The 288358-nt window shown below is 42.1% G+C and overlaps 2 protein-coding genes and 1 pseudogene across 2 annotated transcripts; 1 reads left to right on the plus strand and 2 right to left on the minus strand.

Moving 5' to 3' along the window:
• Positions 1-16528: 16528 nt before the first annotated feature.
• On the plus strand, positions 16529-119094 carry Cerkl (ceramide kinase like). The gene is given in 14 exon segments (XM_021643317.2): positions 16529-16598; positions 16601-16667; positions 16669-16706; positions 57254-57328; positions 57331-57495; positions 108722-108796; positions 109519-109693; positions 109787-109847; positions 110576-110598; positions 110674-110784; positions 113537-113629; positions 118092-118161; positions 118163-118248; positions 119004-119094. Coding segments are annotated over 14 exon segments (1200 nt in total).
• Positions 28140-29099, minus strand: LOC110552203 (small ribosomal subunit protein uS5-like; annotated as a pseudogene).
• A 1892-nt stretch (positions 119095-120986) lies between the features above and the next one.
• Itga4 (integrin subunit alpha 4) lies at positions 120987-195965 on the minus strand. Its single transcript, XM_021643315.2, has 28 exons — positions 195165-195965; positions 194716-194837; positions 178376-178482; positions 178149-178278; positions 174584-174651; positions 173263-173392; positions 171842-171927; positions 171207-171269; positions 170980-171117; positions 167211-167322; positions 165376-165470; positions 163966-164056; positions 162606-162651; positions 162113-162267; positions 159398-159552; positions 150542-150691; positions 147212-147288; positions 135822-135972; positions 134709-134804; positions 134030-134109; positions 133658-133747; positions 131531-131621; positions 128843-128950; positions 127874-127999; positions 126668-126787; positions 124270-124368; positions 123769-123888; positions 120987-123364 (listed from the first exon to the last, which is right to left on the minus strand). Exons 1-28 carry the CDS (start codon positions 195359-195361, stop codon positions 123248-123250), a joined length of 3120 nt encoding a protein of 1039 aa, XP_021498990.1. The 5' UTR covers positions 195362-195965; the 3' UTR covers positions 120987-123247.
• Positions 195966-288358: the final 92393 nt, after the last annotated feature.

Here is a 288358-nt window from a genome sequence, read left to right on the forward strand (position 1 = left end):
CAGACTATGGGCTTCTCCAGAAGAGGGACCTTGTATTTTTCACTTGCTGCTGTTATCCTAGTGCATAGAGACCTAGGAGAGCTTTAGTGAATATTAATTGTCCAAGAAACCAAACTATAGCTCTGATGCTGAAGCCTGTTGTCTGGATCACAGTGCTATAAATCACTCTGTTGAGAATGGCCTGTACCACAAATGAGTCTCGTCCTAATGATTGTTAGTTTTATAAAAGAGAACAAGTGTAACCAATCTCTCATGATACTGCATGGTGCCAAATTTCCTCTCCCTGTTGAGAATCAGAAATCCTGAGTTAACAGTCTTCTGTCTCTTCTTTCTTATTTACTGTTTGATTCATCCATCTATTTTTACACTATTTGGTACAGTATAATTTGGGCTTGGATAAAAGAAAGGTTAAAGTACTATAGGCTGTCTTCAGACCAGGCTTTTTCTCTCACATATTAGGATTTCTCTTAATTTCATGCTAACTTTTTCTCTTTTTTATTTTTTTTCTCTTTTTATCTTCCAGCCATTCCTCATTCTATATTTAGGGCTGTGTAAAATTATATTAACCCATAATTTCTCCTTTAAAATGCTCAATTCATAAACTTATCACCACTGTTTCTGTAGTGTTCTCTCTCAGTGATGTCAGTTAAGGCTGCAGTGACGTCAATGGACAAAATTCATAGTGTTTAAGGGAACTGTTAATTCCTTTCCACTGGTGTTTGTAATGATTGAGGTTTGTCTGCTCATCATAGGGAATTATGGAGCTATAATCTGCTGTAGGCTTTCAACACATGACTAAGAATATTCACACCCAACAACTGAGAAGAGAGAGGTAGAAACAGAGTGGGGAAACATCACTGGTTGACGATAACAAAGTCCATTTCCTGTGTCATTTAATAGATGACAATAAATAACAATAATATCAAATACATATAATATATAATAAATTCTTAATAGTGACATTTACATTTCTTTACTAAAGAAGTCAAGGTTGCTTCTATGCATATTTTTAATGATAACGAGAAATTTTGGTTAAAGGACATCCATTTCAATGTACTTTGACTTGTACAATGTACTTTTGTACTTTGAGTGTATTTGTATTAAACACATAGATCTTTACTCTCTGATCAGTTGACAGTACATTTATCTTTATATTTTATCTGTCTGTCTACCTATATCTGTCTATCTGTCTATAGATCCATCTATCTATTTACCTATCTATATTAGTACGAGGAAATACCATCTCTCCACAGATAATTAAGCTGTAAGATGAAACTTGAGATGATGTCATTTGGATCGGGGTGAGCCCCAGATGCAATCACTAATGTCCTTGTAAAAGGACAGGATATACAAAAACACAGCACATAGAGATAACAGCAGGTGACGATAAAGATTTGAGCAATGCATTTATGACCTAGGGGACTGTGGGGACCTTGGACCACAGCTAGCGGCTAGAAGGCATTATTTCAGAATCTCTAGGAAGGAAACAATCCTACCAGCATCTCATTTCAGACTTTGGCCATCAGAGCAGTAATACATTGCAGTTGTTTAAGACGCTTGGTTTGTGGTGCTTCATTGTAGTATCCCCGTGAAGCTAAACTATATGGTAAAGCCTGCTCCAAACTGGTGTTAAATATATCTAAGTATAGGAACGTTAATTCAAATTATCCTCAAAATGTCACAAGTGCATCACACACGTGTTGCTACACACGCTACACACACATGTGTTACAAACACAAGTTAGTAAGCTGCTGCTAAAGTCTGATTCAAATTGGTCGCAAGTACACGGAAGTACAGAAAAGTTCATCCAAGTTATTTTGAAAATGTTACAGTAGTCACATGTGTGTCACCGCCAGAATATGTTAGTTGATTCTTGACTAGACTGGCAAATAGTAGCTATTTAGTAACTACCTGGATTACAAAAAAGTTGCAGGGCATTTTATTCACATGAGTGAAACTGAACGGATTTTTATATTTAATGGAGGGTGATTTAAAAATCCCTTTGTCATATTTTATATCAGCTATTATCTAATCTTCATAGGAAATTTATATTTGTGGGACAGCATGGATTCTACTACATAAAGCCTCTGTGGAAAGGTCACATTTACATAGTTTCACAAACATCTAACACACAATTTTGTGCCTTTTTTTTTTTTAATGCTTGTAGTCCTAATGAATTTAAATGCCACAACTTTTCAAAGTTCTGTCTCTGTTTCTGGGTTATTTGGGGTCTTCAGTCCATTATTATCTTTCAAGCTTGAAATTGGGGTGCTAAACATCTACTCTGTTATGGAGGGCTCTGCATCGGTTTATGTGGCTGCTCTGATTGCTCTGAACACAAGTTGGTAAGCTGTTGACACCATCTCTACAGCTGCCTCCTCTTCCTCCTCTTCTTCCTCTTTCCCCTTCTCCTTCCTCTTTCCTCCTCCTCTTCTTTTCTCCCTCCTCTGCCTCTTCTTGAAATTCACTCAGAAGTTTGGCTGCTCTATCCTTCTGAAACTCATGTTTTATTTTTTGTTTGTTTGTTTTGATTTGCTTTTAGAGACAGGGTCTCACTCTGTGTTACTGGCTGTTCTAGAATTTGCTTTTGTGTAGGAGGCATGGAAATTTTTGTAATCTCAGATAGACACTAGGGAAACCAGAAATTTAAACTCAGAGGCTTGTCTCCTCAAATGGAGACAATGTATTGTCTCTTTTTTTTTCCAGAAGGATCGAGTGGAGGTAGTTAATAGCCTTGTGTAAGCTATCTGCATGCGAAAGCCTTCACAAGACCCTTCCTAAGACCCTTAAGATGTCTCCTGTAGTCAACCGATAGAACCCATGTTTATGGAAGATAACACATGTACTTAACAAAGAATTTCGATGTGCGCCCAAGATTGAGTTAATATCACCAGGAAACTTTCCAAAACTGTTCTGTGCTTAAATATGCCTAAAATAAATGCCTAGTGTCAGACTCTTGAAGTTTGAACCAATACTGGGTAGTGAGTCATGATGAACTGGACATCCTTTTTTTTCCTCACACAGATTGTTGCTCTGCTGGCCACTGTGTTTGGAGAGACCCCCACAGTTTTGCAGGTGAGGCTGGCCTTGGACTCATAGATATCTACCTGCGTCTGCCTACCAAGTACTAGGATTAAGGATCTGTGGTACATTGTAATACTTCTTTAAATCTTTGTTTTAAGAGAGTTCACAGTTCTTTCTAGTTTCCTGCTCACATACACTATTGAGGAGGTGAATATTGTTTTAAGCCAGTGGAGAATTTGAAAATAAAACCACATCTTAACTGCCCCCTTCCCCCTATTGGTGGCTAAAGTTGTTTGATTTGGGGGGATGAAATGTGGTGCAAGAAGACTTCCCTGGGACTTCCAGCAAAGAAATAGACAAATGCCAACAGTTGAGCCAGGGCTTCAGGCATGGCAGACACGTACTCCTTCAATGAACTGTAGCTCCGTTCCTTTTTTATTCTATTTTGAAACAAGCTTTTACTAAGTTGACCTAGCTGGCTTTGGTTTTTTCTGTAGCCTCTGCAGGCCCTGGCCACGACCGTCATACTGTCTGGAGGGTTGTAAGGCCTCTGCCACCATGCCTGGCTGAAACTCACTCTTTAAATGATTATTGTCCCTACATACCTATACACATGTATGCACAATATATAAAGACAATTAGCTGAGCCCGTGTTATTGTTTGTGTGTATCTGATTCAGTGCTGATCATTTTGTGTTGGATGATGGCCAATCAGGAGAGGCTAATTCCCCCTGTCTTATCCGTTGCCTATAGTTCTTTGTCTAATGATAGGACGGTGACATTTCTCACCATTTTTACCTACTTATCTGCCACTAAAGAATAAACAGTCTGCAATAGACATAGAATTAGAAAAACAATTAGCTTTACATCCCACTTCATGACTCATTTTTTTCCAAATTTTTATTTTTTATATTAATTACAGTTTATTAACTTTGTATCCCAGCTGTAACCCCCTCCTTTATTCCCTCCCAATCCCACTCTTCCTCATCTCCTTCCTGCCCCTCTCTAAGTCCACTGATAGAGGAGGTCCTCCTCCCCTTCCATCTGACTCTAATTTATCAGGTCTCATCAGGGCTGGTTGCATTGTCTTCTTCCTTCTGTGGCCTAGCAAGGCTACTCCTCCCTCGTGTGGGAGGGAGATCAAAGAGCCAGCCACTGAGTTCATGTCATAGACAGTCCCTGTTTCCCTTACTAGGGTAACCCCCTTGGATACCGAACTGCCATGGGCTACTTCTGAGCAGGGGTTCTAGGTTGGTCCTTGGTTGGAGAATCACTCTCAGAAAAGACCCCTGTGCCCAGATATATTGGTCCTTGTAGAGCTCCTGTCCTCTCCAGATTTTACTAAATCCCCATTCTTTCATATGATTCCCTGTACTCTGCCCAGGGTTTGATTATGAGTCTCAGCATCTGCTTTGATACATTGCTAGGTAGAGTCTTTCAGAGGCCATCTGTGGTAGGCTTCTGACCTGTTTCTTCTTTTCTCCTACTTCCAATGTCCATCCCAGTTGACTTTCTAAGTGGGGATTGATCATCTTACCCATGGTCCTCCTTCTTGTTTAGCTTCTTTAGGTGTACAGATTTTAGTATATTTATTCTGTCTTATAGGTCTAGTACCCACTTATATGTGAGTATATACTGTGTGTGTCTTTCTGCTTCTGGGATACTTCACTCAGGATGGTCTTTTCTAGATCCCACCATTTGCCTGCAAATTTCATTATTTCCTTGTTTTTAATTGCTGAGTAGTATTCCATTGTGTAAATGTACCACAACTTCTGTATCCATTCTTCCGTTGAGGGAATTCTGGGTTGTTTCCAGGTTCTGGCTATTAGGAATAAAGTTGCTACAAACATGGTTTGATCTGTCCTGCAGGTCTGTCACCAGAGATTGTGAATGGCAGAGTGGGAATGAAAAAGGGGACAAGGGCGAGAGAAATGAAGACCAAGGCAGTATCTCTGATCAAAGTCTCCGTTTATTAATTTTAGTATATCTTTTATATGAGCATGGCGAAAGAAATGTAATTGCCTTTGGCAGGGTTACTAAGTGACTAGAAATCACAGGATGGCCCACCAAGATGTGCTAATAATGGTTGTTTGGAAAGTTCCTCAGAAGAGTTACCTAGGAAGCCCTGAGGGAGAGGAGGATTTAAGGTATTTCAGGAAGATGATCTTATAAAAAGCTCCAGGTCAGCCAGGAATGCACTATCATATCCGGGTAGTAGGCTGGTCAAGCCAGATGCCAAAATTCAGGGGGCAGCAAGGTGCCAGAAGATCCACGACAATGGTTGAGCAAATGTCCTTGTTGTGTACTTGAGCAACTTTTGGATATATGCCTAGGAGTGGTATAGCTGGATCTTGAGGAAACACTATTCCTAATTGTATGAGAAAGTGCCAGATTGATTTCCAAAGTGGTTGTACAAGTTTACATTCCCACCAGCAATGGAGGAGGGTTCCCCTTTCTCCACAACCTCTCCAGCATGTGTTGTCACTTGAGTTTTTGATCTTAGCCATTCTGATGGGTATAAGGTGAAATCTCAGGGTTGTTTTGATTTGTATCTCCCTGATGGCTAAAGACGTTGAGAATTTCTTTAAGTGTTTCTCTGCTATTCTATATTTCTCTACAGAGAATTCTCTGTTTAGCTCTGTACCACATTTTTTAATTGGATTGCTTGATTTGTTGCTTTTTATCTTTAGTTCTTTATATATTCTGGATGTTAGCCCTCTGTCAGATAAAGGGTTGGTGAAGATCCTTTCCCAGTCTATAGGTTGTGGTTTTGTTCTCATGACAGTGTCATGACTCATTTTTAAAAGCTCTGGATAAACTATGGAATGATGTAAAGCTACACACACACACACACACACACACACACACACACACACACACAGAGAGAGAGAGAGAGAGAGAGAGAGAGAGAGAGAGAGAGAGAGAGAGAGGCCTATCTGCACAAAATCCAGCAACCCCACTGGAAATACAAGGCAGGCGTGGGAGTCCATCGTGGATGTTTTGCAGGCAGCCAAATACCAGTGTATTCAATTAACAATCCATGGAGCAGAGCCACACAGCTGGGTCCAGCCAACTCACAGAATCATGAGAGATAAAAATTGTCATTGTTTCAAGTCAAAATACTTGAAGGTGATTATGCAGTGGTAGAAAAATCTAGACAACCTGGAAGAAAGAGACCACCTGGAACTGTTGGTTACCTTCCTAGTTATTATCTTTCTCTGTGCTGTTGTTTTTTGTCAACCTGACAGACCTGGACATATCTAGAAAGATGGAATCTCTACTGAGCAATGACCTCTGTTGGCCTCCCTGTGGCATGACTGGGTGGCATTTTCCTGACTGTGGACTGCTGTAGGTCATCCCGCCTGTGGCAACGGTCCTGCGAGGTGTTGGAAAGCAAGCTGATGCAGCTGCTAAGGGTCCCTTTCCATGTCCTCTGCTTTGGTTCCTGCCTTGGCTTTTTACAATGAGGATCTGTGATCAGCAAATACAAGACAAACATAATCTTTCCTCCTCAAGCTGCTCTTGGCCATGGTCTTTACCTCAGGACTAGACAACCTCCAACTTCTTTCTGGATATCAGCTGTTCTCATTTTCTCCCTGAAACCTGAAGACATGTTTCCTAGGCTCCCAGAGCACAGCTTTACTACCTGATGCTAATTTGAAGTACTTGAGAGGAAATGTGATAGGTGGGATTTTGAAAAGTACTTTCTTCTCAGAAAGAATGGTGTGTGTGTGAGGAGCTGGCTCAAGGAAGAGCTGCCTTTCTCCTCCTCTTCACTCCTCTTCTTGGACACTTTTGTGAAGAATGTTTGACAGCAGCATCCCAGGAAGTATCGTGGAGCTGCCAGTGGAGACCTGGCTGCCTTGTAGAAACAGCAAGGTGGAGCACTGCAAAGCCCTTTCTTTCTAGGCGACATCACGTAGGGTGAGGCAATGCGGCAACACTCAGACTGGGACCACTTGAGAAATATTATCTTCTCTGCGAGAAATGCAATCTCAGCTGCATGAGTCGTCGACAGAGATTCAGAATGGTGAGACACAATGGAGCGATCCGAAAGCCACCTAGTTCCGTACAAACTGCTGCCTGTGTGCCAGCAGGAGCAAGTAGCTGATTCCAACAGTGAGGAGAGAAACTTATTTTTTTTTCTTGATTTCATTTAGTGTAGCAAATGAGGAGAGGTTTGTGACTTTAACTGCCTGCTTACACCAGTGTGCCTGGTTACACCTAATTTAAGATCCTGCAGTGAGGCATTGCTGACAGTTGCTGTGAGATGCTTCAAACTCTTTCCTCTCAGAGGAAATAAATGTGTTTGGAGATTTTACTTGTAGTTTATAAGTTTCAGGACCAACTGCAGAGGGATTTTGAGAGAAGGGAAAAGGGACCCACCCTTCCTCCCTTTGCTGCTTTGGGTCACTGCCCACTGAGAAGCCGGAAATCACATGGTGTGAGATGTGTCCTAGAAGGTAGCTGAGCGATCCGTCTTCAAGAGCTACAAGATGAGGGGGAGTGGGAACCTGGCACGTGTAGAAAATGTGATATTCTGACATGATGGGATTCTAGGATCTGTTCTATTTTTTCTCTGAAATTGTTGTAGGGACATATGGCCCTCTACCTTGTAGGCAGCAGGAGCCACAGTGGCAGGAACATTCTGACAAAATCTCCACTCAGCAGGAGAAGGAAGTGCTCCCTGAGACACCTTGACAATGGGCCCATAGAGCATCAGGGATAACTGAGAGGTGGACATGACCCAAAGTGACCTCACTCCAAATGCATGTTGATGTGCAGAAATAAATACCGACCTCTGCCATGAATCTTTCTATTATTCCTATCCACGAGGCATAATATGTTTAGTGAGGTCAGAACTGCAATTTTAAAATTCGTTTATTCATCAGCACAGTCAGCCTCATTATTGAACATCTGTTATATTTAAAGGCAAGGAGACTAAAAGAGCCAACAGGGCCCTTGCAGACAGGCTTGCAAAGACTGATGCACCAACCAAGGACCATGCATGGTGAGGACCTAGAACTGTTGCTCAGATGTAGCCTATAGTCAGCTTAGTCTCCATGGGGGTTTCCTAGTAAGGGGAGCAGGGACTGTCTCTGACATGGCCTCTGTTACCCAGTCTTTTATCATTCCTCCTGGCAGGGTGACCTTGTCAGGCCACAGAGGAAGAAGATGCAGGCAGTCCTGATGAGACTTGATAGGCTGGGGTCAGATGGTAGGTAAGGAGGGCTCCCCTTTCTGTGAACAAGAGGAGGGAGATGGGGGAAATGAAGGAGGAGGATGAGTGGCATCAGGAGGAGACAAAGGAGGGAGCTACAATCCTGATAGAAAGAGAATAAATTATAAAGTATGATAATGTATTAAAATTATTATTATTACATGCATGCGTGTGTGTGTGTGTGTGTGTGTGTGTGTGTGTGTGTATAGGACACAGGACAATATTGGGGGTCAGTTCACAGCTTCCCTCCTGTTGAGGCTCTCCACCTTCATCCTGCTGCCACACTGCATACCCAAGCCTCCCTGGCTCACACGCTTCTGCGCAATCCTTACTTTTCAGCCTCATGACTCACCACACGAGTGCTAGGAGGACAGAGGTGTGTTAGTGCACCTGACCTCACATTTGTTTTGAGGATCTGAACTGAGGTCATCAGGGTTTCACAGGCAGCAAATGGTTTTGCCCACTAAGCCATTTCCTTCATCCCAAAAGCATTATTTTGAGCACAAGAGATAGATTTATAAGTAGGGGAAACTAGGTCACTGAGAGCTAAGGTAGGAAGCTGATAGAAGAATGAGTAGAAAGTAAAATTAAAACCTTAAAATCGGGGCTATGGCCAGTGCCCTGGGCTGCCTGATAGAACTTGAAGGTAAGTCTGATTGCTGAAGACACTGCACACTTCAGACTCAAGATTTCAAGAAATTGAGCTGAAATTGACCTGGAAGCCTCTTACCTGAGTGTTAGCTCTAAGAGGTCAGAAGGGCAATGCGGCTTGCCAGGAGAGAAGCAATTGGTAGTCTTGCCTGGCTGTAAAGCCCAAGGGCCCCAGCAATGACTGGGCTACTGAGATATCTCTAATGGTGCAATAATGGCAATTTTATCTTCGGGATTAACCAACAGATGGCTAATTGTACTTTAGCCTGCTCAGTAGGAGGAAACTCGTGCCTGTTGCTGTAAACTCAGCTAACTACCTGTGTCTAGAGAGGCCATAGACTCCAGAAGGGAACCCACTACAGCCCCAAACAGTATAGTGTCTGTTTTCTAAATGCTTGTCTTTATACTCACAGATACATATAGCTCTCACTCCCCATCAAAGAAGCTTGTTTTCACAACAGACAGAAACTATTACCAGATACACAACTGGTCAAAGTGCACAGGCAGCTGGGGGTCGGTGTCCAACTGCTATGTTTGTAATTCACCCCCTACAACTAATGCTCAGGGAAAATCTCAGAGAGGAGGGTGGAAAGATTGTAAGATCCAGAGGCGCAGTACACCTGCTGCTAGGTAGTGTCTCCCGCATCCTGGGAAGCTACCCTTCTGAAAGCTCAACAATATGATCATCTAAACACCAACAAAATGACAACACCACTTGAAATGCCAACGTAGCCAGGGGAAATCACATTGTCCCATTCTCTAATATAGTTTTGCAGGTAGTCCAGGCAACTAAGTTTCCTCCAGGGACGAACTCATGTAGAGGTTGTTCAATCCCAAGTGATATGCATGTGCACATGATTAAAGTACACATGTAACAGTAATAGTTACAGAAGAGCTCAGAATCTGGGAGGGATAGGGAGACACAGAAGGAGCTATAAGGAAGAAGGAAACAAGAGCAGTCTAGATATCCTGCTCACATATGACGTCCTCAAGAAACTTATTTTCAAAAAATCAATTCGGAGGGAGGGAGGGTGGGACTGGGGGAGTTGAGGAAGGGTGCTTCAATTGGGATATCTAATGAATAAGCTGTGAAGAAAACAATTTTTAAAAAGTCAATTCCAGCGGTGCACAGTAGAAAGCAAGAGTGAAGATGTTGCTATGGAGTAGGGCGTCAACATTTACTCAGCCAGAAAATCTGTCCTTTTGAAAAGATGTCATGAAGTGAACTGACGGCCCAGGCAGGGCTGTGATGAGCCAGAGTACATCACACATATTTTTGGTGCACGTCTTGTTTGGTGCGTAGGCTCATGCTGGTGTCTACTGAACCGCAGATGAATTTAAGAAACAAGCATTGTCACACTGAAGACAAAGGTGAGTGAGTTTACTAAGGCTGTCTATGCCTCTAGAAGAAGAAGAAAAAAAGGCAGCTGTCCATTCAGATGTGTGATTTCAACATCTGCTGAGTCAACAGTGAGTGCCAAGTGCCAGCCAACTCTGCAAGAGTACCTGTGCCGATGTCGGTGTCTGTCATTGCAATGCACTCTTTTAGATGCTGAATTCCCATCTTAGGGTTTTCTCCCTTTAAAAAGCTTATTTTTTTCCCTTCACACTATTTTAAGCTGTCAGCATTGTTTGCACAATTTTCTATGCTCTACGTTCATTCTTTGCATCATTTCCAAAGCCAAAGGTGTGCATCCTTAGAGGTTCTTCAAGTGCACCAGTCCTTGTTACACAAATGTCACCGTTTTGCAAACATCACTGTACAAAAATGTGTTATCGTAACATCCAGTTGGTGTGTAATTTCTTTGTATCTACCTACAGACATCATGACCTTGTTAATAAAGTCAGAGTTCTTTGCTTTGCAATCTGCACTTGTGAAAGACTTCTTTTGATTTCTGTCTTTGGGGTGCATGTGGTAATGCTTACAGTGTATTATTATTGCTGTTATCGTTATTATGATTATGATTATATTGAAGAGGAAGGGACCAAGGGCCGGTGCCCATCATCACTGACCTGCTCGCTTAAACAGTCTCCACTCGCTGAAGTCCCCTCCCCCACCCAGTAATACCCTTAGTTCAGCAACCACTTTGGAATGAATCTATGACACCAACCACAATGACACACATTTGTACATTTTAATGTTTGACCTTTCCTCCATAAATATGGTTTGCCAGTTAGACCCATGCAACTGTGTTTATTATAACAGAGTACTTATGTGTGCAGTATACATGTGTCATTATTATTTGTTTTGATGTCAGTAGCCTATGAAATTCTGTCACATTTTGTTCCTAAAATCATACTCCTTTATATACACAAATTTTTATATGTTGTGTTTAACATAACAAACACTTAAATTAAAAAAATATTTAAGATTTTGCTTTTTTGTGATTTTAGACTTCAGGAATTTTGTTCACCGGATGCTAACATTTGTTGTTTTCTTTTCTTGGGATTACTACCCAAGCTGGACTCAGATATGTGATATACTGATGCATTAAAACTCCCACTTCAAAAGCCTTGAAACGTGCTGACTATGGCTTTCTTTGCTGTGCTTATGCACTGGGTCTTCGTTTCCAGAGCGTTGGAGAGAAAGAGCATGAAGCCAACAGTGACAGGGCTGTTTATAATTAGAAGGATGTGGATATAGAAATCTTAGAAGTCTGACTAGAGGACCATGCAGATCTCTCTAATGTTAAGAAAAGGTTTTCTAATATAACGAAAGGTCAATGGCTCACGGTTAAGACATGTGCTGCTCTCACTGAGGATCTGGGTTTGGTTCCCAGCAGCCATGTCCAGTGGCCACAGTCAGCTCTAGTTCCTGCTCCCAAGGACCTAACACCCTCTCTGGATTCCAATTGCATTCACACATTCATATACACAAAAAATAATGAAAAATAAGCCTTAAGGATAGGGTTTTCAGGAGGCTCCTGAATATGTACTGAAAATGAACCACCCTAGCGTAGAGGAAAGGTGAGGCAGTCGCAGGGCCACGGCCCAGGAGCAGCGGGCACAAGTCTGGACCACTTCCCAAAGTGTCAGATGGAGACAGATGACTCTGTTGCCAGCAGAGACACCACACTGGGGCAGGGGACACAGAGCTCTTCTGGTGGGGACCAACTACAATGGCTTTAAACTCCAGCCAGTAAACATTCAAGTCTATGCCTTTCCCTCGATCTCCCCAAGTCTGTTTCTGAGTTGGAAATTTTGCTAACAAAGGATTGAGTACTTTTTCCATAAAATTGACCTCAACAGAATCCATTGGATAATAACTTTTAAAGGGTGGTCCTCGGAAGCAGGACCTGTGTCATTCCGTGTGATCTCATTCTTGCCCACCTCCTCAGGCTTCACCATCTGTGGTGATGTGTGTTTGTGTGTGTGTCCGTGTGTGTCCATGCATGTGGGTATGTGTCTGTGCATGTGTGTGTCTATCTGGCTCTCTCTATATGTGTGTACATGCAAGTGTATATACGGATGTATGTGCAAGTGTATGTTTGTATGTATGTGTTTCAACTTGACACAAGTTGGAATCATCTGAGAACTGGGAACCTCGGTTGAAGAATGGCTTCCATCAGACTGGCCTTTGGACAATTCTGTCTGGGCATTTTCTTGATTGATGTGAAAAGCTGCAGCCCAGTGTGGGCAGTGCCCTCCCTGGGCAGGAGATCCTGCGGTGTATAAGAAGGGAGCTGGACGTGAGCCCGGAGAGCAAGCCAGGAAGCAGCACTCCTCCTTGACTCGGTTCTTGCCTCCATGTTCCTGCCGAGAGTTTCCAGCCTGACTTCCCTTCACAATGGATTCTAAAGTGTGAGTGGAAATAAACCCTTTTCTCCCACGTTGCTTTGGTCATTGTAGTGGTTTGAATGAGATGACCCTGGTAAATCTTGGCCCCTTGAATGTGCTGTTCATGGTCAGTGGCTTTTTGAGGAAGATTGTGAGGTTTGGCTTTGCAGGATGGAGCATGTCACTGGGGCCAGGCTTTGAGATTTCAAAGGACTCTCTCATTTCAAGTGTGGTGTTTCAGATGTGAGCTCTTAGCTGCTGGTCCAGGTGTTCACAGCCTTCTAACTCTGACTCTTTGGAACTGTAAGCCCCAAGGAAACCCTCTATAAGCTGCTCTGGCTCCAGTGATCTATCACAGCAATAGAAAAGAAACAGACGCAGCCCCAGGCTTTATCACAGCAGTAAGAAGCAAGCTGGGGCATCACTTATTCATTTTCCTGCTTCTGTCCTTCATGGCCCTCAGACAAGCCCAGTGCCTTGTCTTCCAGGGGACTCTTCTGTGCTGTGTATCTACATGGAGCACTTTTTACGTGGGTTGTTACATAATTCTACTGTGCACCTTGTGGAGCCAGTTGATGACATTGCTGGCGTCTTCAGGGACGCAAGTGGAGACCACTAATATATTTAAAAACTGAAGTTTTTGTCTTTGTTATACTTCGTGGCCAAGCTCTCTAAAGTCAGCCTTCTATCCATTTTAAGTACCACTAACCACTACCCCCCACTCTGGGACATCATGGGTTTTAAGAATTAGACTTTTAGGATTTTATCGTCTGGTATTCTAATCTTTCAGAATCACGATTTAAGGATTATAGATATTTATCATTTTACTTTTTTTATCTTTGGGGCTTTCAACATTTAGAATTATGGCATTCAGAAGTATGCCTTTGGGGATTATGACTGGTGCTTATATAGATCTCTCATGATGACACAATTGACCTTGTGGACTAAGAGAACAAATGTGTGATACTTTCAACTCGTTGCTACAAATGTTGAAGGAGTTCATTAGCAATTTCAGATATTTATTGAGCATTTGCTATGTACTAGGAGCTAGGCTAAATGTTGGAGTCTCAACGGTGACCAAGTTAACTGCTCTGCCATCAAGGAGTATCTCCTGTTCTGTACTCCTGATACTAAGTATACCCTCATTTAGCGAGGAAGCAAGACAACGCATACAGAGGTAAATAGTATATAACAGGCAACAATAACCTCTTTAAAGAAAAATGAAGACAAGTGTGGTAACTAGCAGCAGCCTACAGCTACTGTATCTCAAACCCCAGGGCCTGTGACTAGATTATTTTGTACAACAAAAGTGACTTTGTGAGTGCAGCTGAGCTAAGGGTTATTGAGGCAATGAAATCAAACATTTCCTTGTAAGAGAAGGAGAGAAATGTCAAAAGCAGACAAAGAAAGGAGCTCCATGAATGGAAGCAGAAATACTGTGAAACCACTGGCTTGGAAGATAGAAGAAAGGGCAGAGCCCAGAAACACAGACCAGCTGCAAAGCTCAAGGATGTGTTCTCCCCAGGAAAAATGGAAAGTTTACTGACACCTTCATTTTCATTTTCATGACAGTCTCATGGAGCTCAAGCTGATCTTGAACTCATTATGTGGCCAAGGAAAACCCTTGACCTCTGACCCTCCACCCTTCACTCCTCTGCCTCAGTGCTGGGATTACAAATGTGTCCTGTCACACCCAATTTATGTGCTTGTCTTTGTGGGTGTTAGTGTGCGGGTGAGGGCAGCCTGACAGGGGTGAGTCGTGAGGGTGGAATGCACAGGGTTTGTAGTGAGGTGAGCAGGACGCAGGAGACCAGGGGGAAAAAAGCCAGTGTGTGAGGTTCTGGTGATACCGAACACCTACCAGGAAGAATGTATTTGTGGTGGAAAACTGTGAGTTAGATATGTTTCTGAGGCTTGCTGGTCATGTAAGTGGAGGTGAGATGTAGCCAATTGGAACATAATATCTGAAGTTCAGGACAGCTCTGGAGTTGATGACATCACCTCTGAAAGCCCAGCCACTAAAGATGTGTGTGAGAGAAGAGAGAGAGAGACAGAGACAGAGAGACAGAGATACTAGGACCTGGGTCTTGGAACACAGTAATCTTTAAAGCCCTTGAGGAAGACAGCTCATCAGAGAGAAGGAGTAAGACCGTGGACCTTGTTATTTCCATCTTCAAGGCAAGTCAAAGCCAGTGTTTGCAACTCCTGGCCTGACTGAAGCTTGACAAATGGCAGCCTGCCCCTTTGTAAAGGTCCTAAGAAGTAGCCATTGCCTTGGCCTGTTTGCCTTGGCTCTCACGGAGCTTTTAAAATGCTAAGAAGCTCGATTTTGTCAGACAGCTGTGAATACAAGACTCAGCTCTAGAACTGAGCTCTTCCTGGGGCTGGCACAGCCCTTACTCACCAGTGACTGCCTGCAAGAGGCTTAGCAGCACCTAGGCTTCTGCTCCAAGAAACAGCTCCCTGGCTGCAACCAGATCGTACTAAGGCTCTTCTTGATTGCTGGGGAAGGCTGAGTATTTGCTTTCAGCGCCTTGGCTAGGACAAGTCCCCGCTTACCTGGCACACTGGAGATTTGCGTTTGGAAATGATTTGTCTACGACAAACAGTGTGAGTGCTGAGCCCAGAGAAACCCTCCTGCAGCTAGCCCTCCTGACGTATTGTGACCAGGACCCAGTGTGAACTGGCTGCCAATGGGATGGATGGAACCCTTGGGCAATAGTTCAGAAGACCCCGGATGTAAATCCCCCTTCACCACCTGACTCCCTCTACCCCATAGAATGATAAGGACTTCATAAAGCCGCTTTACATGACTGCTTCAGCACCAGGCTCTTGTTTCTGGTTGTGGTTCTCAGCCTTAATACCGGACTTACAGAGGGAATGGTGTCTGAAATCTGGAACCCATCCCTGGAGCTTAGGATTTAATTGTCAACAGATGTGGTCAGGACAACTGGGTTAAACAGCAACAACACCGCCAGGTGACTCTAATGTACAATCACAGTGGAGAAGCGCCCATATCACCAGGAGGAGCTTGTCTTTGGAGGCCTTGCCGCCGCTGAACTGACAGCTGTGCTTTGGGGGACAAGCCCAGCTCTCTGAAGTGTCTTTGCAAGCAGCAGCAGCAGCAGATTCCAGCAGAGCTGAAGGGGCGCTATTTAGGAAAAGGTAGGACTCTAAATAGATGCACTACACGAAGGATGTGCTCGCTGATCAGATCCTCTCGGTACACTTTTGTCTATGCAAATCGGGTTTTTACAGATTCTCCTGGGCAGGCATCCAGATGTAGTCATAGAGGTACCAGGTACCGAGTCTCCTTGAGGAATCTGGGGAGAGACCCCTGAGAAAGTGGACAGAGCCGTCCGTACTAAAACACTCGTGTCTCTGAGCCAGCAACTTCTGCAGTCATGCAGTAAGTAGGTTCTCAGAGATGCGAGGTGTCTCCTTTGGACAGTGTCTTACTATGTAGTGCTCGCTGGCCTGGAACTCACCAGGTACCTCTGCTTGGTATTGAACTCAAAGTTGCTGGGACTAAAGGCTAGTACCACCACTCGGTATACTGAGGACCCTTCAGACTTATCTGATAAGCAGCTGAGCTATATTTAACGGGGGACCAGGTGATGCCTACCCAAGCCAATTTGGGGAATGCGTGGCCAACTCAGAGAGCAGCCCACCAACTTCTACAGAACACAGGCCCTCGGGAAAAGAGAAGCTTCAGCGGCCCCGCCCTCCCGCCCCGCCTCCCTTCATGATCGTTGCCTTGGCAGCGCGGGACGAGGCCCAAGCGGTGGCTGTACCCACTCTTCCTCCCCAAAGGCCCTGGGTGGGTCCCCGGTTCGGCCCAGCGCTCCGCCCCACCATGCTCCGGGGCAGACTCGGGAGCCTGGTGGGAGCCCTAGAGGAGGGGCGTCCTTCGGGGTCCCGGAGCTGCCGAGCGAGCGGGTTAGGCTTCAGGGCAACTTCGAGATAGGGAGGGAAAGCTGCGGTGTGGCGCTGGGCCCTGCGGTGGCGACGCATCCAGCCCGAGTTCCCGGCCGGTGAGTGGCGGCCCCCCACCTTCCCATCCTCCCACCCCCACCCCGCAGCCGCCGCGTCCTCCTGTCACCCCTCTGCCCCTCCCCCCCAGCCTCCTGGAGGGGTTGTGATGGCCAACCAAGAAGTTGCATTTCATCTTCCACCTGGAACAAGTTTTGAAACGCGATTTTTAATGAATTTCTATTCATTATCGCACCACGGATTTGTGCTTTACTTACACTTACCATCTATTATAGTTTTTTATTAGAAAGTGCGATGCTGCAATTTGCAGTAGAAATATTTTGAGTCATCTTCGATGAGAGGAGGCTTTTTACAGGAGAGTGGAATGTGGTTCACAGCCTGGTTTAACTAGCTAAGAGTTTGTAAGATTAAAAACAGCTGATTCCTCCCACCTCCGGAGTGGGGGAAAAATCCTTGTGCCGCGGTTTGTCATAGAATGGAAAAGTGACTGTTTAAAAGTTTCTTGTTCAAACGTCTAACAAAATGAAGACATCCAGTCAGGGACCAGCATCATGGAGGAGTGTGAATTCCTCCTGAGCGACTGTGCAGCGAACACTGCTTTGGGCTTTAAGTAAAATGTTTTCACTCTTAGTGAAATAGTTTCCTGAACCTTTGAAACTACAAGCTAGGCGCCAGGGTGCGGAATCTCTTTGTTAGGCTGTAAATCAGCCCGAGTTGAGGAATAAAAATGCTGGTAACTAGAATTCGGATGAGCCCAAGGAACCAGTTTAAGCCACAAGCGGACACATTCCAGAGACTGCAGTGAGAACCCACCTAACCCACCTCGGCAGGAATGTGACATTTGGACAGAAATGCTGTTTTACAGTGAATGGTGGTTGAGGAAAAATAGGTTTAATGAGCACTCCTGGTAATAGAACTGGAAAAGCTCTCTTGACAGTTTGTTCCTCCGAAGTTTGCAAATGCTTATTCTGTTTAATTTTGCCCTAAGACCCTTTGGTTTCCTTTCCCTTCATGTGAACACTCTAGCTTTCTTTGCAATTAACACCTGGTATTTAAACCACCTTGAGCTTCTAATATTGAAGCCTCAGAAACCTGGCACTTTCTTTTTTTCTTAAATCTGTGGAACAGCCCAAGAGACAGTTGACCAAATGCAGTGGGGGTGACGGTATTAGGTGACAGCATGAATGAAGCACTCTGTTGCCTTAGAGAGAAATGAGTGAAGGGAGCTTCAGAGCAGGGGAGAGATGTACCGGAACCATCACACTCAGGAGGCCATGGTGTTGGGATGAGTGGTAGAGGAGGCCATGGCTTGGCAGGCACTTGATGACCCAGAGTGGGGCTGGGTCATGAGGTCTAGAGACATTATTGTATGGTGTCTATGAGCTGTTACCAGAGCATTCCATCTGTTGGTTGGTTGGTTTTCCAAGATTGGGTTTCTCTTCGCTGTTCTGGACTGGCTTTGTAGACCAGGCTTGCCTCAAACTCAGAGATTGCCTGCCTCTGCTTCCCCAAGTGCTGGGATTAAAGGCATGAAGCACCGTGCCCAGCCCAGATCATTCAGTTTTTAAACTCATAGAATCTTAGAGGTTTCACTGATGAAACAAAATACGATGTGATCTTTCCTAAATTGTGCATCCATCTAGACCATGGTGAAGGAAGACACCATGTATTTTTTGAAGGCCATCGCTTGCTTCCAGGATCATGGCTAACTGATGGTCTTGTTGGCAGCTTAAGCCAGTATGACCCTAGTGACTGCAGTTTCCTTATTGGATTCAAGGCTGACTTAGAGCAACAGTTGTGTTATCATTCTCTGCAGAGATGAGGCGTATGAGGGGCCACAGGTGGAGGTGAGAGGCTTGAGTACACCAGTACTTAGATTTGGCCATTTTTCTTTAAGTTTTCAGTTTAGTATGTCAGGCCTTATTAAGGGAGCTGGCGGTGCTGCGAGCACTCATTGCCTGTCAGCTGAGCGCCGGAACTTAGTGCTCCCACATGCTGTTGAAAGCGTTGAAGACGCAGCACCAGGACTAGCAGCCTCAAGTAACACCTGCACACTTGACTCCAGGGGTTGAGACGGGCCCCAGCCATTCAGCCATCAAAAATGAAATGACCAGTTCTTTGTGAGGCCATCTAAAGATGCGATGGATGTGAGCCCCATCTTGAAGAGCTTCAGTGTGCTTAAAGGGAAGTGATCTGTTCATGATAGGGGAATTGTCCTGAAGGGCTAATTAGTTGTTTAAGTCCCTACTTCTTAAAAATTTAGAGGGACAGAATTAAAATTTTTTTAAAAAAAAGAAAAGAAAGACAAAAAATTTAAGGGGGGGAAAAAAGGAAAAATTGAGCTTCATGGTATTTTATGAGGGTTTGTTAGAAACCAAAATGTTCGGTGAGGGCCTGGGGTGCAGCTCAGGGGTAGAGTTTATGGCTGATGGCCTGGAATGTATGAGGTCCCACATTCAGTTTCCACACTCCTCTGAAGGCCCACAGAGGGAATCCTTCCTTGTGGTTTTAGCCTCAGTGTCTTCTGGTATTCCTCGGCTTGTGGTTTGGTAACTACGTGTCTTCAGATGGTCTTACATTATCTCCCTTTGTTCCCCGACCCTCCTATAAGGTCAGCTGCCACTGGAGTTAAGAGTCACCTTAATTCTAGGCTACTCTCCTAGCTGAATTACAACGGCAGACTGTTCCCCTGTCTGGCTCTTTCCAAGGTACCAACAGGTAATAGATTTGGGGGGTGACAGTTTATCTCACTGAATTTATGATGGGAGTTGGAGAGATAGTCTCGGTTGAAGGGATAAATCAAGAGCAGAAAATGAAAGGCTGTTGCCTGGGGATAGTAACTGATGAACATCAGTTAGGATAGTAATAGAATCTTCAAAAGTAAACAGGCCTGATGACAAGAACTTCAGGTTTAAGTTAGTACCAAGATAAAGTTCTCCCATGTCTCTTTTCTTTAATTTTAAATTGCTCCACAGCATCTATTCCAAGTCTGTTACTACTGATGGTCGGTCATGTCCTTATTGAAACTGCCCACCTTCTGAAACTCCTCGGTGGGAATGTCTGCCTTGCATTCCACTTCGCTGGTGCCCACCTTCTGAAACTCCTCAGTGAAAATGGCTGCCTTGCATTCCACTTCACTGGTGCCCACCTACAGCTATGGCAGGGATGTTCGTCATCTCTCAAGTCTTCCTGGGCTCAGAAAGGAAGGACACAGTCTCCTCCTTCACAGACATTAACTTCTTCCTCTCAGCTCTTTTCCTTAAGCATGTTTAAGTGCTCAGGCCTTTCCCTTTCTAACAGCACATGTTCTTTCTCTTCAAAGGTTCCTTCCCATTTCCCTGCCTCCCTCTCACTTTGTCTAGTGGGTTTTTAGATAACTAGTGTCTCACACTTCTTCCCTTGAGTCACTGCTGTGTCATCCCTCAATTCTAGATGTACTCTCTTCCCCTCTGCTAAAACTGTCCAGGAAAAGGTTATAAGCATTTTTTTTTTCCGACTGTTCAAACAAATGGGAAATTCCACTCATTTCCTTTATGTATTTCTCCGTCCTGTGACTCAAGTCCATTGACTTGATGCCAACAGCACCCAGCTTTTCCAGCCCCCCACTGGACTTCATTCTCCATGCTTGTAATGGAGTTCTGGTCTGTTACGACTCTACGTATGCTTTCCAGACAGTGTAACCAGCTGTCCAGCAGACCCAAACTGCTCCAAAGTCACTTTGTAGCCATCACTGATATTTGATCAACTGCTGTTGTTTTGCAGTGCTCCTATCTTGGGGTCAGGGCCATGCATAGTTTCAGACACCCACTGGAACATAACCCTGACAGATAAGAGGAATTACTGCATTTCTGAAGATCAGATCAGCTGTGACCCCACAAAGAATGGTTGGTTTTAGAAATGAGTCAGCAGGTGCTACTATGCTGAGGCCCCAAGGGGTGTACTGCTGGAGAAGCCCAAGTTTAGAGATGACACCATTAGACAGGATCTACGTTTGCCTTAGCTTGACCCATTTCATCCACCAACCCTATACGGAAAGAGATTAGGATTTACTTCCCTCAGTCCTTTCTCTGTGTTCGGGGCCAACAGTCCTTGGGCAGAGGTAAGGAAAGCCTGGCTGTCAGGCACCTGCTGTGGTTTCAGTGTGCTGTGCAAGTGGAGAGTCATGGGGCTCAGATCTGGATGGAGGAGGGAAGGCTGTCCCTGAGGCTTACTCTCAGCATCCTGGTAAGTCCCAGACACTGTGGACAACACCCACTGAAGGAATATGTTTATGACGGTTTGCTGGCCTCATGAGTAAGTATCAACTCCTTACCTATGGGAGGATTATCACCTCCCATCTCAACGTTAAGAACTAGAACTCTGTGTAAATATTCGTAAGGGGATCTCCAATATAACACACATCAAAGTGAAAGCTGCTTCATCAGAGTGGTGAGCTTGTCTCCCTGGTTCCCACCTTACCTAGTGGGACTACATTTGTTTTCACCCAAAGAGCTGAGAGGAAGAAGTTAATGTCTGTGAAGGAGGAGACTGCGTCCTTCCTTCCTGGAGTAGCAGAGAATGGGCTGAGAGGCACCCCAGCTAAGGGAGCACGAGGTCTCCAGCATCTACCCCTGCCTGACTCTGCACCTTTATCTCCCAGTGCACTCCTCAAGTGTCAACATCTTGTGAGAGACATGATGACAGAAACAGAGCTCCATAGGCTGTGTTTTCCACGTGACTCCTGCTACCTAGAACTGGCATCCTCTTCTTTCAATGTTTCAATGTTCACACTCATGAAAACTAATGAAGATGCATTTTAGATTCCCCCCCCCCATTGTCTTCAGGCAGTTGGGGCTCATCTACTGAGACACAAATAAGCTTTCCATTGTCATTAGAGAACAAGCTCCTGGCATGTCTTTAAACTTTGTATTGGTCCTAGATTGCTAATATAAGCATTAGTGTCACCCCATTTCTTTCAAGGTTAGAGGGACCAGGAGTCTAGCTCTGTCGTATGAACTATCTGGGGCATGAGGCATCATCCAGCTCAGAAAATGGCTTTTTATTATTGCTGCAACAGTCCTTGATCCCTCTGGTTAGGGCTGCACACTGGGGCCGCCTCACTTGTGGCTCCCCATGAATTCGTTCATGATAATGTAAGGCAGTTGTCAAGGTAGCTGTCTGTGACCTAGAAGGGAGCACTATCCCAAAGAGATGAGGGTGGACTCATGCGAGATTCCTAAGTCCAAATGGACTGGGTATAAGGTGCCATGATTCATGGAAGCTCAGAAAGACTTGGGTAGATACAACTGACATTTGCCTGCTTGTTTCTTTTAACTTTTCTTTGAATTTGCTATTTGGCAATTTCATAACTATGTAAGGTACGTTCTGATTATTGTAATCTCTTACCCACTATAGTCTCTCATCCTTATCAACATCTGCTCCTCTCTATGATTCAGTCATGAAAGTTTGAGGCCTGTGAGTTTTGCCAGGATTATTTGTGTGATTATGGATTTAGATCTAGCCACTGAAGCCAGTGGACTCCTCAGTGGGTACACAATTGAAGACTATGACATCTCCCTCCCTCAGAACCCCTCAGTAGCCATGGCTCATGGGGAAGGGTAGAGCCCTATGGGCCTCTCTGTGATCCGTTATGAACTGTTAGAGGCCCGGTCTTGTGTATCTTTGGTCTGTAGCCACAACCGTTGAAATTCACCAGTTTGTAACTCTGTCAGCCTTTGCTGTTACCAGCTCACAGGTCTCCAGAGTTCAGTATCTTCAACAGCTGCATTTGCCTATGGCATTGTTCTCTGCCTCAGCTGAGGCTGCGCTTCCAGGAGCACATGGTCGTCAAGCGGTGATCTTTAATTAGGATGTTAGAGCGAGGGAGAAGATGCAAGACCTGTGCATCCCAAGCACAAAGCGTCTTGCGGTCTTGTGTGATCAGGCGTTCTCTCTTTCCTCTAGCACAAAAGCAGCTGATAGAGAAAGCAAGGGCTGGAGGTGCTGGGCTAGGTGAAGCGCCATTGTCTTTCATTTGCAGATGACACATTTAGGGATCTCTGTGGCTGTCTAGTAAGAGCCCCCAGAGCTCATGTGGGGAACATGTCTCACCTCTTCTCCTCATTGCTCTGAAGGGCTCTGGAAAAACAGAAAAGCATGCCACATACCTGTGAAAATATACGATCTTCTAAAATGAAAATTTCAGAGAGCAAATTCTGCCATTGGTCTGTGAGGGTCACTCTGGTTTTCGTTACAAATGGTGAAAATGGCTCAGCAAATTAACTGCATATTTTAATTTTAATAAACTCAACACCTTGGAGTGTGAGAATATGTTAGTGAAGCCCCCACATTTCTGGCACCTGTTTGCATGTGTGGTATGGAACATATTTCAGGCATGGAGACAGAGGCTCTCAGGTCTTAACTCTGGGACCTGCAAGTAACTTAGACAAGTCAGTGGATTTGGATGAGTGACAATTTATTCACCTGTAAAATGAAGGATTTGCATTATACCAAAGTCTCTAAAACAAACAAACAAACAACTATAAAGAGTACAAACCAGGGCTTTTTTTTTTTTTTTTCCCAACAAATAAGTTTGAGTAAGCTTTGAATGTTCATTGTGTTCAGCCTTTTGGTGAATGTGGAGAAGCATTTTTGCTTATGGCAGGAGCTTTGCAACCTGAGTGAATTTCTCAGAGGGACAGTGCGGAAAATGGGGTATGTATGTGTTATTTCCCCAGCACCAGGGCATGATGGGAAATGGATGGGTACTCCTTCACAGGCCTTGTCTATATGTTAGCAGATTTTTCATGATGGACAGAAGTAATTTCTCATCTCATCTTAATTTTGTTTTATGTTTATGTGATCTTTTCCAAATTTCTGAGAAGACTATAATATTATTAAAATATTATGTTTCAAACACTTTTATATAAAGTGAAGGTTTCCATTTTTAATTATGATTTCCAAGTCTATTTTCACATATTTACTACCTTTTACACAATTTAAAGTTGTTTTCTTTAAAAAAAAAAAAATTCCCACTACAGCTTTGATGAGCTCAGCTGAATTAGATCAGTGACCAGAAAAATCTAAAAAAGCCCAGCTTCGGGACAGCCTTGAAAGCATCTCTTGTTAAGAGGCAAAATGATTTTCTCCATCTTTAAGTTGATACAAACACATTTACTTCCTGGAAGTTTAGCAACAAGAAAGGTAATGCAGAAACATGTGAAAAGGAGGGAAAGAAATGATCCCTTTTAATGGGAGTTGGTGGTTACTTGAGATTTAGCCGAGCAGGGCTCATTCTGAGTATTAATCTGCCTAAGCTGTTTGGGAACAGATGTAAGCGAAACAGATACCCAGAGTTCTGCTGCTTACATTCAGACTGAGACATCTGTCAGAGGCCCGTGTGGTCACAGATAATGGAAGCCAGGGCTAACCCCCGAAATGACCTGTTCCTCATGGGAGCCAGGGACGCAGTAATTAGTAAGACATGACGCTTTGAGTCGTCACTCTGCACAATAATAAGAAAATGTCTCAGTGTGGGATGTTCCAAAGCTACCAGACTTGAAGAAATTCCTAAGAGATGGATATCAAGATTCAACTTTACATAGTAACTGTATTCTACCTGGTAATGTAGGAATTGCCCAAGATTTTTTTTTTCTATTAAGATAAATTGGTCTTCACTGTAACAAAGCCAAGAATAACAACAACATTAACCGAACACAGAGTGGCTCCCCTCAAGCAGGACTGCCAGCTGGACATTTTAGGATGCTGTGTGCTGACCTCATCAACAGAAGTCTCGTGCCCTCCCTGCACCATCGAGCAACATGGGCATGGCTAGTGTGACTGAAGAACAACATCTGAAATAAGATTGAATTTTAACTTATTTAAATTAATATATACAGAAGTCTGATGGCAACATCATTAGTAACACAGAGAGTGGGGGCATTCACTTGTGACCTAGGGATGTGACTCAGGGCGACAATGCTTATGAGTCCCTAGGTTCAACCCCCAGCCCAGCACTTCCAAGAACAAAGCCTCAGCATTTATTTTTAATGTATTTTTCCACTCAGGAAAGTATAATTTTCAAAATGTTCATCCCAGCATAGAATGGAGAGAGTCACACAATTTGAGAGGCCTGCTCACAAGCGGACCGGCTGTGTCCTAGGCCGGGTATGTGGCACGCCGGGAGCCAAGGCAGGGCATCTCAAGTCCCAGACTCAAATCAGAAGCAAAAACAAAGAAAAAGTAATGAACCGTTCTGAATCTGGAAATGCCCAAGGGGCAGTAACTCTGAAATGTTTTGCGTATACAAGACAGCTTTGGTTATTTGTGGGTTAACCGGCTGATGACAGAGAAGTGGGTAAAAACCATGTGGTGTTCACCACAGCCCTCGTGTTGACTGTTTTTGACAGCTGTGATTTGTGACTGGTTGGAAACGGTCGTTATCCTATCTGGTCCCTCCTACCTGGAGAAATTCTGTAGATTAGTGTTTGTTCTAAAAGGTGAAGAAATTCTGTAGATTAGTGTTTGTTCTAAAAGGTGAAGAGCCCATCATAAGACAAACACTTTCAAATATAACCTGTTTTGTTGTCCTTTTCTCTCCTCTCTCCACTCCTGTCAGCTCTTTGGGAATGGAATTGGTGCCCGCATGCCCTCCCTCTCCCCGGGAGAGGGGACAAATCTTTCACTGGCCCCTCAGGGGCACACAGCGAGAGCCACCTGGGGGATGGGGGTGGTGAAGGTCAGTAGATTAGTGATGTGAACCAGACGGCACTGTCCAGAGCTTGGGCTCCTCTGGAGGACTACAGAAGTATACACACGTCAAAGATGAAGAACTGAGGCAATGGGGAAGACAGCAGACCACTGTTGGATGCGAGAGGATACGGGGGCCTGCCCTGCAGTATGTTCGGATCCACTGCAGTTTGACAGGATGGCTTTAGAGGACTGAGAAGGCCTTGCAGTCACGAGGCATTTACCACCCGCCTGTCCATCCCAGCCCTTTGCCTGTCACCAGATCTAGCGTGTGTTGTGACTAGAGAATGTGTGAGGTCACAGTGATAATCGCCAGAACATTGCCCAGCTATAAGCACAGCTCCCTCAGAAGCCTCTGTGTGTGTGAACCCTGGGCGCAGCTTTAGAAGCATCCCATGCTGAGGGCGTGAGTTGTGCCTCTGCATGCACACATGCATACGTGTGGTACCAAAGAAAAGGGACTCTTAGTAGCTGTGATTCTTCCTATGATCTTGGGATTCCCAAAGGCAGGGTGTGCTAGCAGAAGTTAGGGGGAGAAAGCAAGAACAGGGCATTGCTGGAAATTAAACCTCATGCTGAAGTTTGACACAAAAACAAGACTTTAGGAGTTCTCAGTATAAGAAATGACTAGAACTAGAGCGGGCAAATAGACACACACACACAGTAAATATTTTTGCACTTTTTTATGTCATTGGTATAATGCAGTTACAGTAAGCATAAGGATAAGTCTAAACTAACATACCAGCTGGCATGGGGGATTCCTGTGAAAGCTCCAAGACTTTGCATCAGAAGCAGCATTGTGCAAACGTCTGTGGCTGCTGAGCAACAGGGCCTCGCGCTTGGCTGCAAATAGTGAGCACATGTCAACTGGCGTTTGTACCGCCAGGCTCTGCGTTAAGGGTCCTATACTGCCTAACCTTTGCAATGAGAATTTGTAGTCTAAATGAGAATTTTATACCTAGTCCTCCTGGCATTTAAATAAACTTGCTCTACGCCATACCAGTAAGTGGAGTTGGCCGGTCTGACCTAGCTGTCTGCAGTTCTTCTTAGGCTGCCCCTGCAGGGAATCTAGAATTCTCTTGTCCCTCAGGAATTGTTGGTCCCACATCCTACATAGTGATAGTGAAGACGCAGGGGCCCGACTTTACCCCTAAAACTTTTCAGACAAAATCTGATGTTTCTTTTGTCATTTAAGACAATAAGAGAGTTTGTTTCATTTTTCTATCCATTTGTAATTTCTGAGTAATTGAAGGGAATAGGGATTTTACAAGTTATTGAGTTTTTAGTTATTTTAATTATGTGTGCACATGCATGTCTGAATGTCTGTCTGTGCATGTGAGTGAAGGGGTCTCTGAAGGCAAAAGGTGGGGGATCTTCTCAAAGCTGGAGATACAAGCAGGTGTGAACCACCCAAGGTGGGTGCTGGAAATGCTCTTCAGAGGAGTCGTCCTCTGAATACCGAATACTGAGGAGATGAGAAGTGATATTTTGCATACTTTTAATTAGTTCTTCTCTCAAATAATTTGTGTTTTAGTTTATTTAGGAAGCCCTCACAATGTGCTGGGGTTCCTGAAACTAAAATCAGTTTGACAGCTTCTACGTCAACGCCTCTTAGAAAACACAGCGGCAGGGTAATGACTTGGTGATTTATGTTTTGTGCGAGTGAGGTATTACGGGGCACTGAGAACAGTCATGGACGAAGAGCTCTAGAAGAAAACTGTCTTGTTCCATGGGGAGAAGGAGGACTGGGGAGACACTGGGGAGAGAGGGCTTTGAGGGTGAGCTCTGAGTCTCACTGGGAGCTAGCAACACAGACAAAGGAAAATGATCCTGAGCATTTTTTGAGAATGTGCAGGAATGATTTAGGCTTATTTGGAGAATAAGCACATGATTGTATCAGTCTTCATACACATACCCTGATGAAGATAGAGAGGTGATTATGTTAGGAATGACACAGGGCTTGAACCCGGGCTAGCATGTTCTCTCAACCTGAGTGTTAAACAGGAGCGGTGCAGGTTGGGTGTTAGTGGGAACCAAGGTTTTCTTTTCTTTTCTTTTCTTTTTCTTTTCTTTTCTTTTCTTTTCTTTTCTTTTCTTTTCGAAATCAAGTTTGAGTTCAGAAAGACAATCAAGGTGGCAGGCAGGATGGATCATTGAGTTGCAGGAGGAGGATAGTAACCAACCTACCAGGAGACCAGGAGGCGGCGTGTGGAGACAGGGACAATGGAAAATTCTCACAGACAGAACTTAGAGAATGTGGAGGCCAAGGAAAAAATGCTGCAACGGTGATACCATTTTTTCAGTGTAGGTAACTGATGGATTATGGATATTGCTGAAATCCATTCTGAACGAGGAGAGTGCAAAGCATTGTATCTGCTACAGGTCCTCCCAAAGACTCTGCGTCAAGTGTGTCCGGGATTAATAAATGCCCAGCAGAAGGGAGATTGCTTGAACAAAGCATAAGCAGGGGAAATCACTCCTGAAAGACTGCAAGTCAAATGTCATCAAGAAAAGGTCTGTGTCCCGAGAAGCCTGGGGGTCTCTCCTGCCTGTCTTGTTTCTTATTGGAACGGAGGCTGCTGCTTAGGAGTAATGACAGCTCAGATCTTTTTACAGCCAGAAAATATTGTTATATGGTGATGAGGTTATGATCTCTGCACATGCTAAGCAGTGTTAGGAAAATAAAAAGCATAAAATAGTAGTTTGCAAATATATCATTTTTAAACACAGAAATTAACTTCATAGCATTTCTTTTTTTTTTTAACAGATTTAATTCACTTTATTTTTCTTGTATAAAAACCCTTATGTGGTAGCCACAGCTGGAGCCTGGGTCCTCTGAACAGAGACTCTGGTGTGGGTTTTCACAAGATGATCAGTGAATTCCTGATAAGGGGACTTGGTGAACACAGTCTCTTTCCAGAGGTCAGGGGTCAGGTAGCTATAAGTATTGGAGATGGCATCAAAGGTGGCCTTGGCAAAGTTGCCCAGGGTGGCAGTGCAGCCCCTGGCTGATGTGTAGCAGTCATCAATACCGGCCATTATCAGTAGCTTCTTGGGCACAGGAGCAGAGACGATGCCAGTGCCTCTGGGGGCAGGGATAAGACGCACCAAAACAGAGCCACAGCGGCCTGTCACCTTGCACGGAACAGTGTGGGGTTTGCCAATCTTGTTGCCCCAATAGCCTCTTCGCACAGGGACGATGGAAAGCTTGGCCAAGATGATGGCTCCTCGGATGGCAGTGGCTACCTCCTTGGAACACTTAACACCAAGACCAACGTGACCATTGTAGTCTCCAATAGCGACAAAAGCCTTGAACCTGGTCCGCTGGCCAGCCCGTGTCTGCTTCTGCACTGGCATGATTTTTAGTACCTCATCCTTTAGGGAGGCACCCAGGAAAAAGTCGATAATCTCAGATTCCTTAATGGGCAGGGAGAACAGGTAGATCTCCTCCAAGGACTTTATCTTCATGTCCTTAACCAGGCGCCCAGCTTGGTGACAGGGATCCACTCCTTGTCTTCGGCTTTACCTCCACGAGCCCCGCGGCCTCAGCCACGCCCACGGCCCCAGCCACGACCGCGGCCCCTAAGACCGCTGCCGAACCCTCCCCGGAAGCCGCCACGGCCTCCTAGTCCTGGGCCGCCGGGCCCTCCCGGCCCTCCGGCTGCACCAGCGTCATCCGCCATTTGGTGTTTTCCCGAAGAAGAAGAAGCTCATAGCATTTCTAAGATTAGAAAAATTTCATTTGCTTCTTCAAGTCCCCATACTGTTTTGGTTTAATGTAAATATTAATGTTTATCCCTCTTGTATGTTTATGGATGTTACAAACCTATTACTCAAACTACCGTGTCCATATGCGCAGGAAGAGCAACGTCAAGAGGAGTAGCAGCTGTTGGTGTGTGTTGGGGTCCCTTCTAGTTTATGTATGTTTCTGTGCTCTGAAAATATAAAGGGGTGACAGTATGTTCTTGTGATGTTCCCTTAGGAGGGATAAAATGTTAATACTGTTGAAAATCTTGTTGGGTCTGATACATTTTAATAGCCCCACTAATATCCCACATATATTTAAATATTTCATTTAGATACTTATTTTATGAGAGTAGTAAGCTCTCATAAAACTGTAGAGATTAAAATTTCCATTAAAGTTGTTTACTTTTATTAAGTTTAACATTTGTCATATTCTGGGGAAAAATGTCTCCAGCATCTAAACTGCAGGGAGCTATCATTTCTCAGATTGTTTGAATCTTCTACATTTGGACCAAATGTGGTCCAGTACTGGACACATCTTGGAACACCATTGTCTGATGGGTCAACGTTTGTTTTCCTGGAGTCATCTTGGTGCATGAGAATCTTAGGTGCTCAAGGGATTTCTGTGTCCTGTCATCGCTGGGGAATGATGTGCTCTGATACCCAGAGGGTACACTACAACTCCCAACAAGAAAAGCTACGGGATCCTTTTGGATTTGAGCATTTAAAGTCCTTTAGTCAATAGCATTTAAGTAGTATCCATCACGCCCATTACTCCTCATTTCTTTGGGGATGTGACTGTGCTCCAAGCGGCATCAAAGAATGCCCAGCCTTCTGGGTTGACGTAGATGCAGCACTTCCCTGGCTGTGTGGTTTCAAGACATTGAGCCACAGTTACATACCGGTTAGCCAATAGATACTGGATACCACACAAAAACCATCAAGAAAAAGGGATTCTTGTTTATATCCCAGACTTGGTATTATCATTAGCTTTAAGAATAATACCCACCCCGGCTGTAGAGATGGCTCAGAAGTAAACAGAGCATTGGCTGCTATTCCAGAGGCCCTGAGTTCAGTTCCCAGCAACCACATGGTGGCTCACAACCATCTATAGCGAGATCTGGTGCCCTCTTCTGTCAGGCAGGCATACATGTAAATAGAGCACTCATATACATAAGTATATAAATCTTAAAAAAATGACACCCCTCTTTGGCATTATTCTTGAGTAAGAAAAACATATTGGGGGTTTACTATGAAAACTGCTATGTGGTCTGTTCTGCATTTATAGAAGTCAAAGTAAGGTTGCTGAAATGACAATGCTGAAATTTCAAGCCATGCGTCGCTTTCAACTTAGCACTGGTTTCTCATCCAGGAAGTAGCCTTGTATTCCATTTCCGACTTAGCCAGCTCCCTGATCATGACTGCTGCTAGCAATGCTCTTTTGTCTGCAAACGCTGTTCCAGCATAATGTGTTGTGCATTTGATACGGATATTACCATATTGCCATAAGGAGCTGCTATTATTTTAGACACCAACTGATTCCATGATAGTGTCAGATTTCTTTAGCATATGCTTATGTTTTTGTGCAGATGACCCTAAGTAACATCTGCTAGCTTTGTGGTGGCATCTACTGTTTCCTTTTTAGGTTCTGAGTTTTTACAGCCACATTTTCAATGCGAATCTATACTGCTACACTATGGTAGGCTCCTTCTATGCTTTACATCACAGCATTAAGAACCGAGCCAGCATCGTTACTGTTTGATTAGAAGAAAAATAGGTAACACCTCTACATGGTGTTTTAAAAAGCCCCTTTTCATGACTCTGCCTTCTCACCTCTGACATTTGAAAATAAAAGCTGCCCCTTTAATGGATCCTTTGGGATTTTTAATTCCAAGCCCTCATTGCCCTCTGCTGTATCTGATGTTCTAGAAGCTTGGTGACATGTGTATAGCAGGGATGTGGCTTGGGTTAGCTCATGTCTTGTTGGATTACTAGTTTTTCTTAGTGCAAGGAAATGGAAGTGAAACATCCAGAAATCATTGAAACCTGTCTTCATGGGCACTGGGGATGATCGTAGAAGACAGAGGTCATGGACCACATGACAGCCGAGGGCCCTTCCTTTCAGTCTCTTGGTACCACCTTGATGGAGAACAGCAGAGATTAAGAACTTAAACAGACATTTCCTCTTACCTTCTGTTTTTCTCTTGTTTCTTCTACTTACAAAACATATTTACTCAAAGAAAGTGGTATGAATCATTTTTGTGGCATTTAAATGAGTCTAGAATATCAATGAAAATGAAAACCCAAACTTCTTTGGATAGTAGTGTATGCCATTGTTTCCTGCTGGAAGAACAACAGACTTTCCATTTCATTTTATCAGTTAAATGTGTCACCTACATGCTTGCCACTACAGCCGAACCTAATCAAGCAAACTTGCATAGCAGGCATGGTCCTGCTCACAAGAAGTGTCCTGTTGACATGACTGTGCTTTTCTGTCCCAGCCTTGGCCTCCTCTTCACTCAGGGTGCCGGCAGAGTCATCATGGACATCTGCATGTTCACTCTGTGTCGCTGGCTTCCTTCGGTTCCTCTCTGTCCCTTGGGTGACTTACGTCATTAGGATCACCTTCTGTTCCCTGGCTTGCCATCACTTGGCTGACATCACATTCTGTGCCTGCCTCTTGTTCCCCAGCCTTGGCTGTCACGGCATCTTTGTGGCTTCTCGTCCAAAACACAGTGCTACTGGGTAGGGCATGGTTGGACCAGGATCCCTGCAAGAGCTAGTTTTGAGGATAAGACAAAAGTGAAGCTGAGTGCTGGGGCAGCTTTTCAGCTAGGCCTGAAATAGGAGCCAGGGACTAGGGTGTCCCTTGAGAAACAGGGATCCGCTTCAGCCTTCTGTGCCCAACACTCAGCTGCTTAAGTGGGCTGGTGGGCTGAATCCAAAGGGAATATCGTTTCCCCAAACTGTGGTTTAGTTTGTCTCCATGTACAACGGAAGCAAGACTGAATATGATGCATACCTAGTGAGTCCCTGCCCCCGGGGTGGGGGGTGGAGCTTGTCATAGCCCCTCCCTCTCTCTACCATCTCCCCAACACAAGGTTTTTGAGGAGCAGAAAGACTTGGGAACACATCCTTGAAAAGGGTCTTCAGGTGTTGTGTATATCTGGAGTGGTATTTGTATACACAAGAATACTTAGCTATCTTCTGTGAATCTTTCCTAGGCCTTGGCTAACTTCTAGCTTCGTGGATTTGGTCTGTACTGTTAAGGATGGAGATAATAGAAAGAAACATATTTCTGTTATGATCGTGTCATGCCTCATAGCTACCCTGAGCATCTGGACCTGTAATTATTTATTTGATGCTCTTTTAAAAAGTCAATAATACCGAGGGAGATAGAAGAATAGCAAAATTAATTTGTTTAAACATTATTTAGGAAGTCTTGTGGGTACGTTCACCAGAGAAACATTGGGTTTCTTTCCTTAAAGGACAAGGCTTTGTTTTGTTTTTAATAAGACACACTCTTCATAATTAAAACAAAATCCTAGTGTTAAGGGATTACTGCTTTAAATAATTGGATTTTTTCCTTTTGTCTCTCTGATCCCTATATATGAGGGAAAAAAAATCTAGTTGTGCCATAGGATAATAAATATTTCCAAATGAGAGGGTCCTCGTAAGTAGTGAATTTCAATAATGCTTTCTAAAGTTTGTGGATGGTAATGTAAGAGTAAGGCAAGGTCAAGAATGATTTTAAATTTAAATTGAAAAGGCAGAGATAAGAGCAGTGGAGCTGTGGAAACGCCTCTTACGTGACAGTGAGCTTGCTTTTGTAATAAATTATCTAAGTATATAAATCTATTCACACGGTTTTATTGAGTCCTTTAACCACAACACTGTACGTGTCGCCTTGCCAGTACTCCAGTTAGTAATTCCCATTTCCTATGTCACATGTCTCACAAGAGTACTTTCTGTCTGAGGTGGTTTACACGTGAGACTGGTTAGGGTTAGAAAGCTACAGGGAAAGTATAATGTAAACATCCTGCCTATCATGCTGCTTTCAGGGAAAACTTGCAAAATCAACCCCCGTCTTCTTTCTTATCTTCCTGCACCATGGAGTCTTAGGAGATTCTAAAATCCCTCACCAGTGAGTCTCTAAGTGCGGACGCCTAAATGTGCGGGCGCACTGCATGAGGCAGAGGCACTTCAGCTGCAACCTTCCTGGCCTTCCTCGGTGCTTGCCTCAGCCCTTGAGTCAGGAAAGGAAGGCGTCATGAGCAAGGTCTGAGTTGAAGGGGCCAAGGACCCCCGGTTCTAGGGCTTCACTCTGGGCCTGGGCAGAAAGCACCTTTACAGATCCAGTTAATGAATTTCAGCTAGAAACTCCAGCCTGATAGCTCTTTGGAAGCTCAGAGAAGCACTGGCTCTTGCTCTAGAAGAAGACTTAAAACAAAACAAAACAAAAATACCACCGCAACAACAGCAACAGTGGAACTGCGGGGCCGTAATATCAGGAGATTTCAACTTGACCCATTTGGCAAGCGATGTGAGTCATATTGTAAGTGATACTTTCACTTCTTAAACAGGTTCTTAGTTACCTTAATCTGTGTCACCAGACCGTATTGCGGCCCTTGCTATCTTGATGATTGCTACCTAAAATAATTCCGTGGCCTCTCAGTATAACTCAGATGTTCAAACCAATAATAAACTAGGCATGTGTTCAAAATATTGCCTCCTTGGCATTAACTGTTCTTCAGGACTCACATTGGGAGATGTTGGGCCCTAGAGTGAAAGAGGGGATGTGACTGAGTTCTGTGGCTGCCATGTTTTCATATCATGATAGAAAACAATGATCACCTAGTGAAAACATTTTGAAAATGTTACAGAATCAGAAGTTAATGTGGCGATGAGGTAAGGAGGGAGGGGACAGTTGGCTGAAGCTTCCTGCTGTGACAGAAGAGCCCAGACAGGGTAGTGGTAAGCAACAAAAATACCTTACTTCAGGGCTCAAGCTCTAAGGTGCCACCAGCAGTGATTTCTGATGGAGTGCCCCTCTCTGGCTCCTGCTGTGTTCTCACCTGGCCTTTCCTGCACCTGCCGAAAGCAAGAAAGTGAGCAAGCAAGCAAGCTAGCGAGAGCATGAGGAAGAGCATGAGAAGACAGAACTAGAGAGAGGGAGAGAGGGAGAGGGAGAGAGAGAGAGAGAGAGAGAGAGAGAGAGAGAGAGAGAGAACGCTAATGAGAGCCAGAGATACTGTTTTCTTGCAGGGAGACCAGTTCTCTCTGGAGACATCCTTTCACATTAGCTAATGGCTTCATTGCTCCCTCTTCAAATTGCCCCACTGGGTAGGGGTTGGGCCCTGACTATGAATACTGGGCTATATAGCCCAAAATGGCTGTAATTAAATCTTTTCCAAATCCGAAAGTGGTTTTACTCTGAGCTGTGAAGTGGGACTCATTTTTAATACAATGGCTATTGTTACTGGCTTCAAAAATTCTTTTAGAAATGAGAGAGAGAGAAAGAGAGAGAGAGAGAGAGAGAGAGAGAGAGAGAGAGAGGAGGGAGGAGAGAGAGAGAGGAGGGGGGAGAGAGAACAAGAAATAAGCAATGTTAGCATATCCAAGTGAAATAAGGCATAGTGAAATAATTTAGCAAAAGAGATATATTTTTTTTTTCCATTCAAAGTAGGTTTTCTCAGCTCAGACTTTGAGAAACTTGATAATTCTGATTGGTCTCAATCCAGGCAAACATAAATTTTTTTCATTGCATAGACTAGAGAAACGGGGAAAATACCTGAGTACTGATAACAAAAGTCGTGACTTCTGTTGTGTCAAAGTTTAGCAAAGTGTGAATTTAGAACTCAGAACTGTAGTGTTTTGTCTTTGGTTACCAGTATGACTGGTCCCTTGCCATCCAGTAGCTGCTTATTTTACATTTAGTCACCAAAACTCAACATTCCCTTAACTCCAGATCTTAGATGCAAGAGTTAGCAGTAAATAATTACTCTGAATGTCGGGATCTTCATGGGGATACCAGATTCTTGCAGCTCCACAAAACCAGTGACCAGCCATGGGGAGAAGTGACCTAGGTGGACACTCTGCTTCATTCAGGTCTCGGCAAGCAACATTTGAGCTCAGTCAGAATTCTGACCTACATTTGCAAAGGCAGTGTTGTGCTGTTACCCTAATCCACTGTGTTCCTGAGGATGAAATATTAGAAAATAGGTTGCCAGTATTTTTTTCTGCTATATTTGACCAGCAGTGATTTCTTCTGTCAGGTGGCTGTCTTTGGAAGACACCCAAAGTGAAGGTTCCAATGTGAAATACGAAAGATGATTCAGAACAAGTCATGATACTGAAAAACAATAGGTTAGCCAGGTCAAAGTCATCTAAACAGAGCTTCAGATGACTTGATTGTATTAGAACAGTAGTGGAAAGCAACTGTGGCTTTTGCTCAAACCCGCTTTTAAATAACTGCTTTTAAATAACTGAGTATTAAATTGTTTATTCTTTTAGTCATCCCCCCTTTAACACAGACTTAGAACCTCATCCTTATCTTGGCTCTCTGAGGCTCTGGAAACACAAAGCAACAGATGTTATATGCAGCATAATTGTAGGTATCCTGGAAACATATCTTTATGAAGTAGGATTGGTTCTTGGGAAAACAAAAATTTGGCAAACAAAGAGCACTACCTTGCTGGTGTCAGCAGTAACTACTCGGGCTAGATTATAGTAATCCTTTGTAAGCAGTTACTGCAGGCAGCATGCTCCAGAGAAGCAGTAGAGTAGAGTTCTAAAGCACACTAACCTGAGTAAACAGCAGCTCACTCACTCCCCTCAGGGACAGAGGAGAGGTCCTCACAGGAGAAGCTTTGTGTTGGGAGAGTTCTTCGTACAGTCTTTAAAAGATGTTGCCAGGGTACCAAATCCTGGAGGTTGCTGTTGAAGTTTGGGGCACAGCTGGTGATGCTGCCTTTGTGCTGTGTTTTGTTTTAGGACGCCCACTGCAAAAGAAGCCTGTTAACCAACTGACTTGAGCTCTGATCTTCTAGTATCTCAGTAACTCTTTGAGTTGAGTTTGGCACTCAGGGTTCTGCAGTCCTTTGATGATTGCTCAGCATTGGTGTTTGTAGCATTTGATCATTTCCCTCTGATTCCAAGTCAAAGAACCCTCTTTCCCTCTGCTGTTTAATACAACACACCCACTAAGGTCAATGTCATAGAGGAACTGTCTAGACATGATTTTGAGAACTACAATGTGAACCTTTTCTAATGTGGGAAGCTGCAAAGTTGAAAAGACCTTGACCTAATCATGTGGTTTTTAGCGTCTGAGGCTTAAATAGCTGGCCTTGTCCATGGCCACGATCTACTTATCCACTTAGAATCACAAGCACCCAGATGTGGACTTGTTTGTATTTTTTTACACAAAATGATTCTGAAAAGAAATGAAGCCTCCAATACAGATATTTATACCACGAGGCTATTCTGACACAATTGTGTCACGTATCTTATTTTGTGTACTTTAGATGATCAGTCTGTATTTTGTTGTTGATAATCATCTTACAGATGGGCCATCAGCAGGTTTAAAATTCTTAGCAACCAAGCCGCCTCTGTTGCTATGGCACAGTTTTCACATCTCTAAGAAATGAAGATGATGAATAAGGAGAATGACACATTTCATGGTTGGCATGCTGCCTCCTTTAGTGTTTCGCTTTTCAGAGAAGTACCATACGCTGGGGTCTAGCCCCACAGTGTGAGGATGCCTTCCTGCTCAGCACAGTGTGTATCTCCAGAACAAAATCCAGCAGCTACAAGAAAATCTCAAGACTATGGAAGGAGAGAACTGTAAGCAAATTTCAGCTGCATCCCGTGAGCGTTTCTCCAAAATTTCGCCATTCCATCTTGGTTTGGAATAGATGTTGAACTTCCCAGGGAAGGAAAGTTATAGAAACATTTTTAAATAATCAAATTTGAATGACTATCCTGGTTGGTGTTTTTTTGTTTTTTGTTTTTGTTTTGCTTTGTTTTTGTTTTGTCAGCTTGACAACAACCTAAAGTTATTTGAGAAGAGGGAACCTCAAGAGAGAAAATGCCTCCATTGAACTGGCCTTTGGAAAAGCCAGTTGATCATTTTCTTGATTAATGTATTGATGTGGGAAGGGCCAGTCCACTGTGGGTGGTTCCATCCCTAGGAACCTGTGATCCCTAGGAACTAGTGATCCTGAGTTGCATAAGAAAGCAGGCTGAGCAAGCCCGAGGAGCAAGCCACTAAGCAGAGCTCCTTCTGCCCTTGCTTCAGTTCATGCCTCCACATTCCTGTCCTTGACTCCCTTCAGCGATGGGCTGTGATGTGGAGGTATAAGCTGAAATAAGCCCCCTCTTCTCCAGGTTGTTTTGGTCACAATATTTTACCACAGCAGTAGCAACCATAGTGAGAGCAATGGTTATAAAATGAGTATTCTCGAAATGTTTGTGGAAATGTGCCTCACCAGGGAGCTGGAGAGTAAAGGTGGCACCATGTCAGAACATGGCTCAAGAATGGAGCTCTGTGAGAGAAATTATGAGTACTTGTGAGAAAACTCCAGGGCACAAGCATGACCTGGAAGGTGAGGATTTAGAGTCTTGTGACCTCAGTTTCTTCACAAACACTGGACTGTTCTTAGTATGTGTTTTTGTGCCCCTCCCAGGTGTAGTGGCTAGGAGTGAGTTCACTTCAGCTGTTATCCATGTGTCTGTATGGAAAAACATGTTTTTGACACATGTGGCTTGTTCTTGTGATTGCTCACCTAACCCAGGTGACTCTTCTTCATCCTCAGAGAACAAATTGCCTGACGCTCTGAATAAAATTGGTGCTTGCATGAGACTTTAGTCTGCCTCAATTTTGGGCCCTATTCTTCCCAGTTCACATTGCCAGTTAGAGCGAGGGCACCACAAATGCAGGAGCTGAAGTCAGCTGTGAGATAAGAAAATGGGGATCCTCCCAGAAGGAAGTGAGTGAGCGTTGGGGGGTAGAAAGCAGGGAAGGCTTTGCCATATGCAGAGCTTGCGCATCATTTCTTACACGGGAGCACAAGTATCCAATTCACAACTATTAGACTGCCTGCGAGTTGTGTCTGCTTATAATCTCTGGCTTTCAAAAGAAGTAAGTATAGGACATACAGGGCAGAGTCTGAACGGATGCTGAAAAGGCATCTAAACCAGGGGAAGATCCCTGTTCAATTTCCGCTCATACTCGGGCATTGGTTTAAACTGTTACTAAAATACTTAAGGAAGGTAAGGATATTAATCATGATGAAGAGTTGGCTAATTCCTTGTAGGAATATAAACTGGATGACCAAAACCTACAATTGAAAAATAGGCAAAGAAAGAGGTTTTCCCTGCACGCAAAATAAAAAGTAAAAACAGCAGGGCATATGCTGGTGACAGCACCCTCAGCTCCTCTCCCATATGTGTCCTCCATTGTCTGAAAATGACCCTAAATCATGAGGTGAGGAATTTGATAATCAATCTGATTTTGAACATGCTCTACTTTTTGATGAGGAGTTAGAAAAACCTATGAAAAAAAGATAATTTTACAGCCCAGGCAAGATGGGGCACAGCAGGGAAACAGAGTTCATGTGGCAATTCCTCCCAGGCCTCACGAGGTGCCGTTGGCATTTCCAGTGCAGTTTGAACAAAATAAGCATGTTTCAATGTACTCGCCAATCTATTTAACACCAGAGGGAGAGGCGGCATTGAACAGTCCTGGCATAGTCTCTTACGAGGCACGAAGAGAAGTACAGTTATTTGAATCCAGACGAAAAGAGTCATCCGTGTATCACATAGCTCCTCAGGCCCTTTAAACACGCTTATTTTCTACACTAAAATTATCTCCTACTGGTATTATAGCTCAAGAGGCTAAACTTTTAGAATGAATTTATTTACAACATAAGGACCATAAAATAGTAACTCCTTACATAAATCATCTTGCTCAATTAGTAAATCAGGGAATGACATGCTGGCAACAATTACATGAATTTGATCCTTACTGTATTATATTAACTTTGAGTAACAATCAGTTTTAAAAAAGCATGACAGAACTCCCTGGATATTCAAATTTCACATGCAGATTACTATGGAAGGATAGGAAATCCTTATCCAGCTGGTAAACTATGAGATTTTCTCATAAGACCTTAATTTGTGATCACAAAAATGCTCCAACTTTCTCCTATTCCACAGGTAGACACTTATTTTATTGATGGCTCATGTAATGATATGGCGGGAGGGTGATTCATGATCCAGACTTCGTTAATCTAGTAATACTACTACTCCTTCAGCCCAACAGGTGAAGCTGGCTGTTATCTATTACAGTGGATTTATAAACCCTTGAATATCATCTCAGATCCTGCTTATGTTGTAGGATTATTTCCACAGTGGACTCATACTCTAACTTCCCTGGTTTTATTGCAGAAGGAAATAAGCAAGCGGATGCATTAACCTGCCCTATTTTTACTTCTTCAGAAGAAAATAGGCAAAGGTTATGCATCTGTCATTGCAGGTGAATCTACTGAAATGTTACGGATTCTTTTTTGGCTCCTGCAGCCCTGGGCCATCGAGAATGATAGTGTAAGGTGAAAAGACAGTGGAAGTCACCAGAAACAGAGCAAATCTCCAGCTAAAGGGCAAAAGGAGAGGTCGACCATATCATCAGAAGTCAAGCTGCCCACCTGGGGCCAAGAGAAGGCCCTCTGCACTGAGGGAGCCGTTACTTTCACTAACAACTCTGTGTTTATGACTGGACCTTGGGACTGCAACATCCATTCATCTGAAGAAGAGACTGGGTTTAATTTTCCATGGGATTTAACTCACTTCTTATTTACATAGGACATCATAACATTTGCATTCCTATTAAAGGCAAATATGGGCTTATATTATACAAGATACTAGAACTATCAATCTTATCGGTCTCTTTTCAAGCTGTTCTCTGGAGTTTTCTGATCAATGTAATGTCACTAATAGTACTGGTCATAGTTGGGATCTCTGGGCTTGGTGGCAGAGCATGACAGAATACTTTTAATGTTCTACTACTTACAGTTTGCTTACTGGATGCTCATGAATCAAATGACCATTGGATTTATCTATAACATTTCAAATCAAAATCACTCTGGATGTCCTGTGTTTGAAAAAGGGAGGGGGAATGTTGGAACAAAGTCCAGGAATGGAGTCCTGTGAGGGGAATTCGGAGTGCTTGTGAGAAAACAGTTTCTACAGAAATTGTTCTTGAAATGTGTTTTTGTGCCCTCCCCCCCCAGGTGTGGTGGACATGAATGAGCTTACTTGGGCTGCTGTTATTCATATGCCTCTGTGGAAAAATAGGTTCGGCCCCACGCGACATGTTCCTGTGGTCGGACACGTTACTCAGTTGACGCCACGTAACCCGAGAGTATCAATTGTCTGGTGCTCCGAATAAAGCTGCCTCTGTTGCAGGAGACTTTACTCTGCCTCGGTTGTAGGCCCCGCTCTCCTAGGTTCGTGCTGCAGCTAGAGCCGTGGATAGCGCCACAGCCAACTTCTAGAAAGTCTCATCTAGTTCATATTTTGTGTCTTCCATGTCTTTCTTTATTATTCAATTCCTACTTTTCTTCTTTGTCCATAAACTCCCTCACAGAATCTATATACTGAGAGACTTTTGAAATAAGAATCTGATGAGATGATGCTGCCCACCTCATGTGCCTCCCACTCTCTCACCCTCACAGTAATCCCCCTCCAATCCTCACCTAGCATAGAGGAGACACCAACATTTGAAGCTGGATTATTGATGGAAGAGACAAGAGACACTTCATGACTAATTTACAAGTATAAAATGTAGGCTAAGTAATCTTCAGCCTTTTAGGGAGAAGTACTATCTCAAGCATAACTCTTTAAGGCGAATAAAACCCATTTACTCTTATATCACCGTTCTCTAAGCCAAAGAAGAATAAGCTATCACCCAGCTAACCAAGGTGGTCCATCCAGCTGTGCTTCGGGCAGACAGATCCTGGATGGGATGACAAGGGAAGAAGCCATTTCCAGTGGCTGGGAGGGTGAGTTCAGTGGCAGGGAAACAAGGCAGCTAGCTCCTCCACTTTCTTCTCTGCCTCCTGCAAGGGCTTCAGCCTCCCTGAGGATTCACCTCTAGAATGCCTTTTTTTCTTATTTTTTTCTTTATTAATTACACTTTATTCACTTTGTATCCCCCCTGTGATTCCCTCCCTCCTCCCGTCTCAATCCCTCCTTTCCTCCACCCTCTGCATGCATGCCCCTCCCCAAGTCCACTGATAGGGGAGGACTTCTTTTCCTTTCTTCTGATCCTAGTCAATTAGGTCTCATTAGGAGTGGCTGCATTGTCTTCTTCTGTGGCTTGGTAAAACTGCTTCCCCCTCAGGGGGAAGCAATTAAAGAGCAGGCCAATCAGTTCATATCAGAGATAGTCCCTGTTCCTATTACAGTGGAACTTGGATACTGAACTGCCATGGGCTACATCTGTGCAGGGGTCTTAGGTTATCTGCATGCATAGTCCTTCGTTGGAGTATCAGTCTCAGGAAAGACCCCTGTGCTCAGATTTTTTGGTTTTGTTGCTCTCCTTGTGGAGTTTCTGTCCTCTCCAGACCTTACTGTTTCCCACTTCTTTCCTAAGATTCCCTGCACTCTGCCCAAAGGTTGCCCATAAGTCTCAGCATCTGCATTGATAGTCTGCAGGGCAGAGCTTTTCAGAGGTCCTCTGTGTCAGGCTCCTGACTTGTTCCCTCTTTTCTCCTTCTTCTGATGTCCAGCCTCTTTGCCCTTATGGGTAGGAATTGAGCATTTTAGCAAGAGTCCTCCCTCTTGATTAGTTTCATGTTCTATATCTTAGCCATGTTTTCTTTTAAAAATATTTTTTAAAAAGACATTCTTTCTTTAGGTGTAAAGATTTTAGTAGGTTTATCCTATATTAAAATCTGTATACCTAAAGAAAGAATGCCTTTTTAAAAATATTTTTAAAAGAAAACATGGCTAAGATATAGAACACGAGAAAAGCATCTCTGACTCCTTTCGGAAATGGTTTTGAATTGTCTTTCTTGGGGATCCCTTCTCAGTAGTATGATTCAGTAGCCGGCTCTTTGAGAGGAACAATCCGGGGACTGAGCAGGCCTGGTGGCTTTTCTGACAGGCATGTACCTGGTAGTCACCAGTCCCTGCTGACACCTCCAGAACTGCTCTCCTCATTACAGTCTGGATCCTTTTGGCTTCCTTCCCAGAACCGTATCTTCTGCTGAAGTTTCTTGGTATTTTTCTTTACAGGGCAATCCACTTCTACTTCAATTTTTCTTTCACAGTTATTCATTTTCCTCTTAATGCTTTCTCATTTCTGATTTTGAATATTCAGAGACAACAAGAATAAAGTTGAGGCTGGGGAGTTAAACACTAGTGAGATGTAGTAAGGTTCCTTGATGAGGCTGGTTTTCTTTCTTCCTCAAGGATGTCAGGCGTTTTAGTCTCCTCCCCCCCCCCCCCCGGGTGCCCCAGTCAGTCCTTTCTCTCTGCCAGCCTCCTTTACTCATGTCTATCCTTACGTTTGATGTGTTTCTACTTCCTCTCTGGCTCAATCTCTAGGTTCTAGCTTCAAATACTACCCAAATATAGATGACTTCAAGGTTTATGTGTGAAGATGTGGCCTCTTCCCAAAGCAAAAAGTAACTCTCTAACTGCTTTCTTGCCCTCCCTCTTCATCTTTTCTCCTTCCCTTCTTCTTTAGAGAAAACTTAAAACAAAAGTTTTAATTCCAAGTAGATGGCCTACTCAAGATATACATTTACTTCATCTATGAAGTCATTAATTGTAGATACATTTCTACAAAGCAGAATATTTGACTCTTCCTCCCTAGGCGATGATTCTCAGCACATGTCTGAGAAGTTGCCCTCGTAGGGATCAAAGCTCACAAGGGTTATGGCCACAGAGGAGTGAGAGTGTACTCAAGCTTTAGTAGCTATAATTTTTTTATTTTTACTATAGTTAAAATAATTATTTTATATAACATACATTTTACCACCGTTAAAGTTTTTAAAAATGATAATTTAGCCCCAAATCCTATATTCATGTGCTTAAAAAATAATTCACTTAACATTTGGCTTTTAAGCTAATGTCTCTCTTTCCTTAAGAGGTGAGGTCTCTCTTGTGGCTCTGGATGGCCTTAGCTTGTACTCTTCTGATTGGCTCTGGGAGTGTTAGAATTATAGGCATAAATCACCATGTCTGGAAGATGGTGTTAACAGAGCAAGATCTGAGTCCTTTAATCAGCATAGCCGTGTCAAAATTTTATCATTAACTATAATATGAATATAAGAAGGGGTTGAGAGTCAGGTGCGCTGGTAGACACCCCGTCAATCTCTGTGAATCTCAGGCCAGCCTGTTCTATAGAGTGAGTTCCAGGACAGCCAGAGCTAGGGAGACCCCGTGTCCAAACAAACAAAACAAACAAAAAAAAACAAAAAAAGCAGTTGTGTGTGTCTGAAAAAATAGGTAGAAGGTTTCTGTCTGTAGAAATCCCTGAAGAACACAAAAATGGAATTTACTAAACAATTTTTCATAACCTCAGAAAACCCTAGTACTCAAATACAGAGCTCTATATAAAATATATTAAAATGCTTTTATTAGTCGTATGATTTATTTAAATCTACATATATAACCCACATGTAAACTCTTTCATAATTTATATAAGCTAGTTAGGATATTAGTAATCAATTTATGTAAAATACACAAGAGTAATATGGTCTAAGTGCCTTATTAAATTCTAATAGACTTCTCAAACTTATAGTGTTCTGCATCAAAAACTCCACCTCTCAAAGACGCACTTCTGTGAATGTTGCCACCTCAGCAAATGAGGACTTCCTGTTTCCAGTCATCTAAGCTAATGTGGCTTGGAGGATGAGTAGCTTCTGCTCTTTCTCTTTCGCCCAAACGCAACTGTAGGCAGTCATGCTGCTGCTTTCTCACCCGAGACTGAGGAGCATTTCTGTCAATGCCTCAGGGTCAGGTATTGCCCATTCTCCCGTGCAGCCTTATATCATTGTCATTACTTGCCCCTCCCTAGGCGTGTTCCCATCAGGGCATTTTCTACAAAGCCAGTAGGTGTTACTTTAAAAATGTGTACCAGATTGTACAATTCCTCTGCTAGATGAGAGACTGTCTTGATGAGAGCCCTTTGCATAGCCTACATACTCATGTATCATGTCACCCACCAGCTTCTGACCTTTCAATTTGCACATCCTATCTTTTTACCCCTTTCTCACTAGGTCAGCCACATCATGACTGTTCATAAATGCTCAAAATGAGCTTTTCACACAGGGCGTTTATACCTGCTCTGTCAGAAAACCCTGGTGATATCTCTGAATTACAATGCAGATACTTGCTATTATGGTGTATATAAGGTATCTAACATAACTGAGGATGGTATCTTATCAAATATTAGTATTTCTGAATGAAACATTGACATTACCCTGTCTAGGTAGGGGAAAGACATCTCAGTCTATAAAGTGTCTACTCTGAAAACTTGAGGACCTCTCACATCCTTCTTTCAAGCATCTCTCAAATTTTGGTTCACTGTGGGTTCTTCTCCTAAACCAATAATTTTGCTTTAAAAAGAGTAGATTCTAGGCCTGGGAAGACAGCTCAGGCTGTAACTTGCACAAGCATAAGGACATGAATCTTATCTCCAGGTCTTACATAAAAATGCTAGCCATGATGGCATATGAATTCAAGCAATGGGAGAGCAGAAACAGCAGAGTCTCTGGAGCCTAATTAGCAAGCCCCAGGTTCCAGACTGTTCTACTAACAGCAAAAACAAGGTGGACAGCTCCTGAAGAATGACACCAAGGTTGTCCAGTGCCACCTCCTTCCACCAAGCATACATAAGCATACACACGCACAAGCGCACACAGAGAGGCATACACAGCCATAGGTACACACAAACATACATATTACAACCACATAAATACATACACACACGAGCATAGGTGCACATTCCTAAATTCACACGCACATATTTGCATTTCTAAGGTACAAGTGTAAACACAAAACACTTCTCTCTTGAATATGGTCTTTCACTGAAGATGGTGTGAGCAATTGCAGAATCGCTCACCATCATTGCAAACAAGTACTGTTTTGCTTGGTGGTAGTTAAGCAAGCACTTAGCAATATTAGAAATATCAGAAATACTTAATGGGCTGTATGTCGGTGAATGCTTCATGCATTATGTCTTCTAATGCCTTGCAATGTAACCAGTTAAACTCTCTTATTGATCTGTTATTGATTGACATGTGACTGTAAGTCATGTCTGCAAGTAATTTAATCCTCACTTGACATTTTAACATTTATTTGTATTCCTTACGTTGAGGAACTTATTTCTCACTAAAGAAAATGAATAAAGAAAATGTAATAAGTGATTGCAGTGGTATTTGTTCTGTTTTGGCTGGTAATTCACAGGAGACTCAGGCAACTATAATTAGACTCTTCTTTCTCCAGCCAGAAATTTTTATGCACTTCTAGAAATTATTAGTTTTTCCCTTCTTCTAGCTTCAGGACCATACTTGGATTTGAATTGCTAATATTTTAAGGATGCATAATAAATTGTCATTTATAGTCATTTGATTTTTGCTACTTGTATGGTATTTTTCAGACCACTTTAAGCGTCTTAAGAGAGAAGAGTGGAAATCCTGTTGTAGTTTTATTCCTCATCTACGGCTAAACACCCTTTGCAAACAGGATTTCTTTTTCTTTGCCTTTCTCTCAAAGACTAGTAGAACAGATGACATTTTATTTATTGATTGAATTACTTATGCAACTTTATTCTCACATTTTAAATTATGGGGGGCAGTTTATTTTGGGGAACTATAAGAAAACATCATGGAAGGAGTAGTTGCATTGCAAACAACAACAACAACAAAAAACAACAACAAAAACCACCAAAGTAACCAAATACTAAATGTACAGGGCAAGCTGACTTGCAGGCTTTAATGTGAGGTCAGTATTTTGAAGGCCTTTCTTTCTGGTTGCAGTGGCTCATGTTTAGTAGTGCTCCTGTTAGTTGGAATAAAAGCCTCTTTAGCCACACGGGCACAGGTGGGCATCTTGGTAGCAGGCCCCATGCAGTTCAACACATGGCACTGCCCCACATGGGGCAGAGAGCGTGCGGCTTGAGCTAGGAGTCATTTTATGGCCACTTTACTGCAGATTTGTGAGTTTTTCTTCTTTTTTCATAGAAAAGCCATTATCCAGGCCAGTTAAAGAAGACAGCATTTTAAAAACTTAATGTTTATTATTATTTCTTTAAAGCAGCCAAGACTCGAGTCCCAGAACCTATTTAGAAAACAGAGCTCCCCCACCCATCCCTTGCTATCTATATAAATGATATTTTTGACTCTGTCCTTTATAATGTTGGCACCCCGTGCATATTAGATGTAATCAGGGCTGAAAGGAAACTTGAATCCATCTGGAAGCAATAAACTTTTCTAAAAGACTGCACAGTGTTATTTAATCCTGTGACTTCTCACTGTGAGTGAAATTAAGGTTTGATGCAGTTGTGTCACATCGTATTGATATCAAATTTATCTTTCTAAAAAAAACCTGACAGTAGTCTTCCAGCCCAGAGGAGAGGATGGCTCTCTGAAACCCTATAAGCCATTTTATGTTCATCGTTTGCTGCATAGCCCAACTAAACATACATAATACTTGATCTAGAGTATTCACTTTCTTCAGATTTTCACATTATCAAGCAATAGTTCCTTGCCCCTACTTTTACTGCTAGCTTCTTCTCATAGTGCTTTGTGATAGAGATTATATAAAAGACTTGTAGGAAAAAAAATCTTCAAGCCATTTTTAACTGGGAACAGTGTATAAATACCAGGCATGTAGGATTAAGTTATAAACACCAAACTCATTTTAATACCAGACTCTTCGAAGTCTTTAAACATTTTTCAAAGAAAAAAAATTGACCTCTACTTGCATTACAAAATGACTTTTAAAATATGATTTTATTTTAAATATGTAGAGGTAACAGTTTATATTATACCAAATTAATAGCTGAATAACTGAAGTTTATTTTAAAGGTTTTATTGACATATAATTACTTTATTAAATCACATTTTTCTTAAAATTTCATGGGCTGAAAACAATTGTGATAAAAAATAATTTTAGAGCTGGACACTTTGACTACATTTTATAGATAATTTTTTTCTGGTGATTTTTCTTTCTTAGTGAATCATTCATATTGCATTTACTTGATGTTTTTCAGTGTCAGAAACAAATCAAAACCCAAATACATTTGTCATTGGTAAGCTTTTAATGGCAGAAATGAAGTAAAAGCTCATATCATGCAAATGCCTAGCATATTAAAAATAAACATGAACTTTGTCTTGAATATTAAGCTGGATTATAAAATAATGTGATAAGCTATATTCTAATCACTGCTTCCTTGCCTTTGTTTCCATATGTCTTAGGCTTGCAAATACTAATCAGATGGTAAATAAATATGAATATGTTTATATGATCATGGATTATGTGAACTTAGTGCTTGCTTTGGCTGTTCGGCGTATACAGGTTCTGGAAATCTCTCTTGAGCTTCTCCTCTTCCTTCCTGTCTTTCATCACCTTAGCCCCACCGTGGTCTGTTTACCCACAGTTTTGTCTCAGCCATAGGGAGGGCTCCAAGAAGCAGGCCCCAGGAGAATACTCACTCCTCTTTTCAAGCACTTAAACTTGTGGTCAGAATTTTGGCATTCTGCTCCTGCCTGTTTCGACACATAGGTAAACCCCATTCTGGTTCTAAGTCCAGTCCTCTAGGTAAAAACTGCTCCCCCTAGCTCTCTGACACTGGAGAGTATGTCTTCCAACAATGTAAATCTGCTTGGGAGGAGTCAAGTCAACCAGCCTTGAAGGGCCAGCTCTTCTAATAATTTCTTAGGCTCAAATGACAGTCTTAAGGGGGAGAAACTACACAGAAAAGGAGATAAACTGAGTCTTTCAGTGTTTTTAACTAGCAGGCCCTTTTGGGTAAAGTGAAGGGCTATATAATGTCACAGTGATTGCTGGAAGGCCAAAGGACAACTAGCCTGCATCACACGGGCTGACGCTAATGCATAGTCTAAAGCCCCAAGGTCTTCCCCAAAGAGGAAGCGTGAGATGGCTTGGGCTGTGGAGTGGAAGTGCCTGCTGGACTCCAAGCCCACATCCAGACCACCACCCTCAGAGGCCATCAGAGTGTAAACGTGAAGTGTTCCCATGGGCACATGTGTTTTGAACCCTGGTTGCCAGGTGGAGTCCCTGTTGGGGAGGTTGTGGAGCCTTTAAGTGGGGCCTAACCAGAGGAAGTGGGTCACTGGAGGGCAGTGCGGTGGCAGGCTTTATGGTATGGCTGGCTGCTGTCCAGATGATCTCCGTGCTTGCGGGCTGCAGACGTGCAGTAGCCACAGCATAGCATAAACCATGCCTTCGCTGTCACAATGGGCCATATTCTTCACACTATATGTCGAAACAAAGCTAATTGCACTGATGTGGTTCCATCATGCATCTAGTCACAGTGTTCAGAAAGTAGCCATTGCACACCCCAAGGGAAGGCAGCATGTGTTGTTGTTGTCATAGAGCTAGTCTAGCAGGTTGAAGGGCACGAACCTGAGGAACTTCCTCTATCGTCAAGACAGTTGTCCATTAGGTCCACGTGCAAAAATAATAGGCCTTTAATGTAGAAAAGAAGTGTCTGAAATATAGTAAATGTTCAAATATCTAAAACAAAAGAACAGAGCTTTCGTGCTTGCCTTAAACTACCACATTCTAGTTTGGATCCAGCTATGGCCTATGCTTTGAGTCATTTGTTTGATTACTGTGGAAGGCCAGTACAGAAAACACGTGGATGCCACCGGTAGCTTGTGACAGCGGCTGCTCAGTAGTGCTGGGCTGTAAGATTCGGAAGGACTGTGAGTTCCTTTTGTTTTGATGTTGGTTGTGGTAATGTGCTTATGTGCTTGCCTGCTTTTAGTTTTGCTGTAGTGAAGTTATTGGTTTCCTGTGTTTTCCCCTAGTTGGGGTCGGGGGGCATTGCCAGGCCACAGAGGAAGAGGATGCAAGCAGTCTCAATGAGACTTGCTTGATAGGCTGGGGTCAGTTGGTAGGAGAGGAGGGCTCCCCCTTTCTGAGAAATAGGGGAGGGGGTTATGAAGAAGGAGGGAGGTAGGGTGAGACCAAAAAGAGACGTGGGAGGGGGCCACATTCTGGATGTAATGTGAATAAATTATAAATAATAAATTTAAATTTAAAAAAAGATTTAGAAGGACTCAGCGATAAAGGCTTTTCCTGGGACTAATGGCTTAATGGGATCTGAGAGTTAATGTTTGAAGGGGCTAGAGTCAAGAAGGCCTTCCGTTTGCCAGGAAACGAAGGGGCAGAGGTTCAGAGGTAGGCACAAGCACAGTGTGGTTAAGGTTCACCTGATTACCACGGCTGCACGTATTATCAGCATTTACTGGGCGACTTCCCATTTTTGAAGCGCCAAGTGAAATGCTAGGATACGGATAGTGTAGATGGGGAGACACAGGGACACACCGCCAGGGGCTCACAGGGTCTGCATGGGGCAGTCATCTGGGGTGCTATCAGTTACCAGCATGTACAGCTCGATAAACATATACAAACTGATAAGGCCGAAGAAACGCCTCGATTATGAGATTAGAGTGAATCCATTAAGCTCCTCTCTTCTGCGAACATCCTTTGTTGAACCCTCCACCCTTGAGTTTATCAGCGTTTCTATTAAGGGATAGAGATGGGAGTAACATAGGAAAGATCACAAATAGACAAACCTGAACACAATAAAGAAAGCAATGAACGGTCCCAGCAGGCTGGGGCGCAAGACTACCCTTCCTGACGGAGTCACAAAGCCGTGGCATGTCACGTAAAGTCATCGCATAAAACCTGAAATAACTTGAAGTGTTTATAATTCATCAGGATGATTATATAAAAGGACCTTCTGCACACTCAGAAATAGTAGTCATAAAACTACTACAAAATGACGGAAGATCAAAGCATGACTTTAGGTTGTGTCATAAGGTCATTTTAAATATCAATATATATGTATATATATTAAGATTTCTCAAACTTTGATTTGGGGCAAACATAAATTATTGAAAAACCACTAGATGGTATTTATATAAGCTATATCCACTGATCTTTGTTATGTTATGAATTAAAGACTCTTTAAAATATTAATTAAAGGAGTGGGGCTATACCTCAGCAGTGGCATGTGGAGGGTCCTAGACTGGATATCCAGCACCACAGGAAAAGAAGAACAACAGTGTTTTTATAGTAGTAAGCCTGCTACATGTTAATGAGCACAACGTGCTTATCTGAGGTGCTCTGTCCAACAACACAGCACCAGTGTCGCCGTTTTCACCCTGTCATAGCTGCGGGGTCTCTTCAACGGCTGGCGGGGTAGGAAAGAGTTGGCCTCTCCCTCTCTTGCTCCAGCCTGTTGTGAGTTTCTGGTTTGGTCGATGGGTATAGAAAAACCCAGCTTCACTCACGTGTAGGAGAGGAGAATGCTTCCCAGTTGCCTGTAGCCATCACTCTGAAGCCACAGCAGAACACATCAAGTACTGGCCTCCTCCAGGTGAGTTACAACGTAGGATCTAAGTGATTTGAGTTAATTTATCTCATTCTGCTGTTTTATCAGACTGACTATTCATGCGCAATTTTTATAATGCCCTTTTGAAAACTGGGCTCCTGTGTTACAATTTTAGCACACTAATATATTTTATTGTAAAGTATTTTTTAAAGTCAAATGTGCTAATAATACTTGCCAATCTCTCCAGAAAACTCCCTTACGATGTAAGGCTGTAAAGCCCTTTGCTGAACATATATATTATCTTGTAGAAACCCCTGCTTTTCCTCAAAAGCCTGTGCTTTATGGTGGACAGCACTTTCAGTTGTTTTCTTTGGCCAGTTTTTGTCCATTTTCCAAAGAATGTTTGGCAAATAGCTATGAGCGGGTACCGTAGCCTTCCCGCCAGCAGGTCTTTTCTTCAGGGTGGCCTTGAACTCTGTGTAGCCAAGGATAACCCCTCATTTCTCATCCTCCTGCTTCCAACCCTTGGACACTGCAGTGGAAGCACCTGTTTCTGTGCTGCTGGGGCCAAACCCGGGGAGGGGATCAGGCATGCCAAGAGCGCTCTCCCCACTGAGACACATTGCCAGGCAGTTGGTCTTTCAAGTAGAGATGACGTCCCCGATATCCAAGTGACGTCAGGGCTTCTCCTGGGGAGGCCATCAGTGGCTTGTGCTTGAGGATCGGTGTCTCACATGTGCTGGGAATACAAGGTCACAGTTCAGCTTCGGCACTGAGCATGGAGCAGTACTCGAGCCACAGCCTAATTTTTGTATTTTTTTTACCAATACTGTATTTTCTAATGCCAATTTTGTGATAATTGTGATTAAATATAGACTGTGGCTTTTAATTATTTCACTCCTTACATTTTGAGTATTGTTCTGAGTAAAGATCTGGCATTTTTATCTGTGTTTTAAATCCTAAGCAACAGGAGAATATTTACATTTTCTTGATGTTTCATTAATTCATTGTGAACTCTATATCCTTTGTGCCTTTCCATCCTCCTCCGTTGCTTAAAACCTTAAGAGACATACTTGAGGTTCTTGTGCTTGACAGAACTAAATAAGTGGAGGAAACCCACAGGTAGAAAAATCATCAATATTAAATTTGATCTAGTAAAACTGTAAGACCGGTAGTAGATTGGGAGTTTGTTTTTTCTCTCAAAATAAGATGAAAGTGTCCTAATCTATTCACTAGACATGAATGCTCATTCTCTGTGTTTCCGCTTTGCTCTGCACGTGTGTTTAGGGATGTGAACACCTCTGCTAACATGCTATGCCACGTACTTCAGGAGAGCAATACATTGAAGCAGGTTTCCAGTGGACTGCGGGATCGGCCCTGTTTGTCTAAACTCTAGTTTAACCTGATTATTAACAATTACGTGTGTTTCCTACTTACAATTAGAGTGTATTCAAATTTATTGGTCCCTTGCTTCACAGATTTATCTCAGTATGTGGTGTATTCAAACAGAATTTTGTATTTTTAATTAGGGGATTAGATAAGTAATTCTGAAGAGCCAAAAAAAAAAAAAAAACAAAAAACAAAAAACCTGTTAGGCATCACATTGCCTAACCATCTAACTGTGTGTGTGTGTGTGTGTGTGTGTGTGTGTGCCCAGGGTGTTGTGTGGGAGCCATCTATCCAGCGGGCAGTTTTTCAGGCACTGTTTTCGGTGGACATGTGCAGGAACTGTGAGCACAATTAGCACCAGGCAGATAAACCCAGCTTTAATCCTGTTTACGGGCCGCATCAGGCAGATGTGCCAAGATTGAAGCAGACAAGCCCCGGGCTTACAGTAATATTTTTAAAAGTGCCACTCACCGTCGGCCTATTTCTGTTAAACCTTTGCTCAATATCCTTAAGTAAGGTTGGCTTTGCTCTCCTGTTCGCCCCTGTAACCCACTTTGAACAGGTCCTGCCTTGCTCTCATGTGACAGGGTAACCTGCCAGGAAAGGTTATCTTTATTCCCTGTAATTAAATTGGCTCTCCCTCCCCCAAGAAGATATAATAGGAAGTGGGTGCTGAATTAAATAAATAGCGCACTATCCAATAGACACATACTTAAATCCCTTGCAAGAACAGATGGTCCCAGTATCTCTGTAAGTAATGTGAGAGGACAGTGAGTGTTCTGAAGTGACTAGCAACAACCAATATGATGCTAACGAGCCAATAGATTTCAAATAATAACCCACATGCCACCAAGCACAGTTACACATGGCTTTTGAGGAGTTAATGTCGGTAGCCTGCAAAGTGGCGCCTGAAGCTCACTTCTATATTTGTATCTTCTGATGTTAAATATGAACTTATAAAGTTTTACTCCAGAGTCTTCCCCCAAAAGTGCCACTTATCCTTAAGGTGGAAGTAAAGCCATATTTTAAACGCATACCCAGAAATCGGAGAGAGTGGTGCTTCTCTTACTCTGCAGTCTGGCTATTTTAGGTTGTCCTGGAAATAGTGGCTTTCACATGTGTTTGTGAAAACATACACTTTCCTTGTGGCAGAAACTGATACTGTTCCTGGAGTGGTCAGTGTGAATCAGCCCAGCCACCCAGAAAAAGGAAATCCAAGCAGAGATTTGAGATCTAACCCTTTTGTTCAGCACTTAAAATAGATTATATATTTTCAAAAGCCTCTTTATGATTCATTTGTCAATCCAGGTCATTCTTAAAATAATCTTAGAGATAGGTACTTAGTCTTTATAGATTTAAAACCTCTTATTACAACACGATTTGTTTTCTTTTGTTCTCTTTGTTCAGGTTTGTGATAAACATTTGTGTATCCTGAGAGTGTCCAAAGGTTGTCCTGGAGTGGTGGTTGAGGAGAAATGACCTAAAATTTTCAGTTTATCCCATCAGATAATCTCCAGAAACTTTAGCCTTTCCTGAGGCTGGCCCGAGGGCTTTTCGTGGGGCACTGGGGGAGACCTTCATTAACCTCCTGTCTAGGAGGCTGGTGTGTTGTCACTCAGAGGCAGCAGATGCACTAACTATTGCTTACACACTTTAAAGACTAAAAGGTACAGCTAAGTGCAGCCCACTCTGGTGAATTAAACACTTAGGCCTTAAAGATAAAAACATTTCAAAGCCAAATGCACAAAATTTTAACATGCTTTTTTGGACCTGTTTTTACACAGGGCACTCAATTATAATGGTGTTATAGTCTTCTGCTGCATTAACATCCCTCAGTATTTCATGAAACCACGTTTTGGTATCACACACTTAAGCTGTTTCCAAGTTTAATCTAAAGGATGCTCCGGTGAGCTTTCGTTTGCCTTGGTTGTATTTATTATTTATTCTTTTGGCGTCAATTCTGAAAAGCAACTTCCTGCATCAAAATTGCACACAAAGCATTTTCTTTCCTTTCTCCCTCCCTCCATTCTCCCTTCAGGGTGCACACGCCAGGGTGTCATGTGGGGGTGAGAGGACAATTTTCAGGAGTTGCTCATAATTCCTTGTCAGCCTTGGTTTCCCCACCGAGCCATCATGCCCCCAGTTTCCCCTTTTCCATACTTATAGTTACAGGAACTGCCAATTGCTGGAAGGGAAAGCTAATGACGATTTATCAGAAACATTCAACCTCATGTTCTGTCCTCCATCTTGTCTCTCTAAAATGGCGACTGGTGTTAAGCATTTTCTGAGCTTATTTTTGGGTTTCTTTGTAAGTGTCCTATAAGTGGGCTCTGTCATCCTACCCCAAGGGCTGTGTAACATGCTTTTATTGCATGTTTTTGTTCTTGGTGTCAATGTCTTTCCGGATGGGGACACACTGTAATGCTTGTGCAATTAAGAGCTGCAGAAGGCGAGCATGACTTTGTTCTCCCATGCTTCGACTGGAGGACATGGGTGGCTTCCGATGGCTTTGCTGTTGCGTACTGCTGCAGTTAACATTTGGAAGTCTTTTGATTCACACTCCCAACATGTTCCCTAGCAGCTCCTGTTTGTGCACTCTTTGCCAGCACCAAAACTGTTCCCATCCTTATTTTTGATCCCTTGCCAATCTAAAAGGCAAAGGGTGGTGTCTTGTTGTTTGAATTTGCATTTCTTTGATTGCTAATTAGGTTGAACTTTTTCATATGTTTGTTGGTCGATTTGCATTCCTTCTTTTGTGGAATGCCTGCTTGAGTCTCTTCCATGAAAGTGTTGCAAATAACTCGGTGGCCTTTGCTCTCTTTGAGACTTTTCTTTATGAATCTTTAGGACTTTCAAAGTGGTTAAATAATTTTCAGGGCAGATAACTTGATCTCGGCATGCCCAACTGTTTTGTTTTGCTTGACACATTTCTAGCTTATGGTTATGTAAATTTTTACTCTGGAAATAGTGCTGTAAATTATGAGATTGGGTTTGATTTTTTCTCTTCCAGTGAGTAATTAGTTCTCTGCTACCTCCCGCTTGTCTCTATAGAGTTCAGATTCCACCATAGGCATGTTAGTGATTTTCAGATGCACAGACATATTCCTCTGGCCCGCTTGTTTCTGTTTCTACTTATTGAAGCCATTGCAGTTTCACAAATTACACCTGCCAGGGAAGGCAATTGTCTTTGTTGCTTTTTAGAACCTTTTCCTAGCTAATACAGCCTGAAAATCGTTTGAATAGGTTTCTTACTCATCCAAACATGAATAATTCCACTGAGATTTTGGCTGAAGTTGCATCAGAAATGTTCTTGAACAATGAGATTGTAGACCTGCAAGACATGCGGTCCTGGAATCTAGAATGTCTCCATTCACCCTCAGTAAACTCTAAACAGCTTCCCTCCCTCAGGCAGCTCCTGCATCAGTTGCTGGCAAGTTATTCAGATGCATGATACACTAATTGTTATGGGATTTCTTTTCTTCCCCTTCATGCCTTCTTAGATATAGACATTTTTCTGCATTTTTGGTTAGGTCTAATGGTGAAGTCGATTCAGATTCACTGGAATCTTATAAATACCTTATTCGATTGCCTGTAGTTGAAGTTGAGTTCACTCCCTCCCTCCGTCATCAATTATGTCTTTTACTTCCTCAGCACTTAATAAGAATGTCTAGATAGCCCATCGTGGCAAGGGTGGTGATAGGCATTCTTGCTCCTACAAAGGATTCTCTGTTTTGCATTACCAAGTGTGATACTGGCTTCTGTTTAATACCTATAAATTTGTGATTTATAAGAGATTTAAGTTAGAAGAATTCTTAAATTTCTTAGGTTAAACACACTCAAACTCTGTTATGAAATTTCAAATAAAAATTGTGGAGTTTATAATTTTTTTTTCTCAATGACTATTTCATCCCACCCCACACCCTTTTTTTAAGTTTTTTCCATTCTTTCCCCCTGGGCATATTTACTGCATATTTTACTGTACAAAACTAAATGTTTAATTGACACAGGTTGTAACCAACATGATAAGATTAGCCAAGAAGTTATTTACAACAACATATAATAAGGGTCTAGTGCCAAGATTCTTCGAAATACTCCTAAAAACGAGTGAGAGATGAGCAGCCAAGAAAAAGGAGAAAAAGAATGTGTGAGGGACCTGCCCTCTTTGTGTATTGCATGTCTGTGTGTGCTGTGTGTATGCACGGTTGTGAGTACACAGCCTGTGGGGGTCAGAGGTCAACACTGGGAATCTTCTCTGTTGAATGACTTGGGAGTAGAGTGATCCCTCTGAACCTTGCTTTGAAGCCTTGTGAGGTAGACCCACGGCACCTTTCAGTCTCTCACTGATGGGACTCTCTAAATGCTGTGGCCTGCTTCCTCCTAAACAGTTCCTCTCCATTTTCACATTGTGTGCACACCTGTGACGTTAGCAGGAATGTTTGCTTCCTTTACTTTAACAAGCCATCGTAGACTCGAGATGACTTCATCTGGAGCAAAGCCAGTGCTTTCTACTTTTCAGCATGAGTTTGCTCTATTTGTGCACTGTTTATACACTGAGGGTTCTTTTTTTTATTATTATTTTTATTTTTTTATCAGTTACATTTTATTAACTCTGTATCCCAGCCGTGTCCGATCCCTCATTCCCTCCCAGTCCCTCCCTCCCTCCCTCCCTCCCTCCCTCATCTCCACCGTGCCCCTTTCCAAGTTCACTGATAGGGGGGACCTCCTCCCCATTCATCTGATCCTGTTTTATCAGGTATCTTCAGGACTGGCTGCAAAGCCCTCCTCTGTGGCCTAACAGGACTGCTCCTCCCTTCGGGGGAGGGGAGACCAAAGAGCCAGTCATTGAGTTCCTGTTAGAAATAGTCCTTGAGGGTTCTTAAGATTCTGAAGATGATGAGTGCTGTGCAAGAGGGACTCTGTGACATGCATTTCAGTTTTTCAATATCCTTGGGAAAACTAATCTCATTTTCTTTCTCTTTCCCATTTCCAGCTTATGCAGGGATTGAGGTCAAAAAGCAAAACAAACAAACAAACAAATCCAAGTGATAAGATTGTGTGGGTTTCAGCTATTCTTCATACACTCAAAATGGAGAAGCCGAGGTTTTGACTGCAACTTTAATTTCTTTCCAGGTGGCTCCGAGTGTGATGTGCTGGGCAGAGAAGAGTCCACAGGACTTGAAGACATGCTCTCCTCGAAGCTGAAGCGGGCTGTTCTGTAAAGCAGCCTGGCAGAGCTACACCACAGGGCACCACACTTTTCATCTGCCTGAAGGAGCAATAAAACAGATTAAAGACCTCCACCCTTGACCTTATTAACCCAAGTGAATACCATGGCAGCATATGGTTCAGACAGGTCAGTAGAATTCTGGAAGGTAAGCACTCGTCACAGGAATTTTCAACAAAACTAGGCTTCCTTGATACAGGTAAGTGACATCACATGGCAGGGGCTGGAGCAGTGGTCCAGAAGTTCAGAGTGCGGCTGGTCTTGGAGGACCCAGCACCCACAAGGTGGCCCTCGACCATCTGTAACTCCAGTGCCAGGGAACCTGAGGCCCTCATCTGGCCTTCCTGGGCACCGGGACTGCACACAGTACACAGGTTTACACACAAAACAAACACCCATGCCCATAAAATAATTTTTTTTAAATCACAAGCTGTTTTGCTGGGCAATGAGTATTTGATTGTGCTGTGGGTGCCCCTCTCTGCTTCTAGTGTGTTGTTTTCATCTTGAGGGGTCTTGCATCTTGCCAGGTGCTTTTTTAGATCAGCTAAAAAAGTCATTTAATTTTTCCTTTTTTGTTGATGTGACTGACATAGCACAGTGATTGGTAATTGTGTATTTATCTGTCCTTGCATTCAGAAATATCTCTCACTTTGTCTTGGCGTATAATTCTGTTACTATGCTGTTGAATTAAATTGGCACGACTTTTCTAAGGACTTCTGCATAGGTGTCCATGAAAAGTGTTATCTTTGGGCTTTTGTTGATACCGTGGTTTGATTAAGCCGTCTGGATAATCCTGATCTTATTAAATGAACTCTAAATCAACTTTTGAATAGCCACACTTATGAAAACGTTTTGGTAGTTCTAAGTAAGACAGGTTTGATTTTTTTTTAGCTACATGTAAGGGTGCTTTACCTGCATGTATACCTGTGTACCATGTACAAGCCCAGAGAAGCCAGATAAGCGCATTAGATACCCTTATTAGAACTGGAATTACAGATAGTGGTGGGCTGCCTTATGGGTGCAGAGAACCAAACCCAGGCTGTCTTGACTATTGAGCCATCCTTCCAGGCCCTTAACAAGCTTTAAAGTAATTTCCTTGCCTTTAATTTTTAAACTTTTATTATTTCTATATGTGTGCGCATTTGCGGTGAGCGAGTGTGGATGTACATGCCATTGGGCCTCTGTGGAGGACAGAGGACACCTCTGCAGAGTTGGGTCTGTCCTTCCACCCTCTCATGGGTTCTGGGGATAGGATTCGGGTTCTCAGGTTCCCAGCGGGTGCCCATTTCTTGCTGACACCCCTTGGCAGCCCTGTGAGTTATGTTTAGAAGTGTCTTCGTTGTCCTAACTCACATTTCTCCTGGGCTTGATTTAGAACTAACTTGCTTCCTTCCACACATTGCTACCAAAGTACCTTTATGTGCTGGGCATTTGAAAATAGGAATTTTTAAAAAAGATAATCAATTATTGGCTACGCTTTTCACTAGCTGAGAGTTGTCTGTCATGGGGTAGACCTTCCTGAAGGTTAATGCCTGAGTATGCTCATGAGGGCATGCCAAGCTCAGTGTGTTTGAAATTTTAAAGTGAATTTTTGAATGCTAAAATGTTAAATATCATGCGCTTCAAATGTGTATAACTTACCGAATTAGAACATCTTCTCTGGGATTATATAGATTATTTTCCCATTGATCCATCTAAAATTTTTTTTTTTATCGGATTGAAGGGTGCAGATGTAGCTGGAGAAGTGAGGTGGTTTGGAGAGAGGTAGCAGTGTGGTGTACCTGATAGAAAGCAGGTCATGATGGCCTCAGGAGCGTCCAGCAGCACTGATCCCGAAAAGTGCATAGACACACGCTGGCTGATGGTGCATAGCTGCTAAGCCTTTGCTCGTAGCCAATGAGCTGAAGTGACCGCTTTGATCCTGGGAGGCTCTGCTTCCTCATCAGCTCCTCTGGGATGTTTAGAGGCTCTGCCCTTCTAGAGGACAGGCGCACACAGAGGTCAGAATTTGGTTCATCTCACTAGAAACAAAGAAAAATTGTGTTCATAACTAGAAAGTATTTGTTTTAATGAGTGGTTTTTTAAATGCTGTTATTTTAAATTTCTCTCAAAGGATTTCGATTTAATTTATTAACATGAGTAGGTAGATGATCAAAAACTGAGAATGTGTCATGTGCTTAGGTGCTCTTCTCTATGCGAAGGTCCGGGAACTCTCCCACAGGGCTTATGAAGAGCTGGCTGGGGTAGCCTCGGTGTATCTCACCCACGAAGTCATCAGCAAGCAAACAGAGGATGTCCAGGCAAGTCTCAATTTGGTAAAAGCAATTTTATAGGAGTAGAGAGACTCATCAAAACCCAAACAAAATACTTCTGAAAACACTGTCCAAATATTTAGCTTAATGAATGATGTTAGAGCTTGATCCAGGGCTAAAAATCTAGTCAAATTGCAGAGGTGAATAAACCACACATCTTTGTCAAACAGCCTCTGGGGAGCCCGCTCTGCAATTTTGATTTAAATAAGAGCAGGAAACAGTGAAAGTACATAAGGTCCTTTTCTCTGGTTTGCTCCTGCAGAATTATTTTGCTCATTGAGATTGTCTCTGTTGTTCTCCTTTTGGAGCTCCTGTTCCCTCCAGGTCTTTCTATCTCCCTCTTCTTTCATAAAATTCCATTTATTCTGCCCAAAGTTTGGCTATGAGACTCAGCCTCTGCTTCAATACCTTGATCAATAGAGTCTTTCAGAGCCCCTCTGTGGCAGATTCCTGTCCTGTTCCCTGTCTTCTCCTGCTTCCGATATCCACTGTATTTGCTCTTCTGAATGAGGATTGAGCATCTTCCCTTGGGTTTTCCGTGTTGTTTAGCTTCTTTGGGACTATAGAGTTTAGTATATTTATCCTGTATTATATGTCTAAATACTGAAATCCCAAACAAGGACTAGCATGGAGAAGACCTAAAACCCCTGCTCAGATGTAGCCCATAGACTCAATCTCCAAGTGGGTTTCCTAGTAAGAGAAGCAGAGGCTGTCTCTGGCATGAACTCAGTGGCAGGTTTTCTGATCACCTCCCCCTGGGGGGTGCAGCCTTGCCTGGCCACAGAGAAAGACAATGCAGCCAGGCTTATGAGACCTGACAGGCTAGGGTCAGATAGAAGGGGAGGATGTCCTTCCCTATTAGTGGACTAGGGGAGGGGCATAGAGGGAGGGAGGGTGAGACTGGGAGGAGACAGGGAGAGGGTCAAAGCCAGGATACAAATTGAATAAATTGTAATAAATAATAATAATTAATAGAAAATATTATAAACGAAAGCACATGGATTGATGTCTAAAACTAAACAGTACAGACAAAGAGGCTTTGGAAACCTCTAAGAATGAAAGATGCAAGCATCTGTTCCATTTCTGCATCCAGGACCCAGAGTGTCCTGTGAGAGTCAGGTTCTTGTCCCACTGAAGGCAGACTGGATCATCTCCAGTGTACATAAGGGCATGTCTGAGGCTGCAAAGCTCTGCCAATTATATTACATAGGCTCTCCTTTTCCAAGCTTACAATCCAGTAGTCCCCCCGACCACTTTCAGATCTATATAATCTACAAATTAATTAAAGTGCCTGTCATCTGAGACTCAAATAGAGTTGATGCCAGTCCTGCTCCACGAGCCTGCATCCTTCCCAGGGTCTATGGGCTGAGACCTGTTGCCCAGCTCTTCCTGAACTTTCCTGGTTTGCTTTCCTTGGAATTAGATCTGTGTGAGCGTCATCTTCCTGCCTCACAGTCGCCATTCCTTGCCTCTGACCCACTGCTTGGGTATTGGAAAGAGTGATTGCCCATTGGTTATGCGACTGTTCAGCATCCCCCATCTCAAGAGTTTATTGCTTGTAGAAAGTTTGAGAAATGACAGAGATATTGCATATCAAAAATGTATATAACTTCCAGTTAAATTTTAGAGAGCCATACTTCAAATTCAAACTGAAATACCTTACTTCTAACTGGGTTAAGCTGGTAAAACAAGTTGTTCTTTAAAATGGCATTCAAAATTATTTTGAATTTTTTTTCTTGATTGAACAAGCAGAACTTTTTGTTTTTCAGCACTTACACCTCCCTCCTCTCGTTCCTCTAAGGAGAAAACATGGAGGCACTCAAGCCTCAACTGGATGGTCCTTAATAATTCCAGAAATTACAGTTTTACATAGTTTTGACACTCTGTTATTTCTAAATATGAGCAATTATACTTGGAATCTGAGCAAGGAATAAAATGTGATAAATTTTAAAGGAAAAGTTGGCAGCAGTAGCTGGAGGAAGAAAGCAACATCAAATACTTGAGATTTGAAAACTAATTAACATTGACTAAATAATTACAGGTTTATAAATATAAAAGAGCATTTTTCCTTTTTATGTAAAAGCCAATTAATTTGACTCTTGACCCAATTTTTTGAGCATAGTTGAACACAGCATCTTCTAACTTTATTTTGTTTTGTGTTTTTGAGACGAGACGTGCATAGCTCAAGCTAACCTTGAACTTGAGTTCTTCACCTTGGAGCCTTCCCCTTTGCTGTGATTACAGGTGTGTGCCACCATACCCAGCTTCTTTTTCAACTTTCAGTCACAGAAGGTTTGTTAAAATTGTGTAGTATAAGCAACATAATTCATTCATGCAGCATACATTACACATCAGAATCCCTGCTGTGTGCGGGAAACAACAACAAAAGAAGACATGAGGGGCTGGAGAGATGGCTCAGTTGTTAAAAGCGTGCACTGCCTGAGTTCAGCTCCCTGCATCCATACCAGCAGGCTCACAACTCCCTAGCGCTACAGCGTCAGGCAACCTCACACATCTGGACTCCGCTGGCATCTGCGCTCACAGGTACAGATGACCTGTGCTCATCCACTCCCCCCAATACCCCAAAACTCACGTAATAAAGATAATAAAGTTTAAAATGGAGATTCCTTTGCCCCAGAGACAGACAAGACAATATGTTGTTTTAAAAATGGATCAAGTGCTTAATGAAGACACTAGCAACTTAATACAATGTTAGTCACTGACCATTGATTCTGGAATTTAAGTTTTCTTTTTTAAAGCAATTGTCATCATTATGTCAAAAACAGTCAAACACAGTGTGTTCTAACTTTCAAAAAGAACTTGTGATACAAAGACATACGACTTTAAACATAGTATATATGTTCATATATGATATATATTAGTATATGCACATATACTGTATATTAATATATACACTATATGTGTCCAGTTTTATTTCATTAGGTTGAGTTTCCTGGTAACGGTCACTTGAAAGCTCCCTTGGACCCTACACCAAGCTTTTCCCTAGAGATAATAATCTGGATCTGAATGAGTGTCCTTGAGCTTTCAAGCATACACCTTAGACAGCCTCACAGGTGACATTTGAGCTCTCAGAATTGACAGGAGCCTACAGAAACAAGAACAAGTCTTTATTAAAGTGAAGAAGCTTTAACAGTGTCTGCTAAGTGACTTGGAAAATGAATAGGCCCAGTGGAATCAGGACTCTGCCTGGCTCCAAGGGATGGTGCCCTGAGGTGGGCACTTAGGGATGGGTTACAAGATCTCCCTTCTGGACAGGATGAGGCTCCCGGCATTCTAAGAGCCCTTCTTGGAGAAGTTTTTAACATGCCATTGATGTAGGAGTAGAGACGTGCTTGAAAGCAGTCATATACAAGCTTTAAAACAAAGACTATACATAAAGTTATAGGGGATTCTCTGTAATGAAATATCAAAGAAAAACCTTAGAAGGAAAATGCAGAAGGAATGAGCAAAAAGTAGAAGAAGCCCGATAAAACATGACTATTGAATTTTGTTGATACATTTTGGGATTGGTGATCTATTCCTAATTAATACAGTCAATCAATGGTATTTTTAGCACACACTAGGGGGATTGAGTTCTGATGTATTATGTTCAGTTTTGCATCTAAACACAAATTTCACAAGGCAAGAGAATATAACGAAGCCACATTTATTTAATTCTTTTTTTTTTCTTGCAGTGTAGCTCACATTCTATTGCTATAGCTGAAATAAGCTTTCAGATATGAAGCCCAAAGAAAACAGAAATGTCATTTAAATATCTAGATTTATTCCTAAGAAGAGTAATTTCCATTAGTTTGCTATTAACTCAAATCTGTATCCATGGGGTTGATCTTCTTAGGGTAAAGGAGAAAGAAAGGAAAGGAAGGAAGGAAGAAAAGGAAGAAGGAAGGAAAATGATAGTTATTTCTTAAAAGTTTTGTTTAGTGTTTACCTTATCTTTATAAGCAACTCATAAGCCTCTCTTTTTGCCCCCCCCATCAAATTAACTAGGCAGAATAGTCTTAGCTAGAGAATAAATTACATAAAGTTTTACTGCGATATGATGAAAAATGATGTACTTTGAAACATGAGAAGTTGATATCACAAAGATTATGTGTAAGGTTTACATTTATGCGTATGCATATGTGTGTATGTATTTATGTGTGTTTGTGTCTGTGTGTGCACACGAGCACACATGCACATGTGCCATGTGGATGTGTGGAGGTCAGAAGACAACTTGTAAGACTTGGTACTTTGCTTTCATCATGAAGGATTGAACTTAGGACCCTTGCAATGATGTCTTTTACTGAGCAGTTGTTCTCCATTAAAAAAGATGCCAGTGAAAGAAAGGCAGTTGTGTATCGTATTAGTCTGCAGTACTTGATCTGTTTAGGAACAAGGATTCTGAGGTGCCAAGAAAATCAATAAGACATTAATTAATGATCAGTCAACTAGACAGTAAAAGCTCGTATGTCCCTTTTCAACGATTTTGCCATAAATGCACGTAATCAACACATGTCAAAGTTGGGTATTGTAGCTATTTTCTTATTTTTGTATTAACATCAAAGCCTAACTCCATGCGGGGTACTCTGTCCAAGAAAGATCTCATGATGCCAACCTCCTGCAGCAGTTTAAAAAGGAGGGTCTCTGGAGTGTCACTACCCTACACGTCTGTGCATTTTATATACCAATTCACTACAGACGCACTCTTCAGCTAATTGCTACGGTTTTGTTTGTTTGCTTGCTTGTTTGTTCTGAGAAAACCTTTGTGTGACCCTATCATCCAACAAAACGCTTGAAAATCTTCAGTGTGTCTTCACTAGGAATGGCAGCCATGAGCACCCAGCGTCCTCCCCTAGCATCCTGCTCAGGCACACAGGGCTTTGCAGAATCAGAGTATCTATATGGGTGGCAACCCTGAGCGCAGACACCAGAGGCTGGGAGATGTCAGGACTCTAGCGGCATCTGCAGGGTGACTGACCAAAGACGTTCACTGAAAGCATATTTAAATGTTTCCCCTGTCAGTAACTTATATAGGATAGGTTAAAGTTAATCTTATAAACCAACTTGCAAATAGAAAGGCTATATTTTATCAAGCCAAGTATTGACAATTAATTTAACAATAAATTTGCTTCAGTTATGCTTATTTCTTTTGCATTTTCTATTGCTTACTGAGCTGGGCATTGAAGAGAGAACAGTGGAATTCATCTCTATTAAATTCTGAACAACTACCAATACCACTTAACTCTTCAAAGGTTATTTACTTTGTATCTCAGCTGTAGCCCCCTCCCTCATTCCCTCCCAATCCCACCCTCCCTCCTTCAACTCCTCCCTGCCCCTTTCCAAGTCCACTGATAGGGGAGGTCCTCCTCCCCTTCCATCTGACCCTAGCTTATCAGGTATCTTTAGGACTGGCTGCAGTGTCCTCCTCTGTGGCCTAGCAAGGCTGTTCCTCCCTTGCGGGGGAGGAGGTTGTCAAAGAGCCAGCCACTGAGTTCATGTCAGAAATAGTTCCTGTTCCCCTTACTAGGGTAACCCACTTGGATACTGAGCTACCATGGGCTACATCCAAGCAGAGGTTCTAGGTTATAGCCATACATGGTCCTTGGTTGGAGAAACAGTCTCATAAAAGACCCCTGGGCCCAGATATATTTGGTCCTTGTGGAGCTCCTGTCCTCTTCAGGTCATACTAACTCCCCCTTCTTTCATATGATACATATGAGTCTCAGCATCTACTTTGATACACTGCTAGGAGTTGAGTTTATAAATGGAGAGAAAGTGCAGCAACCATGAAATTTTTGGAGAATAAGGCAACAGAAGAGTTTACAGTTTATTTTAAACCTGGAACAGGTTGGTTTCACATTTGGAATTATTTCCATTCTAGCAATTAGCAGTGTGAAAATTCACTAATGTCATCCGTCAAACATGGCAAACCACGGCATTAGACCCCCAGGAACTTCACATGCTAGTACAAGCTCAAGCTGAGAATACAGAGAAGGCACATCTAAGATGACCAAACCAAAAAAGAAACTGAAAATATCCATACATACTAACTCCCCCTTCTTTCATATGATTCCCTGCTCTCTGCCGAAGATTTGGTTATGAGTCTCAGCATCTGCTTTGATACATTGCTAGGTAGAGTCTTTCAGAGGCCCTCTGTGGTAGGCTCCTGTCCTGTTACTTGTTTTCTCCTACTTCCAATGTCCATCCCATTTGTCTTTCTAAATGAGGATTGATCATCTTACCCTGGGTCCTCTTTCTTGTTTATCTTCTTTAGGTGTACAGATTTTAGTATGTTTATCCTATCTTATAGGTCTAATACCCACTTATAAGTGAGTATATACTGTGTGTGTCTTTCTGCTTCTGGGATACCTCACTCAGGATGGTCTTTTCTAGATCCCACCATTTGCCTGCAAATTTCATGATTTCCTTGTTTTTAATTGCTGAATAGTACCAAGAACCATGTATGGATGTAACCTATAATCCCTGCTCGGATATAGCCCATGGTAGCTCAGTATCCAAGTGGGTTCTTTAGTAAGGGGAACGGGGACTATTTCTGACATGAACTCAATGGCTGGCTCTTTGACCTTCCCCTCACTTCCCACCCCCCGGAGGGAGGAGCAACCTTGCCAGGCCACAGAGGAGGACATGGCAGCCAGTCTTAAAGATACCTGATAAGCTAGGGTAAGATGGAAGGGGAGGAGGACCTCCCCTATCAGTGGACTTGGAAAGGGGCAGGGAGGAGATGAATGAGGGAGGGGAGAACTGGGAGGGAATGAGGAAGGGGGCTACAGCTGGGATACAAAGTAAATAATATGTGATTAATATAAAAATAAAAATTATATTTAAAAAAGAAACTGAAAATACCTAAGGATCAGTGACTCTTTTCAGAGCAGGTGTCTTCACTGTGACCTGCTGTTCCTAAGGCTCTGGGGGCTCTGACTAACTAGGTCTAAGTGGCCCCAGAGATGGGCCTCCTGCAGGGGACTCCTCAGTTAACCTAACGTGCTGCTGGGGCAAGAGCCATGGTATTGACAAGTTCGAACAACTTCATTCGGTTTCATTGCTGCGCTTGTGCAAGCCCCTACACACAACGCTCACAAGGATGACTTTTCAGACAGTAGACTATAGCACAGTTACACTCCCGGTTCATCCGCTCTCAGGGGTTAGCTGACACCCTCCTTAAGTTGCACTGGGTCACGCTTTGTTCCTTAAGCCTTTCCCCCTCTTCTGGTTTACTCTGATGGAGATGGGCTCCTCCTGGTCTCCTCCAGCTCCTTCTCTCGCAGCCACTGCGCCTTCAGCTGACAGGAAGTGGGAATTAGTTCTTTAGAAACAGTTGATTGTATTTATACCTGAAATGAATGATTACTGCGATCTTCCTGAGGGCTTCTCAACACCCTCAGTGCATATTCATCCTAAGGAGGGGCTATGTTTTTGTGTGTAATTGATTATAATTATATTGAAAAATTAATTGCTGTATTGTACAAGAAAATTATATCTGGCTTCACTCGTTGACAGAGTATCTTGAGAATAGAAGCTGACGAGCGTACTCATTTTCAGGAATATCAGTGTCAGATTGTTCTGCAAGGAAGACGCTCACTGACAGTGGGTTTTATATAATTCAGCTTCTTGGGGGAAACAATTTAGGTAGGCTTTGTCAGGTTTTGCTATGTGATTAGGGTCAGAGTATTGCATGAATATCCTCCAAATGTTTCCAGTAAAATGTTGAATTAAGTTTTCATGCTGCTAAATGAATTAGTTAACACCACTTCTTAACTGAATACCAAGGAGTCATTATTCTGAAACTCAGAGGCTAATGATAATGACTGACATTTATTAAGCAGTTACTACATGACACATACTTTGTAAGCAACTTTTATGAATTATCTCATTAAATCCTCATAATAACATTAAGAACTATAAATATATTCCCATAGAGATATGGGAGCAAAATTACTTATGGGTTTTGTTGTGAGGCTTGAGGAGCTGAAACAGTTCATGACGACAAATAGTGAAATTGAATAAACTATGATGGTTATCATCTTTTAGTTTATGCACAACAAAAGGGAAGTGGTTAATGGAGTTTTTAATGTGTGTGTATGTGAATATGGAGGCCAGAAGAAGACTGAAGGTATCATCGTCAGGAGCTTTGTCTACACTATTTCTTTTGAGCTAGGGTATCTCATCACCAGTTAGGCTAGACTGGCTAGCCAATGTTCCCCAGGAATCCAGCTGTTTCTGCCTGCCCAAGGCTAGGCATGTATGTCACCATACCTGACATTTTTTTGCATGGGTCCTGGGGATTGAACTCAGATCCTCACACTTGAAATACTTTATCTATTCAGCTACCTCTTCAGAGTGTTAAACTGGCTTCCCTTCAGGCAACGAGTAATTTACCTCATTTTGCTATTTAGATCAGTATCCCGTGAGGGTGGTCTTCTTGTTCCTCATGGAGAACAAAAATTGGAGCTTTCTAAAAATAAGTTTTTTCCTCTAAGTTCAGAGACCTTACTTTTAACTGGTTTTGCTAGAGAGACAGGTTTTCCTGAGAAATGACATTGGCTTGTTTAACAATATCATTTCTTGATATTGTTATAAGTATACTAAGTCATACTTGCATCTTTCCCCACTTTTCTTTCTGAGACCATATGTGGTCTTACTATGTTTGCTCTTCCTTCTGGGTATTCTACTGTGCTACTGCAGAATCTCACAGTTACTGTCTAGTTAGCACCGCTCCCCCCACACTAGGATAGCCAACATCTGTTAGAGTCATCTACATCATCTTCACTGAAGAGCTCCATCTCTCGGGTTCTCTTCCAACACTGAGGTTCAGAAAGCCGTAGCACAGGCAGCACTGGGCAGCTGTAATACGCAAACTTCCCGCCCCAACAATGAAGTAACTTTCCCATCGCAAATCGCTATTGAGAGTCCTTAGCTGTCTTAGGCTGAAATGTGCAGGCCGCATGGAGGACACGCCAGCAGTTCCTTCATGCCAACCTAGAGGAATCTGGACAGCTCACGTAGACACAATGCTCTGTAACTAATACTGAGTTACCCATCTTTAGCAGAGATTCCTAACCCCTGGGCAAACTCTGGAAGCCTGCAGGAGAGAGGCAAAGCTGAAGCAGGCCTCACAGCGAGGCTGAAATGGACAGTTGGTTTTCACCGGGAAATGAAATAGAAAGTCACAAAGTGACAATCCTACGTACAAATAAAAATATGTGAGGCAACAGGTTGATATTAGCTACCTGACATTCATAGAGTACCACTGATGCTAACATAATTGTGTGATGTTTATAAAGATACATGCACCTGCAGGAATTTCGTTACACTCTTTTGTGAATATATTTGCCGTTATTTGAGGCAGATAGTTGGAATATTTTTAATAGATAGATTGCTGCAGCACTGTGCAATTAGTTCTCAAATTAGCCAGTTATTAAGCATTAAGGAAAAAAATACCTAAAAAATTTAAAGTATCAATTTTAGTGCATTAAAAAATATATCTCTCAAGTAGAAAATTACATATCTTAAAAACATTGATTTTTTTTTTGTCTGTTTCTATTAGTTACACATACTAGTTTCTCCCCCATAAAGAGAAGACAATCAAAGCCTGTTTGTGTGGTGTCTGGGCCCCTGCAGTGCTCTCCTTCCTGCATCCCCGTCTTTCTCCTTGGAGCTATTCTCAAGGCACATTTACCCATTTCCTCAGCCCTGTGGCCGTTCTCACAGGAGCAGTGGCCTTCGGAGATAACGGCCCCATTCCAGGATGGTTCTCCTCTGGCCACTTCCATTAGAGGTGTATTTCAGAAGTAATGGCTGGGTTTTCTTCCCCGTTCTAAATGCTTGAAAGAAATGTGACTTCATTTCTATTCATGTAGTTTAATTTTTTCCTCTAACATTTGTAATAATTTTATCTTACAGTTCTAATGTCTAGGACATAAAGCATGTTTTTAAAAGAAAAACAAAACCTTTCTACATCCTTTCCACTTCCTCCCTTTAGTCCTTGTAGGCAACAGTCTGTATTTGGTTTTTGGTTTATTTTATTTTGATTTTGTTTTTACTTCAAAATTACCAGTTATGTGTATGTTTATCAGATACATATATGTTTTTTTTCTTATTTTATTACACAAAAAAGTGACACAAAGTCTAAACTCTTTATTATTTTGTTTTCACCTAAAAAGCTACATTAGCAGTCAATCCATACCATTTCATAGGAACTTCCTTGAACTTATTTTAATTGCTACAAAAGAGTATATTATGAAGTAAGTCTCTAAGTCTGGGGCCAGCCTGGTCTATATCTAGCAAGTTTCAGGCTATCCAGAACTACATAGAGAGAACTTGTCTCAAACAAGTATGTTGTGTTTTCTGCACTAGCTGTCATGAATACTGAGTGAGATGAGGTGTCTTGATATTATATCTGTGATCATAAATGGTGCAACACCAATTTCCTACCTTAACCCTCAAAGATGAATTTCTTGATGTAAATTTCTGAGTTAAAAGTTAAGAGGCCCCTTCTGTAGGGATTATACCATCTCTCAGTAAAGTCCCTTTGGAGAAAACACTTTTGGGCACAGGGACCAGGGAAGGATTAGGATCCAAACTGCAGCATGCCTCCAACTGTTGAGTTACAGCTAACCATAACTCCCCAACTCTCCGTTTCAAAGTCTCCCTGAGGATAGTAAACATCCTTGCCTTCTTCCTTGGAAGAACATGAAGGATCTTGTGTTTCTGCATTAAGACGGCATGCTGAAAAAAAAAAAAAAAGACGGCATGCTGTCTGTGATGGACTACATGAGAATATACTATGGGATAGATAGGCATGTTCTAGCTGTCTTACGGCAGAAGCCATTCCTCTCTGTTACCTTGAGCCTTTCTCCTCAAGCCCACCCTGGGAATGAATACTGGAGCCTGTTATTGCTTATACTTTATATTCTTCAGGGAGAGAGACTTATCGTAACCTTCTTCGCTAAAAGGGCTTAGGAATTGTTGCTTGCAATCCTCTGAAACACTTTACATAGCACTGTGTGGGCTGCTCTCTCCGGGGTTGACTCAGCACCTTGTAGAACCATTTCTTCCTGATGTTTTCGTGGATCGCGGACATGTCCTCTGTTTTGAATGAGTTCATCTTTAGAAACTATGCTAAGAACTTGTACAAGAAATGGTCCGTTTCTTCTTGGTTTCATATTTCACTTCGACAGAGGTTAAGGGCATCATCTGGTTTTAGAAATGTGTTTTCTTTTGGTCTGAAAATTCTCTATCAATTACAATGTATGGAGCTGGAGAGATGGCTCAGAGGTTAAGAACACTGGCTGTTCTTCCAAAGGTCCTGAGTTCAATTCCCAGCACCCACATGGTGGCTCACAACCATCTATAGTGACATCTAGTGTACAGGCACACATACAGGCAGAATGTATAAATAATAAATAAATCTTAAAAAAAGATGTCAAAAAATTACAATGTATATTATTATTTTCCATTTTCAAGGATTAAATTAGTTTATCGTTTGCTTCTTGATTCTTTTCCCTCAAGAAGTAGGAGATTTTTATATGTGACGTGGCAGTCTTGCTGGCTTCCAGGTTGCGGTCTTTCCCGAAATCTCCAGCTGTAATCCCCACGTCCTGAGGCCTGGGATTACAGGTGTCATTTTATTTATTAACTTGACCCTCTTAATTCCTTTTCTATGCCATTCATTTTTGCTTTTGTCTTTATATTCTTTGTATTGCTTTTGGCTTACTTTATTATTTGAATTCTAAATTTTGGCCTTTTGTGTCCTGCTTGTTTGAGACTACCTCACAGCAGATTCCTGGACCTCTAGTTCTTATTCCTGGGACCTCTTCCATGCTGTTTCCAGAGCCATAGCCAACAGGGTTTGTGTTGGGGATCTATTAATTGTGCACAGTCACCCCAACATCAATTTTTACATTTTACCACCATTTGTATTTGTTTTACTTTTACAACTGTCTATTCAGTTTATGTGTTCATTTATTGATTGGAATTTTTGCTTTCCTAGTGTTTGGTTTTTGGGGTTCATTCCATGGTCTGGGTACTAACCCCTTCTGATGTGTGGTTGGCAACAGTCTTCCCTGCCTGTACACTGCCTCTTCGCTCGGGTGTTTGCGCCTTTGGTGGGAGCAAAGCTCTGAGACGCTGCAGATCACCAAGAACATTTCTTCAAAGAGCACACCCGGTTACAGCACTCGCGAACGACCCAGAGAAGCTGCTTCAGCAAACCTTTCTAACTAGATCAGACATGAAATTAAAAACATTTATGGAATTATTATCTGTTATTTCATAATTTCCTACTTCGGTGGCTGATTAACTAGACAATTATGCTGTAATTAGATTCTTGAAATGTTAATTTATGTGATAATTATTTTAACATCATATGGTTGGTGAAAAGTAAGTTGGTCCATTGGGTGAGCTGCCTCTTACCTGTCCCTTCTTTCTTGCTTGTTCCCTCACAATCTAGCTGCTGTTGGCTCCGTTCTAATCTAAATACTGAAGTTCTGAGGTGATCATTCCACCAGCGAGCGATCCCTTCTGTTAATTGCTGGCCCCTTCGTGTTAGCTGGCAGGAAAAGAGATTTGTTTACACTAGCAAACTGCATGTGAATTTATTTTTAAGTTTAAGTCAAACTGTGGCGTTAGAATTACTCGTATCTCAGGAGTATAGATCAGTACACATATGCTTCTATTTGACAATAAAGGGAAATCAATGCATTTTAGTATAAGCCTACTGAGCCAGACTGCCACCACCTCAAGCCCTGTTGGGAAATAGTCAGATCTCCCGTGAGAGGCTTTTACCACCCCTGTTACTCATTAACAAGGCACAATTGACTCTTAGAAGCTCTCTAGCAGTGTGGTTAGCTGAGAAGTTTGCTTCTCCTGTTTGGGCTTTACCTTTCCAAAACTTCAGTTGCTTTCCTGCTTAAAATAGTTGTGAAAATCTACAAGACTGTGGCAGGATTCTGGGCTCCTACCCGCATTGAGAACCACACCATTTCCACGGCACTGAACTCAAAATAGCACAGATGTGAGTCTGGGGGTGACATCCCTGAAGCTCTCGGGAGCCTTTGTGTGGAGAACCCCCTGATTAACCTCACCCTTCATGGTTCATCGACTCCCTGATAGATCAAGTTTAAACTAGTACATATTAGCACATTTGTTACTAACAGCGGAGCAGTTGGCCATTCTGTTTTACACTGCTGCTTCATTGCAAACTGGCGAGCTTGAAAGGTCTCTCCCCCGCGGTCTGAACTGAGAGGTTACCAGGGGACCCAGAAGCCAGTCAGTTGCATATTAATGTTGACTCGTGCTTCTATTTAAATCCTGGATTATCTACGGGGGAGGTACCTATATTATTGTACAGTTATGAATATGTGCTCACCACCACTGTGAAATTCATTTGTTTTTTCTACGGGATGGGGATTTAAATGTCTCACTATAGTTTTATATTAATCAGTCTGTCCCTGGATGAGGTCCTGACTCTGATAGCTGGTGTTGTATCATGCTAAAATTTCGATTGCTGAGTCCTTTGTAGCTGCTAGTCTGACATACATTCTCCTAGTCTTTCTATATTTCCATGTTGTGTGAAAATGTTCTCTTCAGTCCGGAAGGCACGCTAGCCCCCTTTAAGTTACCTGCCGCAGGAGTCACTCCTTTTCTTAAGCTTAAAGGACCACACCTTCCCTGCCCCACTCAGAGGCACTCAGAGTGTCTGAGCATTTTCATATACTTGCAGTTCTTTTCATGGAAAATTGGCTTACAGAATCATCTGGCAATAGTAAGTGGTGAATTTTGCTTTGGCTTCATTGCTCATCAGTGCCATCCTCTTGGCCACCTGCTTCTCAGCATCTTCCTTTCTCTTGTGAGATGATGAAGGCTGAATGCCCAGTGGAGCTGAGGGATACCACACTGAGTCCAAGACAGGGTTGAAAAATGGAGGCCGCTTTGCAGAGCAAACAGCTCCATATACACTGAGGACAGCCAGCATCTCGCTCCAGCTGTACTGCCTGCTTTGTGTTATGGTTGATTTGTTTCCTGGAAAGTGAATGGATTTAAGTTCTGAGCAAAAGGATTGGCATTTATTTCCTATGCTGCTATTAACTTAGAAAATAATTTGATAGCTCTTAAATATTTTCTACCAACTTTAGCTGTGTAGATACAGAGGATCAGGGTGAGGTAGAGGCTGAGCCCCATCAAAGTTTGAAAAGGTTAACCTGCCAATGAAGAAGCAGTTGCCTTTTCCAAGTTTAGATATCTGTCACAAAAACCATATTTGATAAATTTCTGCTTCTCCATCAAGTATTTGTCTTAGCATTTTCATTTTACTTTAGGAATTAACATAAGTGTTTTATGCTTCTTGTCTGTTTTATCCTATAGCTTTTTGGAAATTATTTTATGTTGCAGCTTGTCAGTGATCATTTCTTGATTAGATTTTTTTAATGCAATTGAAACCTCAGTGTTATATTTTTATTTTCTGAGTATATATCAGTGTATATATGTATATATATATATATATATGTATATATATATATATGTAGATTGAGTATCTATTATGTGCCAGATACATTGTCGTCTACAGACTAACAAAGGTAGCAGAAAGCAAAGACACAAAGCTTTGACTTGAGGGAATCATGTCCTAATACAAGAGAAATGTAAAGGATCGAATAGTGTATTTCCAATTGCTCAGATGACGGTCTGTGCTATCAGGAAGTAGAAGAGAGGTATTTGTCGCTGTGGCTTTCTTGTAGTGATGGACTGTGCGGCAACTGCAGGACCCCGGTGTGGCTTTTGAGTCAGGGCGTTCTATCGCAGCAACAGAAACGCAACTAGGATGGTGCGTGTATTCCCATCACCGCGATTCACGGTTCTTCATGCTTTCCCACATGGGGTCAAACAACCGAATGGCGTATCACAAAGTAGATACGCACATTGTAACACATCCACCCGAAATCCTTTGGCATGTACCTTTGAACCAGCCATTTCACAAATACCCACATCCCATTGTCCACCAAACTCGGGTGTGGCTGGTCCACACCAAAAAGTTCCTAGATTTTTAACAATGTATTTTTGTTAATGTCTACTAAGACTCTTTCCTTTAATTAGACACATTTCAGTGATATGCCCTTTCTTTCCCCAGTTGTGTTCTCTTTGACACTGATTTTGGAAGAGCCCAGATTGATGGTCCTATGGACACATTAGTGGCTGTAAGGATTTCTGGGGCAGCTTGTCTAATCACAGTTCTGGCCTCTGGACACCCTGACACACTGTACCTAGGATGGCTCTTCCTATTGAGATGCCAGGGGATGCTTCCATACCACACGGTGGCTTCTTTATCGTGTCATTTAGCCTGTCCTTTTGGCCTCTGCATACAAAATTTAGAATATATAAAACTGAGTTTTCAATGAAAAGTGTAATCTGATTCACTGTGGACCTTTTAGATAAAACTGTAAGTGGCGTTGTGGACTTCCTATTATGAAGGTGGCATGTGATGCTGACTGTCCCACCATTAGTGAGGCAAAACTGACACCTGACTTAAAGATGTGACAGCCAGCCCCTCCTGTCGCAAGCCTTCCATTTAAAACCAGTAGATTCTGAGAGAATATAGCTCTCAATAAATACTCCTCATGATGATTTTGAGATGCGTCGGCCATCATTTTCTCATCAAGTTAGAGGGAACATAGATATTTCAGTTCAATCTTTTTTGTTTTTAAGATTTACTTATTATGAATACAGTGTTCTGCCGGCATGTATGGCTTCTGGCCAGCAGAGGGCACCAGATCTCACTATAGATGGTTGTAAGCCACCCTGTGGGTGCTGGGAATTGAACTCAGGACCTTTGGAAGAACAGCCAGTGCTCTTAACCTCTGAGACATCTCTCCAGCCCCTCAGTTTAATCTTTTAATTGGAGTTAGTGCCATCTTTCTATGAAGGGGATGTCACTTCTTCATCTTGGGGTATTCTGCTACTTAGAGACATGGGCCTACTTTATTTTTTTATTTTTATTTTTTATTAATTATAGTTAATTTGCTTTGTATCCCTACTGTAGCTCTCTCCCTCATTCTCTACCAATCCCACCCTCCGTCCCTCATCTCTCCTCATGCCCCTCCTCAAGTCCACTGATAGGGGAGGTCCTCCTCTCCTTTCATCTGACTCTAGCCTATCAAGTCTCATCAGGACTGAATTGTCTCTCTCTGTGACCTGGTAAGGCTGTTGCCCCCTGAGGGGGAGGTGATTAAAGAGCCAGCCACTGAGTTCATGTCAGAAACAGTCCCTGTTCCCATTACTAGGGTACCCACTTGGACACTGAACTGCCATGGGCTACCTCTATGCAGGGGTTCTTGGTTATTTCCATGTTTGGTCCTTGTTTGGAGTATCAGTCTCAGAAAAGACCCCTTTGCCCAGATTTTTTTGGTTCAGTTGCTCTCCTTGTGGAGCTCCTGTCCCCTCCAGGTCTTCCTATCTCTCCTTCTTTCCTAGATTCCCTGTGCTCTGCTCAGAGTTTGCTATGAAAAGGCAGGATGATGCTTCATTTAAGGAGCAGTTTTCAAAGACAGATGCAAATGCTTCTGACCTGAGCAAGGGAAAGATAAAGTTGCCCTTGATTGAGAGTAGACATTTTCTCCATTATAAAGCAAAGCAGTAAGCCGCCAGAAGATTACAACCGAAATCAGATGTTCTTAAAAGAAACCAGGGGGTTCAGAAGAAAGGTTACTGACTGGCTCAGCCTCAGACGCTTACTACTTGCTGTAAAGGAGCAATGGTGCCAGAGCTTGGTGTGTGTGGGTGTGTGGACGGCAGTGAGGGGCAGCACATGGCCAACAGTTAAGGGAATGGCCAAACAGTCAGGAGCCTGGAAAACAGACTGACGACGAGGATGAGGCAGAAAGCACACTTCCACAGCAAGGGGCAGAAGATGTCTTTTCTGTGTAACAGTCAGGAGCCTGGAAAACAGACTGACGACGAGGATGAGGCAGAAAGCACACTTCCACAGCAAGGGGCAGAAGATGTCTTTTCTGTGTAAACGTCTGGGGGAGAGAATTCGTGCTGAGGAGATAGCGTGCCACATTCCTCCGGTGCTCCTCCCCGTCACCGCAGAGGAGAGAACACGCTGCCTGTGGGAAGTTTCAGGCACGGGAGAAGCATGGACGCAACAGCCAGCACTCCTCGGCACCAAGACTGATACTGAACACCGCCGTCCTTAACTAGGGACGTACTGGCCCCGAGTCCCCACATGCGGCACGTTGTCCCAGAGGGACTGGCCAATCACTGAATGGCCAGTTGCTTCCATTGCTTGACATTGTATAAAATCAGTTTTCTATTCTTGAGGCACTTTCTAGACCTAGGTTTGCATTCCCACCTGCCTGTTTCTCATGCTGCTCCCCGTGGACCTTCCGGAGGCCCAGTTCAATACACTCGTATTCTTTCCAAGACAAGGGTCTCCTTGATATCAAAAGAAGTGACGTGATTGTCTAATGATGGGGTTCGATAGCTTTATTTTGTACCTGTTGTGTAACACAGTATTCTGGACAGAAGAACAAAACAAAACTGTCTTCTATCAGCAGAGTTCATAGTTCCACATCCAGCAGGCTGTGAGTTCTGTGGATGAAGGGGTGTTAGCCAGAGCACCCCACCCTCACATCCACACCCAGCGATAACTGCTTCCTGCCTCCGCATAACTTTCAGTCCTGCTAATGTAGAAGTTTTATCACAAGTATACTTTTCCATGGGTTCATGAGAACTATTCAATCCAGTTGGACATTTAGAGCAATTAGGCCATTTTACAGAATCAGATGTCAGTCTATGAACCAATGTGTGAGTTACAGCGTGGGTAGCTGCCCTGGGAAGGACATTGCTCATTATCAGAGGAAATAATGTTGCCTAGGAAAAGAGGAAAACTCTGCTTCTATTTATACTGCACTCATGAAGTCGACATCAGCAAGGCAACACAAGTCTGAAATGGGAAAACGGCCAGCCTCGTGTCTGAATGTTAGGGATCAGACTAGATGGAAATGTTAGCAACATGATGATATGTGTCTGACTTAAAAGCTTCTGTGGAGAACACTCAAGGTATTCCTGCCAGATTCCAGAGCTGACAGGACTGTCTTTCATCAGTACAGCTAGAAAACCACTGCAGATAGGATCTGGAGCAAGTGGATTTTTCTAACAGTTGGAAAGAGGGGTTGGAAAATAAGCATTATTGATATTAAAACTAACTGTTAACCTAGAAAATCTAAGAGGTTACAGGGAAAACCGATGATGGAAAATGGAAGGATTAAAGACAGGTTATATGCAGAAATAAGATATGTAGCCAATATAAATTTGGGGACAGATGGGAGGGAGCTGTATTGACAGCAACAGGAGGAAAGATGAAACAGTCCAACCGCTCAACATTTATCTGAAAATAGTTAACATGTGCCCGAGGGATGTAGAAGAATTAATTATGCGGAAATATGTGTTTTGTATTAAAGAAATTTAATGTCATCAAATTCTTCGAGGTAAATTTATTTTCATGTAGTCCTATAGGACAACAGCAGGATTTACGGTACCAGATAAACTGATTTTAATGGCCATGTGGGGTGCAGCTCAAGCAAGCACTTAGCATGTGCAAGGCCTGGGGTTCAGTCCCCAGCTCCCCAAACACCTCCAGCAACCACCCCACAGCAAGGTGGTACACCTGAGTGAAAAAACAGCTCTCCCAGTGCATGACAACAGGGCATACAGGGTAGGTGAGGAATTCTGCACGTCTGACAGTAGCCTTGAGCTTCCTGGGATGGGGCCAAGCTTGTGGCTCAGGGGCAAGCTTATGCTTCGTGTGCAGGAGGCCTGAGTTAAACCCTAACACAAACCAGGAAAATCCCAAGCTATTAATAACAGAACCAAACAGAATCTGTGGGGAAAAGATCGTTCAGTTAATGACTGATGTCGGGTCAGGTGGATTGCCAAGTGGAAGAAAAAAATAAAGTAAAATTTCCATTTTATTTCTTTTACAAAAATAAGCTTCAGATAAAAATTTTTTAAATATGAAATTGAGACCACAAAAGTATGAAAAGAAAGTAGAAGTTTTTAATGCCCCAAAGGACTTTTAAATATGACATAAGAGTTAGAGGCCATAGAATAAATGCTAGAGAAACTCAGTGGTAGATACGTAAAAGTGAGAAATTGCAGTGTGAAGAAAATGTCATAAATAAAAGCCCAAGGCAAAGGGCACCACAGAATATGTCTTTCTCACTTGTATGACAAGCAACAATAATTTTCCTACAGGCCAAAGCACTGTTGTAAGTAATACAAACGAGAAAACACACAGGACACACTTGGAAAACATGGCATGAAGTACCAGCTTGCCCAAAAATGGAAACAGTTCTTAAATATGTGCACTTTCCCAACCTCTCCCATAAGGAAACCCTGAATTGAAAACGGAGTGAAGTGGATGTCTTAATTACACATCCTTTGTCAAAGAGGACTCCACCCAGGTCATCAGACTTGGAGGCAGGGGCTGTAACCAGTGAGCCATCGCACCAGCCCTGAAGTAATCTTCAAACGCTAAACCAAACCCAAAGAAGACATGGAGACTTAGAGTGTACATGCAGCCAGCTTGTGCAGGTCTGTGTGCTCCTAGAGCAGTTCCTGGTCAGTGTTTGCCTCCCAGGAGGGAAGCTAGGGGTCCTGGAGCAGGCAGGAGATTTTGTCCCTCGCTTATGCTTTCACCTGTCTATAGAAGGTTCTCACATATACATTTCCCACTGAGGCCCTTTGGGGCAAAGGAGAGCACAGCCCTGAGACCTCCAAGGGTCTGGCTTCAGGCTTGGACAGAGTAGTCAGCGGAGCAGGAGTGTCTATGGAGATCTCCAGCCTTAGGCGGGGTTGCTTCTCTGCTAGGTTTGTCAGGGAGGCTCTTGGAGCTACTGCCTAGGATCAGAACCTCCAGGCCCACCCTCCTCTCCAGCCTGAACAGTAAACAGTGTGATTTCCACCACAGCACCGCAGAAGGCTCCTGAATAGTGACCCCCCGTCCTTTCGTGCTCTGTGAGACAAACCCAGCACTGTTTCTTGCTTTCTTGGACTCCCATCAGCAAAGTCTACATTTTCACCTGCTTATCACACCCCACACAGGAATATCTGGATTCAGTTCATTGCCTTAGGAGTGACCCAGCTCTCCCGAGGGCCTGCAGCGCCCCCTGCAGCCCTCTCACGGGGTGACCACCTCTGTCAATCTGAGCAGCTGTAGTCCAAGCGGCCCCTGAACTCACAGAGATCCTCTTGAGTGCTAAAATTACAGATCTGAACATCAATACCTCCTGTGTATTCAGATTCACAATTCACCACGTGCTTATTTGTGAAGATGTGCATTAGCATGTACCCAGAACCCATTAGCATCACATGGAGCTTGTTAAGTTCTCCGTTTCCCGTTCCCACCACCCAGTGTCCTTACTCAATTCCAAGCGCCCTCGCTGCAGTCTGTTCCCTTTACTCTTCTTTTTTTAATTTTATTTTTTCACATTAATTACAGTTTATTCACTTTGTATTCCAGCTGTAACCCCTTCCCAATACTGTCCTCTCTCCCTCTTCTTCTCCTATGCCCCTTCCCCAGTCCAATGATAGAGGACCTCCTCCCCTTCCATCTGACCCTAGCCTATCAGGTCTCATCAGGACTGGTTTCATTGTCTTCCTCTATGGACTGATAAGGTTACTCCCACCCTCGGGGAGGTGATCAAAGAGCCACACACTGAGGTCATGTCAGAGATGGTCCCTGTTCCCCTTACTAGGGAACCCTCTTGGACACTGAGCTACCATTGGCTACTTCTGTGCAGGGGTTCTAGGTTATCTCTATGCATGGTCCTTGTTTGTAGTATCAGTCTCAGAAATGACCCCTGTGCCCAGATTTTTTGGTTCTGTTGCTCTCCTTGTGGAGCTCTTGTTCCTTTCAAGTCTTTCTATCTCTCCCTTTAATAAGCTTCCCTGCACTCTGCCCAAAGTTTGGTTATGAGTCTCAGCATATGTTTTGATACACTGCTGGGTAGAGTCTTTCAGAGGCCCTCTATGGCAGGGTCCTGTCCTGTTCCCTGTTTTCTCCCTCTTCCAATGTCTGTCTCATTTGCCTTTCTGAATGAAGAGTGAACATGGAATCAGCAATTAAAAACAAGGAAATCATGAAATTTGCAGGCAAATGGTGGGATCTAGAAAAGATCATCCTGAGTGAGGTATCCCAGAAGCAGAAAGATACACATGGGATATACTCACTTATAAGTGGATATTAGACATATAATATAGGATAAACATGCTAACATCTGTAGACCTAAAGAAGCTAAACAACAAGCAAGAAGGAGGACCCTTTAGTCTTCTTAACCCACCTGATTGCACCCCTCCTAACATCCATCAGGCAACTGAGGTGATGGCCATAGTGCCACTAGCTCTTGTACACCCTGTCTCTCTCTCTCTCTACCCCATACTCACCTGCCTTGGACTCCTTGTGGAAAGCCTCTCCCCACTCCAGCCCTGCCCGGAGAAGCCAGGTCTAATGGGTCAGAACTTCTTGTCAGTTCCACCTTAAACATATATGCGAAATCTAATTTTAACATCTATCACACACCGCTCTAATCATACATAACAACAAAACTCCCTAGAAGCGACTATAAGGCTCTGGGGGCCTGCCTGTGTTTTCCAGGGAGGTACCTTCACCCTCGCTGCCTTCTGTGCTGCCGTTTTGTCCTTAGAACTGATACCTCGTGGCATACGCCGAATTCCATCATTATGGACAGGGGCTTCACTAACAGAGCATCAGACCCCCTGCTTCTGCTGATGCACAGCAGGCAGGGAGGGGTTGCTGAAGAGATTGGTAACATGGAGAAATTAGGGCTGGGTTTTATGACACCACCTCTATGGGGGCTGTTTACAAATAAGAAGAGGACCCATGGACTAACACCCCATGTAAAGTAGATGGGCCAGGACACCCCTCTGACTGTTGGAACCTGAAGTTTAAAGCCAGCTCCTGGCTCTGTCCTGGTTTGGTGAAAGCAAACCGGAAGTTTGCCTGGTTAGAAGACAGCAACAGTATTCTCATGGGATCCGGAGTCTTACACCAACACCACACAGCAGCTGTCCTTTCAGTGTCCTGTGAAGGGGCAGAGCTTAGGATCATGTAAATGGTCTTCCCTAATGGTCAGGAGATGATTCAGGCATACATTATTTCTTGCTCAGATCAATTTTTCTGGTGTCTGAAAGTAAGATTTGTCTGACCTTAGCATGCCTCACACATCTGTTGCTATTCTAAAAGGAAACGTCCCTTTTTGTTATTTGCTTAGTGTCCATGTAACCTGTCAAGACAGATGTTTAAAAAATCTAGGACCATTTAACATGTGACCGTGAAGCCTCCCGTTTTTAATTGCGCCAGGGCTGGTTAGCCTAACTCTCAAGCTGTTCCATCACACACTCTTGTATACATGATCCAAGCATGAGTCACCAGAGGGGCCAGGAGAGAAATGGGAGCAGTGAACAGGGTGGATTCTGGGATCACAAAGAAAGGTTCCTGGGGGGTGTGGGCTTTGGAGCCAGCCTTGAGAGAAACAGTAGAATTTTTTTTAGGCATGTCTGAAACAAGAACAGAAAGCCTCTGAAGGGAAAGGGGCCAGCGGCAGTCTTGGCTTCTGATGAGCTGCAGAGGCTAGAGCTGTCCTGAGGGAGGTGAAGCTGCCGGAAAGGCTGTGTTAGCCCAGCTCTGTGAGCTCCTGAGTCTGCAGCACCTAGAACCACCACCCCGGGTAAGGGAGGAAGGAGAAAGGCGGTCCAGGTGGGGAGCCCGCTCAGGTACTGCTTTCCTCACCAGTGCTTTTCCAGATGGCCAAGAAGCAACAGAGCCTCATATAAGCCCACCCCAAACACACCCTAACACCCCACCTCCAGATACCCCACCCCAAACACACCCTAACACCCCACCGCCAAACACCCCAACCCCAAACACACCCAAGAACCCCCACCTCCAAACACACCCAAGAACCCCCACCTCGAAACACACCCAAGACCCCCACCTCCAAACACCCCACCCCCAAACACACCCACCCCCAAACACCCCACACCCACACACCCCACCCCCAAACACACCCATCCCCATATACTCCAACCCCATGCACCCACACACACCCACACCCCATATACCCCACACACACCCCCACACCCCCACACACCCCCATATGCCCATACCCCCACACCCCCCCCACACCCCCCCACACACCCATACACCCACACCCCCATAAACTCCCACTGTGTTTCATGCCTCTGGTGAGGGTCTGGACTCTCCTGCACCTTGGACTCCTCTTTTAGAGAACCAACTGCATCTTTCCAGGATTGAAAACAAAGGTCTTTAAGTCTTGAATGTTGAATGGCAGGAAGTAGAGAACCGGGGTTGGGATGGGATTTGTGGTTTCTGAAGGGGTCTGGGAGTGTACACAGCACTGAGAGGCCAGAGCAGCTTTGAAGACAGTGCGGCCCTGACAGGCTGGGGTTTTATAGCCAGGGCGCTGGTGCCAGGGCCTCTGTGTCCCAGAGGGTGAATGGTGAGGGATGCAGATGGGCTTGAGTAAGCACCTATGCTACAGGATTCTCTGTGCTCACTCAAGTAGAACTAGAAAAAGTGAGGCAGGAGCATGGATGGGGTCTCGGCGTGTGTAATCAGGAGGCTGATGAGGTTTTTTTATTGATTTTTTTTTTTTTTTATCAAAACAGAGACCATGAAGTTTTCTTGGGAATGTCCAAAGACTTCAGCATAGAGTGGTGTAGAACACAGAGTTTGATATAAATGGACATTTTCTTCTGTTTATCTTCAGTGACGATTTTTATTAAAAGTGGATGTTAACTGCTTTTGTAACCTTAAAATGCTGTCTTGTGAGAGCAGCTTACCATAAAAGAAATGGTTGTCAGCTTTCTTTTCGCGCCTGCCCCTTCCTAACTACAGACGATTTGCTCTGCACCTGCTCCACCTGGGGTCTTGGTGGTAAGCATCTTGCGATCCCCGGAAATTGCAGTGTCAAATCTCAGCCCCAAATGGGAGGCAGCCCAGTGACCAATTGTCTCCGAGAGGGGGTGTTCTCCCGGTCCCCAGGAGAAAAAGCACTTTCTCTCCTGCCCCCTTCGGGGATTTGAACTCTGACCTAAACCCTCCTTTTAGCTCCCAGCATGCACTGCACTGGTTGATAACAATGACCCAACCCTGCTTGCTCAGTTCTGTCCCTGGAGTCATGTGGTAGGTCAGATGTCAGCAAGCCTGAGGTCATTAGTTATCCAGCTCGTGTGTGTGTGTGTGTGTGTGTGTGTGTGTGTGTGTGTGTGTGTGTATGTGTGCGTGCGTGCGTGCGTGCGTGTGTGTGTGTGCGTGTGTGTGTGTGTGTGTGTGTATGTGTCTGTGTAGAAGAAGCACACCTTTCTGTTTGTCATGGCCCACAGCCTGTCTCCACACGGAAGCACCTTATCTGTGAGCGGGTGAGCATGCGTCAGCATTGTTTCCACGTTTAGAGCGGCTGTTATTTATACTCTTCTCTCTGAATAAAACGCTTCTTATGATGTATGACTTATCTGAAGAGGGAGAGAATCACGTTTCACCTCCAAGAAAGCAGATGGTGAAAAAGAAAGCCACATCCAAGCAAGAATCGAAGATGCAAACAGGAGGTGCCGTTTAGATCAGTAAGTGCTGCACTGAGGAGCAGCCTAACCTTCCTTGTTTCATTGTAGGTTTCACAGACAGGGGAAGGATCCCAAGATCCCCCTCAACCCTCAGGGCTGCAGGAAGGAATCTGTCCAAGTCTCTTACAAGAAGGTGGAGCCTCTGCCGAAACTTGCAGGCATAAAGACTGACGTGAGGAGTGAATTACTGCCTGTATGTAATTTCACCCTCTTAAACTCCACAAGCACCTACACAGTCTTCCCAGCTAAGCGCGGGCAGCTGCTCAGAGCAGCAAAGCTTCCCTCTGTGCCCCCAACCCATGTCCGCCCCAGAGCCCCAGAGCCGTGGTTCATCACGTTTGCTTTCTTATTGTGCAGTCTTGTATTGAAATAACAAGATTTAGGCCTCTTTCAGGGCGACAGTTATGAGATATTGTTAAACTACTGTTTTTGACAATTTCAAGAACACGTTTGCTGTGTTTACATTTCTGCCGAATGTTTTCCCGAGGCTCCTCCCCTGGGTTGTTCGTGTTCTGACCCTGACCCCTGCTGGTTAGGTCAAAACTAACCAGGCTGCAACTTGTAGTTGATTTTGGAGAAAGGGAGAACTCGGACTGTGGAAAGCAAGGGTGTGCTAACCCTCTTGCTAAGGAAGATGCGAAATTGCTAATCCCAAAATTAATAGAAAGAATATCTGGAGTATCTCTTTGGACGTTTAAAATGGGGTGACCGAATTCCCTGCCTTATTAAAACTCCACTGAGGCCTGGCTACTAGGAAATGTGCACGTTGCCTAAGGCCAGAACTTTCCTGGCTTTGCTCCCAAGTACCATCACCGTAGTGGAGGGAATTTACTACACACAAGCAGTCTATGGAGTCTAAATGATCCACTCAGGAGCACATTTGGAGTCTCCCACCCATAATGGTGTCTCTCTGGAGGAAGGACATGGCTTTGCTCACCTGTGACAGACATGGGTCTTACAGTGTTAAGTGTCATGAAGGGCTCAGGTAGAAGAATGTTCCTCTCTAAAGAAGTTTTGTGGGATGTTCCCTCACCCTAATGACGTGTACCAACATGGAGGTTAAAGAAAAGCTTCTGGCACGGAGGAGGAGCCCTCTATAACCCAAGCCTGTAATCCTAGCACTTGGGAGAACGAGGAGGAAGACTGTGGGGCTAAGGAGAACCTGAGCTACAGAGCAAGACCCTGTCGTATTTAAAAGAAATGAACACCAAAATAAGAAAAAAAAAGTTACAGTAAAATAGTTTTTGTGGCCATAGCTTTTGGCTTACTTACAGGGGATTGACAAGAAAAACATATAATTCAGAGTCATCCCTATTTCTTTTGAACAGTTCCAAAGATTGGAAAGATTGGAGATCCAAAATTAAATGACTATCACGCTTATTAATAACACTTCCGTTTTCCACACGTGAACACTCCACAGCAGTTTGCACAGACATTGCTATGCATCCCCAAGTTTCCGAATCTCTTACTGAAACCTAGGCACTGTAGTACCTTGTGTTTGGGAGCCTGAAGCAACTACATAACTTGTGCCCAAGCTTTTGAGGTAAGCCTGACAAACAAGCAAATAATCTCCTACGGTATCACTGTTCTGTGCAGAAAACAAGGCTATTGATGACTCAAACAGATACTGAAACCTGAATATTGTAGTTTTGGCATATGGATAAACAATTGTTGACTGGAGGTGATACTAACTGTGATGAGAAGGCTTAAGACACCACACCAACCAGATACTTCTTAAGAGGCACAGGAGGTAGAAAGGGGAGGGGAAAGAAGAGTAGCAGGTTTACTTAAGTAAGGGGGCAGAAAGAGGAGGGGATGGCAAAGGGATCCATAATATCATGATATTTTGGGAATTTATTTTATAATTTGTCTATCCCTGCATAATTTTGAATTGGTGTTGAATCTGGTTTTTCTCATCTTCATAAAACGGTTGACCAGTAACTTGCATCCTTTCTTATTCTTACCCAGTGGGATGAAGAGAGGTGTATATGTGAGAAAGGCAGCCCCTTACATGCACTGAAACAGTTTTTGGTTTCATTATCTGTGTCCAACATAAGACAATTGTTTCCTTTCCTGGAACTGAGGGTAGATTCCCTCAGCTGAAGGCTAAAGAAAGATGCTTGAATTGAGTGTAAATTCTATTAAGGGAGAAGATCAAAGTGGCTTATGGAGGGCCCCCATCAGTGCATCCCATGCATTTCTGAGTCCAGAGATGGCTAAAGCTTATGCTACACTCAGCAATTTGCTCATCGCATCTTGATCTACAGTTGTTAGAATTTTTTTTTTAAATAATAGTGTTAAAATATGGCTTGGTAGGCAGTAGTTCATGAGCTAAATCAAGATTAGGGAAAGAAGAGGAAAATGAGGAGGAAGAAGAGGGGGAGCAGGAAGAGGAGGAAGAATAGGAGGGCACATGTCAGGTATAGTTCCTGAACTGAGGGGGAAGTATTAGGGATGTGGGATTTTCTTCTTAAAGTTGTATATGTGAAGGAAGTATGTCCTGGGGTATCTTCCAAATTCCTAAATATGATATATTATATTTCAGCATAAAATTTGCGCTTAACATCATAATTGTACCATTAAGATATCTCAGAAAGCATACTTATATTTCTATTTGTACAAAATGGCTAATTATTAGCTGCCTCCCACTCCTCCTCCAGGCAGAGCTATACAATTGCATCCTCTGCCTATGAAAGGATTTTCTTCTGTTTAACAGCACATCTTTTACATCAAAATGTTTTTGTTGTGTGTCAAAGACTTAACAAATGTATGGATGCTGGAAACTTTTCAGATTTTCTGCCTATCTTGCTTAAAGTGTCATACAAATATGGTCCTTAGGTTAGGAGTTTCCTTTTCATAGAATTATGTAACAAGATTCAATTCACCTTTAAACAGGAAGAAAATATATAAAAAATAGTGCAAAAGAACACGCACTTACTACTTGTTCATTGTTTTAACACAGCCACTTCACTTTGGTGAGTAGAAGTGGAATAGAAATTACAGAAATTCTGTGTGATGGTTGGTTTATTAGGAAGCCATGCTGTGTTAGTTTTCATCATGATTTGAATATTGTACCTACGTATAATACTTTTCCACATATTTATTTTAAACATAGATCTTACACATTTATAAATTTATAGTGGTTTGACGTCTGTTTGTATCGAAACCCTAACCTCTTCTGAATGTGAATCTGCAGGTTTTGAAATATTCAAGTTAAAACTGTAGGCCATCATGATACTGCTTCTGTCAATGTAGGATTTTACCAAGAGCATCATTAAAGCTTCTGGAAAAGCCTAGAAGGATACGTACTCATAATACATTGGCCCAGTAGTGAAAGATGAGAATAAATACCAGATTCTCTCTCTCTTGCTCTCAAAATAAAGAAGGTATTAGAGTTTGTACCATTAAAGGTGCTAGAGTTTTGAGAGGTCATTAGGTGATAGGATAATTCACAGAACAATAAAGTGTAAAGTTAGGGAAGTAGAGAAATCAGAGAAAATACTATCAAGTCATTAGATAGTTCCAGTTTTCCTGGTAGAGTAGCATGGTTCACATGGACAGGAGTTGAAGAGAGGGTAGGTAGCATGCTGCAGTCAGAGTAATGTGGGTACAACAGCCTCATTGTAGGATCTTATCCTAGAGGCAGAGTGTCACGCTACTGACCAGCTCTGACGTCCTTGAGTGCGGTCTCACTGCCTTTGTGCACATAAGAGAAGGTACTTCCTCTATCCCTGTTTGTGTATCAGCTGATCCAGGCCACATGTAGCTTGCTGCATCACAAATTCTTGTGTCTTACTGGCTGAACCGTTTTGTGCTAGTTATAAACTGCTTAGGGTGCGAGAGCTGAGAGTTACCCTCTTACACTTGTTGGTTAATGTTGTCCATTGTAATGACACAAAAGCAATGCATTCTCTCTGGCCTGTTGAGCACCGAGCTCTGTGACCTTCTGTGTATTCACAGCAGACACTTCCATCTTCAGCCGTACTTTGCATTGATGAAGGGGGTAGGCCTTCCACGGTCATTATCCTCATCACGGTTTAAAGAAGCGTCTCTGAATTTAGCCATGATCATTGTCAGCTCAGGGCTGCCTCCTGGGGCCCTGCAGCGGGGCAGATATTTGGTAGGGGTTGTTCGGAAAATGGAGCGCTTGTGGGATCATGTTGCTTCTTTTTCTGGGGTCATGCCTTTGGTTTTCGGTCCTACAGCTTTCGGCTGTTTCTCATTTGTTCTGTGGGCCCTACTTTAGTAGCTTTCTCTTTCCTTATTTTACTCAGTGGCAAACTAGGCTATCTGAAGAAAGTTAGTCACAAGGTACGTGTATGGCGTAGGGACACCAGATAAAAAATGTGTTAGCAGCTGACCATGTTGGTCTGGTTGAGCTTTCCTGGATGCTTGAAGGAAAGGAAGTAATGGTATCTCAGAATCCTGTCTCAGAGTAAAATCTGAGCACCAGGCCAAGACCTGTGCCTTTGCTAAATCAGATTGCAACTGACTTTATTTCAAACTCATTGTGGATATTTTACATTAGCCTCAAGACATTACTGCCCTAGACATAGCTCCCTGAGTAGTACCTTGCTGAAGAAGAGCAGTGCTGTGGTAGAAAACAGTCAATTATGGACTCAAACAGTAAATTACAGATTGCTATTTCTTTTGTTTGTTTGGTTGTTTTTGGTTTTTTTGTGGTTTTTTTCTTTTTTTAAATTTATTACAATTTATACACTTTGTATCCCAGCTGTAGCCTCTCTCCTCTTCTCTCCCTCCCTCTTCTCCTCTCCCTCTCTCTTCTCCTCATATATCCCTCTCCTAATCCACTGATAGTGGAGGTCCTCCTCCCCTTCCATCTGACCCTAGCCTATCAGGTCTCATCAGGACTATCTGCATTGTCTTTCTCTGTGGCCTGGTAAGGCTGAGCTCCCCCCCTCAGGGGGAGGTGATCAAAAAGCCAGCCACTGAGTTCATGTCAGAGACAGCCCCTGCTCCCCTTATTAGGGCACCTTTACTAGGGAACCCACTTGGAGACTGAGCTGCCATGGGCTACATCTGTGTAGTGGTTCTAGGTTATCTCCATGCATGGTCCTTGGTTGGAGTATCAGTCTCAGAAAAGACCCCTGTACCCAGATTTTTCAGTTCTGTTGTTCTCTTTGTGGAGCTCCTATCCCCTCCAGGTCTTTCATCTCCCCCTTCTTTCATAAGATTCCCCCCACTCTACCCGAAGTTTGGCAATGAGTCTCAGCATCTGCTTTGATTCCCTGCTGGGAAGAGTCTTTCAGAGGCCCTCTGTGGTAGGCTTCTGTCCTGTTCTCTGTTTTCTCCCTCTTCCAATGTGATGTCTGTCTCGTTTGCCTTTCTGAATGAAGATTGACCATCTTTCCCATGGTCCTCCTTTTTGCTTAGCTTCTTTAGGTGTATTTTAGTATGTTTATCCTATATTAAATATCTAATGTCCACTTATAAGTGAGTCTATACCATGTGTGTCTTTCTGCTTCTGGGATACTTCACTCAGGATGATCTTTTTTAGTTCCCACCATTTGCCTGCAAATCACATTATTTTCTTGTTTTTAATTGCTGAGTAGTATTCCATTGTGTAAATTTACCACAATTTCTGTATCCATTCCTCAATTGAGGGACATCTGGGTTGTTTCCAGATTCTGGCACATGGTTGAGCAAATGTCCTTGTTGTGTACTTGAACATATTTTGGATATATGCCTAGGAGTGGTATAGAAGAAAAAGTGGAGAAGAGCCTTAAACTCATTGGCACAGGAGACAACTTCCTGAACAGAACACCAACAGCACAGGCTCTAAGAGCAACAATCAATAAATGGGACCTCATGAAACTGAAAAGCTTCTGTAAAGCAAAGGACACTGTCGTCAGAACAAAATGACTGCCTACAGACTGGGAAAGGATCTTCACCAACTCTATATCTGACAGAGGGCTAATATCCACAATATGTAAAGAACTCATGAATTTAAACAGCAACAAATCAAATAACCCAATTAAAAATGAGATACTTATTGGCCTGCTCTTTGATCACCTCCCCCTGAGGGGGAGCAGCCTTACTAGAACACAGAGGAAGACAATACAGCCACTCCTGATGAGACCTAATAGACTAGGATCAGAAGGAAGGGGTGTCAGACCTCATCTATAGTGGACTGGGGGAGGGTCATGGGTGGGGAAGGGGAAGGGAGGGAGCTTCAGGGGGGATACAAACTGAATAAACTGTAATTAATAAAAAGAAAAAAAGAAAAAGGAAAAAATGGGGTACAGATCTAAACAGGGAATTCTCAATAAAAGAATATCAAATGGCAGAGAAACACTTAAAGAAATGGTCAATGTCTTTAGCCATCAGGGAAATGCAAATCAAAACAACTCTGGTTTTCACCTTACACCCATCAGAATGGCTAAGATCAAAAACTCAAGTGACAACACATGCTGGAGAGGATATGGAGAAAGGGGACCCTCCTCCACTGCTGTTGGGAATGTAAGTAAACTTGTACAACCACTTTGGAAATCAGTCTGGCGCTTTCTCAGACAATTAGGAATGGTGCTATCTCAGGATCCAGATTGCTATTTCTTAGGAAAAGGAAAGTAGACGAAAAGCAGCATCATAGTTACCAAAAAATAAAAATAAAGATTTGTCTAGCACCTGCTGTCCGGGAATACTTGTGATGGGATGACCGTGGCTCTGTCTACTTAGTGTCATTCTTTTTCCTTCACAGAGTTATAAAAACCACAGTTTATCCTTTCCATCTTTTTGCATTCTTTTCCTTTATAACATTTTTTACTATTTCATATCATATATTCTTTTTCACTAGAATATATTATGTATCTCCTGAGGCCATTTATTTTATCTCTTCTGTTAAAACTTGTTATACCTGTAGATAGCTTTCTTAGTCAGTTTTCTTTAATTTTTCATTTTTTTCTTTACTTTTTTTTTGGTCCATACCCCCCCCAAAAGGGAATTATTTTTTAACTTATCTAATATCCATTAAGACTGCTTAGCAGTAAAGAGCACTGGCTGCTTTCCTGAGGACCTGTGTTCACAGCACTCACATGGCCGCTCACAGCTGTCTGTAACTCCAGTTCCAGGGGGTCTGACACCCTCACACACGTGTGTAAAACACCGATGCACATAAAATAAAAAATAAAAATAAAATTAAAAAAGATTGCTGTTCTCAGACATGTTAAATTAGTGTGTAATCAAATTCCATTTGAGATGCTAAAGAAAACTAGACTATTTTTTCCTTTTTAAAAAATTTTTAATATTAGTTACATTTTATTAACTCTGTATCCCAGCTGTTTCCTGCTCCCTCCCTCCCTCCCTTCCTCCCTCCCTCATCTCCTTTCCCCTTTCCAAGTCCACTGATTGGGGAGGACCTCCTCCCCTTTCATCTGACCCTGTTTTTTATCAGGTATCTTCAGGACTGGCTGCAAAGTCCTCCTTTGTGGCCTAGCAGGGCTGCTCCTCCCTTTGTGGTATTTTTACACAATGGAATACTGCTCAGCAATCAAAAATGAGGAAATCATGAAAACTAGACTATTTTAACTCTTAAATAAAAATCATTTAGTAAAATATGACTTGAAAGTGAAATTTGTATAGTATTTATTTATTTTTTTTCAAAAGTAAGCTTTGGCATAAAACCCAGGTGTAAAATCTTCCTTCATAGCTTTCATGTTTCTTTCAAACAACCCTAATGATATTTAACGTGTGTGTACTGGTGCTTATTACTTTGCATTGAAAGTCTGTTACTATGTATATAGTCATAAATGAATTATTAGCACACTTCTTCCATGACAATGTAACCTTGCAACTTTATTCATATTGATTCTTTGAATTTTCTTATACTTTTCCTCTGTTTGGGACTTACACGTTTTGTTCTGTCTGAGTAAGCTTAAGGAAAACTACAATATAACAGTACCGGACACAGATTTATCCTCTCAGACACATAGACCAATAATTTTTAACAATACCCCAAAACATCATAGGAAAAGCGCAAGCCATGCTGGCACCGGGAACAGACAGGCATGAAAGATTAATGTAATCTTGCATATAATAATGCACATTCTTACACACAAAAAAAAAATCCATCTGCAGTGTCATGTCAGTCGGCAGAAATCTTTGATGGGTGATACAGCTGGGTTGCCTCTTCTGGCAGGGATGCCCCAGAAAATGCTAAATGCATCCGTGCTGTGTGGTGCCATCTGCAGCGTGCCCGCTCGTCCTGCCTTCCCTGGCATTTCAGTGCTGCATGTGATATTGGTGATGGTGGCAACAGAGATGTGTTATGACAGACTCATTTCCTCTGTGGACCGGGGCTCCGGTCCTGAATGCCGGCCGCCCTCTGGGTTCAAGGATTTTATCGTTGGGATGGTGTTACTTTGTATTTTCACATGTAGCTCCTCCTCTTTTATTTTATTTTATTATTATTTTTCTGTCCTGAGTCTAGCGGCTCTAGAGTCATGTTCTTCTGGTATGTAAATCTTACACTAACCTTTCAATTAATTTATTCATGTAAGGTTGCCAAAGCGATTTAACATGGACTATTCAATGCCAGCAAATAGGCTGTATTTTCAAAATACGCTGGTTCCCAAGCTTCTGACGGTCTTATTTAGGGAAAACTAAACAGACGGGCACCAAGATGCACTCCCTACCCACTGTGTGTTGGGTATCTCTGTGGCTTACACGGGCAGAGCGAGTATGTGGTCTTCTTTTACATAAAGCTCTCAAACACACCAGACCATGAACACTTAGTCCTCTTTCCTGTGGTTCAAATATTCAAGAATAAGTGCTGTTTTATGACCTGACCATAACATTTTGCCAAACCAAGCTGTTAAAATATAGTTTGTGATTTAAAGTATGCACCTTTTTTTTTTTTTTTTTTTTTTTTAACAGTAACAGAATATGCCCTGGCCCTACTTGCCGAATGTGAACTCCAGGATTGATGGGTAGGTTACAGTTATTAATCTCCATGTTTATACAAATTATACTGGTAAGAGTTTTGTTAGCTTTTAGGCACTTATTTGGGACCGACAGTTTTAAAGCATTATAATGAATTAGGCTCTGTTTGTTCATATCCATGTGCTAAAAATTAATGTTAATTTCATGGCCATCCCTCCCTCAGGTTCTGGCACAGACAATCAAAAAGAGAAACTTAATTATAAATATTGAGAAGCCTCAGAGCACTACCCTGTACTTATCATGCATGTGTTTGCACTTACAAGCCTTAGTGTTTGGCTTCTGCAATGTTAATCTCAAGAAGAACAATAATGAAAGCGATTGTATTCATCAGATGGTGGGACAATGCTGTGGTCCTCTTTTGCAAATTTGCTGACAGCGTAATAGCTGTCTAGTAGTGAATTTTGCTGTGATTGATTGTGGTAGATATTTCGTAATAACAAATCTATTTTCTAAATGAATAAAAGATGCTGGTTTTAATTCTCTCATAATTTATTGATTAAGTAGATAAGGCTTATTTTTTTACAGGTTTAGCATTTTTTTAATGAATGGAATGTCACAAAGTTCAATATTACAAATTCAATTAAGGCAACGCTATACTGCTTTAGTTTTTATCACCAAGGATGAAAAACAAACCCTTATTCTAACTGCCCTGCTCCCTCCAATGGCTGGACAGCTAACAGGAGGTGGTTGCTTTCTGCTTTCCTGAGCCCTGAACTGGCCTCTACTTTGCTTTCAAGTGTTCAGTTCAAGATCTTCCTATTCTTGAAGAACTGGCTTGCCAATTCTCTGTTCTGGGAAAGCAGTGTCCCACATAAACGGGGGAAAGGTGTGGTGTGTTTGGCTGGAGAGGGACCTGTGACAGGCTTGGACCATTAGGGCACCATTCCTGTACCATCAGGGCTAAAGGAAAGAGCGTGTGTGCAGTATAGGACGTTGGTTTGGTTTGGTTTTCTAAGACAGGGTTTCTCTGTATAGCCTTGGCTGTCCTAGACTTGCTTTTTAGACCAGGCTGGCCTCGAACTCACAGAGATCTGCCTGCCTTCACCTCCCTGAGTGCTAAGATTAAAGGCTGTGTCACCACGCCAGGCTTGCACGTGGTTCATGTCACCCTCAGCCTCGGCTAACTCCTCACTCATGCCTGCAAACTGGCACAGGAAGCCCTTGTGGTGGAACATGGCTGAGGGCTGCCCCAACATGCTCTTGAATAGCACATCTGGGAATGTGGTATTGCTGCCAAGGAAGGTGGAGGCCACCTCCAGGCCCCGTGGCAGGATGTCACCCACGGCCACCTTGATGTTGTTGCCAACCCACTCCATGAAGCAGGTGCTGTTCTTCTGGATAGCCAGCATCTGCTCGTTCACCTTCTTCCCAGACAAGTGGCCCTGGACCATGGTCCCAGTCTCATGGCCTCTGCGGCAGGGGTCACAGGTGGCCATCATGTTCCTGGCACCAAAAGTTCATTGTGTGAGCTCGGGCACTGTTAGGAGCACTGTACTGCTGAGTATCCAGGCTGTGATGGGGAAGAAAAGCAGGTGTGGGAAGGGCCCCATGCTCATGGCCAGTTGGTGTGGGTTGGCATTAAGCTGGTCAAGAAATCACAGCAATGTGGCCACACCATACAGGGTAGCAGACAGCAGGTGACTGAGGTCCCTATAGGTGGGTGTGGGCAGTGTCAGCGGGCCAAAACAGGTGCCATGGACATTCACAGTGGACACTGGAAACTGGGTTGTAATGCATCGCTGGGTGTGCTGAAATCGCTCACTGGCATGTGATCACTAGGAACAAGGCAAATGAGATACAGAATTGATTTGCATATCTAGTGGATTACCGTATAGGATGAAAACATTGCTTTGGGGAGGATGTTTGCGCAACACTTGCTATCCAGGAGCTTTAAAAGGTGGTGTGTGAAAGATGTTTTTCTGTACAGTGATAGGGAGGAGGCAAGAAAAAAGCCAGTGAACCAAAGAAATCTGTAGGCTTAGATTTCTCAAAATCCTACTCTATCTACTGCTAAGGTCAAGAAAGGCAGTTGATCTTCATTTTCCCCAAAATTAAAAAAAAAAAAAGCTTTATGCTCCTAAAGAAATGTTAGGATGCATGAAGGATGAAGGGATTATTGCCACCTAAGAAAGCATTAAATTGTAGTTACAAAAAAAAAAAAGAAAAAAAAGAAAACCCAAAAGTGCCTAGCGAGGCATAAGGTTTAGGATTAGAGGGTAAAACATTATTGAACAAAAGGGGATTTAAAAGAGAGGTAAATCTAGACGGGGGTTCTATACAAGCATTCAGGATCAAGAGGATAGGTGGGTGATTACTTCATACTTTCACGCCTAGCGGGACAGAAGGGTATCGAGGCTACATTTGAAGAAACTATCTCGGAAGGGTACATTTTAAACTATATGGCTGGGACAGTCGTGTCAAATGATAAAGAGCTTAGTGTGGCACAGTCCCAAGCCGCAGGAAGTAGATCAGGCTGTTGCCTTGAGTCGCTGCTCTGGTCCTTGCTTATATACATGATGGTGACCAATGCAGAGCTGAAACCACAGCTTACTCACTGAGTGTGCATCGGTCATATCTTCTCTTAGTCATTATAGCATCATTGAGGGTTTAGAAAGCCTTTACAGCAGGAAGAGAGATGGTTCAAATTCAGAATAAGAAGTTTTTTTCTTTACCTGAGCATATTAACTTTTAATTTATTTCCCATGTATAGTTTTTTGCACTGTGATATTAAAAGATACATAGAGCTTTTTGGTATTACACATTTTTTAAAAAACCAAATTATGCTGTTGTATGAACTAAGCAAGTTCCTCAATATATTCTAATTTTATGGAATATTGATTTACTTTGGCTATATAATAATTTTAAATTTTAAATAATTTCTAGAAATCATCTATGTTCCAAATATTTAAATAGTTCATTTATTTTGGTAGGCCCAGCTTTCCTAATAGGAGCTGGTGTGGTTGGAATAATCAGTTTAATTAAAAGGTAATTGTAATTCCCCTTACTGAGAAATATGTGGGCTCTTGTGAGAACAGTGGAAACAGACTTTCAGTAAACACTTTAAGAGACCAAGTCTCTAACAAAAATGGTTCAGATGCAAAATGTCCCGCACTGAAAATGTTCAAAGAATGGCCATAGGAGCACTTTTGAAAAAGGTTATACAAAATATTTAAAGATGGGATGTGACCCAACATAGCATTGCAGTTTGCTGAGGAGTAGGATCTCACTGCCTCAGGGGTTTGTCTGTGGGGCTGTCTGACTGTGGCGGAGCTACTGATTGGAAGGAGTTAGTAAGTTATTCATGGCTTCCAGACAGGAATCTGAGAAGCTGCAATCCAAAAAGCTTAAACGTAGCTTTAGTCAGCAAAGCAAAAACAGTTTTGTAGATGATGTTTAAGAAATAGTATTTCCTCAGATCTCAGAGTTTTTAAAAATGAGTTCCATATGCTTCTAGGAAGACACATTGTGACATATTTCGAAAGCCAAGAGAAACAGCAGATCAACACTCATGACAGCTGGTGTCCCACTCCAGTGTGTTCTAGCAAACACTGTAGCATCCGTGGCTACAGTTTGGGGCGGTTCAGGTTCCATATTACCCCTATTTGCATGGCCTGGTGAACTAGTTACTCAAGGGCAAGGAAGCGAGGAAGCCGGCTGTGCAGACTGAGCACAGTGGCAGTTGTGTAAGGTGGTCACTGTTAAACCAGCGACAACTGTTAGTGTCAGTATTGGGATACTAATCTGTGCTTTTCCTCTGCATTTTTATTTCAATTTCCTAGATTGCACAGCTTGTTTTTCTTTTGTTCATAATACTATTAGATATACAAACTATGGTGTAGATAGTACTTGGCTGATGTTGACATTTTTCTCAGATTGACCATGGTACTTTGAATAGTTAATAAGGTTTTATTTTGTTGTTGTTGTTATTGTTTTAAGTCAAAAGGCAATCTGACATCCAACATTTTAAAGATAACATTGGTTGTGATCGATGATAAGCAAACAGTCCCTTTAAAACTCTGTTATTATTCCTTTGGAAAAGGAAATATGCATATACCCTCATTCCACTTTTCTAGAAAGACTCATTCTACCAAGGCCAGTGGTGAAGTCCACTCACTCTGAGAACAGATGCAAAGGGGTCATTTGTGTGTAACTCTTTAGTATAATGTAACTTATTACAAAAGAATGGATTGTTTTATTTTCTTATAGTCTCCCATTTCATGACTTTTTTATATTAAATACATTCTTTGGGCTTATGTCACATACCAGGATGCAAACTTATCTTATATGACAAAAGTACCTTACTTTAAAAAAAAGGCATCTCAAGGAAGGAAGGGTTTGGTCTGGCGCCCAGTTTGAAGGTAGCACAGCAGCAGGGCATGAGGCTGCAGGTCACATGGTTTCTGGGACGCAGCCTGTAGGCCGGAGCTGTCCACAGTCTCCCTCCTTAGTGAAACCATTCTAGAAATAAACACACAGACTCCCCCAGCCTCGTTTCCATGGTGACCCCAAAGCCACTCAAGTTGATGAAGATTGACCGCGATCAGGCAGCTGTTGAGATGAACCAGTACGCTCCTTTCTAAGTAGTTCAATTTCATGTTGACTCTGCTGGTTCAAACCAACTTTCAACATAATAAAACCCCCTGAGGCTACAGTCTCTGGGTTTCATACGTACATCAGAGGATGCTCTACTGAATGATAGTGGAGATATTCACCAGTGGGTGACCACGGAAAGCTACTCCATCTCTCTACAGCCTTATCATCCTGACCTGCAAATTGAGGCTGTCGGTGTCTATTCTCTGCAGCGATCACTTTAATAAGCTGATACATGTATTATAACAACATTTCACAGGTTGTTCACATTACTTGTCTGGCAGAATACTCCCAGAAAGGCTATCTAACAGTGGCGATGCTGTCACTTGCTGTCACGTGTCACCATCTTATGTAAGAGTCGGGCTCTTTTCAGCTAAATTGTATTTTTTGATGGTGGTGGGAAGTTTATGTGGATCATACACAGACATTAGCATGTATATAGTCGTGGATAAAGATTTTTAACAAAGTCCATAAAACATTGGGAAAGCTCCTGGGAAACTCTGAAACCCAACAGATAATGATCAAAAACTGGGAGCGGCATGCTTTTGGAAGTTAGCAAGCAAACGCTGGTTAGCCATGAGTTAGGATGTTCACTGTTCAACACCTTGGAACTCAGTTAGACTGAGTGGTCTATGGAGAACCATGGGAGACTCTGGCTTTATGAAGTACATGGCCCTGCGTAGTCCATGTCGTTATTGCCAAGGTGTTTTGAGTGATAATAGCTACTGCATAGCCACATACACTATGTAAGTAAGGTTAGGAGAGGGTTTAGCTCCCAGGTTTCATGAGCTCTCTTCCTCTGTCTTCCTGGTCTCTAGTGTTGTCTGTGTTGGTGGAGCTGGATCTGCCAGTGAAGCCGCCCACACTTTGCTCCTTAGAGCTCAGAAGAATGCTGGGTGGAGTTGGATTGCTCCCTGACTCCCATGGGAGCAGTTTCCTCTTGGCTTACTACCAGCAGGCAAGGAGTAGCCTCACATTCATCAAACTGTTCCTTGTCCTAGTTTGCTTTCCATTGCTGTGTCAAACCACCATGACCAAAAAGAAGCTGGGGAGAAAAGGGCGTATCTCATCTTACAGCTTTCCATCACAGAGGGAAGCTGAGGCAAGAATTGAAGCAGGCCAATGGCAGAGCACTGCTCACTAGCCTGTTCTTCACGGCTTCCTCAGCTATCTGTACCCTGGGACCATCTGCCCAGGGGTACAGATCTGCACCACCCCCAGTAGGATGGACGAATGGTCATTAAGGCGACAAACACCTCATATCCCACAGACTTGCCTACAGGCCAGTGTGATGTGGAGGAATTGCCTCAGTCCAGGGTCCTTCTTCCAACACAATTCTAGTTTGAATCATGTTGACAAAAACAAGCCTGCACACAGTTTTATTTCCTGTCTCCTAAAATACACAGTACAGCCTGAAGTCAAATGCACCAACTTTGGTTCTGAAATAGCCTCACTTGCCTCCCAGCACTTCTACAAGCAAATGTGAAACGTGGGACAAGTCATTTAACCTTCTGGAGACTCAGTTTTCCTAATCTACATTAGAAGAATCATGTATAATATCCCCTAAATGACAAGGTTATTATGCTATGAAGTCTGATTTTAAAAAGGGTATATAGGCAAATAAGCAATTATCAGTAGAATTTTTATTTCACTATGAAAAATTCTGATGACTGCCTAGTACCAGAAGGGAAGTTTCAAAACAGGGCTGCTCTGAGTATGATGTTTATGATGTCCTGTGAGGTGAAATGTGGGGCTCCAGTAATTGTAACTTCAACAGATAACCTAGAGAACACTAGGTGATTCCTTCTGCCTGGAGAGAGAACCCAGGTCCTAGACGGTTCAAGCCCTTATGCTCTTTACCTCTTAGCCCAGTCGTATCCTCAAGCCCTTAGCACAGGGAGTATGCAGTACTGTTTTTTGAGTTGTGTGTGCACAGAACATATATTGAGTAACACCTGAAATGTAGACTTCACCATGGCATGGAAATGATGCTTATACCTGCGAAAATAATAAAAAGCAAAGGTATACCCTGGGAGCTGCTGAGGAATAGGAAGAGAGCCAGTGATGAGGGATGATGTGTCATAGCAGCTCAGCTGATCAACACTCAGTACATGCCACAGAAGGCAGTCTGAGTGGTATCTGAGAAACAGTAAAGAATCATGGGATGTTTCAGATTAGGGGAAGCATTTGATAGCTCCTAGTCCAGGAGAGTTCCTTTTGATGCAGGATTTACTTTCAAAAACGTTGGGAGAAAGAGGTCAGAGCCAGGAAAATGGAGCAGGACTGGTTCAGAAGAGAATCCTTGATTATGTACATAGTTCCCTCACACCACTGAGCAATGGTAGAGGAAGCTGGCTACTTTTAGTTAGAGTCTTTGTTGCTGTGATGAAACAGCATGACCAAAAGCAGCCTGAGATGGAAGGACTTTCATCTCAGAGCTTGTAGTACAGTGTGAATGGAAGTCAGGGCAGGAACTTGAGGAAGGAGCCCGGACACAAGAAACACAGCCGAGGCCACAGGAGAGTGCTAGCCATTCGCTTGCTCTCCACGGGTGGTTCAGCCTGCATCCAGGCCACCTGCCCCGTAGTGACGTCACACATGGTGAGTTTGGCTCTCACATCAATCATCAGTCAATAAAATGCCTACAAGCTAGTATGGTGGGGCCCTATTTCAAGGAGCATGCTTTCTTCCCAAATGACTCTGGCTTCTGTCAAGTTGACATAAAACTAACCAACACAAAAATATACAAAAATTGTTAAGACAGCAAAAGGAATTTTTTTTCTTATGAACAAAAAGTGTGTGGCTTAAAGAAAATCCAGTGTTCTGTTCATAACCATATCTATGCTGGAATTTTGCTATCCCAGGGACAGTTTTACTTAGGTGTTTAACATGTGAATGGATCCCTAGGAGATTAGTTTTAGGCTTTTATTATAATAAGGCATATTTGTGATTTTGCAAGTATATATGTTATTCAGTAGGTACTTGCAGAAATATTAAAAAGAAAAAAAGAAATAGATCCAAATACTTTGTAAATTATAAAGTCTTTCACAAAACCAATAATTTAAAGGGGGAAAGAGATTAGGATACATCTTGACAATTTAAGGTACTTATAAAAACCAATAATGGTCTTGAAGATGATAATAAAATAGCCTGGATAAAAAGAGCGGGGTGGGGGAGATGCAATTTGTATTATTGCTTCATGTCATTTTATTTTTTGACCCTTCCATGTCATTTTAGTAGTCCTGCCTGTGGCTAGGGGAAGCTTCCTGGCAGTGAATGTGCCCAGGCTGCTGTTTGTCTCATTAGCGCTTGGATCTCTGAGGTCATTCGCTAACCACCACAGCTCAGAGATGGAAAGGGCAGCTTCTCAGAAGTGTGCATCAGATATGGAGGGGAGCTGGTTATAAAAATTGGTCATCATGTTCATGTCTGTAATATGTGACCAATTTTCACAGAGGCATAATGTTGAGGCATTGAGTATTGCCCCTCCCCCCAATTTCAAAGCATATTTCTTATTCGAGAATATCCTGTAATTCAGTGGCTATTTCTAGGAATGGCACTGTCATCTTTTTGTTTTGAAGATGCATCAGGCTGCCAAACTCTGGCAGTTGGATAGGAGTTGCAGCTTGCTAATTCTGTCTAATTGTAAAGGACAGTCATGTGTGGGTTGTTTAATATAAGGATGCTATGCCTAGTCAGGGCTTCTGATGAAGAAGGGGAACAAGAGCTAGGCAGGAAGTTTCCAAGCTGCCCATGAGGAGACAATCTGCCTTTGAAGCCATTTGCCTCCTGGAGAGAGACACCAGAGGGACCGTGTTTAGTAAATGACTCCACTAAGCCAACAGACTAAGCCGCCGAATTATCATCAGACTCAAATGTATCAGATGTGGGAAAGCCTGTATTTGAACTGCTGGCCATTAGGAACGGTGTTTGTTGCTATGGTAACTGGTGCTAAGGAACTATACAAACAGAAGCTGATTAGAAGGAAATGGGGGGGGGGGGGCTAGCAAGAAAAGCCTGAGAGAACATAAAAATAATAAAGCAATCCAGTTGTTGTAAAACAAGACTTAATCCACACACTGATGGCTTGGAACCATATATTCCTACAGAGTTTGCATAAATAAATTTCATGCTTTCCAATTAATTTGAAGAGAATAAAATACTGCCGAGGGACTGTTAATTTCTATGATATTTAAGGCAAGGAACCGAACTGAAGGTGCTGCTTTCCTGAGAATTTTAGATATGCTTGGCTAGGAAGTCATTCCATCACATTTATCTGCCTGGATGTGGGAGACATTAACAGCCTTATGAATATTCATGAGGTCTGGTTAATTAAGTTAATTGTTCTGCAGAAGTGCTTGCACTTCCAAGGACAATTTTTTTTTCACATATCCATTCATTCATTCATTCATTCATTCATTCATTCATTGCTTCTGTTGGAGCCTGTGGATGCTGCCTACTACTGTTACTTTCTCTTTCATGAACTCACCTCTCACCCCAGCTCTTTTTTTTCAGCACATTTCAGCAGGTGTCGGGGAGGGGATGGTGGCCAAAGTTATTGGTGGTGTTAGAAGAAATAACTCTTCCTGCTAATTAAAATGTTTACCTTCTGCTATTGTCCGAAGAGCATAGTTCTTTATTGTGGACATCTTTTCAAATAGTGTGCAGTTTCCTGGAGGGGAAAAGTACTGTCTGTAATTGTATGATTTGAAATGCACTTCCTCAGGAACTTCCATGTTTATGTCAGAGTGCTAAGGAAACTCATATTCAGAGATGAAGGTATGCACTAATGAGCGGATGATGAATAATTTCTGACACCTGGTCATGCTTCCTATGATAGCTAAGTTGTGTGAAATTGGAGGACAGTTGCAGAACTTGGCAGGTCATTAAGCAAGCTGACCTCGAGCACTCACCATACTTCATGCTCCCTGAGGGCAGTCTTTACTTTCCTGGGCTGTGATGTGTGTCCTTCGCTGTTGTGCACAGCAGCGTTACGTCATTCACCTCAGCCTCTCTAGAGGAATTGTTTTAGAGTCCTCTCCTAATTAACCCCAGGCACGGAGGAAATAATGTCACAGGATTCGGTAATCAGTGATCCGAAAGGCCCCTCTCTAATTGTGTGTCCTCTCCAAAACCTTTACTGTAAATCTCAGGCAGCAAGAAACAAAAATTGATTGATTTGTCTTCCTTCTGGATAATTCTAGATGTACTATGAGCCACACGGCCAGGACACAGGCAGGAAAGCTCCAAAAGAGCACCGAGAGCTCTAGTCCAAGGTCCCCAAGAGGAACGGTCCCTGCACTACTTGTTTGCAGACCAAGACTGCCAAAAGTTGCACTAAGCATTTGTTAAAGTGTGTACCTGGGTGCAAGGTATACGGGCACACATGCACACGCACACACATGCACACCCACACACATACACGGATTCATTCTACAAGGTATATGTGCACACATGCACACGCACACACATACACAGATTCATTCTACACGGTATACGGGCACACATGCACACCCACACACATACACGGATTCATTCTACAAGTTGGAGGTGAAACCTAGGAACGAGGTGATGCTGACACTTCTTATTCGTAGACTACACCTCTGTAAAATTCACCTGGGAATCTTAAAAATCACACACTGAGTCATTATATCTAGAGTGGGACCTGAGAAATATTCTTTTAAAGTTAATTTATTTCTGTCAGTCGACTTAACTAGCTTTTCCTTACTCATTTTTAAACTGACTAAAAGCTGTTCATAGTTACACATACAACATGTTTGGAATATACAGACCTCATGGAATGGCTAAATTGGACTAATTACCATATGTGTCCCCTACCTACTTATAATTCCCCACTCTCAGTGGTTTTCAAGCATGTCACACACTAATTACTCTCCGTTGGATTTTGCCTCCACTGACCAGCACTGACCCACGCAGTGGGCTGGAGCCTCTTCTCCCTGCTCCTGTGAGGTCAGTTGTTTATTTATTTATTTTTGTTTTTCAGATTCCAGATGTAAGTGTTTCTTTCTCCATATACTTCTTACTCTATCAGACATAAGATTCTACAAAGTTGCTCACACTGCCCCCAGTCTCCAGGTTATCGTCACTTCACAGTTTGCATTCCATTGCAAATATATACCACTTCTTTCTCTATGGATTCATCTAGTGGGCATTAAGGCTGATCCTAAAACTTGGCTAGTGTGAAGAATGAGGCTTTCATTATCCTCTCATGTCTCCTCATCCTGTTAGTCACAATACTACCCTCTGCACCAGTCTACAGTCCTATCAATAGCAAACAAGGGTTCCTCTTTCTCTACATCTTACGAAGCTTTGGTTGTCATTTGGCTTTTGTTGTTGTTTTGGTTTGTTTTTGTTGGTGTTTGTTTTGATCATAGCCATGCTAAGTAGGATAAGATAGAATACAAAATGGCTCCATTTGCATTTCCCTGTTGTCTAAGGATAATAGACACCTTTCCAAGTAGCTATTGGACATCTGTATTTTTTCTTTTAAAAACCATTCATTCAGTTCATCATTTGTGAAATGATACGGGATTTGAGTTTGACTTCTGCAGTTCTTTATATATTCTTGATATTAATCCCCTTTCCGTTGTGGAGTAGCTGGAAGAATGTCTCTGATTTTAGCTATCTTCTCACGCTGATGCTCTGTCCTTGAGGCACAGAAGCTTTAAGTTCATGTGTTCCCTCTGTTAATGCTTAGGCTATTTCTTGTGCTGTTAGAATCCTTTTCAGAAAAAAAAAATCCTTGCATATGTCTACCTCTTATTATATCTGTATTCTCCTGAAGAAATTTTGAGTTTGTAGATCTTATTATCAAATGATTTCTGCCTTTGTGTCCAACTATATTGTTGATTTATATGTTGGACAATTCTTATATTTTTGGAATTAAATCAACTTGTTGGCAGTAGGTGATCCTCATAACGTGTTCATTTAATTTTGTTTGCTAGTTTCTGTGGAGAGTTTTTATCTATGTTTTCCGGGGAAATGGGTCTGTAGTTTTCTTTATTATTGTTATGTCTTTATCATGTTCTAGTGTTGGACTTTGTAGAATGGCTTTGGTAAGAACGTGAAATATAAATTTTCATGACGTCATTGTTCAAGGGTCAAGCTCTTCATCTCTGTTTCATTCCAACTTTGGTATACATGTTATAAAGGAGCAGTTATCGAGGTTTTACATTTTATTTCTATGATTAGTGAGGGCCAGCATTATTTTATGTACCCACTGGCCATTTGTATATCTTCTTCAGTGAAATTACTAGTCATAATATTTTTTTTAAATCCATTTTTCTGTCAAGAGACTTTTGAGTTCTTTGCATGTAATCATTGTTTGTTGTACTCACATTTTGATTAAAGACAGCTCATACAAAGCGATGGTTCCCTACATTCATAATGGAGCTGACATGCCCTTGTTACCTAGAAAACACACACTGAGATAAGGACACTGCAGAAGAGTCCAAAGACTTCCCAAGAAAACTCAGGGCTTCAGGGAGACTTCCAGAAACATAGAGCCTAGACACTAAATAGTTTTCACAAGAGGGAGGAATGTTTGTGGTATGTTATCTGTGCACAAGCAACTGATAATAAAATAAAACAAGCGTCCACCATGGGTTCATTTCTGAAAAGAAGCCGCTTCCCCTGCCAGGGGCCTCAACCGGGTCCTTTGAGCAGGCTCCAGAAGATGGCACTGCTGTGACAGCTCAGCCCTTCCAGCCAGCCAAGCACTGAAGGGGGCAGAGGTGCCTGCTGTCTCCACCCTGTGTAAAGGTCTCTTTTTTTTTTTATAAGTTTTTATTTTTTATATTAATTACAGGTTATTTACTTTGTATCCCAGCTGTAGCTCCCTCCCTCATTCCCTCCCAATTTCACCCACCCTCCCTCATCTCTTCCCTGCCCCTCTCTAAGTCCACTGATAGGGGAGGTCCTCCTCCCCTTCCATCTGACCCTAGTTTATCATGTCTCATCAGGACTGGCTGCAATGTCCTCCTCTGTGGCCTAGCAAGGCTGCTCCTCCCTGTGTGTGTGTGTGTGTGTGTGTGTGTGTGTGTGTGTGTGTGTGTGAAATAGCTAGCCATTGAGTTCATGTCAGACAGTCCCTATTTCCCTTACTAGGGAAACCCACTTGGATGTTGAAGTTTCAAATGTGTGCATACGTGTGTATGGCAGGGTGTGTGGGGATGTGTGGGTGGGTGGGTGTGGGGTGTCTGTGTGTCTGTGTAGGGGTATGTAAACATGAGTGCAGTGCTCTTGAAGTTTAGAAGAAGGCATGGGCACGCCTTGGGCTAGCGTTCTATGCAGTCGTGTACCGCACAATATGGGTGCTGGGAACTGGACTCTGGTCTTCTGCAAAAACAGTTTGTGTTCCTAACAGCTGACCTATGCCCCATTTCCCCTTAGTTTTTATCAAAGTGTTTAAAAAGCAAGAACATCTAAATACAGAGAAAAAGTTTGCTGAGCAAGGACATAATAAAAAATGTCCATGTCTTAAACTAATTATTATTAACTTATAGCATGAGAGAAGCTTCCTCCTGCAGCAGCTGGGAAGACACTCACAGACCCACAGCCAGACATGACACAGGGAAAAAGACCTTGGAACAAACAGCTCTGAATGAGATGTGTCCATGCAATCCCTCTCCTCAGAGCTCAGGGAACCCCTTGGAAGAGGAGGTGGAAAGCGTTTAACAGCTCAAGAGGATGGAGGACAAGGCCCTCTGAAGCAAGGTTCATATGAACCCGCAGAGACTGAGACAGCAAGCACAGCGCCTTGCCAGCTCTGCACCAGGTCCTCCGTGTATGTATTATTATAGCTGTCTGTTCAGTATTTTAGGGGATTCCTGAATGCGAACGAGTGGGTCTCTGATTATTGTGTCTGCTTTGGGGCAAACTGACAGAAGGGAATATATAGAGGTATGTTTATATACATACATACATATATAACATACATATATTCGCTTCTTTAGAGACCTTGTGAATTTTCGTAGAGGCTGCATTGAATCCTTTGATAGGAACTGCTTTAGATGGTGTGGCTATCTTAGTGTTCATTCTTCTAGTTTGTGAACACAAGATCTCAGCACATTGTTTTCTGTCATCTTAAGTCTCTTTCATCAATGTTTCCGGTTTTAAGTTTACAACTCTTTAATTTCTGTATTAAAATTTGGTCCTGAGTATTCTTGGGTGGTATTTGTAAATAAGTTGATTGTCTTGATTGATTTATAACAGGTTGCTATAAGTGAATAAAATACTATTTGCATATATTAATTTTGTATCCTGCAACTTTCCTGAGGTCTTTGGAGTTTTCTAAATGATCTCGTTATTTGTCCCTGTGACAATTTAATTCCCTTTTCCTGACTTCTTTCTCTTATTCTCTTGACTAACTACTTGGGCAGGACTGCTACGATGATTGTGACTAGGATCGCTGAGACTGGCATCTGCTGCTCCAATGAGCAGCTTTCAGGAAACACTCAAGTCGTGTTCCACCTTGACCATATTTTAAGTCATTAGAGTCAGAACACAGCTTGCTTTGGCTGAACCAGTCAGAATTACTTGAGCAGGGAGTAAGGTTGACTTTGTTGTTTGCAGTGGTATGGCTGGAGTTCTGGCTTAGTTATGCTTATTTATCATTAATAACTAAGGCTTTCTTCTTATTGCTTAATGCTTAGTTGTGTAATAATGATTTCAATGACATCTTAGTTGGCAGTAATAGTGACTGAGGTGTTTCAACTTCTACAACTGGACACTGAAGGACGCAGTTGCAAGTGACAGAAAAGAAGCACTTATTCATGGCCACAGAAATATCCTTTCCCAACCAAAGCCAGGAGACAAGACTTGGACTTGGAGACAAGTGTGCAAAACGCCCATGTTTTCACAGCTCTTGGCTAGCATTGACTTCTCCCTGTTGCACAGTTCCCCATCTTCCCGTACTTGTCAGTGCCTTCACTGTCCTGGAAAGGAGGGCTGCTTGCTTGTTACTTTCCCTTCTGGGTTATTTTGGTCACTTGTAAAACATAACAAGGCCTTCACTAGGGCCTTTTCCCTTCAGAAGCTAGATGGAGGAATCCTAGAGTATTTGGAATCATCCTAATAATTACAAAAATCAGTAACTATGTCTTGTAAACATATTTGTAGATGACAGTTATCAAGTTCAATATTTTCTTCCCATGGGGAAGTTTTTCTCTCAGCTATAGAAATGAAACCGATTTGAAGTGAGAACTTACCTTGAAGATTCACAGGATGTGTTTTTAACGTGCCTGTCAGAGCTGCAAATGACACCATATTTTTATATTCTTGATTGAATTTTCTTATTTATATATATGTGCATTTGTCTTGGCTCAATATAAACATTCTTCTGCTGTGAGTACCCATTTTTGTGGAGAAGCTAAAGGCTTATTCATTAAAGTTGAATGGAGTAGGCTTCTATATAACTGTAATTTTGAGAGACTAACAAAGATACCATGATCAAAGTAGCTGAGGCAATAAACTATTCTCTAGCTTAGGGTTCCAGAGAGAGAACAGAGAGACCTTACACATGCTCCCAAATGCTGCGCTACTGGGCTGATATACCCAGTCCAATTTTCTAACATTTTGTGGTATTTTCTAACTTTTAAATCACTCAGACGTTCAGCAGACAGTTCTGCAAACATTTGACAAGCATCTATGCTGTGAATGGAAAGCTATATTTCTAATGTTCTTATCAACTTTTCTCTCATAGACTTCTAGTAGTTTTCATCTGAACATTACATGGTGGCAGTTATGTGTAATAAGAGCACATGTGAATTTAAAACACACACCCTACTGATAAAATGTGATTTTAAATTGTGTTGGCAGGATCTACAACTGTGTTGGCACATTCTCTCTGTGGTCTTGTTAATGTAGTGACTGCAACTATGTACGTTATAGTGGGTAAGAATTTCTTTTAGGATGTCCAAGTAGAGTAAGGAAGTTTTGACTCATATAAGTAACTATTGTGTTTCTGCCTGTCTTATTGAGGAACAGTAAGTTCTTTGTCTCTGAGCATGAAAAATGTTTGACAAGCTCAAAGGCAAGGTGTCTTCTAGTTAAATTGCCTCTCAACTACTTGATTTGAAAGGAGCAATAAATAAAGTTTTACTATAATCTTGATGGAAAAATATTATAACGATCTTCAAAATCACAATTTAAAAAGAAAACGGGAGAAGTTCATACATTCTATTTGCATATGTAATATGCACTATTGTTTGATTGCACAAAGACTTCAGGCCTAAGATCATATTACCAGAGAGGAAAACTATCACAACACGCCCGCAGGCCATAAATTATCCCACAGGACAGCATTCAAGTTCAGAAAAGTGCAATGCAAAACTAACATGAGCTCTGTTTTCCTGGTACATGTACTTCGGCATTACATCCCTAATCCCATTTTTTGTGAAATAGATATAAGCTATAAGATTTACTACTTTGAATTTCTTTGCTCATCACCTGAAAAGTGGTAAGCGGCATTTATGGCTCCTATAGTAAATATAGGTGCCGAGGAAGCAAGGTCGGTAGCTCTGGTATATATCTGGCAGTATCTCTTCAGCAAAGAAACATGAGGATGATGTTTGCGGGCTCCACCACTCACTGATGCACTGGCTACCCTGTTCAAGGTCGCATGCGGTCAGCGGATGTCTGCACCCTTAGCTCTGCTGGCAAACTGCTTCTCTCTGGGTTCTTGGCCCTGTTTGGCTTTGGTGGAAGAACTGTCGCTCTGGCAGAGAAATGCAGATGGATGCCTCCCACTCAGAGAGACTTTGCTGTGACCAAAGCATTGGCCAAACTTAAGTGTTTCTCTTAAGGCAAAAATTCCATATCGCAATGCCAATGAATATTAATAGTGGATTTCATTCTTTTTTTTTTTTTTTTTTTTTTTTTTAGGCCAGAGAATTATAAAATGTCATTTTTACCAGCCGGTTGCTCTCAGGATGAAGAAGAAAAGGTAAGTAAAAGCTCTGCATATTGTTGATATTTTTAATTCTCTTTATTTTTAGTAAAATATGTACAAGTGATTTGCTTATGTACCATATGCAAGTCTGGTGCCCACAGAGACCAGAAGAGGGTGTCAGATCCCCTGGAACTGGAGTTACAGATATTGTGAGCCACCAGCACGGTGATGGAAGTGAATATGGGTTTGCTGCAAGAGCCGCCATTGTTCTTAACCACTGAGCCTCTTCATTTCTCTTTAAAGAATAAACTATGTCGACCTAAGCAGTTTATTAGACTTGTGCCTTTTGGCTATTTTCTCACATACTACTGAAGAGTGGAGAAGCATAGATTCCTACCTCTTCTCATAAACATGGAATTCACCGGTCTGTCTTCAGAAACAACCCTCCATACAGACTGACAGCCCAACAGCTGGTCCCTCACTGATGTAACCATCTAACACTTATTTGAGTGTGTGCCACGATTTAGGCTTTCCATACAACCATGATTCTCAAACCCACAGTCTTGATCCTCATGAGGATTTGGGGGGGGGGTTGGTTAGCATGGAATTTAAATATTAAAGCAGCATTAAGGAAAGGTTCCAGTTACTAAGAATCTATTCCTTATAATACATTTATAACTTAAGTGATATTCTATTAGGGAAAATTTTTTACGTACAATTAAGGGTTCTCTACTCATGTGTGACATGTTTTTGTTTGTCACTTCACTTTTGGAAAAGCACAGAGGTCTCAGGAATCTGGTGAGTCAGAAAGAATCTGCTTAAAGCCCTAAATGGTACCATGGAATGGGAGAGAAAGTAACCAGCCACTTCTGTTTTCTTTGGACTGTGGTGGTCAATGGCAAACCACACAAGGACAGTTCTTGAGCATCGGTGTCATGGCAATTCCCTGTCTGTGTTCAGTGGCACCCAGAGGCTTTGCACCTGACACCAGGCAAGTATTTTGATGACTGTTTAATGCTTGCTTTTTATAAATAATTTTCTGCTTGGTAACACTTGAACTATTAGCTAGCTAAAACATGTTAAAGATGCACTCTCTGATGAAAGAGCAGAGAATAACCGTAAGTGAACGAGTGCTCAGCTACAAATAGGACATCCATGTCATCCTCGTGACCTCCTGCCAAGAACCAGGGACCATTATGGAAGAGGGGTGGAAAGACTTTAAGAGCCAGAGCCAGAGAGGGTTCTGCAGTGGAACAGTATCTCCCCCACATGACAGTACTGTGCACTGTGGTGTAGCTGTGGTTGCCTGAACAATATCTATGTAAGATCCTGCCTGTTAACATCTGTCATAGCGTGGGAGGGGCTAATGAGCCCCGACCCCTAGCTGAAGAGCTATTAACTATTGATGGCTTCTGAGGGGAGGAGGAGTCAGTTTTCTTTAAGGATGTCACCAGCGGTAGGGCAATCATACCCCTGTGGATGACCCCACATTCATGAGCACATGAGCAGTACAAATTAGATGGGGTGGATTATTGGGAGGCAAAATATAACAGGAAGTTGGGAATGGACCTATGAATGTAGGGGGTTTATATGGGAGGAATTCAGAGAAGATGTAAATATGATCAAAATACATTATAAATGTCTCAAAGAATTAATAAAAATGTTTTTAAAGAATAAGAATTATGCATTAAAAAATAAGGTTTTTTGTAGGATATTAAATCTTCCTAAAGGATTTGTCTACACAGTACATTGTGAACAACTCTTGAACTATAAACAAACAAACAAACAAAAGAAGCTGTCCTATAATCACTGGCATTTTACTCACTCTCTGGCTAGAGTGTTCCTTTGGGTCTCACTGACATACTTTTTATTGTACCTCTTTTGTTTGCTTCCACTTCACCGCTTGTTGAGAATATTATGCTAAAGGTTGATGTTTCTTGTGAATGCCTCTGCTCTCCAAATTTTAATACAAACGTATCTTTATTATGAGGGCTGGAGAGATAGCTCAGTAGGTATGAGTGGTATTTCTCTGGCAGGGGATCTGGGCTGGGTTGATGCTTTCAGTTAGAGAGACATTTGGTTTGCTTAACATGAACAATGGTACATAGAAATCTCCTGGCTGCGTTTTACTGAGATAGCAGTAAGGCACTGTATAACTTCACAGAATTAGAGCCAGTCTGTCTTTTGCACATCCCTTTAAACAAATTCATTTCTAATCTAAAAGTAGTTCTTTTCTAAAAGCAATCATGTAGAACAAAGGAAAATGGATAATATTTATGAAATAATACAAGGAAGAAAAACGATGTTTAAAGGCAATGCCATGAACACTCTGGTGCTTTCTGATTTTAGAGGGAAGAGACAACATGCTGAGTAGGAGGAAGATTGGACCATCAACTCAGCAGTTAAGAGCTCTGCTGCTAGCAATTCTCTGATTGGCATTGAGTGCCTTCCCCTGGGAGTGGCCCATCCTTACATAGAATGACTGGACAATGGATTGACATCTAAGGTTTGTCACGGTGCTAGCCTGAGCCTCCATAGTTTTCAAGGCTGTGTTGGCTCTAAATCACACATTTGGATTTCTAGTCTCTCTTATTGGATAAAAGTTATACAGGAGTAAAATGCTCCGTTGTTTAGCCAAACATATGTGGTGATGATTGTTCGCTCTATCTTCTATTCCCAGGGCACTTTGATTCATTTTGTTTTCTATGTCACTTAGACCTTCTGCCCATAAATAAACTGTAAACTTTAGTTTACAGTTTGGATTTTAGAAAAATATCTAGCCATGGGTTATATAAGACCATTTGCAAATGTTCACTGTCACCATATACTTTTTCTTTTCTTTTTAAAATTTTTAAAATATTTTCAATTTTTATAATTCATTCACTTTATATCCTTATTTTAGCCCCTTTCCTCATCTCCTCCCAGTCCCTCCCTCCATCTTCCCCCCTCTCCCCTTCCCCTAGTCCACTGAAAAGGGGAGTTCTCCTCCCTTGCCATCTGGCCTAGTTTATTGAGTCTCATCTGGACTGCCTGGATCTTCTTCCTCTGTGGCCTTCCTGCCAGGGGGAAGTGATCAAAGAGCAAGCAACTGATTTCATGTCAGAGACAGTCCTTGTTCCCCTTGCTCTGAGGACCCACATGGAGACTGAGGCTCCACCCAACAGGGGATCAAAACAGATGCAGAGACTCAGGCAAATTCTGGGCAGAGCAGGGAGTCTCATGGAAGAAAGGGGTTGGGCTAGAAGGACCTGGAAAAGACAGGAGCTCCACAAGGAGACCAACAGAGTAAAAAAAATTTGGGCCCAGGGGGGACTACAGAGACTGACGCATCAACCAAGGACCATTCATGGAGAAGACCTAGACGCCCTGTTCAGATGTAGCCAATATACTTTTTTAAAAGGCATACATAGCTTTAAAATTCTTACATTATTAGGGTGGATTTAATATTACTTCTTGAAGTGAGTAAAGTACATAAAGGTTTGATATTTGAAGAGCTTGCAGTCAAGGTTTTGCTGAGGAAAAACCCTGAGGACTAATAAAACTAATTTAAAAGGCTCTTCCACATCAACGGGAGCATAGCGGAATATGGTGAAAATTTTAGGTCAATTCAACATGGCAATCTTTCGATATTTGTCAGTATCCTCTAATTGAGCACTATATCTGTTAGACAAAATGATGCGGGGTGTTTCAGAAATAGTCTGTTAGTGAACTCCTTGATGTCAAACACAAATGTTTAACTTCAGGTTAAATAACGGAAGCACGGCTCTAACAGCTGTACAGAACATCACTCAACCAGAATTTGTAAAGCTGAAAAGATACTCCCGAGTGGAGAATCAGGTATGCACATTTCTTTTTGTTACTTTTTTGCAAGGCTATTAATCATGGAAAGATGCTTCAGAAATTAACATCAAGTTTTGCCTCATGAGAAACCTTTAATTTTCTTCCACCTACATTAATCATCTTTTCCCCCAGAGTTACTTTCAGAATTTGAAATTTGTATGCCAGCTTTAACACACCTTTGCTTCTTTTGACATATGGGTTATCATTTTTTCCCCTTGCACAGAGAAAACTCAAAATTCTATTATTACAGTAAAACGTGAAAGAAGTTAGAGGAACAGTTACACACAAACACACACTGCACGTGAGCACGTGCGCACACACACACACACACAAGCTGAATAGAATGAAAAGCAGTGAAATCTGAGAGTTTAGCCTGCTTGGTCTTACAACAGCGGATTCTAAATGTATAATACTAAGATTTTACTGACGTTTGTTTATAACTTGCTATATCTTCATGGATTGCAATAGATTTTCAGATATGTTCTTAAAATACCCATTTTATAGATGTTATTCAAAACTTATATTTTTATTGAAGTGGTTAGACTGAAAGAGAACTAGTAACTCTGACGAGCTGGTTCCCTGGGAACGCATCATGACACAGCTGTTCCTCTGCAGTTTGACACATTTGTGGGGGTGTGAATGGTGCTTGGATGTAGTTAGGAGAGGACAAATGGGAGGAGGCGGCCAGTAAATCCAGATAACCATCAGAAGCTGTTGATCTCATTCTCTAGCCACATGTAGGAGAGATACAGACAGACAGACACACAGACAAAGACAGACTAAGTCTCTGTGTGTATCTGTGCCTGTGGGAGCCAAGCCATTAGAGTTTCTTGAGCTGGAGGCACAGGTGGTTGGAAGCTGCCTACCTTTGTACTGGGAAGGAAACTTGGGCCCCCTGGAAGGCTCTTACCAGCTGAGCCAACTCTGCGGTCCCCAGCCCCTCCCCCCACTCACCTCATAATTTCACACTACCACGAAGAACTACATTTATCTGGTATTTATAATCATATGTAATTCATGTCATCATTTCTATAAATAATAGACAAGTGTGGAAATAGGAATTGTATGTAATGCATACAACTGGAAATCATTAAGTTAAGCAAAATAAACCAGAAAGGTAAATACTGCATATTCCTCTCATGTACAAAACCTAGATTTGGAGCCAGAAAAATGGCTCAGTGGACAAAGGTGCTTGTTGCACAAGACTGGCAATCTGAGTTCAACGCCTGGAACCCACCTAAAAATGAAAGGAGCAAACTGACTCTACAAAGTTAACCTCTGACCCCCACATACACACAAACATATATGTGTCACAAATATACACACATATTAATAATAATTTTAATTTTAATTAGATGCATTTATTTGTATTTACATATGTGTTTGTGTAGGTCTAAAAAGGGAGACCATGAGAGGCAAGAAGGAAATTTTAAGGGAAGTGAGGAAAAATAAATGCCATCAAAGCTCCAGTTCTAACCGCCCTTGGAGAACATCAACATTGGCATTCCATGGATATATGTAATAGTCACATTAATACATCTCTTCTTTCTCATTAAAAAAAAACTTTATCATGTAAGAAAGACTGCATATGTGTTAGTTACGTGTGATCAAACAGCAGCAGCACTGGTATGTGGGAAGGAAACAGATTCCAAATTGTTTTAGCATTTCACTCTCCGGGGCCGAATTTTCACGGTTGGAACGCCAGCATTCGTGGACAGCTGTGGAACAGACTGACGACAACCTCACTCTTTTTGCAGTGACTCCGGACTCGGCAAGAGAGACTAAGACTACCCTCCAGGGCCCTTTCACCTGAGCCCTCTTGCTAGCTCCTCTCCCTCCCCATGTCTCTTGCTCTCCGTGGCTACCTTGGGGAAGGGACTTTAAAACTCTTAAATGAACTCTGTCCTCTGAGGGTCCTGATCTGGCTGATCTCTTTGTTCCCATTATTTCAATTGCTTGCCTTCTCAGCACACAGCCCTGCAAGGGTCTGATCACACCTTCAAGCTGCAGGACCGCTGTACCTCCCTTGTGCCATAAACCTTGTAAACCACCAGGTCTCCGGGTCCAGCAGGTCCATGGCTGACCACGACTTTTCCCCTTTCTTCAGATAACACACACCCCAACTGCAGTTTCTCTGACTTCCTCATTGCCTCACGTTACCCTAACTGCTTTTGTTGGTTCTCATTTTTATCCTCCTCCTCCTCTTCTTTCTCCTCCCCCCGTCCCACCACCACCCCAGGGTTTCTCTGTGTAGCGCTGGCTGTCCTGGACTTGCTTTGTAAGCCAGGCTGACCTGGAACTCACAGAGATCTGCCTGCCTCTCCTCCCTGAGTGCTGGGATTACAGGCACCCAGCTTGTTTTCCCTCTTCAGAATTAAAATCTTCCTCATTCTACTTATAATGGCCTCTTCTGTCTCTCCAGTTTCTCTTGACTTTTGTAATTCTTCCTTCAGGAGTTTTTCAACAGTAGCTGATTTGTTTTCTTCAGTCACTGAGGGCAGACTTCCATTTCCTGAGCATGAGCTACATGGTCCTTGATAAACCACTCCCTCCCAGTGCTACAGCTTGAGAAAGCAGGTTGACTTGAGGAAGCGGGTTGACTTGCTCATGAGGCCATTGTCCCCAGGGAACATGGTTTTCCTCTAAGCATATTTTCACGTGGCTGTCTCTTGATACATGCGAACCTCCGCTATTTTTCAATGCATGCCAATTCTCGCCACTCCCAAGGACACCCTCCTCTTGGATTAGACTCTGCCACATGGCTAGATGTTTAACATAGTCATATCTTTAGAAACCTTTATCTTCCAAAACAGTTGCGTCCTGAGGCCTTCAAGATTTAGGACTTCAACACTGGAGTTCTTGGGCAGGGCACACACCTTATGTTGAAACGCTTTGTAATTGAGTTCTTCAGAGTAATTGAGACAGCCAAATAATTTCATTGAAAATTTATTGAAAATGCAGATCATTGGTCATTGCAGGGTTTAGAACAATCGGCTTTGGAATTATCACTTGGTAAGCAGCCGTCCCTTGTCCTCCTGCATATGGACCTCAAGGAAGCACATGTTTTTAGTTGTTTAAAGCAAATTAAGGGTCAGTATTTTCCCCCAAACCCTTATTTTACACACGTAGACCAAAGGAACCGGAGCTACTACCACCTAAGCTGTACAATAAACCGAGTTACACGGTGGTCTCCACGCTCTCTTCAGTTCTAAACAACTCAGTGGCCTGTCCCCTCACCCCAATAATTCTCTTTGGAAAAGAAGAAAAAGTACATTAAAACATTCAAACATTACCTAGTGGCATTCTAGACTGGCTAATAACTCTCTTGTACCTTGTTAAAATGGCAGGTGAGCACCTGGGAAATCATATCTGGTCACCTCTTCCCTTTCTCTTATATACTTCCCACTTCATTTTTTTCTCTAAGTTTAGATTTAGGTTCTTCTGAATTAAATTCCAAGTGTGAAACTTGTGCTAGAGTATGTTTCACATCAGCTAAAGAAGGAAATAATGAAGTCACTGTGAGCAACTGAAGAGTGGCCGTAACTAGAAAGTACAGGATCATTGTTGGAAATTCTTCACAGGTCTGAACTGTCATACAGAAGAGCGGAATGAGCTGCGAAACCCCTGGAAGGAGGTTCCTTTTCTAGAAAACCTGACGGTATCTGGTCAGACTTTCAAAGCTGTAAAAATGTTAATATGATGATGAAAATTATTTGTAAAAAATAGGGGGCACCAGAAAGCATCACAATTTTTAATTTATATTAATTACAATTTATTCACTTTGTATCCAAGTGATAGCCCCCTCACCCTTGCCCTCCCACCCTCCCTCCCTCTTCTCCCCCTATGCCCTTTCCCTAGTCCACTGATAGGCTAGGATCAGATGGAAGGGGAAGAGGACCTCCCCTATCAGGTCTCATCAGGAGTGGCTGCATTGTCTTCCTCTGTGGCCTGATAAGGCTGCTTCCCCCTCAGGGGGAGGTGATCAAAGAGAAGGCCACTGAGTTTGTCAGAGACAGTTCCTGTCCCCATTACTAGAGAACCCACTTGGAGACTGAGCTGCCATGGGCTATATCTGTGCAGGGGTTCTTAGGTTATCTCTATGCATGGTCCTTGGTTGGAGTATCAGTCTCAGAAAAGACCCTTGGGCCAGATTTTTTTTCTCCTCTTGTGGAGCTTCTGTTCTCTCAAGGTCTATCTATCTCTCTCTTCTTGCATAGATTCCCTGCACTCTGCCCAAAAATAACAATGGCTCTGAGTCTCAGCATCTGTTTTAATACCCTCCTGGGTAGAGTCTTTCAGAGGCCCTCTGTGGTAGGCTCCTGCCTTGTTCCCTGTCTTCTCCCTCTTCCGGTGTACGTCCCATTTGCCTTCCTGAGTGAGGATTGAGCATCTTACCAGGGTCCTCCTTCATGATTAGCTTCTTTAGGGCATCTCGAGATTTTGCATTTGTTGTATTTTGTTCAATTTTCCCTTTGTGGAGACTTATACCATTGAAGAAGTAAAAATTTATTCAGGGAGTAATAGCAATTGGATGCAATCCACAGCAGGAACCAACTGTTTCAGAACATGGTTTTCCTTGGAATGTAGATGGTGACTTAATGGGAGCTGCATCCATGTTATGTAAGCCCAACTATTTCACGGCTCTCTGTGTAAAATAGCAGATGTAACATTAATAACATAATGTGGGGATTCTGCCTCTTCACTGCCTAAGCAGAAGGTTGAAAGCCAGTAATTTAGAAAATTGTAGAAGATATAAGCACACCTTTCAATAAATACAAATATGAGTATTTACACTGGCATTGCAAATCATTATTTGTTTTGCATAAAATATACAAATAATGTGTTTACAATTTATAATGTTGGTCTTTGAGGATATTGTTAAGCCTTTTGAGAATAATACAGTACAGCACTTTCTAGCCCTCTCCCCAAAGTTGGGCTCTAGTACCATAATACTGTGTTGAAGAGATTGCTTCTATTAAGTCCTGTTTTTATTCAAGTCAGCATGTGGGGAGGGGGCTCTTGTCAAACCTTCACAAAACGCCCAGCACACTGTAACATCCAGCTAACATGAGCCTTTAGTGCATACAAACAGTTACAGGAATCTACATGCCCCTTCTTAGAAAGCCTCAGGGCTTAGCAGGGTGTTCTCAAATGACTGTCTCTTCACAGAGGCACTAAAGGCTATCAGCCGGGCAGGAAAAGTGGTAAAGGAAGCTCTGAAACAGTCACAGATGTTGGTGTTTTGGGCCCTTCCGCTTGCTGATTGGTGGCCCTGCCGTGAATGTGTGCCGGTCTGTATGTAATTCACGTCCCACACTCATGAGGCGGCGTGTGAAAAGTAACGATGGCAGGCATTCAAGTCTGTATTAGTCTTTACAGGCTGCTCCTAAGGCTGATCAGACTTTACAGAGGAAGTCTGGAAGAAATGACCGACTACAGAGTTGCCTGTAACTGCATGTAAAAGAAATACGTAAAGTAGGAATTTATTATGAAATTATCTAGCATGCAACATATATACAAAGAAAAATGCCTTTTTGAATAAAAATATCTATATTTCAATATAATTAAAATAGTATCTAGGTATCTGAGAAGCAAGCTTAAAATGTAAAATCAATGAATAATCAATTCTGATTTTGGAAGGTGTTTCGTAGGCCTTGTTTTACACAACATTGTACTATATTATTATTGAAGACATTTTTAAGCAACATGCACTACATCAATATTGTTGAAGATAATTTAAGAACTTGCTATAGTCTGATAAACCATAGATTTTTTAAGTTTTCAAACTGCACAGTGAGCTAGGAATAAAACACAAACAAGGACTTAATTAACAAAAAAATCTTTTCTGTGTAGGAGACAATAGCCTCAACCCATAACAGCATCTTTTGAAGTAACAATATTTTTAAGCTTATTATACAGGTAAACGTCTAAGTTTTATTTAAAAATATATATATAAAATATCTAACTGGACAAAAATGTGGCCCAGGAGGTAGCTGTGTTCCTTTTTTTCTTTTTATATTAATTACAGCTGTAGCCCCCTCTGTCATTCCCTCCCATGCCCCTCTAAAGTCCACTGATAGGCTAGGGTCAGATGGAAAGGGAGGAGGGACCTCCCTTTTAGGTCTCATCAGGACTGGCTGCATTGTCTTCCTCCATCAGGCAGAGGTGATCAAAGAGCCAGCCACTGAGTTCATGTCAGAGACAGTCCCTGTTCCCATTACTAGGCAACCTACTTGAACACTGAATTGCCTTGGGCTACATCTGTGCAGGAGTTCTAGGTTATCATCATTGTCCTTGCTTGGAGTATCAGTCTCAGAAAAGAACCCTGGGCACACAAATTTCTTGTTATTGTTGCTTTCCTTGTGGAGCTCTGGTCCCTTCCAGGTCTTTCTATCTTCCCCTTCTTGCATAAGATTCCCTGTACTCTGCCCAAAGTTTGGTTATGATCCTCAGCATCTGCTTTGATACCCTGCAGGATAGAATCAGATTCTACCTGAAAGATAGGCTCCTGTCTTGTTCCCTGTTTTCTCCCTCTTCCAATGTCCATCCGATTTGCCTTTTTGAGTGAGGATTGATCATCTTACCCAGGGTCCTCCTGCTTGCTTAGCTTCTTTAGATGTACAGATTTTAGTATGTTTATCCTATAATATATGTCTAATATCTACTTATAAGTGAGTATATACCAGGTGTCTTTATGCTTCTGGGATACCTCACACAGGATGATCTTTTCTCGATCCACCATTTGCCTACAAATTTCATGATTTCCTTGTTTTTAATTGCTTAGTAGTATTCCATTGTGTAAATGTACCACAATTTCTGTATCCATTCTTCTTTTGAGGGACATCTGGCTTGTTTCCAGATTCTGGCTGAACAAATGTCCTTGTTGTGTACTTGAACATATTTTGGATATATGCCTAGGAGTGGCATAGCTGGATGTTGAGGAAGCACCAGATTGATTTCCACCAGCAGTGGAGGAGGGTTCCCTTTTCTCCACATCCTCTACAGCATATATTGCCACTTGAGTTTTTGATCTTAGCCATTCTGCTGGGTGTAAGATGAAATTGTGGGTCGTTTAGATTTGCATCTCCCTAATGACTAAGGACGTTGAGCATTTCTTTAAGTGTTTCTCTGCCATTCGATATTCCTCTATACAGAATTCTCTGTTTAGCTCTGTACCCCCTTTTTTAATTGGATTACTTGATTTGTTGCTGTTTAACTTCTTGAGTTCTTTTATATAGTCTGGATATTAGCCCTCTGTCAGATATAGGGTTGTGAAGATCCTTTCCAAGTCTGTAGGCTGTTGTTTTGTTCTGATGACAGTGTCCTTTGCTTTAAAGAAGCTTTTCAGTTACATGAGGTTCAGTTCCATTTATTGATTATTAATGGCCATCCTGCAAAAAGCAATCTATAGCTTCAATGCAATTTCCATTAAAATACCAACACAATTCTTTACAGAACTGGAAGAACAATTTTCAATTTCTTATGGAAGAACAAAAGACCCAGAATTGTGAATCCTGTACAACAGGATAGTCTCGAGGTATCTCCATCCCTGATCTCAAGCTGTACTGCAGAGCAATAGTAATAAAAACTGCATGGTACTGGCATAGAAATAGAATGGTGGATGAATGGAATTAAATAGAAGATCCAGAAATAAACCCATACACCTATGTATACTTGATTTTTGACAAAAATGCCAAAACCATACAATGGAAAACAGACAACATCTTCAACAAATGGTGCTGGTCCAACTGCATGTCTACATGTAGAAAAATGTAAATAGATCCACATTTATCGCCTGCACAAAACTAAAGTCCAAGTGGATCAAAGACCTCAACAGAAAACCAGACACACTAAACCTGTTATAAGAAAAAGTGGGGAAGAGCCTTGACCTCATTGGCACAGGAGACAACTTCCTGACCAGAACACCAACAGCACAGGCGGGGTTCCTTTTGACCTGAAAGGCAGTGCTTGGCCAATCACAGCAGTCAGTTTCCAGTGAACTGATCCAAATTTACATTTCCCCAGAGACCCTCCCTTTAAAAGGTAGATCTAAACTGAGATTGATTTTCATGTATTATTTTTGACATTTTGTGAATTAACTATTTGAATTTGATGAGAAAAACCATAAACCCATAGCTTTTACACACAAATAAGCATCCTTTAAGATACAAACATTCAATTAAACATGGTTTTTGTGCACCTGGAGTTGACGCTGTGTGCTCATTTCATCACGCAGAAGCGAGACCACAAGCCTTGGCACACACCCTGCTCTCCAGCCACAGACCAGGGGCTCGAGGATCAGGAGATCCGAGGAAGGGCCAGCAGCCACTGGAGAGTTCCTCTTCACAGCAGTGATGGCTGCCCCTTTCATCCAACACAGGTTCAAAATCAGGCCATAGCTTTCTTCCATGTAACAGATCCAGATGAATATTTACATTTATCAAGCCACATATAGGAAATAAATACTACAAAAAATGATTGTAAACACTACAAAAAGGTTGTAATTACAAACAAATTCCATAAAACCCAGGTAGAGATTATTTCATTTTAAAATAGACCCCTGTGCAACAGCATCAAACATACAAACCTTATGGGAACTTTACGCCAGCCACATTTACTTTGTCACTGCACACAAGCTGAATCAGTGACTTACAGTTCTGCCTTTAAAATGGTTTTTCCATTTCCATAACAGAATATCTTTCTTTACACTCCTGGTTAATATAGATTTAACCGGAACAAGAAAAGCAACACTGTCCTAAAGATACTCGTATCTGCTTACTTTGAAACAGGGACTGTTTTATGAACTATTGGCTCCCAAATCTCTCTCTGCACGATATTAAATCATGAGCGAGCTGCAGTTCATATTATATCAGTGTGTATCAGCTAAAGTGCAACGTTTATAATCTGCTATGAGGATTAAACTCTTAAGAATTGGTTTTACAAATGAGAATTTGAAAAAAATAAAAATATTCCTGGGTGCTCTTAATAAAGAAAAAAAAAAGCGGATTGATATTTGTATTCTTTAGAAAAGCCTATATACATACAAAGATGAGTCCACAGCTGGCCACTTCTCCAGAAGGCCAGCCTGCTCTTATGGATTTTATTCTTCAGGATTTTAAAATTAATACCTGCAGAAAAAAAGGGCAGTAGGGCCACAGGTCAGTGACATCAAGTCACCGATGGCAGTCTTCACGTCTTCCACTTCTGAATGATTTATCCATTAGAAAATCTGGACAACGCTCTCTGGAAGAGTTTATGTGGTTTCAAAAGTGTGTTGGAACCAACAAGTCGCCAATCCGTGGCATTTAGTTCACTGAGGTAAGAGCACCTAGTCAATTTTCCGCTGTTAAAGATTGCTCTGTTTAAGGTGGTCTGGCTAAACATGGAGTTGCTTTCACTTCAAGCTGGTTTTGGGTGTTCTCCTTTGTGGAGTAAATCAAGAACTTTAGTGTTTTTCTCCACTGCTGAAAGAAAGCAACCTTGTCTATTTTCTTTCTTGAAGAGTTCTCCCGCATGAAGGCAGAGTAGGTCACAAAATCGTAAGTACACAAAAAGGGAGATGTACTCCTGGGTCTTATGAACAGGATAGTTTCCCTGACCTGAGTCTTTCCTTTTCAGTTCTCTCCATTTAAAAGTTCATCATCGTTGCTTTTGCTGTTGACGTAACTCCAGCTGTCTCTCCTGTTCTCTTCTTGTAGAATAGACTTATACTGCCTTTTGAAGAACCCAGCCTGAAAACAGATTAGAGGACAAGTGCATAGTTCGGAACTCACAATAGTCACAGCAAATACCCAATCAGCCTACAGCACTTTCCCCTTTGCTCAGGTTACACTAGCTGTGAAGACAGTTGTAAACAGTGATAGTCAGCCTGGCTCATGCAGGGCTAACACGAGACTTCTCAGTGATATCCCACAAATGGTTTTTGACATATGCATTTTTCCAAATGGACTCTCGTAGTGAAGACAGAATAAATATGAGAACAGCATTAAACATCCAGGTAACATTAAAAACAAACAGGAACACTTAATACTGAACCTAATTGGCTTTGAGCCAATAAAGGCATTCTGAGCAGTTTACTTTTGGCAGCTACTGTCAATACAAAACACATGAAATTAATAATTAATTAAAGCATTACCTTCCACATGACACATGAAATTAATAAGAGCACAATAAGCCCGAGCAGCAAGCTGCTGGTAATGATCACGATGGTGAACTGCCGTTTGGGTCTTTGATGATGGAGACCTTCCAGGAAAACCTGCACAAATTTTAAGTAGAGAAAGCACAAGCTCAGAAACTCTGATGGTTCCCTTGAAAAGCCTCCCAGGCTTCTACAAGGATCTGAACTATCCACCCTGTCTTGTTCTAGTCTCAGCCCCACCAGGCCCTGGCAACTGTTCAGTGGACATGGTGAGTACAATGGTCTCTATCGCTCTCCTCCCCAGCCATTCTATTCTCACTACTACCAAATCACGGCTCTGAAGAGCGCTCTATGTACTTCCCATCGGCTGTGGAAAAAGCTTAAAAGTCCTGTATGACCTGATGGCACGCTGATTCCTGACTCAGATCCCCAACTTGTAAACACCCTCAACCTCTCCCCGTAGAGCTGTCATGCAGTACTTCAGAGGGAAGAGCTTACATAGGCAACATTCTCTTCCCTATTCAATTCAATAACTTTAGGGTGTGGCTCTGGAAACGCTGTTGCTTCTATTTCAAACTTGAGTGATGAAGTCTCATCCTGTTTTGCAAAGAAAATATCAACAGTTTGATTCATAGTTTATTTCATGAAGACATGTTAATAGAAACACACCTTTGCTGTCTAGAATTTCTATAACTTTCTGACACTATAATGGCTTCCTTTGGGCTCAAAGGCATGGTTCTCTGTATCATGGAATCCTTTTATTAAATTTTTGGCTATGTTGCAAATCACTTGATTTAAATGTTTTGCCAAGTTATAGTATGCAGTATGTTGTTAGTGACCAATATAATTTTCTCAGTACTATTACATTTTACTACACATACGACTTCTTGACCTGGTAAACATTCCCTCGGGTTCACCTTCTTGCTTGTTTCTAAATGAACCGATGCATCCTACTTAGTGTCTCAGTGATAGCATCTTGCACTAGCGATATTTAAATCCAAGTCTGAGATCATCTGTGGGTGAATTCTGAGCTTTAATGTTTCACGCAGGGAATTGGTACCAGGATCCATTTAGCCTGGGACCTGTGAGCGGGCTTTATGGATTTGATGGCTGTTTAAAGACGGTGTTCATGTGTGCATTTACGGGGGGGGGGGGGGGTTAGGTAAGAGTACAGACCGTATATTAAAATAAATACGACTGCTATTTGCTTTTAAGCACGTGTGGCTGACGACTTGTTGGAAGCGGCTTCCCTCCCACATGGCTCCTGGTCAGCATGCTTGAGGGAAGTGTTTCACCCACTGAATAATTCCCTTTCTCTTCTTTCTTTTGAAACGGGATCTCACGTACCCAGGCTGGCCAGGTTCGTTTAGAATGACCTTGCGTTTCTAATCTTACCGCTTAATTGACACTTGTGCGGCACACACGCCCAGTTCACACCAGCCCTGGGACTGAGCCCTGGGCTCTGCGCAAGGTAGGCAAGCACCGTACCAATGGAACTGGACTGCGTCCATAGACGCCACATTCTTAACGAGGTCTGTTGCCCCAACATGCTAAAATCTACTGGGTAAAGGTTACTTTTTAGAAATGAGAGACTTCATGAAACCCACAGCATTCTTCCAACAGGAGGACTTCTCCAGGGACAGTGTCTGGGGTCATGCTTGGCTGTAGGGACATGAGCAGTGGCAGGAACCGCCTGGTGCGCAGAGCAGCCTGACAGCAAAGACGTTTTTGTCCACTGTGTCAGTACCGCCTCTGTTGAGAGACTTGGGGCATATGGGAGGCAGATATCAAGGCTCAATGCCCCGCTGCTGGTCTCAGGGCTTCAAAGTGTCTCTGAGGCTACCATGAATGGCCATCTCTCCTTCCATTGTCTGATGGAAATTCCTTTGACCACTGTGTAGTAATTTAAAAAAAAATGCCACTGAACATGTAATAGCTCCATTTCTTTTGGCCATCATGGGCCAGGGACAACTAAAAAATGTGAGCAAAATTAATCGCAATGTGCAGTTCCATTTGGCTGGCCTTATCTGCCCTGGCCACTGACATTATCCATACTGGCGAGATGGGGAAACTGAAAAAACGTTTTAGGTTTTCTCCTATTCTCTGAGGGCTCTTTATAACATATCTTCTCTTAGAGAAAAAAGTCCAAAATGCATTTAATTTCTTTTTAAATTTTTAATTTGAAGCTTTAAAGTTTGTTATTTTTAAAATGTATTTTTGTTACTGAATTTTGTTATAGTCTTTTTTTTAAATAGGCTGAGCCTCATGTCGTACACGAGGGCCTTGAACTCACTATATAGTTGTGCTGATCTTAAGCTTCCAGCCCTCCTGCCTCTGCTTCTAACCTGCTGGGACTGCAGGCATGAGCCACCATACCCAGGCTTAGTTGATACTTAGTTTGATTTTCTTTGAAATCAAATTTCAATGTTACTTCCTGGTTTAAATTTTTAAACATTATATTTTAAAAGTTGATTTAAGGCAGTGGTTCCTGCATATCAAATATTTAGATCACGATGCATAACAATATCTAAGTTGCAAGTTATGAAGCAGCAATGAAATAATTTTACGGTTGGGGTCACCATAACATAAAGAACTGTATTTAAGGGTCACAGCATTAGGAAGGTTGCAAACCACAAATTTCAGGTTCTATGAACTGGTAGGATAGTCAAGCGCTGTTTAATTAAGGTTCATAGGCAGTTGCTTTCTGCACAAAACCTAATCATTCTGTAGTTCATCTCTGCTAGTTGATGTAATAAAAATGAGATTTGGGCTTTATTCCCAAATTATATTTTCATCTTTGTAATTTGTTGAATGTTTCCATACTGTTCTGTCTGTGTAAAAATGACTGAGTCTGTACGTCCACATCACAAAGTTCGCCATCTGATTTTAAACTCACCATTTCCAAGAGAGACGGCCTGCCTTCCAGCTGAATGTGAACACTGGCTTCTTTTCCGCTTTCCATTCTTCCGAAATTGCACAAGAAACCCAAACAGTGTAGATCCGCTTTCATGCAATACTTGGAAGGAATGGAAAAGCCCTGCGTTAAAACCCTCTACAGTTAGCAACTTGGCCGCTGGAGAAGGTGGCTCAGTGGGCGGAAGGCTTGCCGGGCAAGCGTGAGGACCGGAGTTTGAATCCCCCAGACCACGCAAAGTTGAGGAGATTGCGTGTGGTGGAATCCTGCTGTTTCTACCACAGGGTGGGAAGTAGAGGCAAGAGAATTTCTGACAGGCAGGCTCACAGCAAGGAGGTCCCGCCTTAAACAAAAGAGAAGGTCGGGGACCACACCTGTGGTTGCTTTCTGACCACTGCGCACACCCTGGGGCAGAGAAATTAAAGAATGTGAATTTTAAAAAATCAGAGCATATTTTACATAGATTCAAAACTGCTCAGTGTGCCAGCAAGACAGCTCAGCAGCAAGTGAAAGTACTTGCTACTAAATATGAAGACCTGAGTTCAAATCCCCGGGGACCACTGACCTCTGGCCTCTACAGGCTCACTGCGGCATGCGCTCACAGAACTGACTCTAATGAAGTATTTTTAAATGTCCTTAATGGCATTTAGAAAACTGCCTTTTTTTTTTTTCGGTAAACAACTTTCTTTCGGTAAAACATGCATTTTGCTTTATAAATTATAAAGTGTATTCAAACTGTAGCATGTGTTCCCATCATTCTTAGGAACGATCCTCCTAGGACAAGATGAACAGAATGATGCACATACTTAGGCTCCCTAAGTTACACACTCTGTTCTTCTGTTTGTTTGCTTTTGTTTTTGTTATTTTGCACAACTTCTCCAGTTTCCTGAAGTCACTAAAATGGGAAGAATGAGAATCTCATGCTATAAATATGGCTGCTTAGGTGACATGGTGTCGGGAGGGGTCTGGTATAATGTCTGGGTGGCACGTGGGGTTACTGTTAGGTAATGACACCTTAGTCACACACACTCACTCCTGGGCCCATCTCATCACTCCATCATGCTTGTATCTTCCTAGTGGGAATATCACCGAAGCTTATGTCCCTAACCACTCCCCCGCCCCACTGATTTTCACTGTTTTAGTTCTTTGCGGGAAGGCAGAAATACCCATGGGGACATGGAACCTCACCACGAGTCTCTTATCAGTCTTTGAGAGGAATTTGAGTATGTCTGTCAAGGTCTCTGCTATGCCCTTTTGCTGCTTCGATGCGCACTCACTGTCATAGCGATTGAAATGGCATTGCCCAGAAGTTGCCTAAAGACAGAAAACAAGAAGCATAACACCCCTCTTTGGAGAGAGCGGACACAACACGGTTTTAAAAGTTTCAGTTGATTGTCTTTACTAAGATACATTACGCATCTCCTAAATTCTCAAAGTATTTTTGACAGAATCATTTGGGAAATAGTAAATCTCTGATAAACCCACAAACAAAACTCCAATTAAATTAGAGCAGGTCTCAGGCCAACAAACTCTACTGACAGGGAAAAGGAAAATGGAAGGTGCGTATTAGCCCAAGTTTAAGATTTTTTTGCTTTCACAAAACAACACAAACCACAAAACAAAATATGGCACAGTTATATATCCTAGCATCTAAATCTAGAATCCAGGTAAATTTTCAAAAAACTATTCCAAAATCACTCAAGGAGGCTCTCTTTTTTGGTGACTGCTATCTCTTGATACAGAGATAAAAAGACATCTCATAGCCCTACAGGAAAAGAACTGGTCTAAGCACCGACTCATGATTCCTTAGAGCGGGTTTCCTCCTTCTTGTTGCCACAGCGGCTTCAAGCTTTAAGGAAGGTTCTTCTGACTACACTAATTCCATGGGCTCATGTCTCAAAGAAAGTGATGGAAAATAACCAAGAAGGAAGAACCAGGTTTTCAGGTTGAATTATGTCAAAGCAGGTGCCACCTCTGGCCTACAGTTCGGGGAAAACGCATTAACTTCCTGCTGCTCTCAGTTAATGCATATGGAATTCATGGCATTGAATGTGACTTGGGGGAGCAGAAATCTTCATCTTCACACAGGACTTAGGCTACAGGGTCAGCATTTAAGACACACCAAGTGCAGGTCAGACAAAGGAAACACACTTTTACCTGGACAGCTAAAACGTTGAACAACTTGTCATTTTGAGGGAGAAAAGAATTGGGTACCATGATTTTCACACTAACATTTGGAGCCATGCTAATGCCAGTGTTTATAACCTGAAAAAGAAAAGAATTTAAGAATTTGTTTATAATTATGTATACAGAAACCACTGAGCTTCAGGGCAAGTGTTCACTAGCCAAAGCGAATGTGTGTAGTTGGTAGATACAGAGCAGACAGAATAGCCGTGGTCAGAAATTTTCCAGGTTCATCAGTTCAAATTCACATTAAGGCTTTTGATTTTGTTTTAGTACTCTTGTGGCTGCATTTTGTCACAAAACTAAAGTAAGAGAGGACAAGTTTAAGGTCAGTTTGAGATACCCTGTCTCAAAATACAAAATCAAAAGAGGTTAATATTTGTTTATATACATGCACATATATATATATATATATATATATATATATATATATATATGTCTATTCTGTGAGGTGGGACTGATAGTCTATTTTTATTCAGGTTAATTATGATGCTACCACATTAAAAAATTAGGAAATGACACTTTATTTGGCTTCAAGGTCACATAACAGGCCATTAACTCTCAAAGATCATCTAAGGGGACGCTATTTCATTCCGTAAATGTGGGGATTACATATCTTCATAAACAGGAGGTTGAAGCAAATATTTTTCCTACTAAGGACCTTAATTATAAACCCAATACAAGGAACTGAGAAAAGGGTGTGCCACCTCATTGGAAAGGGGTGACTGACAGGCTGGAAGTCCTTTGAATGAACATGACATGGATGTGGCCCTGAGCGTGGGACTGGTGGTCACTGCTGGGTCACAGGGGCACGAACAGGGGGATAGAGCAGCAGGACCCAGAACTACAGGGAAGCAACACCGCATTGTCCCTCATCCCAACCCCGCTCAGCCCTCCAAGTCATCTCTGTACCAAAGCGGATTCCCCACACTTTCTTGCTTTGTTTCTTTTCTTCCTTCCTTCCTCCCTCTCTCTCCCTCTCCCTCTCTCTCCCTCTCTCCCTCTCTCCCCCTCTCTCTCTCCCCCCCCTCTCTCCCCCTCTCTCTCTCCCCCCCTCTCTCGACAGAGTTTCTCCGTGTAGTCTTGGCTGTTCTTGACTCACTCTGTAGACCAGGCTGGCCTCAAGCTCACAGAGATCCGCCTGCCTCTGCCTTCCCAAGTGCTGGGATTACAGGCATGTACAACTGTGTCCAGCTTCCCACACTTTCAAACTGCAAGTTTCTCTATTTTCCTTTGACTCTGTCATACTTTAATTACAGCACACCTATGTAGTAATTGCAAAGTCAGACTATGGCTTGGTTTCTGTTTCAGTCTAACATAGCAAACACCCACTGAGGTTTCATGAGCATTTCTTAGATTTTCAGTTAAAATACAAAGTAATCAAACAAACAAACAAACAAACTCCAAGCAACAGTAAAACACTCTGAGGTGATGTAGATATGACAGGGTTTCCTTTCAAGGCCATTATTTTCTGGGGATCTGGGACAGGCCCTGGGAACTGGCTGTTTGGGTAGGCAGCAGAAGTGACTCTAATGTCCATCCTGAAAAGCATTATTATGAAAAGTCTTATCTTGCAGGAAATAACAGAGTTGGCCTGGTCTGGCTGCCTTGAGAGACAAGGTCATAGTCTGGCCTCCTGCGGCACTGTGTGCTTTTCAGTTGCTGAGAAACCAAGGCACTCCCTCTCAGGCAGTGAAGTGGTCAGGCCACCTGTGTTTCTCTGTGCTCCTTAGAACTTGACAGGAGAATTCGTCTTAGACATTAATCTTACATACCCCATATAGCTTGCAAACATTGTATTCTGGCAACTACCACAGTACTGATCTTGGCAACCGCCATTATGTTCTGTCCCTGAGAAAGGTATAAAAGTCTGATTGCTTGCGATAAGCTTGTCCCACTCTCGGTCTTACTGTAGCTCCTCCAACCTGAGCCTGGCTTTCATCTCTCACTGGCCATGTCAGGTGACCTTGGCCTGCTAAGTGAGCACTGCTGTGGTCACTGATCCAAGCCCTGCATTCTGTACATTGCTAAACTACTCAGTGCTTGGATGGTGCTTTCGATTAAAACAAAATTTTTCTAAACATTACCTTAAACTCTGTGACACAGCCAAAATTTTGCTTAGTGGCTAAATTTTCAAAAACGAGTTTTTATATCAATATATTTGTATTTCTATATGACGATGGCATTTTTTAAACTAAAAAAGAAACGCTTATTCAATACTGAGGAAGCTTTTTCTGAGCCTGAAGGTAGGAAGGCAGACCAACCATGATCCTGGGGAAAGGGAAGGCACGTGCTTCCATTACTTGGTAACGTTGGGCCTGTTAAAAAGCCTCAACCAACAACAGATTTCCTGATTTACCCCCAAACATGTTGTGACAACCCCTTGGCTCATCTGCCTTGAATGCATCTCCAGAAAAGTAAAGAGATCCTTAAACTCTGCCTATTTCAGGCACTCACGTATGTTGCTAAGAAAATCCAGGACAAGAGATATGGGGAAAGCCCCAGTAGCTACAGAGGAAAGGGCCTGAGTCACCAGGAGCCAGCCACAGTCACTGAGGGGGTGGGGAACCACAGTCACTGGGGGACCCAGCAGAGGAGTCCCCTGGGGTTCTGCCTTCCTCCCCACCTGCCACAAACCTCAGCACAACCAGCTTTGCTTACATGGAAAGTGAGGTTCAGCTTCTCTGCCATGCACGTTTCCGGCTCGTTCTCCTCACTTGATCCATACACAAAGGAAGTGGGGTTCACAAACCTGAGGGGAACAAGGCCAACTTGAATGTCCTGTTTTTGTTTTGTTTTGTATTTTTGCTGAAGGACTGTACCGTCTGTCTTCAGAGGTGGACTATAGCACATTTGCAAGGTGACGGAGTCATTTTGGTTTCTTGGTCAGATTAAAGCTCTAACACTGATGAGACAGGAAGGCCATTGGCTCTGACCCAAGTGGCCATGCCTATCCTAACCAATATATGCACTTGCCTTCCTTCCCCACACCTGCCGGCTGATTGCCATTTGTACTTTTTCAGCCCTAAAGCGATTCATGCAAATTTGGCAAACCTGTTCATTATATGTGGATGGCTGCTGAAGCTCAAAAGTCTGCTGAACAAGCCAAACACTGACCTTCACAGGAAAAGTGTCTGGTAGGATGCAAGGTTTTTCGGCTTTTTAATCCCAGGATTAGAGAAGCGTGTGCTGTGTTTCTCAGCAAACACCGAGAAAGTGCCGTTCTGGGGAAATCCCCCCTCCACAAGTCACTCAGATTCAGCCACTAATAATAGACAGTCCCCAATTAGGGATCCCGGAGGGAGGGAAGATATTAGAAATACTCCAACAACACACGCCTGTACAGTTGAATACTTGTTATCTTTGTCCCAAATACTACTGTGTGAACAGGGGGAAACAGAGGAGGACGTGATGAGAAACGTCAAGAAGCAGGATGTGAGCTGGGAGAGGAAAGTCAGCTTTGGTTTGCTTCACCACTGACACTCGGGGCCTGCTTGTCTGAGAAGGACCACTCCCTTCAAATTGCTCCAGCCTGTCAGTTACAGACACCGACTTGTTAGTGCACTTGGATGCCCCTTCTTACACGGTAAAAATGATGGAGGGACACATTACATTTAGAGCAGTAAGTAAAATCCACCTGTCCATTTTCTTTCGTAAGTCATGTCTTCTAGTGTTTTAAAATGTTTGTGTGGAAATGAAGTAGAAAGTGGCCTGTGAGTCCCCACCCCTAACTAAAAAGCTGCAGGCAGCTAAGGTTCTCTAGGGAGGGAGAGTCAGTATTCTTTAAGGGTGTGGGTGGCTCCTGATAGGTTGAACACACTTTAGTGGGTGGACCCAGACTTAGGAGTACATTAGCATCATAAATTGGAGTTTGGGGGTTTTCTTTTAAAAATGATATCAATTTTGGGGGCATTTAGGGAAGTACACTGGATATGGGAAGAGTTAGGGGAAGGAGTTGATGGATGAATATGATTAAAACACATTGCATGAAATACTGAAAGAGTTAAAATACTTTAATGTGGTGATTACTGGGCATGTTGAAAACCCAGCCCTCATGACGCAGAGCCAGGATGGTCATCAAAATTTCCAGAACACCCCTCAGATCTACACAAGGCCAGCTCAGACCAAACAGAGAGAAACAACAGAAATGTCTGAAACACAGACTACCAGCTTGAATAATGGCCAGTGGAGTCATTAGCGGTTTTGTCATTCCCCTCTCTTATTCTGTGTCCACACATTTTAAGTCAGAGAAGGATCCACGCAGAAATGACTAAGACCACCGGAAAAAACAACCTGGCCCCAAGGTCCTGACTGCAGGGCACTCTCGGAGTTCAAGATGAGAAAGGAGATACCTTGCAGCCAGCTCCCTCACATCTCAGTCGTTAGCCACACAGTTAGGGGTGGGCTCTGGAGAGTGGCAGTTCAGCCAGAGCACGGCCCTTTCTGTCCCTCCCTACTATGGCTGCCGGGTACCGGGTACCACAAGCCGTGTACCACATGACTGTGCCCCTTGGCTGTGAGCTGAAGGATGACCGTGGCCCGCTGGAAGCTTACTGGGGTGCTTCCAGCACAAAATCTCCAGCAGCTGGCCATGAGTTTGATGTAGCATCAGAGCTGATTACAGAGTGGATTAAAAGCAATGAATCACCAATCAAGCCACTGCAGTTAGAGGTGGTTGCAGAGACACAGTATCCTATCCTTAAACATGTCCAAACACACTCCTTTCATGAACATAAGAAAAAAGGAACAGCAGAGAGAATCGTCTCTAATCCAGAGGACTCCACTCACCCATGGACAGTCAGCATGACCTCATACCGGAGGGGTATCACTAACGTCACGTTGTTGTCCTTCACTTTGTCCATTTCGCCTTCATTCTCACTGTGGAAACACAGAAAACCACGTGAGAACCCAGCCTCAGGGAGCACTTACTGCACACTGTGAGGACTCAGTAGAGGGATATTCAGCAGCACCGTGGGGAGAGAGTAGGGACAGAAAGAGAAACGGCAGCAAGACATTTGAGGGCAGAAACTGCTCTCATTGTTTGCACTGCTGTCAGTGACAGACAGTTGGTGGAAGACAGCTTCATGGCTCTTGTGAAGCCCATTTCCAGAGTGCGGCCATGTCCTTTGTGACGGTTGTCTCTTACACACTGGCCCATACCAGGAGGCGTGCACGGAGATGCTGAGGTCCTCATGTGCCCTGCTGAGGGAGCTCACATCCAGGAGAAAGCTTACATCTATCTGGAAAGCAGAGAGGAAAGACCCAGGTTTTAATCTAAAAATCATTTTTATAGATTGAATTTTAGTGCTCATTAATAGATTTTGCTATTTCTTGAGGAAAACAGTGGAATGTTCTAGACGTGGCGAAGTCCTTCCCCTCACTCAGCAGTAAGACATAGAAATGGCTGGGTTTAAGGTGCAAGCATTTCCCCCACTGCTTTCAGGGAAAAAAAAAAAGCCTTCCCTGAATGCAAAGACTGGCGGCCACCTGACACCACTCGGGAGGCTTCAACAACTTGGTTGAGGACTCTTGCCAAGAAACACCTTTTACTATGGCAGAGGTAACATGCCTGGCAGACAGGGCCACCTGGGGTGGGGGTGCTGGGAAAGAGTAAGGCGGTAAAACGAGTTCTGATTGACACATTTATTTGCCTGTCTCGACACAAACAGGTTCTCTGCTCACTACCCCGTGCCCCGAACAATGGACACTGCCAAGAATAAAAACACGAAGCTCAAAGACACCAGGACAAGTTGTTCTCTCTTAGCTAAGTTCAAAAATACATTTTTAATGCAGCATATAGGGAAGAGGAGATTAGCAAATGAAAAGGCTAACTGCTTACCCTTGACAGCCGGTCCACATATATGTAACCAAGGCTGCAGGCAAGTTTCACTATGCCTGAGCTCTCTGTCACTTCGCAGTTTATTTGTTTCTCTTCCTAAAGGAAAAACCAAAACCCAAAAACTATTAGTCTGAGGAGAAAGAGATTTAGATATATATATAACATATTTTTAGGGATTTTTTTTTAAAGAATACCAGTCTAGAAATATTTTCTTAGGAAACCATTTTCTTCTTAGCTTGGTAATAGTATGTAGAATTAAAGTAAGTGATACAAATGCATGTACTTATATCCATGCGCGTTCTCCACGAAGCTCCTGGATATGAGCTTCCATGTTTTTCACTCTAGCTAGGAGGGAATTCTTTGAAACATTGGGAGCAAGGAAGCCACAAAGTCTGTCTTTCCTTCCGTCTAACGCATCTGAACTGTGTTTAAAGTAATTAACTGCAGCAGTTACAATCGTAATAGAAATATATTCAAGTACAGGCTCTGGGTACCTGGAATTTATCCTCCTCCTTTCGAAGGAGCTTCTAGAGAAAGATGTAAGTATCTGCTCTTGAGAGGTGAAAGGTCCCTGGGGTTAACTGGCTTCAGGATGTGGAGATCTCAAGGCTAAGGTGCTGGAGGCTTTTCTCTTTGCAACTCAGCCTTGCTAAAACCTCACTAATGAAGGAGTGCCATGGACACATTCATGGAGTACACATAAATATACAGGACACTCCAGGACGTCACTTTAAAGCAGGATTTCAAGACTGAGGAAGGCTAACAGCTCAGAACTACTAGATGAGGGCTGAGGACCTGAGGACCTTGACTGAAAACACAGAGCAGGAGTTCTAAGCAGGATGCTTGGCATGAAGGAGCACGCTCGATTGCTCCAAGGTGACATTGACATCTTAAAAACACGCGGCAGGAATGAATTAGTGGTGTCCGAGGAGTCCTCTCCTAACGCTGGAAAGGAAGAGGCCGACACCTTTCTGCTTAGATCCTAAGGAACTCAAAATCTCTGCACACTGAGTGATGTCCAAACGTTACGATGCTAAATGCGTGGGGTAAACATGGCACTTACACTTGTTTTCAACCTGAGTGTACTCTACCACTGTGGTTTCTGGAACTCACCAGGTCTAAGATCTTAATGAAATAAAGGCCTGTGGGGAGCTGGATGTGCAGAGAGGTTTCGTAAGCGTCGTCCCCAGCATTGAACAAGGACACATTTAGCATTATGGTCTTCATGCTCCCAACCGCAAGGTAGGTTTTGTTTTCATACGGCCTAGAAATTGAGTAATGAAGGTGAAAGTCCACATAGAAAATATTCATGAACATAAACTATTAACTTATAAAAACAACCATGTAATGATGTCGTACAACAGCATTAAATCACTTCTCACATTTCAGACATGTTCAACCAGTTGCTCCCAAAGAAAAGTTTAATACTATTATACTTGTTTGACTTTTAATTAGTTACTACAAAATGGTCTACCTAAGCCAAAAGATTAGAAGACAGGAAACTGAGGACACAGGAAATGACAAAACAGAGGGGATTTTGGTGGATGTAAAGCACAGAACTGCTCTGACTCTCAGGTAAGTGGCACTGAGATCTGTAGACTGAGACTGAATTCCTGAGCGGATGACCAGCTGACTCTGACAAGACCTGGTTCAAATCTAAAGCTAAACTGCAGAACTGCCTCAGTGTCCCATGAACCACAAAAAAATGGTCATTGGAGAAGTGGACAGGGGAGTGCAGGCCTTTGGAGGTGGAATTTCAATTAGCTTCAGCTGGGCCCTGGCAGCCCAATCTTTAATAACAGTAAAATTACAATGCAGTGAAGACTTGGGGCAAAGGCATTCTATGAAATCCCAAGAATGTTTCAAATGTCAAGAAGTTCAAGCATAAGGAAGATGCTCAAAGCTATACAGCTAGGACATTCCAAACCCTCAGGCCAGGTGCTCCGTTTCTGCAGCACAGTGTCCATCCTTTCCAGACAGGGGTGGGGAAAAAACCCTTAACAACTTTCAGTTACAGTATGTTACGATGTTCTAAACTTTCCCCATTGCCATCCAGTAATTCCAAAATTAGAAAAAACTGCATTAATTAATCCAAACTGGCGAAGCATGTATGCCAACCAACCAGGCGGAGACGGTCTAACAGCAAGAAGTGAAAAGGATGCTGAGGAACACGTTTAAGATCTCGGATTGAATACTTGGAGATCAGTGCTTGACTCGCTGAGGAAAGCAGAAGGCCCCATGCACTATGCTTCACCAGCCACTATGCTTCTTTCTCACAGAGCACATTGTGAAGAGGCACTTCCCTGCCTCGCAGGAAAGATAAAAGTCATGTTTCCATATAACTGCAAATGACTATCAGATGCACATGGAATGGCTTTTGAGTTATGAGCTCTTGGAGGGCAGAGGAGGACCTACTTTTTGCCAGGGATAGGAAAAGCATTGCTGTGTGTAGCTTTTTCTATTCATATGATTATTCGGGTTTGTTTCAAGAAAATAAAGTCTGACCCTTTCAGAGTCCTAGATTGTATCTCTGATGTTTGCTTCACATACATCCTCGCCTTTCACACTGCCATCATGCCAACAGTGCCAGCTAGGCAATGCCTATGGCAGTGCAAGGGCTGCCAGTGAATTTGACAGAAGAGTCCCTACTTCTCAGTATGACACTGGTGCCTTAAAGGGCCCACCCTGGCCTCACTTTCCACTGCCTGAGCCTTCCTTTGTTTTAGCTGCATATACGTACAAACAGCTGCCTGAACACAAGATGCTTCTGACTTCCTTCAAGCTCCCCTCTGCCCTGAGCAGTTCCTCCTCCTTAAGTATCAGCATAACTTGTACTTTCTCTTAAGAGTCAGCTTACATAGCACCAATACCCAGGAACCACGGAGAAGCATATTTTACAATGTGAAATCTGTTTTCTCTCACCACTAGACTAAATGTTTGTAGAAACAAGAGGCTGATTCATGGTTACCAGAGTTTTCTGTGAGCCTAGAAATAATAGTTATGCTGTTTGTTTGTTTCTAAAAATGAGTATCAGGTGAAAGGGGCTGAGTTACTTTCAAGAGACAAGTAAAAAGCAAAAAAAAAAAAAAAAATACTGGATACATTATTCACTTTTAAAGGCTTATGAAATCTTCAATATATTTTCTGTAAAATTATAGCTAGAGAGCATGCTTATCTGTCCTGGAATGATAGAAACATTTCAAATGTCTTACTAAGAAACACAGTGTCCAACACTGCGTAGTCATGTGAATTCCACCCTGGTCCATATCTAAATACATTAGCTCCTGAAATGACCAGATCAACGACACCGACACCATTAACTAAGGCAAACTCAATACTGTAAAGGGAAAACTACTTTCCAAAATTACTAGTTCTCCCGAACCTCAGAGTGGATGAACAAACTTGTAGCTTAGAACCCTTTCCCTGACACTTAGAATTCTGGTAGACTACATCTAAGAACCTGGCTACAGAAAGACTCTGCCCTGTGTTCTGATCCTTTCCCATCCAGAGTCAGAACGCAGAAGGAAGCAAACATCCCAAGATGCAACTCCTTAACTGTGATAAACTGAACCTATGTAAGAAGCCAGCAAAGACAGCATACACATAGTGCTCTGAGGGCCTTTCTCCAGTCTCTGCCCAGACCACTAACTTTTAATATCTATACACTACTTCTGCCCAGTTTTATATTTCACACAAATGAGATTAGGGTGTGCCATCCTCTGTAATCATGATTCTGAATATGGATTTTTTTTTATCCAAAACTTTATGAAATTAACTTAAATCAGTGTTTGCAAATTGCTTTCACTATATGAATTATTCCCCTTACTTATCCACTCGGTGATCAGCAGGATTCCAGCGATTTCCCATGTAGAACTGATAACAGTCTCATGTCGAACACACAAGTTTTCCTGTGTTTTATCTCTTTCCATCCCCCCTACCCTTTCTACCTGTATTTATGTTTATCTGAAGACTTGTTTTGTTTTTAATACAAGATTAATTCCTTAAAAATCTCTGACTCTCAGTTTGGGGAACTGAAATAAGTTCCACAAAATAAATAACAAACTACACTATAGCAAAGTATCTTGAACCAAGAAGAAGAAAGCTATACTAAATGATTACAGTGTGAAAAACAAGCAGATCAGGAGAACAGGCACCTGGAAACTCCTGCCTAATGGTAGAAGTCATTCCTTTGTTTTTATAAATAAAGTTTTACTGCATCCAGCCATACTCTTTTGCAATACAATGGCATAGATGAGCAAATGAGACTGAGTGCTTTTCCCCCACCCTGAAATTTTAAATATTACTCTTTGTAGAAAACAGTGGGCTGCCCCTGCTATAGAGCCTGTGTGACTGACGAAACAATTTCATACCAACAAGCAATGTGAGTTTACTAGAGTTAACTCAAATTCATGATCTTCGCTGCTGCTTTTTGCATTGATAGACTAGCTTGTGTGGGGCGGAGTCAAGCTCCGTGTAGGCCAGGCTGGCCTTGACCTCATGGTCCCCACCCCATGCTCCTGAGTGCTGCGACTACAGGTGTGCATCGACGTGCCTGGATCCACTCTGAGTTCAACACAGGCCTCCTTTATCTCAGCCGGCTACAGGCCTTCCCCCGAGAATCCAGGCTGGAGGAGAGAAATGCAGCCCAAGCCTCTAACCTCCCCTGTAGCACCCTGCAGGAGAGAAGAGAAAGTGCTAGGGACACCCCACGTGAGCGAAGCCTCGTTCTGAGCCTTGAATTTGAGAAGCCGCACAAAGAGCATGTAACAAATAGCGAGGCGGCCACCCCGACCCTGGCTGCGCCTCCCCGGGAGGGGTTTGACTGGGTGGCCGTGGCTCTCCCCACACTCGGGAGCTGCTGTGGTTTGCTCGTGTTGTGAGCTCTGGGCTTAGTCAGCACGTGTCTTCTTGGCTGTGCATGTTAAGTGGTGAGAAGAGAGCCAGGGTGCCCTCTCCCTACTGTTCCATCTACCATCACGTCATGAGCAAAGGGACTTCCAAGGTTCTGTAAAAGTAAACTTCAGCTTGACATTAAAGTTTAATTAAGACTTGTACAAGAGCTGCTTAGAAATAGACGTTTATAAAATATTCTGGCTTGGAACCAAAGCATTAGTCACTGAACACCTTTGGGAGAGGAGCTGGCGCGGTGACAAGCAGCAGAAGGTGGAAGCGTGGCACACACAGCCAGCTCCTGAGATGGCAGCCGATCGGAGCAGCACCAGGCTCACGCTGTCAGCAGGACCCCTGCGTTAGTTTCCATTTTAAGCCATTTTGCACAGTCCCCACAGTCTCAAGACTTCTCTTTTTAAATGTCTACCTTACTGTAGATCTTCTTTAACTAGACGCTGTTGGAAAGACAGCGGCCTGGGTGCTCCATGACATGAAGGAGAGCCAGCCGCACATCTGGACGCGCAGCATGACTGAATCAGAGGCTTCATGGGAATCACACTTCATTCTTCATTAAAACACCATAATGCAGGCTTGAAATTTACAAAGCTGCTTAGAGTCCACATAGCTGACACAAACCCAGGTTCTGTGCACACGTGAAATCATAACTTAATAAGGGAAAAGGGAAACCAGAGAGCTGTAATGCCAGGCTCTACATCCTCTCTCAGTGATCACGACTGGATTTTACAAGATGCTGCTCACACGACCGCACTGCCATCAATATATTCTTTCCTCATATAAATCGGTTTGCTTTCTGAAGCTTACCTATTCTTGATCAGGATGGTAGAACAAAAGAAAGAAAAGGTAATGAAGGAAAAAAGAAGGAAGTGAGGGGGGAAAGGTGCCAGATCAAAATACATTGTGAATGGTTATTACAGTTTAATGTCAGAAGACACACAGATTTACCTGACGAAAGAGTACTGTCCTCCAGTCCAAAGCCAAATTACATCCTCTTTTCTTTTTCTTTACTATCATTGCAGGGGACTAAAATGCTGAGGGATTCTTGCCAGCTGAGATAGACCAATTAGCTGACTTTGTTGAATAAAAGCTCAAGGAAAGAACTGAAAAAGAGCTTGAGTTGGGAAGTTGGGCAGACAGTGAGTGGACTTTAGTGTAGAAGCATAAGGTTAGTGAGGCTTTTATTTTGAAAAGGACAATTTTATTAGATTTTCCCTTTGAGGAGTTAGACACTGTGTCAGAAGCCATCACTACTCATCAGTAAGGTCCCCATGCTAACAGAACCCCAGATTATTCAGGCAGTGGGCACCACTCCTTCGGAATTGCAAAAGATGAGCAGACTATTTCAGCTTTGGGGAACAAAGTGTGATATATAATATAAATTAGAACTCCATTCTCCCCTCACCATGACAGATTCAGGGAAACGCATGCACATCAAGTTACAGTAGGCACAAGAAGGGCTATCTCTAATGAAAAGCCTTGAAAAGGAAAAATTAAAACAACCAGCCAATTAACCAACAAACAAAGCCCACTCTTGTTCTTGCATCCTTTGCCTTGATAGGCTTGTTAGTATTAAAATTATAACCATTTAAAGAAGAAGCCAAAGGAATGTCTATGTGTATATAGGCTTCCTGGATGCATACCAGACCTGCAGCTACTGTCTCCTCTCAGACATCACACCATTTTGATTTCTGTAAGTCAGAAGTAGTCAAACGCTCTGCTACATGAAGTTAAAAGCATTCATATCTATTATGAAAACAGTTGGGGGCAATGTCTATCGTTTATTCTAGAAACATGAAGAATGGTAGAGTAAGGCCATTTACATCCCGGCCTCTATGAAAGGTCTGGCTGTGAACTCCCTCTTGATGGCTAATGCCTGTTATTCTTGGAATTGCAGCAACATGTTTTCTCACTGTTATTTCACTATGGGAATGTCTCTGGTTTACTGTCCCAGGAATTTGGACACATGGGAGGCCTCAGCCTAATAACCATGAGGGAGCATGAATCAGCACTGCTTATCAAGCCCTGAGCAGTTTATTGTTACAGGCATCAGAAATTCATGTTCTTTACTGAGTAAATGCATTTACATAAAACAGGCTTCTAGATCTGGGACACATAACAGCATTAGTGCCAGCAGAGTTACAGCCAGAAGAAGGCATACAACATATGGCCCCAATTTGCAGACTGTTACTGAGAAAGGAGAAAAGACACCTACATGCAGAGATGTTGTATTTTTGTCTGACACAGAATAACTTACTCAAAACACAGTTAGTCAAAAGCTTTCACTGTGGCTCTGGAAACTTAATTAGAGGAGTTCTCATTTGCACATCCCTTAAACGAGTTATCATTAGCCGCAGAGAAACAGTTTGTAACTTTCCAAATTGATGCAAAGGGACTGGTGCCTGGTGCTTTAAGCTGGGATTCATTGTATTTCACTGGGATAGCAGCACCTCTTGTCCAAGTCTCCAAGGCATCAGGCTTTGAGTTACTCACCTGTATTAACTGCATTTTAAGAACTAAAGCATCCCACAGAGAAGGCACAATTTCTACTATTTTATAGCAAAGAAAGAGGAGGTGAGTAGGCTTCTCTTAAGGCCACCCTGCCAGTGAACCGGGGAATGTAAATGCTGAACTTGATCAGCTTGACCTCCCACATGAAAGTCTTCACCACCACATTGTTCCTCTGGTTTCTGTGTGATAAACACTGGTGGAAAATAATGGAGCAAGAATGCGTCAGTGGGGGAGGGAAGAGAGGACGGAGCGGAGGAGGACAAGCACTAAAAAACCTCGGAAAAAGCCAAATGGAACCTACTCTTGTAGAAGTCTCCAAACTCTGTGGCGTTGTGTTGTGTGTGTACATATATGGAAGGAATGTAAACGGACTTATTCTACACAGAGGAAGCAATTCCTCTAGCAGACACATCGTAGGGTTAGGCTAGCAGATGAAGCCCAGTGCCAGAAATAGGCTACTGCTTCCGGAGTAGTTGGTCTGTGGGATCTCCCAGATCTCCCAGATCTCCTAAAACATTACAGGGTACTGCCATTCCTTTTGGCATGTAGAACGTGATGGTAAGACTCTATTGCTAATGGCCAGAGCCATAGAATGTGGAGAAATCCATTTGGATTCTGACCTAGAAGCCTTATCCTTATTGGATATAATGACACAAGGTACTATGCATTCTACTCAGGAGAAAAGTGGTCATCAGTCTTACCGATCTGTGAGCCCTGCATGGTTTAATAACAACCATCTTGGTAAGACATAACCACAGATGAAAGAGTGGCATGGGTGTTATGGGAGCAGCCAACTATCTTCTCCTTTGTTTTAAGGTCCACTTCATAATATGGAACTTAAGCCTGGCACTGGGGCCAACAACCCGACTTCCCTAGGTCATAAGACCTAGGGAAGAACCTATGCTATCATTTATTAAATGGACGTATTATTACCAAACTCCCAAAAGGCTAAGCCTTACCTTACACCCATGGATCAGGACATCATTCAACCTTCATCAAAGCAGCTTTTTTGTGGTAGGTGGTAATAAGCACAGAAACTTGCAACTGGTTAACTACAGAGAATAAATTTTGGCTCAGCCCTAAATGAGACATCTGTATCACACTCTCTTCTCCCTATACTACTCAGAGAGACCATTTCAGAAAAAGGTAACATAGAAACACTCTAAGAACCAGAGGCAGTGGAGAACCACAGTGAAAGACTGTTTTCTGGACACAACAGAGTATTGCCCATGTGAACCGATGGACACTATGACTACATGCACAAGAGAGTTAGACAAAATCCCTACAACAGTTGGGCACAAAAGTAGGCACACACTGGCTGCACAAAACTGACTACATGGGTTTAAAAAAACATGAACACATGAAATTTGAAAGGAATAGTTGTAGGGGTAAAGAAGGAGTGGAGGAAGAACAAAGGTGGACTTAACAAAACTTATTACCTCCATCTATGAATTCTCAGTTCATTTAAAATGCAAACCAATAGCTCTGTTCATAGTGTAGGTTTCTTGCTTGGGTCCTATAGATGTCAATGACAATTTTCTGGGGTCCTATGATATGCGCTGCCACTAGGCGTTGTGGGTATTGTCCAGGAAATGACTCAGAAACACCACCTTACACGTGGCCAGCTACTGTTTAAAATTCTAGGCTTGATTTTTAAGTGAAACAAACAAACAAACAAACAAAAAAACCCACTTCCAATTAAAAACACTAAGCAATTCTTTACAAGAAAATAGAAAAAAAAATGAATTAATATTTCCGTATTTTATTTTCATAAGTTGAGAACATTCTTAGTGACATTTTCACATAAGCTTTGAAACCTCATTTCTCATGAGCCAGAAGATTTGCAATGAAAGAGGAAAAGAAAGAGAGTGCCTAATGCACACAGATGGAGTCACAGCCCAGCCATGGCTTAGAAAATACTCTTCTCTACAAACACACCTGCCTAACTTTTTTCAAAATCCTCTGATGTACCTAAGACCCATCCATGTTGTAAAACAGATACACAAATGGAAAATTAAAAGTTGTTCAACTAATTGACTCTCAAAGTCACACTGTGCTCTGGTGTACAGTGCAGTTGCTAGTCACTGGTCCTCAGTGAGCTGAGCGAGCCAGCTGAATCGCTCATAAGCACAGCCAGGTAACCTCGGCTGCGGATGCTCACGGCTCGGCTGGCACTGCCTGAGAAGAAGTCGTGCTCTTGCCCAGAGAGTTATTCAACGTCGCGCCTCAAGCCCTCTCCTCTTTCCTACTCAATCCCGTGTTCCACATTCTATCGTCACATTGGATTCTGTTCTTCAACTCATCCCCCAAGTCCTCAGTTACCAGCTATGAACTTGAATTTCCATGGCAACAACCCATGACTTCTCTATACTTCCTTCCACAACTGCAAGCAAGGAATCAATCGTATTTCCCAGGTTCTTAACTTAAGCTAAGGGGAATCTGAACTCCTTTCCAAGGCTAACTCCTCTACTTGTGGGTGGAGTGTTAAGCGCTGCCTCTGTTGAACTCCTGTTCCATCCCAGCAAATCTCTCTTAGTCACCTCCTCTCCAGGCATTGGTCGGCTCTGGGAACACAGCATGAGGAGAGGACCTGCCTTCCAGCATGTTCCAGGGCAGTGTGGAGAAACAACACAGCATGCACTATGCCATAGGCCTAGGGCTAGAGAAGGGTCTAGGGGCAAGGAGCTGGTGACAGACAGCTACCTCTCAGAAATGTTGAGTTTGAAAGATAAGTGAGGATTCTTCAGGTAGGATGAGTAGGAGAAATGAGATGGTGGGAATGAGAGCTTATGTCATGGCCAGACAACTGTAAGCATTCTTCTACTGATGTACCAAAACAAAACAAAATATAAATAAAAAGAACCCCTATGGTAGAGGTGAGAAATAGGACCAAAGCATTTAAATTTTAGGCCCAAAATGAATTACTGAATCTTTGTCATTTATCAATCCATTAAGGGCTCCTTGCCCCTCCACTCTAGATGCTAGATAGGGCATACTGGGAACACAATGTTCAGAATACCAATGACAGTGCCTAGGAAGCCAGAAGACGAGGTGATCCAGGGAGGCTACATTTGGAAAGACAAGTGAAGACAGAAGAGAGAGAGAAGATAGACAAACAATACTGTTAAGTGGCAGTACCTTAAATCTTAATAATTGACAGGATCTCAAGGATAAAGTAAAATAGAAAAACGGTTGAAATCTAGGTTTCCTGCTCCATTGTTTTTAATCTCTTTAAATAAAATGCCTCCCAAAGTTTGATGTACAGCTGTTTATGCTATAAAATTCACATTTCTCCTCCCTCTGCAGCTTGTCTGTCTCTGATGTGCAGAGGATTTTAACATGTTATGTTGAGAGTGATTTCCAAGTAGGGCGCTATGCACCAAAGCCCCGCTTTCTTAGTGTTCCAGAACTGTGATAAAACACCATGAGCAAAATCACCTTGGGGAGGAAAGGATTTTATTTCCTCCTACAGCCTGCAGTCCATCATGCAAAGAACTCAGCAGGAGAACCCAGAGACAGGAGCTGAGCAGAGGCTATGGAGAAGGGGATAGGTCAGCCTGGTTTCTTAGAGTACTGTGGACCACCATCCCAGGGATGTTACTGTTCCCTCATCAATCGATCAATCAGTCAATAAAAAAATACCTCAGGCTTCTATAGGCCAGTCTGTTGTAGGTATCTTCTCTCTGAATCTTCCTTTGGTTAACTTGACATAAACTAGCTATTACACCACCAGATTCAATGTGTTCTACTCTGCACTGGTTTATTTTATGTTCTCCCTTCTAAGACAGTTTCTCTCTCATTCCCCTCCCGTGTTACAGCTGCATTCTGTTTTGTTTTGTTTTGTTTTTTTCAAGACAGGGCTTCTCTGTGTAGCCTTGGCTTCCTGAATTCACTTTGTAGACCAGGCTGGCCTAAAACTTACAGAGATTTGCCTTCCTGTGCCTCCCGAGTGCTGGGATTACAGGTGTGTGCCACAGCGCCTGGCCACTGCTGCATACTTATCCTTCTTTTACTTCCCATGCTCCAGAGATGTGCAAAGTGATCTGAATGCAGCGAATCTCTCTATGCGATGCACGATTACAATGGTTTATTTTCACCATAACGTAAGAGTACACATCCCTATTTATCCAGTTCTTGCTATGTGCCAGATGCTGTTCTAAGTGCCTTGTATTTTCTTTTTACTGTTCATCATGCTATGAATTTAGAACAAGCTAGTTTATTGTTTTTCAAATTTGTCAAAATGCTTTATTTTTTCTATCAGTTTGAATTACATAACCTATTTTCTAGCCGTAAAATATACCAACCGTTGTATGGTAAAGTTTATTATTTTCCCCAGTTAAAGTCTTATTACCAGGCACTTAACAAACGTTAAGACATAACTGTGACTATAATGATGCTCCAAGGCACATTTTAATCGTGAAATACCCTCTAAACGACAGCGAAAAGTTACATCACGCTCTACCAAACCTTACGGCTACTCACAGGCTTCAATCTCCAAAAGATGATGATGCTCAAGTACCTCTTTGTTATGAAGGCATTATTTAGTCCATCACAGTAAAACATTGTCATTTTGTGAGTTTTTTTTTTTTTTTCAGAAGGTGGGGGGGTTCAAGACAAGGTTTCTCTGTGTAGCCTTGGCTGTCTTGGGCTGACTCCCACTCTGTAGACCAGGCTGGCCTCGAACTCGCAGAGACCCGCCTCTGCCTCCCGGAGTCCTGGGATTACAGGCGTGCACTATCGTGCCCAGCTTATGTTGTGTGTTTGTTTGTTTTGTAATGATGCTGACACTCATAGGCTAGTAATAGGAACAGAGACTGCCTCTGACATGAACTGATTGGCCACAGAAGAAGACAATGTAGCCACTCCTGATGAGACCTGATAGACTAAGATGAGAAGGAAGGAGAGGAAGACCTCCCCTATCAGTGGACTTGGGGAGGGGCATGCATGCAGAGGGTGAAGGAAGGGAGGGATTGGGACTGGAGGAGGGAGGGAACCACAGGGGGGATACAAAGTGAATTTATCACCAGAACCCACATGCATTTACTCTTTATGCACTTCTGATGAAAAACCAAGTAAGCTATACTTACTTTAAAAATCCAATTTTTGCAGAAACTTGCAGATCAGCAGAACAATTTTCATTGGCACAAAACCTTGCAAAGTTTATCTAGAAATAAAACATGACATTTATTTTAATTTGTATGTATTTAAAGAATAAAGCACCTGCACTTGACAAAAATAAAAGTCACACATTAAATTATAACATGCCTCCCCAAGGCTCAGTATGAGGGCTAGTCAAGAGTTTTAAATACATAGTTTCAGGGCTAAAGAAACTAAGTCCCTCTCCCAGATTCCATGCCTTAATCTGTCAAGTCAAACAAGCTTTGAGAAATTATATTAAAGGTACTATGCAGATATTCAGAATATCAGCTGCAAAAATACTCTCAATCTGCTTTTTTCCCACTTTCTCATGCTACCATCTGATCAAATTTATTACACAGAACATTTACTACATTTATTACACAGTACAACATCTAGTTTATTTTAGCCCCGGGATAGGCAGTGACATAGCCAAGAATGCAGCTGTATCTAGAAACCAAGACACATAACTTTGTGAAGACCCTGAACAAAATTAAATGATAGCCTGTCATGAGTTTTTGGTTTACTAAGCTCTAATCATTTAAAAGGATCCATGCAAGTACAGGGTATGGATATATTACTAAGGAAGACCCAAGGGATGACTATATAAGGGCAAATGTATGAAAATATTAAAATAACTCAAGATGATAGGAGTAGACAAACAAGAGGAAAAAGGGGGTGGGCAGAACCTAGAAAAAGGGGGTGGGCTTACAAAGAGGGAAGTGGAAGTGACTATCAATGCAGATGCTGAGACTTATGGGCAACCTTTGGGCAGAGTGCAGGGAATCTTAGGAAAGAAGTGGGAAACAGTAAGATCTGGAGAGGACAGGACCTCCACAAGGAGAGCAACAGAACCAAAAAATCTGAGCACAGGGGTCTTTCCTGAGACTGATACTCCAACCAAGGACCATGCATGGAGATAACCTAAGACCACTACACAGATGTAGCCCATGGCAGTTCAGTGTCCAGGTGGGTTCCATGGTAATAGGAACAGAGACTGCCTCTGACATGAACTGATTGGCCACAGAAGAAGACAATGTAGCCACTCCTGATGAGACCTGATAGACTAAGATGAGAAGGAAGGAGAGGAAGACCTCCCCTATCAGTGGACTTGGGGAGGGGCATGCATGCAGAGGGTGGAGGAAGGGAGGGATTGGGACTGGAGGAGGGAGGGAACCACAGGGGGGATACAAAGTGAATAAAGTATAATTAATAAAGAATTAAAAAATAAAAAATAAAAGAAATAAAACAATAAAATACTATTCACTTTTGAAAAAAAAAAAGAGGGAAGTGACTCATCACATGAAGTGGTGGCATAGACTGCTCACCCTAGGAACACTGACATGTAAATTTTCCACCAAGTGATTCAGTATGACTTTCTTTCTACCATTCCTAAACTGGAAAGCACGTGGTTCTAAGAATCAAAATACAGATTACGAATTGCTAATATTTTCTCCTATGTGTGTGTGTGTTTGCAATATTGGTATTTAAATTACTGAAGACATTAGAAAGTAGTTGATGCTAAAAACTAAAGTTCAATAGAAGAGTTTTAAAAATGCCAACTGACTCCTATAACTATTTTGATGTAAGACTCTGGGAATTTGTTAAGTCATTATGTTCATTTGATCAAGTATTCTGAACTAAACAATAGTGATTCTGGGCTCAGGTCTGTAACACAGTTTAGAGCACTTTTGCTGGGACAGGGCAGGAACTGAAGGTTGGATTGTCCCATCCATGTTTTACACTGTGTCTGCCATCAGCGCTTGCTCTGATGAGTGCTCTCGACAATACCCGGTTACCTACGTGCTGGTAGGCAGTTAAGGTCTCAACACTGGGACTCATGAATGCATGTATTGTCAAGGAAGCTGAAATACCTGAGAATGATTTAGAAAAACAAAAACAAAAACAAAAAGCCAGCAGCTCACTAGCCAGATTGCAGGGTTGTCTTAAAGGCAGCTGTTATTGAGATGTGGCTAAAAACACACAATTTTTTTTTTAACAAAAGAAATTGTGTCACATAATAAACGGGTTTATAGATGAAAAAACTGAACAGTCCAGTGTGGATCCACAGCCAGGAGAGAGACACAACAAAGGAAGGGGAGACATAACGAGAAAGAGGCAGCACTGTCAGTTCTGGGAATAACTCTAAATAACTGACTCTCCGCATAACTGATGTTCTGTGGTTTCTCTTGAGAAACTCATTTCTTCAAGGAGAGAAGAACTTACATATGTTTTACATAAATATTTATACACATGAACATACAGTAGCTAAGTACAATTTAAAGATATTCAATTGAATAGCCCAAAGGAACAATTAAATATACACACAGAGTGAGAGAGACAGAGACAGAGACAGAGACAGAGGCAGAGAGACAGAGAAAGACAGAGAAATCTTAAATCTATCTTCATTAATAATCCATAAAAATCTGTATACCTAAAGAAGCTAAGTAAGAAAGAGGACCCTGGGTAAGATGCTTAGTCCTCATTCAGAAAGGCAAACAAGATGACATCAGAAGAGGGAGAAAACAGGGAACAGGTCAAGAGCCTACCACAGAGGGCCTCTGAAAGACTCTACACTTCTGGGTATCAAAACAGATGCTAAGACTCTTAGCTAAACTTTGGGCAGAGTGCACTGAATCCTACAAAAGAAGGAAGAGATAGAAAGATATGGAGGGGACAGGCACTCCACAAGGAGAGCAACAGAACCAAGAAATTTGGGCAGAGGGGTCTTGTCTGAGACTGATAATCCATCCAGGGACCATGCATGGAGATAACTTAGAACCCCTGCACAGATGTAGTCCATGGCAGCTCAGTCTCCAAGTGGGTTCCCTAGTAATGGGAACAGGGACTGTCTTTGACATCAACTCAGTGGCCTGCTCTTTGATCACCTCCCTCTGAAGGGGAGCAGCCTTAGCAGGCCACAGAGGAAGACAATGCAGCCAGTCCTGATGAGACCTGATAGACAAAGGTTAGAAGGAAGGGGAAGAGGACCTCCCCATCGCTGGGAAGAGTATAGGAGGGGCTGAGAGAAGGAATCGGGAGGGGCAATGGAGGGGACTACAGCTGACATGCAAAGTTCACAATCTGTAATTAATAAAAAGTAACTAAATACATTTAAAAATAAAAATAAAAATAAAATTTAGTTTTAGAAATTAAAAAACTCCAGTTAATCCACAATTTTTTTCTAAACCATTTAGACACAGTTCGATTAATTTTGTCATATTTTTAAAAATTCTTCAATTATGTTACATAATGTTTTAAACACAAGAAAATATTCACACCGTTTTTCTGATTTTGTCCTTCTCTTTCTTCTGCTGAAGGATTGGCTGCAGTGGTGGTAGTTCCTTCGTGTCTCGTTTGGTGATCACGTGATGCCCCAGGTGGTAAGCGGCCTCCACCTCAACAGGGCTGAGGATGTCTCGCACATCTTTCTAAGGGAGTTGAAAACCAGATGCACAAATACAATCAGCAAAAACCAGATGCACAAATAAAATCAGCAAAAACCAGATGCACAAATAAAATCAGCAAAAACCAGATGCACAAATAAAAACAGCAAAAAACCAGATGCACAAATAAAATCAGCAAGCACAAGTTGAAAAAGATACATAAAATTCTTTCCTTCCAAAGGCCAAACCGCTGGGAAGTTAGCGGTGCTCGTCTTTGATTCCAGCACTCGGGAGGCAGAGGCAGGTGAATCTCTTGTGAGTTCGAGGCCAGCCTGGTCTACAAAGAGGGTCCAGGGCAGCCAGAGAAACCTTGCAAAGAAAGAAAGAAAGAAAGGAAGAAAGGAAGGAAGGAAGGAAGGATGGAAGGAAGGAAGAACGAAAGAAAAAAAAGGCCAAAAAACCATAAGACACAAACATAAAACCTACATATTAGCAGAATTGCTTCAAAAACTTGGGGTGTGCTCTTTTTCACTACAGAAATACCCCTGTTGCTTATCATAATGCAAGGAGTATAAAACGGAAACCTGTTGCCATCTGGTAATATTTGCAAAAGTCTTCATTTCAGCTCTTTCCCTTCTATGCTATTTTCTACAATTGTTGTAGCTTGGTATTATAATATACACATTTTTATTGAGACCCTCAGTGACTAATTCCAAAGTCTCCCTCAACACTTTTATTGCATTTAATATTTCACCTCATGGTTACAGAAAAATGATGTCGTTTAATAAGGTTTCTTTAAATCTCTTAGCACACTTTGTATTCAGCTTTACTCATTTGACTTCATATATAGGGAAGGTGTTACTTGGTATTTCTAAGTTTATTGAATTCTCTTACTGTGACAGGTTTACTGTTTTCTATGCTATTATGCGTCACACAAAAAGCGTTCACAGATTTATTCATCAATCACACCTTGGTGGTAACCAGTAGGAGATCCATTCTGCCTGGAAAGGAGTCCTTTTCCATGTAGCGGCACATCTCCGCAGCCCTTCTCCTGTCTGTTCTTACTGCTGCGTGCTCAGAAGCAAACCTTTGAAGGACTAGGTTTTCACATTCATTTCACTGTGTCTCTAATGACACACCCCGTGTATTTATCCCAATACATTATCAGTTCTTATATTTTAATCTTTATTCCTACAAACATGAATTCATTTTATCTCTTTTAGGAATATTTCTCATGGGCTTATTAATGTGTTTTTTTTATTATACTTGTGTTTGATTAGTTAATAATCTCTTCATTAAAATCATGTCATTTTATTAACAAAATTATTTCCTGACACACATGCAAATTGAATTCATTTAACCAAGCTGAAGTAAGCTGAAAGCATCTCTGGAATCAATTAAACCAGCACTAAGAAGATCTGAACGTTGTTCAGGACTCGAAAACATGAGCATGGGAGTGGCAGAAGGCAAAGCACGGGGGCGCTCGCTTAAGACGCACTAGACAGAAATGAAACGTCTGAAGCACATGGGCAGACAGACTTCCTTTCTCCCTGGGGGTACTAATGTGATTTTACTGACACAGCAACACACAAGCATTTGTAACCGAGGCCAACTAAGCATTACACGAAATAATACATGTCAAAGACCAAGACATCTGAGTATGTTAAGCCCCAGAGCTAACATTAAAATGACCTCAGAATTTGGGAGGGCTGGTTATGAGAAACAAAGACAGATGACAAACCTATGTGGTCTTCATTTTTCTTGGCATTAGAGTTGTAACTATATCTAGAAGATAATTTGAAGAACTGGGCACAAACTTTCAGTACCTATCATATGAACCATTGAAATCAGATTAACTCACCCCTACTATGTTCTTCAATTTACAAGTTCCATTTTGATGAATACATTCAGTGAATTCCTTTCGGGCTATTAAAGAAACTCAATTATTTTCACCTAAAAAAGACAGATGTTTTTAACCTGCCACATCCTTTATGGCTGGCTCCAAGGATAGACATTACTGGTACAATGAAGTAATGAAGAAAAACAGCTGCACAGACACACATGAGGAAAAGCTGAGAGCCGGCAGGCTGTGCACACTCTGATGAAGTCAGTGCTGACTACACACCAGCTGGGAGCCTCCCTGCATTTGTTATGTACAGCATGGGGTTAGTTAGTCTCAGGAAGAGGTCTACATGCCAGAAATCAGTGTTGCTAGTTTTTACATACATGGCCAGTTCATAAATGTTCATGCTTGTACACACAATCAACATTTGCACTCGGACAAGAAGGTGGTTTGCCGGGTCCAAGCCTGGCCCCTATGGGGAAAGCTTTGACATTCCTGTGGCTCTGAGGCATTGGATCCTTGGAATAGCTGTGCTCATGTCAACAACACATATTCACTCAAGAGTTCACCTGACCTCTACACATTCCCTCATGGCTTCCTGTTTCCCTACACCAACCTAAACTAGAATCTTGTATCTGAGTTCCTTCGAGCAGACTCATGATTCTCCTACTGAGTAACATCAGTGGTCCAGGGTTTAATTTTCTTTGGCCATTTTACTACTGGAACATGGCTTAAAGAGCACTTCCTAAAATCAAATTAAAAGACTTGATTTTAATGAGCTTGCAATAAATAACCCTCAATGGGTAGGACAAAACAGTGTAAATTATTGCTGTGTTATTCACATGATGAAATGAATCTAATAAACATAAAACACATAAAGATTTGTGTTTGTTCAATGTCCTTTTCACAACTATAATGAATAAAACTGTTCCTTCTTTTATTCACATTATATATGTTCATATATAACATCTGGATGTCCTTAAAAACATCTGGCTAGAGGTAGAAACTTGGTATTTAAATCTTGAGTCTGTTAGGTAGCTGGAAGAAGTATGCAAACCCTGGACACAGCCTTTGTGATTAAGGCCTCAGATAAAATTTTTGAGCTGACAAGCGATCATGGGAGTTAGATGTGAGAGGTGAAGCATGGTAGCTATGTCTCCTGACCTTAAAATGTCCCTTGGTTAGACATACTTGATGATAGAGATAGCTTGTTTTTACTGAATCAGAACTAGGGTGCCAGGCTTCTTCCTACACGTGTGCAGTAATGAAGTGTCTTTGTCTTAAAAGGATGCTGGCTTCATTATAACGACATATCATGGCTTTGCTCTCAAATAGGGACTTTAAAAGGAACACGGGGAAAACACTTAAAGGGCAATCTGGCCCACCATGATTTGTGACAGGAAGAGAGTAACTTCCTTCAGTGAGCCACCCAGCTCACAAATATCCATCAAAACTTCCTGAAAATCCACAATGCAGAACTCACTGGGTTATCAATTCTCCTCTAGGGGAGCTTTCGCCGATCTCTCTTCAGAGTGAATACGTTGTTTTGCTTTGTTAAGTAAACAAAGCAAACTATCTTTGCTTAAACTATCTCTGCTCTCAACTGAATTACTTGCTTCAAGACAACAAGAATCTAGAGACCCCACACCAGGTCCATTACTATCTGTATAAGCATGGCTGGGTTATTTACTGTTTATGTTTTGTAACATTATCTGAAAATGACAAGTGGCTGTGAATGTGGTGGTTCTATACACCTATCGGGATGGTTGGACAGCATGATGTGTACAAAATATCTAGACATCATGGTATTACACATGAATTACTTCAAATGTAGCTACATGTTAGCCAATCAAACACTGAAATTTAGTTTAATAACTACTGAGAACATTTGGAGGCATAAGAATGTAGGGCTTTTGTCTCTCAAAGAACATTATACAGATTAGATTTATAGTAATAAATTAGATTTATAGTAATAAATGGCACCTGAAAGAGCTGGAGCCTGAATTACAGCATTCAAGATACCAGATTTCTTTTTTATTCTTTTATCTCCAGATGTTCTTTATTAAATTACTTGGTAAATGATTATCTCAACAGGAAACCTTGACCATATCGGAATGCTGCAAATCAAAGCCCAAATCCCAAGTTATCGACTTGCAAAAATGGAACAGCTTGAAGCCCTGAGTATTACAATAGCAAACTTGATTCAATTATTCCCTGGGCATAGGAACTAGACAGCCAGGGAATGTCCCTCCACATGTCCACTGCTTTAACTCTTCTCAACAAGCTTGCTTTGCGCAAATCACATGTTAGCGAACTCGTCCTAATCTTCCACAGGGTCTTCTCTACATCTGGCGCACATTACTCTCGTTATCCCAATTAGCTATTAATTATGCTTTTCTCACAATATATGGGCTGGACATGTGCTTTTGTAGGGAAATCACACTTGTTTAACTTCATTAGCTCTACCTAAAGAGAGAAGCTAAAACATTAAAAATGTCTTAGAGTAATAGAGTAAGTATTCAGGAGGAGAAACATAGATTTGCTTAAAATTTATATAGGAAATGGCACATGCTACTATCTTAAAAATAATGAAAACTCTATGCCATGTTTTTTATCTGAACTTTCATAAAATAGTTCCCACAAGAATACAAATTTTCTTATGCCTAAAATTAGCCAAAACTTTATTATTTCTCTTTCATAGAACCTGGTATGTCTGACCAACTTGAGAACTAAGTTGAAGGTCCACAGCCTCTTACTTCACTTAGCTACTGGAGAAATTGTTAAAATAGAGCTGATCAAAATATGAAGTTAAGGGTTTATGTCAAGGCATAAACATCTGAAGATATTTACTCATGGGTCCATTGTGCACACAGGAGTAAAAAGATACATCAAGTTAGTAATTCTACCACAGTCTGTCAAACATGAACCCACATCAGTGTGTGGGAATAATTATTCTGACACTTATACACATGTGCAGAGGAAGGATGGCCATGTCATGAGCACTGAGGTGGGCTATGAAGATGCTTTAAAAACTCCAACCAATGCATGGAGATAGCCTAGAACCCCTGCACAGATGCAGCCCACGGCAGTTCAGTATTCAAGTGGGTTCCATTGTAATAGGAACAGGGACTGCCTCTGACATGAACTGATTGGCCTGCTCTTTAATTATCTCCCCCTGAGGAGGGAAGCAGCATTACCAGGCCACAGAAGAAGACACTGCAGCCACTCCTGATGAGACCTAATTGACTAAGATCAGAAGGAAGGAAAAGAAGACCTCCCCTATCAATGGACTTGGGGAGCGGCATGCATGCAGAGGTTGGAGGAAGGGAGAGATTGGGACAGGAGGAGGGAGGGAACCACAGGGGGGATACAAAGTGAATAAAGTGTAATTAATAAAGAATAAAAAGAATAATTCCTTTGATGAGCTACAGTTCACATCATTCAAACCATCCCATTAAGGTGTAAAAGCCTTTGATTTTTAGTATAATCAGGATGATAAAACCATTGCCTCAAAAAAATAAGAATAATTAGACACTTTTTATCAGGCCCCCAAGAAGCTGCTGTCTTTCCTCAATAATTTCCCTGTGGTTTTGTTACTCTCTAGCCCCAGCTACCACACAAGTCTCCTTTAGAAAGATTCTAAATGAAGAATTTGACACTGGCGTTCTTGAAATGCTCTGTGGCACAAATGTGCGGTTTAGAAGAACAAGGCATCAACTGAACACGAACAAGTGCCAACATGGAAAATTACAGCTACTTTGTAAGTTTTTTGTACATGGTGGGAAAGTATCAGGCATCTGGCATAGGGCATTGGAGAAAAAAGACATACACGCTAAGATTCCAATTTCCCCTTACAAAATTCTTTTAAAAGCACAGTGAATACAGCACACAGAAACATGCTAAGCGTTTATTGATTTTGTGCCCTTTGTTATAATCAGACTACAAAAACAGAACTATCGGAAAGACCGTGTCCTCTTTTAACATCCCGCAATCTATTAAGGAACTAACTTGAGTTGAAGCAGTCATTCTCCAACTAGCAGACCACATACAGTTTGCTGGCACCCAGCAAACTTGGAGCAGAAAAGTGATCATATATGGACCAGCTGATGGTCTTCTGTGCTTAAAAACTAACTTCTTTGTAAATAACACTTTATTATGCTGTGTACACGGTACTCTAAAATGCAAACAATGAGGACACATAATGGTACAAACAAAACACTAATTCTTAAACAACAATGATCGTAAGAAGATGAACTTTAGAAATCATGTAAAGGTTCTTGCTTCAGCAGCACATATACTAAAGAAAAAAGACAGCATCTTCAACAAACTGGATGTCTACATGTAGAAAATGAGAATAGACCGATACTTATCACCCTGTGCAGAAGTCCCAGTGGATCAAAGACCTCAACATAAAACCAGACACACTAAACCGCTTAGAAGAAAAAGTGGGGAAGAGCCTTGAGCTCAGTGGCACAGGAGACAACTTCCTGACCAGAAAACCAATAGCACAGGCTCTAAGAGCAACAATCAATAAATGGGACCTCATGAAACTGAAAAGCTTCCGTAAAGCAAAGCACACTGTCATCAGAATAAAATGACAGTGTACAGAGAAGGGAAGGATCTTTACTAACCCCACATCTGAGAGAGAAATAATATCCAGAATGTATAAAGAACTCAAAAAATTAAACACCAACAAACCAAATAATCAAATTTAAAAATACAGTACAGAGCTAAAGAGAGAGTTCTCTATAGAGGAATATTGAATGACAGAGAAACACTTAAAAGAAATGTCCAATGTCTTTAGTCATCAGGGAAATGCAAATCAAAATGACCCTGAGATTTCACCTTACATTCATCAGGATGGCTAAGATCAAAAACTCAAGTGACAACACATGCTGGAGAGGATATGGAGAAAGGGAACCCTCTTCCACTGCTGGTGGGAATGCAAACTTTTACAACCACTTTGGAAATCAATCTGGTGCTTCTCAGAAAATTGGGAATAGCACTATCTCAAGATCCAGCTATACCACTCCTGGGCATATATCCAAAAGATGCTCAAGTACACAACAAGGACATTTGCTCAACCATGTTCACAGCAGCTTTATTCATAATAGCCAGAAGCTGGAAACAACCCAGATGGCCCTCAGCTGAGGAATGGATATAGAAATTGTGGTACATTTACACAATGGAATACTACTCAGCAATTAAAAAGAAGGAAATCACAAAATCTGTGGGCAAATGGGTGGAACTAGGAAAGATCATCCTGAGTGAGGTATCCCAGAAGCAGAAAGACATTTATGATATATACTCAGTTATAAGTGGATATTAGCCATATAATATAGGATAAGCATATTATAATCTATAGCCCTAAAGAGGCTAAACAACAAGCAAGACCCTAGGGAGGATGCTTAAATCACATTCAGAAGGGAAAAAGGACAGACATCCAAAGTAGGAGAAGACAGGGACCAGGACAGGAGCCTTCCACAGATGTCCTCTCAAAGATTCTACCCAGCAGGGTATATAAGCAGATGCTGAGACTCAAGGCAAACTTTGGCAGATTGCAGGCAATCTTATGGAAGAAAGGGGATACAAAAGGACCCGGAGGGGGACAGGAGCACCACAAGGAGAGCAACAAAGCCTTGAAATAACAACAACAACACACCAGCAACAACAATAATAATACAACATTGGTTATAAAGTCAACAGTACCCCACTACCATGCAAGCCATGACAGCTCTGTGAGGGTACATACAACAGGGCATGGAAATCTCTGCTAAACTGTAATTCCACTCCAAATGTGCTCTGAAGAAAATGTACAATTCAGACAACCCAATCCTTTATTCACAGGAACAATGCCAGAGAACAGGACAAGATAAACCAAACCCAATTTGCTATTTTTACAATTTAAACACAACCTGTTTCCTTAAGAACATCTAAGGTTGTCCCTCATGTTGCCCTGAAAACGGCCTCATCTGTTCTCTCCGGAGCTGACTAATATAAGTCAAAGCACATCTAGGAAGGAAGAAAATATAAGAACCTCTCAAATCCCTACCACGGCATGGATGGCTACATTAGTACCGTGCTGTGCGATTGGCTCTGAACCATCTGATAGCTCTATTCCGGCACAATAACCTGTGCAGAGAGATGGGAAATGGCTTGGGGATTAGTACGCAGCATTGCACCAGCCTGGATATGTGTTTACCTAAGGGAAAATTAAGTTCTAAGCTGGGACTACTATTTCAAACCCCAGAAAGGGCTCCTAGGAAGAGTTTGGCTTTCTTGTGACAATAGATTTTCTGATGAAGTTCATGGTTCACTAATGAAAAAATCCTGGCATGGCCTCATATGCTAAAATTCCACCACTGTGGGAAGCATGGTGATCTGTTTGGGAATGAGTGTTTTAATAAAAGAAACATGAAATCCACTGTGCTTTGGCAGGATATCCCCCAGATCACCAGAAGAGCTGTCACTGTGGCCCACCATGCCACAACTGCACCCGCTCCCAACAAGGCTGGAGCATGAAGGATCCACATGCACTTTTGCTGGCTTCTGCCTAGTGGGGGTCATGAAATCAAGCTGCCATCCCTACTCCCCCAACATCCCAAACACACTACACAAAATCCTTGAGGCCCAGCAGAACGATGTAGGTACATTTCCAAGCAAGTGGGTGGAGAAGCACAGGGAAACGGCAATAGGAAGGAGTTAGGCAAATCTCTGGAAGCAAGGACACAGGCAAACGTGATGAGGGGAAGATAAATGGATCCATCAGGAAGTGGGCTTTACCTTCTCCAGGTTAACATGACCTGATGTCTTAACCGGGACAGGAAGCTAACAGTCATAAGCACAGGAAGTTGCTGCTGCAGGGACAACACGGATGGCTGCATTTCATACTAAGTAGTCTCCCTTACCCGCATGAACGCCTGGTGTGTCCGACATTTCTCTGCACTGCTTGAAACCTGTATGCTTCCTGTGATCACGTCGGAAGTGCCATTGGAGGAGAAGTAAAATCTTGATGGAGACTCTGCCTTTCTGTGCACATCCAAGCTCATGTTGTAAAACAAAACTGCACAGAAACACAAGAGAACCATAGTTAGCATCTGTGCTTAAGGCACTGAGGTAGTAGCAGTGCCTTAAGCAGTGCCACTGGAAATACCTCACGTTCTTTCCGTGGATTATCTTTACACAGTTAAGCTGAAGTATGCAAAAAGGAAATAGCATATAATTTCCAAATTATTTTTAATAAAATGAAAATCTCATTAACTTCTTTCCAAGTTTTCATTATTGACATCTTTAGTTAGTTGCTTTATCCTTCCACATATAAAAATGTGAAAACCACATTATCAAAATTATTACTAACCGCACAAGTCTTTGGAGTTTCTTTTGTCTACACAGCACCTGGTGACAGAAGCATATAGACTGAGCTCTGAGCTCCAACACGGTTCAGGATAAATCTATCTCGGGTGGCTACATGACTAACTTCCACTACTGTGAAGTTCATTTATTTTTGTGTTTCTTATTTGAAGGCTTCATATTTTTTACTTAATTTTCCTATCTAAAATGAACACACAGATCATAAGCCAAACTTTTATAAAATGGTTTTACTAAAAATATACTTTCCTTTCAGTTCAGTTGCCATCCTTCTTAATTTTACTGTTCGTAGTTTGACCCTCTAGAATTAAACGGTGCAAAAAGAAAAACACGTAGGCCTTTTCTCAACTATTCTAGTGTTTTGGAGGGGTTGATTACAAGTCTGACATAGTCAATTATTTAGCTGAAAACCAAGATCCTCAGATCAGAAAACAGGAAGGGGTTGGGTTTACAAAGCCATAAAATCATCAAGGCAGATTATAGCAAGGAAGTAATCCCCAGTTCCTGAATCTAAATGGGTTTTTACAAAGTGAGTTAGGCACAGAACTCTGCTGAGTTGCCCTCACTGCACAGGAGTAATGAGGTGGGAGTGAAATAGTAAAGGATTTATATAATTCCTGTAACACTCATTTATAATTTTAAGAGAAATTTTCTCTTCTGAAAATATTTTACCTGTAACACAAGCATAACCTGTATTACTCGTACATCTTTTTTCAAATAAATCTTTCAACCATCACTTAACTTCATTTCATTTCATTTAATTCAGAAAATAAAGTCCAGATCAATTGACTTCAACATTATAATAACTATAATTTAATAAACCGGAGAGCAAGAGAGAGCTGCAATTGAGGTAGCAATCTTCAAATTCATCACCTGAGCCAAGTAAAGGAAAGGGAAAAGAAGGGACTAAAAACCCATTCCCATCAAGAGGCAGACGTATCGGCTTCAAACAAACCTACTATATGGGTTGTTTTCTCACACAAAGTCACTTGATGACAGTTTTAAAGCATGTTTTATAAGAACACTGTGATGATTTATGTTTCATCCATTCGTTCTCAGACACTAAGAGAAAACTGTCTGGTGCAATGGAGGTGGAAGGACAAGAACAGACTCATCCACTCATGTGCCTTCCAGACAGTCCATCAGCTTGTCTACTCTAATGTGTAATTCACTCTGGGGTCAAGCTCCTCGGGTGCCAATAACCAGATGAAGGCTTGCTCATCTTCTCATTACTTCAGTTCTGGCCAGGGCTTCTCAAGAGCATTGTTAAAACAAACAAACAAACAAACAAACAAACAAACAAACAAAAAAACCAAGTCTCATAGAGTACAGATGCCAGTTCATTCTGCCCATTATGTGACAAAATTGTTCAGACTGGAACCTCTATTACACAGCCAGAGTTTAGCTCAATAAATAATTAGCCGCATCTGTGATCTTCATACAACAGCAGTCTATAAGGTTGTTGCACAATCAATTTCACAAATAACTAATATCCAAATAATGATAATCCCAGGTAAATGTATGACTTACTGTGGGCCATTTTTATTAGTAGCTACTCTAATACTCTGTGTGTGTGTGTGTGTGTGTGTGTGTGTGTGTGTGTGTGTTTGAGTTTGAATTAACTAACCTCTTGGACAATCCACATCAATGCTACATTCTCTGTGGGAGACAGTTAAGACTAAATCCAGGTCTAGTCCCCAGAGAAGCGTCTTTAATTATCCACATATGACAGCCTATACTTTACTGTGCCTCTCGCTCCTTCCTGCCTACACTAGCTCCAGGTTTGAAGGGCTTGGTGGAGCCGAGGATGTAATTTAGAGGTGTAACACCTGCACAGCATCTCCGAGTCTCTAGGTACCATCTCCATTGCTGTTAAAAAGGCAGTAATCACAATAAAACATTTCAAAAGGATCCCTGTGAGGCAGAGGAGCTGTGGTGCAGCCTTTTGATTCTGAAGATCTCACAGGTTAAGCACAGAGGTACACCTCAGGCTAAGGCGGCAAGTGATGGCCCTGGCTCTGCCTGGTGACATGGGTGCTAATCTCCTTTGTGCCCCGCACACTGGTTACAACAACTTGAGAGTCAAAACAGATTATTTTGGTGTGCAAGAAGTGCACACCAAAAGATTATTCTGTTCTTCTCCAAAGAAATGTCAAATTCTCATGGCAACAAACAATGAGGGCTCACAGTTGAGTCCTGGATTAGAGAATGAGTGCACATTCAAGTGTGGCACTGGTTCTGTAGGGCGCTCTTACCAATGTAGCCTGGGACCTCTTTGCCCTTATATGAGAAGCACAGGGTTAGACTCATGCACACAGAGGGAAGTCCATTTTCAGTGCAGTCAAACTTTGTTCTATTTACTGACTCGGGATGGCTTAGAGAAGCTTCAACAATCACCACGGGCCTTGTCCTAAGAAGGCAATAAAATTATTAATATTAACTATAGAATTATTTTACCTTAAGATAAAAATTACATTTGTTCCTGACAACCAAGCAATGCCATTAAAATGCTGACACGGGAGCACATGCATATATGCTTCATTGTCTTTTATGTGCAGATCAAGAGACGTTTTCATTTAAATTTATAAAAGCTTTATCTGATAGTCTGTTTAATTATAGCCGGGCAAGGGGAGAAGCCCCGAAGTGTAGTAGTAAAACTTCAGGACACCAAAAGGAGAGTCAAAACGGCCATGGATTTAAAAGCCTCCCACTACCTACTCATTAAGCGGTGAAACACATCAACCTCACCTTAGTAACACGGCAGAATCAGACTGAAAAGCACCAACTGCTACATCTGGAGGGTGAAAAACAGTGGGGTAGAATAATGATCACTGTTAGTTAAAGGGAATTACCTTGCAGCCACAAATACTTAACTGTGTATCAATCACCTCTTGACTGTATCAAAATGGCATTTACAGAAAATTAACTGGAAAAGGCAAACTAGCCACCTTAGATCCATGTCCCCATTTCTCTGGATCTATTCACTCAGAAATACAAGTAACAGGACAGGAGCCTACCACAGAGGGCCTCTGAAAGACTCTAGCTAGCAGTGTATCAAAGCAGATGCGGAGACTCATAACCAAACCAAACCTTCGGCAGAGTGCAGGGAATCATATGATAAAAGGAGGAGTTAATATGATCGGGAGAGGACAGGAGGTCCACAAGGACAAAATATATCAGGGCACCGGGGTCCTCTATGAGACTGTTTCTCCAACCAAGGACCATGTATGGATATAACCTAGAACCCCTGCTCAGATGTAGCCCAAGGTAGCTCAGAATGCAAATGGGTACCCTAGTAAGGGGAACAGGAACTATTTCTGACATGAACTCAACAACTGCCTCCTTTACTCCCCCACCCCTGAGTGAGGAACAGTCTTGCCAGGCCACAGGGGAGGACATGGCAGCCAGTCCTGAAGAAACCTAATAAGCTAGGGTCAGATGTAAGGGGAGGAGGATCTCCCCTATCAGTAAACTTGGAAAGGGGCAGGGAGGAGTTGAGAGAAGGAGGGTGGGATTGGGAGGGAATGAAGGAGGGGGCTATGGCTTGGATACAAAGTAAATAACCTGTGATTAATATAAAAAAATAAAAATTAATAAAAAATTCTACTTAGAAATTATTTTGTTAACTTTTATACATTTATTCATTTCTAGCCTTAGTTTTTGATTATTTTATGGTTTGTGGGTATGCTATGTAAAATACATTTATTTGCTTATTTAAAAAAAGAAAGAAAGAAAGCAAAGAAATTGCATGCTGGAGACCCGTGATGGCTTCCAGACAGCACACAATGCTTTGAGTGAGAGACACTCATCCCAAAGCTCCTTTCACGTCTTCCCAGACCTCTCCCTTCTTTTCACACCTGTTAGATTGCTTTCTTAGGTTGTTTCCTTTTTCCTCAAGAATGAGGGCTCTAACATTAAGTCACTAACAGTGTAAACCTGACGACGTGCTCGATCATTTCAGGCTCCGCTTCAAACCTTCAGAATATACAGATACAGTCATGAGCAGGCTGACGTCCTCCACGTCAGTTTCATGTTCACAGCGAAGCAGGGTCCACAGAAGAGCCTCTTGTCATTGCTCTGCCTGAAACTGGGCCCAGTGTCTACTCACCAATGTAGCCATTGTTATCTGCGTCAATTTGTCCCGAGATAGACTGTCCAAACATCCGTAGCGATTTGCTGATTTGAAGTCCCTCGATTCTCTGGAGGAGGGAGAATAAGTTTTGGGCGCGTTACTGAAAATCTAATATTGCCAAGATGTTAGCTTGGGTCTTCTGAGGCTTGTACATGGACTAACAAAATGCATCATAGATACCTCAAATGCTTTAAGAAAGGCAAAATTCCCCACCTTGAAATAGACCTGAAATCTATTTTGTTACTCAAAATTTATGTTGTAAAAAGGTAATACTTTACGGTATAGTTTTGAGTTTTTCTAAAACAATTCTTATTCCGTGTCTTTGAAATGTTTTCAAGTTCTGCATTTACTTCCATAATCAACATTAATAAATAGACTTTGGAAAATACGATGTCTATTATTATTTTCCCGTTCTTCCCTTTCAGGTTTATGGTGAAAGCCTACTGGTTTAGACAAACTCCTTCTTTCTATTTAAGAACAGTCACTTCATCAGTCTGCTCCATCTATTTAATTTCATGCCCAGACACCAAATTAGAAATAAATGGATGCTATTCACAGTAAGAAAAAAAATCAGTATCTTTTGCTTGGCATATGTCTAACTTTTATATTAAATCTAGAGGGTCATTTGCCCACTGCTTGTGGCCTCATCAAAATAATGTCAGCTAATAAATTTTTGGAAAATCTTTTTTTTTCTCAGACTTCAAATGTAGGTCTTTTTTATGCACTGAAATGCCCTGAGTCTTCAAGATACAGAACTTAACTGAGAGTTCTGTCATAAAATTGTATTAAGATGCTATCAGTTTAATTACTATATACAGAAAAAAAAAAAAAAAAAAACATGGTCTCATTGAACATTTGACTCCCTGTGCCGGCTCTATAAAGCATGAAGCTTTAGCTGCCAGAAAACATACTTCATATCCACAGGGGCAGACTTAGAAAAGCATGGCCATCGCCTCAAGAACACAGATGTGACGGCACATGCAGAGACATCTGTAATGGGCTAAAATCAAGAATAGAAATGGAGTAGAACCCTCTGGAAATAAATGGTTTAAAGAAAAACTTTTGAGAGTTTATTAAGATAGGACAATTGCTGGGTGCGGTGGTGCATGCCTGGAGTCCCAGCACTTGGGGAGGCGGAGGCAGGTGGCTCTGTGATTTAAAGCCAACCTGGTCTACAGAGCAAGTCCAGGACAGCCAGGGCTACACAGAGAAACCCAGTCTTGAGAAACCAAATAAATTAATAAATAAATAGATAGGCTATTTACCAGTATTACATGGTAAAATAAAACGTTAAGTATTTGAAAGAAAAGAAGTCCATATTACAAGTCGAGTGATGAGGGGACTTTAGTCACCAATGCTCTTCGGGAAGACTGAACAGTATCTGACCTGTGAGTAGGTGGGTGAGATCCCATCTTCTCGGCCATTGTAAATGTAGATGGCTCCTCGCAGGTCATCTTCTTGTGGAGCCCCAATGGCAACATCTGTTGGATGTAAATAGTAGAAACACTAGAACTCCTGAACGCAAAGAATTAACTTGGAAACCTAGCCTTTCGTGATCCTGAATGCATGTGACATAATATGAAAACTCAACCGCTCTTCCAGAAAAAAAGAAAAATACTAACTTCCTAATGTTCAGGATTCTACGTAACAGTCTGTGCATGGCAAACGACAGAGTGGATGGCTCTTTGAAGGGCACTATCTCAGGATGGCTAAGCCTCTAGATATCCACTCAGCCTCGCTCTGTGCCCCGCTGCTGTGAACCCCATGTTTAAGTTGTGTCTTGTTCCCTCATTCATAGAATGAGAGCACAATAAGACACATACGCTCAGCATGAAAGGATACGGTACATTAACTGCACATGACAGCATCTGGCATGTTAAAATATGAGAGCGTATGACCACAAGAACCTTAGTTTTGAGCTTCTGGCCTTTTCTATTACTTAAAAACGGCTTCAGAATCAATTCTTTCTCCAGTGATATATATTAAAGATACACACATACAAATATAGTTTCAGAAAATGTCTCATTTTGTAAAGTAATGACAGAATGAATTTATTGTGATTAACATTGAATTATGACACTAGGAGAAAAAAAATGATGATCTCATGTGAAAAAACCCAAGAGTAACAGACATGCTGACTAATATCATTGCTTAAGTGATGTAAATACATATAACATGAGGGAGAAAAATAGCATCCCATAGCTGCAAGAACATGTCATTGTTATACCACATAATGCTGTGTAGGCATATTTATGTATTAATTAATGTGTAATGTTTTTAATTATTTTAACTTAAAATCTAAAGAATAGAAAGTTCATTTTCATAATATCACATAATGTCTGGAATATTTTTTTCCTCAACCACAGTGCTAGTTTTGGCAGCTTTTTAATACAAACCATATTTTAAATGTCAATAACAATACCAAGAAGACACAATATAAAATTCTGAGCCATGAAAATAAATATTTAAAACATACTTTCTGAACTGTAGAAAGTTACTGCTCTCTGGGGAATTGCTCACTCTCCCCTCACACACATTCATCATACGTACACAGTTTTATCAGATCAATCAACACCCAGTAGTAGACTAAGAGGAGAGCCTTGTAGAGGAAGGTATTTCTACAAACATGCTGATTTCCTGAGCAGCAATCATGGTGAAGATGGTGCCATTTATTTAATCATGAAAATGCTTCGGTATCAGTTGATGGCTATCCACTGCCCTAATTCTCAGAGCTGCCCTCACCAATGCTGTGACTCTCTAAATCCTATAACATAGCAGCATTCAGTGTTCCTGGCATAGCAGGGCTCACCAGAACATTCTCCAGTTTCACAGCCAAACTCAGCTGGGTTTGCTCAGTTTCTGGGCTTTCCTGGTAGTAAAAGATCAAGGCCCAATGTTTTACACCCCTTGTATTTTCTTTCTAAAATAAGGATCTTTTAAAAATAAAAAAAAAGATGGATATCACAGTTTCATAGGCATCAATTTTAGAGACGGGTAAAGAATTATGCTATTTATTTTCAATGGTATTTTTAGAATCAATAACATGCTTTGACCAGCACCCTCGAATTAACCACAGCAAAGATCAACAACTAACATCACATAGAAAAAGTTAGACAGCAGACCATTCCGGCCCATCAAACAACACAAACAACAATCACGTTTTCTTCCTTCAACTATTTTAAAAGTGGAAATCGCGACCCCAATGAGGGGTTTGAACTTACCTTCAAAGCCGTCATTGTCAATGTCACCAAGATTTGCTATAGACTCCCCAAACCTTGCGGCATATTTGTCACTCCCGACGAGTACTGCTTCCATTTCGTCCATTACCGCTCCCTAGGTAACAATGGAAAGACCGTGGCCATGATCAAACTCCCTGACAACTTTACACATGACTTACTGCTGTAATTGGATATGGATTTTTCTAATGCATCAAGCCACAGACTGAGCTTCAGTACACACATCTAGGTTCAATTCAATAAATATTTATTAAGTCAACACATATAATAGCATGATTAGAGCTCAAAGGACATGGGAAATTGTCGAAATCATGATCCCTAGCTTTGAAAATCCAATAAATCATTTTGATAATTCAATTTAACAAATATTTATTGAGCTCTTGCCAAAGACAATGCACTGGGCAGATAAGCAGGTGGAAGGGCCAAGGAAGAGCAGATAGATAGATAGATAGACAGATAGACAGATAGATACATATACACATACATACATACATATGTATATATCACCCTGTTTCCTCCAGAAACCACGGTTACAAGAAGGGCTTAATACAAGCATGTACATGACTTACAAGTACAAATTGCTTTGCACTTATGAGAAGAAAGGAAAATAATTCTAACTGAAGCAAGGAAGGAATTCCAATAAAGAGCAGGAAGGAAAGACGACCTCAGAGAGACTTTCATTATGTGACATTCCAGATGGCTACTGCAGGGAAGATGTGGTTTTGATATACAGTAAAAGCGATCAGCAAAACTGTTACATGTGTGAGTAATACATATGTATGTGTGTATTAATATATATGTTAATTAATAGGTTAATTAATATGTCGTACATAATGACCAAGACAACCAAAGCCAAATTGTTGTCCGACAGTATACAGCAACTGGATTAAGACGGAATTTTACTCTTTCTGAAGTGAACGATAGGAAGCCAGGGGAGGACTCTGAGATGAAGGGTGACTTAGGCTGCCCTGTGGAAACTTATCCTAGCAGCAATGCCCTGGCCAACGGCTATCTCTGAAGTTGAAGGTGAGCTGTTAAATATAATATGTGTACATTTTATATAAGCTGTCTAGGAATGCTATGATGCTGAGTTATGATCATTCCAAGCCCGTGTTTTAGAAACAAATTCTACATGCCACTAATAGATCACATCCTCGTCTCAGGTAAATCTATTCTTCGCTCCACAAAACCACATCCTATGCTTTGCCCAAGTGTCCTTCACCTTTTCTTTTATAATAGAAAATTCCTAATTTTTCTCCTCTCTCAATTACTATTTCTTCCTTGAAATACTTTGGCCCAAAGTAAATCATTCCTATTTTGCATGTGCTTCTCACCTGCCATTTATCACCTTGTCTTCCAATGACTCTAGCATCTCACTCAACCCTAAAGTTCAGAAGTCACAACTGGAGTTATTTTCAATTTTTTTCATAGTATGCTCCAGACCAGATTTTCACTAACGATCGTTTATTTTATTTTAAATCAATTAAAATTTTCAATGTATCTTTATAGATGCAATCACACCATTCCATGTGGCACGGGATTAGGTCCATGGACTGGGGAGGGGTAGAGGAAACCGGCTCCCTAGGAAATGACTAAAGGGAAGGGAGGCAGGGAAGACAGATCACATATAACCGCAAGGGAAGTCAATGGCGATTGCTCCTGTTCAAGTGTCTTGCGGTCATCAAGAATAGCAAGAAAGTGCTCACTGGGGACCCCTGAGAGCTCTTTAGTAGATTAGGTCAAAATGCAAGCCACTCAAGTAACCTTCTTTTTAGTTCATTGAAAACAACTCCACAGTGTCTGCCTGTTCAGGACTTCTCCAAGCTATGAAAAAACAAGGGTAGACTCCTTTAGCGACTTCTTTCCCGTATTAGCACAGGCAGTAGCAGATGAGGAAAAGAAAATATTCTGCTTCTTAGTGGCTAGTGGCATTTCAGAGAGTTTAAAAATAGATTAAATGTGAAGAGAGAGAGAGAGAAATGCATACTACAGGATTTAAAGATGGACAGCAAACACTAAAGAGGTCCCAGTATTGTATTCAATGGCAGTGCTTCTGGGTAAGTCAGAGGGGAAGGCAAAGGTTAGCCTAGAGAAGAGGCTCTATCTTTGTTCTCTGGGCCCTTCTTTTGCGTGTTTTCATACGGGGGTGGTCTAAGATTTCAGTGAGAGAAAATGATCCATTACTCTAGTGGTAAATTTTACTCTTTTTTTAATTTAAATTTTATTTTTATTAATTGCAGTTTATTCATTTTGTATCCCAGCTGTAGCCCTCTCCCCTATCCCCTCCCAATCCCACCCTCCCTCTTCTTCTCCTATGCCCCTCCCTGAGTCCAATAATAAGGGAGGTCCTCCTCCCCTTCCCTCTGACCCTAGTCTATCAGGTCTCATCAGGACTGGCTGCATTGTCTTCCTCTGTGGACTGGTAAGGTTGATTCCCCTGTGGTGATCAAAGAGCCAGCCCATGAGTTCATGTCAGAGATGGTCCCTGTTCCTATTCCTGAGGAACCCACTTGGAGACTGAGCTGCCATGGGCTACATCTGTGCAGGAGTTCTAGTTCTCTCCATGTACTCCTAAACTATTTTCTAAACATTTCCTTGTTAAGAGAAGCAGAGTATGTATTTGCCACAAGGGAAAAATAAGAGACACTTGCTAGATAAGGGTGCAGTCAGCTCACCTAAGCCCAGCTGTGACTGGGACGCTCAGATCGTGGAGACCCCTGTCTGGAGGGCAATGTGCCCTCTCCATAGTAAACTTAATTTTAAAGAAGAGTCTAGGGAATCTCTGCATGTGTGACGCCTCTAGTCTAGGTTCAGAATTTTGAGACTCTTCCATCTTTCTCAGACTGGACACCTTTCTCCTTTGTGTCGCATGGAGTTTGGCTTGACATTGGAAATGAGCCCTTATTAAGTTCTCTGCCATGTTTGACTTATCGAGGTTGCAAGTGCGCTCTGCTACACCTTGACTAAAAGCTGCTCTGTCCTAAGACATGAACCGTTTTTCTCACAAGCCTGCTCTTATTTCCAAGCCACAGGATCCACTTCAGAATAAATGACACCAATCTCCGACTATTTTAAGAAATAATCCAGAGGAAGTGTGCCATAGTGTCTTATCAGCACACCTTATTTCTGCTTTCAGGTCAAGACCTTGAAAACATCGCGTGTGTCATCTATTCCGAAGAACAAACACTCCATAATTTACTAAATCAAGTGAGTACAGTGATTATAGGGTTATATAAGCATCCATTTTGAATTATTACCAAAAAGCATTCTTACAAGTTTTATTTTGTGCCCAAATGAAACTGAAGGAGATTTCAGTTACTAGAGCGTGCCCACACAAGCTGTATACATAGATTCCACTGCGCTCCGACCTCCCCTTTCCAGAGCAGCTGCTCACGGTTGTGCTGTTTCATTTTCCGTACAGCACTAGAAATTTTACTTTGGTCCATCAAATACAATTAAGACTATATCTTTGACCTGACAAAACTACTCGTAGATAAAAGCGCTTTCTGTACAAGTCTCACGACCCAAGCTAGATCTCAGGACCTTGTAGTAGGAGAGGCCTGATTGGCTCTGAGCTCCTCCACTCAGGCACCATGGCACAGATAGGCATGTGCGCACATGTGCCATGCACTTGTATAGATGCGCGCAGGAATTTCATAAAGAATCTATCATCTCAGAGTTCTGAAATAAGAGCAGTTTCAGGTTGAAATTATAATTCACAAGTGACTTCCGGCCTGGGGACCATCAGACTCACCGAGCCGGAGTTGATGTACACGAACACTCTCCCTTCCTCCCTGATGCTGCTCTGCATGGGAGCCCCGACCAGGAGATCTGAGAAGCCGTCCGCGTTGAGGTCCACCGCACAGACAGAAGCTCCAAAGTATGAGCCAAACTGTGCCAAAGCAGAGCACACGCACAATGAGAGCGCACAGGCTTCCCCTCAGGAGCCCTCGGCACCCCTAAGAGCTGAGCCGTATTTACCTTTTTACCTTTCATTTCATGGATGATGTGCAGTTCCTTTTCTTCGATGCTGAATATATATGCCTGCAGTGGGGGAACGAATTCAAAGGCCTTTACTTTCCTATCAAATATTCTCTTTAAGAAAAACGCACACAACTTATTGGTTTAATCAAAACATCAATTTGCAAAACTCATAAATGAACAAATATAAAATATCACATGTTTAATAAAATTGTTACCACTAAAAAGTTTAAGTGTGACATGAATTATTAATAATCACGCCAACATGCCTGACTTGCAACACTGTTCTCTCAGGAACTAACTTTTGGATCCCAGAGAGAAGGCACAGAAAAAAAGGTTTAGCAAAAAATTGAGTGGCAAAGTGGAAATATTTAGAACCAGAATTTTTCTGGTCTGTTCTTTCCAGTCTTACCATGCAGCAATACCTGTCTGACCTCCCTTCTACTAAATAATAACCAGTACCTTCCCGGGGTATCTGTAGATAATTGTATGTTATAAGCAATTTACTCGTAGCAAAGCCTTGCTTAAGCTATGATTCTCCTTAAAAATTTCCCAACCAAATTTATCTGAGAGCCACAAATAAATCTTGAACAAATTCAACTGATGCAACACACTGCTAATCACTTTAATCTTACTTTTCCTATTTGTTCATGTTGAGGGGCTCCTCCCACGATTTCGGTGGTATGTGGACTTCGAAAATGACCGGCTCCAACTGAGTAGCCTTTGTAAAAGGGGAAAAATGCATGACATTCACCATTGACAGCAGCTACATGCTTTTCTAACTCCTTGCAACGGAGTGAATCAAAACGATTCGAAATGTCTACTTTAAAAAATGCCTCAAAAACATTAACTTACAATGGTCATCCAGGCAATTTTAACATACATGTTATAAAAACAGGGACACGGATTTGAATTTCTAAAGCTATCAATATTGAAAATATGACCTTGAAACTTGTTCTATTTTTCTCTAGGCAATATAATGTGCAGCAGGCTTCCAGTATTACAGCCACAACGGCTGAGAGTACAAGAAATGCTGACGCTTTCAAATGACAATCCTTCCAGATCTCATGCAACAGTTCCACCATATGGACTTTACACAAAAACATTGCTTTGCCTGATAAAGAGACATAATCTGCAATACTCATGACGTCCTTCAGTCACAGATAATGGGATGTCCTATGGGCTCTGTTCGAAGGATATTAAAACGCTTCTTCCTAGCGCTCTGAGCACGAGATGGTCACATTTAAAGCACAGATGGGTCAAATAAACCTTTGTTTAAAAAAACTACAGAACATATGTAATTTCTACTGTAAGGGGAAACAATGACTTAAAATTTGAGTTTTGTAGAAACTGGTGACAAAATATGATACTTTTGCCTTGTGAAATAATAATGAAGAGAAAAGAGAAAAGGACAATAAAAATAGTTAAACTCTGAGAAACAATCCAAGATAATATTTTAAAACTAATGTGCTATTTAGAAAGGTCAAAATAACAATTTTTAGAATATACTTCATAATATTCTCCTTTTTCTAGAATGCTATTTTGAGATCCATTGGTTTTCATTTGATATTCTATGAATTAATGCAAATATATTCATAGATATGTGTTTAAATGAGTAAATTAATACAGAGTTTAGTATAAAAACTTCCTAGAGAGCCAGGAGTGGTGACTCACACCTTTAATTCTAGCACTCAGGAGACAGAGGTCAACCAGGGTTATATAGAAAGACTCTGTTTTAGAAAGAGAGAAAGAAAGAGAGGAAGGAAGGAAGGAAGGAAGGAAGGAAGGAAGGAAGGAAGGAAGAAAAGAAGGAAGGAAGGGGGGTACTTCCTAAGACACAGTAGTCATTAAACAGTTCTTACATAAAGACAGAAGGATGAAGACAGTAGTCACCAACGTCATAATAAGACATGGAGTTAATGAAAAGTAATTGGCTTTATGCTTAATTGAGACAGTTTCTGATATACCTAATTGTCACTGGCCAATGGGACATTTAGAACAGCACATATAGTTTCTAAGGCACAGATAATCTGAGTTGGTCAACTATTTTCGGTACCTAAGTAACTTCCAAATTTTACTTGATTCTGTCTGTCTACGAACGCCTTGTAATTGTTTGCAGTGATACTGTAGACGATGACAGAGCCAGTCCAGTAAAATGATCCCGGGGCCCCCATCACGATTAAATCCTGCAAGAGAAAAACTCATCATTTGAAAGTTAAATCTCATTACCCCAAACCGCTTACAAACATACGACATTGTAGGCAAATAGTCAGGAAGTGGATTTTATATTGATGCTCTTAAATGGGAACATTTTATTAATATAAAACCATATATTAAACAGCCAGAAGAGCCAAGAGTAGAATTTTAGAGAAGAAACTCAAACTCCCTCCACATTTACCAGTGGCTTTCAAATATGAAAGGCAGGGCCATTATACACTAGAGTAAGCTTTGGGGACAAAGGCAATGTGGGTCAGCGAAAGACACTCATCTGTGTATAATTCATTAGGGTTCATTACCAAGATAATCATGTGTTACCAGAGAGGAGAAAGGGCTTAATTTATTTCAATTTGCAAAAATCACTGAATAGTGTCCCTAACAATTTCAGCTCAGATAATAAAAAGGCTAGTAAAATTTAAGGCATATTTTACCATGACTAGGAAGGAAGGAGGGAAAAAGCAGGCCCTTCTCTCTGTTGCATAACAACTCATAGCAATCAAACCTAATTAACATATAGTATATTCTCTAAGCAATTCTGAACTTTCAATGTATTCACTTCCAAGAAAGAATTGTTATAAGTATTTGTAAATATGCTAACATGTATAGAAGCAGTTAACACAAAATGATGTTTATCTCCAAGGAGTTGGAAAACATTCATGGATCATCATGGGTTTTTGAGAGAGCTGGCAAAATTTATTTATTTTTATTATGATTATTTAACTTGAGGGCTCAGGGAGTAAAAAGACTTTGGTATCACCTCTGATAGTCAAGTAAATTTAACCCTCATACTATCATAATTTTGATGAAAAACAGACTCATGTATCTCCTTCACCCTTACCTGGTAATTAAAAACAATATAGTTGGGTAGATAGTGTTGGTTTTTAAGTTACCAAAATAAAACTAGCTTCTTTAGATCTCCATTAAATTCTTGGTAGGGGCGTTAGTCTCAAGTGTGGCTTTTAGCTAATCCTGTGTTGTATCCATCATTTACAATTTAATTTTCTAAAATTATATGTGGCACATTAAAAGGTACAAACAGGGTGACAATAGTCTACAGCTTAAGAGATGTTATTCAAATGTAACATCTATGATGAGTCTGGAGAATCTCCAGAATTACTCTTCTATACACGCAGTCACTGGAGTTAATACTGGGCTGTTACCTGTGTGTAAAAACTAGATATTCCAGCTTGACACGATGCAAACCTTTCTCCAAAATTTTTCACAAAATCTAAAATAAAATATTCAATATTGATTTAGACAAATTGGGACTATATATTTTTGAGACAGAGTTTGACTGTGTAGCCCAGGCTGGCTTTGAACCCAAGATCCTCCTGACTCAGACTTCAAATTGTTCAGGATTAATTTTTATGATAATGATATCATCCCTCTTAAGATCTGTATCTTGAATTTCACTTTTGAAAATAGCAGTAATTGTCATCATTTACTACCCTTCAGCTCTCCTGTATTAATCTTCACATTATCACCATGAATCGGGCTCTGGAGGAGGCCTGCCGTCCCAGGAGGAGCCAGTTAAGAGCCTGCCCAGCCTTTTTTTTTCTGACCACCTGGGACACAGCCAGCAGAGGAACATTCAGGCCTGCAGGAGCACCCACACAGCAGAAGTGAGAAGTTTGCTATTCTCTGGGCTCCACTTTCAGGCTCAAGGCTCTGCCTGCCTCCCCGAGGAGTACTGTCAGCCTCAGGAACACGCAGCCAACACCAGGGACAGACAGCTAGCTAAAGGCCAGCGTAAGAGCACAATCAACAAGAGCCAGGGCAATGTGGCACCACCAGAACCCAGCTATCCTACTACAGCAAGCCCTGGACACTCCCACACAGCTGAAGCAAAAGATGATGACCTTAAGTCCAACCTTATAAAGATGATAGAAGCCTTAAGAGAGGATATGCATAAACCCCTTAAAGAAATACAAGAAAATTCAAACAGGTGTAGGAAATAAATAAATCCCTTGATGAAATACAGGAAAATACAATCAAACAAGTGAAGGAAATGAATAAAACTGTCCAAGGCCTGAAAATGGAAATAGAAGCAATAAAGAAAACACAAACTAAGGCAATCCTGGAGATGGAAACCTAGGGAAGAGAACAGGTACTATCAGGAATCACAGGTAAAGGCATTTCTCCCTTTGCTTTCTCTTCATGGGGAAGATTCACAACATATACTAAAAGTTAAAAAGAATCAGTGAGTGAGAACCTACACAGTAGCATTTCTGTGTTTGGGTTTGCAGTTCCCCGAGTTATTATACATGTTGGAGGTGCACAACAGTCTGTGCTGAGGAACATACACACATTCCATAGAATGGCTATTCCCTAAAGCAACTTAATACACTCTGTCTTCATGGTAACTTTTTGTTTAGCAAAAACAATGGCAATCAGCCACAACAAGCTGTTATGTTAAAGACACCCCTCCTGCTGTTAGACTCACTCATCCTATAAAACTGGACCTCCAGGTCCTGTGATTGGCAGTTCCTCATCCTTCTCCACCTCCCACCTCCGCAAACACTTTGCCATTCTGTTTCTTTGCATTTAGTGTGTTTAGATTTCACATGCGTTTTTATGTGTTATTTTCTGTGCCTGGCATATTGTGTTCTAACTAGCAGGACTTCCTAATGACATGTCTTTGTATGTATGCACACATACATGCGCCACCCATGAAACTCTCAACCTACTTAAATGACTGCTGAGTTTTGTGGGTTTCTATTTTCAGTGTCTTGAGAAGCCTCCACAGAGTCCTTTGTCATGCTGTGGTAATTCACACTCATGCTGCCTTTGCTATCAGTTATCGCTCATCTTTTTGGTAACTGCCCATTCTAATGGTTAAGAGGTGATCTTACAGGGTTTGGTTTACATTTCCTGCTGGTTAGTAACACCAACTGGCCTTCATGCAACCATCAGCCATTGGTCCGCTTTCCCTGGGAAGGAAAGACCTCTCCGCTCATTTGATGGCCTTCCTGGCTATGCAGAAGCCTTGCTGCCTGCTGTCCTGCTCTCATCTCTTTCTTGCTGTGGCTAGAACTTTTGTTGTGACCTCCAAGAAATCATTGACTAGACAGTGTCAAGGTGCTTACTCTCTCCAGGGCTTCCATTGCTGGAGGTGTCATATTTACATTTCTGTTCCATTTTGAGTTTACTTTTGTGTATGCCATAAGAAAAGAATCCAATTCCACTCTTTTGCAGGTGGATATTCAATTTTCTCACACCAATTTATTGAGGGGATTATCCCCTTTCTCCCATTTTGCCTCACTGAAAGAATCAAGACCCATCTGGACTTGTAAGTTCTACTGCAAAGCTCTGTGTTTAGGTGCTTTGGGGGTTTTTAAAGTGACACAGCCCTGCTTCCTATTCTGAAGCGCTTTCATTCATAAGCTTCTGTAAGAAGAAAACCCAGGACAACTCCTTCCTTTTGACACGTTGCTGCATCATTACATTAGCATCTTCTGCCATGATTTCGCACTCCTTTAGAATTTTCCTTGAGCCCTTATTTTATAAATTGCAGTGGGCTATGTTTATATAATCTTGACTTTCAAAAGGCTATAGCTAGAGATATCTTAGCAAAAAATAATTCCTGCATGAAAGTGTTTAAGTATATAAAACAAAACTATTAGGAAAAAGGGAATAATAAATATGTAGAACTCCAGACTGTTTTATTACAATTGAAAATTTAATATTCACCTTTTATCTTCTTGCATTCAAAGGTAAAACAAACATTTATCATATGGACTTTTTGTGACATCAGAATCCAGACATGAAAGACCCTAAAATTATCAGAATCAGTAGGTAAATTTAAATATGCGTCTAAAGTTTTAACAGTTAATTAAAATCATCTTTGGATGATAATGGAGATGGTAAAAGTATTTTTATCATTAGAAAGAATTGGCATTCACACATATTTTTAGTGTTCTAAAAACAGTTTTAGAGTTATTGATGATTTCAAATTTCTTAAATGCTTCTGACACTAATCTTTTTATTCTAGTTCTGTATGTAAAATGCCCACAGCAATCGATTTCCACTGAGACAGACTTCAAACGTTAGGCCAGTGGTTCTCAACCTTCCTAATGCTGTAATCCATTAATACAGTTTGCCTTGTGGTCACCCCCAAACATATTATTTTTGTTGCAACTTCAGGACCATAATTTTGCTACTCTTACGAATCATACTGTAAATATGTGTTTTCTGATGGTCTTAGGTGACCTGTGTGAAAGGTCATTTTGGCCTCAGGGGGTCGCAACCCAGAGGTTGAGAATTTCTGCTTTGGACACTAATCCCTTACATTTTCAAGAAATACATATGAGCCTGGGAAAGGGAATTAGGGAGGCCTTGCTTTTACTAATGCCTTGAACCCTTTTAAATACTCCTAGAAGCTTCTAGGAAAACAGGAAATGTACTCATTTTCTTTCTAATGAGAGCTTTTTATGTAATTTCATGACTTTAAAGATCCTGTTTCCCAGGCATTAGACGTGCTTATACTGACTTGAAAATAAATATACTGCGTAAGTGGATAATTACCAGCTAGCTTCCACACTTTTTCAAATGAGACCGAAGGACTGCTTTTCAAAAGCAGGGAGCTACTACACGGGATGCTCTGAGTGAAACAATGGCCATCACTAAGATCTTCGTCTGTGAGGAGGCAAAACGAAAGCGCAAAGAAAAGCCAGCTGAAGGCCTTCCTTGGCTTCTCCCCATCCTGACGCACCGCGCCACACCTACCTTGGTAACAGGGAACCATCCTCTTACTCAGTTCTGTCCGCAAGTCAGAAGGCACGGCGTAGCAAACGCCAGTGGGGAGCTTATTTTCATTCTTCATGTAAAATATATTTTTCCACCTATGCCCACAGGCCTGGGTCAGACAAAAGTAAAACAAGGATGAGAAGGTCACGCCTGGAATGTGCGATGCCGGGGCTGAGCTCGGTCTGCGGGCCCCCTTCAACACCTACCAGGACAGATCCGTTTTCACCTGGCTGTCTGGAAAGCGTCACCCCCAGCCACTGGTTATCTCTCTCTTCCAGGCAGGTTCTTCCACACCGCTCTCCGCCGGGGCTACCTGAAGCATTTGGAAACACGCTCATCAGCTTTGTTGGAAACAATGTCGTTCTCTAAGAACAGAGTGGTTAGTTAAAGCTGCGAGCTTCTTCCGCGGCTCTCTTCAGCCAGCTTCTCCTTACCTCATTATTCTGGGTACAACTTAAGGGTAGAAGTGAGTCGCTCTCTGCTGACATAGCTCTGCTGCATACAGACCGAATGCTCTTTGTTCGAAGGACCTGAGTGATGTAAAGGCTGCAAAGAAGTCAGTGGTATAGGAGGTCGCTAAGTCCCCTGAACAAGATGAGGAAGCGCCGTTCGATGCAATTCAGAGGCTGGTGTGCGGGAAAGAACTCGTGTTTTGCCTCCCCCACTGATCAGCACAGGCAACATCGCCAGGGCACTTTTTAGAGACGCTGTTTGGATCGTTCTCAGCAATTAAAGCAGAGTTTATTGCAACTGGAAGATGATGACTGGGCATATGGAAAGCGGAATGAATAATCAGCATGCAAATAATCATAGCATTTGAAACCAAACGCCCTGTATTTTAGACTTAGTGGGATGGCTGGTGTTTTCAACAAAGATAAAATGTCTTTGAAAACAAGATGGAAGAAGAAGAAAAAAAAGGAGAAGGAGAAGAAAAGGAAGAGGAAGAGGAAGAAGAAGGTGCCCAACATAAAGGAAATGCTCAAGTGGGCCACAGCTCTGCTAAAATGTACAACAGTCAACCTTACAGCAATGATCTTTACCACCACAAACCTTCAGCCTTTGAGCTGGTGCCCTAATAATAATAATAATGATAATAATAATAATGATGATGATGATGATGATGATGTTAAAGTGATTTCAAAGCATTGGTTGGAAGAAGAATAAGGTTAAGACAGGTGTCATAGATTCTTTTTGCTATCTTTGACTTTTATCCTCTTTAGTCAACACTTGAATATTCTGTGCTTAGTTCCAACAGACAAAAGCATTAGCATCAGTTAGGTGATGTAAGTATAGAGGAAGCCGCAGTTCTTCACTTTGAACACTTGTCGCTAAGTTTTTATACGCGTCTAGCAAAAATTCCCATTCTGATCTTCAGATCATTAGGCACGTGTTTCCCCATCTGACTTTCACGCCAGGTACGGCTTCCTGCGAAAACTCACAATGCCTGCATAGAGGGAGATAATATATTTCAAATGGAATCATTTGTATTGACTTCCCTGAGCCATAAAGATTTTGTGGAAGAAGTGTAGGAAGATATTTGTGAAACTAATCAAGAGAGAGGACCCTGACTAAAATGCTCAATCCCCATCCTGAAAGGCAAAGAGGATGGACATCAGAAGAAGAAGAAAACAGGAAACAATCTAAGAACCTGCCACAGAGGGCCTCTGAAAGGCTCTGCCCTGCGGAGTATCAAAGCAGACTCTGAGACTTATGGCCAAACTTTGGGCAGAGTGCATGGAATCTTATGTAAGAAGTGGGAAATAGTAAGAGCTGGAGAAGACGGGAACTCCACAAGTAGAGCAACAGAACCAGAAAATTTGAGCGCAGGGAACTTCCCAGAGACTCATACTCCAACCAAGGACTATTCATGGAGATAACCTAGAACCCCTGCACAGATGTAGCCCATGGCAATTCAGTATCCAAGTGGGTTACATAGTAATGGGAACAGGGACTGCCTCTGACATAATCTGGTTGGCCTGCTCCTTGATCACCTCCCCCTGAGGGGGGAGCAGCCTTACCAGGCCACAGAAGATGACAATGCAGCCACTCCTGATGTGATCTGATAGACTAAGATCAGAGGGAAGGAGAGGAGGACCTCCCCATCAGTGGACTTGGGGAGGGGCATGTGTGAAGAAGGGGGGGGAGAGTGGGATCGGGAGGGGAGGAAAGAGGAGCTTATGGGGGGATACAAAGTGAATAAAGTATAATTAATAAAGAAAAGAAAAAAGAAAAAAAAAGAAGAGAACATGGGTAATTCTTTGTTGGCTTGGTGTCCTGTAAAACAATGATACCTTTCACTATGATAGAGTATTCCAGGAAAGACGGGCTGAGAGAGAAGGCAAACAGACAACAGTGCTCAGCAACAGGAAGAACAGCTTGCCGTAGCCCAAACCCTGATAAAGAATGGCAGATGAACACGGAGCTTTCTGAGTAAAAACTAGGAAAGACAGAAAGGGTGGAGGAAGGAGAGAGGGGTAAGAGTGAAAAGGGAAGGAAGAGGTATTTGTATTATGTGTCAATCAACAGGGTTAACACTAGGAGCTACTAGGGCTACCTGATTCCAAACCAACACAGGAGAAATAACACCCGGGGGGGGGGGCAAAAAAATTTTAATTTTCTCTGTGATGAGGTTTTCAGTTTGATTTGTCTCTGAAATCACCAACATTTAAAATTACTGTGAAAAATAGACCATCCAAGGTCGAGCCAGGCGACCTGCAGTAGAAGCTCTGTCACTATAGAACAATGGCTTTCATTGAAGATACTGCTGGGGGGGGGAACAAAACCCCTGTCTAAAATTATAATCAGTATCCAGCTCATTCATCTCCGGTTCAGAAGTCGGTACTAAAGACTGAAGCGCATGGGGCTGTAAACGCCACCTTCACTGTTTGCCTATACATGAAAAAAATGGGTGTTTTCCTCAAGAACATATTTGACATTTGCAAACAAATGTTCTCTCCTAGAGAAAGTCACCAGAAGTTTAAAAACAACAAACAGTGCTTTGGAACCACGCAAGTGGTATCATGCAAATTTGCTGTCTGAAAATGGCCCAGAAGTTCATATGTGCAAGAATAGCATACTGCATACAATTGTGCGTTTCTTGGCTGAGTTCTGTTCCCTGCATCTTTAAATGAACATTAGAGACACCTTTGCCAAGTTAAGCTGTTATCTGTTTAATCCAAGCTGCTTCCTGCTGGGTGGTGGTAGCCCTGTGGATGACAGTTACTGCCGTTACTGCCTGGCCTTCCTGCTCACGGTGCCCCTTTCTTATCATTCAGTTTCTCTCCAGTTATGGGGTTTCCTTAGCCCTCCGGGAGGTCATATGTATGTATATATGACATGGCTTCTTCAGGATGGCTTCCCTGAGAGTTCATAATGTCCTGGGCCTTTATTTCCTGCGTGCCCCATACCCCCTCTTCCCCTACCCTGAATTCTATATTAAGAGCAATGATTCTTAGAACAAAGAGCCCTTCAGAAGCCACAAGAAGAGATGTTTACCTGACATGAAATATGGTCAAACTTTCCCAGGATTCCAGTGCTGAGGTTAAGTTGCTCTTGAACAGAATAACCAGTGGTGAGTGGGCATGGGGGATGGGTTAAGGACCACTAGCCTTTCATGTGTGTTACTGTGTGCTTCCAACAACAGATACTTTCCAGTTTATAGATGCTGTCTCTGGCTTATGGAAATTTAAAGGTATATTAGGTACATATACATTCAATGATATGATATGTATCATTTATCCACTCTATAGAAAGGACTGTCAGCCTTAGCAATCAAGGGTCCTTACTGACATAGGATGTGATCACTGGGGAGAAATTATGGCAATTCAATAGCCAGGAGGAAGGATGGCTTTGTTCTGAGTGGGATTAGCTATATACATTTGTTTGCAGATGCTCTGACTTTACTTATCTTGGCCTAGCCCCAAATCTTATTGGTCCCATCCAACACAAACCCCAGAGATAAGTGCTGGAAATGTAACTCCATAAATAGAAAGCAATAACTAATCTTCTATTTGTATTACGTGTCTTGATTCAAAATATGTGTCAAAAGTATGACGACGAAGCCATAAAGAAAATGCAGAAAAATAATAACATTGTAAGGAATTATTTTTATGTTCATACACTCATACACACATACAGTTTGTAATATTTCTTTTTTTCACTTTTTGACGCTGCTTCCCACAGAGGTAACCCTCAACTTTGACTGCAACAAAGAGGGACTTTCAGATCAGGTTGTTAGACAGAATTAGTTCCAGGAAGAATCTGTAAGTCACCGCCGGCTTTGCATTTTCCTTGGTTTCTAGAGCATTTTCCCATTCCTTTTGGGAATGCCAAAAAACTCAGCAGAGAAGTAAAGATCTCCACATCTGCTTTTCCCAAACTCTAAGACTTTCTTCCCTTAACCTCTGTGCTTCTGAATCTACCGTTCCATGTGAAGGAGCTGAATGGTCTTGAGATCACCAGCAAGAGTTGTAAACAAAAACCAACCAACACCTGCCTTCCCTCCAAGCTCTGATATGCTGCTGCTTGCAGGAGACCTGGCCATCAGCATTTAAAAATATCTCCCAGGTGACTGACTGTATTTGGGGTTGAAGCTGGGCTTAAGAACAACCTCTCAACAATGCAAAAGCCCTTTTCTGTATCATTACTGGGAAAACATACACTGCTTTCAAAATAATAGTGAAGTATCTGTTCTAGTAGGCTTCGGCTGGATAATAAAGTAGGCAACTCAATACTCAGCAATTTTCTTCATGAAGAAATTTGGGATTCATTTGGAAAGAGGTGATGCTTGCAAAGACTGTCTCCAGAAAGCTAATTTTCATAAATATCCTTGACAAAACCATAAAAAAAATCCATGTTGTTTTACCCAATGTCATGCTGTGATGATTTATAATCTCATTTTCAAGTCATCTTATACATTATTAAACTAAACTTGTAGCAAATCAAATCAGTTCCACGATAGAAAAAGTATTTTACGTGGTTGAATACAAAAGAGGTAAACAAATTAGGATGCTACGTCCTTCCACTCTTTTGTACTAGAATGGCTAATTCTTAGCACAGTTGAATGCATAGTCCCTAGTACAAACTAAGGGGAAAAAAAATCCACATTAAAAAACATCCCCCTTATTCTAAGAATTAAGCCCACGCTTAGTTGTTTTTTTTTTTTTTAATTTCAATTTGGGGAAGAAAATAGAAAAATATACATATGTGCCTGGTACTTTAGTTTTTAATATCCCAATATTGATTTCTACCAGTATATACGAGTGTATATATAAATGAAAATTGGAAATTTTAACCGACAAAATAAGATCGTTAGTACAGAACTAACGGGGTGCTCTCCTTACTCACACTCCTTGCTGTTCATCTCCTTTGCATACTACGATATTGCAAAAACTGTAGCAGGGATAATGGAAAACTAGCTCTTCAGCCTTCGGCACCCCCTCCAGAGGAGAGCTGGCTGTGCTGTGGCAGAAGCATAGGACACTGCTCATCACAAAGCATGCAGGCACACGCTTGATACACATTTGTGAAGCAGGGTTTAGAATACATTACACCACCATAAGAACCCCTTACTAGATATGACAAAAGGCTGCAATGTTCTCACCAGACTCAGAGATGGAAGAAAGTCAATTTCTTTCTGTGTTCCCCACTTCTCTTCCATGGTACTATTTCCTTAAGTTTTGTGACTAGTAACAGATGGTGTGAAGGAAACGGCACTTTGGGTTTGGAGATCTTTCCAAGTGTGACTGGGAGGAGGGCGACTTAAGACAGTAAGTCACTTGGAACCTGTGGGTTCCTGTAGGGATTGGGGGAAGAAACGAAACAAGTGTGACGTGCTTGGACAAGAACTGAGCATAAGTGTGGGTGAACATTAGATGCCCATGTTACTACTGATGTCATCTCGAGGATGGGTTTAAACTCTAGTAAGCTGTGTGTAGGTTACACCAGATAATCCTCTGTATACACAGGCCACTAGTTCATGAGAAGCCTCAACAGGAACACTGTCTTATTCTCACAGTAAGGCCAGAAGACTACACGATTAATCCCTTCATTCATGCAAAAGTTGAGGCCCGGGAATGTGTAAAATCATGTGTGTCCAGGTGTGAGCACATGCGTGAGTGAGTATGTGCAGTCAGAGCTTAAGCGGGAGGAGCCTGCAGTTGCTCTTCCTCTAGTGTTTGAGCTAGAGTCTCTCACAGAACCTGGAGCTCATCTCTTGAGCTGGACTGGCTGACCAGGGAGATGCAGGGGTCCTCCTGTCTCCTCACTTCCCCAGAGCTGAGATCACAGGCTTGCTAGCCTGCCTGGGTTTTGCATGGGTGCCAGAGGTTGAACTGGGGTTCTCGTGAGCAGAAGACACGTTGCCATCCTGGGCATCTCTACAGCACCCAAAACTCAGTCTTAAAGGAGTCAAGAACTTACCCAAACTTAAGAAGTCACTAAATCAAAAGATTAGAATTAAAACAAAACAAAACAAAACAAAACAAAAAAAACAACTTTGATATTTAAGTTGATTCTAAAACATCTACACAAGGACTCTACAAAATCTTCAGATGTGTGAATTAACTGAATTCAATTACACATCCTAAATCTGTTTTTCCATCTGAGAATGTGTAAAATATAGCAAATCTGCCCAGATTGTGAAATCAACTTTTTTTTTTTTTTGAGACAGGGCCTCACTCTAGCTCAAGATAGCCTGAAACTCAGCACAGAACTCATTAAAAGTCAACGTTGCACTGTTCACCAAGAGTGTCAATTTCTTGAGCCCTCTCCTGCCCTGCCCTTTCCCTTCTTGTTAGCCACCTCCAGTCCTAGGGCATTTCCGCTGAAGAAACAGGGACACAGCGGAAAGGCCGGTCTCCAGGGCCATCTTTCAGGACCTTTAAGGGCTTGACTGGGGCATGTTGCAGTGGGGAAGGCCGGAACTTCCTGGTGTAATGGAGTGTCTGTTCATCAACCGGCATCTTTGTTTTGTGGGTTCCCCAACAGACAGACATTTGCGGGGGAGCCCAGTCTGACTTTCTGTATTGCAGGCAAGGTGCTGCTGCACTTTCAAAACTTAGGACACGGTTTCAGGTTTCACAAAAGCAGGAAAAGCCCTTAATTTAAAAGTTACTTTTGTCTTTGAAACTTGAAGTTCTAATCTATTGCAAGGTAAGTATATTTAAAACTCGCCCATTCTAATTTTTTAATTATTTGCAGAGAATGAGCAACTCCTGTTTTGTTGTATGCGTTATAGAGTCATTAACTGTAGCTAACTTTTTAAAGGAAATAGTAACTGCTAAGTGAAAATAATCTGTTAAAAACCCATTATCTACCCAAATTCAAACTATTAGGGGAAAAAAACAGCTAAAACTAAAGTGACAGATGAATTAACATCTTATAGAACCTACCAGTACACACAGATGAGGATTACAGAAAGCTTGCACCTGTGCATACAAGCCTGCCTAGCGCTTAGTAGGTGTTCAATAAATGGCAAATGTTTCCGCACCCCAAAGAACCTGAATTCTGCTGATTTTAACTTAGACACCAGAGGGCGCTCACAGAGCTGTGAGATTTAGCAGCCTCCAGCTCTAAACTAAACGGCCCTTTCGTTTAGTTTGTCCAATCAAATAATAATTAGCAATAAGTCCATTATATTACACATTCTATGATTAAAACATGCAGTTGTCTCACACATCTAGTGAAACATGATAGGGACTCTTCTAAAAGTCATCGGCGCCGCTAGGAACTCAACAGCAGTACAAATGATGTGGAGCAACACAAGCCACAGCATCGGCGTTTTAAAGGCGGCACAGGACGTGAAAAGCATCCCACGTCCAAGACCTTTCATCCTGCAAATCTAGAGCCAGGCCAGATGAAATCTTCAAATTAAGCGTCAAAATGAGAAACGATTCTCAAAAATGTTCTCCATTAGTTAAGAAACCTTTAACTATGATCTTCGGATGGCTAGGAGAATCTGATAATGGCTGGTGGACATGCTAAATCTGTATGGAAAAAGTTCGTCTAACCCACAGACTTGGCAAAGCCAGACACTTTAGCGCCCTAACACTTTGGTGGTCTGTTCTGTTTCCTTTTCTTCTCTTCTGTTCTTGCACCTTCCCTTCTCTTTTCTTCTGTTCTGTTCTGAAAGAAAAGTTCCCACCGTCGTGACTATCCATATGAAGCAGTAGCACCATATTGTAGGATTAAAACTTCATAAATGTGAGCTGATCCTGAATCAACCTGAAGCCTCAGAACTATAAAGAAACAAGGTCACTTGTGATGACCTAATTCTATGATCAGGATCTCTCCACTGCTCTCTCTCTCTCTCTCACAAGTTTCTTCAAAATCCTCCAGAAAACACGTACAATTCCTTGTAGTAGATACAAGAGAAAGATGTACCCAACAGGTTCATTGGGTGAACATTGGAAATAGCTGTCAACACACATATTAACTAATTTTTCAAAGTACTCTGGAAGTAGGCAGTATCTCAAATACCAACATCAAACACAGAGACGCTTTAACACTAACCCAGTGGGTGTGCTGGGGGGAAAGAAAGGGTGACCTCAAACAGCCAGCTTCTCCATGTCAGCTGTTCAAGTGCTGGCATTGTGAAAGACCCACTTCTCTTCTGATTCATTTCTAAAATAACGTGCTACTAAACTGTAGTAACATTTGTTTCTGATATTATTAAATAATAAAGGGAAAAAAATCCTACTTTCATGGTTCTCAGGTAATTTCTTGGATTTAAAGATTCCTTTGGAAAACTTATAAGAACACCATGCTGAATAATTTTAAATTTTTATATGTTTTTGTGTACCTGAATATGTGTGTGTATTCATGTGCATGTGTCTGTGTTTTGTGTGTGTGTGTTCGCGTGGCCCCACCCTGACTCCATGTACGAGTGCACATGTGCAGTTCAGAAGGCAGATGTCAGGGGCCAGTTCCTGCTTCCACCTTGCTGAGACAAGCTCTTTCTTCCCTCTGCTGCTGTGCTGTGGACTCCAGGTAGCTGGCCAGGAGCCTCTGGTTGATTCTCCTGTGTCTACCTCCTGTTAGTCAAGACAGCAAGTGCTTTTGCTCACTCAAGCAAGATAACACAAAATTCTAAACAGAAAATAAAAGCAGGAACACCTGCTTGCATCTAAACCTACAGTGACCAGTATTGAAACATTATGTTCCTTTTCTGCAGCTCATGGGTAAAATAGGTTAAAAAAAGAAAACAAAACAAAACAAAACTATAGATGGTCAGGAAAATGGCAAGGTTTAAGGAAAACCAGTGAGAATGTGCCAGTGAAGGGCACAGCAGGAGGAGGAGGAGTCACAGACTTCAGGGGGAATTTCTCTGCAGGGAGCTGAAAAGGCTATGGTAAAGCATCACAGAAACCATGGCTGACACACAGACACGATCAAATATAATGCCCAGTAGAGGCTATTCACAGGCAACATAGAGCCTGAGACCAGAGTGAAGGCCAGCAAAGCTTCACAGGTGTTATGAACCCACACACCTTCCACGAGTCAGGGCTGGTTTGAGCCTTTAAAGGCCGAGACTTCTCTCCAGCCCAAGGTGTAAGTTGAAACGAATATATCTAATTCACTTCACAGATAAAAGGAGTCTGGAAAATAAGTGCTATTATTTCTGAACGTCTTATGAATTACAGTGCTTCAAAACTGAAAAAGAATGCTCACAGTTAAATGTGGAAATCAATCTGGCAGTTTCTCAGAAAATTTGAAATAGTTCTACTTCAAGACTTCAAGCTATACTACTCCTGGACATATATCCAAAAGATGCTCAAGTACACAACAAAGACACTTGCTCAACTATGTTCATAGCAGCTTTTTTTGTAATAGCCAGAAACTTGAAACAACCAAAATGTTTCTCAACTGAAGAATGGATAAAGAAACTGTGATGCATGTATACAATGGAACACTATTCAGCTACTAAAAACAAGGATATCATAAAATTTCAGGTAAATTGAATGGAACTAGAAAATATCATCCCGAGTGAGATAACCCAGACCCAGAAATACACGGATGGTATGTACTCACTTATAAGTGGATGTTAGCCATGAAGTGCAGAATAACCATGTACAATCCACAGACCCAAAGATCCCAAGTAACAAGGAGGACCCAAGGGAGGAAGGTTGACTATCACTCAGAAGGATAAAAAAAATAGACATCTGAAGTAGATGGAGGGAGGGATGTGTGGGGAGAGGGAAAGGGAGGAGAACAAAGGTGAGGATCAGGAGTGGGGAGGGGGGAGGGGGGAGGCTGGAAGAGTTAAGATCAGTGGGAGAGGATCACTTGGAGTCTAGGCAGTAACTCTAGCTGAGACTCCCAGCAGTGGGAACATGGGGCCTGAGGAGGCCACCTCCTGTAGCAGGAGGGACTTCACTGGAGGAAGGGATAGCAACCCACCCACAAAATCTTTGACTCAAAATTTGTCCTGCCTACAAGTAGTGCAGGGATAAAGATGGAGCAGAGATCAAGGAAAGGACTAACGGATGACTGGCCCAACTTGAGACCACCCAAGGAGAGCGCGCCAACCCTGCCACTTGGATATGATTGAGCTCAGTCCTGTCACTTACAAACCAACCTCCATGTTCTAATTCCCCACACTGAGATATTCTTGAAACATTTTGCTTTTTAAGATGGCCACTTCCAACCTAACCAAGCTCTCAGGATTTATAATGCTGATGTTTCCTGTGGGGAACCCATGAAGTCTGCAGAATACAGGATACAGTCTACAGAATACAGTCCACAGAAGGATGCAGTCCTATTGGGGAAATGCTGAAATTGGCAATGAAGCCTGTAAAATCTCACTAACTCTAAGAAATGGTTCCATTCATTTTATTTATGTCAAGTTCTTCCTGTGCGGTCATCAAACCAGTGAAAACCAGCTACGTCCAAGCTCGGCACACTCCAGGGAGCCTTTCAGATGGAGCTATTTCTCGTTCCTGCCAATGCGCGTCTGTCTTCATTGATGCCTCACCTGCCTCACCTCACCTCAGCTGAGTTCAATCCCATCTTGTTTACTTTTAAGACATCTCATGCTAAAGACTAAAGGAAGAGCCCAGTGGGAAGGATTATCTTTTGCTCTCCTTCTAGACTTCACAGTCTCCACATGTGAAGCTAGTCTCCTCATGATTACTAATGAATCACTTCTCTCCAACCCAGGGAAGCTACCTAAGCTCTAGGGCCTTTTTTTTAACCTTTCTAATCAGTCGCCCTTTCTCAAAACTCTCTCATCCTCTGGCTTCCAAGATGCCAGGTGCACCTGATTTTCTCGCTGCCTCTTTGGCTCTGTCTTTCCCTCCTTTCTTCTCCACAACTCCGCAACCAGGGATGAATGTTGGAATAATTCTGGGACCTCTGGAGATTCCTGCTTTCCTTTTTGGAAGACTCCTAGAGACTTAATTCCAAATAGGGCCACTGGAACTGGTCCTCTCAAAGCACCATGGATGGTTTACGAAGCCCTCTTCCAGGCCTTTCTCTAGTTGTAGGAAGCCTCAGTGTCTACCCTTGGTCTTCTTGTTCTCTTGCCCTATATTTTGCAGGTTAGGCTCATTCACCCTTATGGTTTGACTGTCCCTTCCTTGTCCATCACTCTTGACCGTGAATTGTTGGGACAGACATCTCTCTGGTCCTCAGGAGTGGATATCTAACTCATGAATACCTACTTCTGTGTCATATAAACCTCACAGCAATGATATACACTGCTTTCCCAGAAAACCTGTTGTTGTACCCTTTAGAGATACATATCACCATCATCAATCCGATATCCCCAAATCAGAACCTTTTGTGATGTCTTTGATAATCTGTTATGTATGTGCACATGAGCACAGGTACACTGTAGGCCAGATATGCCAAATGCTCCTGCCAGCACAGATGGTTGTAAGCTGCCTGATGTGGATGCTGAAAATGAACTTGGGTCCTCTGCTGGACCGACACAGATCTCCAACACCTAAGCCAATTGCCAAGCCACAGCTTCTACCTTTGAGCCTGAGAGTTTACTGATGGCATTCTCTGCTATGATTGTCTGTGTTCAGATGGCCTGTGTTGGGGGGTCATTTTTCAGATGACTGAGCTGTATTAATCTTAGCTTCATAAGCTACAAATTTGACCGTATTGCAAACAAACAAAAAAAAATTACCCAGAATATATCTGAAGTTTTAACAATTAAGTGTTTGCATTTTAGTATTACTAATACTTGCTCATCAGGCAGAAAAGATGCATTGCTTAGGAACTTGTCCCCTTCCCAAATAGGGTATGAAATATAAAAAACAGGAGATTTCCTAAGACAATGTCATCTCCAGAAATACATTCAAAACTGCAAATGGTGACCAGGTTGCTATGGACCGTTGGTTTTTTCAGCAATAGGAGGAGAAGTCCAGACAAAAGCCTAACAGCACAACAACCAGAGCTCTGCATGTACAAGGGGAGTGAGGGTCCCGTCCACTCAGGCACAGATACAGCAGAGCTCTGCCAAAGTAAGGGTTTTAGGGCCTCGTGCTGTTCTGTAGAAATGGAATGGCTGTTCAGCTGAAGGGCTGCCATGTGACAAAGGCAAAAACAAATGTTAAATCAATTCAAAGGAGTAGTTGTTACCAATACTACTTTAAGATATTTCTTTCATGAGGTAATCATAGCTTGGTTTTGTACTGTCTTAGACATTTACTAGGTAAAGTACTTAATAGAACTTTTCCCTGTGAACATTTCCTGTCTTCAGAAACCACAACTGTCCCATGCTTTCCTTACAGGTCCACATAACTTTAGATTCTAGTACCAGATAAGTCAATGATTCAGAGCTGAAGTATCCTCTCTTTCTTTCTGTCTACACACACACACACACACACACACACACACACACACCACAGGAGGGGAATGAAGGGAAGGAAAGAAGGAGATAGAGAGGAGAGAAGGACAGGAAGAAAGGGGTAAAGTGGGAGGGGACAAAGGGAGGGAGGAAGGGAGAAAGTCTATTTGTGGTAACTCTAATGTATTAAAAATTCAGAGCATCAGCTGGGCGGTGGTGCATGCACCTTTAAATCCCAGCACTTGGGAAGCAGAAGCAGGCATATCTGAGTTCGAGGCCAGCCTGGTTTGCAGAGTGACAGACAGACAGGACTCCACAGAGAAACCTTGTCTCGAAAACAAAACAAACCAACAAGAAGTCCAGAGTGTATTTTGATACCTAAATAAAATGATAATTGTGTATTGATGTTTTCTGCCTTATTGAAGATTGGTATTTTCAGCACCGATCATGCTTAAATGGGGTCATTATTTTTATCATCCTGACTCAGGTCCTATCATTAACCAAATAAGTTACTTAAACAACCGCTAGTAAAGATACAGCGGAGCTGACAGAGAAGAGAGCGGACATACGGAAATCACCATGACACTGTCTCCACAAGAGATGCAGACCTAAGTCCTCTTGAGGGAGACTAGGTTTTGTTCATGGAATGAAGTAGCAAGAAATCAAGCCACAGGCACCTCTGAGGCAGGCAGGGTGCCAGGAGGAAGCCGAGAGCACAGGAAGACGACACCCTGGGTGGTACATAAGCAACCCCGTCAGCGTCACCTCAGCAGCCAGCTCAGGCTCAGAAGAACACTGCCAACATCTCTCCTGAATATGCTAGATAAAGCGTGTCCTGCTCTCCAGTGAACACAGTGTAGGATACAGTGACTTCACCCATGGCTTACGCTGGGGTGGGGAGGACAGGAGCCAGTCAGCCATTTATCTGACCTACTACAGAGACTCAGAAACAACCGCAGATAGATATTTTGAGCTGAACAGCTGATAGACACCATTTTACAAGACCGGACACTTTTAGAATCATGACAAAAAGTAAAGTTATCCCAGGGGCAGGAGGTTACTTACTGCCAATAGCTCTATCTTACTATAATCTTTCAATGGGCCAATGAGTTCTTTTTCATTTTGCTTTGTTTCAATGTATGTTTTTGTTCATACAATTAACATTTTATTTTTAGTTCATTAACTAATCTATTTATTTTGATAACATTTTATTGCAGAATGTAACATTCTTAAGAAGATAAATAAGGAACAACTAATTTTGGAGTGTCTGATATATATCTGATATCAACCTAAGTACTGGGGGTTGGGGGCAGAGTTTGAGACAGGGTCTCACTATGTAGCTCTGAATGTTCTGGAACTCGCTATGTAGAGCAGGCTGGCACTCACAGAGATCTGTCCGACTCTGCCTCTCGAGGGCTAGGATTAAAGGCGTGATCCACCATGCCCAGCTAAGTATTTTTAAACTTTATGCTCACCCATAATCACCCATATTCTATATAAGATAACATAATTACTTACATAAATAATGTGGCTTGATCGTACAGAAGATTTTACGTAGGGAGGTAACTTTTTCCTTCCTCGTGTCCTACATATACATAACCATGTGTTCGTAAGTGGTGGCACATAGTCTACAAATCTTACAATCCTAGTATGTATCGACCAATCCTTTGATGACTTTTAGCTTCCTCTTTGGACATTAGCATGGGGAATTTGCCTTACAGATTCAAATTGCTTTTGCATTTATTCTTAATAAACAATTTTCTCTGCAGAAACTGAGGGTGTATTATTCAGAATGTTCCCCGAGAAGTAGCTTCAGGCAAATCTTACAAAATATCTAAGTGTTACCACAGCCGTAGCTGAAGCTGTAGCCAGCCAGTTGACTAAGACTCATTTCTGCCTCTTTCATCTCAGTATTTTTGTTGTTGACTCAAATCTTGAAGGTAAGAAATATCCCTTTGGCTTACCCCTGACTATTTGACTCACCAATCAAGTTGATGACTATCGAGCTGCTGCTTTTCCTCTATTCATCCATCCCATAACCCCTTACATTTCTTATGCTTCCGCTGTACATGAGTGTGTCTGTGGCAAACCCTGTGCCCCACACCACCAGCGAACTTCGGTTTTCCTTTAATTGACAGCTGCTGCCATCTAAAAGCTTATGTATCAGGACATGATCTTTCCAGTGAAATGCAAGCATCCAGAAATAGATTCAGTGCCCTCCAGGCAGGAAGTAACCACCAGTAGTCTTAATGTCATGGATCTGGAAAGAATGCCAGGACCACAGAAGAGAGAGCTCTCCCTCCTGAGACCCCCTGAAGTGTCTGTCAGATCAAAGTTGCACAGCTCTCAAGCAATGAAAGTACTTCACAAAATCATTGTGAATACACAGGTCTGTGACTCCTGTGTGCACCCCTTTCTGCCACTTGAAATAGGGATGCCCAGTGATTCTGAGGCCTGTCCCTCCTTTACAAAGACTTGGATTTTATAATAGTTTCTTTTTCCCGGAATAAAAGTTGTTTTGGTTGTTCTCCCTCTCCCCTTCATCCTCCCATTCTCCCTTGTGTTGTCCCATTCCCAGTATCCTTTGTACTTTTTTTTTTTTTTTTTGCCAGCTGTAGACTAGTCCAAGTCACAGATAATTCCGGCATTTTTATGGATGTTGAGGTTAAAGCACCCATAACAAGCAAGCAAACAACAACCAACAAAGATAATTATAAAAGGTTAAGGACAGTAAGGAATTCCCAAATAGTCCACCAACAGATAAATATGAAACATAGCAATTCATTATTGTAGTTAATAATCATCCTATAGACAGCACAGCAAACCCTTCATTTAGTTGAATCTTCACTGAAGACCCACAGCTGACAGGACGAGGCTAAGACTAGGGAAGTAATTTGGAAGAAGGAGCCCACAGCTCTCTGCCTTGGAGTTCTACGATGGAAGGCAGAAACGGCCCAATCATAACCTAGGGCTGCTTTGAGGGGGGAAAACATTGAGCAATATAGGACACCACAGTCCCTAACAACACTGGGCACAAGCTAGATCTAAATTAATGTGAGTTCCCCTTTCTTTCCCCTGAGTCTGTGCACAGCCAACTTGCTTTTGACTTTGAAACATGAAACTTGTCCCCTCCACCATCAGCACACATTTCTCAAGTTGCTGAAAACCTAAATAAAGACATATGAAATGAGGGCTGAAAGACGGGCCCTGATAAACAGAATTTGAGGGGATGAAAATTAATAATTATATGTTGCACCCCTATGTTAATGATTTTAGCAATAGGCACGCCAATTTTTCTCCCCAGTTTTTTCTAAAAAGAAGAGAAAGAAAAGTCCGAGGGCCAAACCACAGGATGTAGGATCAAGCGAAGCTTCCACTCTTGATGTTCCGCTTATCCTAGACCAAAGTTGAGAAGTCAGAGACTGAAGTGCAATCCTTAAGACCTTTCTCTGGCTGGGTCCTCTGGCTTTCAAGCAGGTTTTACACATGGAGGAAGGTAGGAGGCAGCTGGCCACAAGGCATTCTACGAAACTTTCCCTGAAAGAGCTTTGCCAGATACTGCTGTCAATTACAGCCGCAAGCAAAGGGGAGGAAATGGCCCCCAGAAGCAAGTTGGCATGGGATTAAAACCGAAAAGCATGCACTTTAAACCCGAAGAGACAGGCATCATGACCTCTTCCAGGCCTTGCCCGACCGTCTGCCCACGAGGGGAGAAAGTTCATTATCTCCTGGTCCGGGAACTCGACTCACCCAGCTGGAGCTGTTCGCAGGTCTGGCCTGGATTCTCTCCGATCCTGCATCTGTAAATCGCCCCGGGATTGACCACTGAGGCATTGGAGAGCCAGCTGGCAGTGGGAGCGCCCACGAGGAGCCTACAGCGAGAACCATGCAAGTTCGCTCAGATGTGAGCCAGTCTGCCCACCCGCCCAGGTCCACATCCTGTCGAAACATCTGTGCAGTGGGCAGCAAGGGAAGTGGCGCCCACCCCCCCTGCCCATCACTGGAGACTCCCGGGCCAGGTACCAGGGGCACCCCGGAGGCTGCCTTCCTCAGATAATCGAGTTCCAAGACTCCCCAGTGAGCCAGCTGGCTGAAGCCGGCTTTTCTCTAACCTCCCAGGAGGGCGGAAAGTTTGATTCAGACAAGGAATCCCCGAGGCGGAGGCGCTCTGACTCGCCTCTGGGGGAGGGCGCACTCACCAGCGCTTTGCCCCGTGGCTGTGCAGCAACACGGAGTAGCCGAACAACGTGCCGGAGGGCCCCTGGTACAGCAGAGCACTCTCCGCGTCCAGGTTGTAGGGGTGCCCGGCCGGCACCCCCAGGTACAACAACAACATCACCGCTTCCCGGAGGGCGACCCCTCGGGGCCCCGGTCTGCGCCTGGCTTCCGCGGCCATGCACTCTTGTTGGGGAACATTCAACACCAAACGGCCACTGACCCGAGTTGCACAGGATGCGACTGTTGGCCAAGGCGAAGAGCGCCCCAAGAGATGAAGTGCAGCAGCGTGTCTGGTGCTGGCAGACGACAGGGGCGGAGAGAGGGACGCCAGGGGAGGAGGGGAATTGGTGGCCACAGGCAGAGCAATCTTGGTGGCCAGGGATACCCCTGGCTCTGGCCCCCGCCCCGTTTCTGTGGCCTGGGGGCTGGGTGCTCTATGATCTGGGTGGGGTCTGGGTGTGGTGCTCACAGCCTCAGCTCCCTCTCCCAGACCCGATCCCCATCTCCAACCCCACAGCAGCTGTAGGGGGCGCTAGGGGACCTAGTTTGCATGGACTCACCCCCTGGCCTTGTTCTGGCTGCCCACAGGCGGGATGGCTCTGGGCTGCTGGGGCCTACCGAGGGGGACACAGCAGAGGACAGGGATTTCCCTTTGGAAAGTTGGCTGGGGCCTGATGACTAGCCTTTGAGGCACTTCACACAGCGGCTGGCCTCGACGGACAGTCCCCGTGGCCAAAGGTGGTCTCCCAAATTTGGGGACCAGGACTGTGGAGAACGTTCCAGAACTTCCTTTGCCAGTTAAGAGCTGCGTAGCAGAGAGAAATTAGTTTGTAATAAACTGAAAACACACCCCCATCCGGAGGCGCCTAGGGAGCATGTGGGTGACAAAAGCGTTATGGCTAGTCTCTTCAAAACTCCCAGGCCTGTACCCTTTTATATTGGCTTCCTTCCTCTCCACACTTCCTCTTAAGTAGTGTGTGTACGCATGAGCAAGCCAGGCAAGGACCTGATGGGAGACCCAGGCTGGGTAAGGGAAATCTCTGACTTTTCTCCCTTAGCAGGCTCCTCCCCTCGCTTACTTCTTCCTACCCTGCCCCCACTACACCGAGCCTCTCAGTCACCCCAGGACACACCTGCCACCAGAAGTGTAGACACAGCATAAGACAAGGTTATACTGAGCCTCCAGAGAGCTACTGGAGGCCAGAGACGCAGCACACCTGACCCAGGTGACAGGCCTCCGCTGAATGCACTCCGCAGGTGCTGGGTGTCCTGCTGGAGCGCATACCGAGTGTAGCGGGAGAGATGAGGCCCTCTTGACACTGCTGCATGAAAAGATAAACAGAAAGAGAAGAGTCTGTGCCTGCTGGTTCCACCCACAAAACGGCACGGCCGCAGCTGTCGCAGTTCACTGAGTCAGATCGTTTCATGCAGCAGACAGTGCCGGGGTGCTCCGAACAGCGCCACAAACTGATGGAGGAGCACCCAACAAAATTTTGGCCACATGGCAGAAAGGAAAAAAAAAAAAGATTAGTATTCCAGAAAGTCTGAATGTTTGGGGACGCTTGAAGAGGGTTGGAAGACAAGGTTAGTTGAGTTAGGCCATATACACTCTGAGAAGAGGCAGGAGGGAGGGCCCAGCCAGCCAGGTGGAGAGACTGGGGTAGAAAAGTAGGTACTTCCTGAGGCCCACAGGCAGGGAAACAACCGTTAAACTCTGGTCAGGGCTGATAGCTGCAGAGAAGCTAGTGGGCAGGACCTCATGGCTACCGCTTAGATTACAATTTGCTACCTTTCCAGAAGTGCTACTCAGCATGCCATGGCAACCCTCCTTCCTTCCCCTAGGATCTGAACACAGCCCTGTAGCTAAACATCCCTTCCCAGGGAGAGAGAAATAATGCCCCGTCTTCTGATGTCCTGGTGACAAACCCAGGCATGGTTCTGAAGGTCCCCCGGGGAACTGTTTTAGTTAGCGTTCCACCGTGATCAAAAACAACCCAGGGAGGAAAGGACTTATTTGGCTTACATATCCAGATTCATGATCCACAAGGGGAAACCAAAACAGGAACTCAAACTGGGCAGGAACTTGGAGGCAGGAACTGTTGAGCGGCCTTGGAGGAACGTTGCTTCCTGGCTTGCTCCTGACGGCTGGCTCAGCCTGCTTTCTTGCTGAGAACCCCAGCCCCAGGTGAGAGCAGCACCCACACACAGTGGCAGGACCCTCCCACAGCTATCAGTGATTGGAAAAATGCACTACAGGCTTGCGTGCCTCAGGTCCAAACTTATCGAGGCAGTTTTTCAGCTGAGATTCCTTCCTCTCAGGTGACTCAAGGCTGTGCCAAATTGACATAAAACTACCCAGCACAGGAACCAGAAGTTTCTTGGGCTTCTTACACAGTGTCAGTGAGGGTTTCTCACTGGTATGTGGGCCCTCCTTCCCAACAGGCCACATCTGAAAAGGCTTAGCCAGGCAGAAATGAGGGCGTTCCTGTAAAGGCACAGGTGGAGCCCCAGCCCCAATCTTCTCCAGCTCACATGACCCGGCCCCTCCAGCAGAAGTTTGCAATTAAAGCAGAGTTTCACACACCAGGTGGTAGGAAGAGGTTGGATGTTCAGGTGAGGGTCTGTGACCCTCTCCGCTTCACTCTGGGAGCCAACAAGTCCAGCTGGGATTTTGCAAGAGGGCCAAGCTGAATCCCCCAAGATGGCAGTTGCCGGGCTCAGAGGGCAGCCTCAATCCCTAAGCAATAAAAGGTGCTTGACATCACTTTATGAAGTCCAAACTTAATATTCTCTCTCCTCTGTGTGGCTCTTCTTTGCTGGCTCCTTTCATTCATTCATTCATTCATTCATTCATTTATTTCCCCAGGAAAATACTGCAAGAGTCCCTGGCCTTAACTCAGGGGCCTGCATTTCTCTCCCCACCCCCACTGCAGGACTAACCCATGTCCTGTCTTTAAAAAGACAGGTAATCATGATGTCTTCAGTTCTTGTCTCCAGCCTGGACCTTCCTAAGCTCCAGGTTTGCCCCAGGAGCTGTTTGACACCTCACTGTGGCTCCCCATTCACTTGCCATTACAGTGATCTTGCCCTTCAGAACTGTTCCTCAGGCCAATCTCCTTCATTACAAAAAAAAAAGCCAGTTCACAGTTTACGAGAGAGTTTAAGTTAGGAATCCTTGATTCCTTATCATTCCTAACAGGAAATCCAGTAATAAGCAAATCCTATCCATTTGATGAATAAAGTGAATGTCTTTCTCAGCTTTCTTTACTCCTCCTCCCTCTCCTGCTCCTCCTCACTTCCCTCACCTCCTCCCTGTCTGTCTCTTCCTCGCCTGCCTTCCTCCTTTTCCCCCTCAACCTCCTCATGCTTAGTGCTCCTGAGGCAGAGTGACTGTAGACTCAGTTGCAGCTCTCCTGAAGCACCCACCTACCTTTTCTATCTCTCCTCTCTAGCCACATCCTTTCCCCAAATGGAATGCTCTCACCTGGGCTGTTATTTATTCATCTGCTGCTTGGTCGTCTTTTAAAAATCCTCCAAGTCATCAGTTTCACACAAAGAAGCTAACATGAACTTCTAAAACTTTAAATGTGTTTTCACCCATTGCCTTAGCTCCTTTCAATAGCTTTCCACTGGTCTTATATTTCAAACTATATGATCCTTTTGATGTAGCCCGGACTATCCCAAACCTGCCCCTGGCCCCTTTGCTTAGGCCATCCATGCTCCTCCTAATCCCTGAAGTCCTCAAGGTCTTTCATCCTCCAGGTCTTTGACTGTCTCGTCCCTCTCCCTGGGCACTCAGTAACTCTGATGTTATATGACTTTCCTTTTCCTCTGTCTTTCCTTCTTCCCTTCCTTCTTTCCCTCTGCTTCTTCTGTAGGGATGTTCTTCCCACCCAATGCAAAGCCTCTGCCCTTCTGTTCATTCTCTCTAGGAACCTCACGTTTAATTGTCCTTGCGTCTTTGCTAGAAGGAGGACACACCAGAGCTGTCACTGCTGTTCTAGCAACTCAGATGCTGCTGGCAAGTAGTAGGTACTCAATGGCTGTCTTTGAGCGTCCCTTACGGGAGCATCGCTGATGTCATAGGTGGAGGGGGAGCAAAATGTATAAAAGCGGATCCTCAGCTCGAGGACTTTATAGCAGAAAGAGAACACGTATGTTTCAGGAAACAGTGTAGCGTGGTCAAATGTGACTGCTATACAAGATGGGCAGAGAAGAGGCAGTAACCACATACAAATAATGCAGACCTAAAAGTCCGTTCTAAGCCCTGTATGTAAAAGATGGATGGAGTACGTGGGGGCGGGGCACTGGTGCTAGAATGTATGTATAACATAGAAAAGCAAGCTGGACTGGTGTTTGGGGTCTATGTGGCTGAGATGATGGTGGTGCTGTGGAAAACCACTAGTAGAGAGGAGACATGGAGCAGAGCAGACTAGGGAGAAAGGAGGACTTGAGTGAGGCTGGCCGCGCTCTACAGTGAAGTCTGAGGTACTGTTGGAGCATTCAACAAGATGTATCCAGCAAGCAGTCTCTTCAGCTCTTTCTAGTATATGTTTTCAGTTACCACGTAGCATAATAATATGTGCGTGAAGAAAATTTTTATCATCTGCCTTCCTTTAATTTACCCTTTGAATGTGTCCCTCCCCACAATGGATTGTGTGTCCAATGGATTGTGTGTTGGCTCAAGGGCCACTCTCGTGGATTCACACTGTGGCTCTCTGTTCCCCACTGGAGGGAAGCTCCCAACAAGAATCAAGAAGTGCTGTTCGTTTACCCTAACAGCACTGCTAGACATGTTTCTGGGCATGTTTCCTGTTTATTCATTCCGTAGCTCAGCAAATGTCTTCAGCATTCTCTCTCTCTCTCTCTCTCTCTCTCTGTGTATGTGTGTGTCTGAGAGAGAGTGATATGGAATGATAAAGGGCATGGGTTCCTTTTTCTGTTAGTTACGAATTTCAGTAGGGCACCCCAAGAAATAAATAGTAAATATTCTCCATTTTTTACTTTTTGTACACTGATAATATATGTAAGCAGATAATTTTTCCCGTATTCTCTCTAGCTCTGGCACTTCTAGTTGTTCCTCCCATAAGTCAACCCAAGCTCTCATTAAGTTCTTCCTGGAACTTAGTGCTCCACTGTGGATCTTGAACTAGCTTTCTATGTACCTCAAACACAGCCAATTTCCCCCTCTTATCACATTGTTTTAATTTGGTGGAGATCAAGTAATGAACCCAAACAAGGAACTGTCCTATGGCAGGCAAGGAGATGCAGACAAGACGAGCTTTCTTCTGGCTGATGTGTTCACAGCATCTTGTCTATAGTGAATGGGCAATTTTCACAAATATCATCTTTTACTCCTTTTCTCGAAACACAAACTCCAGAAACTGCTTGATCCTGATAATGTCTTAAACCAAGTCTATTTCATGCTTGAGTTCAGAAGCAGAAACAATTGCTTCTCTTGTTACGGTGTATAAAGGACCTTGTGTAAGGCCATTCTTGTCTCCGAGCACGTGGTTATTATGTGACAAGGTTTTATCTCATAAGTAATCTGACCTGGAAGATCGGATTCAGGCACTGGAATGATTTAACAACTGGCTCATGTAAGATGCCAACAGTTCACCAGACACAGCACACACCCTCACCCTCTCCTGCTACCAGAGGGCACAGGCCATGAAAATGCACATAGGGCAACATTGTTTTTAAGCCTCTGAACATACAACTCCTGCTGAAAACTGAAAACTGATTTTATGGGAGTTTTAGGAAAAGGACTGGTGAAAAAGCATAAGGAGAATTGTTTGCATATAAAATGACATCATACAACAAGAATTTAGTTGCACATATCCTACGGACTTGGAAGACACAAAAGAAATGAAGGACATGTTCTAGCACTTGAGTACCTAGGAAAACAAGACACATGAGTTTGAAAGCAGAAAACAGTTTTGGAAGTCCAACACAGCAGTTATGGGCTCAGCACAGTACATGAGACACTAGTCCAGTCGGGAAGCATTGAGTTTAACCCTAAATCAACCTCCTTTCTGCTTTCATTTTCTTTATAATGGGCAGACCAAACTGGAGAAACACACAGCTTAGTCCTTGCAGACAAGATGAAAGAGATAAAAGAACACCAGGCACCAAAGCATCAGAGGAAAGAAGACAAGAATGTAAACAGGAACGGAAGCCTATGCTTTCTAGGGACAGAAATATTGAGAGCGCTAGTTTCCTGAGATGCTTCAAATTTAGCAGAAACTTTAGGGAAAAAATTAACAATTTAGGTTAGTAAAATGCAGTGAACATTACAAGTGATATTTTCCCCACTCGTGATTTATATAAAAATCTACAGCCTTACAAGCAAGTTAAACAGGGATCTGGGAGACCCAAGGTCCTGAAAATAGGACCGCACTCACCGTTTTAGAGTTCTCTTGTTCAAATACAAGAGGAAGGTAGTATCTATTTCCAAAACACTAATTTTCATCCCTGTAAACAGCAGGGGCATTTCAGTCTTTTAAAGTCTGCAACACTCCCCAACAAACCACAGGCAAGCAGACAAAAAGACGGGCATGAAGATGGATGATTACCGCATGGAAAAGCTGAGATGATGCAGGGTAGAACAATTACGTCTGTCTGGAATGCTAGTGGATATCAGCATCTGCGTATATACCTATTGGTCTTTCTGTCTCTGTCTCCTGTGTTGTCTTAACTTATGCAGAATCAAAATGGTTACCCTATCTCCCTAGGGCTGCTTGTTGCACTGCACTTTCCTCAGGTGTTTCTCAGCTTTATTTCTTAGGATGAGCTCCCCTTTTACACAGACAGATATGTCCTCTTGTGAATGATCAAAACATAAATTGGCATTACATACACTTTTATAATTTTAAGAGCATGTTTCCCCACACTGCACTGAAGTAGCTATGACGTTAGCAACAGGGAGACTTGAGATCCCATGCATGCAACTCTGTGGGGGAGAGGGGACGATGCAGAAAGTGCCATGCCAACCAAGACCGAATGAGGTGGTTCTCAGAGTGAAGATGGGATCTTCATTTTAGGATTAACCTGTGATTTGTTCCTCTCTCCATAAGTGGTTAATAAAATCAGTACTGGAAGGAAAAAACAAACAAACAAACAAACAAACAAAAACAACAAAAAACAAACCTAGACTGATGACTTATCACAAACAGATCCTAGGGAAAGTATCACAAAGCCATAATAACAATAAAAGGAACAACAACATTTAAATAAGTCCCAGGAGAATTGCAAACTTGAATAAAGCTCAGAGTTTAAAATGAGAGAGAGGACTGAACTTCAAGTCATTCTGCATAGAAAGACTGAGAAGTCTGTGTTCTTGATGAACTCTCTTACCAGAAGAAAATTTTGGGGTTGGAGAGATGGCTGTCAGTAAAGTGCTTGCCACACAAGCATGACACTGAGTTTGGCTCCCCAGAACCCAAATAAAAGCAAACATAGCTTTATGTCTGTGAGTCCGGTACTGGGAGTAGGGTTAAGAGACAGGAAACTCTCTATAGCTCATTGGCCAGTCAGTCTGGCTGAATCAATGAGCTCCAAGTTTAGGGAGAGACCTTGTCTCAAAGAATAAGTTGTAGAACAGTGGAGGAAGACATACATGGTGACATCTGGCTACCATATGCATGCACAGACACATGGCCACCCCCACACGAACACATACACACACATACACAGAAACAGAGAGACACACACAAACACACAACATACACAGACACACACACACAGAAAGAGACACAGACAGACAGACAGACAGACACACACACACACACACACACACACACACACACATCTGAGCTCTAGTTAATGTAACCCAGACATGAAATGAAGACAGAGAGAGAGAGGAAGTGGAGAATCCAGGTTAAGACAGTGAGAAGCACTAATGGCCATGCAGGCCCCATGTTGGCTTCTGCGCTCAGAGATTATCACTGCTTCTCCAGGAAGCAGACATTACACATTGATGCCAGAGGCCTCCAGGGCACCTGGTTTTTAATAAGACTGTAAATTACATGCTTACATTTCTCTGAATTTAGTTGGTCAGAATTAATGCTGTTTTGTATAAATTTTTTCTTAAATTATTTTCATACAATGTATGTCATATTCTTTCCTCTCACTCAACTCTTCCTTGATCTCCCCCACCTCCTTATCCATCCATCTTCTTTGTCTCTCCCCCTTTCTGGTTTTCCTTTCCCCCTTCCCTCTCTGTCTCTCCCTGTCTCAAAAAAGAAAAACAGCCTGGGAGGTGGACCTTCTCATCAGCAGACTTAGAGAGGGTAAAGGAGATGAGGGAGAAAGGGTGGGATTGTGAAGGAATGAGGGAGGGGGCTACAGCTGGGATACAAAGCAAATAAACTGTAATTAATATAAATTTAAAAAGTACTATTATGAATTATCGAGATGCTACTTGTCATTCTATGTAGTGTTCTGGCCTAGAATCAGCTGGACTAACAGTTGCCTTTGGACTTCTGCTATCCAGAAGTATGGAATACTGTAGCATAAAATACTGTCTATGAAAGCGTATATCCAGTGGTTTACCCAGGCGTACATATACTAACTTCAACTGCTACCAAATAAAACATTAAACACAATTAATCTACCTCCTTTAGGTGAAACAATGACTTACAGAATGTTAACTGACCACTGGCTGGTTGTATTCCTGCTTCTCATACTACCTTTCCAAAGGACTGGAGTGACCTATCCAGAGACACAGCCATCAGAGTAGTGGCAGGCATTGGCTCACAGTATATAAATGAGACCTAACAGGAAGAAAAACTTCTGGTAGTTCACAAAAACCAAGATCAATCTATTCAACCAAAGAGCAGAGGTAGAGAAAGAGTGTGAACAAAGCTGAAGCTCAGGAACCAGGCCAAAAGCAATGGAGCTGAGGGGAGCTGAGGGAGGCTGAGGGGAGCTGAAGGGAGCTGAGAGGAGATAGGGAGGGCTGAAGGGAGTAAGTGGTCCTGGGAAGTGCCTTTGAATGGACAGATGGGTCGGTAGTTTATCTTTCCTTCATTTGAGGTCTTAAAGGTGCAGAAGTTCTAATCCCAACCCTTGGGGAAGCAAAGGCAAGTGGATCTCTGTGAGTTTGAGGCCAGCCTGGTCTACAAAGTGGGTCCAGGACAGCCAAAACTACTCAGAGAAATACTGTCTCAAAACACCAAAAACAAAAACAAAAAAACAAAACAAAACAAAACAAAAAAAAGCTGATGTTCAATAGGGCAGAAAATCACAGACTTAAAAACTGACCAAATGAGACTCCAGGGCAGGATGGTTTTAGATTTTCTACTCATTATTGTCCATGCCTTGCCAGTGTGCTTAAGACTGATGAAAGACTTTTCTCTAAATAAAAATGGAATAACCCATGTCTTTATATGTTGATATAATCTACCTTAACTTCTGTCTTCACTGACTTCAGGCTTAATATCTTTTCCTTTCATCAATTAAGGAAGCCAGAAGCTATGAAGTTCTAACTCTTCAGTCTTTCCCTGGCTCTAGCAGATATCAAAGACCACTCTGCCTAGCTCAGTACTTGTCAAATCTATAAATACATACCACTAGGACATGAGGGTGAAGGAATGGAATCAGATAGAATGTCATTGTAGACCCAAATAAGTCTTATTTTTCATAGTTAAGGGCTTTATTAAAAATAATTTTAGGCTCACTGATTTATCCAGATTCAAGTATAAATATCAAAATAAAACATACTTCAATATGTTTTCAGAAGAACTGCTATTTTACTCACACTTGAGACATAATAAACATACACTGATGACAATAATTATGAGCAGGCGCCAGCGAAACTGAATCAAATCACCACATTAATAATATAATGGCTGTCCTTTAAGGCTTCGGGCTTTGAAGGATTCTTTAGGGCCAGAAGACATGGTCAAGTTGCAGAGATACTGGCCTGCAAAGCAAGGTATGATGGAAATGATGGGAATTTGATATCAGCATCTTGTACGACTTCCACAAGCCTCACCGTATATTCAAATGGGTGAAGCGCAGGTATCTCCAAAGCTCTTGAAGTCTAGCTTTTAGTTCTGGGGGTGGGTGAAATACACTTTCATTGAATCAAATGACAAATGATTGGCTCCACTGAAATGAGTCCAGATCATGAAGTCCATGTTATGATGGTGACAGTGTCTGTTCCTTTGGGTCCTATCAGCTGTTTATAATCTAACAGCCTGAAAGTAGGGGTGGGATTAAATCTTTCTACCCCATGGCAGACCCTCTTTCCAGCACCAGGCTATTCTTAAGCCTAGAGAACATTCTTCCAGATTTCAAAACGTCATTTGATAATCTTTTTCGCAGACAGACTTTCTAAATGGGTTTTGGCTCCAAGTAGGGGAATTCAGGGGGTTTACAGTAGGCAGAAAACATTGCTTCTCATTGAGATGGCAGTCTGACTTGTAAACATCATCAAAAGGTCTTCTGTATGGGAATTAACCCACAGGAGGAACATGTGTTGGAGGATAAGCCTGGGTCTTTCATGCCATTTGGTATTTGTAGCTTTGATGTCTGTGGCAGATACAGTCTAGCCCCTGTCTCTTAGAGTCATCCTGATTGCTTGTCAGTGCTAGGATCCTTAGACCTCTGATCTTCCTCAATCACATTCCCACTTCATAGCTAGAATGACTCTGACATCATCTCATGAGCCTGAGCATGAGTGATGGTTAGTCCATGAGAGGAAATTCAGTTTCAAAATAGCTTTGTCCTGATAAGTACATTTCAGGCCTTGGCAAGAAAACTGCAGACTGAGGCTGCAGGCTTTGAATCTCTTCCATACTCACTGGTCCACCTTTCCCTCAGTGGATTCTCAGCGATGTCAGGACGTCTGGCACTCCTTCTTAGGATCAAGATACTGATAGTATACATATAGCTTACAAAACTGAACAGGACAAATGCTATTCACACCTAAGGAATAAAGTGTGAAGACAAACATCTTCCAAGAAAAGGAACCTACGTGGAGTCTTCACTTCAATGTTAAAAGAGTCGTTGCTCTTGCGTCCCCTGAGCATTGCTCTGTGTAATTGAGACTGGTCTCAGACTTACCGTGTACCACAGGGTACACCACTGTACCAGGGGTGGGTAGGGCTTAGCCCATAGGCGTGGGAGAGCACCAGGAATCATGAGAGCCCACCGTCCATTTGGAACACTCTATACATTTGTCATAGACCATGTGATGGCCAGAACAGCCACAGAAGGAGACACAGTACAGATAACGAAAATAAGGTATGCCCAGCTAAGAAGGGTGGATTTTTATCACAAACTGAGAAACGGGATCTTATGCCATAGAATAATATGACTATGAAAATCAGCGTGGTGGAAATCAGAGAGACTCTAGTTAGATGACTGATGTACTAACGCAGGGAAAAGATGAGCAAAAGTTCAAAGTCCTAAGAGGATGAAAGAGAAAGGAGAGGGTGAGGGCAAGAGAGAGCAGCGTGGTGTCCATGGGTCTGGGCGACCTCTCGTTCACAGCTAGAGGAGAGGCTCAAAGTCGGAAGATACTTTGGGACATTTTGATTGTGTTGAGCGTGAATTTTCTGAGAGCTACGCAGGTTGAGCGCCACATGTACACGCATGCAGACACACGCACCGTATGGGATTCAGGACAGAGGCCTGTGCTGATGATTAGAACATGACTGTAGGTAAGGCATCTGGGGGGAGGGTAGTGATGTGAAGTGCTTTGAGGACATGTGATTTGTAAAACAGTGTGCAAGGAAGATAAAAAGATGGGGTCGTGGGTGACCCTGCTGCCCTGTCCACGAAGAACCTCTGAAAGTTACATCATCCCTTTTAAGAGCAAGGCTTAAAATCAGTCCCGAGAAAGAAGGCCAGTTCCCCTTGAAGATGGGCTTCCTTACTCTTCTGCCAGTGTAGCCGAGAAGGCCAGACTTTGCCTCTTCTCCAGCAGCAGCTCCACAGGCTCAGTCTTAGGGCAGTTCTCTTTCCTCCTTCTCAGATGAGAGCTGGTTGTGATTAGCTTTGCTGCCCCGAATTCCTGCCACCTTAACTCCCTCCAACTTCAGGTGCGAGCAGTTCTAAGGAAAGGGTGATAGGCACATCCATCTTAGCACTTGGAAACCTCCTCAGGGAATGGCATTATACGGAGAAGCCGTGGAAAAGCTGAGAAACAACGGTCTGCAAGTCATGAGAAAAAAAGAAAAAAAAGCTTAGGCTCAGCAAAGAAAGAATCCACATTCTGCGGCTAAGTACATGGTGGCCCGGGAGCAATCCATACTGGGGCTCCTCCTATCTGATGCCATCACCCTGGTATCGTCCTCATGGCAGCACGGGGCTGGGCTGAGCAATCAGCATGGAATTATGTTGTTCCCTTTCAGACAAGGCAGCAGCCAGTCAGAGTTTTAAGAGAATCAGAAGATGTTGGAATTTTACTCCTGTCACAGATCAATCAGGTGAGATATTTGAGGGGCAGACTGAGGTTTAGATATATAGGAGGAGTTTTCAAAGAACAGTGGAGACTGGAAAGAACAAGCTCGTCTAGCAGAAAGGGGATCTTGCTCTCGAGAACTCAGTGGCTGAAAACTGGTGGCCAGACCAGTAATAAGAAAACATCAGACTGTCCCCTGAGGGGCACTTCTCAAAATGCAAGGTGTGCATTAGTCAGTGGAGAGCTTCTCAAATGCAGAGCCGCATTGGGAAGTCCGGGTGGGTCCCGAGATTCCTCTCGGTTCCCTTGTGATGTCACAGCTGCTAACTACAGATAATACCGAGTAGGACATTTTGAAGACAATACTCCAACTTGAGTTTCATTGCAAAGTCCTCCAGTAAAGTATAAAATCTATTGTCAGAAATGCTGGGGAAAGAAAGAGAGAGAGAGAGAGAAAGAGAAAGAGAAGAAAGAAAGAAAGAGAAAGAAAGAAAGAAAGAAAGAAAGAAAGAAAGAAAGAAAGAAAGAAAAAGAAATCTGAACTGAGAAACTGAACTCCTTTCTGCCAACATCTCATAGCTGAGAAATTGAATTAGGTTGCGTAACAAAATATATTTTGACATTTAGTTATAAGCCATATTAATCTTTTTAATGATGAAATAAAATTTTACAGCTTTCTACCTTTTACTACCAGAATCAATGAATTGTGTTAAAATCCTGTCTCTGGACATTGTCACAACACAACGTCTAGTGTAGTTTCACATTTTTAAAGTCAATTAAATGCTTTTTTTTAATATCACAAGTCAAACTATCTTTAAGTAAAGGTTTTACTTATTTCCTTTCCCTCCCTCCCTTTTTTCCTCCTCCCTTCCTTCCTTCCTACCTCCCTCCATTTCTCCTTTCCAAGAAGGAGGTGAATAAGAGTTTCCATAGAAACTCAAGTTTATAATGAGTTTAATTATTAATAGAAGAGAAAATCTAGGAAGACATTTTCCAGCTGTATCTTTACTGGAACTTGAATTTTAAAAACTCTGCTAATTCTTGATGATAAATAAGAGTCCTGAGTATTCAGATCTCAACATCAAACATTTACTTTAGTAGATTTTCCCAAGCGGTTGATCTTTTTGCATCTCGGGCTTCACCACCTATGTCTTCAGATGTTTGCAGCCTGCTGGGGGCTTTCTTAGCATGTCACTGATGTGCCAGGATTTTGAAGAATGTTATTTGATGCTATAAAATCCATTGCTTTTGAGGCAGGCTAGATCCCACAGGGGAAGAGGCAATTGCGAGGTGTCTGGAGGCCAATGCTCAAGCAGAACGTAGGCCTTACCGTAGGACTTCACGTCACAGCAGCGGCACTCTGACCTTGCCAAACCACAGAGGACACACTAACTGTTCCCTGCTTCATCATAATGGCATCTCCCTGTCGTTAGCTGTGGACAGTTGTCGCTCCCAGGAGACACACATCCCTAAACCCCCCATAATGACAGAAAAGAGGAGCGGATTCTATTTCCTACTTGGATCATTAATTAAGCCTCCCTCCCTGAAGCTCCCCCGGGAAAAGTGCCGGCAGCCCCAGCCCTATGGCATGACTGACTCCCAGGGGCTCCCACTGCTCTCTTGATGTTCTGTTTTGTACCCAAGGCTCTCTCCCCATTCTTTACCTCGCCATGCCTCTGAGTTCTTTCTCTGGCAGTGATGAGAACCTGGAGACACTAGAGAGGTCTTGGTCCCCCTGACATCTTCCTGCTCCATTCAGCCATGCTTTGTGTACTATTTCCATCATGGTATTCTGAGAACTGGTTCATGTGAACCAGATTATTATTTCCCAAGTGGGAGTTCTGTAAAAGCAGGTCCGTTACTTCCCTGTCTATGAAGCACATTAACCTTAGAAAAGTAAGTCACCACAGAGATGCTCAGACGTGCTTGTCCACCACAGGCACTGGGGAGAGGTCTTGTCTTCTTTCCACGTTTCTGTGTAGTGTTGGTCAAGGGCAGAGCTGGATAGAGTTCCTTCCATTTTATCAGCCAAAAAGCAAAAGTCTTTGCAGACAGATTCCAGCTGCCTTTCTGAGAAGTCATTTTAGACAACCGGCACATGCTGAGCAGGGCTGGATACCAAGCAGGGGAAGAGAGGATACTGGGAATGGGATATCAGAGTTCAGCTGAGCCAACCTTGACTTTCATAGGTCAGGCAGAGCACTGTTCGTAAGGACTGGAGTGGGGGAGGGTGGCAGCCAGGAAAACAGCTGGCAAGGCCTGTAGGAGACGTCCAAACAGGAATCACTCTCATTTCTCTTGCACTGGCTCGTGTGACCACAGTTTCTCATTTCAGCAAAAGCTTTTTGACTGATGCCTCCGTTCCTGTTTCTCTTGTCAGTCCTCCATGCAGCTGCTGGTATCTGCATTGAAAAGTGTAAACCAAGTCATGTTATTTCTCTGCTCAAACCTCAATGCCTTTTCCTTTTATTTAGGTGCATTCTGCACTACTGGTCACGGGTAAAATTTTTGGTACATTTTCACAGCTTTGCTTGTTTCATTCTAGTCCTGGTTTCTCTGTATTTCTATGCATGTCTATGCATTCTCTCTCTCTCTCTCTCTCTCTCTCTCTCTCTCTCTCTCTCTCTCACACACACACACACACACACACACACACACGGCAAATTTTGTTTCCTGGAACTTTCTTTTTTCTACTGGGCCACCTTCTTCCCACTTTTCTTGCTTGGTAACCAGTACTAATGTGGGATCTCAGTGTCAGCCTCCCTGGACAAGCAAGGACTTCTGATTTAGTGTCCAAATAGGGTTTTCGGTCACATACTTTTTGCTTTATTTTGTGCCACTTCTACTTAAATATCAAAGCATGAACTGAACTTGTCTTCGAGTGCTCAGCACTTAAAATAAATTCTTATGTTGTAGATGTGAAGATATTTGTGAAACAAATGAGTGAAAGCTATAAAATTCTTAATTAACAGAGGTGATGATATGTTATTTGTAACAGTATTTGAGTAGTGGGAAATATATAAAGACTTCTATTGTGCAACTACACGTAGCAAAGACTTCACTGAGATTTTTTTATTATCTAACCTGAGGATGAGGCTGAGCCTGTTATTACCAAAACAAAACAAAAGCACTTGCAGAGCTTCATTTCAAAGTTCTGTGCCTTCTGTCCCAGTCGGACCTCCGAGAGGTCTGGCTGAAATGAAGCCTTTGCTCACCTGTGGCGCTCTCTTGCGACACTGACGTGTAAATGCTGCGAGGGGACTTTTTCTGCACCAGTACAGATAGGGAATGCGCTACAAAGCTGTAGGAGCAGAGGCCTGAGCCTGTGTCACATACTGAGGCGTGATGGACACTGACGCACAAGTGGCAGGGCCTTCCAACTACTGGATTTGGGATTCCAGTATTGCATTCCTCCAAAAAATTTTCTTGGAAAACATCTTCTAAGACATTAAAATTCAAGTCCAGATTAGTCATTAATTTGCCAGACAGTTTCTGCGTTGTGCATTGTTTTATACATATTGAACCCAAACTAATTTTTCTTATGTGCATTTGAGTACAGATGATATTACCAGATCTTCACACTTAGCTTGATTTCTTTTCTATTTTTAAAACTTACTTATCCACCACACTTCCACATGAATGTGCACAAAGCTCAGGTACACACACACACACACACACACACACACTCTTGATACATAGTCCCCACAGCCTGGACACACCTTGTTCTTGTGACCCAGAGTCAGTGTTTGAATCTCTCCTCCAGGGCTCTCCCTTCTTTACCTCCTCCATGGAAAGCCACATGAACAGACGCTCTGCTTTCTGTTCGTGACCCAGGCTTTCTTGACTTCCACCTCTTGAGTCTTGCTATGTTTATCTTTGGCATCTGATTCTTTCCAAAGCTCTGCTTAGCTCAGGTTTTCAAATGCTCTTGACATTTCTTCTCTTAACAGCCTGATTTTACCCCAAGGGTTGGGTCTCAACTCAAATGCATGGACTTGCGGAAGCACACAGATTCCCCAGGGCCTGTCTAGAATATTGTAATCTTTCTACAGACCACATAAGAATGATGCCATGGAAAAGGAAAGAGATCATTCCACAATACGGATGTGCCTGTTGTCACTAAGAGCATTGTAACAGATGGGTTAAACAAATGGCTCTTAGATTCTTAATCAGAGGCAAATCTAGGCTGTAATTTCTCAAAGAACCTACATATCCTTTCCCTTTAGATGCAGGTTCCTTACTACGTTAGAAGAACAAGCTTAGTTTGGTCAAAACCTATTTGTAGATTCTGCTGAAGATTAGTTTGGAGGGGGAAAGAGATTAGGAACTAAATGTCCATTCTAAATTTTAAAATAATTTTATTTGGTAGTGTCAAAATAATTTACATACTACATTTGGTAGATTCTTGACATTCAAGTATAGTGCAGCATAATATTAACACTCTAGAGGATACATTTATTTATTATATATCAATTTTTATATAAATCAAGTTATATATATTAAAATCTACAAAACATTCATCAAAATACACTCAAAAACATAAATCAAAAGAAAAACAAAACTTCTGACTGTTTACTGACACAGTAGATCATCTTCTGAATGATCATATCCAGGCACTGAACTAATGAACAGGACCATTACCCATCAGGTAATGCAGAGAAAACCTGAATACATACATGGTTATACAAAGGGCAGAGAAAGATACTTGTATTTCTCTGGAAAAAAAAAATGGTTTAACTTTTCAAGTCTCATGTATTCTTCTTTTCAGAAATCGGTCCTCTGAGAGTAACCTATGATCTCAGTAATTTATTCAAAGTTCCAACCTTACAGAAAGGAGATGAAACACAGTGGAACCTTAAGTTAGGATTTTACTTTGGCTAAGGCCAGGCTTTCAGTACTTGGAGGAAGAGTTCATTGCTACATTGTTGAAAAGGTGAAGAAACAATTTTACCTTTTTCCTTTGTGATTGAATTGGGAAACATTGTTCAGATGACCTGCGAGTTTCAGGTATTCACTGAAACGGACCGGCTTGTGGTAAGACATTTAGTGTCTGTAAGCACAGAAAGCATTTGAAAATAAGCCAAAATATACCCCAAAAGGCCAAGAAAAAATAGACTGTTTTTTTTTCAGGAGTCTATGATAGAAAATTGATGATTATCTAAATGGGGCCTAGGAAGCAGTTTGTCTTTGCATGAAGGGTGGCACTGGGGTGGGGGTGGGAGGTTAAAGCAGAGTGAATGGTGCAGGCTTAGGTCTGGAGGAGGACAGATTTTAGGTACTGCGAAGTTGACAGCCACTCATTTCCCCACAAGCAAAGGCTGCCCTTTGATAGGAAGCCATGTGCTCTCTCTTCTTTTAATGACATGACTAGACAGCAACCCTGGTTCTGCTGGGTTATACAGTGGGCACTTGCAGCTTTTTAGACAATGCTTTCCTCCTAACAAGCTGGAATCAAGGGTGGTTTTTAGTGCTTTGCTGTGTGCAGTCTTTACAATGCACCGAGGAGTTTTTAGGCACGGAGATCGTTGAGTTGGCAGTTAAGAAGGTGGACAGGTAGAAGGGATTGCAAAGATGCGGATTTTGATTTTGTTCCCCAACCCCCCCCACACATATACAAATTCTTTGTCCTTAGGCTCCAAAGGCTAACTTTGGTTTTGTGTCTCCGTGTTATCTGCACGTTGTGAGCAGTGGTTTATGCAGGAGCTGCCAGGTTCCATGCGCATAGCAACTTTGTGGAAGAAGACGTTGCAGCCACTTTCACCTTCTCAAATGCCGTCCCTCAGTGACTTGACACTGTGATGAATCCCAGTTCTTCACAGCTGAAGAAATGCCCATGTTCAACCCAGGGAAGAATTTGGCAAACAAACATGCTGTCTGGAGAGACTTGACTCAGGTTATCGGTAAGACGAAAACCGTTCTAAACTGCAGGAGAGATCTCAGTGTGTTTTAACTTTGACTTCCCCAGTGACTAAGGGAGTTGAATACACATACAAAGACACCAATAAAAATAATCTTTCTTTCCCTCTTCTTTCTTTCTTTCTTTCTTTCTTTCTTTCTTTCTTTCTTTCTTTCTTTCTTTCTTTCCCATTTGTATTTAGAAGAAAGTCTGTCTAGCTTCTCAGCCCAGTGTCTGTTTAGTGTTTTTGAGTTCTTTGTACAGTCTACATATCAATCCTTTGTTAGGGCTATACCTGGCTGGCAAATATAGTCTATTCTGTAGATTGCCTCTTCACTTGCTTAACAGTTTTCTTTGCTGTAAAGGTGTGTGTGTGTGTGTGTACAGCATGGGCATGGTACTAGCAGAAAACAGACATGTAAACCAATGGAACAGAAAGAACACACATACACACACAGCCCATGGGATAGAACCAAGGACCTTGGCTATGCTAAGCTAGTGTTCTACAATAGAGCCGCACCCCACCTCTCAGGAAGCTTTTACAGTTTTTGAGGCCTTGTTTGTCACTGTTGATCTTGTTTCCTGAGCAACTGAGTTCTATGGAGAAGGTTCTCACCTGTGCCTGGGTTTTTGCAGAGTCACTGTCTTCTCTACTTTTCCTCTGACTGTTTCAGAGATTTGAGACATTTTTCCTTTTATTTTTGTTTGTTTGTTTTGATTTTTTGAGACAGAATTTTCTGTGTTGCCCTGGCTGCCCTAGCTTTGTAGACAAGGCTGGTCTTGAACTCACAGGGATCTGCCTGTCTCTGCCTCTGAAGTGTGCCACCATGCCTGGCAGTCTTCACTGAAGGTCTTTGATCCACTTGAATTTGGTTTTTTGTGCAAGGTGAGAGAGAAGTTTTTGGTACTAATTTTGTTCTCCTGAATGTAAATTTTTCCTGTATTATGTGTTTCCAAGACTGTCCCGCTCCGAGGTGACTCTCTTGTTGAAATTAAGTGCTATAGCTCTATGGCCTTTCGTCTGGGTCTCCTGCTCTGTTCCATTGGTTTGCATGTCTGTTTAGTGCTGGTGCCATGCTGTATTGATTACCATGGCTCTGTAGTATAACTTGAAATGAGTGATGGTGATGTTTCCAGCATTGTTCTTTTTTACTCAGGATTGCTTGGCTATGGGTGTCTTTTCTGTTCCTTGGTGAATGAATTTACTATTGTTTTCTCTATTTCTGGTGTCTTGACGGGGATTGTTTTGCATCTGAGATTGCTTATCTAACAGAGGCACAGATGGCTGGGGTATGGTGACATTCCTGAGAGACCTACTTCTTCACATTTTCTCTTCCATCACCCACTTGGTCAGGGTGTAATGTGTTATTCGACTGCAGAGAAGGTCAGTCCAGCTCAGAGGTGGCTTTGCATCCTTCATAGAATGAAACATTGTTTCCTTAGCTCCAAGGCCACCTGTTCTATTGTCTCTATGACTGAAAACCCATCTCCAGAGCAGGGGTGAGAGGGGAAGGGGATCAAGCGTAATGGGGGAGGGGATTTCACACGTTAGAAGGGCCCTCTGGTGTTTGGTGGTCATTCTCTCTGCCTTGTCAGCCCTCTGTTTGCACTTGTAGCTTAATCCGGAAAGAAATCTTGTGACCTAGATCTTAACAGGTTCAATTTTCCAAAGGGAAAAGCTGATACATCTACAGCTCCTAAGCTCACAAGGTTAAAGAGCATTCTTTCTAAGCTTACATACAGCATTGATTGCCATAGGTAGACAGAAAATATGCTCTAGCTGCTTTTTATTTTTATATTATCTCTTTTGCATTCAGTTCCCCTATTATCTCTGAGTCACATATATTTAATATAATATAATAATAATGAATTTAACAGTTTAATATGACCTAAATGGCTGAAAATGATATTTATTAATGACTATTAACATTAGAAAATAATCAGAATCCATTACTTACAAATGACATATTTTTCCCACACAGAAAACTCATTTAAATAGTCATTTGCAAGAAGATCTGCCACAGTAGTCTCCCAAGTAACCAAAGTCATTAGTTCCTAGATGTGAAAAAACAAATACTTGAAAAGACAGTAATTTATATTTTAGATTACTTGACTAACAAAAAGAATGGCTTACATAAACAATTTATCAAAGAAGTGTTCTCACAGCATACCAAAGTATGAGAAAATATTTTTGAAAATGTTGTCTGCCACCGGCATTAGCAAGATCCCATAAGATAAAAGCCAACACTCACTGCTGAACTAGCAAATAAGAATCAGTTACAGAATGAAATGAAACCTGATCTCATTTACCCAGACCCTAGAACTTTTCATACAGCCATTGCTTTGAAGGGTTTTAAAGCTAGAGCTCTACAAGACCTCCTTAAGACAGGCTAATTCTACATCCTACTTTAAAAGCAGAGGCAGCTATGCTATGTGTTAGCGGAGTTTTGCGGTGTTCTTTGGAGTGGCCTTTGTGACATGTTTGCACTAGAGCATCAGAGAGATGGATGCATCTGACATAATTTTCTTAGCAATGTTTCCCTGTAGATATGCTAGCAGGGATAAGGCCTTGAGAGGTCTTCAAAAGTCTCAGTTCAGGATATAGATAGCAGAAAAATCACTTATTTATCCTCTGGAGGGCCATTGTCTCTGGAATTTCTTTCATCTGACAAGACCCCGGCTTACCCAGACTCTCTTTGCAAGACGCTGTTGCAACATAGCCACGGCATCCTTGTCTCCCTCTGGCTATTACCACAGTGAGGTAAATGCCATCTCTGATTACCTCTTACTAAACCGTAAATTGGCAACTCCACAAATGACATTTCCTACCAGGATGGACAAGTCTGGTTTTGAATTCTCTCTGTGCTTCAAGATTCACTCATTTCACACGTGTAGTATAACACTTTCGTAAGTACACAGTCATGTGACAAGCATTGTAGTTTGATGCTTTTTAACATTTCCGTCACTCCAAAAAGACTCATTGGTTTAAAATGAAAACAAAATTAAATAACTTCCATATAAGAATACAATGTAACATACAATTATAAAATGACTAGTGTGAATTTATTATTTAGTTTGCGGACTTTGTAGTTACAGTAATACGCAGACAGCTTGGTTATCACTGAGCTGACGACCTGTTGGGATAGAATGAATGTGGTGCTCTGAGTTTATTTTTAAACTGTGGACATGGTTGGACTGAATTATTTTTATGTTGTATCAGAATGTCTGAAAGTAAACAAGATTTTTCCTGCAACAAGAAAATTCATATGTGTACAGAAAAAAATTGTCCAAGCAGACCTTTGACCATGATGAGAAATTAGGTTGTTTCCTTTTCTGACCATTGTGGGGCTCTATTTGGATCAATACTCAAGCTTGAAAGACTCAGAGCAGCTGCTGAATAGACAACTGTCTCAATGGCGGTCTATCAGCACCAGTCTGGAAATGCTGCCAGTTAGTTCAAACAACGTCCTCTAACCACGCCATGACTTCACGAGGATCAAGAAGAATTATGTTTTCTATATTGGCTTTCTTTCTCTTTCTTTTTTTTTTCCTTTCTTCTTGGCCTGCAACTCACTATGTAGATCAGCTGGCCTCAGCCTTGCAGTGATCCTCCTACTTCAACACACCGTCCCCCTCCCCCCAGTCAGGTAACACGCCAATACACTGGGCTCATACTGTGCATTTGCAAATGAATTTTTTTTCCTGTCTTTGTTTTCCAGGATTTTCCCAGTAAAGTACTCAACAGCGGTGCGTAAGACAGCTGAAATGCATTCTTCCACAGCCCTGAAGGCAGAATTCTGAAATCAAGGTGCGATCCTGCTCCTGATTCTTCTTGGTCTCTGAATGAAATCTTTCTTTTCTTCCTAGTTTCTGGAAGCAGCAGCTGGCAGTCCGCATTCAGCAGCAGTGCCCATCCTTTTTCTGCCTCTGTGATCACATGGTGTCCCCAGGTTGGTCTATGACTTTGTCTAATCTGAGTAAGTATGTACAGACCTTTATCAAATGAGGTCACACTCAATGTAGGGATAATTAGTAAGCGCTCCTTGTGGGGAACAGCCACCCACCCACAGCGGAGCTCTTAGGACTCATTCATGCCATTGCTGTTCCTCTGTTGGAGGGTTGGAAGCCCTTCCTAAGCCTGAGAGTCTCTTAGGTTTTCTGTTCAGTATGAAACTGGGTTTTACAGAGCTAGTTGTGAGACGGCAGTGTGACACAGCAGCAAAGCAGTTGCCTGTCATCCTCAAGGCTGTGTGTGGGTTTTTTCTCTAGCACTGAAAAAAAAAAGAGCTAAAAGGAAAACTAGTTTTTAACACAGAAATAATTTTGTAAAATATACTTAATATATTTTATATAGTATATATTAAATATACTCTTGTTTGTGTACTGGTTTTAACATGTATGTATTATAACTTCCACAGTTAGACTTATCTCTTGCTCTTTCAATTATGCTTCATACCATAGCAGCTTCATTCTGCCTTTGAAGTTGATGCAAACATGTTTCTATGGAAACAAGCACCACCAACCATGCACTCAGCTTGGTCATCCCACTTGCCATGGTTTTCCTCCGTCTCTGGGCATGACTGACCAAGGTTTGCATAGCAGCCTGGTAGTGGTGTTATGATTTTGGTAAGGGCCTCTGTTTCGTTGTAGCAAGATGCTCAATGGGCACTTCCTGTTTGGGATGGAGAGCCACAGGGAGTCTGTGTGGTTCTGATGCTAGATGCGAGGGGTCTGCTGGAGGCGGTGGGGAGCGGGGTGTGGATGGGGCAGAAAAGTCTCTGCAGAAAGTCTTCATGTACCTGCAGAGAGGTGCAGGGGCTAACGGCCAGATGACAGGAGACAGCTGGAGAAGTCGAGACATGCCCAAGTCTCTGGCGGTGGTGAGGAGTCTCAGAGGTGCCTCCAGGAACTGCTCACTAAGGAAAGAGTCCCTCCAATTTGAAATGACATTGACCTTCTGGCAAGAGGAAAATGCCGGCCCCTCAAGGCAGCGTCACTTGCTTCTAAGGGAAAATGACCGGCTGTTGTTCCTGTTTGTAAAGGTCTTTGCTGTACCTTTTACATGTTGTGGGCATTCTCGTGATTACACTCTTATCATGAACGTAGAGTCTGCAGAGGTCACCATGCTGCTGTGATGATGTCATGGGCATGCACACGGATCATCAACATGTGAGCAAAAGGAACATTTTGCTGTCAATTAATAAATACCACTTACAGGGTGCCACCCCTGGGTAGGTGTACCAGAAGCAAGCTGAGGAAGCTGTGAGGAGCAAGCCAATAAACAGCATCCTCCTACGGTCTCTCCTTCAGTTTCTGCCCCAAGGTCCTGCCTGGACTTCCCTTCCGATGGACGGATTGTGATCTAGAACTATACACAGAAATAAATCCTTTCTTACCCAGGTAGCTTTTGGTCATGCTATTTTCCTACAGTAGTAAGAAATCATAACTAAGATGCCAGGAATTTCAGAGTAACGTGGATGTCGAAATTGTGTCCTTCTCCATCGTGCAATAGAGCTTTGAGGTTCACTGCCCAATGGCAGGAAGCAGAAGGGATTCGGGTTTGTCAGACTTGCTCTTCAGTGAGCCATTGCATCAGAAGTGGGCTAGGTGCACCCGACGAGCCTACGCCTCTGTCTGTCTGACGCAGAATCAATGAACGGTCTCCAAGAATCAGCACTTAGGCCGCAGCTCACACTAAAAGCTCTGGGTCCCTCAGCACTGTTCTCAGAGTCAGGGCCAGGCCACATGTACCAAGAATTTTTTCTTCTTGAGAAGTCATGATGACTGTGTGCTTCCATCCTGTCCCTTAGAAGAGCATTTGTACCAAGATGCTAAGACCTCATTGTAGCCTTTTGTTTTCTGTATAGTTTTCCTTTAAACAACTTTTCAACTTCCCTATTCTAGTAAACAGCAGTGTTTCCCTTAGTTACTAAGGGAAATCACAGTCATTTTCTCATTTCCCCTTCTACTGTGTCTTTAAGATCCATCCTCCACTCTTTGTATTTTCCAAACAGCTCCCATTCCCCAACTTTCCCTTGCAGTCTTATAAATTTCCACCCTTCGCCTGAGTTTGTTATTTTTTCCAACCTCAAGTTCTTTCTTTCAATTTGCCTCACACACAGAAGGCAAAGTGCTCTCTTTAAAACAACTCCTGCTCATCACTCTTCTGTTTATGAACATTTTGTGGCTCACCACTACCCTCAGAATAAATATAAAACTCCAGGCAGCGCTAGGATGCTATCTGCGTGTGATGCCGACAGTCTCTGTGAACCTCGCCCGCCCGTTATGTACTTTACCCCTTCTCTGTAAAGGGCCTTCCTATTCTCAAAGGTGATTTCACTTACTCATTTGAAAATGTTTGCAGCATTGCTAGATGTCAGGGACGCCACAGTGAAAATGAAAAATACCATCCTTGAGCATGCAACACTTAAGCGTCCAGAAAGGCTTATAAACAAACACGTTTCACCTTAAGAAATGAAAATCACAATTGGATGGGAATAAGACCAGGGCTTGGATTTTGAGAGGAGACTCCTCTGAGATGTGAAGGCAAAGGGAAGGATGGGCCAGGCAGATGCTAAGTAGAGGTGAAGACTATGCAAGAGTCCATAGGTGACAATGAGCGTGTCCATTTCATGTGATTAAAATAAATCTCACTCTGCAGGAATGGAGTGTGCTGGTGGTGCCTAAGAAAGGACAGGGCAGAACCTATGAATCAGGATGAGGAATTTAAATTTTGGAGGCATGGGAAGGGGCTAACCCAAAGTAAAGTGGTATGAAAAGTCCTTATGGAAACTTAAAATTTTTGTAAGTTTGTCTGAAAAAAAAATAGATAAACAGTTTGAATGGAAGCATCCTCCATGCGTAAATAATGTTCTTCCCGGAAGCCTAAGGTTATTAAATGAAAATCCTAATACCATGTGTTTAATACCTTCCTAATTGCTGTTGGTCAGAGAGGCCCTGGAGGATCCTGACAATACAGCTTATTGCTTGCCAATGCCCTTGCTTGTCCAGCAGAGTCAGATGGTTATACCCTAGGCATTGGTGGATACACTACATGCTTAGGGTGTATGACATTAAAGAAATCATGGAAGGTCTGAGCTAGAAGTTTCCTCCTTTTGGGATAGCTTGCCTGGAGGTGCTGTGCAAACTGTTGGATCAGAAAAGCCATCCGTGGCTCTGCTATCTTGTGGACCTCAAAGGATATAAGAATTGAGTGAGGTAACCCAGACCCAGAAAGGCACACATGGAATGGACTCACTTATAAGTGGATATGAGCCATATAGTACAAGATAGTTATACTTCACAACCCACAGACCCAAAGAAACTAAGTATCACGGAGGATCCAAGAGAGGGTGCTTCAATCTCCCTCAGAAGGAGAAATAAAATAGACATCCAAAGTGGATGAGGAGAGAGAACTGGGTAGCAAGGGGGTGGGAAGGAGAATGAGGGTGAGGATCAGTTGGGGGAGAGCGGGAGAGGGAGGTAAGAGGGTTGGGAGAGAGAAGGGGAACCAACTGGAGGGTGTATCTCTGGAACAAGCTGGAAATCTAAGATGGGGTATGTTCATGGGAGAAAAATATGGGGGTGAGACTAGCTGAGACTCCTAGCAGTGGGGGATATGGAGACTGAAGTGGCACCTCCTATATTTAGGTGGGACTTCTAGTTGAGGGAGGGGGCACCAACCCACCCACAAAACCTTCAACCCAAAATTTACCCTGCCAACAAAGTGTTCAGGGATAAAGACAGAACAGAAATTGAGGAAAGGGCCAAACAATGACTGACCCAACTTGAGACCCACCCCATGGGAGACAGCCAACTCCTGACACCATTAACAATATTCTGCTGTACTCAGAAAGGGCCTAGCGTAACTGTCCTCTGAGAGGCTCTGCCCAGAAGCAGATAAAAACAGATGCTGAGACCCACATCCAAAGATTAGGCAGAGCTTGGGGAATCCTGTTGAAGAGTTGGGGGAAAGATAGAAGAATCCAGAGGGGACAAAAACTCTACAAGAAGACCAACAACTAACCGAGGACCATGGGACCTCACAGAGACCAAACCACCAACCAAAGAGCATGAGCTGAGTGGACGTAGGTCCTCTATATATGTGTAGCTGATGGGTAGCTTGGTCTTCATGAGGGTTCCCTAGTAATTAGAGCGGGGTTGTCTCTGACATGAACTGTTGCCTGCTATTGGGTCACTTTCCCCTAGCTGAGCTGCCTTGTTGGCCTCAGTGGAAGAGGATGAGCTTAGTCTTGATACAACTTGACATGCTGGGGGCAGGTTGGTTGAAAAGGGGAGTCTCCTTTTCTGAGGAGAAGGGGAGGAGAAAAAGGAGAAGAAGGGGGAAGGGCAGGATTAGGAAGAGAAGAGGGTTGGGCTGCAATAGTGATATAAAGTGAATTTTAAAAAGACACAGGGATAATCTGCCTGGCAAGATATGTACACTGATGCATTAGTGGAATGATTGTCACAGGAGCAACCAACTACCTTCTATGGTACTTGAGTCCCATTCTACAGGAAGGAACATTTGCCTTGTTCTATGAGAAACTGTGGCTCAGAAGTCCACCACTCTGTAGGAAAACTAATATGAACTAATATGCTGTTTTGCTAAAAGGACAGAGTACCAACCTTCCTTCTAAATGTTTGTGTTTATGTTCATAGATTAGTACCACTCTCAGACTTCATCAATGAAGCTTCTTTTTGCAGTGAGCCAGTCAAGGCAGAAACCCACACTGGTCAAACTGCAAAAACATAAGTGACTGTGGGTGCTTTGCTCTGAATGAGACGTCTATTTCCCTTTTCAAGGCTTATAAAACATCTCGGAAGAAGGACACAAAAATATAAGAGCCAGAAGTTGGGGAAGAATCTGCAAAAAAGTATTTCTAGGCACATCACAGCACTGCACTCATGAATTCACTGTACCTACGGTTTCCTGCACAAGACCTGTAGGAGGCTGGGCCCAGCACCATTTCATCATGGATGGAGGAGGATCTCATGAAAACCCACCTCTTACTTTGGGCAGTGAGTGGTGGGACTGTCCTTTTCTTTGGGGTGTAGTCATTGGTAAGCTGCCCATTCTGCATGGGTGGTGGCCGCTGTCCAGGTCATGTCTCCTGTGCGACTCCGGATGCTGCTGTCGTTCAGTGCACATTATTCATAATTAATGCTTCCTAAGGTACATAAACCAAGGTATAGTCTTAAATGACTTATCCTCTTTAAACACAAAAGGCAAGAACAATTCCCATGGTCTTATTCGTTCCTGTATGTACTCATTTCACCCAGAAATGTCCTTTCAAAATGGGAAAACAGGAGGGGTTCTCAAACTAGCCAGGCTGCCCAGGAAGTCCCTCACTTGGTTTTCTAATTAGGCATCAAAGAAGGAAGGCTTAGATTGAAGTGTTAGTTTCTCACAGCTGCACAAGGTTCATTTTCCTACATGCAACCAGTATTTGACAGTTGCTAAATATTTGTTTTACCCAGAAATTTATCTTGTGTACAGCTCAGTTACACCCACTATCTTTGCATGGATCTTTGAGGGATTGGCATGCTCTCATAATATTTAACCGGAACAACAAATGATTTAAAAATAGAAGGCGCGTTAAAAAACAGAAAACGCACAGATTACTCCCCCTGGAAGCACATAAACTTTGACAGAAATTGGAATAGAAGTGGTTGTTATGTAAACAGCTTTAGAATCATTTTAAAACTTTCATTTTTGTTACCTTGAAATATGTTTAGCTCTTTGGTAGGATATCCTCAGAATGCATACTCAGAATCTAATATTGTATCTCAAGATTATGGGTTCTGATTCTTTCTCATGCAAATGCAATAGCTTATCACACAAATAACATTGGTTAACACACGAGGAGCTTAGAGGCATAATGATAATGTATGTGTACTCGGAGTATGTACACTTCCATAGGTATGAAGATTTGTGGAAAAGCTGGATGGGTGCATTTTCTTGCTCAGTCCATCTGTGACTTAGCGAGTGGCTAGTGTGACAGCAACATTGCATAGTGCAGGCTAGATTTCTGACTATAAATACAAATGTACACTCTGCCGGCAAAGATATTGATATGAACGAGCATGAACTTGGCCTTATTAATTCCTAACATGAGCGGGCTGGGATGAGTATTCAGTCATCCACATTATGGAAATCCCACAATGTGTTAATAACTGTATCAAAAGCCAAAGGTCTATATAGATTGGTCTCCTTGTGATTAGTTAGAGTTAGTGTGCTGTGTACTATCTGTGGAGGTGGTTGATAGCTCTATTGGAAAGACTTTATATACCAATTTGTGCTATTCCCAAGACCTTTTGAGAGTCCCAATAATTTATAGTTTATGCTAATTCCTATACATTATTTCTATTCTGAAAAAAACAGTATCCCATATGTTGGCCTTTTATGAGCTGGAATATAGATTGATATATATGCTTTACAGATTGTTATTAAATTTCTTAACATGTCTTTGATGTAAGAGAAAAAATTGTAATCACCAATATAAATGTAAGACCTCATGGACTTGTTTATAAGGACTTATAAATAATAGAAGTGCCAGAAGAAAACACTGGTATTACAACTGTGCAAGTTTTATTTATTTTTAGGTTTTCCTCTAAGCAACACTAAAACTTAAGAAACCAAAACTACTAAGAATTTTTTTTACAGTTTCTAGCACTATTTTACATGTAAATAATCTTCTATATTGACTGGTTTCCAACCATATGTAAGTAAAATTAAAAGAGACATAACATAATATTCTTCCATTAATAGAATTTATAAGATGTCTAGTTTAAAATGTGGATATTTAAGAAATACTTGACATATACAAGGATTTCTCATGCTGGTTGGTTTTAAAAATTGCTACTTTTCAAATACATTTATAAAATATTTGTCAGTTAAAATACCCAATCACACTTATTTTTAAATACTACAGATTTTTTTTATTTGTATACTCATTAAGCTATCTTTTAAAGACACTATCTCAAGTCTATTCATGGAGCATGAAATTGTAAATAAAATACAGTGTTGATGAGGGAGGGGGCTAGAGCTGGGACACAAAGTGAATAAATTGTAATAAATAATAAAGAAAGAAAAGAAAATGAAAGAGAAAAAAGAGGCTACACAAGGCTATAGAATTCAGACTTTACGGTGAAAAAGACATTCCTACTGTATTTTTTCCTGTTTCTTTTCTTGTTTTTTCAGGAGAGAATCTTTCCATGTTGCCCAGGTTATCCTGGTACTTATTTTTAGATAACACTGGCCTGGAACCCAGAATCTCTCCTGCCTCGGCTCCTGAGTACTGGAATTAAAGCATGCACCACCACCCACCACTGTATTTTCTAAAGTACAGGTTTCTAGGCCACAGTTGAGAAGACCTACAAAATAGAGTAGGAAATGGTGCTTGAAGTAAGTTGTCTGAGAAAACCGTGAAATGTGTCCCGGATCTCAACTTGACAGCTCAGTGGGGTTTTTTTAATGTGTGTTTTTCACATGATAACTTTTCTCATCAAAGTACCCAATGGCTACCTCCTGAGTTTAGAAAAAAAAAATCCCCAAATGTGAACTGCAGCTAGTGTCTCCCTAGGCTTTGACCAAGAGTTGCCTTTGACCAAGAGTTGACCAGGCTGCGACCATCTTTCTTCCTCTTCCCCACTGATTTGACAGCTTGCTTGGGGCCTTTACTCTGGTAGTTCCCATGCTGGAATCCTCGCTGTTTTTACGTCATCATATCTCCTTGGCACTGTTTCCAGCTACCCCTCTCTCCTGGTATTCTCTGTCAAATGCTTCACCCAATTGCTTGCTGAAAGGTATTTCTTTGTCCATGTCTAGCTTTGATGTCAGGTCGATGTTGGCATTCTAAGAATTAGTTCACAGACACTCTGTCGTCTTAGATATTTCTGGAGAGAAAGATCTGCATTTATTCTTTAACTGGAGAAATTCACCAGAGAGGTAATTCTGCCCTCGGCTTTTCTCTTTATTATTGAAAATAGATGCTTCTCTCATACAAGGCATCCTAACCAGTTTCCTTTCCCTCCACACTTTCCAGGCCCCACCCGCCCCATGCCACCTCCTTTCTACCTCAGATCAACCCTCCCTTTTCTGTTTCCCTTCAGAGAAGAGCAGGCCTCCAAGAGACAACAACCAAACACAACAAGATACCATATGACAAGGCAAGAGCCCTCATATTGAGGCTGGACGTGGCAATTCGATAGCAGGGAAAGAGTGCTCTCACTGTCCCACAAACACGCTAAGGTAACGGCCACGTCACATATGCAGAGGACCTGATGCTGACCCACAGACTCCATGCTGACTGCTTCAGTCTGTGTGAGCACCTAGGAGCCCTGCCTAGCTGACTCACAGACCATGTTCTCCTGGTATCTTCCATCCCTGATTCCTATCTGTCTTCCCACTCTTCCTCTGGTTCCCTGATCTTCCAGGGTAGGGACCCAATGGAGACCTCCAATTTAGACCTCTCTCTGCACAGTGTCTTGCTGAGGATCTCTTCACACACTCTCTGTCTGTTGCCAAAGGAAGCCTCTCTGATGAAGACTGGACAAGACAGGAATCTGAGGATAGCAGAATACCACCAGAAATCATTTTATTGATTTTGTTGTTGTTGTCACTGTTAGTTGTGTTTGGTTCTGCCTCTTAGGTCTCTTGGCTATCCAGTCTCTGATTCCTGGCCATCCAGGCAAGGTAGGGCAGGGGGTCCCTTTGTGGGCCTCAAGTTAAACTGGATATTGGTTGGCCCCTCCCACAAGCTCTGTGCCACCATTGTCCTGCACATCTTGCAGGCAGGACAGATTTTAGGTCATGGGTTTTGTGGCTGGGTTGGTGTCCAGGTTATTTTTTTTTTCTTCCGTAGTATGCGAGTACCTTCCCACACCAAAGAGACTAGAATGTAGGGGTGAAAAGCTTCATGCACGCACCAGCTTGACCTCTTTACATTCAATGAGTTGTGTGGATGTTATCTCAGCAATGACCTTCCCCCTACCCCCGCACACACGTTATCAATTTGCAAAGAGCCCCCTGTGTCCTCCTATCACCCTGGGTTGTTTAGGGATCTCCATGGGACCCACTGAGCTAACAAGTGAATAAAACTCAGTCCCACCCTGGAAGCCAAAGGAAAGATGGCCACCCCAGACATCCTCCATCACGAGGACACCTTCCTGAGGCGCCCTCACACATTCCAGGAAGACTCTGCTGCGCTGGGATTCCACACCGCTGCCCAAATGCCACCCGATTCCAGCTGCCTCTTCTGCCTCCCCCTAATTCCTCCTGCTCCCTTCCCCACCTGCCCCTAATCCATCTGCCAAATCTATGCTATTTCTCCTTCCCCTGAAGATCTGTGCATCCCCCCTAGAGCCCTCCTTTACCGAACCACTCTGGGTCTGTGTCTTGTAGCTTGATTATCACTTACTTAACAGCTATTATCCATTTGTAAGTGACTATATACCCTGTTTGCCTTTCTTGGTCTGGATTACCTCACTCAGGATGTTCCTCCTTGCATCCATTTGCAGGCAAATTTTATGATGTCATTATTTTTACAGCTAAGTAATAATTCTTGCTTCAGTTTTCTTTCTACTTATAGTTCTGCTTAGATTCTGCACTCCTTCATGACTCTGCCTTGGCAGGAGGAATGTTTCTATTGGGAGTCTAATTGCTTCCAGTAGCGTCTGAATAGCCTTTTTTAATTTTGTGGTGTTGATTATGACGGCTTTTATTATTGATTTTATGTATTTTTTTTTCTTCTATCTTCTTGTTCCAATCTAACTAAACACTTTCCAAGATTAGTATTATTTATTACTACTGTAATCTTTTCAAAGATCAGCTCTTACATTGCTGTTTTTTCTATTTTGCATTTCATTTCCATTCTAATGTGTGGATTTACTCTCTTTTGATAATTTTGAGTTTAACTCATTTTTTTCCTAGTCTCGGAGGTGTAAAGTTTGACACTTTCTTTTTTTCTTTAATGATCAGAATACATGCACAGTGTAACGACTGAGCCAGTCTTTTCTTCATTTTCAATTCAGACCTTCCCCCTTACATTAGCTTCCCTTTTGGTGCTGGCTCACCTGTACCCTGTCACTGTGGGGTGTCTTGTTTGCACGTTTATCTGCTTTTCCTGTTGACTCCCACTTTGACCCGCTGATTGTTAGGTCTTTCGTTTAACTTCAGTGTATTGTGGCTTGGTTTTACTTCTGCTCTGTCCAGTTTTCTTCTATTGTCCATTGATATAATTTTGGTCTTCTTAAATTTGTTAAGGCCATGATCCCCCCTGAAGTGGAGTGCTCAATGTGTACCTGAGAAAAGTGTGAGTTCTGCTTTCTGGCGGAATGAACTACGTATGTCTCTTTGCGCATTTGGACTATATAATGTTAGCAAAGTCCACTGCTTCCTTGTTGATCTTTCTATTCAGATGCTATTTACAGGAAACTGGGGTCGTGAGATCTCCTGATGCATTATTATAGTGACTTACATCTCTCTCTCTCTTAAATTCTCTCAGTTCTTGCTTTCTATATTTAGGGGGTCTTTTGTTGGGTAACCATATAGTTACAATTGTGATGTTTTCATGTCAATTAACCTTTTGTCACAATTTAACGTTTCTCCTTGCCTCTTGGGAGAGTTTCTAATTTGAAGCCTATCTTGTTTGATGTATGTTTAGCCACCTCTGCTCTCTTGGTTAACATTGACACAAAGTATCTCCTTATATATCTTTAGCTTCAGCCTATATATGTCTTACTTCTAAAATGATTCTCTTATATACAATATACAATTATATTTTGTTCTTCCTTTTTCAAAATAATATTCAACTGCTGTATCTTTTGATGGGGCATTTATTTATATTGAATTATTGACAGAAAATAACCTGAGATAATGATTCTTTTAGTTATTTTCTGTCTTGTAGCTCTTTCCACCCTCTTTTTCGTCTTGAAATCTTAAGTCTAACCTATGGCTTAAGCTGTATTAACATTCTATAAATACTTTAGCTTCATTTTGAGAAAGTAGTATATAATTCATGAGACATTAGTTGAATTAAAAATATACATATATACATACTAGCTTGTTTGCTTTATGTATCTGTATATATTTACACAAAAATTGTGCTCAGTAAAGGCTTACATTAAGTTCATTACAACCAAAATTAATTTTATCGTTAAAATTTAACATTTTCCTTTTCCTCTAAGATATCACAACATTTGGATAATCTATAATTTTATGATGTCATAAACTGTTACTTGTCAGTACCATGATATCTAAACTTTTGTATTTGATATTTATGATTTTGAAATATGCAGCTGTAAACTAGTTATAATGCAAAGACTGTAGTTGAAATTAAAAATACTTGGCCTATAGATGATGGCTTTAATCCCAGCACACGGTGGAAGAGGCAGGTGGCTCCTTGTGAGTTGGGGGCTAGTCTGTTTTACATGGAAAGTTCCTGGTCAGCCAAAGCAAGATAGCATAAACCTATCTAAAAACAAACAAACAAACAAACAAAACAAAACAAAACAACAATGGCCTGTGTATATAAGTTGAAACTTACACTCTCCTGGTGATCACATTTAAAAAGCAGGTGATTCGATCATGGGTAGATCCCTCCTTTAAAAAGCAAAGACCAAAAGATAAGTCTATGAGAAAGCAATTACACAGTTCTTCAGATCTTCAGTCCCATATGTCCACCAGCATTTGCCTTCTATCCTTCACTGCTTAGAGTTACAGCTGTGTTAGATTAGTGGCTGTTTTCAACATCCTAGCAACTAGTGGCCTATGAGTGGGGAAAGGGGCACTTTATGATTTCCTGCTCTTTATCCATTTCAATAAATCAATCAATAGCTATTAATTTTTCATTCAGAAACATACCAATGATATTCTAAGGTCCTTACTATTGCTTGTCACATTCATTTTCTAATCACATGTGACAGGAAATATGAAAGGAAGGAAGTGAACAAATGAGGAGGAAACAGAAACCAGTGATGCTATGACTGCATAAATTCTGCTGCTTTGTGAATATTCTTCTGTGTGACTGCTCATACTTCTCCTTCCAGCTGCTGGGAACGCAGAAACCCAGCTCTTCTCAAACTTACCTTTGCCCACAGTGGCTCTTTTTGGCAGGATTTTAAAGAGTCGTCATCTGGTATTCTCTCCTGTGACCATGATCTGTTCCAAAAGGAGTCCTCATGTTTCCTCTGTTCTCACCAACACTGGGAGCCTTTCCCAACCAAAACTTTCTTTCTGCTGTTCCATTGGACCAACTCATCTCTTTTCTTTAGACATTTGTAATCACCAGTGTGTGTGCCATGATTTCTGTGGATATAAGTCAATGGAGTTTAAGTAAATTATCTCCATCCATCAGTAAAAAAAAAAAGATGATGGATATGGATGGTTCACTCATCCCTTCTTCGCTTGTGTATTCATCTATGGAGAGATATTCATAGCATGCCATCAGTTCTCTCCAAAACAGGAATTTCTAATTTCCAGTGTTTGTTACTGCTCCTCCAGTTCTCTGTCCAGACTTCATTTGATGTTCAGATAAGAGTAAGAATCCCATTTGCCCTACTCCTTTTAGATGTACCGAAGGTGGATGAATGTTCCTGCTGGAATGAGGAAGACTCTTCTGCTGTTTTGTGAATTCAGTTGAGGCTTAAGTAATGGTTGTCAATCTAAGATCATACAGTTGTGCAAAAAGTTACAATGAGGTGCCATGACAGAGTTACTAAATGGAGCCTGGGAAAATCAGAGATGAAACCACCCTATAAAGCAGAAAAGCTATGAAGTCTTGAGGTAGAAAAGGTGAAGAAACACAGAACAGAAAGAAGGTGAATGTCAGTCTTGTATGATTTGAGGAGGTGAGCTGACGTAAAAGGGTAACATGGCTATGACCTTGGTTGCCTCTGAAAATCAGGAAAATGTATCTTAAACCTACAGATTGGAAGATGGAAGAGAAAAAACCCAGAGGAATCAAGAATCATGGAATCAAATATCAACAGGGTCCTTATGAGTCATTATAAAAAGAAAGGAAAAGTAGCAAAGGAGCATATGACCCTTTCATGGGAAGCAGAAGATTACAAACAGCCCTCTGTGCCGCAAATGACTTCAAGTATGTAATGGTCATCACATGACTAAAAGATGGAAATGAAGATATGTAATTTGAGGAGCTCAGATGAGGGCTGTGAGTATCGGAGGAGGAATCATGCTCTCTCAAGCTGCTCTTCTTGACACAGGAAATGTCTGTAACAGGACTACAAGTGTTCGTCTATATTTGGTAAAATGAGTCATAAGCAAGGCTCTAAAGACACGTCATCCAAAGGAAGGAACTGAATTTGATTTGCCAAAGAAATATAAGTCTGGGGAATAAAGAGGAAATCATAAGGTTTCATGAGTTCAAGAAGAAATCTTCTTCCTCTGTTTATTTAGATTGTGGCCAAACAAGGGGTTTGCAGCTCTAGAAGTACTTAATGGAATTTGAGAAGAGACAGAACACAGAAATACATACATACTCACACACAGGCACACATACACACACAATATTGAACATGCTGTGAACACTGATGATGAAGAATATAGTCTCTGAAGGCAAATTTCCTTGGGCAAACCTGGCTCCCAATGAGGACTGGTGTAACAAACAAGCTGCAATCCCCTCCATGCCCCGGTGTCTTACCTTGAATGTGGCCAGTGATGTTCCATACCCCCTAGCTTTGATGAGAATTCAGTGACTGCACGCATACAGACTATATAAAATGTGGGTCACAATGAAGATGCAACAAAGTAAACCAGTCATGAAGGACCATTGGGATCTTACTGGAATGGCCCCAGAGAGTACTTCTGTTGGGATTGGAATCCACGCACTCTTTTCTTTGAAAATGTAATGTGCAGGAGTGTAGAGGACCAGCATCTTAGAGATGAAAGTCAGTCAGAATTGAGGCCCACACACTGATAGTGTCGTAAGAAACAGAAGCATTAAATAGGACAGTGTCCACCTAGGAGCCCAAGAGAATCATCAGTTGGAAGGTACAGTAAAGCAGGGGGGTGGTAGATGGCTGATGAGAGCCAGTAGGATAGAAGCCACAGGCTGAAAGAAGAGACGAAAGAGCAGTGAGTACAAGAAAGCACATCCAACCCTTCAATACACAGCTGGGGAGAAACTAAGGCAAGGAGGATAACGAACGAACACGCAGGGGGCAGGTGGGTAGGAAACAGAAAGGAAGAAACAAATGCTATTCTCCTGAGAGCTGGTAGGAAATCAGAAGCAGTTTGAGCTCCAGATGCAAACTTGAGAAGAAAAGAGAAATGATAAGTTGAACCCTGTAGACCACTCCCCTCAAAAAGATGAAATTTGTCATGCCAACCAATCAGCCCTTTCTACCCATAAGAAAACAACACAGTACCTAATAAGAAAATTAGGTACTATGTTATAACCAATCAGTCCTTCCCAGTGTAACCCTAAGAACCTTTATATACCTCACCCCTAAAACAATACAATGAACTGCTCTATCCTGAAAGTCTGCCCATTGTAAACCCCTACCCTCCACACACCGACTCATCGCTTCTGCTCCCTGTCCTTGTGGACCAGTGGTCAGCGATCCCAGGGGGAAAGGAGGACCACGGATGGGGAGCCTGGTGATGATAACAGCAACCTTGGCCCAAACCACAGGGAGAAAACATGGCTTGGGATCATAATCTTAAACAAAACTAGACTGTGTGGACTCCAGGAGGGGGCCAGTCAGGATGCACAAGTAGCCAGGCAGAGAAAAAGCACAGTCAAAACAACAAAAACCCAAACAATAAATCTGCCTGATACTTTTCTGAGTTCCTGTGTTCAGGGAGCCAACTCTAGGCTTAATGATTTAGTGACTCTGAATCAGTGATTCCTCAGCCTCATATTTACAGAATGGTTCACAAATGTAACAGTTGAGAGCCCATGTGCACATGTATTTCTGAAACCTACCCAAGCCTATGTGAAAAGTATTATCTTGGTGATCTGGGAAACTGATGATAAGGCCACACAGTGCTTACCCCAAATGCCATTCTGACTCCTACTTAGAAAGTATTTTATAAATCCCATGGCTAAATCACCCAAACATCACACAGTTCCATTGTGCTTTAGAGAGACTGACAGTGAAATTTAAAGATAACCAGACAAATGTCACAAATAATCAATAAATGAATGCACGGATATTTTCTTTAAGCAAACCAAAACCTCAATTCACTTATAGGAGAGATTGCTAGCATGTCCAGAAGTACCAACATCTGGATTCACTTACTAAAAAGGGGAATGTGTAGCGAGCACTTCTAAAGACACACGGAGGATTTCAGAAAGACTGGCTGAGGCTAAAGACATTGCTCAGTCAGTAGAGTGCTGGCCCTGTAAACGTAAGGACCTGGCTCTGACGTCAGAACGGACATTTTAAAAAGGCAGCATGGCGCATGCTTGGAATTCCAGTTCTGAAGAAATTGACAGCTGGATCCCTAGGGCTCCCTGGCCATCCAGCATACGCTAATAGGAGAGTTCAAAGCCAAATAAGGGACTCTGTCTCAAAAATAAATAATAAATAAATAAATAGGTAAATGGAGAACAAGAAATGACATTAGTATTAAAATTTGAGGTTGTCCCAGGGCCTCCATGGCATCAAACACACGTGAGCATGTACATACATAAATACATACATGGGGTTGGCATGTCTACATGCTTGCTATAAACTAGAACTGCTGTATTATTCTCATTGCCAACCAAACTATTGTTCTTTCATATCAAGTTTGAAAGCGCTGGTATTTTGCCACGCCCCTTTGCCTACCCTGGACTCCATGTGCAGAATAGGGGTATCTCCCAGTCTTGAGAGAATTATTTGGAACAGCGTCTCTCTCTGTCTATCTACACTAAAGGATCAACTTCATTTTACTTTATATACATTTTTTATTTGCAATCTCTTGCAGGAGTTTTACTATTTAGTGCAATGAAGATGTAATATTGGCAAATGAAATTAATAAGACAAATAGGCATGAGCCACATTTTTACAAATTGACATTCACTCTGTGCAACTGCTATAATTTTTTAAAAGATGTATTTATTATGTATACAATGTTCTGCCTGCATGTACACCTGCAGGTCAGAAGAAGGCACCAGGATCTCATTATAGATGATTGTGAGCCACCATGTTGGTTGCTGGGAATTGAACTCAGGACCTCTGAAGGAGCAGCAGCCAGTGCTCTCCAGCCCCTACTATAACACTTATAATGCTTACTCCCACAGTTCAGAAATTGACTTGGCAAGTTTAGATTAACCTAAACTACCATGGTCATAGTGCAAGAAGACATTAGATTAACTCTATATGGTGGCTACAGCAATAAATAGCCACATTTATTAGCCAAGTGCTTTCACTTCCCCAAATGTTTTCACGCCCCCTTCCCACACTATCTTTAGAACAGAGGATAGTGTAGATGGCTCAAAGTTCATCACTTTACAAACAAGAAGCCCAAACACCTTCACAACAAAAATGACCCCATTTAAATGCAAATGTTTTGCCTACCCTTTCTGACTATTAGCATGTAAATTCTGAAGAAGAGCCTGACTTAATAACTTTTCTGTTTAATTCAGAAAAGATTTTTTTTAATGCTTGTATGTGTTGTGCAGAGCTTGGCAACTTAGGAGGATGTGTGCAATGTAAGGCACTATCTACTTGTCAATACCTAATAGAGCAAGGTACAATACGACAGAGGAGTCAAGGCTCCAAAACTAAAGGCAAGAGACTTAGGCAGAGGTTATTTGGGATAGACTTTGAGTTGGGTTTGGTTAAGGGGGCACTCAGAACTGTAGGAATGAAGTTCCGTGAAGTGGGCAGAGTATGGCTCAGCCACTGAATATGTAAAAAAGAGGGAACCCAGAAACCAGTCCATCCTAGCAAGATGTTTGCATCTGAGGACTGCTTCCTAAAACAAAGCTTGAAATAGATAGTTGCTAACTTTATGGATTTTTGTTGGGAAGTAAAGGAAAGGGTTTTTGGTTGGGTTCTACAGGTCTCACTGCCTTGCGGAGTGGGGCCTCCTGCCCTTCAGCTTGTATTCACCATGATTTAACACTCAACCACAGTCCACAAGAGGCCATCTTGTCTGAGCAGAGGTCATCCCAGAGGTATATTACAGATTTTATAGGAGGCCCAAAAGAGAAGTAATACATAGTGAAACTTAATGAAATTGCCCATTAAATACAACATCTTTTGCTGGTTAAGACAATTCAGCCCTTAACTTTTCTCTCTCTTAGAACAACTCAGAAATCCCTTTCCTTATTGTCTTAGTCATTGTTCTGTTGCTGTGAAGAGACACTGTGACTAAAGTAACTCTTATAAAAGAAAACATTTAACGGAGGCCTTGAGAATTTCAGCTCGTTTTCATCATGATGGGGAGCATGGTAGCAGGCAGGCATGGTAGTGGAGAAGTAGCTGAGAGCTACATCCAGACCCATAGCTTGCTGAGCTCGGCATGGGCCCTGGTGACACACTTCCTCCAACGAGGACATGTCCAAATCCTTTGCATACAGTGACATTCCCTGATGACTAAGCATTCAAATAGATGAGCCTATGAGGACCACTTTTCTTCAAAGCATCACACTTGTATGATTTCCTGTTTAGATATGTTTCATGCCATCCAGAAAACAAGCAGCCACTGGTAACACCATTCTTCTTAGCACTCTCATGGAGAGGTCTACATAATGTGTACCTCTACTTTTCTTTCTCGAATTTGAGCAGAAAAAGATACATTTTTTTTTTAGTTGATGTCTGACACTGAAACAGTTACATCATGTAAGGAAGGGGCCCAAGGCTGAGCAGACAAGGCATATTGATAAAGAAACAATAATGACAGAAAGCACATGGTGTTTAAGAAATAGAAAAGAAAAAAAAAACAACAACAGCAACTCCTGACATTGACTTTCAGATCCACTTTTAACTCCAGTCCCTTGAATTGCTTCATGGTCTTTTATAGCCTTACAAAATACATTAAAACAAACAAACAAAAACAAAAACAAAAAACTAGCTTCAATAAGTTTTTTTTTATCCTGATTATCCTCGAAAGAAGAGAGAAATTATAATTACGTAAATTACCTTGGTATGCCTAAGTCACAGATTACATAATGAGACCACATACTTGGTTTTAAGTTAAAAAAATTATTAATGGCGGTTTCCCAGTTCAAGGAAATAGATTGACCGTGATGGCACTGGAGTGGTAGACGCTGGTTCTGCTTGAGGGTCTCTACACTGCTGCTCAGTTTTTTGAAAAGGCAGAGGTGAAGAAAACCTATCTAACCATGCGATATGCTTAGTAACTAATATGAAGTCACAGATTCCTCACCCTGCAAATGGCCACAGGCTGCAGGGTGGATCATGGCCGATGCTCTGGCATCAGCTGGGTTCTTACTGCCACCCTCTTCTCACCTGTGGCCATAGAGAACACCAGTAAATATAGCACCCTCAGGAAGGTAAAATGAGGGCTCATGAGCAGAGTGCCAAAAGAATAGTCACCTGCCCAGGACAGAATAAGCAGTAGGTTCCAGAACACTGCATTTTATGATGAAAAAGCATTGCTTGCTAATAAAGCCCAATGATCATGAACTGATTTCCCCAACCATACTTAAACACCAAGATTAGCCAAACTTAGTATTTTTCATGAATTCTGACACCAGAAGGCATTTCTAAATGTCCCAGCTGCAGAGTTCTAAGATCTATCTATTATAGCCAGCTCGACCAAATGGACAGGGGAAGCAAAAGGCATTTATTGCTGGTGACATTCCAGGGAACAGTTAAATTTGCTTTATGGCTTTCCATAATGATTGTGGACAGCAGAGCACTGATCTGTAATAAGGTGAGTTTAAGTTTTATGTCCTGGGAACAATCTGCTTTAGCCTTATGGCTCAAGTCTTTAAACTGTTCGTGTTTTAAGTAATTGCAAAGGATTGCTGGTACGTGTCAGTTAAAAGAGCAGCAGCCAATGATCTTCCCTGTACTGCTGCTCTGGTCTCCCTGCTATTCTCCAGCACTGTTCCATTAAACTTGCAGAGATCTTAGATCTCACTTACATTGAGCTTAGCCTTCAAGCAAGACCAACTTAAGCTTGTGACCAGTGAGGCTTCATAACTGGGAGCAGTGGGAATTGGGGGGAGATTTAAGTACTTCTTAGGAGAGAAGACACTTTGTGCTATAACAGTATTATTATTATTTAGGAGCCTACCACAGAGGGCCTCTGAAAGACTCTACCTAGCAGTGTATCAAAACAGATGCTGAGACTCATAACCAAACCTTCAGCAGAGTGCAGGGAATCTTATGAAAGAAGAGGCAGTTAGTAAGACCTGGAGAGGACAGGAGCTCCACAAGGAGAGCAACAGAACCAAAATATCTGGGCTCAGGGGTATTTTCTGAGACTGATACTCTAACCAAGGTGCATTCATGGATATAACCTAGAACCCCTGCTCAGATGTAGCCCATGTTTCCCTAGTAAGGGGAACAGGGACTGTCTCTGACATGAATTCTGTGGCTGGCTTTTTGACCTCCCTCCCCCCAACCTAGGGAGGAGCAGCCTTGCTAGGCCACAGAGGAGGACACTGCAGCCAGTCCTGATGAGACCTGATAAGCTAGGGTCAGATGGAAGGGGAGGAGGACCTCCCCTATCAGTGGACTTGGGGAGGAGCAGGGAGGAGATGAGGAAGAGAGAGTGGGATTGGGAGGGAACGAGGGAGGGGACTACAGCTGAAATACAAGTAAATAAACTGTAATTAATATAAAAAATAAAAATCTAATTAAAAAAGAAATTAGCATGTTGTAGGAGTTGTATAGAGCAGGTAGAATCCCTGAACTATTAGATATGTCTCAAGATCTCTTAGAAACAATAATGCAGATTAAGCGAACCATTAAATTATAGTGGAATTGTTAAGTAGGAAAGGTAGCTCTGGCCAGTTGGTGAGTAAACATGGAGTCGCCTCCGGCATGGCTCCATGGGTCCCCACTGCTGTTTACTGAATGTGGCCATTAATACTGGACAGTTAAAAGAGTGAGACTCCCAAGGCTAATCCAAGAATTCATCTTGCTACATTGACCATTTTTGGGGGGATATAATAGCCATACCATACAAATGGTTCGCATACAAGGAACTGGCATGAAGAACTAAGCCTTCTGTCCACTGGCAGCAAAAACAATCCCCCAAGTCCTCCTGCATTCACCCTGCTGAAGTTGCTGGTGTCTTAACTGTAAGCACACAATGTGCCCTGAGTCACAAGCACTCATTATATTATTCAAAGTGCTTGGAAAATCTATGCCATCACATAGATGGTATAGTATAACACAGAGATTGTATAGAATAATATTTTTTCATGTCTTATGCTGCTGGCGTAAACTGTTTTATCATATAGGATCAGTAACTAACTGATGATTACTCCATGGCTGGGACTGGAAATGTTGATGGAGTACCCATTTATCCTTCTATGGCTTTTTCTCCTTGCCTTTTCTGAAACCTGTCTTATACAGGATTTAAATGAGACATAATAGTACACACCTTGTCTCTGCTTCTTGCTGAAGCCATAGTTCCTCCTTTCCTGTAGTGTTCGTATCACAAATTCCTTGTGATGATAGAGCTACTGATGACTTCTGCTGAAGACAAAGACTGTAGCCAAAGGAAATCTAGAGAAGTCTATGAATAGGTCAGCCTTAGACATGCAATCTGAAGCTAAAGATTACAAACCCAAGAGGCTTGTCTGTCCTCTTTTGTATTTAACCTAACACTTAGAATCAATCCAAATTGCCAATAGCAGAAAAATCTATAAAGTATAATGTATCATCGTGATAGAATACAAACCAGCTATAGGATTCTTAACTTAGAAAATATACCCTGCCTATAAGATGTATAAGGATAAAAATAGGGCAGAGGTCGAGGGAATGCCCAACCAATGCCTGGCTCAACCTGAGACCCACCCCATGGGAGAAAGCCAACCCTTGACATTCTTGACTGTGCTATGCTTGCAGACAGGAGCCTTGTGTGACTGTCCTCTGAAAGGCTCCATCTAGCTGCGGAATGAAACAGATGCAGAGACACAAGCACCAACTAGAGGCCCATGCATGAACTAGACCTAGATGCCCTACATATACGTAGCCAACGGGCAGCTAAGTCTTCATGTAGCCTCCCTAGTAAGAGGAGCAGGGGCTATCTCTGACATGGACTCTGTGGCCTGCTTTTTGTTTACTTCTCCCTGATAGGTCTGCTTTGATTGGCCTCAGTGGAAGAGGATGTGCTCAGTCCTGTTGTAACTTGATGTGTTGGTAGTGGGGGGGAGGCTCCCCTTTTCTGAGAAGTAGGGGATGGGGGACAGGGCAAGAGGGAGATTGTGACCAAGAGGAGAGAAGGAAGAGTGGCTACCATAGGGATGTAAAGTGAATAATGGATAGATGATAGATAGATAGATAGATAGATAGATGATAGATGATAGATAAATAAAAAAATTTAATTACATCATGTATATATACACACACGTGTGTATGCTTATATATCTACATGTAGAATTCAGAGGACAACTTGAGGGAGCTGGTTGTCTCCTTCTACCATGTAGGTAGGTCCCCAGTGTCACGTTCTGGTCTTTGGGCTTGGTGTGTTGCAATTAAATGAAAGTGCATCTATCTCTTTGATGCACTAATTTCATGTTACAGATTTGCCCTGGAGAAGAACTGTTCAGCAATGTACTAGCTTCTTGAGAACCTTCTATACTGTTTTGCAAAATGGCTATAGTAATTTATATTCTACCCAAAATCTGGGTTTTCCTTTACCTACATTCCCACTCTCACTAGGTATCTCTTGTCTCCTTTTTGTTGTTGTTGTTTGATTGTTTGGTTGGTTGGTTTTTGAGACAGGGTTTCCCTATGTAGCTTGACAGTCCCGGACTTGCTTTGTAGACCAGGCTGGCCTTGAAGTCACAGAGATCTTCCTGCCTCTGCCTCCCTGAGTGCTGGGACACTGTGCCCAGCTATCCCTTGTCTTCTTACCAAGGGGCTGAGTAAGGTGATAGCTCATTGTAGTTTGCATTTGTAATACTGATGTTGGACCCTTTTGCATATAATCCATTGGGGGTTTGTATGTTTGCTCTTAAGAAGTGTCTGTTAAGTCATTTGCACACTTTGAATCACATTTGTATTTTTGCTATTGTATTATTTAATTGCCTTACGTGCTCTGTGATATTAACCCCTCTCTGGATGTGTATTTTTCAAATATTTCCCCCAAATCTTGAGCTCTTCATTCACCCCATTGATGGTTTCCTTAGTGTGTAGAAGTTTTTCAATTTCCTACAATTCTAAAGTCTCCTTTCTGTAAAAATCCGTTTTCTTGTTAGTCAACTTTCTCTCATAGGACTGACTGGAAGCATGCTGCTCTAAGTAGCTCCATGGTAACACTAACCTTACTCTGTCCCCTCACTCAGAAAATCTCTTGGGACATTTTGTTGGTGCCTCTTGTCCCTCAGGAAGGAAGGAGGACCGAAGAAGATGAAGATAAATGGGTGAGAAGAATTCAATTCGTCGTGTGCATTTACTAGCATAGGCTCATCATCTTCCATTTTTATTTCCCACTCCTTCTTCATCATCAAGGGGAGTTTCTTACTAGGTTGTAAATGTGAACGCTGAGAATGAAGCCTCTGCTCTGCCAGAACTTCCATAATTACCTCTGGACCAGCTGCCCCCAGATCCATGCTAAAATTACATGTCCAGGGTCTAACTACAGACTACACCACAGTGCTTTTTAATTTTCCCTAGAATTCCTTTCAAATAACTAAGGAGATACTCATCAGAGGCCTATTAATTTCCTTCCTTAGTGGGGGACTTTGCAAGTACTTCCTTCTCCACACAACAGGCCCTTCTTTACCCAGGCAATTCCCAGGCTGCTTGAATTCCCATGGAATAGGAAAGCTTCTCAGATCTCTTCATTCCCATCACAAGAGACTCACTGAGTCGTCCCCACCAGCAACTAATGGGGTGTTCTTACCCATGGACATGTTTGCTATGCCACAAACTTAGTAACCACCTAATTTTGTGGTCACCTAAAACTGCACGCTATTCCTCGTTGATTCTTAGTTGTAAAACATAGTGATTTATGACTAGAACATACACACCATGGCTGACAGCAATTCTTGGTAGACATAGAAGTAATTTAGACCATGAGTTGACTCCAAGTCCTAAATCCCTAGACACGGTCAGGGTCCCTCCACTGCTCAGGAGGCAGTTGCTCTGCTGTTGAGGACAGAGATTGGACAGACCACACAGGCTGCTTTAGCCTTCTAAGCCCCTAGAACAACCATGGCCCTTAGGAAGCCTTGAGAGTCTGCAGCCTCTGGTTATTCTGAACATACCTATGGCTCTGTATTCCCCCCCGCCTGCCTGTTTTCTTCATGGGCTTTGGTCATGTCTATTTATTTACCCCGCATTTTCTTTGCAGCCCCCTCTATTCCTTTTCCACCTTGAAATATCTATTTGGGAAAAGGAGTGTGAGTGTGATAAAGATTAGCTACTTCATGAGGAGAATTATCCCTTCCTCACATACTTAGAAAATAGAGCCCAAAATGGCCTTTACAGAAAGCAGGTACCCAGACAGACCTTATTTGTCTATCACTTTCTTCTGGAATTCTCTGTCAGTTCTTCAGGTTCGTGGTTGTGCTGTTGTTATTGTGTTGCCGTGGGTCTGTCCCGTGACTTGTGCCCCTGTGAGGATACCTGTCTCTGTGCCTTGTTGCCTTCCACAGCATCTTCACTGGGCTAAAATTGTAACTGTGGTTGTTCATATCACCCCATAGGCCTAATATGCTAAACTAATTGTGTCAAAGCCTCAAGAAAACCTGCTTTTGGGGAAATAATGCTTCAAAGACATTGGAACTGTTTAGAAACAGAAGTGGTTTTGAAAACACTTGATGTACTCTTATTAAATTGTCTCCAATGCAAAATGAGGCAGAAAATCAGGAGGAAAGAAGTTGTTTCTGGATAGAGATGTCTATCAAACCTCTAAATAGTTCCCAGCTGTGTGGCATGCCGATGCCTGGATAAACAGACTTAACAAGAACTGGACTAGAGAATTCTTCTGGGTATAATTGTACTTCTCGTTTGTGGTCGGAGACAAGATTAAAATCTTAGGGGCTTTTGTCCTAATGACCATGCCCTCTTCCCCTATACAAATGTTTTAATAATTTCAGTTCTACATATCCACACTTTATGTACATAAAGTTGAGTTTTAATAGGAGCTGTTTCGGAAATAAACGTTAAAAGAATTGGAGGGAATATATATGCAGCTTTTAAAAATTAAAATCCATGACTCGAGGGCTGGCTCTACTTTGTAATTTGGTTTAAAGGGAATAATTGACTCTTTAATTGTAGCGATTGAATTATACTTCTATATTTAACTGGTATTTTGAAACTATTGCTTTTTCATTAACCAAAACGTTTTACAAGGCCCCCTGAGGAATAAAAACTCAAAAGACTAAAAGGATTCCTAAAATCTCAGTTACTGCGCCCTTCTCACAGAAACACAAGCATTTAAAGTATGGAGGCGATAGAGGTGGCTCAACACCTGTCACATAATGACAGGGGCCAGAGTTCACATCCCAGCATTCATGTAGCAATCCAGGCTTCCTGCTAATGCCTGTAACCCCAACTCTGGAGGGCATAAAGATGGGATCACCAGAGCTGGCTGCCTTCCAGGGTAGTCAGGAAACACAGATCTCAGGCTCAGAGAAAGGTAACTTTACCAAAGGAATGGCTAGAGAGCAATAGAGGAAGGCCCTCAATGCCTTCAGTGGGCCTCCCAGCACTTCTGTGATGCTCAGCTCTTACATATATGTGCATATACTCACCCATATAGAAAAAAACAACCTATATTTAAGTGAAATGTTTGTCTTTCTGCATAAACCATCCTGCAGTAATTTATAAAAATGCTGTGTAAAGGCATTGCTTTAACAATCAGCATTTAATGTTGTGAGAATATAAACCGTAGATGATGACCCCATTAGCAGCACAGTGGCAGTAGTCAATCGATGAGTTCATTTTTGTAACCACAGTTTCAGCCTGGAAATTGTTACAAGCAAAAGTTTAAGGATCATTACAACCTTGAAAGGTTACTTAACTGTTTCTTTGATTTAACTCCATCGTAACCTCTTGCTCAGTGTGAAAGATCCTTGAAGTGGCGTCTCTGTGACTAGAGAAGCTGGGTAGTTAATTTCCATGTAATCCTTTAAGTGTAAAAGGTAACTACAACTGCTGGCGTGTTTCAATACATAACTTCCACTTGTCACAAAACTTAGTTGTTTTTTTTTTAAGTTTACTTTTGAAGATTATTCGTACTTAATAAAATGAGTAATTCAACAGACAAAGGAAAGAAAGAAAGAAAGAAAGAAAGAAAGAAAGAAAGAAAGCCTCAAGTGAAACAATAGAGAGAAATATAACAGTTAACAGAGTCTTAGGGGCTGGGGAGGTGATCAGTCTGTAAGTTCCCTGTCAAGCAGCCATGAGACCCTGAGATTAACCTCCAGAACCTGTGTAAAGAGTCAAGGATGGTGGCACAGACACCAGTTAACCTGGAAGGGTTGCCAGCCCTTGATAAAGAACAACAGGCAACTAAGGAATGCTGAGAGTGAGATAAATCATCTCTCCCTGGGCAGGGCCACCAACTGTTATCCAACACCACATGGCCAGCCCTGAAACCAAAAATCATATGCATACAAGTAATATTATATGGACTGAGCAGCTTCTATTTGCATATTAAAGAGATAGATAGATAGATAGATAGATAGATAGATAGATAGATAGATAAATAGATACACATGTCCATATGGATTTTAAAAAGTAGCCGTGGTGGCAATACTTGCAATCCCAGTACTCCTACCCTGAGATGAAAGGTAAAGAGAGATCTTGCCAGCGTCCTTTTCCTCTCCAAACTGTACATTTTTTATTTCCTTCTGCCAATCTGTTCTTTTTTCATTGTAGACCTCCATAAGAGTGACTAGTACTAAACATACAACAGAGGCAATATTAGGCTGTCTTGAAATGTTCTCTGACAAAGAAATTACTCCACTACTTTTTAACTTATCCTCGGGAAAGTTCTTAAGGCGAGGGCAGAAAGCAGCCACTTTCTTTGCCAAAGTACCACAAGGAAGGTTTCTAGCCCGATTGCTAATATTAGTCCTCCCTGAAGCCTTGAGAGCTAGGCACCCTGAGTCCACATAGCTCTCAGCGCTGCTACCTTCCACCCTCCCCCTGGGATGGATCATTCAGCCCTGGTTACAGTGCTCACCCGTAGGACAGAGTTCCGAAGTCTTCCACACTCGTTTCAAAAAGCAAAACAAAACGAAAACAGCAACAACAACAACAACTGCGAGGTGGGGTCTTGCACCGCAATACGCCCACCTTGAGAACAATTTCCGTATTGCTTACTTTCTATTGCTATGAGAAAACACTGTAACTAACGTGGGACAGGTGGACCGTGCCACTGGGGAAACCGACATGGAGCTAGAGCGAGCTCGGAATGGCTCCAAACTCCGAAAGTCTCGATCTTGAGACTGGCGGGAGTGGTTCATTCTCTTCCTATTCTGTGCCTGCATGTGCTGGTACCCATAAGTCTCCCGACCACTTCCTCTGCCTTTCTAGAGGTAGTCAGGTAGCCTAGCACACGGAATTCCTCTCCAGGCAAACAAAGGATCCCCAGCATCGCAGCCCCAGCCAAGGGCATGCTTCCACCCTGAAAACCCCTTCCCACTCCCCAACGTTCATATAGCTCTTTTTCATGTAGCTCCAAGCAAAAAGGGCTGTAACACTTTGCTGGACTGGGATCCTCAGGCCTGCTCACGTGGATGAGCGTCTTTTCTGAGGTCCAGGGCCAGCAAGCTCCATCCCAGGCCAGGATGCTCTGAAGGGAAGAAGCAGATGCTTCTCCCTCGGGGAAGGGGGGCTGCTATTGCCAAAGAGAGCTGTAACTAAAATCCTCCAAGAAGGCTCCCCCACACCTTAGTGTGCGGCGGTGCCTGGGCACCCCGAAGCACGGAGGCACAAACTAAGGTAACATATTTAGAAAGAAGGTCTTATTAGAGGCATATGCTTCCGGAAAATAAGAGTTCATCACCATCCTGTTAGGGAAGGGTCAAGCAGGCAGGCATGGTGACTGGAAACGGAAGCTGAGAGGTGAGGGGTCACATCTTAAAATCAAACAGGAAGTAGAGTTCACAGAAATGATACATGGATTTTGAGCCCCAAAGCCAACCTCCAATGTCATACTTCCTCCAGCAAGGGCAAACCTCCTAAATCTACCCAAATTAAGTCACCTACTGGGGACCAAATATTCAGATACCCACGAATGTGAGGGATACTTCATTTGAACCATCACACAGCGTTTGGCTGACATTGTATTATGTTGCTCAGTCACTGAGATACTTTATAAATATTCTAGCAACAGCATTGCAAAAATATTTCAACCTCACCATAGATTGAGTAGAGGTATGATGTTAATTAAGAAAATGGCTCATATCCCACAAAGAAGAAAACTGAGGCTCAGAGAACACAAATACCCAAAGACCCAAACCTGAAAAGCAAGAAAGCCAGATTTAAGATTGGATTCCCTAAATCCCAGTCTATATCTTTCTCGCCCCAGGTACATTTCACTGGGCAGCCATGACACAAAACTGCTGGGTGGCCAAAGAAAGCAGTGACTACTTTTAGCTCTCAGCATAGGTGTGCGCTGTATGTGAGACGCTCAGAACACAATTTTTTTTCTGGATTCTTTTTAATTAATGAGACAGTTGTAAATGTGGACCAAGGATAAGCCTTGTGCTGTGTAGATAGGGCATCCAAAGCTGTTTAAGCAATTGAGAGGTGATGGCAATCTTCCTAAATCATTGCAAATTATTAGGCAGCATGTGGTACAGTTGGAACCAAAAGGGATCAGGTGTAATAAATGATTGTCCTTTGAGAGAGTCATTTCTTCATAATAGGCCAGTGATTCATTAGGGAAATGTGAGAAGCTCCAACTGCAGTAATTAAATGCACTGAAATACGTTATAGACACAGATCAATTTGATTCTTGTATGAATTATAACTGGAAATAAAGTTTCCTGGGAAACTACCAAAAAAAAAAAAAAAAAGCACAAAGTAACACGATTGTTCTTCTATGCCTCATTATATTTTTATAAAAATATCAGTTGTTTTTGCATTGAAGCATTTCAAATTTCCATCTTAAACATATTTAAGATTTTCCTGCTTGCATTAAATATTTTTTAAATTAGGGGAATCTAAAAACCTCAGAGGAATACTAAGGAGAGAGGAAATTATTAGAGTTTAGAGAAATATGTCATAAAAGAGGAAGATGAAATTCCAGGATCATTATTAAAAGAATTTAAAATAAACATGAGATTTAGAAGAATTCTGTAATTATTTTAATAACCATAATGGCTCAAAGACAATGAAACAAAGATAATGAATCGGTTATAAGTCGGTTTTTCTGTAGAGCTGCCTGAAGCCTCCTGGGTACAGTCATTTGACAGGTGGCTTGTTTTCTTTTGCTTTTCTTGAACACACATGCATTATGTCAGTGTTCTTTCAGTTTTTGAACACAATACTTGAATCTTTTCTCCCCCTTTTCTGCTGCGTATTAACCCATCAAAACCACTGCTACCTCCTGAGTAACTACTGTAAGTTAGGATACCAAAAATTTAAGCAGTAGATTTTTTTTTTTTTGCTGTCATTTCATATTTTTCACTAATGTTGAATGAATACATCCTAAATTATTTTTGCTAGCATTTTTTGGGCCTAAAGCCACAGTACAATTTCAGTGAGTGCCAAAATGGATAATTTTAACTTTCAAAAGCAGAGAGCCTAATTGCCTAATCTTTTTATCTTATATTCCCGCATCAAAACCCAAGGGTCATGATTAGATATTCAATTAGTGAAAATCAGTATAGGTGTTTGCATAGATTCTATTATTTTTGCTTGGTCTGAAGTCCTTTGTTTCTCTCCTCCCCCTTCTCCCTCTCTCCCTCTCCCATCCCCTCTTCTCTCCATTTTTCCCCCTTTAGTATGCAGCCCTGGCTGGCCTGGCACTCACTATGTAAATCTGGCTGGCTTGAACTCACAGAGATCCACCTGCCTCTGCTTTCCCAGTGCTGGGATTAAATGACATTTATTGTCATGTTTGGTTTATTTCTCTACTCCATAAATAATATCACACCCAGGATATGGCCTATCCCTATCAGAAAAGCAAATGAGACAGACATTGGAAGAGGAAGAAAACAGGGAACAGGACAAAAGCCTACCATAGAGGGCCTTTGAAAGACTCTACCCAGCAAGGCATCAAGGTAGATGCTAGACTCAGAGCCAAACTTTGAGCAGAGTGCAGTGAATCTTATAGAAAAAGGGGGAGATGAAAGACCTGGAGGGGACAGGAGCTCCACAAGGAGACCTACAAGAGTCAAAAAATCTGGGTTCAGGGTCTTTGCTGAGACCCAATACTCCAACCAAGGACCATGCATGGAGAAGACATAGACCCCCTGCACAGATGTAGCCCAAGGCAGTTCAGTCTCCAAGGGGTAGGGGTAACCTAGTAAGGGGAACAGGGACTGTTTCTGACATGAACTCAGTGGCCTACTCTTTGATCACTTCCCTTTGAGGGGAGAGCAGCCTTACCAAGCCACAGGGGAAAACAATGCAGCCAGTCCTGATGAGTCCTGATAGGCTAGGGTCAGATGGAAAGGGAGGAGGACCTCCCCTATCAGTGGACTGGGAAAGAGGCATGGGAGGAGAAGAAGGAAGAGGGGTGAGATTGGGAGGAGATGAGGGAAGGGGCCACAGTTGGATAAAAAGTGAATAAACTGTAATAAATAAAAAATTTAAAACTCAAACAAAAAGAAAGAAAAGAAAACATGGGGTGTTAGTTAAATTCCTCTGGAGGAAAAGATGCCAGAAAAGGGCGTGATCCCTTTTCTGTGTTTTTCTCCTTAGTGTTTCTCTCCTTAGTACACTGGGCCAGGATAAAGCAGGTTCCCTCTCCTTGAAATATGATTTTTTTTTCATGAAAAGTACTTTGGAGTTGATTATGACAAAACTTTTGGAAAGATTTCTGAAAACTGAACAAATTAGTTGAATATTTAATATAGTTACATGTAAAATGGAATACCAAGTTTTATGTATATACAGAATTAAGAATAATCGGGGATCTGCTGAACTTATGAATGAATGGACCAACATGATTATGAAATAATTTACAAAAAACAAAAAAACAAACCACTTGAGTTTCTATTTATAGGGATTGACAAAATAAAGTTGGAATAAGAATGCTGGACTAGATCCAAAAGACAATAATACTTTACATAAATAAAACCACAGCAGTTTTGCACCATTGTTCTTCCAGGAAGAATTCACTTCCACCTTTACAAAATAGAAACCTACACATTAATGTGAAACACCAGAATCTGTCCTTAATTTATAGCTAACAGTCACGAGAGCTAACGAGTCCTTCTGGCAAGAATTCTCTAGTCCTACATTTGTTTTAAAGGCAACTTTGGAAAATTGTTCACAGCACACATAAATACACGGAATGATGGCATCAGATGCCTGACAATGTGTGCAAAGGTTACATTTATCAAACGATGTAGATCAACAATTCATTGATCGTATTACATAGTAACCACTAACCCTTAATTTGCTTTGTGTTAAGGCAAATCAAATGAAGGAATCCTACTTTTGAGTGACAGGTAAGATAAAGGTTCTGAGTCATGAAGAACCCTAATTTTCTCATGCAGTAGTGAGGGGTTCCATGTACCTAGAATCTATAGTGCACCCATGATTCTTGGAGTCTGTTCTATGCTTGTAGAGGCCTGGGGTGCCACGGTAAAGATGTGGACCCTTCTCAAGGAACATTGAACACACGGGGTTCCCAAAGCAGGAAAAACTCCACCAGCTTCATTTGCAGGGTGAGTCTTAGTTCTTTCTTTACAGCCTTTTAAAAACATGTTTTCTTGAGAGGATAAAACCTAGAACCTCTGCTCGGATGTGACCCGTGATAGCTCAGTAATCAATTGGTTTCCCATAGTAAGGGGAACAAGGACTATTTCTAACATGAACTCAATGACTGGCTCTTTGACCTCCCCACCTCCCAAGGGAGGAGCAGTACTGTTAGGCCACAGAGGAGGACTTTGCAGCCAGTCCGGAAAATACTTGACAAAAGCGAGTCATATGAAAGGGGAGGAGGTCCTCCCCTATTAGTGGACTTGGAAAGGGGCAGGGAGGAGATGAGGGAGGGAGGGTGGGATTGGGGAGGGAATGAGGGATACAGCTGGGATACAGAATTAACAAAATGTAACTAATGAGAAAAATAAAATTATGGAGAAAAAAAAAAAACATGTTTTCTCCTAGCAGATCTGTAGGGCTACTAGCATGATTCTAGAGAGACAAATGGGATGGACATTGGATGTAGGAGAAAACAGGGAACAGGACAGGAGCCTACCACAGAGGGCCTCTGAAAGACTCTGCCTAGCAGTGTATCAAAGCAGATGAAGAGACACATGGCCAATCTTTGAGCAGAGTGCAGGGAATCATAAGAAAGAAGGGGGAGTTAATATGACCTGGAGGGGACAGGAGCGCCACAAGGACCAAATATATCTGGGCACAGGGGTCTTTCATGAGACTATTTCTCCAATCAAGGACCATGTATGGATATAACCTAGAACCCCTGCTTGGATATAGCCCATGGTAGTTCAGTATCCAAGTGGGTTCTCTAATAAGGGGAACAGGGACTATTTCTGATATAAACTCAATGTTGAGCTCTTCGATGCCCCCCCAAGGGAGGAGCAGCCTTGCTAGCCCATGAAAGAGGACATTGCAGCCAGTCCTAAAGATACCTGATAGGCTCTGAGTCTAGCATCTGCCTTGATGCCTTGTTGGGTAGAGTCTTTCAAAGGCCCTCTGCAGTAGTCTCCTGTTCCGTTTTCTCTCTTTCCTGAGGTCTATTTTGTTTGCCTTTCTGAATGAGGATTGAACATCTTACCCAGGGTCCTCCTCTTGCGTAGCTTCTTTAGGTCTACAGATTTTAGTATGATTATTCTATATTATATGTCTAATATCCACTTTTAGGTGAGCATATACCATGTGCGTCTAGCAAATGGTAATTCTATGTTTAATGTAACAGTCAAACTGCTTTTCACAGTGGTTTCACCATTTACCTTCTCACCAGCTACCCAGGAGGGTTTTAGTACCTTCACAACCTTGGTATCATCTACTAGTGTCTAACTTTTTTTTTACTATCATGCTATGAAATGGTATGGCGTATGCCATGAACTGCACTACTGCACTACTGGAAACCTGACTGAAAATAAGAGCTTGAGAAAGAGAGACAAAAGCAACGTAAAGCTGGGATCAGGTAGGCTGTGTGCTGGGATGAGACGCACTAGCTGTGCCCTTGAAATGAGAGCATTTATTATACACGCGGGAAACGATGGTTGACCAGCCAGTGCCGGCGGGTTTGAGCAGGGGGCCTGCATGATCACGCACCCTTTTTGAGCAAGGAAACTGTGGTCAGAGCCTTCTACACAGAGCTCTCTTGCTAAAGGTCAGCGATTATACAAACATCCTGCAGCAGCAAAGAACCCAGTCTCAGGAGCAGAGCAGGAGGGAGGGGCTGCTCTTCTCTTAGCCTTGAGGCTTCTTGGACACGACTTTGCTCGTATCAAGAATTCGTCACACAGGGCCGCATTCTCTCTCCACAAGCACAGTCCTGACTTAGGTTTCTCTGAGGGCCAATGGTGTTGTCTTCTAGTGTGCTTGTTAGCTATGCGAATGTATCTTCCTTAAAAAATCACCATGCAAGTCTTCTTCCTTTTCACTATGTTATTTTAAAAACTACTTCACATTCTAGACATTAGACTCACTCATAACAAATAAATAATTCAAAAATTCTCACATTCTGTTTTGTCTTTTTGTTTTCCTGTTTTTTCTTTTGAAGCATAAATTTTTCAACGTTGATGAAGCCTGACTTATCTATTTCTTCTTTCATTGTCAGCTTTTTCTGTCATACATAAGAAAATATTGTTTAATCCAAGATCACAGAGATACACACTTGTGTTGAACTCTAAGGCTCTTACAATTTTAGTTTTTATAAGAACTGAGTGCATGATTTAAATTAGTTTAGAATATGATAATGAAGAAGCTAAATATTTACCTTTTATAATGGCACCTGCAGCTGGCCCACCACCTCGTACCCATACCTGTGCCACAGTCTAACGCGCTGTGGAGACATCCCTTTTTGTCACCACTCTTGACCAGGAATAAAATATTATCCTAAATGGCACAGCACAGCTTGGCACATTGGCCTGACTGGGGCAATGAGGGAATGAGGAAAAGATACACACAGAGAAGGTGGGGTCAGGAGGGCTATGCGCTTCCGGATAGCGTGGCACCGGAGCAGCCTGAATCTCGGTGCATTTACTGTGTATGGCACAGGGGCTAGCTCCGGGGTGACTGACTGTAGGTGAGCAGTGTCAGGCTGCAGACACCTGAGGAGGCAGGCGCAGCTGATGGACGTTACTCACGAGGATCAGTTGTTCCCAAACACTGCACTTGGACTAAAGGAAGACTTTGCCTTCCTAAGCCTGACCCACAGCAAAGCCTTTGCCAATTTCCCGTGTCTAAGGCTTTGCTCCAAACCAAAGTCCACGACGTGAATTCGCTCAACGTGTCCTTAGCTCCCACAGTGCACGGCACGGGCAAAGCAAAAACAGATTTTCTTTTTTTTTTTTTTTTATAAAATATTAATTTGTATTTCAGCATTTTTAATCAAAATTTGCTAACATGGCTCTACATTACACGTTTTTAAAATTTTATTATTTTCTGTTTTAACTGAATACATAAGAGTCCAGTTCACACTTCAGGGGTTACCAGGTAGCCACATCTGGCAGGCTGACTAGTTGTTTGTTTGTTTTTTCCCCAACTTTGTAGATTTAATTCCTTTTCAAAACATTCACTCACTAGAACCAGTCCTCTTGATTTCCATTCTCTAGTAGAATAGAAACTTTATTTATTTTTATTTTTTTTAATTTTTTTTATTTTTTTTTATCAGTTACATTTTATTAACTCTGTATCCCAGCCGTGTCCCGATCCCTCATTCCCTCCCAGTCCCTCCCTCCCTCCCTCATCTCCACCGTGCCCCTTTCCAAGTCCACTGATAGGGGGGGACCTCCTCCCCATTCATCTGATCCTGTTTTATCAGGTATCTTCAGGACTGGCTGCAAAGCTCTCCTCTGTGGCCTAACAGGACTGCTCCTCCCTTTGGGGGTGGGGAGACCAAAGAGCCAGTCATTGAGTTCCTGTTAGAAATAGTCCCTGTTCCCCTCACTTTGGGAAACCAATTGGTTACTGAGCTACCACAGGCTACATCTGAGTGGAGGTTCTAGGTTATATCCATACATGGTCCTTGGTTGAATGTCAGTATCAGAAAAGACCCTGTGCCCAGATATATTTGGTCCTTGTGGAGCTCCTATCCTTTCCCCATCAGACTAACTCCCCTTCTTTCTTATGATTCCCTGTACTCTGCCAAAGGTTTGGTCATGAGTCTTTGCTTTGAAAACACTGCTAGTTAGAGTCTTTCAGATGCGCTCAGTAGACTCCTGTCATACGTTCAATGCACATCCCATCTGTCTTTCTAAATGAGGATTGATCATCTTACCCCATGTCCGCTCAATTGCTTATCTTTTTTAGGTGTATAGATTTCATTATGTTTATCATATCTTATAGGTCTATATAAGTGAGTATATCCCATGTTTGTCTTTCTCCTTCTGGGATATTTCACTCAGAATGATCTTTTCTAGATCCCACCATTTGCCTGCAAATTTCATGATTTCCTCCTTTTTGATTGCTGAGTAGTATTCCATTGTATAAAAATACCACAATTTCTGTACCCATTCCACCGTTGATGGACATCTGGGTTGCAAAAACAGATTTTCATCCTGCCCAAACGTTTGCCCTTCTGACTTCCTACCCAAAGATTTCTGTTTCTTTGTTTTTCTTATAGCAACACAATAAAAAGTTGTTGTAGCTGTTTAAAGCACACAGACACCAGAGTAGCCACTGGATTTCAATGAAAGGACAGTTTGAAAAGAAATGGACGAAATTGTATGTGGTTCATAGCTTTGCGCTCAGGGCCGAATCTGAGGCTGGTGCCAAGTCAAACCAGAACGCTTCCCCCTTAACGGTCTGATTCGTATAGGAGTTAGCTATAGTTATATGCAACTTGATAGATTTATAAGACGGTGTATTAATTCTTATAATTTAAACCACTTTGAATATTTCTGAACCCCCAAATCTAAAAAGAAATTACTCTCCTTTTATAAATGGGAGTGTAGGCCAGAAGAGGTGTGGGATTCCCTGGTGCTGGAGTTACAGCAGGTTGTCAGTCCTCACCCCCCCCTGCCCCCAGTGTAGGTGCTGGGAAATAAACTCCAATCCTCAGGAAGAGCACTAAGCTCCCCTATCCCCTGAGCCATCACCCAGCCCTGAAATGTCTCCCTCTGGATAGAGGAGATGCTCCAGTTGTCTCTCCTGACACCCAGGACAGATTGCGCTCTCAAGCTGTGCCTCCCCTGACCCTGGGCTCCTGGGAGCACCTCTAGCTCTCTCTGGTGCTCACTGGTCCTTTCTGCTAGGCATTTAGATGCTTCAGGGCAGCCGCATGCTTGCACCAGATTTTTCTTCCTTTGAAGGCTGAGCAAACACCTGATGGTGACCAGGAAACACCTCTGATTTCACTACAGGACCAAGGGTTCATTTTCATACGTAACCCTACTAAGAGCTACTAACTATGCACTCAGTACCTTAACAGAAAGATTATAAAAACTATTTCCTTAAAATAATACCTACATAAAAATAAATAAAAACACAATTTGCTTCTAAACTTTTATGCAACATTTCATATTCTCTTAGAAATGAACTACATAATAAAGTGATAATAAATAGACTTTAATAAGAAGCTAAAGTCTGGCAACTTCTAAAACTGATAGAATAAAATCGTTGTGTGAAGAGATCCATGCAGTGTAGCACAGGGTTGGTTTCAGTGTTGTAGATACTATACTAAATGTTCTCAGTTGAACTTTATCTTTTCCCTTGAAAAAGATAAAATTGTTGGAGGCAATGTGTTAATTTAATTGCATATTATCTTGTGTCTGATTGATCTTGCATAGTCAAAAAGGGAAATTTTTGGGATTGCTTTCTATGCTAAATTGGTAATAACTTTAAGGAAATCATTGCTATTACTTGAATATGAATTTTAATTTCCTGCTTGAAAAAGACGTTAAGACACATCTTGAGCAGTCTAATGGCTTAGGAAACTAAATAAGAAATTGGATCACAACACTCTACTTTCATGGGAAATGTTAGCAGAAAAAAATAAACTAGAATGTTTTTCTGAGCCTTTGAAAACAACCCACAAATAAGTGGAAAAGAAATACTATCAGTAAAAAAAAAAATAAGATTCTTAGATTATTTTCTGTAGAAAAAGACTTTTTCCACAAAATTTCTCTAATTTTATCTGTGACGTAGTCAAGCTATGCAGGAAATGGAATGTTCCCTAGCCAGCCCCAAGTCAGTGGAGTTCTGACCGTGTGACATGCCGGTGGCAGTGCTGAGCCCCGTCCACAGCTGCCTGTGGGACTCACAAAGAGGCCAGATGTAGCCACTAGAAGATTCCAAGACTTGGCAGCTGGGGTCTTGGCAAGCCCAGGCGATGGCTGTAGGTCTTGTTCCTATTCCTAAAATAGAAAATGAAAGAAAAGTTCACAACACGGATTCCAAATGGTTTTCAAGGGAATGAAAAGTAGCTCAGAGTAATGGTAGATTAGCAGCGAGCTACTGAGTATCTCTAGTGAGAAAACACAAAGACAATATCTAAGTGCTTTAAGGCGTGGGACGATCATTTTTCATTGTCCTAAAGCAAGCCCCTTGGTAGCTACGGCAATAGATTTCCTGTCCAGCACAGGAGAGCTTGCCTTCCTTGTGACAGCGCTGAAGGCACCAAACTCCAAACCCTCGATTTTATACTTTTAACGAACTTTGAACTATGTTTGCCCCATTTCTAGGAAATTAAGACTTGGCATGTGGAATTCATAACAGAGTCTTTGGAATATGAAAATGGACTGATCTCTGCATCTAATTTTACACATATATTATATTTCTTGAGACTACAATTTTAGATTAAAGTAGATCCCAAAGAGTAGTAGAGTTGTAACCAAGACCTCCACATTGTCACCTTAAACTTAGTGATGTCACTTGGGAACTGTTTCAAAGAAATCCATCATGTATCAGGCAGTTTTTTGTTTGCTTGTTTGTTAAGAATTAAATGTTTAAATGCTGACTTACAATTCTAACAATTCATTGTTCCTTAGTATTGAAATAATTTTAAGTATTTAATGACACAGAAAATGCCTATGATATTTCAAGGAGAGAGGAAGTTATGACCAGCAGAGCCCCAGTTTAAGAAAATAAATGTCAATACTATAAAAAGCTGTGCTAGTAATTTCTGTGTCGAGATAGTGGATTGGGATAATTTTTATTATCTTCTAAATTCCTTCTACATCTTAGCATTCTAGATTGCACTTTGAATCTTTTATCGTATCGTATAATAAACTTTATAAAATGTTTTGCAAATTGCATTAAATCGTTTCATCATGGCTTAGAAAGATGGAGGTCAAGTACAACTTCTGAAGCAAGGAAACATGGAGAATCCTCTGGTGAGTCTCAAGATCGCCATTCCTATTTCGGGAGCTCTGCTTTGTGTTTCCTCTTCAGGAATAATCCAGAGAGGGGTTAGGATGTAAAAGAGTGTGTGGGAAATCTATTTTTCAGCTAAATACTTAGCTAAAAACTTAGAACGTTTTTCACAGTACTGCACTGAGAATCGATTTCAGTGTGGGCAGTGCTTTAATAATGACAATGACTTCTCACTGAAAGACTGGCAAATCCCATGCATCCTCAGCTATAAGCTGCATCGCTTGTTTTCCTCCCTGGGATTCTCCTCTAGTTATCCTTCCCCTATGCTTAGATTGGAAATTAGTCACTGTATCCTCATTGTACCTGTTTTATGGTTATAGATTTTCAGTATTGTTTCTTTTTATTTGCTATTTATTGCTTTTTATTGACTCTTTAGGACATTTGTCACTTGGTCAATCTATTAGATTACAGGCATGTTTCCAAACATTGTTGGGATTTGGGTCCTTTAAGCATTTAAAAATGATGTCTGCCTGTGATCATATAAATCTCATGTTTAGGTGCACACATAAAACTCCTGTAACGTCCTTCAGCAGCTGGATCGCTTATTACACTTACTTAGGGTTTAATTGTCATTCACCAGATTTTTTAAACTCCCAACCAAATTTACTATAAACTCTGCTAGATGCTCTCTCTTAGCAGTGGCTGCAAGAAGTGAGGTGGAGATAGAAATGCATTAAATCCCATCCCCCCTCCCCCTGAGGACGGCAGCATAAGCGCAGCTGGGTCCCAGGTCCATGGCCCGGCCCTGGGCAGAAGCAGTGAATTCAGCCATAACTACAGCCCGGGCTGATCATTCTCCTGATGAAATTACACTGATCTAATTTGCACGCTGTGAAGACATTTGGCACTGGCTGGATCTGAGCCTTGACATCTTCATTGGAACTAAAAGTACAGTAAGAACTGACATTACATTTTACATTCTTTTCTGCCAGGCTGTGGTGTTTCGTCCTTTTTAAAGGCATTATTTCAAGAACATTTAATTTGGCTTTGGTGCGCCTGCCATTTCGCTGGGTGGAATGCACTATGCCAGAAAAGCTCAGCTGTAATAAAGTTTGGCACCAACAGCCCGCCATATACCTGCACCACCCTGTGCAATTTAATTGGCATTCAGTGGGTTGATAAATGGATTGGCTTAATGAGACAATATACTTGACATATGCAGGGCTCTCCTGAGGAATAGGATTCATTTTTTTTTTTTCACTTTACACATCAACATGTTACAGATACCAACACAGTCACCCCTAGCAGTTGCGTGCTCGCCAATGGATGCCTTCCACTGCCCGGCCAGTAACAGACTTCCCGCCGGCTAGCTCCGAACCCCCGCAGCAACAGCCAGACTATGGTTTTAAAACCTCACTGCTTTTTTTTTTCCCCAGATACAAGGAATTAGATGGCTTCTATGCTTCATTTACATATATCTGTATTTTCCTAGAAACATCAAATTGCTTGTGTTCTAAACAAGATCCCTTTCACCTGCTGGGGAATGATGGCAGCCATGGAATCTAAGTAACAGCAAATTCTAGGTTTAGCCACTGGCATACAGCATTGATCAAAGAAGTAAGAGTTGTTCTCTCTTCAGAAATCTTGGTTTCAAAAAGGAATTCATTAAAACAATAGAGAGACAACTTTCTTCACTACTCAGATTAGCAAAGATTAAAAAGAAACAGGTGTTGGCAAGGGATGGAAGGAAGCAGGGCCACACGCTCTGCTGGTGGGGCTGTAAATTCACACAAGTCTTCTGGGAGGCAATTGGCAAAATGTATCAAAAGCCTGAAAATGGGCACAGCCTTCTGCTAGGTGCTCTTGGTTCTGAGAATATTGCCCAAGGATATAATGACGCACCAAATATGGAAAGTCCACACTGATCGTATCATTGGTTACAACAGGAAAATATTTCAAGCAATCAAAATGTCTAACAAAAATAATGCCTAAAAGATACTGAATGTGTAAATTTTAGAATATAATACAGTAATCAAAACACTAAGGTAGATTATCGTAAAAAATGTTATTGGTGCCTTTTATATTGGAAAATTATAAGACACTAGGTTCATTGTTAATTATTTTGTGAGAAAATTACTTATAAAAAGCCAAAGGACAAACCTTAAAGTTGAATTAACATTAATGTAAATATTAATATTAAAATAACAATAGTGTTTTCCTATAACAGTGTTCTTCTTTTTTGTTCTGTCTTTTTCCTTATTTACATTTTTACTTGAAGGTGTTACTTAAAGGATTTTATTAGATTACTTTTTAAAGTTCTAAAGGCATTTCCTTCTGCCCACGTTGGAATTTCTGGAAATATTTTACTACTTTGCAAGTCAAATCACGTCCTGCAATTCAATCCTTCGAATGGTTCTAGGCCATTTATATGTTCCTTCGAACATCTGTCCAGGGAAAAACTGAATTCAGGCAAAGGAAGTTTCTTTCTGCTTCCAGTGTCCTAGGATTTGTTGGTAATATTTTAATAGTAGAAAGATGCTTTTAGATTTGCTAAGGTCTCATGGGAACCCCTGAGCACCACGGGAGACCAGGTGCAACTCTGGTTATAGAAATCATTGAAGATGGAAGTTGAGGATGGAGGGGAAGTGCTTTAAAGGAGGGCCCAGGCTGAAAATGCCACAGGGACTCACAATGACGGGGGGGGGGGGCTCTGTGGCTCGTCAGCCTTCCCACCCGGGCGGGATGCGGCGCCAGGTGATCCGCTGCCAGGGCGGCTGCTGCTCGCTGCCTTTCTCCTGCTTCAGTGCACAAAGTGCCTTGACATTCCTGCCTCTGGCACAGGCTCTTAGTGCCCAGGGGTGGGGAGGGCTCCCAGCAGCCACCGCTGTGCCTTTCTGCTGGGTGCCAGTTTGATGCTCTCCTTTCGGCTCCAAAGGAAACTCCAACACGCAAATAAGCCCAAGGAAATGAAAAAATGAAACGGCCTGTGACAGTTTCTAATTACTGCATAAAAACAACATATGGAAACTTCATTGTCCATTTCATCCCTCGATGTGTACCATGAAGGCAGATCGCTTTTATTCCATCATTCTCTCGAGTATTTGGACTTGATTTACCACAAAAAGGAGACTTTGTTTTGTAAAATTTTAATGGGAAAATGGGCATTTTTTTTTCAAATATAATTTGGCCGCCTTGATCATTGGGAGTTTTTTCATAATCCTGCTATATATAGTCCCCCACTTGTATTTTCATTATATTCTAGTCGGCTAATTGTATTCCCTGGAGTTGCTCACAACCCTCACTAAAACTGTCCGTTCTTCAAAGGTTTAAACTAACTCTCACTAAGTACCTCCTGGAATGCCTCAGTGGCTTCCTGATCATTTATTAGGGAGGCAGGAGGGTTTAGGCATCCTGCTGGAGCCAGCTCAGATCAATGTGTCCTACAGGTATGTGAATCAGAGAAATACAACAGAAGTCAAGCACACTGCTTTATCAACCTGGAATGTAACAGGGGAATAAGAAAAAGAGTTAATTCAAGCAATGTGTTAAGGAGAAACAACAGGGTTAAAGGTGGGGAAACAGGAGACTGGCCTCTGCTTTGCCTGTGTGAGAAGAGCAAGCCTTCATCTTGTGCTTTTAAAAGGGATCAAGGCAATTTCCCTTCTAGCCCACCTTTTCTCTTTCCTGCTCCCTCAGACCTCCTGGAATGGTTTAAGCACCCTTTGCTTTCTCTGTGGGAAGAGACAGTGCTTTGCAAAAGATTTCTAAATGCTAACCTTGGAGTAAAGTTTAAAAGTGCAGGCAACACCAAACCAACCAGACATTCATCAAACACCCATTTGCTAAAAGCAAACCCCTTCCAGCTTCTCCTCTCCTCCCCGCTGGCCACAGAAGCACAGTCAGTTAATGAATCAGAAAAAAGCTGGTTACCAGATGTCCTGGCTTATTAACACGCACATCGCATTCTGTAATGGCATTCACCAGGCAAGCTGTGTGGAACCTGGACACGGCAGAGGCGAAGTTCTCTCAGATAGACTCCAAAATGTGTGTGTGTGTGTTTCTGTGTTTCATGAATCTGGGCTTCACAGCTCCATTCAGGTCTTTGTGGGCACATTCCATGGGAGGGGCGTAGAGATCTTGATTGGTCCCAGAGATCCTCTGCAAGATCACCATGCAGCTCTGATCTCTTGAATCTGAGGAGCCCTGCTAACCTGGTGGGCTCCCGAATGTTGAAAAGGAGAGACTGCTAATAAACTTAGGGACAATGCAAAGGAGAAGCCAACTCCATTTGATTGGTTTTCACCACAGCTAATTTTAAAGCCACCCATTGTTCAGCTCTGCAGTCTAATTTTATGTTAATATCCTGAAAGTTGTCAAATCTTGGCAAAACCCATGCATAAATTACATAGAAAGTGGCTCACAGGAGGGGGAAAAGTAATGACTGTCATGGTTAGCCAAAGCCATTAATAGTCTGACAAGCAATAATAACCCAGGAGTTCTGGTCAACTGCTGCAGACATCTGTGAAACTTTTGCAGTTTATGTCTTTCCTTTTTCTATGGGGGGGGTGTATTGGAAGAGTTATCCTCTAAAAATAAGATGTAACTGATGATCTTTATCATCCTGCCAGGACCTGACTTGTCCTTTTTCTCGGTTGACCACAGCCCTGCTTTTCACAAAGCCACTACTGTTTTGTATTGTTAAAGGAATGTCACATTTTGAGAACGGGGATTGATAGTTTTCATAAAATGGAATGTGACTGCCCAAACAATAAAAAAAAAAAAGTAAGATGTTTTCGTCTCTAACTCAGTTCTGAGTAGCAGTCCCCTCTTAGCTTGGCAGGTGTGGAGAGGCAGAAAAGTTCTCTTCAAGCCTCGCCCTTGGTCCCAGATCTTTAAGTCAGTTTCTTATTGTGCCTTTGTCTGCTTCTGCCCGTCACCTTGGTACATCTTCCTCGTCCTCTTGCTCCCCATCTCCCCCTCCCCAGTCCCTCCCTTTCTTCTCTTCCACTTCTCCTTCTGTGATAAGGAATTCAGGAAAAAATAAATAAATCTGATTAATCAGGGCCTGCCATCCAGTTGATAAAAGATTCTGAGTCTCACTACTATGTATTTGTTTACATATAAAAGACAAACATACATCTTCTACTGTTCATCACTAATAGTGGAATCAGCTGAGTTTCTAGCCATATGTAGAATAATTACCGGGTATTTCTCCACAGTTGTTAAGGCTGATTTAGGAGGCACAGTGGCTAGTCTGAGCAGATACTCAAATATTATTCTCTGGACAGGTGAATGGCATCAGGGAACATTTCTATTCTGGCATTGCTATTATAGCTTCATTATGAGGGACTTTTTCTTCTGGTGTAAATCATTGTCTGCACTAAGGGTTTCACAAAGATCATCAACAGGATAGTTGGTAATGGGTGGTTGGTCAGTGGCTAGAACCAGAGGAAGCAGGAAAAGGCAGGAGTCTGGAGAGATTAGCAAAGCTGTGATAAGAAGTGGGCCTGGACCCAGGCTAGTGACTGAAACGAAACTAGGTCCTGCAGGTACCTGGGCCCATGGAAGGTTTTAAGCAGATACACTGCCGTTGATGTTCTTGAGGATGGTTATTTGTGAGGGAGGGGTCCAGATGTAGGAGAAGAATCAGGACAGCAAACCATCGAGGAAGATCTTCAGTGATGGAGAGAATGAAAAGACAAAGACCAACAGCTTGTCCGAAAAGCAGAACTGTCCCAATTTGGTGACAGATCGTGAGAGTCAAACAAATCTGATTTTTAGCTTTGTGTGAATCTTGAAGGCTTTATTGAAGGCAACAAATTGATCAATGGCTAGGTAAGAGTGAGGGAAGGGACTGCAAGCCCCACGGCCAGCCACAGTTAGGTTTCCCAGAACCTGGTCCTTGAGAAATAATGGAGTCCCATATCACAGTTTCCAACTGTCAATGATGTCAACAAACCAAATCAGACAAAATGAAACCTAACAGATGATTAGTAATTGTAAATGGAAAAAAAAAGCCTTCTTAAGTGAATCATCCTGAAGGAAAATAGCTAAACTGTAAAATGATAAATTAGTCATGTGAATTTAGGTAAGAAGAGTTCTCCATGGACCCAGAGTTCTGGTGTTTCTTAGCTGAATGCTGAATAAAATGTTCAAATTGACTTCATGCTTTACCCTTCCGTAAATATTATAGTAATGCACACCAAAAGAAAATGCTATTCATGAACCAAAAACATCCTCCCACAGCTAGCCATCAACTCGTGTGGATGACACCCCAGTCTTGTTCCAACAAACCAAGAAGGAAGTGCTGGCACAGGAGCACACATAAACACCAGTTGTCTGAAAGGCAAGTTTGCTGTCATCTTGGGACACATCATTTTTAGAAACAATGACCCATTTGGCAGCCCCGCACATGTTCCCGTCACCGAGAGCTTTCCAACATTCCATGCCTTACTTTATTTAGGTTTCGGATTTTGGTGGATATAAATCTTTAGCAAAGCTAGTTTAGAATCCTAATTCCATTTGGCCTTATTCATTCTATTCACATATTTTCCCCTCTTGTGTCTTCTGTTACCAACTAACTCTTGGTTCCTTCCTTGGAGTCCTTGTCTGGGCACCTCATATCAAATGGCAGCACTGCAGAATGCCTAATTATTTCACTGTTGAACTTGAACAGCTGTCCTCGACGGTCTATTTAACAGTGCTAGTTCCCTGGCTGTTGAAAACAGCCTTTGTTGCATAAAGGATGTGATTTTCTCATTAGAAAACATTTCCTTTTAGCCCAGGGAACATCTGAAAGGCCCTGAGTTAGATTTGTCCAAATACCAGGCTCATTTTCCATTGAATTTCTATTTACAATCTCAATATTTCAAAAAATAAATAAGTACCCAAGAACCTGAAACTTATCCCCCCAAATCTGATAGCATCACTCTTGATTTTATTTTGAGACTTGAGATAATTGTAAGGGAATCCTGAGATTTTTCCTGTCATAGGTGAATTCATTAAGCCACGATGCATGGTGCTATAGAGTATCTAGGCTACATATTCTAGGCTAGGTTGAAAGGGTGTCTGAAGAATTAGATACTTTAAAAATGAAGTACAGGCTGAGTCTAAGTGGCAGGAGAAGGGATCATAGAAGAGTAGGGTTACCCCAGAACAGCTCCTTGTGACGGGGTCTGGGGAGGGAGAGATTCCTCTGGAGCAAGGGCACCCTGTGTCCAGTGATGTGCTCCGACTTCTGAAGACCTGCTTTCTTCCACCTCTTTATCCCTAGGGATTTTCTTCACCGCCTCTTGTTCTGTGTTTAGATTTCCCTGATAACATGACTTCAGTTGCAGGGCAATGATTCATTTCTTCTCCCTCTCTGGATCTTTCGCAACCAGTAGTGATAGTGAGTCCTCCACACCCTTTAAATCAACAGCCAGGAGAGCTTGCTTTATTGTGCCTTTCATTCACACTCAGCATTTTACCTCTAACTTGACAGGAAGGACGATAGGATCCGACGACATTACGAGGTGGCATACTTGGACACTATGCTGTTATCGGTCAGATGCTTCCCTTTCACAACACGTCGCCTTTATTAATGCACAAGCTTTGAATACTTGCTTGCCGGAGACCATTAAAAATGACCAATTGGAACAAAATTAATCAATTATTTCCCCCAAATAATTTGCAGTGATGTATGCAGGACAACTAAAATAATGAAGATTTCAACCTCATTGAGAAAGATTCACAAGTGTGGACTGTTTTTTTCTGGACCTCAGACATCTTTTAGGAAAATTCTACAATGCATTTTCTAATTTCAGAATATAGATGTAAATAAAACAAAACAATATTTGCTTAGTTTTATTTGCCTTTGAAGAATTGAGCTTAATTTTTAGCATTTGTAAATATTTCAGAAAACAAATATGGAAGGGCATTTTACAACATTCATTAAAATGTATTGTTAAGTCTGTGCTTCTCGGAATAGCTGGCAATGGAATTATATGTGTAAAAACATCCTTTTGAGAATTCACTGTATTTAAAATAAAATGCATGGAGAATTTACTGTAAGAGAATGGATAACACTTTTTTTCTTTAGGATGAATGAGCCAATTTATAACTTGTCAAGGGTCAACAGGGTCAACTTTGCCAGGCCAAATGCTCTGGGAAGTCTAGAGAAAAAGCTCATTATGGGATGGCTAGCGGGCATAAAGGGCAGTTGATTTAGGAAGCACACAATGTCTGCTTTTCTGCTGTACATTATGAAAAATCCTCTGTAATTGTTTTATTCTGAAATAATTAAGCCAGTGAGAGTGGTTGGCTCATAGTAGAAGTGAAAAGTTTACATGTGGGCCCAGATTCAGTACTTGAGAAGTTCAAGGTTATTTATCTGTGCTTAGTTCTAACTCCTTACCCACTCCACCACCCTCCCGGGTGTGATGAAGGGCTAGAAGCTGCTGAAGCCTTTTCTATTTGTCCTTTTCTATTCCTCAGAAACAAATTTCTATCTGGAATAAACAAACCCACAACCAAAAGATCCCATTTGTCCTTTGTCCTTTGCAGTTAGGTAGGACAAAATGATTAAGTCTGTCCCCTGTGATGAAATAGATTTCTGCTAGCCTGGTTAAAGTGTGGGGTATTGAACTTTTTGATTTGTTCTTTCTGAGATTTGGGCTGCAGATGTGACAGATGAATCTCTGGTTGCCATCTGGAAGTATGATGTAAATGTGAAAATGAAACAAGAGCCAAAAAGGAGAAGAAGGAAGTATGTGTGGAGGGAGGGCAGAAGACCATGCTGCTGTCATTCCTTCATGCACGGCTCAACTCCAGAACACCTTCTTTCTCCTCCTTCCTTCTTCTCCTCCTTCTTTTTCCTCTCCTTCTTCTTCTGAGGTCACTATTGTTATGGGCTTTCTCTTCTATGAACATGATCATAGTGTTTAGGGGGAAACTTATTTCAGTTTTGCCATCACTGGAAAGAGCAGTGTGACTGTCAACACATTTCTTTGCAGCATAGACCTTGAGCAGTTGACTTTAGTGAGGTTGATTACATGTGGCAGGACACGATATTATCTTGGAATAAAAACTTTGCCAGCCAGCATTCACGTTATTTTTATATATTTTAAGGTTCAATGTTATGCTTGCAATACACTTCAGTGTGTGTCTGTGTGTGTGTGTGAATGAGAAAGAGAGAGAGAGCGAGCATATGCATGCTATTAATGTTGTTACTATGTGGATAAGAAAACTGAGCTGTTAGGAAGCTTAAATGTAAGAGAGAGAGACTGAGCTCTGGCCACTAGCCTCTGCTGCCTCCAAACGAAGTGAAAAATCTAGTCATCTTCTGTGCATTTTCTCTAACTAGATTAATAAAATTGCATTTTTTAAAGACTGATACTTATTCAAGATGGAACCTCCATAAACAAACTTGTGTTTGTTGGGCTGCCTAGTCCTATTTGAGCAGATTTATCCAAAGAGCCCTAAAAAACTGACCGATTCCTCAGACTCAACTGATCCTCCGGACTTCCTAGGGGGAAGGTGACAGGATGGTCAGATGAAAAGTGCACAGCAAGGATGAACTGTCATGCTACCGTGTGAAACCAACCTGCTGTGAGCATTGCTCTCCTGGACCCCAACAAGGTTCTGAGAGCATGTAGTGACATGATAAAGAGGCAACAGGTTGTGCAAAGACCCCTGAAAGACAAAGTGGGTTTTTTGTTGTTGTTGTTGTTCTATTTTGCTTTATAATTGTAAAATGTAAGTGGGAACTCTCTTAAGGTAAAATAATAATTCTCTGGAAACTAATAGTTTCTCCTCTATACTTTCTCCGTTTTGTTGTTACTGTTAGCTAATTTGCATTGAACAATATCACACTATACATACAATCACAGATAATTTGATTGGATAGATCAAAATGTTTCAGTCAGTCTATTGTAATCTAAGCATAGTACAAAAGTTCTTCCAATACTGGAAGCCTTTAACACCACAGGCTTATTTTTGATTCTTAGTCCTCTCAACTATGAGTCAGCAGAGGGACTGGCGACGGCGTCTTCACCTAAGGCTAGTGACTAATCGTCTCTCGGACATAACTGTCCTTGTGGCAGTGGGTACACTGACTTGGTTTCCACTGTGTATCTTTAGGCAGAGTGAGATACTTGTTCAAGATGAAGATCAGCGGGTGGAATGCTACGCTGCCACGCAGAGACATTTAACAACAAATATAAGAATCTATAGTGATGTTTTTCAACAAGCCAAATGTCTAGGTAGCCCAAGCCAAACGGAGGAAGCTTCTAGTTTCTCCAATAGGCCATGTGTCCTCTCACTTTTGAGCCTGCTGCCTTGCACACCATCTTCCAGTGGGCGCTTCTGCCCCCTTTCTTCATAGGCCTGGTGTGCTGTCTCAGAATAGACTACAAATCTTCTCTATGTGAGGTACTCTGCATGTATAGTGTGTGTGCATGTATATTTATGCCCCACAGCATGTGTGTAGAGGTCAGAGGACTGCCTTGGGTGTCAATCCTGCTTTCCACCTTGTTTATATCAGGGTTGGTTTTTTTTTTTTACTGTTGCCAACACCAAAATGGCTGGCCCATGAGCCTGAATGGATCACAGACCCATGAGCTTCTCGCAGAGACGCTGTGGATCCCAACTTGAGCTGCCAGCCTGGCCACACAGAGCCTTACTCACTGAGCCATTTCTGCAGCCCTGTGCATCTTCTGGGTAAATTTACTTACCTCCCTGTCCTGTTCTTGTCCCGGGTACTTCCAGAGTGGCTCGGTTCACATACTTCCAACTCTACAAATGTATCTTGCTGTCACCCCAAATGCCCCTTTCCTGTCTCTCTCCTCCCATCCTCTTCCTTTCCCTTCTCCTTCTCTTTGTCTTTTCTTCTTCTTCTAAGGTAAGTTCATGGAAATCATAAACCCTGGCACATAGAAAGTAGCCAATTAATATTATTAAATGGTGTTTGGATCATGATACAATTGATTAGTGTTGTTTTATAAAGAGCTATGAAAAAGGAAAGCCTGTTGAGGATTCTTTGACACCCATGTTAAGTATGCCATCTTGATTATCTAACAAGTTAAGGGATTTGCTGACTGTAAGGCCACATGCTATCTGATGGCCATGCTATGAGAGATTCTCAAATGAGAAAGGGCAGACTGGAGTTTGAGAGGTGTGGAGATTACTTTGAGGTGGTTAAGAATTGGCTCATATAAACAAACATATTTAGCTTTTGAGGCTAAATATGATTACTGGGCTCACATTAATAAATTATAAATACTTATTTCATTTGTTTATTGCTTGCTTATCTCCAATAATATAATGACTAAATAACAGGAAAAAATGTTACATTTTGACTAGTGTATAGCAATAGCCCTTAAAATTGTTTGTGTTTATGCATGTATTTATACATATTTGGACTAGAACTGGCAAAAAGTATGAACCGTTCAACTTTGTGTACAATGAACACATCATAAAGATCAATACAGCCAAATAAAGATCAAAGGACAAAGGAAGAAAGACCCTGGGGTTGTTCTTAGCAGGGAGCTAGAGCAGAAGCTGCTGGATGGAACAGAAGAAGTGTTTTGAGCCCTCTTAGTTTAAAATGGGCTGCTGTGCTCCAGTTCCACCTCAGGCTCGCCTAGGAGTCTTTCAAAGCCCTCTCATTCCTCATTGCCACCCAGGGCTGGGGATGGAACAATGGATTCTCAGGAGTGGGTAGCATCCATCTGGAGACATCATTACTAATCTAAATAGCTGGGCAGTGATCTTAAGCCAATGTTTTAAAAGATGGTCTTACACCCTCAAGAATCAACCTCACTTGGCCTGACTCATTTTAAGTCAAATCCCAGAGAAGATGGCTGTGATCTGTGATGCTCTCAGCTACCCAAAGGAAGGCTGCTGACAGTAAACCTTCTCCAAGGAGATAAGAATCTGGGGCAACTTCTCTCTCTTTGTCTCTTTCCCCTGTCCCTATGTCCCTCTTTATTCCTCTCTCAAAAGGGCCTTGTACCTTGTACCTGGTACACAAGTGCCCTGTCACTGGGCTGTGTGCACAACTCCAGCCGTGAGAACTGAAAAGGAAAACGAGCATGGCAAGGAAACCATGTGGACAGGAGTGCAGGACAGACCTTGCCAGGGGAAATGTCCGGTCACCACCACACAGAGAGGGTAGCCTGTAGAGCTTGAGAGCACTCGTGTGCTTTAAGAGGAGTTGGGGTGCATGAACACTGACTAAGGAATGCCAAAGCCTGCCTTTCGTGGAAACATTAGAGAAACATGTTTTGTGAAGGGGTCGCCTTCCACCTCCCCGCTTCCCAATATACCATTCTATGTACAGCATGTGGGGACAGGGACAGCCTTTACCTGCAATGCTTTTCTTTGCTCAACAATCCGCCTCTCTCAGTCATGCTGTTTCATTGTAATGCTTTGCATTCCGATGACTTAAAATGCTCAGGTGTTTGACGGAAGTTTTCATTCCATAATCTTTTACATAAGGTTCTTGGCAGAATCAAATGTACACAAGTATCACCAATACTCTAATCATCACCAGCAATGCTATTACAATATGGTGCAATTTAAAAATTTTTATTCTGTGCTTTTCACGTTTTTAAGTATGCTGGGTATTAGTGACACATGGAAGTTGTTTGAACCAGCTAGCTGCCCTGGAATCATATAATGCTACTGATGGTCAGGGCCTTGTGGCTGACACCTGCTTTCAATGTCAGGATCCTTAGTGCTGTCCTAGGCCCACTTTCAAGATAACATTGTCTGAATGCTTACTTGCCTGTCCTTCTTGAAGGCAATGGTTATGGTAGGTTGGGAAACAGTATAAAGTTCCAAAAGGAAACAAGACTGGATTTTCAGTATCTCTGAAAACTGAATGAGCTCTCAGCCTCTGCTTCCTACCACCATGAACTCAGGATCACTACAAAAAACCACTGTCCTTACACAGACATGTCCTGAAGTCCTTTATTTATTCAAAGTGATATTTTATTTGAGTTTCTTTTTTTATATCATTTTTGAAATTGGGTTATTTTTTGTTATTAGGAAAATTGCTTTATGGAAGGTTAGCTTGAGGTTCTGTTCTTCTTCTTCTTTTTTAATCAACTCTGAATTCTCTGGTGCAGTGCAGCAATTTTCTTTGAGATTAGAAGCTTCCACTCAAGAAAAGCCTGTTGAACCACAGGAAGACCCAGGGAGGTGAGGCAATAGGACATCTCTAAGGAGCAAGCTCAGTTAGAAATGAGGTATTTATAGGGAGGCCACAACAAGCTCTTTTAAGAAAAAGTGAAACATTTCCTTCTTCAAGGAAGTCCATAAGTTTAGGAAGTAAACAACCTAATAGCCTCAGGAAGTCACTGAAACTGATTAAAGTCAATAGACTCTTCCCTCCTCCCAAGCACATATAGGTAGCATGGACTTCTGAGCCATCTGGAAGAGGCAGAGACCAACTAAACTATCTGGAAAGGATGTTCTCCAAGCTGTTGAGCTACTTGCATGCTGTTTTCTGCTTCAGTAACTCCTTGCCCACATTTATGGAAGTAACCCCAGTAGCAGGCATTGGTTCACTAGAGTTGGTAGTCTTGTCATAGGTTCCCTTTCTTGGGTGAGTAGATGTTTGTTCACATTTTCTAAGGCTTGGTGTCACCCAACATGTAGTAATGAAAACTAAAAGTGAACTTTGTGGGAGCTTGCAGGATTTGAGAAGTAAGTAGTGCGCTAACTATGGAATAAGCTGGTCTTTTGTCCATTTACCACAGAAGGATGAGGCTTTGAAATTCTCTAATGAAAATTCTGTCAGAGGAGAGAGTTTAGTTGCTTGAATTTGCAAAAAAAGCCTAACAGAGTCTAGAGGAAGGAAGGGAAAGAAAGTACCTAGCATAAATACCCCAGGCTGAACTGCACACAATGGGGAAGACCAAGGGAACTGAGTGCTGTCAAGAGAGAACAGATGTTGGAAGGCCAAAAGCTTTTACTATAATGGGCTAGATTACCAAAATTGGTTGCCTATTGGCAGGACTTTACCATTAAAGAAAATTATCTTCAAAATAAAAGATCACCTAAAAAAAGGTGACATATTTATGCTGAAAACAAACAAAACTACTGAAACTTGGCTTTCTGGGGTCGGCTATTCTTGAGTATGGAGAAGGCTTTTGTTCTTTCCTGCCTGAAATCTCGGAAGTAGCTTGGAAGAGATCCTTCACATCTACTTCTTGTTTGCCTGTTCTGTTTGTTAGGCTTCTGCTGCCATGCACTGTCATCCATTGTTATTTATTGACTTATTTCATTTGGAAATAATTTTGAGGCTGACATGAAGAGTAGGGTAGGCTAGGTTTAGAAGAACTTCCAACCATAGAGTATGTTTGATGAGTTGTGGAGTGATTCTGACGAGATCTGAGATGTAACTTCAAACTGAGATGTGACCACAAGCCAAGCAAAGACTCAGTAGAGAAGACATGCTAGAGCTCACAGGATCGCAAGGATAACCGTAGTCACACTGTTCTCAGGGGCAAGCATACAGTTCATCAAATCCCCCGACCACATCCTACCTTCAAAACATACATGCCAATCAATTAAGACCCCATGTGTCACCAATGAACTGCAGAGGAATTTACCACCTCTCATTCATCCCTTCCTAGCCACATTCGTCAACTCTGTTCTCATGTATCTAAAGCTGACAATAATCCCACCAAAAGCATTGACTCCCAGCCTGTCTCCTCCCTCGAGTCAGGGTGAGCTTCCTCTTACTTCCTTATACACAATTCTATCAAAGGCTTTTCCATGAGTTGGTGCATGCCACTTCCTCCTTCTCCAGTGCTCTTTCCTTTCATGCCCATGGTGGCCTCCCCTTTATGAAGGCATTTTGCCTCTCTCTCTCATCCTTTTCAGAGACATCTTTCTGAATTCTTTAAGCTAACCAAGTCACTCTATCATCCCTAGACTCCTCCAGACCATAAAGCCTTTCTCTCTTTCATAATCTTGATTGAATTTTAGTGGTTCAAGTCTTGGTCCCTCATCTTACATGAAGGTAGCAATATACCTTTTGTGTGTGGGTTCATGTGCCCATGTGTATGCAGGTAGAGGCCAGAGCAAGTCACAGGCTGTCTTCTTTTATTACCCTCTGCTTTTTACCTAAAGACAAGGAATTCCACTTTCACTGGAAATAGTAAATTAAAGTAAATTATAGTTCTGTTTGCTTTATCTCACTTTAGCCTGCTTTGTATATTGGGCTTTGTAAATATAAATGGATGTCTTATGTTATCGAGGGAGGCTGAGACTAAACAAAACCCCTGTGCTCTGAAAATCCATATTTATTATTTGAATTACATATAATTCTGTTTATTTTAATGCTTTTCTGCACACAGCCTTGAATCTCATTGACTACATGTCCATTTTCCACCCCAACTCATCATACAGTATTCACAGGAGTGTTTTGCTTAAAAATGCACAAAGGTATCTTATTAAATAATGTCACAAACATGAAGTTCATTATTATGCAAATGCCATCCTTGGAACAGATTTGTTAATTGCAACTCATTTGCATAATTAATGAACTCCCAAATGAATTATGCCTTTGCAGATTTGTGCAGCATTGTTTTAAAATAAATTATAAAATACATGTCAAAGGAAGAGCGCTTTCCGGGTTCCCATAGCATTGTTTGAAAATTAATTACCAAATGCTTGTCAAATTAAAATGAGTTTGTAGTTTTTACAATGTTATTTTAAAATTAATCACAAAATAAAATGTCACTGCATTAAAGTAAACAACTTGTTATTTTCTCTCAAAGAACACAGAAAACAGCTTTTTAACTTCAATTACATCGTTTAGTGTAGTGAGTGTGCTGTTTTATTCGTTTCTTCCTGACACTGTGGTATCACAAAGTTGGTAGTTGTTAGCATGTTAATGTTTTGGCAAATTGAGATTTAATTTAATTTTATTGTGTAGCTTACTTTATATGGGAGATGATTAATGCCTTGCCTAGGAGCTCGATATGGATTTGCTCATGATAAATCGGAGTTCCAGAAAACATTCAAGGTCACTTAAATATGAGGTATAAACAGTATTCCTAAGATTTATTTAATTGGCATTTTGACTGCCATCAGTTAAGATGATTAAAAGCACATGGCTTGGATTTCGCTCATTCTTCCTAATACATTGGGGGAATTCCTTTCTTGGATGGGAAGAAGACATTGAGACCCTAACTGTACAATCTTCCCTCTGCAGAAACCTTCTTTTCTTGTAAAGGAGACAGGCTCTTCTCCAATCCTATAATCCTATTGAAGGCTGTTATCCAGCAGGAAATCAGGACGGAGATCCAGTCTACCTAAAATGGAACAATAGACGTGGGGCAGAATAAAATGTGATACTAATCACCAGCATGTCCTGTTTAGTAATGGAGAATATCTACCCACTCAGGGTAGAGAGGTTTGCTGCTGTTTCTATTTTTAAATACTTGCATCTACCCTGCTCATCATTCCCTCTCCTTATCCTCTAGTCTAAACAAAAATCAATTGTCTGTGGTTAATACTGCATTTTTTCAGTTCTTGACCATGCAACGCAAGTCCCTGGGGGAAGGCCTTTGTCTGACATAAACAAAACTGTGCAAATTAAAACCAACCAAGAAAATAATTCTTAAGTAAAACGATAAACTATTTTGTCTATTTTTTTTATCCTGTATATAGTTGCCTTTTCAGGCCCCTGTCAGCTACTCCTCGCTGCCCTTTCAGGAAACTGATAAGCAGAGCAGGTCTTTTTGAAGAGGCAATATGTCTTCTCCTGCATGCCTGGTGTGTGAATAAGAGCCCAAGTGTTTCATGCAGATAGATAGATTTGACCTTTTGCCATTTCCTGTTTTATTCTGGCATAGATATAACTCAAAGGCTTAGAACACGTTTCCTTTTCACAATCAGATGAGAGTGTTGCTTTTGTGGGAGCCTTGGTGCTATGTGAGCATTCTTTTTCTTTAAATGCCTTCAGGCGCTGCAAACTGACATCCTTCTTCCTAGCTCTTAGTCACTGACCTGTAGGTAGAAAACACCAACACCGAGGCAGTCCACCTGGTCAGGCTGTCACTGAACTGAGCATTTTAATGGAGCAGTAAGCACAAGCCAAGGGCTTGCTGTTAGAGGCTGTCCACTGCAGAGAGGGACAGAGAGCTACTGACATTCTGCTCTTTGGAAAAAGTTCATGTTGAGAACGAATGAACAAAATCACGGGTTTGCTGCTGTTGTTGATTCAGTGTAAACTTTTTTGAGGTTTCAGAAAGGTTTCTGTATCTTTTCTTGATGTAATCACCATGGCCACTTTAAGCTCTATTTATTTCTGTATCTATTATGAAAATTCCAGAGACATGGGTAGGTAGCGTAGCTAGCGTAGGAAAGAAATCAGTATGTAGAGTTCCTCCATTTAGATTAATAAAAGCAAAGAATCCCCTCCAAGTTCTGATCTCTTTGCCTATTTTCATGTTTAACTATTTGTCTGCCACAGATTGTATATATTCAGGACATAGAACTGGCTTGACAGATGTGCATATGTTATAATGATATTACCATCAAGCTGATCAATACACCGACCACCTCCACAGTTAACCTGTGGGCATCAAGAGGCAAGGTCAGCCACTAAAACTCTGTTCTAATGCCAAATTTCAAGTAAACAGCACAGGATTGTCCCCTATAGCTGTGACATATCACAAAGATCTGGCATACACACATACAATGGAGAATTATTCAGCCATAAAAAGAAGGAAATCTTGCTTTGGAAGACATAGCGTGACGTGAGATAAGCCACACACATGTGTACCACCAGCATATAACCTCACCTATGCGAGGCAACTGAACAGGGAGCTCATGAACCTGGCATTGAACCACAGCTGCCAGGGATTGAAGAGTGGGGGGATATGAGGATGTTGGTCAAAACGTATAAACTTTCTGTTACAGAATGAGTGTCAGGGGTCGGCTTTACACAGTCATAATTTTCTAAATGAATTTCAGTGTTAACTTATACAGAGTGTGCTGTGCACTGACTTTGAGGGGATCCTTCACTCTTTTAAGGTCTCTTCAAGGCCATTTCATCTCCTTTAAAAAGGGTCCCTACATTTTTTTTGAGGTTTTTGTAAGACTAAGTTGTTCTAGTAAAGGCCAGAAATCATAAATATCTAAATCTATTTATACTTTATTTCCAAATAAAATTAGGACTTTTGCAAACCAAATATCTTGTTGACATAATGAGTCTAAACATCGTTCTCCTGTTCAAATTATTCAAGTCTGCTTCTTTCTCCGTACATTTTTATTCGTTAAATATGTGCTATCCCAAAGCTGAATGTGTATTCCAGCCTGCATATTGGAAAAGCTTCCGTCCCTCCTAAAACCAGTGTGCAGAAGTATCTTCACACTGTCATTGGACATAAAAACCTTGTTATTAAAAAATAGTTCTTAGAAATAAAATATCTACTATAATGGAACAAAACTCTCACATTTTATCTGTATAGAATATTGCACATTTAAGTGACTAGAAACTAGTTTCTAGTGAAAGGACTTTTTCTTAATTGTTAAATATTATGTGGCCAAAAATCAAATTTCATTTTTATTTTTGTTCCAATTAGATATTAATTTGTCTGGCTAAAGGAAGTTTAGGAGACATGTGTGGCTTTGGCAGTAAAGCAAGGGTTCATTATTTTCAGATTTGTGTGAACACATAGTACCTATCTTTCTTTCTGAACATTAACTTGCAACTGAAAGATTCACAGACGTATTGAATATTCATGCATATAATTTGAGATAGTTCTTCCCTAGAGTTCAAGTTGAAGCACATTGTTGGTGTATGTCCACCATGACATGATGTGATACTCTCTCTAGTTATTCTTAATTAGAAATAAAATATTAATTCATTCGAGTTTGTATATAGAATTTTTTTTGTGGAGGAGGAGGGAACTCAGAAAGGTAAATGGTGACAGAATGTTAATTAATTTCTTTTAAAGACGAGTCACTTTAATTTGAAGGGCAGGAAGGTCTGTCTCTAATCCCCTCTGTGATCTAGGAGAGGGAATTTACAGTGACTATTACTCACTGGAAAAGGCAAATGCCTTTATCATTCCCTTGCTAGTCCAAAATGGGTGGAGAGCTTTTTTTTCCCTGTGCTTTGAAAAGTGAAACTGAGCTGGGGCAGTGACTGATCCCCATTCAGGAGGCAGAGGCAGATGGATCTCTGAGTTCCAGGCCAGCCTGGTCTACAGAGGGAGTTCCAGGACAACCAGAGATACACAGAGAAACCCTGCCTTGGAAAGAAAGAAAGAAAAAGAAAGAAAGAAAGGAAGTAAGGAAGGAAGAAAAAGGAAGGAAGGAGGGAAGAAAGAAAGAAAGAAAGAAAGAAAGAAAGAAGGAAAGGAAGGAAGGAAGGAAGGAAGGAAGAAAGGAAGGAAGGAAGGAAGGAAGGAAGGAAGAAAGAAAAGAAACTGAGAGAGAACTTGAATTGTTTCCAGAGACCATGAGCTTCTGCCACTGAGTTTCAGGAACGAATGCTGACACTTCCCCTCCTGTGATACTGGTGGGTGGACCCCAGGCAATTTCAGGTTCCTTTCTTAACAAAAGCCCAATTCTTTGACCTTAAGGAGCTCCCAGGCTTCCCTGCTGAGACTACCTGCTGACTGAAAGTAAAGAAAGAGGAGCTTCGTAGCAGTGTCATTTACAGGCGAATATTTAAAATCCTGTCCTGGCAATACTGTTAACTTGAGTCACTGTGTGGCATCAAGAATTTCTTCAATTAGACTCTGTAAGCGCGATGATAAAATTCCAGCCATGACTTAGGCAGTGACTGCTCATATATTATTAATCTTCAAAGTTTTACCTTATAGCGTAGTGGGGAAATAAGGGAAGTGGATACCAAACCATTTCTCCTTGAGAAACCAACAAGCCAAGCTTCTTCAAATTCTACACTATATTTAAATCCTGTGTGAAGGCTGGTGAGGTGGTTCAACAGATAAAAGCCCTTGTCACAAAGCCTGGCCTTTGGAGATCAATACCCGGGAATAACCTGGCACAAGGAGAGAGCTATCGCTGTAAGTTGTCCTGACACATGCATTCAAGCACTAACGACAAATGCACATGTGAGACGTTAAATCCTTCTGGACTGACTGATGGTCTCAAAATGTTTTAATCTATGATGAAATAAATGTTCAATGTCAAGTATTAACATTTATTTCTCAAATAGCCTGCCTTTTATCAGTCTTGCGAAGTAAAAGAACAGTACAGTTCAGCTGAAGCTCAAGCCAATAATAGAACCCTCATTCTGATTTGGGATCCTGGACAGTAGACTATGTAGACGAGTAAGTAACTAAGGCTGTTAGTCAGCTGACAGCCTGTGGGGGAGACAGACAACCGAGACCAGCAACCGTTTTCTGAAGTTCAGTGATGGCGGTAGGTTTTAGAAAGAAGGTGTCCTAGCAGAACGTGGAGGGAAAAAACCTAAAAAGAAAACACTGGGTTGAGAGTATAGCATTATTGGAATTTGCCTCGACTGGTACATGGAAGTCATCTGACCACTGTGACCGTCTCACCCCTAATAAAGTGTGAGCAGCTGAAAGGTGCTGTGACATTGGCCATGGCCCTGAGCAAGAGCCAAGGATTGGCTTCATTGGCAAATATGGAACAAAACTATTGCATACATTTTTAAAGACAAATTTAGTACTGTGGTTTTCACTTTGCCAAATTATTTTTCAAGATTTTTTTTTTAATTTTACGTATGTGCCTGTCAGGATGTATGATATACCTGTTCAGGTGACCCCTGTAGCCAGAGGAGAGAGTTATCTCTCTTGGAGCTGGAACTACAGGGGTGAACTGCCTGGCCTGTGTGCTAGGTACACACTCAAGTCTTCTTTAGGAAACGACCCTTGACAGCTGAGCCATCTCCTCTCCCCATTGTGCCCAATTTAAGGAATCACAGAGTCTCAGAGATCTAAGGAGCTTGCATACCCATCAGCAGATTTTGCACACTGTGTCTTTGTATCTGTGCTTCAGACATAGCGTGCTCTGCTGGTCATAAAAATAGCCACACCAAGTTGGCAAAAGCAGTACAGTATTGGAATCTGCTTTCCAACGCCCTTTGGAAACTTCACCGTCTTGTAAGATTTCAACAACAATAGAATGGCAAAGCCAAACAAACTACTAGACAGGAATGTGAGAAAATGCTATGTAGGGAAGGCGGGTGTAGAAAGGTGTGTAAAAGAGGATGGGAGAAGAGAGCAATCAATGTGCGTTATGTGTTTGTATGGAAGTGTCAGAGAACACATTTAATTAAGAAAAAACATGGAAACCACTGCCTAGTACATCTATCATGACCTGATAGAGATACACCTCTGATACTCAGAATTACACACACACTCACACACACACACACACACAAACACACACTATCAGTTGTCCCTCGGCTCTTTCCTTACCATATAACAAAGCAGTGAAGATAAAATCTAAGTCTCTAATATGGCAATTTTCCCCGTGAAGAATCATGATCTCCCTACAGGTTTTTTTTCTGAACTTCAACTATGACCCTAAAGGAAAGAATGAATGATGGGCCATTTGTGTGCCTGACACAGTGATCTAAGGCTCCAGCTTCCCCCCCTCCGCCCCGCCCAGCATAAGACAGGAGAGAAGACGGGACAAACATTAGACCACAACAACTCAAGAGGTTCAGCACAACCCCATCTGAACTAGGCAAACCTAGATAAGTGACAAAGTTAGGATGACAAGAAAAGGAACCAGTTAGCTAAGTGAGGATAGCAATGACGCAGAAAGAAGAGGAAAGTCATAGGCAAAGTGCACAGTGAGCTGCCTGCAGGGGGCAGGGGCATATACATGACATAACTGTGGTCAGAACCAGAACTTCCATGACACTGAGACTCAGGCACACAACGGCTCCACAGCATGGAGATACTGCCTCAGTTTTTGGATAAAATGACTTGATTGTGACTGCATTATGAGTAAGTGGCAGAGCTTTGACCTTAAGGGTGTTATTCTAGCTCACATACCATTAACTGAAAACTGTTGCCACCTGTGGACTAGGATACACCAAGTAAAATATGCCAACGCTAAGTAAGAAGAATTTATCCTAAAGGCCAGCCATCTCAAAGTGTATCAGGGAAACGGGGAAAAAATGACGAAGGGCCTAGTAACCTACACTTCCAAGGTTGGGAAAAGGGGATTATGGGAAGTTCCAGTTCTCCTCTGTGAGGTCAACTTGGAAAGGTTAAGAATGTTTTCACAAAAGTGAAGCTGTCCCCTCCAGGTCTTTCTGTCTCCCCTTTCTTCCATAAGATTCCTTGCACTCTGCCCAAAGTTTGGCTATGAGTCTCAGCATCTGCTTTGATACCTTGCTGGGTAGAGTCTCTCAGAGGCCCTCTGTGGTAGGCTTCTGTCCTGTTTCCTGTTTTCTCCTTCTTCTGATGTCTATTCTGTTTGCCTTTCGGAATGAGGCTTAATTATGTTACCCAGGGTCCTCCTTGTTGTTTAGCTTCTTTAGGTCTACAGATTTTAGTATGTTTCTCCTATATTATATGTCTAATATCCACTTATAGATGAGTTTATACCATATGAGTCTTTCTGCCTCTCAGATACCTCACTCAGGATGATCTTTTCTAGTTCATTTGCCTGCAAATTTCATGATTTCCTTGTTTTTAATTGCTGAGTAGTATTCCATTGTGAGCCCCCACAGGGAGACCAACGAAGCCAAAAAAACCTGGACTCAGGGGCTCTTGCAGAGACTGATGCACCAACTAAGGACCATGCATGGAGATAACCTAGACCCCTGCTCACATGTAGCCATGGCAGCTCAGTCTCCATGTGGGTTTCCTAGTAAGGACATGAACTCAGTGGCTGGCTCTTTGCTCACCTCCCCCTGGCAAGGTGGCCTAACTAGGCCACAGAGAAAGAAGATCCAGACAGTCCTGATGAGATCTGATAGCCTAGGGTCAGATAGTAGGGAAGGAGGACCTTAGCTATCAGTGGATTGGGGAGGTCGTAGGGGGAAAAGAGGAAGGGAGGGTGGGATTGGAAGGAGATGTGGGAGGGGGCTAGAGCGGCGATACAAAATGAATAAATTATAATAAAGAATAATAATAAAGAAAAAAGTGAAGTTGTCCACCACAGATTTTCTCTACAGGAGAGTCTGAAACTGTGCTGTATGAAGAGTGATAATATGGTGACCTTGTCCCTGTGTGAAAGCAATACTTGTCTTTTATTTGACATTGTGCCCAAACCTTTGCTAGTCTCTGAATAACTCTCTTCACTTGTCTTGTCTACAGAGGCTCATATTTGCACCTAGCTCCAGTAGAGTGGGATTGAACCCAGATTGAGCAGAGCCTTAGGCTGCTGGGAGCTCATTTTGCCATTGGGCTGCTTCTGCTTTCTCTTGGGTTTCTGCTATCTACAACTACACTGGGATGGGCAAGTAGAGAGATGAGTGGGGTTTGGGTGGGGGTGCAGGACTTCTCCCTCCCTCCTGTGTATTCATTCTTCCCTTCACAGTCTCCTGTTGGCCACCTACTTGATTCTATAATTAATCTGAAGGTCAATCCTCTGTATGCCAATAGCAAACTGGTGGCTGGGATAATCACAGAACCAGGCTTTTATATGAGCTACTACATCATTACAGTTGTGACCAGGTAAAAGAGCTTTAGTAGAATATGAGTAGGCCACTACACTGGTGCAGTGTCCTGCTCCCCCGAACAGAAGGGAGCAAAGACAGTTTTGTCAAACATAACCATGACTACAGGAACAAATTGTGAGATTCTATTTTGTCAAGGGAAGTTTAATGCCCCAAACCACAGCTATGGCAGCGGCAGTGTCTTGGTCTATACCCTGCACAACATTTTGTTACAAAGGTGACAAGGCAGTCCTGAAAACTTTCCTTTTACAAACTTTCAATGCCATATAGTCTTCGTCACCACCACCCCAAACAAAATAAATGGAAAATCCCATCGGAAACCTTGTGCACCTGTGTGGCTAGTCAATTATTCACAAGGCATCACGATCTAGTGTACATTTTCTCATTCCTAATTCTGTTAGACAGACAATTTGTTATGCCAGCAAAGGATGTATGGGAAACAAATGGAGCAGCGCAGACATTCTTTGAACATCCACACTTTTCACTCACTGTGAGGAATGTTTAAAAATCAGATGTGCAGATACATCGGCACCCACCTGTTCTTGAGAGCCCCCAATGAAGATGCTGCCGGGATATCTGTGGTTCAGAATGGAGACCGTGAAATGGAGAGACATTGGTAACCAGCAGAAAAAACCTATGACAAAGCTACATAAAAGTGACTACCAGGCCAGCCATGAAAACATGAGGGTGACCCTTGATCACTTGTTCCCTGTCTCTTGAGGTGGGTTCATCACACAAATTGTTTCCAAATAAATAAGAGTATAGGGAGCTAGCAAAGACACTGTGCCGGAAATAGCTTAATTGTAGAAACAAGCACTGGGGTTTTAAAAGTCAGTATTTTAGGAGGAGAGCAATTTTAGATTTGCAGTAAAACCGAGAAGTACAGAGTTTCCATGGGCCTCTCTGGGCCAACACAGGCATAGCCTTGCCTAGAATTAATACTTCCTACAGAATTGCCCGGTTACTTTACAACTATAAAATTTCTTAGATACATTGTTATCTCAGAGTTTATACTTTATGTTACAGTTTAGTCTTGGTGTTGCAGATCCCGTGAGTTTAAACAAACATATAAAAAGTATGTAAGTATAACACAAACATATAAAATGTACGTAAAGAGAGCATGCATCCATCCTTGTAGTATTGTATAAAATATTTTCAGGACCCTATAAATCTTCTGTACTCTAATTCCTGGCAGCCGCTGACCTCTTTATTGTTCGTGGTTTTGCCTTTTCCACAATTTCATCGACTTGGAGTCATGTTCTCACACCGTGATGGCGGATATGTGGCCTTTGGCCCATTTCACTTGCCAGCGACTGTCATGTGAGATTCCTCCATGTCCTTGCACCATTTGATAGCTCATTTCTTTTTAGTCTTGACTAGTATTTCTTTGTCAGCAGGTACCAGTTTATCCATTAATTTACCAAAGGACAGCACAGGTGATTCTAAGGTGTTTGTTTGTTTTGTAGCTTGGTTAGTTGAATTCTGTGAAGTCTCACTAGGTATGCCAGGCTGGCCTCAAACTTACCATATATCCCAGGCTACCCCTGACTGAATTTAAGGTAATCAGAAGTCAGCTTCTGAAGTGCTAGGATCATGAGTATACATTGCCTCGAAATTTTGAAATTATGAATGATGCTACTATAGGTATTTGTGTGCATATTTTTGTGGGTGACATATATGTCAACTTCCATGAGAAAATACCATGTGGCATAACTGCTGTGGCATACAATCTCTAAGAAAGAAAAAAAAAAAACCAAAACGGTCAGCAAGATGAAGCAGCAGGCAAAGGCTTTTGCCACCAAGCCTAGTGACCTTCATTCAATCTCCAGGGCCAGCATGGGAGAAGGGGCGAATTCCCACGTGTTGTCCTCTGATCATCTTATGTGTATCGCGGCACATGTACACACAGACAGACACACACACACACACACACACACGCACAGACTGAATTCTCTTCCTCTTTCTGTCTCATATGCGTGTGTTAAAATGTTTCATGCAATGTATTTTGATCGTATTTTTCCCCTCCCTGAGAACCTGCCACATCCCTATTCACCCAACTTTGTGTGCTCTCTCTCTCATATTTTCTTTTAAAAGAAAGCAAATCCTGTTTTCAAAGTAGCTGTAGTCTTCACACCAGCAAAAGCTGGGCACTCACACATGCTCAGTGCACTCACTAGCATTTATTGTCTGTCTGGACTTAGGGCATTCTAATATGTGCATGTTTGTATCTTGTTTAAACAAAAGCCAGAACTGTTGTGCTTTGCACTGTGGAGAAATAAATCAAAGGAGCAAATGACGGCTCCTTTCTGAAAAAGGAAAGGACTACTGCTTTCGAACACTCTCTAATACCATAAATTATGGTACAGAAGCATAGCTTTAAAGACTTGACTAGCATTTATACAGGGCTGGAGTTAGCCATAAACTTAGAGGTCATGCAGGCAACGTTCCAAGTTGGAACACTGATAGGACACTGATCTTCATATATGAAAAGATTCTTAGATGTATTCTTAGATATGTTCTTACCTATAAAGAACATATATTCTTATGTTCTTATTCTTATATATGTTCTTATTCTTATATCTAAGAATATATGTTCGAAAAGATTCTTAGATGATGAGTTTGTGAGCAAATTAGTAGTTATTTGTTCAACCAAGAATGTTGCTTGAAACTGAGATATCAGAAAGGTATGCTCATCTTAACATACATATTTTATTTTTCGTAATTTGTTTACAAAGTAATACATTTATATATGGAATTTTTATACATAGTTTATGGTGATTGATTGTCCTCAACCATCCTCATTGAATACATGCATTCTTTTATCAAACTTAGGATATAGGGTCAAGGCTATTTGGGGGTGGTTATGGGCCCCCTAGATTGAGATTTAAAACAATTTGTAAAATAATAAATTTATATTAAATGGATTTTGAAATCCATGGAATCAGGTAAATTGCACTTGTTTTGCTCATTGTGTTGTCTGTAGTAAATTAAGAACATACGTGCAAGAATCCACAGAAGACTCCATCTAGGATGTCTGATTTTCCTATTTTTTTTCTGTTTTCTAACTATCTGAAAACAATATTGAAGGCAATCTTCAAAACATTAAAAATCATTCAATTTAGCGTTCACAAAAATGAGATTGATTTTAACAATTGCATTTCATTTCCTTAGCATTTAAATTTTATCATTGTGAATAAGCAGCATAAATCATAGGAATGAACAAAACAACACCGAGAGTAAAACACTTAAGCGCAGAGAGGTGTGATCAATTGCTCTTAAGACAGCTTGATCCACAAGTGTCTGCATATGTCTTAGTTAGGGCTTCTAGTGCTCTGAAGAAACAGCAGGACCAAGCACAGCGTGGAGACGAAAAGCTATTTCAGCTTGCACTTCCACATCACAGTCCGTCATCTAAGGAGCCAGGGCAGGAGCTCAAGGCAGGAACGGAAGCAGAAGCCATTGAAGAAGACTGGTTACTGGATTGCTCCCCATGGCTTGCTCAGCCCAGATTCTTACATTATCCTAGACCATTTGGTCCGCTGATGGAACCACCCACAGCAACCACGACAATATCCAACAGACTTGCAAACAGCCAATCTGATGGAGGCATTTTCTCAATGAACTTTTCTAGATTTGTGTCATGTAGACAAAAACCAACTAGCACAGGGTGCTGGAAGGCAGAGGGACTGAATAGATTGCCGAAGTCCAGGAAATTGGTCAAGTGTGGTGGTCTATTGAGGAAATATCCATAATAAAGCTCTTCCCGTTATTTTTCTTCAAATTATTATGATGTAAGAACTAGAAATAAGTTTTTTTTAAAACAGTTTGGTACTAGCACACTAGGTATGGTACCTCAAGGCAGAATGCGGAAGGACCATTTTGCCTCCATGGGAAGAATTTCACATCTCCGTTCATATAGAGGGTGCATCACTCTGCTGGCTGAAAGCTGGTAGAGACTGATCCATCTGCTACTGTGTCTGAGAGCTCCCAGTTTACTCTGTTCTACTCACCTACACATATCTCATCTACCAGCGTGAATTTTTTCATATGTGTTCTTACCATTGGAGGCTTTATTCATTTATACCAGTGACTTACAAAAAAAAAAAATGTGAGTATAAGAATTTACCCATCAGGGTACTGAAGCAGATACTGAGACTCATACTCAAACTCTGGGCCGAGTGCAGGGAGTCTTATGGAAGAAGGGGGAGATAGAAAGACGTGGAAGGGACAGGAGCTCCACAAGGAGACCAACAGAACCAAAAAATCTGGGTCCAGGGGGCCCTACAGAGACCAATGTGCCAACTCAGGACCATGCATGGAGAGGACCTAGATTTCCTTCTCATTATGTGGACCATAAGCAGTTCAGTCTCCAAGTGGGTTCCCTAGTAAGGGGAACAGGGACTGTCTCTTACATGGACTCAGGGCTGGCTCTTTGATCACCTCCCACTGGGGGGGTGCAGCCTTGCCATGCCACAGAGAAAAAGAATCCAGACAGCCTTGATGAGACCTGATAAACTAGGGACAGATAAAAGGGGAAGAGGTCCTCCCCTATCAGTAGACTAGGGGAGAGGTAGAAGGGTAGAGGAGGGTCGGAGGGTGGGACTGGGAGGAGATGAGGGAGGGGGCTACAGCTGCGATACATAGTGAATAAATTGTAATAAATAATACATCAATAAAAAAGAATTGTCTAGGGAGCCTACTAAAACCTAGAGCAGAGGCCTAATTGAAGATTCTAATTGAGTAATAGAGAGGTAATGCTTTTTTAACATGCACATGAGGTAGTCCTAATAGCATTCTAAGGCATTATTTTGATCATCAAAAAACTTCAAGCAGCTGGGCATGGTGGCACATGCTTATAATCCCAGTACTCAGAGAGGCAGAGGCAGAGATCTCTGTGAGTTCAAGGCCAGCCTGGTTTACAAAGTGAGTCCAGGACAGCCAAGGCTACATAGAGAAACCCTGTCTCAAAAAACCAACAAACCAAACCAACAAACAAAAGAATACTTTGAACAATATTCCAAAATAACACCGTCAAGGATCAGCCTTCCCTATTGCCATCTTTCCACAACTTCCTTTGGTTCTTGAAACAAATCATGATCTTCCCCTTTGTAAGATCTCCCTATATAGAGTTCATTTTTCAGGAATGGATTTCCTGTACATTTCGAACCAAATTCAACTTCTTCTTATGTAAACCTAATTTTCCCAGGGGGCCCCTTACCTCTGTTGACAGATAGCAACTCTTACCACACTTTTCAATAGCTGTTCCACACCCTCCTTCCACTCCAAACTGAAGACCAAGAACAAACCAGGCTTGTCTCAGTTACCATCACATCTGCAAGACTTTCCATTGCATTCGACAGAGCTGCCAGGCAGAAGTATTGTATGAATGAGTAAATGAAGGGGTATTAACATACAAATCTCCTGATGAGAGGCAATACTGCTCATAGTCCCTTGGAAAACTCTCTTTTCCAGGTGTGTTTTAGAGTTGGGTTGATGGGGAGGAAGGAGGTATGTTTGATGTTTGAAAGGAAGTGTAGATGGCTCGCTCTTCAGTTTACTACATAACTGTTTGTGGTTGAGATGACCATCACATAATTTTCCCTCTCAGCACCCCTTTTTATTTTGGTATGACATCCATCATCAATGAATATTTATTTTTATAAGCTGAAGTTCTTATTGTTATGAGGGGTAAATACAAATTGGGTCACACTGACTCTGTGGAAATCATTTTGGAAACAGGAAGAAATAAATCTTCATTGTCAACTAGATTTGATTTAGAGTGACCTAGGAGGCATTCTTCTAGTTTTAGGTGAAAGAGTGTTTCCAGAAAGGTTTAACTAAGGAGAGAAAACTTATCCACAACAACACAACACAAGAGAAAGGCGGCCCAGCATTCGTCTCTCTCTGCTTCCTGACTGCAGATACACAATGGCCAGCAACAGGTTCCTACCGCCTACCGTCAGGCTGCTCTCGTTGTCATCGGCTTTATTCTTTCTCCCTTAAACAGATTTTTGTCAGATATCGCCACATCAGTGAGAAGAAGAACACAATGGCTGAGCCTCTTTAGGATAGCAAGTTGCAGGTTCTTTGATTTGATAAACCAATTGTTACACATGGAAGTTTGTAGTTGAGGCGATTAGAATGGCCAAGGATAACCAAGAAAGGGTTGAGGAACATTAATTGTATTGTCTGTTAGATTTATATTTATGAAGCTTCTGGTAAATAAGCCTCCATGAAGTTCCAGACACCTGAGATTAAAATACAGGGTGAAATAAGCTGTTTTTAACTCATTTGGCAGCTCATTCCTCAGAGACATATGCCAGCACATGTTTTCACCATCTTAGTCGCAGTGGATTCAGGCAGATCTGAATGGCATGGAGGTAAACTAATCTAGGCTGCTGTTGCATGGCCCAGCTGAAGGTTGCTGCGCAGGTCCTAGGTGTCGTGCTTGGAGCCTGAAATGAGGCTGGGCCTCCACGTTCATGGAAATGGTTAATCATAAGAATAAACCTAAGCACAAAACAGTTCTTCGAGCTCTGGACCACATCGCCTAACACCGTTTATACACCTGAACTCAGAATCCAAAGACAAAGGAAATCCTTAATATCACAAGCCAAACTGGGAAGTGCTTAAACAAAGAAACATATATGAGGAGGGAGGAAGGGTGAAGGCCGAATGCACTAGCACACCAAGAAGCAAGCAGTCAGGATCCAATAACTGTCAGGGCTGAGAAAACAAAATGTATCCCTTTCTGTTTGTACCTGTGTTTAGGACAACTCTTGTGAGTTATTTAGATCAATAGCAGAGCTTACTATGTTTTCTTAAACTACCCTTGTTGGTCATCAAGACATTTATAGGGATTGCGCGCGCTCCAGAAACTCTTTGAATCTAAGTTAGCTCAGCAGTAGAGAACGAAGGCCACCGAGGGGTTTAATAGCATTAGATAACAGCTCTGGAAGAAAGGGCCCTGGCGCTATTTTAAAACCACAAGGCATTAGAATACCACAAGGAGAATGCTGTGAATTGCATCTCCATTCTTTATTGCGATGCCCCGTGCAATTAGTAGGGTTTCTATCAGAATAAATAGTAATTTGGAATTCATCCAAATTAAAAGCTGAAATGAAAAAGGAACATTAGTGGTGAGTAGAATGTTAAAAGAGTCACTTCTCTAGGGCAGATATGTCTGTGCAAGTTGGTGCAATTTAAATGAGATCAACAGAACCCTTGTGGAGTAAAGTTGAATAAATAGACAGGAAGCTGGCAGGAGGAAGAATCCAAACAGGCCGCTAGCCAGAAGGGCAATTCATGTCTAGTTTTCTGAAAACTCCAAAAATCAAATTAAATTCTGCATATGTCATCATGAAATCTATATTGGTATCCTTTTTTTTTTTAAGTTTTTCAAGACAGGGTTTCTCTGTGTAGTCCTGGCTGTCCTGAACTCACTGAGTGGACCAGGCTGGCCTGGAATTCACAGCTATCTGCCTGCCTCTGCCTGCCTGAGTGGTGGGATTAAAGACATATACCACCACACCTGGATTTTTAGACAGGTTTTTAAATATACTTTCTTTTCATCCTTAAAAAAAAAGCTACCTTATCCATTTCTTATCAAAATATATTTTAAAAATTCTGTTTGTTATGGATAACTCAGAAGAAGAAAAATAATGTGGCAGCTGGAAGTTTTCAAGCCTTAGTCAGAATAGACTCTACAAGTTTGTCATGGATAATTCACTCACAGATAATCAGGCCCTCACATACCATTCAAGCAGGATCTCTTCATTTGATCACACCTTGTCCAAATGGAGTCTGGAGTACAGTATTCTAGTGGGAAAGCAGAAGGCCAAATCTTTTTCTTATAAACTTTACATGCAAGATTTGTCTTCTCAAAAACCTAAGCAGGCTACTTACTTTCTGGCAAAACCATCTGCAAAGATTTCCAACTGGAAATGTATTTTGCATGATAACAGGTTGGAGTCATGAATCACTTACTAACTCATTAGAGTGACTAGCATCAAAGAATCCCTTAGGAATTGAGGAAAAGGGTAGTTAAGCAATTAATGAAGTTATGTAAAATCCTGATATGGTTGAGCCTGCTTTGAAGACTGCTAGGGATTAATATTTACTTAATAGATTGTCAGGTTTATGTCAAAAAAGGAAAGAAAGAAAGAGAGAAAGAAAGAAAGAAAGAAAAAGAAAGAAAGAAAGAAAGAAAAAGAAGAAAGAAAGAAAAAGAAAAAAGAAAGAAAGAAAAAGAAAAAAGAAAGAAAGAAAAGGAAGAGAAACATGACAAAGTCACCCTGGCTGAAATGAAAACAGTAGCCCATCTGAAGTGTATTTTACAGCCGTTGATGACACTGTCATCTGTGCCATTACATCACCACCCAAAACCATCATTCTCAAGCTGAATTAACATTGCTGTTATTTTCAATTAGAAGAATTGGCTCTAAATACAGTCATTCTCTGACTTGATTTATATTTCAGTAGCTGTCATTCCCCAGGAGGGGGTGTATCAGAGTATAAGCACTCTCTGATAAGATGTAGCATGTTAAAATCAATATGAGATTGCAGAGTGGGAGGATGGCGTTGCATGGGCACATTGTTCTCATTTGTCACTGTCAGGTCTGTTTTAGCTCCTTTCATGGCATCTATGTGCTCATCTGCGTTGGAGTCAGAATCTGCTTCTCACATGACTGGTGTTTAAGGCTGTGCATTTGGTTGAATTGACTCACAAAAGGGTTCCACCAAAGACATTTCAGTACTTTCCTTCATTGTATCAACATCTATTTCCATATTTTATAAACGTCACATTGATGTGTTTTAAAGAATATCATTATTCTTTCATGTACTTTAATCCTGTAGCATAAAATGCTTTCATCTGTATAAGTCTTATAAGCTAAGCCCCCCCCCCTTCTTTCTCCATCTTCTTGGTCTCAATTGCTTTTGGTTATATGACATTTCACAGGGCTTGGTTAGCAGGCACTTTAAGATCTTGACATACTTTAGTATCTTCATCCTGAAGTCAAGAACTGCAATCTCAAAACATTTTGTAACATCTAAACCTTTATTGTTTGGATTTATAACTGTCATTATACCCTAAAATAATCACAAGATTCAAAACTTCCTAGTTCGAATTTCTGTTCCTGATGTGTCTTGCTCATCAGGAGTGACTTTACTGAAGGAATAACTTTAAAGGATAATGTCTGAGACAAGCTTTAGGAGGGAGAGACTAGATCATAACTGTTATTTATTTAACATAAAAGAATATACATAAATCAAACTGTCAAAATACTAAATATATGACATCCACATTGTTATATGAAAATGGTATAGAAGGTTGGATTGCTGGGGAAGGATGTATAGCCACTGATCTTCTCTTGCTCCATTAGATGCTCAGGAAACAAACTCTAAAGAAAGTCAGTATATCACACACACAAAATGAGAGGAGCTGTTGGGAAAGGGTGTTTTCATGAGAGAGTGGGTGGGCGGGAAGGAT

The sequence above is a fragment of the Meriones unguiculatus genome, chromosome 8, assembly GCF_030254825.1.
Source record: "Meriones unguiculatus strain TT.TT164.6M chromosome 8, Bangor_MerUng_6.1, whole genome shotgun sequence".
In the NCBI taxonomy this organism is placed as follows: Eukaryota; Metazoa; Chordata; class Mammalia; order Rodentia; family Muridae; genus Meriones; species Meriones unguiculatus.

Bases quoted from the DNA above. Each gene is read 5' to 3' on its own strand.
- Itga4 (XM_021643315.2), bottom strand. From the start codon at position 195,361: ATGGCCGCGGAAGCCAGGCGCAGACCGGGGCCCCGAGGGGTCGCCCTC. The intron at 167,323-170,979 runs GTGAGTCTGATG...ATTGTTACCTAG, and splicing joins TGTACATCAACTCCGGCTCG to GGAGCGGTAATGGACGAAAT. The intron at 134,110-134,708 runs GTAAGCAGTTAG...TCTGCTTTCCAG, and splicing joins ATGTGGACCGGCTGTCAAGG to ATAGATGTAAGCTTTCTCCT.